This window comes from Chlorocebus sabaeus, chromosome 19, assembly GCF_047675955.1.
Source record: "Chlorocebus sabaeus isolate Y175 chromosome 19, mChlSab1.0.hap1, whole genome shotgun sequence".
Classification (NCBI taxonomy): domain Eukaryota; kingdom Metazoa; phylum Chordata; class Mammalia; order Primates; family Cercopithecidae; genus Chlorocebus; species Chlorocebus sabaeus.
In genome coordinates, this window is record NC_132922.1 from 27993581 (window position 1) to 28277229 (window position 283649).

At 52.3% G+C, this 283649-nt stretch overlaps 5 protein-coding genes, 1 non-coding gene and 4 pseudogenes across 9 annotated transcripts in view; 5 read left to right on the top strand and 5 right to left on the bottom strand.

The window, feature by feature from the left end:
* Positions 1–9605: 9605 nt before the first annotated feature.
* LOC103222892 (ADP-ribosylation factor-like protein 5A pseudogene) lies at positions 9606–10146 on the top strand (annotated as a pseudogene).
* A 233-nt stretch (positions 10147–10379) lies between these two features.
* On the top strand, positions 10380–11814 carry LOC103222891 (actin-related protein 2-like; annotated as a pseudogene).
* Positions 11815–22686: 10872 nt separating this feature from the next.
* LOC140709184 (putative POM121-like protein 1) lies at positions 22687–37361 on the top strand. The gene is given in 3 exon segments (XM_073007117.1): positions 22687–22708; positions 35896–35999; positions 36001–37361. Coding segments are annotated over 3 exon segments (1272 nt in total). The 3' UTR covers positions 37147–37361.
* An 8365-nt stretch (positions 37362–45726) lies between these two features.
* BCR (BCR activator of RhoGEF and GTPase) lies at positions 45727–178590 on the bottom strand. 3 transcript variants are annotated; one of them, XM_073006957.1, is made up of 24 exons: positions 111398–111561; positions 110689–110765; positions 105356–105537; positions 97907–98011; positions 97419–97604; positions 90832–90939; positions 87779–87839; positions 86241–86293; positions 85621–85761; positions 75348–75469; positions 74258–74426; positions 72150–72269; positions 71320–71395; positions 69769–69873; positions 68977–69051; positions 66587–66684; positions 64069–64200; positions 52052–52111; positions 51107–51216; positions 49708–49847; positions 48560–48694; positions 47572–47677; positions 46938–47100; positions 45727–46253 (listed from the first exon to the last, which is right to left on the bottom strand). In XM_073006957.1, the coding sequence occupies exons 1-24, from the start codon at positions 111550–111552 to the stop codon at positions 46164–46166; spliced, it is 2769 nt and encodes a 922-aa protein (XP_072863058.1). In that variant the 5' UTR covers positions 111553–111561; the 3' UTR covers positions 45727–46163. The 3 variants fall into 3 exon arrangements, with proteins under 3 accessions (XP_072863058.1, XP_072863057.1, XP_072863059.1); XM_073006956.1 differs by lacking the exons at positions 110689–110765; positions 111398–111561 and adding an exon at positions 177010–178590; XM_073006958.1 differs by lacking the exons at positions 105356–105537; positions 110689–110765; positions 111398–111561 and adding an exon at positions 98173–98413.
* LOC119622530 (F-box/WD repeat-containing protein 4 pseudogene) lies at positions 94339–95947 on the bottom strand (annotated as a pseudogene).
* Positions 108604–108712, bottom strand: LOC119622577 (U6 spliceosomal RNA). The gene has a single exon (XR_005239173.2). It is a non-coding gene; the product is annotated as a U6 spliceosomal RNA (small nuclear RNA).
* Positions 178591–196704: 18114 nt separating the features above from the next.
* Positions 196705–212995, bottom strand: RAB36 (RAB36, member RAS oncogene family). The gene is given in 13 exon segments (XM_037994818.2): positions 196705–196886; positions 197395–197514; positions 199113–199203; positions 199387–199468; positions 200323–200374; positions 202045–202109; positions 204904–205005; positions 205512–205577; positions 207561–207652; positions 211687–211767; positions 212333–212404; positions 212811–212956; positions 212959–212995. Coding segments are annotated over 13 exon segments (1071 nt in total). The 3' UTR covers positions 196705–196821.
* Positions 212996–216327: 3332 nt separating this feature from the next.
* RSPH14 (radial spoke head 14 homolog) overlaps positions 216328–283649 on the top strand; it is an 83576-nt gene continuing 16254 nt past the window's right edge. Inside the window, exons 1-4 of the mRNA XM_007974874.3 lie at positions 216328–216403; positions 218221–218471; positions 219741–219843; positions 224506–224624. Coding sequence (XP_007973065.3) covers positions 218273–218471; positions 219741–219843; positions 224506–224624 — 421 coding nt within the window. The 5' untranslated portion in view covers positions 216328–216403; positions 218221–218272. The remainder of the gene's footprint in view (positions 216404–218220; positions 218472–219740; positions 219844–224505; positions 224625–283649) is intronic.
* On the top strand, positions 221161–221226 carry LOC119622579 (U7 small nuclear RNA; annotated as a pseudogene).
* GNAZ (G protein subunit alpha z) overlaps positions 233591–283649 on the bottom strand; it is a 54509-nt gene continuing 4450 nt past the window's right edge. For both annotated transcript variants that reach the window (XM_007974873.3, XM_073006960.1), the window contains exons 2-3: positions 262388–263573; positions 233591–235516 (exon numbers count right to left, since the gene is read on the bottom strand). In XM_007974873.3, the coding sequence (XP_007973064.1) occupies positions 235172–235516; positions 262388–263110 (1068 nt within the window). In that variant the 5' untranslated portion in view covers positions 263111–263573 and the 3' untranslated portion in view covers positions 233591–235171. The remainder of the gene's footprint in view (positions 235517–262387; positions 263574–283649) is intronic.

Here is a 283649-nt window from a genome sequence, read left to right on the forward strand (position 1 = left end):
CTCCCCAGCTCAGCAACCTTAGGTATTGGGGCAAAGAGCAGGAGCAATAAAAAGAAAACAGCTTCCTTTTTGTTCCTAATCCCTTGGAAACATCTTCAGATCTTAGCGGTCACTGCCTCAGGTGCAGGAGTTAGCTCAGCCAGGAGGGTCATCCTCCCTAGAGCGTGGTGGAGAGAGAGTTGAGTAAGATGCGGTTTCTGGAAACTCCCCATAATGGCTTCCATCCAGATTGGGCTGCACAGCGTAGGAGATGGGGGTGCAGTTAGAGTGAGGCTGTTCCTCAAAACAGCAGGGACTGTGTCAGGAAGCTGCTTGTCACTGTCCCTGCATTTGAAGAGCTAGGAAGAGTTGTGCATTCAGGGACCACAGCACAAAAGCAACAGGAAGCTTTCCCTGTGCTGGATGAGAAACCACAGAGCAGGTTTCCTTTGGATTTCATGGTGGAAAAGGAGAGGAGCTGAGAGAGAATAATTCTCGAGGCCGTGCTGCAGGAAGCCCCTGGCACAGGGTGAAGAAGCATCTTCAGAGCAAGGAGGAAGCCTGAGAGCCCAGGGCAGGTTTTGGATGAGGAGGCAGCTGAGACTGAGGGCTGGAGACCCCTCCTTTACAGCCACAGCTTCCTTTATCTTCCTGCTCTATCAGCAGATGTTGACCCATATGCACATCTGGGATCGGACATCCTCAACACTGTCCTTCTGTGAGACTCAGTACCCAGCAGCTATGACTGACCTTCCTGCCGAGAGTCAGATTTGCAGTGGACTCAGCTGTGGACATGGTCCTACTAAGCACAGGATCGGAGTCAGTAGCATAGAGAGCCCAGCGTTGGGCATGGTGTGCATTGCCCCCCCGCACACCCAGCACGGTCCTACTGTGTGGAAATAGTTCTGCTGCCTAGAGTGAGCACTGTCCTCCCTTGGGGAACTTTGTGCAAAGCTTTACAGAAATCTCTCATGACAAATGATGGGGTTGAGAAATGCTGGCTCCAGACAGCTGACAGCCAAATGGGAGCATGGGAATCTTGAAGACTCTGCCTGGAAAACAGATTAACAGCTACAATAGACATTCATGCACAGCTGGGGAAGTGTGAGCTTGGACTGGAGAGAAGATTGTTGTTCGTTATTGAGAGAGAGAGGGAGGGAGAGAGAGGCCCAAGAGCACAAGGGAATCAGTTGCTGCTACAGTGAGAGGGAAAATGGTGCTTACTATACTATTGTCTCATTGTTATTAATTGAACTATTTCAAAATTAAACTAGGTTCACTTTTATCCAGAGTATACAGTATTTTTGTTATGGAATGAGGAGTAAACCAACTTGCTCTTCAAAATGTTGACAGAAAAAGTGTGACATAGAGGAGGCAGGTAAAATAAACATTTTCTTTCTTTTTTTTTTTTTTTTTTTGAGACGGAGTCTCGCTCTGTCAGGCTGGAGTGCAGTGGCGGGATCTCAGCTCACTGCAAGCTCCACCTCCCGGGTTTACGCCATTCTCCTGCCTCAGCCTCCCGAGTAGCTGGGATTACAGGTGCCCGCCACCGCGCCCGGCTAGTTTTTTTTTTTTTGTATTTTTTAGTAGAAACAGGGTTTCACCATGTTAGCCAGGATGGTCTCGATCTCCTGACCTCGTGATCCGCCCGTCTCGGCCTCCCAAAGTGCTGGGATTACAGGCTTGAGCCACCGCGCCCGGCCAAAATAAACATTTTCTTTACTGTTTTAATTATTTGTAAGTGTGCGATTCAGCAACAGTCAGTACATTCAGAATGTTTCGCAGCCACGACCATTATTCATCCGCAGAGCTTTTTCACCGCTCCACACAAACACTCTGGGGCCCATTAGACACTAACTTTAGAAACTTTGGAGGTTGGGAACAAATTGCAGAGTGTGTGGTCAGGAGAAAGTCCCCAGGTAGGACCCTAGGTGGTCTTTGCATATCCTCTGCAGTTTCCTTGGGGAAAAAAAACAAAACAAAAATAAAATGGCTTCCAATATTTTTTTCATTTCTAGTAAAGAGTCAGAGTTGATTTTCTTTCTGTTTTTTTTTGGTTTTTTTTTTTTTTTGAGACGCAGTTTTGCTCTGTTGCCCAGGCTGGAGTGCAGTGGTGCGACCTCGGCTCACTGCAAGCTCTGCCTTCTGGGTTCACACCATTCTCTTGCCTCAGCCTCCCGAGTAGCTGGGACTATAGGTGCCCGCTACGACGCGCGGCTAATTTTTTTTTGTAGTTTTAGTAGAGATGAGGTTTCACCATGTTAGCCAGGATGGTCTCGATCTCCTGCCCTCGTGATCCACCTGCCTCGGCCTCCCAAAGTGCTGGGATTACAGGCTTGAGCCACCGCGCCCGGCCGTTTTTTTTTTTTTTTTGAGATGGAGTCTCGCTCTGTCTCCCAGGCTGGAGTGCAGTGGTGCGATCTCGGCTCACTGCAAGCTCCGCCTCCCGCGTTCACACCATTCTCCTGCCTCAGCCTCCCGAGTAGTTGGGACTACAGGCGCCCACCACTAAGCCCGGCTAATTTTTTGTATTTTTAGTAGAGACAGGGTTTCACCGTGTTAGTTAGGATGGTCTCGATCTCCTGACCTCGTGATCCACCTGCCTTGGCCTCCCAAAGTGCTGGGATTACAGGCGTGAGCCACCGCGCCCGGCCAGAAAGGCTTTATATTAAATAACATGGTCCCTTCAGAATGAAAAATTTTGATTAAGAATACCAGCACGGGCCTGGAGCGGTGGCTCACGCCTGTAATCCCAGCACTTTGGGAGGCCGAGGGCGGATCACCTGAGGTCAGGAGTTTGAGACCAGCCTGGCCAATGTGGTGAAACCCCATCTCTACTAAAAATACAAAAATTAACCAGGCATGGAGGCAGGCACCTGTAATCCCAGGTACTCGGGAGGCTGAGGCTGGAGAATCACTTGCACCTGGGAGGCAGAGGCTGCAGTGAGCTGAGATCGCCCCATCACACTTCAGCCTGTGAAATTGTGCAATATTCATTGAGATCAAAATCTCGCATTCCTAACTTGTGTTATATGTGTATTGGAGGACATATGGATTGGCAGAAGCAAAGTAGGGTTTGAATTCAGACTGTTGTCGCTCAAGAATGAATTGACCTGGAGAGAATTACTTACAATCTCTGATCCTTAGTTCCTTCATCTAGAGATACCCACCTGGGCTCTTGTGAGGATTCAGTGAACTGTACGAGGTACTGCACAGGACATGGTGCTTGCTGCCTGGGAGAGGCTCAAGGCCTTCAGTGCCTTTCCCTGTTATTTTGGGAGCAGTGCATCTATGTTGGTGTTTTTAAGAAACACTGTTTGACAAATACATGGGGCATACATGGACTATTGTTGTTTCAGATTATTCTTAGAACACAGAGGCAGGATCCACAATGTTTTTATGAGGAGAGCTACTTTTTGTCCCCCCATCCCGCCCAGACCTTGACTTTACTGGACTAGAGGTTTCGGTGATGTGTGCTGATGTGATACCCTTGAGCAAAGTTGGAGAAGAGATAGTGGTAATTTCCACCACTTCCCCTTCTCCGAGACACTGGAAGTGCTGTGAACTGTGCTCCTTAGCTCCTCCGCTCTGTAGTCTCTGCCTGGGGGCTCCAGGGGGGCTCTAGGAGGGAGTGTCAGCCAGTGATTCCTCCCCCTTGACCAGGTGGGGACCCAGGATCTTCTGGTGAATTCTGATTTGTTTTATGAGCCCGATGGTTCTTTTAGACATTTGTGGAAGCATTTGTGATTGTCTCAATGGTTGATGGATGCTATAGGCATTTGTTTAATAGGTAGGGCCCATGGAATTCAAGGCTTAGTGCAGTGACAGTTCTGTAAAATAGAATTTTTCCTATGATCTGCACAGCTTTAGAATTTTTTTTTTTTTTTTTTTTTTTTGAGATTGAGTCTCACTCCGTCGCCCAGACTGGAGTGCGGTGGTGCGATCGCAGCTCACTGCAACCTGGGTTCAAGTGATTCTTCTGCCTCAGTCTCCCAAGTAGCTGGGATTAAGAGATGTGCCACCACACTTGGCTAATTTTTGTATTTTTAGTAGAGGCAGAGTTTCACCATATATTGGCCAGGCTGTTCTCAAACTCCTGACCTCAAGTGATCTGGCCCCCTCGGCCTCCCAAAGTGCTGGGATTACAGGCATGAGCCACTGCACCTGGCCTAGAATATCTTGCTGAATAATTTATGTAGATAGAAAAAAAACTTTAAGACTGAACCTGTAACTGAATTCCATTTTACATAAAGGATTTTTAAAAATATAATTTTAGTATAAATGGAAATTTCAGGAAATGGAATTAGTCTAGTATATTTTGTAGTATATTTTGAAATCAGGTAGTGTGATGCCTCCAGCTTTTCTTTTTATTTAATATTTTTTTGTCTCTCTGAGGTGTTTTGCATTTCCATGCGAATTTTAGTATAGTTTTCTGTTTCTGTGAAGAATGTCTTTGTAATTTAACGTGGATTGCATTGATTCTGTAGACCACATTGAGTGATAGAGATATTTTAACAATATTCTTCCGTTCTTCCGGTGCATGGACATGGGATATCTTTCCATTTACTTGTGTCTGCTTTAATATCTTTGATCTATGTTTTATCATTTTCATTGTAGGATCTTTCAGCTTTTTGGTTATGTTTATCCCTAGGTATCATTATTTGGGAGTGGGTAGCAACTGTAATGAAACAGCTTTCTTGGTTTCTTTTTTATGTGTTTCACTGTTGATGCATGTGTGTGCTACTCATTTGTGTATATTGATACTGTATTTTGTAACTTTACTAAATTCATTATTTCTAATAGGTTTTTTGTGGAATCTCTAGGGTTCTCTGTGTATGTATGATCATGTCACCTGCTAACAGAAACAATCTGACTTTTCCCCCCCACCCCAGTTTGGATGGGTTTTATTGCATTCTCCTAATTGCTCTAACTGGGGCTTGCAGTACCATGACGAATAAAAGTGATAAAAGTAGCCACACTTGAACAAGATCTTAGACGAAGAGCTTTTAACTTTGCCCCATTGATTATGATGTTAGTTATGGGTTTGTCATATACGGCCTTTATTGTGCTATGTTCCTTCTCTACTCATTTTGAGTTTTTATTATGAAGGAATGTTGAATTTTATTTTTTTCAGCATCTACTGAAATGATTATATGGTTTTTGTTCTTGATTCATGATGTATGACATTTATTTATTTGTGTTGGTTGAATCGTTCTCATATTCCTCCGATGAATCCCCAAGTATTTTGTTGAGGAATTTTTGCATCTGTGTTCATCAGGGATATTTGCCTGCGGTTTTCTTTCTGTGTTGTGTCCTGGTCTGGTTTTTGTAGCAGGGTAATACTGACCTCATACAACAAGTTTGGAAGTACTCCTTCTTCTTCATTTTTCAGGGAATATTTTGAATAAAGTTGGTATGACCTTTTTAAAAAATGTTTGGTAGAATTCAGCAGTAAAACCATAGGTCTTATGTTTTTATTTGATGGAAGATTTTTATTACTGCTTTAATTCCATTACTCATTATTAGTCTGTTCAGGTGTTTTATTATTATAGCTTGTGAAATTGCTGTTTCCAGAAATTTATTCATTTCTCTTAGATTTTTCAATTTGTTTTGTATATAGGTGTTTTTAGTAATCTCTTACGATCCTTTGTGTTTCTGTGTTATCAATTGTAATGTCTCCTTTTTCATCTATGATTTTACTGCAGTTTTCTTTCTCTTTTTCCTAGGCTCGTTATAGCTTGTCAATTTTTTTCAAGAAAAACCCCAGCTCTTTGTTGCTTTGTCTTTTTGTAATTTTTTTAGTTCTATTTTTAAAATTCCTTCTCTAATCTTTATGATTTATTTGTTTCTACTAATTTTAGCGTTTGATTTTTCTCACTTTTCTCATTACTTGAAGTGTACTGTCAGGTTGGCTATTTGAAGTCTTTCTACTTTTCTGATTAGGCGTTTATAGCTATGCACTTTGCCTCTTACAACTGCTTTTGCCGCATCCCACAGGTTTTGTTATGTTGTGTTTCTATTCTTATTTGTGTCAATTAATTTTTAATTTCCTTTGTTCCTTTCAATGAATTTTTAATTTTTTTATTTATTGGTTGTTCGTGAGCATGTTTTAATTTTCATATATTTGTACAGCTTTTAAAGTTCCTGCTGTTACTCATTTCTAGTAGTATTCCACTGTGGTCACAAAAGATAGTTGATATGATTTCAGTTTTTAAAAATGTGCCGTTACTTGCTTTTTGTCCTAACACACAGCCTATCCTGGAGAATAATCCATGTGCTACTGAGTCAAATGTGCATTGTGCAGTCTTGGAGTTGTGCAAAGCTGTGTAAATTTCTGTTAGGTCTATTCCATGTAGAGTACAGCTTAACTTATGATTTTTTGTTGTCTGGATGATCTGCCCATTGACGATAGTGGAGTGTTGATTATAGTGGAGTGTTGAGGTACTCTATTATTATTATTATTATTATTTTTTGAGATGGAATTTCTCTCTTGTTGCCCAGGCTGGAGTGCAATGGTGCAATCTCAGCTCATTGCAACCTCTGCCTCCCAGGTTCCAGCAATTCTCCTGCCTCAGCCTCCTGAGTAACTGGGATTACAGGCATGTGCCACCATGCCCTGCTAATTTTTTGTATTTTTAGTAGAAACTGGGTTTCTCCATGTTGGTCAGGCTGGTCTGGAACTCCCAACCTCAGGTGATCCACCCGCCTTGACCTCCGAAAGTGATGGGATTACAGGCGTGAGCCACCACACCTGGCCGGAATCTTAAAAAGTTTAATACATGGAAGCAGAGTACAATGGTGGTTACCAGAGACAGGGAGGTGGGAGAAAAGGGGATCTGTCGGTCCAAGAGTACAAAGTTGCAGTTAGGTGATTATAGTTGTTAATACTGTATACTGGAAATTTGTGAAGAGTATATTTCTATTAACTATATGAGAAGATAGATGTGTTCATTAGTTTGACTATAGTAATTATTTGTGTGTGTATATATATACACACACACACATAGATTTTCATATATATGAATCAAAACAGGCTGTCCACTTAAATATATTTAATTTTATTTTAAAAATAAAAATATGAAACAAAAAAAGCATGCATATAGTCTTAAACTCAACTATGGATATAAATAAGTGCACTGCTAATCAGAGCAGTGAATTAAATGTCAGTTACATTTGTTTGCTTATATTGTAACCTTTCCTTTTATTTTCATATGTTTTCTATTTATAATTATGCAAATATTTAATGAGTTCACAATGCAACTATATATTAAATATGCTCAACATATTTTATAAGTGGTGAATGTTACAAGTTTTAGGTCATAGTCACTGTAAGAATGTTCCCTTGAGAAGTGTTATTTTCTGTTGGTTTGTATTTTAAAACATTTACCGCCACCAAGAGATAGCCTGGGTTTTTCTAATCTTCGCCCACCATAGAGAATGTTATAATGAATGCCTCTGAGCCTATATCACTATGGGCTATTAAGCATACTTCTGACAGATAGCTTCTTAGATTTGGAATTGCTGATCCAAAATCAATGAACATGTTAAAATATGACAATTTTCACCCTTAAATATGCTGTTAAAAATCATAGTTTCATTAATTTTATGTAATAGTACAGTACCAGTTTTCCCACACTTCACACTACAATCAGATACTATAAATTTCTTTAATTCTTATATATATTACAGGGAATAAAATCATCTCATTGCTGTTTCAACTTGAAGTTTCTGATTACTGTAATTCTAAATGTACTGTGTCATGTTTATTATATAGTTTATATTACATTTTGTGAACTCTACTTTCAGTCTCCTTTACTGCAAAAAGTAATATGTGTGGAAACAAAATTGGTTTTATTCAAGAGTATCTTTCCTTTGTCTAAGGTCTGTTTGAATTAGGCAAGAAAAAAAATCACATATTCGTCCAAACAGTACAATGTCTGTGTCCATTTCACAGTAGCAATACAATGTGAATAGAATCACACTCATATCTGCCATGACAAAACTAACGCCTTAAGTACCACATTCATTTTGCATTGAAAATTCATTTTTTAAATTTTTTCAGCTACATATGGTCAATTTCTTTGTATGTTGCATAGCTTCCAGTTGCATCTACGAGTCTTTTATTTTTCAATAGTTTTGGGATACTGGTGGTTTTTGCTTACATGAGTAAGTTCTGCAGTGGTGATTTCTGAGATTTTGGTGCACGCGTACCTGACTAGTGTACATTGCACCCAATATATACTCTTTTATTCCTCACATGCTCCTCCTTTTCCCTCCGAGTCCCCAAAGTCCATTGTATCATTCTTATGCCTTTGCATCCTCATAGTTTAGCTTCCACTTACAAGTGAGAACATATGATACTTTGTTTTCCACTCCTGAATTACTTCACTTAGAATAATGGCCTCTGGCTGCCTCCAGGTTGCTGCAAAGGCCATTATTTCATTCCATTTTATGGCTGAGTATTATTCCACGGTGTATATATACATCATATTTTCTTTATGCACTTGTTGGCTGATGGGCATTTAGTTGATGGGCATGGTTAATGGGTTTCATATTTTTGCAATTGTGAGTTGTGCAACTATAAACATGCATGTGCATCTGTCTTTTCCATATAATGACCTCTTTTCCTCTGGGTAGATACCCAGTAGTGTCATTGCTGGATCGAATGGTAGTTCTACCTTGAATTCTTTGAGAAATCTAGGAGTCATTTTAATATAGATAATTGAATTGCAGTTAATTCTCCATCTGGTTTTTCACATTGGTTACTTACTGCTGCTGATTTGAGGCCATTTTTCATTTGTATTACTCTATCATTTTATTCATTGTCACATCTCTAACAGTACATGCTGCTTCCAAAGCATATCATGTGAACAGTTTAAAATTCTCAAAGTATAGTTCTTTGTTGAAGCATTTGTAAGTTTTACACAAGCCCTTACATGATCTGTGTTTTGATTTTTAAGTCATCATCTCTTCTATTTTATTTATATTTACTTTTCTTCTTGTGAGATGTAATCTTACACAAACTTTATAGATAGAAAGATGTTGGGAAACTATCACATAGTCTGTTATGTTTATGGTTTTATTTTAATAGGCCAAATTCATTGATGAAAAGAGAAATCTTGATAGTTTTTTAATTATGTAGGACACGACATTATTTTATCAGAAAATTGTACGTTGAAAATGTTGTATCATTGTGTATAAAGTGGCATGGATTCAACTTTGTATGCGTGAATTCCATTTGTAATGTTTGAATAGTGGATTACAGTTTTAACATGCTTTCACTTGATTTGGTCCTGTTAGGTAAGCAAGGGACCTTGTGTGTTGGAAAAAGAATTACTTTGGTGCAGCCGCCCCAGAGGAGCTGGGGGAGGGCGCTGGGCCGCGAGGCTCCTCGCAGACTACGTGGCAGAGATTTCGGCGAGCCAGGCAAGTGCCGCAGCGGCAGCGGCCGGGCCTTGCGCGCAGCAGGGCGGCCTGGGCTAGGGCCTCCCTCCGGTTTCCTGGAAGCGGGCCCGCGGCGAGCACCGAAGCAGCAGCAGAGGCTCCAGCGCGTCTCTGTCTTCTCCCTCAGCCTGAGCCAGGGGGGAGTCCAGGCGGCCCGGGTGTCTGGAGCGGGGGGTCCGTGCCCGAGAATGAGAATTTTCTTCACCAGAACATGGAGACTGTTCCATCACCAGGAGCACAAAGTTTTCATTGTTGGGCTGGATAATGCAGGGAAAACTACCATTCTTTACCAATTTTCTATAAATGAAGTTGTACATACATCTCCTACAAGAGGAAGTCATGTAGAAGAGAGAGTGATTAATAATACACTTTTCCTAATGTGGGATATTGGTGGCCAAGAATCTCGTCGTTCTTCGTGAAACACCTACTATACTAACACGGAGTTTGTAATAGTTGTTGTGGACAGTACAGAGAGAGGATTTCTGTAACTAGAGAAGAACTCTAAAATGTTAGCGCATGAAGACCTAAGAAAAGCTGGTTTGCTTGAGTTTTGTTAATAAATGAAATGTTAAAGAATGCATGACTGTAGCAGAAATCGGCCAGTTTTTGAAGCTACGTTCTATTAAAGATCACCAGCGGTACATCCAGGCATGATGTGCTCTGACTGGCGAGGGATTGTGCCAAAGACTTGAATGGATGATGTCACCACTTTAGATTAGATGATCTCTACTGACCTCATAGATTTTGTATAAATGAAGTGCTGGACTTTACCTGAAAGCTGCCAAAATTAATGGTTTAGATATATTTATAATAAACATTTAAACTTTTTCTGTAAGAAGAAATATTAAGACCACTTATTTGAACAGAAAGATGGAGGAGGAGAAGGGAGAAGAAAAAATGCCCCAGCGGCGGCGGCTGTCGGTGTGCAGCGGCAGCGGCTCTCCCCGTGGCAGACGATGGACAGCCAGGACGGGAAGGTGGTGGTGAACAGCACCCAGTTTGTGAAGTGTGGATATGCAGGCTCTAACTTTCCAGAACACATCTTCCCAGCTTTGGTTGGAAGACCTGTTATCAGATCAACCACCAAAGTGGAAAACATTGAACAAGGATCTTATGGTTGGTGATGAGGCAAGCAAATTACGATCAATGTTAGAAGTTAACTAGCCTATGGGAAATGGCATAGTACAAAATAGGGATGACATGAAACACCTGTAGGACTACACGCTTGGACCAGAGAAACTTAATATAGATACCAGAAATTGTAAAATCTTGCTCACAGAACCTCCTATAAACTCAACCAAATACACAGAGAAGATTATAGAGGTAATGATTGAGATTTAGCAGTTTTCCGGTGGGTATGTAACCATCCAGACCGTTCTGACTTTATACGCGCCAAGTTTATTGACTGGTGTAGCCGTAGACTCTGGAGATGGTGTGACTAGTATTTGCCCAATATATGAAGGTTTTTCTCTCCCTCATCTTACCAGGAGACTGGATATTGCTGGGAGGGATATAACTAGAAGCGTGTTGCTTCTATTGCGAGGATACGCCTTCAACCACCCTGCTGATTTTGAAACGGTTCACATGATTAAAGAAAAACTGTGTTACTTGGGATATAATATTGAGCAAGAGCAGAAACTGGCCTTAGAAACCAAAGTATTAGTTGAATCTTATACACTCCCAGATGGACATATCTTCAAAGTTGGGGGAGAGAGATTTGAAGCACCAGAAATTTTATTTCAGCCTTATTTGATCAATGCTGAAGGAGCTGGTGTTGCTGAATTGCTTTTTAACACAATTCGGGTAGCTGACACTGATACCAAATCTGAATCCTACAAATACATTGTGCTTTCTGGAGGGTCTGCTATGTATCGTGGCCTGCCTTCACTGTTGGAACGAGAACTTAAACAGCTTTACTTAGAAGGAGTTTTAAAGGGTGATGTGGAAAAACTTTCTAAATTTGAGATCAGCATTGGAGACCCACCCCGCAGAAAGCACATGGTATTCCTGGGTGGTGCAGTTCTAGCAGATACCATGAAAGACAAAGACAACTTTTGGGTGACCCGACAAGAGTACCAGGTAAAGGGTGCCCGTGTGCTGGAGAAACTTGGTGTGACTGTTAGAAAACTCCAAAGCTTGTTCCCATCACACCCGTAATGCTTTCTTTTTTCCTTTATTGCCAATCTTTGAACTCATTCAACTCGGGGACATGGAAGAGGCCTCTCTGTGCCTTTTGACTGGAAAGGTCAAGTTTTATGCTGGTGTCTTGGGGAAGCTTTGTTAAATTTTTGTTAACGTGGGTAAATCTGAGTTTAATTCAACTGCTTCCCTACATAGACAAGAGGGCTAAGGGTCTTGTCTGCTGCTTTGTTTCTTCTAAGTAGGCATTTAGATCATTCCTGTGGGCTTCCTATTTTCACTTTACTACTCTAAGGCTGCTAGTTGTAATCTTTAGCACACTAGGTGGTATGCCTTTATTAGCCTAAGAAAAAAAAACAGGAGCTTTTACATACTACTGAGATGGGGGGGGCGGTTCGGGATGGGTGGGCAGCTGCTGAACCCTTTAGGGCATTTCCTCTGTAGTGTGGCGCTTTCAACTGTACTGCTGTGGCTTTAATTATCTTAAAGCTTCTCCTGTGAACATCTTAGGGAAATGTTAGGTTCAAAATGAAAGTGTTTTGGGTAGTTTTTGTTGGGATGGGGGGTAACAGTGGGTGGTCTTCTGAGTTTTATTTTTGAGGTTTTCTCTCTGGAATACATAGAGGAACTTTATTTACAGTAGTTTGATTTGGCAGGTTTTCTTCTACTTGTGCTCTGCCTGGAGCTGTTTCCATATGATATAAAAAGCACAAGTGTGGTATTCCATTACTGTGTGGCTTAGGGATTTATGTGTTTTTTAAAATCAACTGTATTAGCTGGGACTAGACTCCCTACAATGTATCAGTGGAAAAGTAACATTTAAAAATCCTTTTGGTAATTCAGATTGCAGATTTTAAGTGCTTACGATCTGGTGTTTTGTTAATGCTTCTGTTTATTCCAGAAGCATTAAGGTGACCCATTGCCAAGTGTCATTCTTGCAAATTATTCTTTTATGTAACTGACCAGTGCTTAATAAAAGAAGCAGGTACTTACAAATAATTACTGGCAGTAGGTTATAATTGGTTTAAAAATAACATTGGAATACGGGACTTGCTGCTAGTTGGGTAATTTTCATTAGTTTGTTAGTTTTGATTTGAAAACTAGAAGTAGAGTAAAATTTGACTGTTTAAAATGCTGACCCAAAAAAAAAAAAAATCAAGATTTAAATTTTTAATCTGTACTGAAAAACTAATCATAACTGTTAATTCTCAGCCATCTTTGAAGTTTGAAAGAGGAGTCTTTGGTATTTTGTAAATGTTAGCAGACCTTCCTGCCAGTGTCAGAAAATCCTATTTATGAATCCTGTAGGTATTCCTTGGTATCTGAAAAAAATATCAAATAGTACCCATATATGAGTTATTTCTAAGTTTGAAGAATAAAAAGAAATTGTATCACACCACAAAATACAGGTTCTGGAAAAAAATATTTTTCTTCATTTTAAAACTTGTGTTAACTAATAATGGTGTTGAAGGAAGAGTCTTAATTTGAGGGTGACTAAAATCAAAGACATTATTGACTTGAGGGGCCTCTGTTTTGTAAGAATACATAATTAGCTTAAATAAGCAGTAAAAGGTTAGTTTTAATTGTGTAGCTTCTGTTAATATTGTGGTTTTTTGTCTGTTTTACCTCAATGTGAACAGAGAAGTTTGCCTGCATGTTGGAGATGTCTCAGAACACATGAATAGCCCATACTAGATCTTGGGAATGTGGATTTTAGAGTCAATTTGGAATAAGTTTTTATATAAATACCCCCGGCATTTTGAGAATGGGGCTTGTTAAAGGACGCGTATGTAGGGCCAGTACCTACTGGCAGTTGGGTTCAGGGAAATGGGGTTGACTTGGCCTTTGGTGCTTTGATCATAATTTTAAAATATGGGAGTAGAAGACAACAAAGAATGGAATTAACTCCTAAAACAATGAAAGAGCATTTATCATTTGTCCCTTGAATGTGGAATTTGTTTTTGATTTAATAATTCTGGTAAATGTGACAGTTAAAATGGTGTATTATGTGTATATATATTGTAATTTAGAAATTCCATTTTATAATGTTACTATTCCAAGGTGAAATAATGCATTTGAATTTGGAATTTGGGTGGAGTATTAGGTTTAACTGGAGTTGTTAAGTATGAATCCCCTAGGGAAAAAAAAGTTCTGTTTTAAAAAGCAATCTGATTCTTAGCTCTTGAAACTATTGTTAAATTTCCAGTAATTACAAATTATAAATTTTTAAATTAGAATTGCCAATACTTTGACCTTTGGGAAGGGTTTCTTAGAAATACATTTAGTAATGTCCTCAAGATTTAGTCTTACATTTAAACATTTTTCTTTAAAACATGGTGTTGGTTGTTCACTTTTACACAGTTCTGAGTACTGTTAGTATCTGGAAAGTATCTTGACATAGTGGAAGCTAAACAGTCTAAATGATTTTTTTGTTTTTTTTTTTTTTTGAGACGGAGTCTCGCTCTGTGGCCCAGGCTGGAGTGCAGTGGTGCGATCTCAGCTCACTGCAAGTTCCGCCGCCTCCCGGGTTCACGCCATTCTCCTGCCTCGGCTTCCTGAGAAGCTGATACTACAGGCGCCTACTACCAAGCCCGGCTAATTTTTTTGTATTTTTCGTAGAGACAGGGTTTCACCATGTTTGCCAGGATGGGCTCAATCTCCTGACCTCGTGATCCGCCCACCCCGGCCTGCCAAAGTGCTGGGATTACAGGCATGAGCCACCGCGCCCGGCCAACAGTCTAAATTTAACATGAAATACTTCTTTTTCATTCAGAAAATGCAATCAGATTTTTTCAAAGTCAAAAAAAAAAAGAAAACAAAGATGAAGTCTCACCTTCCAATTTACTTTCTCATTAGTTTTAACCAAAGTAAGTTATTAAAGCTGTGATATTTTTCTCCTAATGAATCCTCTCAGGGCATTGTGTAGCCTGTGGTAAACACAAAGGGAGAGGAAGACATTTTGAATTTTAAGAGCTTTTTTATCAGTATAACCCTCCCTAGTTGAATGTTGTTTTCTTCTTGTTCCATTAAGTCAAAATACAAATCAGCACAGATACTCAGTTTTCAATGTTTTAAAATGTGATGTTACTTATGAAAAGTATCTTGGTTAAGGTTGTGTGTGTATTTTGTATACACCTCAATTTCAAGTTAATGGCATTGATTTATGTTCTTAAAAAAAACAAATAATACAAATATTAATAATATCCTTTGTTATAACCATAATAAGTATAGTATTGGCATCGGTGTTCAGTGCCATTTTATACTTTCTCCCTGTGTTCTCTGTATTGTACTAACCAACTTCCCAAGTGATTGAGGTGTTTGTTTAAAAAAAAAAAAAAAAAAAAAGGAAAAGGAAAAAGCATGACATTGTGTATCGATTTTTTTAGTGTTGACCAAAATCACCCACATGGAAACATGTAATTCAACAGAGTGGACTAGCGATCAGATTCTCGGCTTAGTATTACTAATGGGCAGGATTGTACAACGAGCAACTATTAGATTATTCCTTTCAGTGTTTTGTATGGCATCTAAGTTACTGAATAAATTATTAATCCATTAATCATGAATCAAATTATGATTAAAATTATTAAATGGATGCTCAGCATTAACTGAAAACTATTGTGTGAAACATGTCTACCCAGGAAAGTAACATTCTATAAATACTATTAAACAACTTAGGTATATGATTTTTAAGTATTAAATTATATGTCAAACAGTTAAAGTGAATTTCAGAGTAAAAGTAAGGCGTATCTGAGCAACATTAATAATTCCTTAATTTGCAAATTTCTTTCTTATTTGGGTACTTGGAATATAGTGTGAGATTTTTTATTTCTAAATTTTGTTGCTTCTTCTGTTACATAAATGCATTGTTTGACAATTATAAAATGCAAGTGTTTTTTGAATGATTTTAAGAATTTGGCTTAAAAATTGATTGACACAATGTATTATTTGTACTAAGAAGTAATTTGACACAGAACACCCTTTATGTTTGCTTATTTTTCTTCAGTGCCTGAAACTCAAAGGTATTCCTGTCACAGCTGGAAAAAAACTTATCCTAAATGTGTTAAAACATATTCTTGGGTACTCTGTTTGTGTATCTTTCATGCCTTGAAAATCTGAAGGTTAATCCAAGCTCACATGTTTTAGCATATTTGAGGAAGAAAAAAACTACTTTTAGTAGCAGCCTTTTAAATTTCATGAAGATTTTGGTGAGGAATAATAGTATATACTTAAGTACTGACAAAACTTTGAAAGTTTCTTTCTATAAAATGGGAAATACTCAACATCTAAACCCAAGTCAGGCAGGGGGATCAGTATGTAACATTGTATGTTTTATATTTATAATGTTCAAAATGCAAGCGTAACATTTAATCTTTGTCCACATGGTTTTCGAAAAGTAAGTCTTAAATTACCAAGCTTTTCTCATATGTTCTCATACTTTCTCAAATCACTATGAAGAATTACTTGTTATCTATTAAAAATCCCCTACACTCAAATCTGTATTATGGTTTCACCAAATATTCTGTGATGTAGCCCAGAAAATCCACACCTTTTGTCCTTTTTATGTTTTAATTTGAATAATCATGTGCCTTGGATTGCTGCCACATCAGTTTAACATGATATCAGCACATTCCCATGTCATCAAGGTGTTGGCTCAGATTTGTTCTTATTTGGATGTTTAAAGCTTGCAGTACCTTGTTACAGTTGGTTTAGTGTAGTGGATTATTGACATGACACCATGAGAAGATGTGGAATTCTATACCACGTTTATAAAACATGATTTTGTTTTCTACCCTTCAAGGTAAACGTGAAAAATAAGGTGGTATCTGTGTACCTGTACATAAATCCAAAATTATAGTTGGGAAAAAAGAAATTGATATATGAAAATGTCAAAAAAAAATTACTTTAGTGCAAGAAAGGTTAATTGATGATTAGGACTTTTGATAAGTTAGCAAATTGGATACTGTATTCAAATCTTGGATTCAATATTGGGCTGACAATAGTACTGTTTTAAGGTTTCTATGAGGACTAAGTGAGAGAACTTACTAAAAATGCATTCAATATATGTTTATTATGTCATTATCTCCTTACTCCCTTTGTGGAGTTTATGAAGCAAGTCTCACAGAAGTTTGAATCACTTGTCAAATATAACCTATTTCAGAATCCCCGAGGATTTATGCTTTCTATTCTAAAAACTGCTTTGTAAAATGTGGAATAAATGACCAGTGCCATTGTCTAGTCCAATTTGTTTATTTTACATCAGAGAAATCTGAGTCATGGAAGGCATATTACTGTGTCAGCCCATGGCCAGGCCATTAGGTTTTGAGTAGGTCGGAAATTGTGATGGTACCTTCTTTTGTATTTTAAGATGTGTTAATATTGTGAGTACAAAAATGATGATTTCATAACAGAGTGTGGTAATCCAGCAAAATGCATTGTAATTTTAAATATGGAAGAATATTACTGATTTTGAGTTTTTGTTTTGTTTTAATCTATGAGAAATACTGCATCTCACATTTGCCATGTTTAAAAATGTATGCATATATACTCAAACATTTATTTTTTATCCTCCGAATAGCATCAAGTCATCTAACACAGGTGCTGTTCAGTGGAGAAACAAATAAATGTTTGAGTGAATGAATATTTTTACAAGATTAATATTTTAATATAATTTCTGAAATTAAAGAAAATGGTGTTACATAGTTTAGTTTAATCCATGCTTTCCATAGCAATTAACATGTATGCTTACGTTTCAAAGCAGAGGACCAAAACGAGATGAAAGCTGTTTATTCTTGCAGCGTATGACTGATAAATCTAAGTGCTAGATGCCTTTTCTAGCATTCATTAACCTTATCCTTTTGTAAAAATTTCTATGGGATGAACTGATAATTTGGAGCCTATTACTTGCACAAAAGCGACACTTCTTGCCCTGTTGAAAGAACTAGACGTGCAGTTATGTGAGAAGTAAAATAACCTAATATGTCTTTACAGAAAATGTATTCTGAGAAGAAATAATGTTTTGAATTAACGGCAAATTATTGAAGTATTCACCAGCTTTTCAGTGCTTTATTTAAGCAATAAACAATACATTAGAATTTTGTTTATAATACAAATTTACAAATAGTCATATGTGGGAAGAGTTATAGAAAGCACCTTAATTAAGTAGACCAACAATTATAAAGTGATATGAAAAGTATTTTACAATATATATTTACTAGTCAAAATATTGCCTTATAACTTATCATTCCAAACATCATTTGATACAATAGAGCAAATTTAGAGGAAAGAGCTTTATTCATGTAAGAGTTCTTAAAGGAATTTTTATAAGAATCATTGGGGATATTTTTGAAATTATTTAAAAAATTATTAATAGTTGTGTTAAAATACTCATAAAATGAAATTTATCATCTTAATGTTTAAGCACACCATTCAGCGTTGTTAAGCCTATTAATGTCACTGTGCACTCAGTCTCCAGAACTCTTTGCATCTTGCAAAACAGACTCTGAGCTCATTATACAACTGTTCATTCCCCTCCCACCCTCAGCTCCTGCCAATCACCCTTCTTTCTGTCTCTAACTTTAGTTACCCCACGTAAGTGGAATTGTACAGTATGTGTCTTTTTGTGACTGGTTTAACGTAGCATAATGTATTTCATGTTGTTGGATGTGTCACAATTTTTGTCCTTTATAGCTGAGAGTAACATGTCATTGTGTATCTATACTATGTTTTTGGTTTTTTCTTTCTCTTTGACATGAAGTCTCTGTTGCCCAGGCCTGAGTGCAGTGGCACAATCTCAGCTCACTGAAAGCTCCGCCTCCCAGATTCATGCCTTTCTCCTGCCTCAGCCTCCCAAGTAGCTGGGAGTACAGGTTCTCGCCATCATGCCCGGCTAATTTTTTGTATTTTTAGGAGAGATGGCGTTTCACCATGTTAGCCAGGATGGTCTCGATCTCCTGACCTCTTGATCCGCCCGCCTTGGCCTCCCAAAGTGCTGGGATTACAGGCGTGAGCCCCTGTACCCGGCCTCCATGTTTTGTTTATGCATTCATATCCATTGGTGGTTACATAGTTGTGTCCACTTTCCGACCATCGTGAGTACTATTGCTATTAACATTGTGAACACTGTTGCTATTAACATGGAGGTACAAATATTCTGAGACTGTGCTTTCAGGGGTAGATTCCCAGAAGTAGAACTGCTGGCCCATATGTTGATTCTATATTCAGCAGAACTTCCTGGTATCCTGCTGGGGCCTGGTTTCTGCCTGGGGAGTGGGTATCTACTTGGTTGCTGTTGTTTACTTTGGTCCTAGTACCCTCCTGGGACCTGGTGTGCACCTGGGGCCTATGTCCACCTTGGACCTGTTGTTTCTCTGGGGCCTTGTGCCACCGTGGGTGTCAGCCTGGTTCCTGATATCCACCTGGGGCCTCATAAGCCACCTGGGACCTGCTGGTCCCTTCAAGCCTGGCGTTCTGGGTCCTGATGTCACCCTGAGGTGTAGGTGTCCACCTGGGGCCACGGGTCCAGCTCTGGTCTGAGTGTCTCTGAGTGTCCCTGTGGGGCCTGACACTCACCAGGGGCCTAGGCATTTATTTGATGCCTGGTGTCCATGTGGAGCATGCCATCCCATGAGGATCGATAATCAGGTGGGGGCTGGGTATCCACCTCGGGCCTATTGTCCTCCTGGGGCCTCAGTGTTTACCTGAGTCTGATATCCATCCTGTGCCTGCTGCCTCCATAGGGCCTCATGTTCCCCTTGATGCTGGATGATCACCCGAGTCCTTGGTATCCTCTGTGGGACAACTGTCCACCTATGGGTTTGTATCCAGCTGTGTCCCGGGTGTGACCCCGGTGCTTGATGTACAGCTTGAGACCATGTCCACCAGAGGCTTGATGTCTATCTGGGGACCGGTGTCTACTTGGGGCCTGATGTCTACATGGGGACTGAGCGTTCACCTGGGGTCTGATGTCCATCTGGGGCCTCCTGTGTTCACCTTGGGCCTCATATTTACCTGGGGCCTGGACATCCACTAGGAGCCTGGAGTTCAAGTGGGGCCTCGTGTTCCACTGGGGCCTGTGTGTCAATCTGAGACCTGACATACACCAAGACGTCTGATGTCCCAGCTGGGACCTGGTATGTACGTGCGGCCTTGTGTCTACCTGGGGCCTGGTATTTACCTGGGGCCTGAGTGTTCACCTGGGGCCTGATACTTAGCTGGGACCCGGTGTCCACCTTGGGCCTGCTTGTGTGCCAAACTGTGATGTAATTTGTCCACTTGGGGCCTGATGTCCATGCAAGCACTGGACTCCCCTTGGGACCTTGTGTCCACCCGGGACCTGCTGTCAATGTGGTGTCTGATGTCCAGTGTCTGTCTGTGGCCTGATGTTTTCCTGGGTCCTTGGCCTCCACTGGGGCCTTACGTCCACCTGGAGGGGGGGTGTCCTCATGCAGTGGCCCTTGTCCTGGGGAGAATGAGTGCGGAGTTTCCCTGGCCCTGACCTTCAACGTCCAAGAACTCTCCATCCTACGTATTTTATGGGGAGATTACTCTGTTGCATTTGGCCAGAGAATATGTTACCTTTCGGTTGTTGAGGACTGGTGTTTACGACTGGGGACTTGGGATCCACTTGAAGGTTGGGTGTCCATGTGTAACCTGATGTACCTCTGGGTCGTGTAGTAGCTTCCTGCTGTCTCCCTGTGGCCTGGGTGTTTCACTGGGGCCTGGGTATCAGCTGGGAGCCTGTTACCACCAGCAGTCTGGTGTCCACCTGGAGCCTCATCAGGCTGCCTGGTCTCTGGTATCCACCTGAGGCCTGATGTCCATTTGTATCTTGGTCTCGTCCTGGGTCCTGGTGTCTGCCTGGGGCTTGGTGCCCTCCTGGAGACTGAATTTTCACCTTGGGCCTTTTGTTCACCTGGGTCCTAGATATCCACGTGGGATCTGATGTGCACCTGGGGCCTGTATCTACCTTGTGCCTGTTGTTCTTCTGGGGCCTGGTGTTTACCTGGGCCTCGTTTGTCAATCTGGTACCTGCTCTCCACCTGGGGCCCACATAGCCACCTGGGGCCTGGTTGTCACTTGCAGTCTGGTGTCCTCCTTGGACCTGGTTTCAGTCTGAGGCCTAGTGTTTATTTGAATTTCATATCCTTGTGAGGCCCAGTGTCTGTCTGGGGCCTGAGTGTCCATGTGGGGCCTGATGTTCAGCAGGGTCTCATGTATCCACCTGGGTGCCTTGTATCCACCTGGATCCTGCTGTCCACCCAGTGCCTGCTATTCACCTGGGGCCTGGAATTCTCCTTGGCCTGCTCTTCACCAGAGGCCTGGGTGTCAACCTGGGGCTGAATGTCCACCTGGGGGCCTGAGTGTCTGCTGGGGCCTGATTACTTCCTGGGGCCTGGATGTCCACATGGGATCTGAAGTCTGGACCTCTGGGGTTTTGGTTTTGACTCGGGGCCTGTGTGTTCACCGGGGGCCTGATGTTCACGAAGGGCCTGGAGTTTATCTGGGGCCTGGCATCCACCTGGAGCCTGGTGAACATTGGACAGCCAACACCAGGTTGACACTGTGTCTTAGGTGTATGCCAGTTCCCAGGTGGACTCCAGATTCCACATGGACATCAGGCACCAGGTGGACATCAGGTTCCCAGTTAACAAATAGGTTCCAGGTGTACACCAGGCTCCAGTTGAACATCTGGCCCCAGGTGGATGCCCAGGCCCCACATTGACACCTAGGCCCCAGGAAGACATGAGGCCTCAGGTGGATACTTACGTTCCTGGTGAATGTTAGGCCCCAAGTGGACACCCTGGCTCCAGGTGAATCTAGGACCTCAGGTAGCCCTCAGGTCCCAACTGGGTGCACACTGGACTTGAGGTATACATCAGGCACCAGGTTTACACCCAGGCCCCAGTGGGACAGAATGTCACAGATGGACTTCAGGCCCAAGGAGGATACCAAGGCTTTGGGTGGATACCCAGGCTTCATGTGGATAATAGACCTCAGGTGAAAATCAGGCCCCAGTTGGATACTTAGTCTTCAAGTGACATAATAATGCCCCAGGCAGACTGCAGGCTTTAGATGGATACCAGGCTCCAGGTGGACATTAGGTCCTAGGGTGACACCAAGGCTCCAGGTGAACCGCAGACCTCAGGTGGACATCAGGCCCCTGGTGGATACCTACACTGCATGTGTTGACATCAGGCCCCAGGAGGACACCAGGCCTCAAGTGACCATGAGGCCCCCCAGGTGGCCATCAGGTCCCAGGTTGACTCTAAGGGCCCAGGTGAATACCAGACCACAGATGAACAATACGTGCCCAGGGTCAGTAGACATAGGCCCCCCCCCGTGAACAGCAGGTCCCAGGTGGATACCCAGCCTGATGTCCACCTACAGACCAGAGTTCACCTAGGGTCTGATTTCTTCTTGGGCCCTGGGTATTTTTCTGGGACCTGTAATCTGCCTGTGGTCTGGTGTTTACCTGGGGATGGTATTTACCTTGGGTCTGGTGTCCACCTGGGGCCTGATGTTCACCTAGGGCCTGGTTTCAGCCTGGGGACTGGTATGTACCTGGGGCCTTGTGTCTGCCTCGGGCCTGGTATTTACCTGAGGCCTGGTCGTTCACCTGGGTCCTGATATTTAGCTGGGGCCTTGGGTCTACCTGGGGCCTGTGTGCCAAACTGTGACCTGATTTATCCACCTGGGACCTGCTGTCCATGCAGGGACTGGGGTCCCCTTAGGATCTGGTGTCCACCCGGCGCCTGGCGTCAACCTGGTATCTGATGTCCAGCGTCTGTGTCCTGACATTTTCCTGTGGCCTCCGTGTCCACCGGGGCCTTATGTCCACCTGCAGGGGGTGTGCTCCCATGCACTTGCCCTTTTCCTGGGGAGAATGGGTGGGGAGTTTCCCTGACCCCGCCCCTCATCGTCCAGGACCTCAACCTCACCCTCCCGCACAGGCTGTGAGGAAGGCGCCATCGTGGCTCAGGTGGTGCCTGGGTAAGTTGCCCCTAGTGCTTTGGCCGTGGCATGAAGATCTCAGGTGGGTGCTGACCTTGAGGTCCCAGAGCCGTGCCCCACCAGACTGTCCATGGGAAAGGATGCGGTGCCCCACAGTGAGAGAGCACCACGATGCCAGCTGCCAGGACCATTTGTGAGCACGCAGGGTGGCTCCTTGAGAGGGCCAGGTCCCGGCCCAGGCCACTCAGGTCATCAGTGGCCACGCACCAGAGCTGAGGGAGGGGGCTGGGCCAAGGCCGCGGGCCCTCAGGGAAAGCCACAGAAGCAGCCAGTGGTGCCCAGGGACTGCAGGAAGCTTCTCCAAGGTGAGCTCTGGAACTGCACTGGTTTCTGTATCTTTTTCCAGTGGTGAATTTCTGCAAGGTGGATTGGACATGTTCAGGGTGGCCTTTGCAATTTGTAGGCTTTTAAGCCATCTGGGAGAGACCCACACTTGAAAATCTAGACAGATTTGGGCTTGATTCGGCCTGCCACTTCATTTCGCAGTGTGGTTTCTAATGTTTCTTTGGAAACCGGGCCTGGGTTAGTTATTTCTCCATATCACCCTTTCTTTCTTGGTTTTCTTGGTACGCACGGTTGCCTTTTCCTCTTTTCTTACATTGCAATCCCAGGTCCCACATTTCCATTCTTCCCTTCTAATCTGCGCGTCCTCCATGCAAAGCCTGTGGCAGGTCTTGCTCTGGGGCTAGTTGAGCAGTATTGTGCTCATGTTGGATGCAGGAGTTTCATGGTTGGTTCTTTCGGTGTGTCTTTGGCCTTCTATTAAGAGCTTCTTTACTTGAGATTGATTGAGAAGTATACTTTTCAGTTTCCCAAATACATATTTTTGGGGGAGATGACTGTATTGCATTTGGCCAGAGAATATGTGACCTTTCGATATTTGAGGGACTGGTGTGTACACCTAGGGGCTCAATACCCACTTGAAAACTGGGTGTTTATGTGGAACCTCTGAACCTGGTTGTCCACATGGTTCCTGGTGTCCACCTGGAGCCTGATGTTTCCCAGGGGCCTGGGTATCCACTTGGGTCCCGATGTTCATCCAGGACCTGGTGTTCACCTAGGGCCTGATAGTCACCTGGGGACTGGGTATGTACCTGGAGCCTCATGTTCACCTGTGGTGTAGGCATCTATGTGGGGCCTGTGTGTCAACCTGTTGCCTGATGTCCGCCTGTGTATTAGATACCCAACTGGGTCTTGGTGTTTACCTGGAATCTGATGTCCAGCTGGGGCCTAGATTCTCCAGCTGGGGACTGGGGTCTGGATGGAGTCTTATAGCTACCTGGGGTGAGGTGTTCTCCTGAGGTGTGGCTGTGAACCTGGGGCCTAAAGTCTACTTAGAGTCCAGTGTCTACCTGGAGCCTGATGTGACCTGGGGCCCTATGTAAACTTGGGGCTTGGTATTTAGGTCGGGTTCGGGCGACCACCGAGGGGTTGATCTCAGCTGGAGCCTGATGTGACTTGGGGCCCTATGTAAACTTGGGGCTTGGTATTTTGGTCGGGTTCAGGCGACCACCGAGGGGTTGATCTCAGCTGGAGCCTGACGTTTTCTTAGCGCCTGGTGTTCACCTGAGGCCTGCGTGTCAGCTTGGGACCGGATATCCAGCTGAGGCCTGGGAGTTTCCTGGTACCTGAGGACTTCCTGGGACCCGGATTTCCTGGACCTGGGTTTTCACATGGGGCCTGATGTCTGGAGTTCTGAGTCCTAGGTGTTTACTTGGTACCTAGATGTGCAGTTTGGCAGAGCCTCCCTAACAAAGGCCTGGGGCCACCAGGAGGCTGTGAAAAAGAGACAGGGCATCTGTTTCCCAGATGCTTGTGAGTTTGTCAGAGCCTTCAGCGACAGAGCAGGTGCCCTGGACATAGGAAGGATCCCGGGCTCCGACATCACCCCAAGGCCCTTTTGTGCCCCAGCCTAGACTCTCCTCAGCCACCAGGGAGTGCGTGGAGTGGGGAGGGCATCTGTTCATGCGCGGCGGCCTCTCACTCAACACCACCGTCTCTCTCTCCGCAGCTGAGGTGCAGGACCTGTGGGAAGGAGGGGGAGGGCAAAGGTCATTGTCACACCACCTGGGCCGCAGGTGACAGGCAGGTTCTCACCGAGGTGGCACGGAGGGCCCCACCACAACCCTGGTGGAGGATAGGTTCCAAGGTGCAGCCTCAGCCCCTCCCCTGCCTGGGGTGTTCACCTGGGCCCAGGGAGGGGAGCAGCAGTCTATGGGGCTGTTTTGTCCCAAGGACTCAGGAAGCCCAGGGCTCCTTGTGGGTGGAGAAATCAGAACACTATGCCTGAGTTTTCAGAACAGCCCCGGGCTTGCCACATGTTTTCGAATAAAGGGCAGTTACCCATTCCAAGACAGAGCTAGTCAGGGCTGAGAGGAACAGAGGCAGGAAGGCACCAGCACACAGAGGTCCCCAAGTACCCAGCAAGGCCTCCTCACACAGAGATGTGACGGTGGAGGGTGGAATGTCACCATGTGACTAGGGAACAGGCAGGCAGCACGTTGACCCCCTGCCTGGGAAGGGAGCTCCTGGGCCTCTGGCTTGGGCACCTCAAGACCAGTCATGAGGTCGGCCCCAGGACCTTCACGCCAAGGCTAAGAATGTTTTGCACTTTTAAATGGCTGGGGAAAAACATCAAAAAGACTATTTTGGGCTGGACACAGTGGCTCATGCCTGTAATCTCAACACTTTGGGTGACTGAGGAGGGTGGATAGCTTGAGCCCAGAAGTTCAGGAGTTCAAGACCAGCCTGGCCAACATGGTAAAACCCCACCTCTACAAAAAATACAAAAATTAGTGGGGCATGGTGGTGTGTGCCTGTAGTCCCAGCTACTCAGAAAGCTAAGGTAGGAGGATCACTTGAGCCTGGGAAGTCAGGACTGCAATTAGCTGTGATCAAGCCACTGCCCTCCAGCCTGAGCAACAGAGTGACATTGTCTCAAAAAAAAAAAAAAAAAAAAGTTATTGAAACACAGTCACATTCATTCATATCTGTAGTGTCTGTGGTTACTTTTGCACTACAATGATGGAGTTGATTGGTTGCAACACAGACGTTAAGGTCTTCAATGACTAAAACATTTACTATCTGGCCCTTTACAGACAGTCTGTCAATCCCTAATTTATTATAAGCCTTATTCTCCCTCAGCTAATTCCCTCACCCCAGGAATGTTCATTACTACCTCTTCTTTGTTCAAGTCCCAGCTACTCCTCAAAACCCAAAACTCCCTTCTTCCCCTTTCCCAAATCCTAACCGTATCAGCAGTTTGTGTGGAAGTAGGTCAGCAAAACACTATTTGTTATTATGCAAATCAAGGCATTGGAGATGCTGTCTCTATATGTACAAGGGGAGGCTGATGACACCCCAATTCATTTCCAATTTCTCAAAGCAGGTTGGCAGGCAGCATCTAGGAAGGAGAGAGCGAGCAGATGATGCAGATAGAGCACTGAGAAATTCCTCAGTAACGCATGAGAGTTCATGTGTCAGTCCCCTTGTCTGCCATGTCATCCTTTAGACACCAATTCAAGACAGCATAATTCAAAAAAGAGGAAGAAAAAGGTGATGGGGGCAGAAGGAAAAGGGAAGAGAACTTGTCACTTCACGATGTAGAGACTGTCACAAACTGTGGTGAATGGAAAACTACAGCCGGGTGTGGTGACTCACACCTGTAATCCCAGCACTTTGGGAGGCTGAGGTGGGCAGATCACTTGAGGTCAGAAGTTCGAGACCAGCCTGAACAACATGGTGAAACCCCGTCTCTACTAAAAATACAAAAAAATAGCCAGGCGTGGTCGCACATGCCTGTAATCCCAGCTATTCAGAAGGCTGAGGCATGAAAATCACTTGATCCCAGGAGGCAGAGGTTGCACTGAGCCAAGATCGTGCCAGAGCCTGGGCGACAGAGTGAGACTCCGTTTCCAAAAAAAAAAAAAAAAAAAAAGAGAAAACTAGAGACTCTAGCGAGCAAAGAGGCAGTTCTCCATCACTAGGAGGCCCAAGCAGAACAGCCTATGAAGGGGGGAGCATGGCAGGGCTTTAGCTTGAACACCTCAACTCATCAGGTGTCCTGATTTCTTGAGTTAGCACACAAAATGAAGTGGCAAAATCTGCTGGCTTAACACTCAGGGATTACACCTGCCTTGCGTGCCATTTGGAAACAAATATTTTTGTGTATTTGTTTTGAAACAGGGTCTCACTCTGTCACCCAGGCTGGAGTGCAGTGTTACAATCACAACTCACTGCAGCCTCAATCTCCCAGATTCAAGGGATCCTCCCACCTCAGCCTCCTGAGTAGTTGGGATCACAGGCGAGTGCCACCATGCCCGACTAAGTTGTTTTTTTATTTTTAGTAGAGACGAGGTCTGTGTTGCCCAAGATGGTCTTGATCTCCTGGGCTCAAGCAATCCTCCCTCCTTGGCCTCCCAAAGTGGTGGAGACCACTTTTGGACCACCTTGGTAGGAGACCAAAGCAGGAGAATCACTCGAGCCCAGGAGTGCGAGATCAGCTTGGGCAACTGGTGAGACCCTGTCTCTACAAAAATAAAAATTAGCTGTGGTGACAAGTACCTGTAGTCCCAACTACTCAGGATGCTGAGGCGGGAAAATCACTTGAGCCCTGGAGGTGGAGGCTGCAGTGAGTGATGATTGCACCATTGTTGCCCTCCAGCCTGGGCAACAGAGCAAGACCTGTTTCTAAAATGATAAAAATAATAATAATGTACATTTCTAACTTCATTTCAAAGTTAAGGCCAGTTGCAGTGGCTCATGCCTGTAATCCCAGCATTTGGGAGGCCGAGGCAAGAGGATCTCTTGAGCCCTGGAATTCGAGACCAACCTATGCAAAATAATGAAACCCTGTCTCTAAATAAAAATAAAAGTAAACAAAGTCAAATTAAAAAAAAAAATCAGAACAGAAGCCAGGCACGGTGGCTCATGCCTGTAATCCCAGCACGTTGGGTGACTGAGGTGGGTGGATCGCGAGGTCAAGAGTTCAAGACTAGTCTGGCCAAGATGGTTAAACCCTGTCTCTACTAAGAATACAAAAGATTAGCCAGGTGTGGTGGCACGTGCCTGTAATCCCAGCAACTCTAGAGGCTGAGACAGAATTGCTTAAACCTGGAGGGGTAGAGGTTGCACTGAGCTGAGATCATGCCACTGCACTCCAGCCTGGGTGACAGAGCGAGACTCTCTCAAAAAAAAAAAAAAAAAAAAATCAGAACTAAACCGTTTACCTGCATTAGTTCTAGACTCAACAGAGTAGGGGTTAGCACAGGCATAACCAGGTTGCATATCTATATACAATCTGCCCTGGCAGGAAGGACATCCTTTTTTTCCAGGCTTAACCACTCTAGGTGACCCAGATTATTTTAAATGATAGCGTCAACAACTTAAAGCACCTTTTACTGTAAGGCACAATCTCAATAATTAATAGGGCAATATAATAAATACATAAAAGCTCAGGAAGAAAACAAGACTCTTGAATGGGCCTGGAAGTTTTGCCATGTTCCCCAAGTACTCTTAGTTGCATCCATCAGAACCTTTCAACACATACACATATACCTCACTCATCCTTTTGTCAAGAGTGTCTATTAATCACTCTCTCAGAGGAGAGAAAAACAATGAAAAAATGGGGCAGAAGATTTAAAATTGGCTCTACCACACCAAAGTTTCAAAAAGCATGAAAGAAGAAAATTCAATTGCTCCTGGGCAAGAATTCTTGGGCCCAGTGGGGTAGAACCAAACCATGATAAGGAGACACCAGTGTTTTGTAAGCAAGAGAATATATTAAGGAGAGAAAAGAGCATTTATTGGGAGAAAAGGTCTCACTGTGATTATTCTGGAATAAAGTAGCCCCATCAGACTGTCTCAGGAATTCATGGTGGAAGAGGTGCCACTGGAAAATGGCTTAGTAGGGATCTTCCCCAAGAACACTAGAAGAGAGAGAGGAAGAACAGAATAGCTTTAAATTTTAGCAGATATTTATTTTTCTTGTTTAATTAAAATAAACCTTATTGATCTATTTTTTGAGAGACTGTGGTCTTGCAATGCTGCCCAAGCTGAACTCAAACTCCTAGGCTCAAGAGATTCTCCCACTTCAGCCTCCTGAACAGCTGGCACTACAGGTGCGCACCACTGGGCCCAGTGTCATGGCTATTTCTTGACAAATCTTGACAATGCCACCAGCATGTTTTTCTTTAGAGACAGAGTCTCACTTTGTAGCCCAGGCTGGAGAGCAGTGGTGTGATCCTAGCTCACTGCAGCCTCAAACACCTGGGCTCAAGAGATCCCCCTGCCTCAGCCTCTCAAGTACCTGAGACTACAAGTGCGTTCCACCACACCTGGTTAATTATAAAATGTTTATTTGTAGAGACAGGGTCTCGCTGTGTTGCCCAGGCTGGTCTCGAACTCTTGGCCTCAAGCAATCCTCTCCTCTTCACCTCCCAAAGCCCTGAAATCACAGGTATGAGCCATCACATCCAGCTTGCCACCAGTTTCTTTGCATACTTCTTTCCAAGGCTTGACTAGGACATTTACTTTCTTTTGTTTACAGCTCAGCATTAAAGGAAAAAAAAAAAAAAGTTTAGGTTGGGCACAGTGGGAATCCCAACACTTAGGGTGGCCAAGGCGGGAGATTTGCTTGAACCCAGGAGTTCCACACCAGCCTGGGCAAGATGGTGAGACCGTGACTCTCCAAAACAATTTTTGAAAATTAGCTTGAACCCAGGAGTTCCACACCAGCCTGGGCAAGATGGCGAGACCATGACTCTCCAAAACAATTTTTGAAATTTAGCCAGGTGTGCTGGTGCGGGCCTGCAGTCCCAGCTAGTGAGATGGCTAAGACAAGAGGATTTAGCCTAGGAGTTCAAGGCTATGGTGAGCTGTGATCACCACTCCAGCCTGGGTAATAGGGTGAGACCCAGTCTCTGAAAACAATTAAAAATTTAAAAAGTTTAATAATGAGTCTTCTTTTTAGAGGCAATGTATTTTTCCTCTTTAACTTTTCGTTTTCCTTAGGCTATATGCACAACAAAGCTGAAATTTAATCTTAATCTCTTAAATCCTTACTATTCAAACACATCAAACTTAAAAAAAAAAAGTGAAAAGTGTACACGAAAAAAAGGGGAAGTAATATGTGCCAAATGCACATTCCTTCCAGAATTTGGGACAAAAATGATGCCTACCTGGTCTCTGGGTGCTAAAATAAGACATTAGAGACACTCCCCTCCTTCAAGAAATAAGACTGGAATCAGACGCTAAGATACAATTAAATAGACTTTGAAAGTTGGTATGCACTACTGGGAGGTGTCTCACAGCTGGCAGGGTCAAGTGCAACTAGAATAAAAGCTCCTAAGGGCAGGATTTAAGTGGCTCACTTCCTCTGTAACAGTGCCATGCCCAGCACTGTACCAGCACAAAAGATTGAACAACTTTCTGTCAAGCCACACACTTACGGTCTCATCGTGCAGTGGAGGCCACAGACGAGACACAGTGTGCCAAATCCCGAATGTACAGGGTGCCAGACAAGTCTGCAGGAGGCAGGAGGACTAGGGAAGCCTTCCAGACAAGGTAATGCCTGAGCTGAGCTGTTTTTCTTTTGAGTCTGGAATATTAATTTAATTGGAGGAAAACAAGGGACATGAAAAGGGCAGGGAAATAAGAAAATGAGCTGAGTTTTGAAGGCAATGATCAGATGAAGTGAGAGAAGAATATTCCAGCAGAGGGAGACAAGGAGACTGGAGAGATTTCAAGGGGCCAAGAGCTGTTCATTCCAGCTCAGTGAAGCACCTAAACAGAGATGGGGGAAGGAGAACAGGGGTCAAAGGCCAGTATTGAAGTGTTCTGGATACCAAGCTAAGGAGACCTTATTACGAAGGTAGGGGGGCTGTTGAAGGGTTTAAATGGGAGAGTGACTGTGAACAGATTAATAGTTTGGGAAGATACAGGCAGAAGTAAACCTCAGGATTTAACCAAAAACTAAAGGACAGAACCACAACGAAGATACTAGAAAAGATCAGGAAAAACACTGTTAAAAGATATTCACTCTCTTCTCTTATTTACAGATTTCCTTTATGGAGTTACAAATTGTCCTTTGAAAATAGAGAACTCAGAAGTGGCTGAGAGCAGTCAGTCAGTCTTCAGAATGTAAAAACTGCTATTCTGAAGAAGTAGATATTCCATTATTAATTTCAAGATGCTTTAAAAATATGCCTTTTGGTGCACTGCAGGTTTTAAGAGTATGTCACAATAACTCGAAATCTTGAGATTAACAGAAGAGCACTATAAATTTTAAAGGCTTGACAGACAGGGGTCATCTGTTATGTTCACTTTGGAACAGATCGTAACTGTCCCTCCCCCTCAACATACCCGAAATACATTATTTAAGCCTACTTTTTTAATGGTCATGTTATTTCACAGCAAAAGACTGAGGTCACAGTGATTTCTGAACTGATAGAAAACACCGTGGGGTTTCTTCACCTCGCAGCTAGTCTATTCAGTACTAACAATTCCTACCACCAGAAGGAATTTCCCTGCCTAGGCTTATTTTGTTGGCACACCACAACACAAAAATATCTCCTGGGGCCAGGTGAGGTGGCTCATGCCTGTAATCCCAGCACTTTGGGAGGCCAAGGCCGGCGGATCACGACGACAGGAGGTCGAGACCATCCTGGTTAACATGGTGAAACCCCATCTCTACTAAAAATACAAAAAATTAGCCTGGCGTGGTGGTGGCGCCTGTAGTCGCAGCTTCTGGGGAGACTGAGGCAGCAGAGTGACCTGAACCTGGAATGTGGACATTGTAGTGAGCCCAGATCGCGCCACTGCACTCCAGCCTGGGCAACAGAGTGAGACTCCATCTCAAAAAAAAAAAAAGAAAAAGAAAAATTATGTAGACTGGGCACTGTGGCTCATGCTTGTAATCCTAGCACTTTAGGAGGCCAAGGCAGGCGGATTACATGAGGTCAGGAGTCCAAGAACACCCTGGCTAACATTGTGAAACCCCGTCTCTACTAAAAATACAAAAAATTAGCCAGGTGCACCTGTAATCCCAGCTACTGTGGAGGCTGAGGCAGGAGAATCGCTTGAAGCTGGGAGGTGGAGTTTGCGGTGAGCAGAGATCATGCCACTGCACTCCAGTCTGGGCTACAGAGCAAGATTTCTTCTAAAAAATAACTTATTTTTAAAAAATTATGTAGAAGATAGACTTTCTGTTCTCTTTAATGTTTGCTGGACTTAATCTGTAAAATCATCTGGGCCAGGCTTTCTTTGGTTTTGTTTTTTGTGAGATTTTTGAAGGGATGGGATACAGATTTTAAAATAACCATTCAATTCCTGTAATGGTTCTAGATCTAGACAAACTTTTCTGTTTCTTCCTACTTGTTTTTTATGAAGTTATATTTTTCTTTTAAAACGGAATTTCTCCGTTGTCCAGGCTAGACTGCAGTCACCTAATCTCAGCTCACTGAAACCTCCGCCTCTCAGTTCAAGTGATTCTCCAGCCTCAGACTCATGAGTAGCTGGGATTACAGGCGTGTGCCACCACGCCCAGCTAATTTTTGTAGTTTTAGTAGAATTGGGGTTTTACTATGTTGACCAGGCTGGTCTCGAACTCCTGGCATGAGGTGATCGGCCAACCTCGGCCTCCCAAAGTGCTAGGATTACAGATATTAGCCACTGCACCTGGCCTGAGTTATATTTTTCTATAAAACTGCTTGGATATTTTCAAAAATCACTAGTATAACATGGTTTATGTAATGTCCTTATTTTTGTCTTAATAATTATTTATTTATTGAGATTGAGTCTCGCTCTGTCGCCCAGACTGGAGTGCAGTGGCCTGATCTTGGCTCACTGCAACCTCCACCTCCCGGGTTCAAGCGATTCTTGTGCCTCAGCCTCCAGAGTAGCTGGGATTACAGGCATCCGCCACCACACCCAGCTAATTTTTGTTTTGTTTTGAGATGGAGTTTCACTCTTGTTGCCCAGGTTGGAGTACAGTGGTGCAATCTCGGCTCAGCACAACCTCCATCTCCCAGGTTCAAGATATTCTCCTGCCTCAGCCTCCTGAGTAGCTGGCATTATAGGCATGCGCCACTACGCCAGGCTAATTTTGTATTTTTAGTAGAGATGGGGTTTCTCCATGTTGGTCATGCTGGTCTCAAACTCCCGACCTCAGATGATCCGCCGGCCTCAGCCTCCTGAAGTGCTGGGATTACAGGAGTGAGCCACCACACCTGGCCATTTTTGTATTTTTAGTAGAGACAGAGTTTCTACTAAACTCCATCTTGAGGTCAGGAGTTCGAGACCAGCCTGTCCAAGATGGTGAAACCCTGTCTGTATTAAAAATACAAAAATTAGCCAGGCCAGGTGGTGCATGCCTGTAATCCCAGCTACTAAGGAGGCTGAGGCAGGAGAATCGCTTGAACCCAGGAGGCAGAGGTTGCAGTGAGCTGAGATTGTGCTATTGCACTCCAGCCTGGGGGACAAGAGCAGAACTTCATCTCAAAAAAAGAAAAAAGGATGAAAAATTTGGAAAAAATATGGAAGAAACCAAATGGATTTCTAGTTCCTAAGCAAATTGAAGACACAGGCATAAAAGTGCATTAATAACCCTTTCTCTTTTTTTAAATTTGTTTTAAGACGAGTCTGGCTCTGTTGCCCAGGCTGGAGTGCAATGGCGGGATCTCGGCCTACCACAACCTCCCTCTCCCAGGTTCAAGTGATTCTCCTGCCTCAGCTACAGGAATAGCTGGGACTACAGGTGCGTGCCACCATGCCTGGCTAATTTTTGTATTTTTAGTAGAGACGGGGTTTCACTATGTTGGCCAGGTTGGTCTCCAACTCCTGATCTCCTGATCCGCTCCCCGCGACCTCCCAAAGTGCTGGGATGCGTGAGGCACCACGCCTGGCCATTATTTTTTCTTTTCTTTTCTCTCTCTCTCTCCTTTTCGAGACGGAGTTTCGCTCTCGTTGCCCAGGCTGGAGTGCAATGATGCGATCTTAGCTCCCTTCAATTTCCAGCTTTGCAGGAGAGCAGGAATCTTCAGTGATCCACTGGCGGATCTGCAGCCATTATGCGCGCGCCTGGTCTTCCCATGTCTTTTCTGCGGGCGCCTCTCCCTCCAGTACCTGTCGGGCGAGCGTCCCCCAGCCTCCCGCCATTGCCAGCAGGTGCTGAGATTGCGCCATTGCACTCCAGCCTGGGGGACAAGAGCAAAACTCTGCTTCAAAAAAAAAAAAAAAATGAAAATTTTGGAAAAATATGGAAGAAACTAAACAGATTTCTAGCTCAACTAAATCGTAATTATTCAGTGTCTATTAAAAACCCTTTTTCTCTTTTTTTCTTTTTTCTTTGAGAGGGAGACTTGCACTGTCCTCCAGGCTGGAGCACAGTGGCCAGATCTCGGGTCACTGCAAGCTCCGCCTCCCGGGTTCACGCTGTTCTCCTGCCTCAGCCTCCCGAGTAGCTGGGACTACAGGCGCCCGCCGCCAGCCCGACTCACTTTTTGTAGTTTTAGTAGAGACGGGATTTCACCGTTTAAGCCAGGCTGGTGTCCAACTCCTGACCTTGTGATCCGCCCACCTCCGCCTTCCAAAGTGCCACCGTGCCCAGCTATTTTTTTTTTTTTTTTTTTTAAGGACAGAGTCTCGACCGGGCCCGTGGCTCACGCATGTAATCCCAGCACTTTGGGAGGCCGAGAAAGGTGGATCAAGAGGCCAGGAGATCGAGACCATCCTGGCTAACACGGTGAAACCCCGTCTCTACTAAAAATACAAAAAATTAGCCGGGCGTGATGGCGGGCACCTGTAGTCCCAGCTACTCCAGAGGCTGAAGCAGGAGAATGGCGTGAACCCGGGAGGCGGAGCTTGCAGTGAGCCAAGATCCAGCCATTGCATTCCAGCCTGAGTGACAGAGGGGAGACTACGTACAAAAAAAAAAAAAAAAGTGTGGCTATGTTGCGCAGCCTGTAGTGCAGTGGCGGGATCTCGGAGCACCACAACCCCTGCCTCCCGGGTTCAATGATTCTCCTGCCTCAGCCGCCCGAGTAGCTGGGACTACCGGCGTGTGCCACTATGCCTGACTAAATTTGTATTTTTTTTTTTTTTTGAGACGGAGTCTCGCTCTGTCGCCCAGGCTGGAGTGCAGTGGCGCAATCTCGGCTCACTGCAAGCTCCGCCTCCCGGGTTCACGCCATTCTCTTGCCTCAGCCTCCCGAGTAGCTGGGACTACAGGCGCCCGCCACTGCGCCCGGCTAATTTTTTCTATTTTTAGTAGAGACGGGGTTTCACCATGGTCTCGATCTCCTGACCTTGTGATCCGCCTGCCTCGGCCTCCCAAAGTGCTGGGATTACAGGCGTGAGCCACCGCGCCCGGCCTAAATTTGTATTTTTAATAGAGATGGGATTTCACTGTGTTGGCCAGGCTAGTCTCCAACTCCTGATCTCGTGATCCATCCGCCTCGACCTCCGAAAGTGCTAAGATTGCAGGCATAAGCCACTATGCCTGGCCTCTTTTTCTCCTTTTTCTCTCTCTTATTTTGAGGAGTGTTGCTCTTGTTGCCCAGGCTGGAGTGCAATGGTGCAATCTCAGCTGACTGCAATCTCCGCCTCAGCAGAGCAGAAATTTTCAGTGATCCACAGGCGGATCTGCAGCCATTGTGAGCACCTGTTCTTCCCACAACCTTTGTGCGCCGGTCTCTCCTTTCAGTATCTATTGCGCCCCCCACCAATGTCCACCTCCCGCCATTGCCAGCAGGCACCTCCCGCGTGGTATCTTGCCGCGCTAATCCGTTAAGGTCGCTGTATCACTCGCGCCGTTCTGTGACGCGCACCCACTCCCTCTGGTTTAAAAGGCGCGTTGCCTGGCAACAGAAGAAACTGCTCGCTTAGCCTTCGGCCGAGTTGGCAGCTCAACGAGGACCTCAGAGCCCAGCTCTCGAGAGTTCAAGCGTTGGACGGTTCCCCACTGCTCCCAGGAGCGGTTGCCTGGGCTCTCTGTGCCCCTTATTCCTGTCCCGGCCTGCGGCTGAGGACCTGCCAGTAGGGCTCAGTTGCCTGGAGCCCGTTCAGCCCATCCCCCAGTTCACTTTGTTTGTGGGATCTCCCCGTTGCTCCTGTCCCTGGACGGAGTGGCAGGCCATCCTACAGGCATCCAGACACTTGGCATCAGTGGTGTCAAGACAACTCCAAGAAGGTTTCCGTGATCCTGCAAGCCCTGCGTTCCTTCCTGGTGATCCTGCCTTCAATTTGATTGTACAGGTACCACAGCAAGCCAGTGCTGTGTGCTCCAAATTCCAGGGCGTCCTGCAGCTCAGCCCCTGCACTGAGCACAAGGAATCTCTGTGGGGCCAGGAGCAGGGAGTCACCCCTTTGGGGCCCACAACACCCGGCTGTCCCCAGACTCGTGTCCAGGGAAGATCTTATTGAGGGGACCTCGAGGAGAGCGGGGCAGGGATGCCTGAGCAGGACAAGGACCCCAGAGTCCAAGAGAATCCTGATGACCAGAGAAGGGTCCCCATGGTCACCGGGGATGCACGGTCTGCATTTCAGCCCCTGCGGGACAATGGAGGCCTCTCTCCCTTTGTGCCCAGGCCTGGGCCACTGCAGAGAGACCTCCATGCCCAGAGGTCAGAAGTCAGATATAACCAGAGATCCCAGACCTCCTGGACGAGCTCGTGCACCAAACGAAATGCCATCTCGAGCTCCTACAGCTCCACGGGAGGCTTCCCGTGGCTAAAGCAGAGGAGGACGGGGGAGCCAGCCTCATCCCACTGTCAGCTGACCCTCAGTTCCTCAAAGACAGTGAGTGAGGCCAGGCCTCAGGCTGTCCCTTCGGGTCACACCCAGTGTGAAAAGGCAGCGGATACAACACCAGGGCAGACACTCACCCCCAGGACTGGCTCCCCCAGATCCCAGGCCTCTAGGTCCCGTAGACGCAAGTTTCCCCTGCTGCCACACAGGCGAGGGGAGCCTCTGATGCTGCCACCTCCCTTAGAGCTGGGGTTCCAGGTCACTGCTGAAGACCTGGACCTGGAGAAGGAGGCGGCGTTCCAGTGCATCAACAGTGTACTGCGGTGTGAGGCCAAGGCCATCTGGGACTGCAGACCCTCACGGCCTTCCCACGCCTTGTCCTCGCTTGCAACAGGGGCTTCTGGTCTGCCTGCTGTTTCTAAAGCACCCAATATGGATGCACAGCAGGAGACAGACAAGTCCCAAGACACCCGGGGCCCAGTGGCTCCCCTAGCATCTGCTGCAGAGGCTCCTTCTACAGCTCCTGTGTCTGGGAAGAAGCACAGACCACCAGACCCCCTGTTCTTCTTCTCAGATCCCCTTCCTGCCACCTCTTCCCACTCCCAGGACTCAGCCCAGGTCACCTCGCTGATTCCTGCCCCCTTGCCAGCTGCAAGCATGGATGGGGGCATGAGAAGCCCAAGGCCTGGCACTTTTGGAACCAGTTCCAGCCCTGCAGCCACGCCCACGGGCTTTGGGAGCAGAGAGCCAGCCCCAGCTCTGAGTTCCCTCAGAAGAAAACCGGTAAAGAGAAAGGCCCCGAGCACCACCCATGACAATGGGGCATGAGGGGGCCTGAACACCAGGGGCCCCCCAGGCTGAGCACATCCTTGGTGACTGCAGGAACTGGCACAGGGAGCAACTCTGTTGGGTGGCACTTTGGTCTTTACTTTCCATCACATCCCTGGGGGACCATTTAAGCAGACACCCCCAGTTGCAAGTCGAGGAACCAGTGCCACTGCAAACAAGGCAGGCTGCACGTGCAAGTCTGGGCCGGCCTCTGACCTTAGCAACCCCACTTCCCGCGTGGGCACAGCAAGGAGGAACCTGGCCTCTAAGGCTCCCTCGTGCGCTGTCGGGTTCTGCTGGACACAGGTCCAAAGGACCATCGTCCAGCTCATCCTTCTCCACATCGGGCTTTTGAGCCCGTCATAAATTCCTTGCCTAGAGTGAGGTCCAGGAGAGTTTTCTCTAGGTTTCCTTCCAATATTTTTGTAATTTCGTATCTTAACATTCACATTTAAGTCTTGGATCTCAGGCCGGGCGCGGTGGCTCAAGCCTGTAATCCCAGCACTTTGGGAGGCCGAGACGGGCGGATCACGAGGTCAGGAGATCGAGACCATCCTGGCTAACACGGTGAAACCCCGTCTCTACTAAAAATACAAAAAACTAGCCGGGCGAGGTGGCGGGCGCCTGTAGTCCCAGGTACTCGGGAGGCTGAGGCAGGAGAATGGCGTAAACCCGGGAGGCGGAGCTTGCAGTGAGCTGAGATCCGGCCACTGCAGTCCAGCCCGGGATACAGAGCAAGACTCCGTCTCAAAAAAAAAAAAAAAAAAAAAAAAAAAGTCTTGGATCTCTCTCGAGGTGATTTTTGTATATGCTGAGAGACAAGGGTCCGGGTTCATTCTTCTGCATGTGGCTGCCCAACCCTCCCAGTACCATTCATTGAAGAGGGTGTCCTTTCCCCAGTGTGTGTTTCTGTCGGCTCTGTCAAAGATCAACTGGCTGTGAACATGTGGCTGTGTTTCTGGGTTCTCTCATCTGTCCCGTTGATCTAAGTGTCTAGTTTTATGCTAGGATTATACTATTTTGGTAACTACGAACTTGTCAAACATTTTGTGGTTGTAATTTGCAGTGTAATGGGATGCCTCTAGTTTTGCTGTTTTTGCTGAGGATGACTTTGGGTCTTTGAGCTCTTGATTCTTTTTTATGAATTTCAGGACTTTCCAATTCCGTGAGTGGTGACATTGGTATTTTGGTAGGGGTTGTATTGAATCTCTAGACTGCTTGGGGCAGTGTGGTCATTTTAATGCTATGAATTCCTACCATGAGTATGAAATGATTGTCCATTTCTTTTTCTCTCCTCTTAAACATTTTCATCAGTGTTTTGTAGTTTTCCTTGTAGAAATCTTTCACCACTTTGGTAAAATTTATCCTGTGGCATACGTTTTTCCATTTTGTTGCTGTTGTAAATGGGATTGCCGCCTTAATTTCTTTCCCAACCAGACCATTATTGGTGTATAGAAATGCTGCTGATCAGGCCGGGCGCGGTGGCTCAAGCTTGTAATCCCAGCACTTTGGGAGGCCGAGACGGGCGGATCACGAGGTCAGGAGATCGAGACCATCCTGGCTAACACGGTGAAACCCCGTCTCTACTAAAAAGTACAAAAAACTAGCCGGGCGAGGTGGTGGGCGCCTGTAGTCCCAGCTACTCGGGAGGCTGAGGCAGGAGAATGGCGTAAACCCGGGAGGCGGAGCTTGCAGTGAGCTGAGATCCGGCCACTGCACTCCAGCCTGGGCGACAGAGCCAGACTCCGTCTCAAAAAAAAAAAAAAAAAAAAAAAAAGAAATGCTGCTGATTTTTGTTGCTGCTGTTGTTGATTCTGTATCCTGCAAATCACTGTATTTATTTATTTATCAAATCTAGGAGTTTTCTGGTGGATGTTTCTAGATCCAAGATCACATCTTCATCAGACAAGGATAATTTGATGTCCTCTTTTCCAGTGTGGATGCCTTTTACTGTTTTCTCTTGCCTGATTGTGTGATGTCGAATAAGAGTGGTGAGAACGGGCATCCTCATCTTGTTCCTGTTTACAGAGGAAAATGCTTTCAACTTTTCTCCATTCTGTAGTAGGTTAGCTATGGCTTTGTCGTATGCAGTTTTTATTATTTTCAGGTATGTTGTTTTGTTTTCATTTTTTGAGACAGAGTCTCACTCTTGCTGCCCAGGTTGGAGTGCAATGGTGCGATCTTAGATTATGGCTACCTCCACCTCCTGGGTTCAAGCGATTCTCCTGCCTCAGCCTCCCGAGTAGCTGGGATTACAGGTCTGTGCCACCACACCCGGCTAATTTTTGTATTTTTAGTAGAGATGGGGTTTCACCATGTTGGCCAGGCTGGTCTCGATCTCCTGACCTCAGGTGATCCACCCACCTCAGCCTCCAAAAGTGCTGGGATTACAGGCTTGAGGCACTGCGCCCAGCCCAGCCATTTTCAGGTATGTTTCTTCTATACCTAGTTGGTTTGCTCCTTTTTTCAAGACATGGTCTCACTCTGTCTTTTGTGGTGGAATACAGTGGCACCATCAGAGCTGGAGCTTTGAACTCCTGGGCTTAAGCCACTTCAGCCTTCTGAGTAGCTTAGACTATGGCTGAATGTCACTAGAGCAGGCTAGTTTTTGTTTTTATTTTTTTGTAGAGATCTATGTTCCTCAGCTCGGCCTTGAACTGTTGACCTCAACTGATCCTCCCAGCTCAGCCTCCCAAAAGCACTGGGTGGACAAGCACGAGCCACCGCCTGGCGCAGAGTCACATTTTAACATCACATCCTCACTGCTGGGCTCAAGTTTTGGCAGTGACTGAAAACCCTCAAGGAGAGTTTCTGGTCAGGCCCGGCCCAGTCTGTGCATAGGAGGGGAATGGAAAAATGGCCTGTGGATGGTTCTTTTGGAGAACTGGCCAGACAAGCGCTGAGATGCCGTTTCCTGAAATACAGGGTCATGTGATGTCCAGCCCAGCTGCCAGGTCCAGGGCCCTCGGCACCATCTAGTTTGGGAGCTTATGCAGAGGTGGCCTCGGTTGCCCAAAGCAGCTGGTCTCCCTTCCAATCTGGTCCCATTTGACAGATGCAACTGGGTCCCATCTTCCAGGAAAACATTTCAGTGCGTGCTGTCTTTGTCCCCGCACTGGCTGGTCTCTCTGAACCATGAGAACTTGGGTGATGCAAGGCTCTGCCAGTCAGCTGAGCATCACGAAGCAGCTCTCTTCTGTTCCAGTGAGGCCGACCAGGCTCCAACACCCCTGCCCCGGGTCTGACTGTTCTCCCCCTCACCCAGAAGTGGCCCCCAACCCGATCCTGCTTCCTGTGTTCTGGCAGCTGCTCTGGGGAAGGGCATTTTGGCCTCAAGGGCTTAGCGTGTCATTTTCTGTTTTCTGTTTATCTTTCCAGAGCTGTTTGGGACAGCCCATGCGTCAGTCCATGTACTGCTTTGGAAGGCAATCGGGGCTTTCTTTCAGGGGTGGGTATAAAAGTTCTTGTGGCTGGGCGCGGTGGCTCACACCTGTAATCTCAGCACTTTGAGAGGCTGAGGCAGGCGGATCACAAGATCAGGAGATCGAGACTATCCTGGCTAACAAGGTGAAACCCCGTCTCTACTAAAAATACAAAAAAATTAGCCAGGCATGGTGGTGGGCACCTGTAGTCTCAGCTACTCCGGAGGCTGAGGCAGGAGAATGGCGTGAACCCAGAGGCGGAGCTTGCAGTGAGCCGAGATCGCAACACTGAGCTACAGCTTGGGTGACAGAGTGAGACTCCATCTCAAAAAAAAATGAAGAAAAAAGTTCTTGTGACATTTGTGTATGAAATCAGCCTTTGCTACATGGATAGGACCAGCACGCTTCCGCGGCACAACTCTGCAATCTTACTACATTTATTTTTTTTTTATTTTGTATTTTATTTATTTATTCCTTTTGAGACAGAGTCTCACTCTGTCGCCCAGGCTGAAGTGCAGTGGCAAGATCTTGGCTCACTGCAACCTCCAGCTCTTGGGTTCAAGTAATTCTCCTGTCTCAGCCTCCTGAGTAGCTGGGACTACAGGCACACATCACAACTTCTGGCTAATTTTTGTATTTTTAGTAGAGATCGGGTTTCGCCATATTGGTGAGGGTGGTCTCAAACTCCTGACCTCCGGTGATGGACCTGTCTTAGCCTCCCAAAGTGCTAGGATTACAGGTGTACATTTATTTATTTGCGACAGAATATTGCTCTGTATTTATTAATTTATTTATTTGAGATGAAGTCTTGCTCCATCACCCAGGCTAGAGTGCAGTGGTGCAATCTTGGCTCACTGCAACCTCTGCCTTCCAGATTCTAGCGATTCTCCTGCCTGTGTTCTAGGTAGCTGAGACTACAGGTGCCTGCCACCATGCCTCGCTAATTTTTGTATTTTTAGTATAGACGATGTTTCACTGTCTTGGCTAGACTGGTCTCCGACTCCTGACCTCATGAACCACCTGCCTCGGCCTCCTAGTGTTGGGATTACAGGCCTAAGGCACCGTGCCTCAGCCACATTTATTTATTTAATTTTTTAGAGACAGAGTCTTGCTCTGTCGCCTAGGCTAGAGTGCAGTGGTGCCATCTCAGCTTACTGCAGCCTCCGCCTCCAAGGTTGAAGTGATTCTCATGCCCCAGCCTCCTGAGTAATTGGGAATACAGGTACGCACCACCACGCAGGGATAATTTTTTCTGTTTTTTTGTAGAGACACGGTTTCACCATATTGGCCAGGCTCGTCTCAAAACTCCTGACCTTAGGTGATCTGCCTGCCTCGTCCTCTCAAAATACTGGGATTACAGGAGTGAGCCACCATGCCCGGCCTCTCACTACATTTAAATGATGCAGTGACTCATGTCTGTAATCCTAGCACTTCGGGAGGCCAAGGCAGGTGGATCACCTGAGGTCAGGAGTTCGACATGAGCCTGGCCAATATGGGGAAAACCCATCTCTAGTAAAACTAGCTCTGTGGCTGAGCTGGGTACGTTGCCTCACACCTGTAATCCCAACCCTTTGAGAGGCCAAGGTGGGAGGATTGCTTGAGGCTGGGAATTTTGAGAATAGCCTGGACAATATAGCTAGACCCCATGTCTACAAAATGATAAAAAAAAAAAAAACAGGTGCAATGGCACACAGCTCTAGTCTAAGCTACTTGGCAGGCTGAGGCAGGAGGGTCCCTTGAGTCCTGAGATTGGTGACAAAATGAGGCGCTGTCTCTAAAAGAAAAACAAAATTGACCTGTGAGCGTGGGTTTGATTTCCAAACAGGACCCAGAAGGTAGGGGACAGAGAGTGCGGTCACCCTTAGGTGCTGAACGCTCAGAAACGGGCCAGCGGCAGCCCTCGCCTCGCGTGCAGACACCAGATTGGGCAGAACAGCATGCGGCACTCACAGCTCTTGCAGCGAGGGCAGAACCCAGTGTGGACCCTTCTGCCTGTGGGAGGGGCTGCTGAGGCCTGCGGAGAGGCCGGGCTGGAGGCTCGTCCCCTTGTCCAGCCCTTGGTGTGGTCTCTGCCAGGTCCCCAGCCCACCAGTGCGGGGCGCCCCTGAGCCTGCTGCTGCCACGGCCCTGTCTCTACCCAGGACGTCCCCACACCCTCGCAGTGTCAGGGAAATGGTCATGGTGGCGGTGACACTCCCCAGGCAGGACTGTTGAGAGAAGCTGAGAAGGGTCGCACTGCAGGCAGGAGTCCGTGTGACAAGCCCCTCTCATCCCGAGAGCTGACCAGGCAGCTCACGAGCAGAGCCACATCCCCGAAGTTCGAGAAAGATTCTGGCTGGGCTCAGCCTCCTCACTGGCCACGGGCAGCCTTTGTCGTGTGAGCCTTGCTCTCCTGGTGAGGCTGAGGCTGACGGCTGATGTGGGTAACCTGTGGCCCAGTGGATGTAGCCAGGTCTACTCAACCTGCACTCACCCAAGTAGGACCCAGGCTGCACGCCCATCTCCAGCCCAGGGCAGCTCCCCTGTAAGCTGGCTGAGCTACTGAGGCCAAGGCGGGAGGCGGCTGACAATACCCATGGCCCATGCGGAGGTGGTGGAAAGGCTGGACTCAGCAGCAACACTAAATCACAGACCAAGCAGAAACCATCCAAGACCGAGGGGCTCATGCCAGAGCGGTGGACACAGGTAAGAACCCAGGACCAGGCTGTGTGTGGTGGGAGTCGAGTCCTCCCTGTCCCAGGGCTCAGCACAGCAAAGAAAGACCAACTGCGTCATCCTGGCGGCCATCTGTCCCTGTCCCACCTGCAGAGTCAGAACAGCCTCTCCCCAGTGGGGATCGTCTCTCCCTGCCCCAACCAGACTGCTCCCACTCTGTGGAGTTATGGCTGCTGCTCCAGCGTCCTAACGCTGCCCAGCTGGCACTGCCTGTGCTCACCCACACCCCCCAGGCCAGCCTTTCCTGCAGCCTGGGCTTAGCCACCTTGGCCTGATTGAGCACTGAGGCCTCCTGGACACCCAGCCCCATCACTGCACCTGCTGCTTCCAGCCCCACCCCACCGGCTCAGGGGTTCTTCCCAGCGGCGCTGATCATGAAATCAACATGCACGCAAGTCGCCTCAGGGGACTTTTTAATGAAAGTGTCCGCAGTTCTTTCCCCCACGGTGGTATGTAGGTGGCTGAGCTCAGATTGCAGCTGCTAAGACACCAGCCACTTACTGAGAGAAAGCCAGGCTGCTTCAAACCCAGGGCCTGAAGCAAAAAAGCATCACTTCTGGTCAGGGAGTCTTGAAGCCATGCCTTGTGGGAGGTCACACTGGCATCTAGGCCTTTGCCTGCATTGCAGAAGGAGAGCCGGGTCCCCTCCTGGAGAACGCTGCGTTCCCCAGCCCCTCACCAGCTTTGCCACCACACAGGCTTTCGAGGCAGGAGGCCGGTAAGACACAGCTCTAGACCCAAAGCGACCATCAGCTCTGGGGCCCTGCAGGAGAGGAGCACTTTTAGAACATGGAAAAGTGTGGTCATCCCATCATTAGACAGCACACATCCTACATAAATTAAGTCATATGGGGAAGGAGGTTGGGGAGGGAACAAAAAATTGGCACAGACATTGATAGACTGGCTTCCAGTTTCAAGGCGACAGATGCACATCATGAGACCAGAGGAGACAGAGACAAGGGCTGGGTTTGGCTTTTCTAAGCAACGTGTTCCTGCGCAGGGCTGGATGGTCGCTGAGACAGAGATGGAAGCCAGGACAGGGGAGCCCACAGGGCCCAGATAGGTACAGAGGGCAGAGGCTCCTGTTCTGTCCTCACCACCCATGAGAGTGACACTGCTTGTAAACGGTGGCTGTGCTCACCTAGCAAGAAAAAAGCAAAACTAAATCCATACCACACACAGATGCAAACAGAAAGCTGTCCAGCAGAGAGAAGTGTCAGGTGCACGGCCCTACTGTCAGTCTCCCCGATGAGCTGTGGGCTCAGCAGGAGCTGCCCATTGACACACAGGGGAAACCCACTGCTTTCACCTTGGGAGCGGTCGCCAGACAGAGCCACACTGGGGGCTGGTGTCATCCAGGGACCCCACACACTTTCTTGAATTCGATCCTGCTTCCCTCTGGGCAGCTGCGTCCTTTCCTCCTGCAGGACCGTCTGGAAACTCAGCTCTGCTCTCCCTTCTCTCCTCTCCCTGCCCCAAACCCCTCTTTCTAAAAAAGTGATGCAGTGTTCATGGGGTTATTTCTTGAAAATACTTGGCGGCCTCCATGCTTCCGTTTTCCTTGAGCCAGGTGGTCATGAGGATTTACAAAGAATGCCTGGGCTCCCCCGCAGGTGCCGGCAGAGGGGGTAGCGATTGGTCCTGTGCCTCCACCTGCTCTGGGAGGGAATCTTCCATCTCTAGGGCTGGCCCCTTCCTAACCCTCCACGTATCCTGTTCTCCAGAGACTTTGGAACCCCACTCCTAAGAGCAGTGGGGCCAGGCGCTTAGAGGAAGAGCAAATGCTGCCAGGACACGGATTATCCACAGAGTACATTCTAGCATTGTATTAGGTATCTGGATCTGTTAGGAAAAAAAAATTAGAAACTACGTATAAAACTTAAAAATATTCAAGTATCAAAAGGTTATTTAGGATTAAAGTTTTAAAACAAGTCATCAACAAGCTGCTACCACCAAGTGGAGACTTTTACAAAAGTTGAGCGAGTCTGCTGAGCTGAGAGGACAGAAATGAAGTCACCTGTGCTGGGGCAGGGGCAGGGACACCTGGGGCAGGGAGTGTGTGGGCAGAGAGAAACCAGAGAAGTCCAGGTCTGTGGAAGCCAAACAGGAGAGCGTGCGCTGGAAGGGCGGTCAGGATCAGGGGACGAGGTTGCTCTCCCTGGAGAACGAACCCTAAAGTGCATAGCCTGGGACTCCCTCCCTGGGGGTCCTGTCCCCCAACATTTCACAGCCTGCCTGGAGCTGCCTTCCAAGGAGGACAAACATGGCAACAAAAGACCCATTTCTGCACAACAATCCTGGAAAGAAAAAGAAGCCAAGAATGGAGTCAAAACGCTACCCAGTGCTGACTAAGCCTCTCAAACCCTGTTCTAAATGGAGTGTGGTTTCTAAGTCAGGGAAATAGAAGAGGCCCCACCCACACAGGGACAGGGCCATGGCCCCACAGGATGAAGCAGCAGCGTTTATTCAAGATACAACAGTGAGGGAATCTGGTCACGTTCCCTTCTCCCCGCAGAGAGCGCATCTTGACAAGTGATCCAGTAGAAACCTTTTAAACTCTATAAGTTAAGTTCATAAAAACTACTGTCTTCACCCTGTCTCCCAGGGCCAGGCCTGGACTCTCAGATGCACTGGCTTGGGGCGCCCTCGGGTGGCCACAGGGAAAAAACCACAGTCTGAGGCCAGTCTGGGGCTTCCAGACCTAGGCAGGATCTGCCCAGTCCACCTGTCCTTTGCCTTTGGGTCGCTGTCTCTTGGCAGATGGCCCGACACTTGGTGGTGGCCCAAGGACACCTCAGGAAGGTTCCCACTCTAAGGATGGCCTGATTAGCCAGAGGTTTCCAGGCCGTCTGTTCGCCTCCTGGAGATGAACTGGGGCTCTTAGACTTCGGTGGAGAACAGGATGCTCTGTCTCTTGCTGTCCGGGGCAGGGATGGCCTCCAGCTGCAGGAAGTACAGCAGTACCTGGACCTGCCCGGGCAGAGTGGGGAAGAGGAGAGCAGCTCAGAGGGGGGCTCACAGCTGCTGGTGGGGAGGTCTTTGGGGCCCAAGCCTCCAAGTCCACCTCAGGTGCTGGAAACCCCTGCTGGTGTCATGAACCCCTTACAGTGAGACTTGGGGCGGGGGGGTGTTTATTTCAGAGATGCACAGGGCCTTGCTCTATCCCCCAGGCTGGAGTGCAGTGGCTCCATCATAGATCTCTGCAGCCTCTAACTCCTGGGCTCAAGCGATCCTCCTGTGTCAGCCTCCCAGGTAGCTAGGACTACAGGTGTGTGCCACAATGCCTGGCTAATTTTTCTTTTAATTTTTTCTAGAGATGGGGTTTGCTATATTGCCCAGGCTGTTCTCAAACACTTGGGATCAGTTATCCTGCCTCAGGCTCCCAAAGTGCTGGGATTACAGGCATGAGCCACCACACCCAAACACTTGAGGTGGTTTTAAGCCCCCAGCAAGGTGCACCAGCAGGACCAGGAGGTGGCCTGGGCCCCCCCACGTCACTACCATCCATGCAGACCTAGGCAAGTCCCTCTCTCTGAATCTCGACCACACCACATACAATGCAAGTAGGAAGATGGGCAGGACTGGGGGGTGGGACAGGCAGAGGCCTCCTCTGTCAGGTCAGGGGTGCATGGGCTGGAGCCTGTCTTCCCATACCTGGGACATGACCTCCAAGGACCAGCTGTCGGTCATGGTGATGGGCTGGCTGGGGTTGGCAGGGAGCTTGCTCTCCTTCTCGGAGGGCCGGAGCAATGTGGGGCCAAAGACCGTGGCAAGGTTGTGCAGGGACATCTTATTGATTGCCTCCTTCTCTGCCACCCTGTAGAGGACCAAAGCAGAGGATGCTGTTTCACCACCACCACCACCAGCAGAGAGGCGGAGGGGCTGTGCCACGCTGGAGTCCTCAGGAAGGGAGTGACCTCGACCCTGGCTGTGCTGCAAGCTGACTCCAGCCCTGGTACTGCTGGGTCTCGGCAGCCCAGGACAAAGGGCCAGCTCCGGGCTGGTGGGGAGGTCTCCTCCTTGATGTCACTGGTAGGGAAGAGGGGGGTCCAAGTGCACTGCTGGCCGTGGCCAAAGCTCTGAGCTCTTTAAGGCCACAGTCCAAAGCGAGGAGAGTGGCAAAGATGAGAGGCTGGGGCAGGGGTGACAGTGGCACTAGTCTCCAAAGGCAGTGAGTGACTGTAGTCAGGGGAAAAGGTCCTCGGTGCTGGAGGTCTGGTGGGAGCAGAGGGGCACCCCATGGCCTGGAGACCTGGAGCCCCCCGCAGCCATGGGAAAGCTGGGCTACCTTTTCAGGTGGTCCAGAAGGAAAAGGAAGGTGAGCAGGTTGGCCTCCGGCAGGGACAGCAGCAGGTTGAGCATGCAGCTCTCCTTTGCAACCGGGTCTGAAAGAGCTGGAGAAGGCAATGGGTTACTCCGTAGGGTCACAACGAACCAGAGACCTCTCCTGAGGTGGTTACGTGGAGTGCCTGGGTCTTGTGTCCCTGCACAGCCCAGGCTCCTCCTCATCCTCAGTCCCACAGCTCTGGCCCCCAGTGAGGAACCTGAACACCTTTTCTCTACCTCACAGGGGTCAGCAGCACCCAGCAAACAGCAGCAGGAGGAGCTGTGAAAGCCGCTCATGGGCAGAGCTGCCCTTGGGCAACTCCCGCCACCACCCCCTCCCCAGGGGAGCCCAATGCAGGGGAGGCTCGGCGTGGAATGCAACGGGAGGGACACAGGGAAGTGGGAGGGCCCCAGCCCCACCAAGTACGCAGAGACCCCCCCATCGTTCTGGACACCACAGGGCCACCTGCAGCCTGGGTGTGCATGGGCCCCGCGGGCAGAGCTGCCCTAAGGGTGACGTGGAGGTTACAGGTGCTGCACGTGCCAGCGCCCACTCTAGCCATCAGCCTGCAGGTTGACTAAGGGTCAGGCCAGGTTTGAACCCATGCTTGACTGGACCAGGACCTGTGGCTAGAGCACCTGGGGGCTCCTTCAGTCCTGTTCTGCAGGAAGGAGGACAGCAGACTTTAGGACCCCACAGCACGGCAGTGCTGACCATTTCACCCTCTTGGTCTCCTTGAGGAATAGGGACGGGGAGCCCTCTGGGGATGGGCGAGGTCTTCCAGGACAGGTTTGATTTTGGTCCCCTGTTTTCTGAGGTTGGGTTAAAACACTGACCATGGCAGAGGGGGCACAGCTCGGGTTCCCACACCTCACTTTTCACAGCCTCCAAGGGCAGCAGTGCACGTGGAGGAGATGTTTCCCATAAGGCCAAGGCCTCCAGTGCTCACCAATGCCCTCGGCGAAGTTGGGGTAGAACTCGTCGGTGAAGAGGGGCTCAGGCAGCTCACGGAAGTACAGCTTCAGCGTGCCTGCGATGGCGTTCACGTCCATCTCGCTCATCATCACCGACACGTCCTTGTTATCTGGAAAGAGCACGGAAATGCAGCGGCCTCCTTCAGGATCCCGAGTGAGTCTCCCACCACCCCTGCCTTGGCTAAAGCACCGTCCCTGCCACGCTGACCGCTGTGCGGGTCCCTCCTGGGCTTTGAGCAGCTCATCTGACCCCTCCCAAGAGCTGTGCGTGGTTCTGTGTCTGCAGAGTTGATGGGGGTGCGTGGGCATTCCCATTCCTCTCCCCTGCTTGTTCCGAGGTGACGGCCAGGAGGCGGCCAGCACGGCAGGACACAGCACCTGCATGGGAATCGGGTGGCTCTGCCCTGTACGTAGCAACCACCCCTGCACCAGTGTCTTCTGATGGCAGGAAGGCTGTGGGAGAATCTGGTTTCAGTGTTTGAACCGGTGTCTTCCTTCATTTGGACCCAATTGGTCACTGGTGCTTACATGCTCACTGCAGGCCACGTCTATTCTGGGCCCCCAGAGGGAGCTGAAACTACCACAGGCCCTCCCAGGGGTGCTGGGCATTCTAGGGGTCCTGGTCAGGGTCAGTGGTGTGTGCCCCAAAGAAGGGTCTGCAGGCACAAAATCCTGTTGCTTTGAAGATGCTGGGAAGGACCCTCTGGGGTCTCGATGCCCTCCCCTGGCATTTGTGGCAGTTCCAGGTCCTTCATAGCCTGTGAGGGTTGGTGAGATAGAGGCGGAGATGCTGCAGCCCCGGCCTGAGTTGGGTCCCATCGGTGCCCTCTGGACAGACCGCACTGAGTCCTGGGCGTCCACCCCCAAGGCAGGAAGGCCAAGGCCCCGCAGAAGCCCTGGTCCACCCCAGCAAGCGGCATGAGTAGCAAAGATGGTTTGAATACTGGCTTCTGTAGAAGCTTTTTCTACAACTCTTGTTTTCTCTTTTTTAAAAATAATAACAGTAAATGAAAAAAAGACACAGAGAAGGATATGACATGCCCAGGCCATGGAGTGCTCTGAGATCTCATCGCCAACACCACTGCCCACACCTCCATCCCATCCTGCGCAGGCCGACACTCACTGACGTCGAAGGCTGCCTTCAGCGCCTGGATGTCCGTGGCCACTCCGGACACGCGGTAGATGCCCACCTCCTCCATGCCTCGGCGCTCGATCTCCTCCACGCACTGGCGTACGATGTAGGGCACCTTGGACCTCTCTCTCCTATGGAAGGAGGAAATGTTCTCAATGTCCTGACAGCCCTGCTTGGGCCACAACACAGGAAACCTGTCCCCTATCTATACACATGGAGGTGGGGTGAGGACGGTGACGAAGATGCCCAGGTCTGGGACTGCACACAGAGCCTTCTGCATGCCTGCCCTCCCTCTGCAAGCTCTGTCCTCATTGCATGTGCTTTCTCAGGACCTTTCTAAGAGGCTGAAGCAGTCAGACCCTCTGCAAATCACACATGATCTTTGTGGGAAGGTCAGGAGTCCTAAGTAAAGTCAGCACAGAAAGGGCATCTGACAGATTCCAGGCCTGGGGTTAGCAGCCTGTGCCCCCAGCTGGGAGATCAGACCTGGTGTTGGTCCTGCCACCCTCGTGCTGTGTGAGAATCCCTGACCCCTGCCCTGGGCCTGGGCCTGGGCCTTAACACACATCTGATGAATGAATGAAGGGTTGCCTCAGCACCAGTGCTCCAAGTCCTGCGCTGCTAAGTGCTTTACTCCTCTGAGTCTTCGCACTGAACAATTCCATACCACTACACAGGACACTAGAGTAAGAATACTTCAAAGTGAGCGCTGTGCTGAGGCCTTTAGTTCTGTTTTGCAACTGGATTTGGGAGCACATCAAAGCTGCTTCTCAAGCCACCCTCATTAGCAGTGGTTATTTGGGGGAGCTGTTGCTGGAGTCCTCGCTGCTCATGCCCAGAGCCCTCCCAGAGTGCTACGCAAGTGGCTGCCGTGCAGTTGGGGGTGGGGCGTGCTGTTTAGACACACAAAGGAGTCCAGGGTATGATTGATGGAGGCCCCGGCCCACATGACCAGCAAGTTCAGAGGCCCAGCCGGATTCCATCCTGGGGAAGCAAATGAATTCTCAGAGGAAGTGGTCTGTGTCTGCAAGAACTGCTCTCAAACCAAACAAGTTTCTCTTGGCAACTGACTCGTGACAAAGGGGCAGGGGTTATGGCCATTCAACAGGAACCTGGGACCATGACAAATTCCAAGCGAGGGCAGAAAACCCTGCACTCAGGCAGTTCCTGGAGCCAGCCTACTGCTTCCAAGCAAGGCGGCAAGGACATTCCTGAGCTGGTGTTGAGTAAACACAGGAGGTAGCTGAACACACCAAGTGTTCCCTGGGGCCTGACCTCACCGTGCAGCAGCCACGCACAGAGAGGAGAGACCCACACATGCTCCTCTCTGCAGAAACAGCTCAAGGGACAGGCACCCTCAGTGCATGAGCCCAAGCCCCTCCCCACTCACTTGGTGACCACAGCAATCTTGACTCCGAAGACCCCTGTCTGTTTTCGGGACGGCATCCTCTTCAAGCTGAACTCCCTGCTGTTGAACTTGATCGAGAGCTTTACTTCAATCTATAGAGGGGAGAAGGGGCACAGTCCTCTGATCTGTCTGGTCCTCAAAGCCCAAGATCCCAAGGGCCCCTGGGAGTCTCATCAAATATTTCCACCCCCAAGGCATGCAGAGGTCTCAGCATGAGGTAGGGCTGCCCCTCAGGGAATCCCCTAGTCTACTTCAGCAATAGCCGGGATTGTTGAAGATGGTGTAAAGGACTGGCTTCTGCAGAACCACCTCCTAAAATCCCCGCTGCTTCTCTTGCTTGCTTGCTTTTTTTAGATATAGGATCTTGCTATGTTACCCAAGCTGTACTCGAACTCTTGGGTTCCAGTAATTCTCCTGCCTCAGACTCCAGAGTAGCTGAGACTATAGGTGCACTGTGCCCGGCTCTCTTTTTCTTAGTAACAATTAAAAATTAAGTGAGAAAGACTAACAATAATATAAGAAAAAGCCAATAATCGCAAATATTAACGTTTTACCATATATGCCCAGGCCTTTTTGGGTGTGTTATTGCTTTTAAGGTGTAAACCTTTCTGGGGTACCTAAAGACAAATCGGGGGTCTCCATTTCTACAGGCAGCCCCCAGGTCCCCGAGTGGAGGCCCCACCTGTCCTGGTGGTGCCATGAGACCTTTGAGGAGGGATGCTCAGGGCCTGGCTGGCAACTGCATTCCAGTCAGTGAATGACGATTCCCGTGCATGGCGATTCTGCTCTTCGGGGAACCTCCCTCCTCCAACCAGGCTCCGTGTCAGACGCTGGCTCAGGCTCAGCCACCTGACCGATTTGAAAATGAAGAGGCCACCCTATCCTTCTGAGGGAAGTGGGTGCCAGGAGAGTCCCACGGACACGTACCCCATTCATGGCGATGACGGTGCGCTGCCAGTCTCTGTCCTGCAGGGCCTGTGGGTCCAGCTGAAAGCAAGGAGTCATGATTGGCAGAGGCCCTGGGGTCTGTTCAGAGGCTGCACGGGGCAGCAGCCCACACCCGCCACTTCTCCAGTCCTTAGAGACAGAGCCTGACTGTGGCCAGCATCTCCACCCAGAGGCTAAGCGAGGTAGAGTAAGGAGGGGCCTGCCAGACACCCCTGGAACCCAGGGCCCCACTGCTCCCAGAGCCCTGCTGCCTGGGGCTCCCACCCCCTCCTCCCTCTGCCCCTCCCAGTTGGGAGCTGATGCGCAGGCTGGCAGGCTCTCTCCGCCCAGCTCGCATCACCACGGGTGCTATGTGGAGCTCAGTGAAAGGCGAGTTGTCCAGCAGCAACTTCAGTAACAACTCCTGGGGGCCTGGTATCCACTGCTGCTGTCCGGGGAACTGTGGACACTGTTCTCCCCCTGCACCATGAACAGCTTGTGGCAGGAGGAGCCTGCAGGCCACACCAGTCCCGTGGTTTAGAATCAGGTCCAGGAGGAGCCAGAGCCAAGCCCTAAATCAAGCAGCTGGTGAGGCGGCTGGGAGGAAGCCCCTCTGTGACCCCTCTAACTTCTACCCCCACCCAGCCCTGTCCAGGCAGCTAGCCTGCAGGAACTTGTCCTTAATGTCACCTGAACACAGTCTGTGCTGGTACAAAACACCCTATCATGACCAAGCCACACGTTCCCCCATCCATGAAGGCTCTGTCTCCCGTTTTATGGGGAGCACAAGCTCTGTGTCAGCAGTTCCTGGGTACACAGAGACCACTGGCTGGGCTGGGTGAACGGGCAGTACCATCGTGTTAAAAATACTCCTTCCTGGGCTCCACCTTTAGAAAACTGGACTCGTAATCTGGGTGGGACCTGGGATTTGCACAACTAGAAACCCCAGGTAGTTGTGGAGTGAAGCCAGGTCACGGAGCCACCGTCTGACTCCAGACAAGGTCACTGCATCTGGTCTTGTGTTTCCACCCCTTGATGCAGGTGATGGTTCATTTCAGCCACAAGGCAAGCTGCCTAAGAGCAGGGACCACACCTCATGATGTCTGCACATTCCCGTGCGTGCACACACACATACACACATACGACAGTGCTGAGCACAGCGCCAGGCCTAGAGAGGGGCTGAGGACAGGCATCATGTTCACTGCAAGGGACCCTAGAGGCCACAGCCACCTGGGCCTTCTGCAGGTGAAGTGGCTAGAAAATAAGGAGAAGCTCTGGAGCAGGTCAAGGAGCCCAACCAGCTGCCCCTACTTCACAGATGTGTGCACCTGGGCCTCCCTCCCTGCACCTGCTCAGCACAAAGGCTCACCACAGGCACACCTGGGGGGTGACCCTCCTCACCTCCCCTTCTAGGTCCTACCAGTTAATGTTTCCCAGGGATCTGAAATGTACAGCCAGAGTGACACAGAGAAGCAAAGGGTGGCAGGACGTCTCCCACCAGGGGCTATGTGGCCACAGGCTCTCATTCTGCTTCTGGCCCTGAAGGTTTTCAGAGGCCACACTCCAGGCCTCAGGGACCCCACCCTGAGAAGCAGCAGCTGTGAGCAGGGACCGGTCAGTCAGAAGCCACACACAAAAAGGAATCTCTCAAGTGGCACTTTCCCCCAGAGTGAACCCTAAGCAGAGGCAGGAGAGGATACCATGAGGGATGGGGACAGAGTGCGCTTTCTCTGGAAAGGGAGAGTTTAATACCCCTGCTGGGAGCTTTAAAAAATTGAAACCCTGCCTGTAATATCAGCACTTTGAAAGGCCAAGGCAGGAGGATCACTTGGGCCCATGAGTTTAAGACCAACCTGGGCAATATAGTGAGACCCTGTCTATAAAAAATTTTTCAAAAACATTAGCCAAGCATGGTGGGACATGCCTGTAGTCCCAGCTACTCAGGAGGCTGAGGTGGGAGCATCACTTGAGGCTAGAAGGTGGAGGCTGCTGTGAGCCAAGATCATGCCACTGCACTCCAGCCTGGGCAACAGAGCAAGACCCTGGCTGTACTAACTAACCAAGTAACTGGAAACACAGAAACATGTTAAGCAGGAGACATGCTTCCCTTTCCTTCAAAAAACAGCCATCACCGGGCCCCTCTCCCCTTAAAAACCCAGAACAGGCAGAAGCAGCTAACAAACAACCCAGAGTCCAGGTAAACAGAGACAGAGAAGCTGTCCACACATCAGGCGGCTGCCCCTCAAAGCCCCCCTGGAACCACGGCCCACATGTCAGCCCACCTTGCCCTTGCACACCAGGTTCCAGATATGGGTCCACAGGGCAGTGCCGCGAGCACACCGGTACTTTTCAGCAGAAGCTGCCCGGCTCCGGCCCGCCCGGCCGGGATGGAAGTACTGAAGGAGGCCCTGCATTGCGGCTGGGGCGGATGTCGACTCTCGCATGCTTGACCTTGCTGCTCTGGGAAGCTGGTGGGGCTAAACGAGAGCTTCCAGCCTCCACGGCCTTTTGACTAGGCTTTGAGGGAAACCCCGCCCCACAGTCCGGCAGGCCAAGGTCAAAGCTTCCCATCACCCCGGGTTCCACTTTTTTGTCTGTGTGTGGGAAGAACATCCTCCCACCCCAGCCTATTGGTTACGGGAATTTCCAACGTGTCTCCATCTTTAAAGCCCAGAAAAGCTGAGCTTCCTTGTTAAGTGGCTAGTTTCCTGTTGCCCAAGTTTGGAGACTGAGTAAAGTATGACTGCTCAGCCTGCCTTGTGCTGGAAGCACTCTAGACTGTCCAGAATCTGTACCACTCCCAGCACGTAACCCCAGTAATCACATGCAGTGCCCCTGATGGACCCAGGGCGGAGGACACCCTGCTCCGGTCCTGCTCCCCCAGACTAAGCTGGCCGAGCAATGTGCAGCCTGGGCGGGGCTCCAGCCAGCGTCCACTCCCCAGCACTGGTGCTGTCCAGCGCCCACCTCAACCTGGCACTGATGCTGCCAGCTGGGCTCTTTACTGGGTCCCTCTCTGTGACTCCCAGTGACTGAAGACCAGGTAGTTGGCCTCCGGGCACCAGCTCTCACGGCGGTCCTGACTGGCGGGTCCAGTGGGAAAGGCCGCCCCAAGGCTGGCTCTGTTCCAAAGAACTGAGTGTGCTCCACAGAGCGGAAGTCGTATAAAGAATAGCATGATAATGAGGCCTGTGCCTCGGCTTGGCCAACCCCAAACATTGCTCAAGGCTGGCACGCTCTCTCTCGTGAAGTTATTTAAAGCACCAGAGAAGTAAACAAGGAAAAGACGGGGGTTTGGAAAAACAGATGACCAAGGGGGAAACAGTAGTTTTCCCTTAAGGGAAAAACTGAGGCACTCCAGATGCTTTCCAGGGTCCCCCTGGGTTGCAAGGTCTTGGTGAGAAATACGCCTGCTGCCTGGACAGGGACCGGACGGGCGGGGGCCTGTCTGCTCACGCGCAGTGGTCTCAGGAGGACGACTAGGTCGCTGCTCATCTCCCACCGAGCTGGGTAAGGCAGGAGCCTTGGAAGAATGACTGTGGTCAGTGGGCCTGGCAGATGGTGGCCTGGAGGTCTGCCTAGAAAACTGCCATGCACATCCATCCCAGGGAAGTGGTGGGGTGGGGGCTGAGGGAGGCCAAAGCCCAACTGGGGCACGTGTTGCATGCTGCCCTGAAGCGTCACTGACTACCTTGCATGGTGGCTCTGCTGGGGGCCCAGCACTGCCCTGCTTGCTCTGTAGTCTGTGGCTGGATTGAGTCACCAGTGGGCAGCCAGAGGACATCCTCTTGCCCACCCTCAGCAGGGGCAGGGAGGAGGCTGAGTAAACCATCCAAAGGAGGAAATGCTCATTCACTTAGCTCCCTGTAGACAACAGCTTCCTCCACACCCATCATCACCAGCCTGGATGGTCCAGCAGAGCATCCCCAGTTGTTCCGTCTGGGCCCCATGTGTCTGCACTATAACCTACTCCCAGGGGTGGGTCTTTGCTGAGACCACCAGAGAACCTCTGTGTTCATCAGGAGAGAGATCACAGGCCTCCTGCTGAAGTCTATGACCACAGTCTGCTCTCCTGAGATCCAGCCCACACCTTTTTTTTTTAGGACGGAGTCTCACTCTGTTGCCCAGGCTGGAGTGCAGTGGCAAGATCTCGGCTCACTGCAACCTCTGCCTCCTGGCTTCAAACCATTCTCTTGCCTCAGCCTCTGGAGAAGGTGGGATTACAGGCACCTGCCACCATGCCCGGTTAATTTTTGTATTTTTAGTAGAGATGGGGTTTCACCATGTTGGTTAGGCTGGTCTTGAACTCCTGACCTAAAGCAATCCACCCACCTCAGCTTCCTAAAGTGCTGGGATTACAGGCGTGAGCCACTGTGCCTGGCCTCTATCCCACTTTTAACTCTTTGCTGTTCTTCTCTGATCCCAACTAGTCTCTAATATCACTTCAAAAGGAACACCCCCTTCTCCCTTAGGCTAGACTATAACCAGCATTGGTGAGGATGTGGAGAAATGGGCTCTCATACATGGCCAATGGGGATGTAAGATGGTGCAGCCACTCCAGACAATGTAGGGCAGTTCCCCAAATAGTCACCTTGTTGCACAGCCCAGCAATCTCACCAGGTGTCTCCTAAATGAATGAAAACATACGTCCATATAGAGACTGGTATCAAGGACCAGTACCAGTCTGATGATGGCTCCATCAACGGTAACAGCCTAAACTAGAAATGATCCAAGTGTCTGTCAAACAGTAAATGCAGAAACAAAAACATGGTATATGTATGCAATGGAAAATTATTCAGTCATAAAAAGGAATGAAACAATGCTACCACATGAACAAGTCTCAAAAACATAATGGTAAGTGGAGGAAATCAGTCAAAAAAGTCGGCTCTAGTATGATTCCATGTTTATGAAATGTGAAGAAATGGGCAAATCTCTAAAGACAAAGGCAGATCAGCTTGGGTCTGGGAGTGGCTATAACTGGGAACAGGGGCCGGGCACGGTGGCTCACACCTGTAATCTCAGATGTTTGGGGGGCCAAGGCAGGAGGATCACTTGAGCCTAGGAATTTGAGACCAGCTTGGGCAGCACAGCAAGACCCTGTCTCAAAAAAAAAAAAAAAAAAAAAAAAAAATAGCCTTGCATGGTGGCGCATGCCTGTGGTCCCAGTTACCTGAAAGGCTAAATACTTGAGCCTGGGGCATCAAGGCTGTGCTGAGTGCGGCTGCACCACTGCACTCCAACCTGGGCAACAGGGCAAGACCCTGTCAAAAAAAAAAAAAGGAACAGGGAAATTGTTTGGGGTGATAGAAATATTCTAAAACTGGATTGTTGGTAAAAGTTGTAGAGCTCTGTAAATTTACTACAAAATCATTCAGTTATAAAAATGGATGCATTTTTGGAGCATCCATGGAAGCTCCGCCTCCCGGGTTCACGCCATTCTCCTGCCTCAGCCTCCCAAAGATTACAGGTGCCCGCCACCACACCCAGCTAATTTACTTTATTTTATTTTATTTTATTTTATTTTATTTTATTTTATTTATTTTATTTTTTTTTTTTTGAAACAGAGTCTCGCTCTGTCGCCCAGGCTGGAGTGCAGTGGCCGGATCTCAGCTCACTGCAAGCTCCGCCTCCCGGGTTCACGCCATTCTCCTGCCTCAGCCTCCCGAGTAGCTGGGACTACAGGCGCCCGCCACCTCGCCCGGCTAGTTTTTTTGTAGTTTTAGTAGAGACGGGGTTTCACCGTGTTAGCCAGGATGGTCTCAATCTTCTGACCTCGTGATCCGCCCGTCTCGGCCTCCCAAAGTGCTGGGATTACAGGCTTGAGCCACCGCGCCCGGCCTATTTTATTTTTTAATACAGACGGGGTTTCACCATGTTAGCCAGAATGGTCTCGATCTCCTGACCTCATGATCCGCCTGCCTCAGCCTCCCAAAGTGCTGGGATTACAGGCGTGAGCCACTGCGCCCGGCCTACTTTAAGTATTTTTAAGTGTGCAGTTCAGTGGCATTAGGCACATTCACGTTGTGCAACCATCACTACTGTCATCTCCAGAACTTTTTTTTCATCATCTCAAACTGAAACCCTACACCCATTAAACAATAACTCCCGGGGGCAGGTGCAAAAAGAACAACTCCCCATTCCCCCTGCCCCAGCTCCTGGTAACCTCAAATCTACTTTCTGCCTCTATGGATTTGACCACTCTAGCTACCTCATGTAAGTGGAACCATACAGCATTTGTCTTTTGTGTCTGGTTTATTTCACTTAGCAGCATGGGCTCAGGGCTCACCCATGTTGTAGAATGTGTCAGAATGTCCTTCCTCTTGAAGGCTGAGTAATATTCCATTGTATGGATTGATAGACATGCACCAGCAGGTGGACGTCTGGGTTCTTTCCAGTCTGAGGCTGGCATGGTCAGTGCTGCTGTGCACATGGACATATCCACCCGACTTGGTGTCATCTTTGCATTCACAAGCTGTTGCCAGGCACTTCCATGGGCTCTTGGGAGAACAGGTGCTGCAGAGTGGGCAGTCCAACAGGGAGACTGCCTGAAAATGGGTGGACCTCACTGCACGGTGGGGACTTGAGAGCAGCTGCCAGGGAGGCACTAGGAGGGCCCCAGTCAGACCTGCTGGCTTGTGCCTGGTCAGATGCCCACATAACCTGGGCTGGCAGAGAAGTCTGGGAAACTCCAGCCAGCCAGAGCACCAGCTTCAAATGAAGCAGAGGCTCACTGGCAACAACAAAAATGAACTCTGATGCCCCCACGGGAACGTGAGTTGTGAGCCCAGCAAGACACATAAACAGAGCAGGAGAAATGGGAGAAGACAAAAGTCTATGACTTGATATAATGTTGCCTTCTAAGGAGAATAGACAGGGCTAATGTGATTCAGCAATCTAGAAAATTTGCAAATGAAGAGAGATGCACCTATAATCCTAGCACTTTGTGAGGCCCAGGAGGGTGGATCATTTGAGGATAGGAGTTCAAGATGCACCTGACCAATACGGTGAAACCCTGTCTCTACTAAAAACACAAAAAAATTAGTCGGGCATGGTGGCACATGCCTGTAGTCCCAGCTACTTGTTAGGCCAAGGCAGGAGAATCGCTTGAACCTAGGAGGCAGAGATTACAGTGAGCCATCGTCGCACCACTGCACTCCAGCCTGGGGGACAGAGTAAGACTCTCTCAAAAAAGACAGAAACAACTGAAGGAAGAAATTCCGAACAGCAGCAAGGCTCCAACTTCCCCAGCTCTGCCAACTGGTGACTCCCTCTTCCATACCCCATCCCATGAATCTTGGATGGATGTTGATGCCTTCACCTTGAAAAATCCCTCCCTGAAGATGCAGACTCAATGTCCCCTGCTCTGTGAAGGCATCTCTGTCCCCTGACCTCACTTCCCAAATAACCGTGCCATCTGAGCCAGCAGTCACTCTGGGCCAAAGTCTGCCCCAGCTCTTGGCACATTTGCCACATCCTTCCTTTCCAGCTTCTCTGATCTAGACCATGAAGGCTAGGGACAGGGGTCTTCTCGTTCTTGGGGAGACCCCCAGGCATGGCACACAGGAAGCCTTCCATGACTAGGGTGGCACAGTGGGTTCCTGGTGTCTGAGGATGGACCAGGATGGTCTTGCTCACTCAAATGGCTCATTCAGGGTCGGGGCTGGCTTGGAAAGGACACTCGGCTTGGGTCCGCTTGCACCTACCCACACACAAGGGCTTTGATTCGTGCTGTCAGTGGCTCTTTTCTGGACTGTGGGCACCACCACAGCTTTGTCCCTGCTGTACTGTGTATCCCTTGCCTTTCTGGCTCTGAACAAAGCAGCTCACTCATCCTGATTTCTAGAGACCCCACCCACTGTTACCCCCACCCTCATGGAGCCTCTATCGTGCAAGAAGGGAGGTGGGGACCTGGCAAGTCATCCAGGATAGGTATCTGAAGAGCAGAAGCCAAAATCTGAGACTCAGGCAAGTCGTTCCTAAACCCAGCTCATCAGCACCATTAAGGGGAGCCAAAAAACCAGACCGGGCCAAGCCCCCAGCCCAGAAGATCCTGACTCCTGCTGCCCACGGACAGGCGCATGAGCAGCTTTGCTGAGGACTCCTTTCCATCCCAGACGCCTGCCCTTGGGGGAGCCCCTGGGGCCTGCCAGGGGCCTCTGCCTCACCTCACGGGAGGGTCTCTCTACTCAACTTCTGAATCAAGGTGCATAAGCAGGGTGGGGGCTGTAGGCCCCTGTAGCGGGCTGCAGAGAGCCAAGTGCCTCCCAGGTACAGTGCAGAAGGCACCTGGTGTCACTGGGAAAAGCCCAGATTCAAAAAGGCTGGGCTCCGGAGTCACGCACAGCCTCTCTCAGGTACCCCTGTGCAGAAAACAGTGTCCACAGGGGAGAAAGAGGCCAGGCTGGTGTCGCAGAACGTCAACGGCATAGTCACCGCCACTCCCCCGACTTCCTTCCTCCTGGGATCCCACAAACAACCCCCCGGCTGGGAGCCTGGAACTCCAGGGACCACAGAAGCCGCCGTCTACTTGGCGTGAGTCACGAATGCCCTTCACACAGCAATTAGATTCCTTCCTGTCTAGCCATGGTTCCCACCCATTGCTCCCACTGACACAGGGACCAGGGGCTGGAGCCGGACAGTGTCTGCTCCATCGCCTCCTCACAAACGACACCGATAAGAACAGCAGCAAACGCTGACCCCCACCCGTGAGAGCATACGTCACTCAACCCTCAAGGCTCCACGGCCCCCCACCCCAATTTAAAGGTGAGGAGGCTGGGTGCGGTGGCTCACGCCTGTAATCCCAGCACTTTGGGAGGCCGAGGCGGGTGGATCACCGGAGGTCAGGAGTTCAAGACCACCCTGGCCAACATGGCGAAATCCCGCCTCTACTAAAAATACAAAAAAATTAGCCAGGCGTGGTGGCGCATGCCTGTAATTACAGCTACTCAGGAGGCTGCGGCAGGAGAATCGCTTGAACCCAGGAGGTGGAGGTTGTAGTGAGCTGAGATGGTGCCACTGCACTCCAGCCTGGGCAAGAGAAGGAAGAAGGAAGGAGGGAAGGAGGGAGGGAGGGAGGAACACATTTGAGCGAGTGGGACAGTAACTCGCCCAGGTCACACTCAGTGTGGTGGGGGAGAGACAAAGACTCTCCCTGATGGAACTCATCTGGTCCCTCCAGCTCTTTATTCCAGCTAGATCCCATCCTTGGGCATGTTCTCAAGAGTCCAATTTTTGCAAGAATCCTGCTAAGTCAGTTTAGCCAGAACCCCCTGCCCTTGCTATCTGATCAGATTCCTCATCCCATGCCATCCCCCAGGGGAGATCGATCACTCTGGCCTGTCTTCAGCAAGAATCCTGTCGGGTCGGTTTCACCAGAAACCCTCTTCCCCCTGATGTTACTTCATCATTTTCCATCCATCAACCCCTACCCTTCTTCTTGGCTGTAAGTCTCCACTCGTCCATGTGAATTCAGCATTGAGCCCATTTCTAAGCTTTCCATTTCTAGTCTTTTCCCCATCACAATAGTTACAAATAAAACCTGCTTTTACCACTTTAACAGCTGTCCAGCTTGGGTTTTTCTTTGACACTGCTCTCCTCTTCCCCAGCACGGAGTAGGGTGCTCAGCCAGCACCCCTAGACTGACAGAAGAGCACAGGTCATGTGCACAAGTACGTCAGTAGCACCACTGAAAAGAGTTTCAAAAGAGGGCCTGACACAGTAACACAGGAAGAGGCCTATCAGTTCTTTTCTCTCTTTCACTGAGACCCCCAGTTACTTAGCAATAGTACTCAGAGGTCCTGGTTCAAATTCAGCCACTCCCAGGATTCCAGTTGAAGATTTGGATGAGTTGAGTCAATGGCTGGCAGAACTGGAACCTACCTTTACCTGGTTTGATGAGCTGAAAAAAGGAGCCAAGGACCCAAGCTGTGAGTATCCCTGGGCTGAATGGTGAGGCTGTGCCAGATGCAGGCTGGACTGTGGGGGAGGAATGCCCTAGGCTGGGTGGGGAAGACGGAAAACATGGAGAGGCAGAGGGAAGGGGGAGCAATGGGAGCACAACCGGCTTTGTAGTCTGCTCCCTCCACCTCCCTGAATACCCGGGACCCTGATTCTGAGCAGGTTAGAGAAGCATCTCCTGAGTGTCAAATGAGCTCTCTCAAAGATCTGCTGCAAGGACCAAATGAGAAAGCACATGTGGCCAGGCACAGTGCCTCAGGCCTGTAATCCTAGCACTTTGGGAGGCTGAGGCAGGAGAATCACTTGAACCTGGGAGGTTGCAGAGAGCCGAGATCACACCACAGCACTCCGGCCTGGGCAACAAGAACAAAACTCCAGTCTTAAAAAGTAAAAAAACTTTAGCTGGGCATGGCGGGGCATGTCTGTAATCCCAACGACTTGTGAGGCTAGGGCAGGATTGCTTGAGCTGAGGAGTTTGAGGTTGCAGTGAGCTATGATCCTGCCATTGCACGCCAGCCTGGGAGACAGAGCTAGACACTGTGTCTCAAGAAAACAAACCACCACCACCACCAAAGAAAGCACATGTAGAAAAGAGCCTGAGCCGTGACCATCACTTGACTGATGCTAAAACACTTCGGATCTCAAAGGAGACCAGCACCAAGTACTCCATCAAGAGCTGTGTGGCCCATCTGCATGGTAAAATCTTCCACCATGAGAATCCACACAAAGGCTGGGAGGGTGAACAAGATAGTGCAGTGGGACAGGGACCGGGCAGCTGAGAGCAATTTTTAGTTAATTTATTTTGTTTTAGACAGGCGTCTCACTGTGTTGCCCCGGGTGGTCTTGAATACCTGGGCTCAAGCAATCCTCCTGCCTCAGCCTCCTGAGCAGCTGGATTACAGGCACGTGCTAGAGGAGCCTTTTTGATTTTAAACCTGATCTTGAAGTACAGGGAGCCCCAGGAAGCCCTGAGTCACTGAGTTCCCGTATAAGCCTCCAAGGCAGAAAAACAGCCAGTGGCTGCACCTCCCAAGGCGTGGCCAGCAGAAGGGGTGGCAGAAGGGGGTGAAGCTGGCACTTGGTAAAGATTTGCTGATCTGAATGAGAATGTGGAACCCATCAGCAAGATGACAAGTTACTCAGGGAAGGGCCACCCTCTCCATTCTTCCTGGCGCTTGGTATTTAACCGCAAGAGGATTTTTACTTCCTGCTTAGGGAGGGAGCTGGGGCTTCCTGGGGAGCCCTGTGCTTCCAGGGGCATGTGGAATGCCAGACCCACTCCCTCTAGAGGCCTCTTGTGAAGATGGAAGAGACAGCTGTAGCCACAACCCACCAATATAATGCACTATAAGGAAAGCGCAACCAGGGCTTCCTCCCAGCTACCCCCGTGGAACTGTGAGGGTGGGAACAGGAGAAACAGGGCATGGGGCGCCTGCTATGATCCTCCAGGAAACACTGGTGGCGGGCTCCCGGGGGCTGGATAAGCTTCTGAAGGACAGAGGGCCCAGGCAGTCTCCTTAAGAACCACGGCCCCCATGCTGGTCCTGTACGGACACATTCTTGGTCCCACCTGGGGGCTTCCAGACTAGCCTGGGAGACCTGTCTGTGTGCACCCTGTTCAGAGATACAGCTCTACATCCTGGGAACTGGGTCTAGACCACAGACAGGGGATGCCAAGCAGGCAGCCTCTGGGACCCCTGTGCTTTTCTAAGACGACTGGCACAGGATGGGCCAATTTTGGCCCAGGGCACCACCTAACCGTTCTGCCTTTGGGTTCTCCTATGGCCAGGCAGGAACTGAGGCCCCAGCTGCAAAATCAAGTTGAATGGAAATTCCTTTGGGAATGAGCCGACACAACAGACATGCAGACAGAGAGCAGAACATCAAGACCCATCAAGACACATGCAGGCACCGACTCAGGTCTCCCACAACGGATGTTTCAGAGTCACAGCTGCCCACCCCACCCCACCCTTGGTGCAAGGCCATCTCAGTGTCCCCAAGGGCTGCATGAAAAAGGACACCATACATCAGGCAGGGGAGGGTAGAGATGGCCGCCTTACTTGGACCTGGCCCTTCCCCATGAGTCTGTCCGTGCTCTCGCCATCCTCCTTGGGGATCTTCGTCTTGTTGTAACACTTTTCGTAGCACAGTATCCTCAGGGTCTGGGAGCCCTCCAGCTCTATCTCAAATTCCTGGAGGCCCGAGGGAGAAGGGAGGAAGTCCAATGTGAACAAACAGGTCAGTGTTATAGCTGAAGGGTCCTCTGAACCCAGGCTCTCCCTGTCGCCCTTGCTGGCCCAGGGGGATTGATGCCTGAGACCCTCCTCCCTTAGTCCTGGGACACATGGAAATGTTTCCTGTAAGCATCCCTGGCATGAGACTGTGGCTCAGCCTGGATGCTTCCAGAAGCTCCGACTGCCAGTCAAACCTAATCCAAACTCCTTACACCAGCATCTCAAAGGGTGAGCCCCACACCACCTGCCTCACAATCTCCAAGGTGCTTGTTAAAAGATATTTCTACGGGCTGGGCGTGAGGGCTCACACCTATAATCCCAGCACTTTGCGAGGCCGAGGTGGGCAGACTTGAGACCAGGAGTACGAGACTAACCTAGCCAACGTGGCGAAACCCCATCTCTACTAAAAATACAAAAAGTAGTCGGGTGTGGTGGTGCATGCCTGTAATCCCAGCTACTTGGGAGGCTGAGGCACAAGAATTGCTTGAATCAAGGAGGTGGAGGCTGCAGTGAGCCAAGATCATGCCACTGCATTCCAGCCTGGCCAACAGTGTGAGATTCTTCCTCAAAAAGAAAAAAAAAACCCACAACAACAAAAAGTTATTTCTATGGACTCTGAATGATAATGATCTGTCAACGTAGGTTCACTTTTCTGGTGGTGAGACTGTTCCATAAGATATTATCATGGTGGATACACATCATTCTACATTTGTCAAAACCCATAACGTGTAACACCAAGAATGAACCCTATGTCAACTATGAACTCTGGGTGATAATGATGGGTTAACGCAGGCTCATCAACTGTAACTCACGTCCCACCCCAGGGTGGAATGTCCATAAATGAGGTGGGGGGCAGGGGGTACATGGGAACTCCTTGTTCTTTCCGCTCCATTGTGCTGCATACCTAAACCCACTCTTTAAAAAATGAATTCTATCTAAAAGGAAACAAAGAGGATCCTTGGGGTTGACACAGGAGGGACAGGGACTTGGAGGAAAAACTGCTCCCCTAGCTTTCAAGTTGTCTGCGTGGGTGTGGTATGAACTCTCTCCTCCGCCACCCCGATGGTGCCATTGGTGAATCTGCACTTTACGCCAACGTGTGTGGACGTGTGGCTTCTTGCTGGGGAAATGGAGGAGGGTGAGGGAAGAAGAAAGCAGCAGGAATTTCTGAACCTGAATGGAGGAGTGGGTGGGTGGGTGTGTGCGCCAGGAACATGTGAGTGTCCCCAAGCCCAGATCTTCATGGACAGTGAGGGTGGTGGAGGTGACCTGCTGCAATCTAACCCTCATGACTTCATGCCTCCCTGGAGCTTCCGTACATGCCTGGCACCTGAACCTTTTGCACACTGCCTGGCACCCTCTCTTGCTGTCTCCTCTGCTGGGTCGTGGCACTCTTGGTCTCTGCAAAGGCTTCTTCGATGGACCCCATGTGGCTCTTATACCCCCTGTCATCACAGCTGCCACTTAGCCCTTTCTGCAGGGATGTCCAGGTAATTTTCCTGAGCTCCTTGTGCCCTTGCACCATTCAAGCAACATGTCTAAAATGATCAAAGAGTAGTGGATGCTGAGAAAGGAGACCTGGGTTCCAGCCCCACTGCTCGCTCTACCAGCCTTGTGACCCATGTAGACCAAGCAGCCTGGGGGCTCCTGGCTTCCTCCTTCGCAGGAGCAGGGGTGGGAGACAGCTCTCTGCAGGCCCAGCTGCCTCTACCTGCATCATCAAGAATGAGACCTTCGAGGTCACAACTGCTGCAGAAGCTGGTAAACGGCACCTCTCATGGATCTGGGACTTAGTCAATACGGGCCTCTCTGCAATCATTCCTCCACTCCCGAAGGGGCAGGGCCAAATGGCTATGTGACTCACACAGCAGCACTCCAAGGTGGAGGAAGGCACTGTGACACACAGTACAAGCCCAACACCCCGAGACAAGCAAGCAGGACCCTACGGTACCTGCCCCAGCCCCACAGCAGAGCCCCAGGCTTCTGGAAGCCACAAGGGTCACGGGAGCTCATTCCAACTTCTGCGGAAAAACACTATGGAAACCTACCAAATAAACATAAGCGCTAACAAAGGCAGACAAAAAGCCCTTTTAAGTCTTTCCAAACACTTCTCCAGCAAAATAGGCGGCTTCTTTGTGATGATGGGGGTGGGTAAGGTTTTCAGGAACAGAGACAAAATCTCTTGGACACGTCACCTCCCGGCCCCCCAGGAGATTCCTGGAATTCAGCAGCACTGCCTTCGGGGGAAGCCCTCAGGGAGCCCCTGGAGGTTCAGATTCTCTCCAGTGGGAAACATCCTGTGCCCCGGCTGGCAGGCTCGGCCCTTGTGGAATCAGCTCCTCACCTCGTTCCAGTTTGGCTCAGCTGTGTCCCTGTAGACGCGCGTCTTTGCTTTATTCACAAAATACCCAAAGGAATCCACCTCCAGGGTGCAGTACAGATCTGTGGGGAGAAGGGAATATGGAGAAGGTCACAGCTCCTCTCCACATCACCCACATGGTCTGTAAGAGCAGGCGTTATTTGCAGAATCAGAAAAAAAATACAAAAGTTTTTAACTTTCTTTTTAAAAATTCAACACCTAATGGGGGTCTGGCATGAACACCAGCACCTCACGCGATGCCCCTGCCTGCTCTGTGGAATTTCCCTGGGGGCAGCTGGGAAACAGGACTTCCCACAACATTCGTTCACTCAGTCAGTCCACAAACCCCAGCTAAAGCCCCTGTGATGAGAAGGCCCCTGCACTAGTGGGGACAGAGAGGTGTACACGCCATCGTTACACAGTGATGCCACAGCAGAGGCCAGCCGTCCTGGGGGATGTGGGAAGCTCCTGCATCCTACACAGCAGACCCTGCTGCAAGTATTATCGGGCAAAGAGTCAAGGCAAAGGGGACTCCAGGCCACTGTGGGGTATAGGAAGCAGCTCAGTGCTGGGGAAGTCATGGGGTGCAGGGGGAAGGGAAGGAGGCATGGGCTGCAGAAGAGTGGGGCTGGGCTGTAGGTGGTAAGTGGCAGGGTGGGGTTTGTGTTTTAGAAAAACTACCTGAGACAGGGGATGGAGAGGCCTGGTGGTGGGGACCCTTTCTGCAGGGATATCCGGAGCTATGATGACCAGGGAGGAGGCCACAGCCAGGGCCTGGCCAGGCAGCCAGAGACAATCAAGAAGCCTCACTGAGGCATTTAAAAGAGGAAGAGCGGCATTTAATGAATGGCATTTAACAGAGGGAGAGCGGACCACGGTTTCTGGCTTGGCCACGGGAATGGATGGTGGTGCCCCTCAACGGGACAGGACAGAGGGGGAACAAGTTTGGGGGCCATGAATAATAGGTTTGGTTTGGGGATGCAAGGTTGAGTGCATGGCGCAAGGAAGAGATAGAAAGAAAAGTAACAGGGAGGCAAGGACAGACAAGTCTGGGACCACGGGGCAGCGTAGGGTGTCACACTCTACTGCTCACAGACAGGACCCAGGAGGAGATGCAGGGATGGAGGGAGGCTGATGAAGGAAACACCAGCGTTTATGAGGCAGCCAGAGACAGGCCCAGGGGAAAGATTATGTGTTACAGTGTTATGAAGGTGCAATTTGCATGTCATATAATTCATCCATTCCAAGTGTAGGGTTTAAGGATTTTTAGGAAATTTAAACGCCAGTGCAAACAGCACCACAATCTTTTCACGACACTGCTCTGACCTAAAAAGTCCCCTTAGGTTCATCTGCAGTTAGTCCTCTCCTAACCCCATCCCCCAACAATCCCTGGTAAGCTTTCTTCCTCTACATTTTGCTGTTTCTAGGAACTTTTTTTTTTTTCCCTGAGGCGGAGGCTCCCTCTGAAGCCCAGGCTGGAATGCAGTGGCACAAGCTCGGCTCACTGCAACCTCTGCCTCCCAGGTTCAAGTGATTCTCTTGCCTCAGCCTCCCAAGTAGTTAGGATTACAGGCGCCCATCACCTTGCCTGGCTAATCTTTGTATTTTTAGTAGACACGGGGTTTCAACATGTTGGTCAGGCTGGTCTCGAACTCCGGATCTCAAGTGATCCACCTGCCTCAGCCTCCCAAAGTGCTGGGATTACAGGTGTGAGCCACCACGCCTGGCATCTTTGTATTTTTAGTAGACACAGAGTTTCATCATGTTGGTCGGGCTGGTCTCCAACTCCTGAGCTCAAGCGATCCCCCTGCCTCAGCCTCCCAAATTGCTGGGATTACAGGCATGAGCCACTGCGCCTGGCCTCTAGAAACTTACACAGTGCAACTGACGTGTTACCAGCCTTTACTGCTCTGACAGCTCCAGTAGCTGGGGGAGACCCCCACTTAGAGGAGAAGGAAAAAAAGCGTATTATCCATCCAGCTCGACAGAGCCGCCAAATCTGCTCTGCTGTGGGGTGAAGCTGCACTGCTGACAGCCCTCCTGGCTTGGACCCAAGACTCCTAGGCACCCCAGGGGATGTCTGTCAAACTCCTTCCCAAACCCCTGCGATTACACGATCCACCTGCAGGGGGCAGCTCGTCAGCTCCCAGGATCTGAGACAGGCTAGGGAGAGGGCAGAGGCCACTGCGGGGAAAAATAATTCCACACCCAGAAGGCATCAACAAGCACAAGCACTCCACAGCGGCCAGGGGTCAAAGGTGTCCCGTGGTCGTCTGAACAATCTCCCTGTTTCCCCACACCCTGCCCGATGAGTCCTTCCTGGGTGGAGGCCCTGGTTCGGCCGCTGCAACCTTCCTCCCCATACCAGTACTTACTTGAACTCTGCTTAAATCCAGTGGCTGAGTGGACGATGACATTCAGAAACCCATAGAGCCCCGGAGACTCATCATCTGCGCAAGAGACCAAAGAGGTAAGCTTCTGTTGTCCCGGGAAAGGGAGGCAGGTGACAAGCTAACTCTGCTTCAGAATCAACCATCCAGTGGACACCGTGTGGCTGCCATCTGCCCAGCACAAGGCAAGCCAGTGTCATGGGCCAAAAATATACCCATCATGATTTCTGTCTTGGGGACCTCAGGATCCAGTTGGTTTCACAACACAGGCAAACCAGTGACCCAAAGTGTAATAAGGTTCCAAGGACAGCAGAGGGGGTCGGGGTGACATGGGATGTGAGTGGGGTGTGTGTGGACACATGTGCATAGCGTATGCTGTGTGTGTGACTGAGCATACGTGCAACAGTGAATGCAAAACTCAGCTTGACCAAAAGTGCCGGCTGGCAGGTAGCTGGAGGAGAGGAGGGCTGGGAGGACGGGAGTGGGGCCAGATCCAAGGCACACAGCATCTGAGGAGCATCTGCTGCAGCCTCCTGACTAGGAATAGAAGCTGTGCATCTCCTCAACCACCCAGCAGCAGCCACTCAGGGAGAAACCGCTCCTAACCCACCTCGTCCACTCCTGGGAGGAGACAAGAGGCCCTAATAAGCACAGCTCTTCCTTCTGAACCAAAGTCCACTAGTCCCAACAAAAGTGCTAACAGGAAGAGGGGATCAGCCTTCGGGCTAGCTGCCTGCCCTCCCTACAGGTGCCCTGTACACAGGAGGGTGGGCCCACCTTCCTTGTTGATGGTCAGCGGAATGCTGTGGACGGTCTGGAGTTTCACACACGAGTTGGTCAGCATCTGCAGCTCCACGGATGTCAGGGAGAAGCTTTTGAAACCTGGGAGGTTGGAAAAGAGGTGCACCAACTGGTCAGTCTGCTCCTTGGCCCTCTGGCTCCTCCCGCTGGACCCCCACCACACCCTGGGAAAGGGGCATGGCAAGAACTGGTGCCAGGGTTGAGGGCTCAGGAGAGGGCACTTGGCTCCCAAGTGCAGTGCCGGTCTGGCAGCAGAGCGAGGTGTGGCCTTGGAGAGCCCAGGCCTGCAGAAATCTTAGCATGAGACTTACAAACACACACGTCCCACGCTACCTATGCACAGCCACGCGGCAGGTCTGAGAATGAGCAGCTGGACTGGGAGCACCTCCCTGTGAGGTCTCCCAGACAGCAGCATGGCTCTGCCCCTCCTCTGCTAACACAGGCCCTGTTTCTCCACCAGGTGAGGAAAAGGGGCTTATTTCTGGGCATAATGCTGAACAGGCTACAGAGGCTGCCACTCTGGAAATGGCTGGGGCTCCCATGTTATGACAGGAAACCCCGGGACACAAGCACTGGCAGGGCTGCCTGGAGATCCGTGTTCCTCCAGGCCACGGTGGCATTGGGGGCTGAGATGTGGCTCTGCATAGGTGAGAATGATGAGCCTGAGGGGGCGGGAGGTCAGGCCAGGCCAGAGGCATGCAGAGCCCCAGCCCAGCATCCCTGTGAAATACGCTGCTTTGCAGGAGATGGCCCACAGCTGTGGGAGGACCAGGCCACCTGGATACAGTGCTCAGCCCAGCTCCCCCTGCAAGAGGGACAGTGGCACACAGAGTCCCAGTGGGAAGATCTTGGTAAGGATGGCATGTGAATCCCAAACCTCCAAGGAGGGAACCGGGTCTGCCTTCCCCACTGACACTGCCAGGCAGGAGCCGAAGGAAGGAGCACCCTGACAGAAGGAAGTGCCCAGAGAAGGAAGGGGCTGCCACAGACAGGAGGGAGTGCCCCTGTGCTGAGAGCCGGCAACCCTGGCCATATGAACAGGGCAGTGGGGCCAGCAGTGGGGCTGCACAAGTGGGCCCAGCCAAAGGCCCCTTTAGCATCAGCACCTGCTGGGGCAGGGAAGGCCCGGGGGGCGGGGAGCAGATGAGGGGAAATGGGGGAGGTCAAGAAAATGGGGTGGTGGCAGGGTCCCAGAAAGGCCTAGGGGGCAGGCCAGGGGTGGGGTGTATGGGCAGCAGGCTGGGGGCAGATGGCAGGGGTGTGTGTAGGGGCGGGTGTGGAATCAGGAAAGGGCCTGGGGAAGGGGGATCACAGGGCAGTGGGGAAATGAGTGCCCAGGGGATGGGGGCAGGATAGGCAGGTGGGGAGACAAGAGGCCTGGGGGCCTATCAGGGCGGCTATCTCCAATGCAACACTTCACTTGGATAAAACCCCTCAAAATAAAAAAGAAGGTTTAACATCACAGGAGCTGCCAGCCTGGCCCTAATGTTTTGAAGCCTAGATGTTCTCGGGACAGAGGATACTCACACTTCTTCTGCTGCTCCCGGATGTTCTCCTTCCACTCTGCACGCTCATAGTCAGAGGAGATCAGGAACGTGTAACTCTAGGGTGGGCGAGAAGAACACACCCAGTTATCTCCACCCTGGCTACGCAAATGCCTGGTAGGCCCGGGGCACCTTAGGGCACACAACTCATACCTCCAGCTGGCTGGAGCCCCGTGGCCAGGTGTGCTCATGGCCTGGCATGTCGCTTCCGGCACTCCCTACCCTTCCTGCCAGCTGGATGCCACAGCACCCGTGGCACAAGCTCTCACCTGAACCACATAGGTCAGGGTGTGATGCTGGCAGAGGGGCACAGCTTAGAGACATGGAGGTGACCAGGTGGGATCTGCAGAGGTGAAGATTAACCCAGACCTGACCTCCTGCATTGAACCCACAAGCCCCACCAGCAGAGCCCACCAGCAGCCTCTCCCGGCCAGGTCTGACAGGAGGGAGAGGCCCAGGTTACAGATGGCAGCAGGAGCCAGACTCAGGACAGAAAATGCGTCTCTGGCCCTCAAGGTCCCGGGACAGCATCCCTGTACCAAGGGCCAGGTCTGCACCTGCTAGGCTCCCCTGCCCTATACCCTCCCTGGAGACCCTGCCCACTCCCAGTTGTGGAAGCTGAGCCAGCTGCCACTCAACCTGGGGGCTACGGCCCAAAGCCCCAGACAAGGGAATGAGTGTGCTTGCATGCACCATGCTGGACAAGCCTCTCTCAGTGTGGGGTGCGTCCAAGTGAAAACGCGCTGCCATGAGGCAGTCAGGAGCCCATCCCAGGCCGGGAGAGCAGGAGGGGCCAGCACAGTAGGCGCTCACCTTGCCATTGCGGCTGTGCACCCTGAAGGCCATGCTGGGAGACATGAGCAGCAGCAGTGACTCCTGCTCCGACAGCTTCTTCTTCAGCCTCTCCGTGGCCTTGCTGCCCTTGTTCGCCCTCTGCGGGGAGATGCCACAGCCTCACCTTCCCATTCCAGCACCCCACACAACCCACTCCCACTCCATCCATCCCCACCCACCAGCTGCATTCAGCCTGCAGAGGGCGAGAATCCCATCTCTCCACTCAGCACAGCCCGGGGCCCCAGACCGCAGTTGCTGGTGGCCTTTGGAGGACAGAAAGAGCCTTTTTACAGGGTCAAGGCAAGGCACAAGCTGCAGGACATGCTCAGTAAACCTTTTTTGTAGGAATTAAGTCTTTCCTCTCACAAGGGCGGAGAGAAGAGACTTTTACAAACATCCCTGCCTTTCATTTTCCCAAATTCAGACAATGTCCAGGAGGCCGTTATGACCTAGAGGGTCCTTCACCCCCTTCCTAATCCAACTAGGTTTCAGCATCGGGCCCCCTGGGCACGTTTGTGGAGGTCTCAGCAGAAGGCCAGACAACTGTCAACAGAACCTGGATGGGAAGGCCGTTCCTACGCTGAGCTGTGTGTTTCACTCTAGAAGCCACTATCCCTGGGGAGGAGAAAACTGTGCTGCCTGTCACCAGGTAGGGCCCCATCCTATCCCATCCCCCAAAGAGCTGAACATGGAGAATGCAACAGTAACAGTCAATAGGCCTCAGCTGCCCTGAGCACTGGCTCCCACTCTGCACGGGGACACCCTACCTTGGAGGTCACAGTCCCACAACGATGAACAATAGAATGTTCACCCCAGTCTCGAAGCTCCCTGTGTTCCTAAGTGTGCTGGGTTTGGGTACAGCAGGCTGGGCAGCTGGGCAAGGGCTGAGGAACTCCTGTCCTGCTGCATCCACCCTACCTGGGCATCCCTGGACCCAGGCCTAATCTTCTTGCCACTCCCTTCCTCTGGCCTGGCTAACCTTTGATTGAGGGGTTCATCCTTGCCATTTTTACAGTCTTCAAATATCTCTGGGAAAAACCAAGCGCTGGTAGTCCTGAACACCTGGTGGGGTGGCACTCTCACCTGGGCCTGGCCCACATCAGGGTAGCTTGTATGGGGGACAGCCAGCACCTCCCTCAGCCCTGCATCCTGGACTACTCCAAGCCCTCTACTGTCTGGCTGTGACTTTCTCTCTGGTGACTTGGTACTTCACCCGTGTAATGGAACCATACAGCAAAGGATGCAGCCTGGGTATCAGGAGACCACACACTCGAACAGCTCAAGCCCGTGGCCAGAGGTGAGAACCCAGAAGCCTCTCTCCCGCCCAGCTGACTGAGCTCCCACGTTCCTGCTGCTTCCTTAAAAGGACCATCCAGGAATCTGCCTGTGAACTTAAAAGGGATCACACCCTGTTCCATTATAAATACTGCTAGCTGTCATGTGCACGCTCTCTCTCTCCGAGTCTTCATTTCTGCCTTGTGTGACCCAGGGACAGAAGACTGCCCTCCCTACTCATGGCACCTCCTTGTCCAAAACCTGTAGGTGAAATCTCTGAACTTGTTTCGTATTGTGGTGGTGTGGTTCTGAAAATTAGGAGGTGTTTGCTGAGGTTAAGTTTTCCCCGGGGATGCCAGTGAAAACACAAAATCAGGCTCCCAGTGCCACAGCAATGGTCAGGCAGACATAAACTGGACCCAGTCTAAACTTGCCAGTATAAACAAGTTTCTCTCGAGAGGGACCCCCGGTCACAAGTCGGACAACTAAGTATGAGGCGGTCCACCAGGTGCAGGAAGTATCCCGTGAAAGGCACATTGTAGAGACCACGACCAGTTCCCTTCGTTTTTCTGGAAGGCTGGATTGGCAGCTGCTCTGGTATGGGGCTCCCCACTGAGCTGGGGGTTCTCAGAACAACTGGGCACCTACCTGTGCCCAGATGCCAGCCCTCCCAGAGCTGAGAGCTTACAGGGGTCCCAGAGACCAGACCTGGGGCCCAGAGGCCTGATGTAGAAAGCACCCACTGGCCGGGTGGGGGGGCTGCTGCCCATTCAGACCACACCGAACCCGGCCCTCGCTCCCCTGGCGTGCACCTTCTCTCTCTGGATGTCACTCTTGATCTGGGAGATCTTGATCTTCAAAGCATCCAGCTCCTCGTCCGGCACCAGGGGGATGTTGGGCACTGCCTCCGATTCGTCCACCATCTGGAAGCTGAGATCCGTGAGCGGAATGTACCATTTGCAGTCATACTGCTGGGTTTTGCTGGGGATGGGGAGAGAAGAACGTTCACATGCACCGGCTGCCTTCCGTGGTTGATGTCACTGCTGTCAAGAGGCCAAGAGCCCATGTTCCTGGCCATACATGCTTTACCTAACCCAAAACCCAGCATGTGTTCCATGGAACAGACTGGGATGAGGCCACTGGCAGGCGCTGGGATTCCTGGGAACTGTGATTCCTGGGAACAGACACTCTGAACACGTGACCACAGGCCCCAGGCATCTCAGGAGTCTAGATCCACCTTATCCTGAGCTGGCCCTAAGGTTGCAGGCTCATGTGGGAGCACATCAAGACTGCACAATGACAGGACAGGACTGAAATCCACCCCCAGGGCCGTAGAGTTTGAGGGACTACAGATCTAGCTGGTCATCCCCTCGCCTGACAGAAGGGGGAACTAAGGCTGTCCTCTGAGTTGACTGATTAAACCCACTCAGCAGGGAAACGGCAGGATGCAGGGAAGAGCCCCGTGCTGGTCCTTCCTAACATGGCCCTCTTTGCTCCATTCCAACCTGGTGCAACCTGGGTGAACCCAATCCCTGGAAGGAGGAGGGGAATGTGTGCAGGCCTGTGCCGAGAGTAACTTAGAAGCCACCACCAGGCTCGGGGAGACAAGGGGCAGTCACCACCCAGCACTGCCTGCAGCCCCTGACCTCACGCTTCCCGGATAGGTCCCGAGGTAACCTTTCTGCAATGGTGCCGGAAGCCATGGTCAGGTTTACCCCTCACTACGGGAGTCAAAGCTGGTCACCATGATGCCTGATGACTTCTCCAGATTGCTAGTGACAATCTTTAACCTTGAGCCCGGCATTGTGCTCAAGTGGAGACAGAATGTAAAGAGAGGGCCCTCCATGTCCTGGAGCGTCATGGGGAGGTGACCGCCGGGATGGGGGCCACATCGTCACTCACCCTCCGCTCTGCTTCTTGAGCTTGGTGCAGAGAAGCAGGTCGGTGAAGAGGAAGACGTGGCGCAGCTTGCGGGCCCCCTCCACCAGCTCCACCATGAAGCTGTCCTTCAGCAGCTGCCGGTGCTGCGGGCACAGGGAAGGCGGGGTCAGGGCAGCCTGGGGTGATCGGTGGGGTGTGCTCGGCCCTCCCAGCCCAGCAGGAGCAGGCTGACCCGGAGACGTTCTCTCCCTGGGAAGATTTCCCTCCCTCCACATCTGACCGTCACACCCACTTTCCAGAACGTTTTGTTCATCCCACAGTCCTGCTAACAGATCAGGGCTTATGTATAACTTCTTTGTTCAGCAAATTTCCCAATCCCTCCTGTGTGTTCCACCTTTGGAAGAGGGTGGGAGGGTGGGGGAGATGGGGAGGTAACGGCTGTGGGTCTGGAAGGGCACAGAGCCAAGCGAACAGTCTGCTGTGAAGATGGGTGATGGGAGAGCCTGCTTTAAACAGGGAAGCCGTGCCTCTCTAGGGTGGCAGCAGAGAGTCAGAATGGGCAACAAGCCAGCTATGCCAGGAGCAGGTATTTCTGTAGAGGGACCATCTCAGGCACAGGCCCCTGTGGTGGGAAGAGATTGGTGCTCGAGGTAAAGATGGGGCAGTATGGTCTATGGGTGGAGATGGGCCCAGTGCACTCTGAAAAGTGGCAGCCCTCAAGGTCACGGCAAGGGTTGGGCCTGGTTCTGAGGGCAGCAGGAACTGGAGGTCTCACATCTGGAACTCCTAGTCCTCCCAACTAGCAGGATGGATAGGGTCCCCGGTGTGCAGGGGCTGCACCTCTGACACCTGCCTGGATACCTGCGGCCTGAGAAGGGTTAAAGCAGAGTGTAGGTGGGCAGCACAGGACAGGGGGCATAGGCTAATAAGCCACGTGCCTTTCTGCATCTTGGTCTGCATCTGAAAGGCAAGGGTAGGTCCTTTTTGCTCAAGGGGCTGCTGAATGGGCATGTCTAGGTAAGTCACCCATGTCTGGTACCTCACAGGGCTGGGCGCTGTGCCGACGGTACAGGGATAGGATGAGAGGCTGTCGCGCAAGCCTTCCCCATGTTGGGACCAGTGCACGAGCACATCGCCTGAATTATTCGATCCAGTCCCTACAACAGGCTTAGGCAGGTCCTTAAGGAGAAAACTGAGCTTCAGCGAGGTACACCCTCTGTTCCAGGCAGCGCAGAAAGCGAGGGGCGACATTCACAGGCCTCTACCCTCAGGAGCCCACAACCTCGTGGGAGAGGGACCAAGTGTTTAGTGGGCACCCAGCCCACGGGGTCTCAGGGAAGGCTCACAGGGGAGGCACATACAACAGAGGGTGTGAAAACCCAGTGTCTCCCCGCAGGCGGTGCACCTGTCCCCACCTCGAGAAGTGAGGAGGCCCTGTACTCTCAAGGAGCCAGGCTGGTCCTAGAGTCAGACCAGGGGCCTCGCCCTGCTGTCAGCTGCCGCCTGAGGTTATTCTCCGGGAGCCTCTGTCTCTCTGAACTTCCCCGATTCCGGGGCCGGAGGCAGCAGAGCTCCCCACTGGCAAGTACAGCCTGGGCCAGGCCTTCGACACTCTCGGGGTGGAGGCTTCATGTCACCATCATAAGCAGCTTGGCCCACGACAGCCAGCTGGCTCCTGTGAGGGGAACCAATGACTTACGCAGGGGCCGCTGGTGCCCATAAGTGGAAGGGTAGGAAGACTGCCGGCGTGCCAAGGCCATGACTCATCGGCACTCACCCATACCCCGCCTGCCGCCTGGTGACAGCACCCACGGGAAGCAAGAAACTGCATGTGCACCTGGAGGAAACATCATGTAGAGCTGGAGCGCTGAAGCCAGGTAACCCAAACTGCTGCGTCTGCGGCGGGGACCAGGTCTGGGTAGGGTCCCAGGACACTGAGGTCCCTCTTGGCAGGGACACAGCAAACAGCCTCCTGGCCAAGGAGGAGGGGTCTCAGGCGCCTTCCCTCTGGGGGCAGTGGCGGGTCTGGATGGCAAGCTTCTCCATACAAAGGCACTGAGCTTCTCGCCATCACCAGCAGAGGGCACCCCATGCTCAGCTCAGAAGCCGCAGACCCGGCTCACTCTGCCTGCGGGCCAGAAATGCAGCTCCCTCTCCAGCAGAGGCTCCCCACAACTCACCTCTGGGGCACCCTCAGCCTTCAGCAAGGCCAGTGAGTGTCACACTGGGCGCCTGTAGCACCCACATGCCAGCATGCCACATTGAGAAGACACAGGCTTGACTGTGGGGAGGATGTGGTCCCACTGGGGTGCGGGCTGCAGGCCTGGAAGGCTCGGACAGTGGACTCAGCTGGTTCTGGGCTACTCTTCTGATGCTGCCACAGCCTCCCCAAACCCCCACCCACCTGTGCAACTCTCATCTGAGAGAAGCCCGAAAGCCACAGGCACCCCAGCAAGTCACAGCATCTTAGGCCCTGCTCTGCAGTCCCTGTCACCTGGCCACTGCCCTCCCAGCCCACACAGCACCAGCGCATAGCTGGCAGGCCCAAGTGGTGTGGCGTATGTCACTCCCTGCCGAGGAGATGTCCCTCTCAGAAGCGCTCAGCAGCTTGGTCCCCGGCCTGGAATACAGGACAGTTGGCCTTGAAATCAGCACAGGCTTCCCACATAGCCCACCCGAGTCATCCTCCAGGGCACACGGCAAGGGTGGGCCGGGGTCACAATCCTGACTGCATCCCAAAGCTGGCATAAGGCCACGTGGCTAGAAACCACTGTCCCCAATGCTCAGCATCTCACCTAGGGCAAACACTCCCAGCTGGAGCTGCGGGACAGAGAGGGCCAGGGCCTCAACAGCCCAGGACAGGGACGGCACCACACTTTGGAGAGCTGGCTTGCTGGCACTGTGGGAGCCTGTGTGTGAGAAGGGCACAGGGGAAGATCCCATGTGTTCTGTGTCTGCGTCTCTGTGTGTCCCTTTGTGCATCTTCATGTCTCCAGGTGTGTTCATTCTCATGTGAGTGTGAGCGCCTGAGCATGTCCTTGTGCATGGAACCCCACACAGGCCTGTGGCCTGGGTAGGTGTGTGCCCATGTGTCTCACTTTGTGTGTCTCCATGTTTCTATGTGAGTGTATTTCCAGGCAAGGGCAAGTCCCTGTGCGTGTCAGGCCTGTGTGTGTCCTGGTGCAAGTAACCCTGTGTGGGCGTGGGTCCCCGTGTGTGCTGCGGGGCAAGGCAGGGCAGTGCGACAGCAGGCCCCAGCTGGCAGGGCAACACTCCCCTTGGGTAGCCCCCCAACATCCCAGGTGGGAAAGACCAGCTGGAAGAAACACCACCTGTCTCCTTGAACAATTAAAATCATCATCCCCACAGGAGCCCCCCAGAAAGCAAGGGCGGCCAGGACAGCCTGCATCTTCACTGTCACGAGCCCACCCTTCTCCGTGACGATGACGCTGGCTACGCTCCTCCGTTTCTTGGAGCCTCTGTTTCCTTAAACATGGTGGAGTGAGAAAGACCTGTCTGGTGGTATGTTCTCAGGATTAAATGAAACTGTGACCTGCAGGGTCTCACACGGGGCTGTCACCCTTCACCATGTCCTCTGCAGGTGGGAATGTGACAGTCACAGCTTCCCGTGAATCATACCACTCACTCCTCACCAGGACACTACGAGGCAGGCACCATAACCCTCATTTCTACACACAAGGAAACTGAGGCCCTGTGAGGTCACATCATTATGTGCCTTCCATCTTCCGAGGAGGGGGTCGTGTCAGGCTGGTGCGCATGAGAAGGGGCACCTCCTTGCTCAGGGGTCTCCCCTCAGGCCAGCCACCTCCCCTAGCTGTCGCCAGTGCAACATCACCCCCCACCCCCGGCACAGCCTATCCAGGGCCTTCCCAGGAATGCCAGTCTGGAAGAAGCACACTATTAAGACTGAAAGTTTCTGTCCCCCTCAGAATTCATGCTGAGGCCCTAACTCCAATGGGCTGGTATCTGGAGGTGGGGCCTTTGCAAGGTGAGTAGGTATAGACGAACCCACAGGATGGGGTGAGTGTCCCCATAAGAAGAAGAAAGACAGGTCCTTTTCTCTCTCCATGTCCACTCCCAGGAAGGCCATGTGAAGATACAGGGGGATGGCAGCCGTGCTTCTTACTGCCCTCACCAGAACCTGACCCTGCTGGCACCCTGGCCCTGGATCTCCAGCCTCCAGAACTGTGAGAGGTAAAGGCCTGGGTGTGGGCCTCCCAGCAGACAGTGCTTTGTTACAGCAGCCTGAACCGACCACAACATGCTCCAGCAATCAGAGACCACGGCTCCATGGAGATGCTGGAAACCTTCCCCAGGTACAAGAACTGCAGTTTGATCATCAACAAATCAGCAGGGCCTTGACTGGTGGGACAAGGAAAAGTTGCCAAAGATGCCCACGCAGCAGCTGAGAAAGTGGAGAAGGAAGACGGCCCAAGTGAAGACCAAGGTGGAGCTGTCAGCTGCTGGCTGGTGGGGGCGGGGGGCCCTGAAGGCAGCCAGTGGCCTCAGCCCCCACTACCCTGCCCCCAGAGCAAAGCGCACACCCCTGGAGACCTGGCTGAGTGCCACTGAACTGGCTGCCACTGCCTGTCGGTGGCCCTGTCTATGCAGAGATGTGGCAGACTCCAGAGGTTCGGCAGTGGGACCAGGAGCAACGAGGGTCACCAGGCAGGCCAATACACACTGCAGCCAAGAATTAAGTCAAGGGTCCTGCTCATCCTTCCCTCCCTCTCACCTGCTCTTGACTTGCCCTCCCTGCAGACTCTCTGGTCCCCAGGAAAGCCTCCCATGGCCAATCTGGCCCAGAAAGTTTCCTATGCCCTAAGAAACCCTATGCCAGGTGGAGGATAGGGCGGGGCCTGGGAAGAACAATGCTGGCTGATAGCCACAGTCAGGGTGGCTGGTAGCAGCTAGTATTTGCTGAGCTCTTTCTGGGTGCCAAGAAGGTGTGAAAAGAGCATGACGTAAAACATCTCATCTCACTCCACAGAACCCTCCCATGCAGCAGGCTCCAGCTTCACCACTGCCTGGAGAAGAAACAGCTCAGAGGTAAGCAACGTGCCCACGCTCCTGGAAGGAATTAGAACTTGGCCCAGACAAGTCGAGAACTTAAGCTTTGTTTGCCAATGTTTATGAAGGGCCCAGAAAGGCCTAGCCCTCAACATAGGCACTAGCCTTGTCATTACAGCTTCTGTTTGGTGTCCAGTGGAGCTGAAAACCCCACCCATCCCGTCTTCACCTCTGGGGTGGGCACCTCCCTCTCCGTAGCACCCCTGCAAACTCTGCCAACAGGTTCTGGCTTCTCCAACAGTTTTCCAACTCTCTTTTTTTTTTTTTTGAGATGGAATTTCACTCTGTTGCCCAGGCTGGAGTACAGAGTGCAATGGCGTGATCTCGGCTCATGGCCACCTCCACCTCACAGATTCAAGCAATTCTCCTATCTCAGCCTCCCGAGTAGCTGGGATTATAGGCACGTGCCACCACGCCCGGCTAATTTTTGCATTTTTAGTGGAGACGGGGTTTCACCATGTTGGCCAGACTGGTCTCGAACTCCTAACCTCAAGTGTTCCACCCGCCCTGGCCTCCCAAAGTGCTGGGATTACAGGTGTGAGCCACCATGCCCAGCCTGCTCTCCAACTCCTTAATCATCAACTGAAAGACCTTGGTTCTCCTCTGCCCGAGCCTCACTATCTCAGTCTCAAGCCTGCACTGGTGGTACTTCCCTGCTCTAGGGCCTTCCTGCAGCTCCCGTTTGGACTGCTGCCGGTGTTCTTCCTACAAGAGGGCCCTCTGGGATCCCAGGCAGAGAAACGGTACTGGAGGTCATTGCCTGGCTGGCTCTTGGGAAACAAAGCATCCAAACTGGATCATCCACTATGCTGCGGAGCCCAAGCCGAGGGGGTGCTGAGCAGCACACGGTGCCAAGGCTCTGAGGAGATAGACAGGCAACCACGTGGGAAGTCACCCAGTGGTGGGGATCGGTTATCTAACTGTGAAGTTAATTCAGCTAAACAAATGAGTGCCACCCACCAGCCCTCAGAACCCAGGCCTGGAAAGAAACTGTGCCTGCGGGATCCTCTGATCCTGTTATTTTGGGGAGGCTAAGGAGGGCATTCTCCTGGCAGCACCTGTGGCTCATAGCCCCCAGGTGTGCTTGGGCCAGGATGCTGGGAAGCCGGAGCACCTGCTGGCCACCATTCAGCATCAGGGAGCCACCTGGAATGCAGCTGAAAGTCACTCTTCCCCAAAAAACACAGCCCTGGAGCCGGGCGATGTGGCTGAAAAGGGCCATGAGATTACAGGAGCCACAGTGAGGGTCTGGGGCTGGGGTGGCTGACCCTGCGCAGGGCTCACATCTGGGCCTCTCCTCAATGCCAGACTTGCCTAGGCTCAGCAGGTAGCAATGGGCCGCCTCCCAGGAGGCCCAGTAGTTACTGCAAGAGAACCTCGAAACACCCAGGCCGACAGAGGCAGCTTTCCTCTTGACATCAAATGCCAGGGAAGCCAGAAACAGCCCCAACCCCTTGACGCACTCCCAGCAGCAGTAGCAGCAGCAGGGAATGGGGTAGTGTGCAGAGCTGAAAGGGACATCTCCTCCTCTTTCCTACCTCCAGGCAGTGCAGGCACAAGAGGATGGGTGGAAACGTCCTGTTGGCTCACAGAGGAGTAAGGGAACCAGAGTAACACACCCGAGGGGCAGACAGGTGACCAGGGGGCCTGTGGCCTCACTTGAATCCTGGCTTAGCTACTTAGTGGCTGTGTGACTGTGGGCAAGACACTCAACCTCTCTGAGTCGCAGTTTCCTCATCTGTAAAAGGGAGATCACCTCTGACCCCAGAGTTGTCATGAGATCTCAGAGGCACGGTTCCTTTCTCCCTTTGAGAACTTGACACTCCATGGCATGTACCAAACTAAGAGATGGGCAGAAGAGAAAAGCTCAGGCCCCACCCCTGGCTGCAAATTCTAAGAGGAAGTAGCCTGGAGCTCCTGCCCCCCTTTCCTGGCTAGTGACGTCAAGGGAGCTTGCCCGTCACCTCCAACACAGATGGCGGCATGCAGGCAGGTCACCACCCCTCACTTTCATAAAGTCCCTCTCAGGCTGTGAAACCTTTTCAGTCTCAACACCCAGTGGAGGGGCCATGGACCCTGCATCATTGCCCTCAGAGAGCACGGGCACCCAGGGAAGCAAAAGGGTGTCCCCAAATCAGTACACTGTTAGCAGTGAGCGAGAGCGGAACCTGACGGGGCTTCGCCCATCTGGCATCTTTCTTTCTGCATCAAGGACTGCAAATCCATTGGGCAGTGCCAGAGGATACTGAGGAGCATGTCCAGGCTTGGAGTGCCCAACTGATTAGCAGCATCTGCCCCAGGAATGGCAGGGGCTGGGGCACAGCACAGGCATCTGTCTATCATCCTGGCTTAGCCACCACCAAGCCACCTCCCTTAACATGCCTTGGATAGAAAGCTCTGAATGAAGGGGTGCTGGTCAGATTCACAGTGACTTTTCTAGAGTCATTAGTCCTCCATCTTGCTTTGCAGTTGAGGCACCCAGGTGACCCCTCCTCTATGAGCAAATGCCCCTCCACCAGGGTGAGGTGCTGGGGAGGATGCAGATCCAGGCCCTTGCCTTTGTGAAGCGCCCAGCCCTTCTTTTTTTTTTTTGAGACAGAGTCTCGCTCTGTTGCCCAGGCTGGAGTGCAGTGGCACGATCTTGGCTCACTGCAACCTCTGCCTCCCAGGTTCATGAGATTCTCCTTCCTCAGCCTCCTGAGCAGCTGGGACTGCAGGTGCCAACCACCACGCCCAGCTAATTTTTTTGTATTTTTAGTAGAGATGGGGTTTTAACCGTGTTAGCCTGGATGGTCTCGAACTCCGGACCTTGTGATCCACCTGCCTCGGCATCCCAAAGCACTGGGATTACAGAGGTGAGCCACTGCGCCCAGCCGCGCCTAGCCACACCCAGCCCTTTTTAAATTACACTTCCTCCTTGGTGGTCCTGAGATGTGGCCATGGGTAAGCATGGAAGTCAGTCCCCATGGGGACGGATGCAGGAACGAGGGCCTGGGTGCCAACTTCTAGGCAACATGGCATTTTTCTCAGTTCCCCAAAGCAGTGGATTCCAATGATCCGAGCGCCGAGAAGGCCCTTCCTTTTCTCTAGGGACGCTAAATGGCAGCTGGAGTTGCAGGGAGCAGACTTGGCACAGGAGAAGCCATGGGAAAAAGGACGCCCACGGCCACCTCCCAGGAGGTCAGAGCGCTCATAAGAGAACAGTTGGTAGAAAAGAAAGAGCAGGCGTCTCAGGAGGGTAGGGCGAGCCTGGCAGGAACCCACCCAGCACATGGAAGCTTAGGAGAAGCAAACCCAACATCCACTTAGATCTGTGTGGACTGCCCACAGGTTTGTCACAGGTTTGCTCTCCTTCTGTGGCCCTGAGCCAGGGAAGAGAACCAGGGGCAGGGACCAGTTGTTGCTCCAAGAAGCAAGATCTGATCCCCCACCACTCCCAGGTCCCAGCCACGGGATGATCAGCTGGGGAATACCTGCACTGCTCAACGCCTCCCCTGGGAGGTGCCACTGACCCACTTCCGCCTTCAAAGAGCTGAGACTGCCAAGGAGCCAACGCGGATGGCCAGGACTGCCACTAAATCATACCCATTTGGGAGCCCAGGTGCCCAATGAGGTGGGGTCATGTTCCCACCCTGCTGCAAAGACAAGGAATGGGCCCAGCTGGGAGAAGCTCTAGGCCACCCAGTGGGTCGGTCCTCACGATGCTGGCATGGGACCCTGAGTCTACCCAGCTCCAGGGCTTGGAAAAGCTGGAGGGTGGAATGGAGCGGACAGCTCCTTCCTCCTCCATGCCCTTCCTGGGCCAGGCCCACCAGGAGAAACTTGACCAAGTCCCTCACTCCAGGTCAACTCTGATTAGACTCTGGGTACTCAGAGTACCATTCCCAAAGTGGTGTGCGGCAGAGGGGGCTGACAGCTGCCTGCCTGATGGCCCAGGGCAGGAGGAGCAAGCCCCATGTGCTGGGCAGGTCCACCCTATGGGAGCCCTGAGGACAGGGCCTGTGTCCTTGGCACACTGCCGACCACATGGCACACGAACAAGAAGAAAGAGTAGGAGACGGTGTTTTGTTTTTTTTTTGAGATGGAGTTTCACTCTGTCGCCCAGGCTAGAGTGCAGCGGTGAGATCTCGCTCGCTGCAAACTCCGCCTCCCGGGTTCAAGCGATTCACCTGCCTCAGCCTCTGGAGCAGCTGGGATTACAGGCACCTGCCACTGTGCCTGGCTGATTTTTGTATTTTTAGTAGAGACGGGGTTTCACCATGTTGGCCAGGCTGGTCTCGAATTCTTGATCTCATGATCCACCCGCCTAGGCCTCCCAAAGTGCTGGGATTACAGGCATAAGCCACGGTGCCCAGCCATGAGGTGGTTCTCAGAGGCAACTACAGTCAGGTTCATGCCCATTCTGTGTCCTGCCTGGGCCAGACAGCTCCTGTCCCTGCATGAGACCCCTGACACCATAGGTCAGCTCCCCTCGCCTCAGCGCTACTTCTGACAAAAGCTGCCCCCGCTGGACACCAGCTCCCCAGCTTGCACGCCTCGGCCATTCTCAGTAGCTGCTACCTGCCTGGGAATGAAACAGCCTCACTATGTGCCAGGCCCTGCCCAGGAAGGCTCAGAGTGGCACAGGCACAGGCCATGCCTGCTCATCAATGACGTGCACACAGAATACGTCAGTGACGGGGGAACGGGAAGGAGAGTCTTCCCAGAGGAAGACATGAAGTGCTTCATCCAGTCTCACATCACAGACACAAACCACGAATCCCCTTTTCTAATCCTTAAACCTGATGTTAACTGTTTTTTAATGAAAGCACTCAGGAGGAAGTAGGAGGATTCCAGGCAGACAAAATGCCATCCTCCTACTCACCTCCTTCACACAGGTCTCCTTGGCTGGGGAGCCTGAGCTGGCAAGAGTGTGGGGGATAAAAAAAGAGGGGTCCCTGGACATAACCCACAATGACAGAAAAGAGGTGGCTGAGTGAGGCATGGTGATGGCTGCCTGGAGAGTATGGTGCATGTGGGGTCACCCCTGCAACTGCACCCAGACACCTTCCACACGGGACTGAGTGTGCTGCCAAACTCACCAATCCCAAAAGGCAAGGTCTGCTGAGGACCAGGAGGGGCTCCAGGCCTCAGATCGAGGGTACCCTGCATGCCCCCAGCTCAGCAGGCTGGGCGGACCCAAGCCATCCCCTGCCACGCTCACCTCTCCCTTCTTCACCGTCATGGACTGCCGTCGGGGTGTGATCTCCTCGTTGATGCTGGACAGGAAGTTCTGTGAGATGCGGAGGGCATCCTGCAGCAAGGGGTGGTCGGGGTGGCTGGCAGGAGTATGCTTCAGCAAGTCCTGCCCCAGGAAGAAAGATTCGAGTTAGACACAGAGGAGCACTGACACCTGCCACTGTGTGCAAAGTGCAGACACAAAATGCAGACGGAGCCCAGAGCACCAGCTCCCTCAGTGTCACCACTGCCTCTCTCACATGGGCCTGGGCTTTGCGGACATTCTGGAAGCAGGTCCTAGATGTGTTCCAGCAAACCCACGCTGCATGCACACGGCCAAGAGGGGCTCCTTTTAGGTCTAGGGCAGGGTTTCTCAGCCTCAGCACTGCTGACATTTTGCGTGGAGTAATTCATTGTTGAGGGGCAAGAGAGAGCTGTCCTTTGCATTACAGAATGTCCAACACCATCCCAGGCCTCTACCCATTAGATGCCAGTAGCACCCCCTTGGCTGCAGCTATGACAACCAAAAAAGATCTCAGAACATTGTTGCTGTGTGTGCCTGAGAGGGCAGTTTTGGTCCCAGTCTGGAGGGGCACTGTGACTCACATGGAGGACCAGCGTGCTCCTTGTCACACGGTCCACAGGCTTGTAGAGCAGAGCTGTGGAGAGAGAGGGGTGGTGAGAGAAGTTGCACATGGAGAAGCACACCAGCTGCCTGACCACCCTCGGTGCAAGGGTGAGTGGGGAGGGGGCTGCCCCAGCCTCCACAGGCCCCATCTCCCCTCTGTGCAGTGACCAGGGCAAGGCTAGAGCACCCACCTGGAACGCTTTAAGTCCAGGACATTCACTGCATGCAGAGTCCAGAGCAGCTGTCAGACCCAAGCCTGCACGGCTGGCTCGGTGACAACAGCTAAAAAGGCTCAGCACTGCCGCTCCTCTAGCCTGAGGTCAGGGAGCCCACCCTGGCAAGGATGGGCTGGGGAGGGCCCCAACTCTGGAGGGAGACCTGCTCCCCAGCACAGAGGGTAAGCTGAGCAAACTGCTTAGCTACTCTTACCATCAATCCCGAGACATTTCAGACTCCTGACTCTGAGACAGGCAGAAACCCACTCAGATGCCAACACAACTCTCGGTTTGACAGGTTCTCTGGCGACCGACCTGCCTGCCCGAGGACACCTGAACTCCAGAGGCACATGAGCCCCACTGCAGTGGGAGCAGCTCCCTGGCATGGCAGGAGCCCTGGCCAGCCTCAGCCACCTGTGCTTCTCCATGATGACAGTGAGCGTGGCCAATCCCAGGCACGGATGCTTACGTGTGTTCTGAGACATGCCTCCCACAACCAGCGTAAGGCACACATCGCTATTTTCATTTTGCAGAGGGGGAAACTGAGGTTTGGGGCAAAAAGCTCCAGGGCCTGCTGTTCTCTGCAAGTGTAACTATTCACAACACCCTCACAACTAAAGTAAGAAGTGACTGATAATTCCTGATACCACTTTCCCAGCAACTCTGGACTCAATCCCTGCCCAGCCACGTAGAGCCTGTGCTCTGCACAGATTACTTTATGACTAAACTTGTCATCGGCAAAAACAGAAAATAAAATCCTCTTTACAGCTGGGTGCGGCAGCTCACGCCTGTAATCCCAGCACTTTGGGAGGTCAAGGCACTTGAGGTCAGGAGTTCAAGACCAACCTGACCAATATGGGGGGAACCCCGTCTCTATTAAAAACACAAAAATTAGCTGGCCGTGGTGGTGTGTGCCTGTAATCCCAGCTACTCGGGAGGCTGAAGCAGGAGGATCACTTGAACCCGGGAGGCGGAGGTTGCAGTAACCGAAATTCTGCCTCAAAAAAAAAAAAAAAAAAAAAATCCTCCTTACAAGGCCACTGGGGTCAACACGATGACATTTAAGTCAATTTAAGTAGCACCTTGTTGCTACTCTCGGTGGCGAACTGGTACTGATGGTATCCTTCTCTGCCCTCCCTGAATTGTTCTTTCGTCGTCCCCACTTTATTTGAAGAGCAGAACAGGGAAGGTGCCAAGGGGTGACCCAACTGGGCACTGTGTCTGCTTTTCCATGACGCCCCCTCTGCCAGCAGCAGCCTCCCCGACAAGGGCACACAGAGACCTCAGCATACAGAACTCACTTTCTAGAGAGTTCTTGGTTGTTGGATCCTTGGCATCTTTGTTGCTTCTGGCTCTCAGGTTCTGCAGAGAGAAAAGCGCATGTTCGCACAGATGACAGAGCAGCTTTGATGCAGCAGAACATTCCCCCTTTGGCAGCAGTTTCAGCTTTCCCTCCTCACTGCAACGAACCCCAGGCGCATTCTGAGCCGAGACTGATATCACAGGGTGTGCAGGGACACACGAGCAAGCCGAGCACGCAGGATGTCCTGGATGCTGCGGTCTACCTGGGACAGGGCTTCTCTGCCAGGGCACTGCTGACATTTTGGGCTACAAATTCTCTAAGCAGCTTTCCTGGGCACCATAGGGTGCTGAGCAGCTGCCCTGGCCTCTACCTATAGGTACAGGAGCATGGCTGCCTTCCTGCTGTTGTGACAACCAAAAATGTCTCCAGGCATTGCCAAGTGTCCCTTGTGAACAAAATCATGCCTGGCTGAGATCCTCTGACACAGAGAATCCTGTAAATGGAGGCCAACAGGAGCACGCTCCTGAACACACGTCACTGTTTTCTTGGGGCAATCAGACAGCATGCAGGGGGCTGGTGGTTCAGAAGAGCACTCATATTTGGAGACGGCCAGGGCAGGCCCACCACTGCAGACTGATACTGGATTATAACTCCTCCACCTACCCTCTCCGGATTTGCAAGTGTACTTACTAAAAAATGAGGTGCTAAGATTCCCAGGGCAAAAGCAGGGCTTGTAAGTGAACAGCCTAGGCTGTTTTGATACAACTGCGTTGAAAGCATCACTAGAGAAATGTAGAATAAAAGATCCTGTGTGCCTAAAATCCTCTGGGAAGGAGCTGAGATTAATTTCTGGTACTAAGCTTCTGAACAAAAGCATAAACAGCAGAGACGGAAGAGGTTCTGAGGTTGCTCTGCCAACCTCTTGTGCTGCAGGAAACATCTCAAGACCAAAAGACAGTGTTTTCCAGCTCACTGGGGCCAAACGCTGCCATGCACTTTGGTACCTTTCCTGAGAGTTTAACAGCCCTTGCAGTGATTTTTCCTCTGTACATCTGACTCAGCAGTTCCCAAAGGGTATGAGGGGGTGGGAGAGCCACACAAAAGACTGCAAAAACCAGGTGCTGGGCTCACACGAGCCTGGGAGGCGGCCCACGTATCCGTGGACAGTGCTATGCTTGGGAGTTATCTAGGAGCTCCAGGAACACCTGCCTCAAGAAAACTTATGAGTTTGGTTTAACCCTGTATTTCCCAAACTGGCCTGACTCCCAAAGTCCTTTTCATGTAATTCCTATTACCCACTGTCTGGAGAGCTGGCGTTCCATGGAACCAGATCTAATAATGCTGCCCAACTCTCAGGACTGTCCCAGGAGAAGATGGACACTACTCCACTCCTTCCTGTACTTGAGGGTGATCCTCGAACTCCCATGCCTGAGCACTGACTCCCCACACCTCCACAGGGCTTCCTGCCTTCTCTTCCTTGACTTTGACTCTGCTTTCTTTGGGTGGCTCCAATTCTTCTGGGTCTTTTTTGAAACACCGAGAACCAAAGTGCAAGTCGCCCTGACGGTGCAGATGCCACAAACCTTCACAGTGGGTCGGTTTGCAGCTAGTCCTGAGCCCCATCCCACTCCCCGCATTTCAGCCACAGCTCAGAATCCACCGGTGCACGGTTGGTGGGACCATGTGATCCCCAGGTGGCATCCCATGGTGTTTCCTCCCTCCTCTGCAGAAACCTGTCCGGGTGAACTTAAACTTGCCCACCTAACTGTAACCTGCTCTTAAAAGATCAGGTCCCTGATTTGTCAGGGTCACTTGAAATTCAGTGCCACCATTCCAGCTGTTGGGGAGGAGGGTTGCTAGTTTAATGAAAAAGGAAGAGAGAATAGATTGAATGGTCTAGAGGGAGTCTGGCAGTGGGGAGGGAGCTGCAGCCCCAGATGCAAGCAGAGCCTGTTACCAGCAGCACCTGGTGGAGTGGGGTGCCCCACAGACTCTGGAGGAACAGGGCGGCAGGTACTGTCACCACTGGAGACATCAGAGCGAAGCCCATGATGCTCCATCCTGCAATAAACAGTAAGACGGCACAAAACCTCAGGAACAAAGCCTAGGGGTGACAGCTGAGGGTGTGTCCCAGCAAGGGTGACCGCATTCACTCCCTATTTCTAGTCTCTTTCTAACCCTGCGGTTCTCACCGGGAGGGCTTTCTCCTCAGAACCCTTGCTGGGTGGGGGAAAGCCAAGTCAGAAGGCAAAGCTACAGCGAGATGGGGGGCTCATGAAGCAGCAAGGGACCCCAAAGACGAAAACGTTGCAGAGTGGCCACCAGGCAGACACAGGCTGGGGAAGGGCAGGAAGAACCCCAGTCTGGAGAGTGCAGACCCAGGGATGCGGCTGGCTTCTGCCTGAACGGCCCATTCACGGTCTCTGTTTCTGAATGAGTCTTTCGAGGCCCTGGGTGCTAACACTGCATGGTTTGAGGTTTCAGCTTCCTGGGGCTAAATGCAGGCAGGGAGTCAGCAGCCTCTCAGACCCAGGGCCTGGGGTAGTGCAGCTCCAACCTGTCACTTTGCTCCTGCACGTGGGTCTACAAAGCACAGGTGACATGAGCCCACGCCCCACGGCACTAGCCCCTCAATGCTTCCTCAATGCTCTCAAGGTCTGGCAGGCTAGAAAAGGAAAAGTGGGACACCTCCAGGCTTGCCTCCAGTGCCAGGTACAAAGTCAGCCTCAGGACTCCTGTGGTGAGAGCTGTTAACGGGCAGAACTACAGACACCCCTCACTGCAGACAGACAGTGCAGTGTCCCTGGAACCCGGCCAACCCCCAGAATCCGGCCCTCGCCCCTGGGGAGGCCGGACACCCTGTGGGCTGCTCCTTCTGTCTGGGCACAACAGCATCCCCAGCATAGGGCTGACACAATGAACCCAACAGACTCTGGAAACAGCTGCGGTTCACGACCAGATCTTCATCTGGTACACTCTGTTCTCCTGGAGAGGTGGAGGGTACAGGTGGGAGTCAGCGGTGCACCTGTCTGAACAGCATCAAGGCATTACCTCAGAGATTTCTGCAAACTGAGCATTGGCCTGACAGCACTTCTCAGCCATTTCCATGGCAACTCCGTAGTTGTCCACAAACGCCCGGTACACACCCAGCTGGCTGGCCTGAGGGGGAGGAAGGAAGAGAGAGTGGGACAGGTGCTGCTGCTCCCCCACCTTTCGGAAGAGCAGGCTCCCGTGCACAGCTCTGCAGAAACTCCAGGGGCAGCAGACGGCTCACAGGCTGCAGAGGCCTCGGCGCTTCCGTGCTGCTCCCTCCCACCTGCTCCCCTCCCCACGCACCCAGCACACTTCCCGCTCCCAACATGACATGCTGAGAAGTGACTCACAGTACCAGGCAGGTAACAGTTCCCTTCCAGAGCTACTTATTCCTCCCACCCCATTCGCTGAAACGGTGCCATGAGCGGCAGCTGAAGTTCAAGATTATCAGTGAATCTGGACAAGTGTCTGCACGGAGCACCTTCTCATTTTGGCTGCAGGAGTGTACCCTGGACACGGAGGTCACCCCCCATCCCACCCATGGTGTTCCACGCCATGTCCAGTCCCTTCAGACACATAAGAAATGCCAAGTCCGGCTGCTTTTGCAGAGGAGAGCCTCCTGCTGCACAGACACGAGCCCATCCTGGGCCTGGTGAGGGTGCTCAGGTGTCATGCTGCACACCTGGCAGGGGAGACTGGCTGTAAGGCGAGAGGTGTTCTGTTTGTTCTCCTCACTGCTCAGACACGCACTCAATTCAGCAACAACTTGCCTTGTGTGTGAGTGCAGCAGACACCTCCATCTCTGGGCCCCACAACACCTTTATGGGCAGCGAGGGAAAAACCAGCAAACCCAGGCCTGGGGAGTCTAAGGGCAGATCCAGGGGACACGCTGGTTAGGGTTGGAGACTCCCACTGTAGTTGACTGCAAGCTGGAAGCCCAAGGCATTCACGGCTCCTGGCGTTTGTTTTGTGTCAAACCTAAATTTTATTTCCATGTGCATTTGCATCTATATTGAATTTTATGTTTCTACAGATGACAATCCCAGATGCTGGATAAACCAGGCACCCTTGGCACTGTCTGATATTCTGGCCCTGCTCCCTACAGGGGCTGCAAGAAGGGGCTTAGAGTGTACGAGGAAAGGGTAGCAGCCGGAAGACACCTGCCAGGCCCCTGCCATGCTGACCACCCGGAGGAGTCCTTGCATCCTCCAATTCTAGGTTCTTCCTCATCCGTGCAGTGATGAGAACCAGAGCTCCTCCTTCTTTCCCTCCTCTGCAAGTCACTGAGTACCTCCCAGTCAAACTAAGGGCCTGCTTTAGGCCTTGTCACCGCAGTGGTAAACAATTCAGACACAGCGCTGCCCTCCGAAGCTGCTGTTCTAACAGGAGAGCGCTTATAAACACATGCATGAACACACACAAGGAATGTAATGGCAGATGGTTACAAGCGGGACAGGGGCTGAGAGTGACGAGGCTGCTTTCAAGAATGTGGTCAGGACTAGGACAGCCTCTCAGAAGAGCTGACAGCTGAGCAGGGTCTCGGGGGTCTTGGGAGGAGGACTCCTTTCAAGACTTTTCCTCCCTCCTGCTCCAGGAGCTCACATCTTCCAGGTGGCTTGAGAGAAGTTCTAAGCAATTCCTTCCCACATTTTTCGCTAATCAAAAACGTGCCTCCGGATCTGATGCACTGAGAAGCACACAGCCTCGCTGCTGTGGTACTGTTACACAGAACGTGAAGCTATTCCTGAGGAAACTGGCAAATCCGAGCAGGTCTGTGCCCTTCAAAAAATGTCAAGGTTGGCTGGGCATGGCGGCTCATGCCTGTAATCCTAGCACTTTGGGAGGCCGAGGCAGGCAGATCACTTGAGGTCAGGAGTTCAAGAACAGCCTGGCCAACATGGCAATACCCCGTTTCTACTGAAAATACCGAAATTGGCCAGGCGTAATTGCAGATGCCTATAATCCCGGCCACTTGGGAGGCTGAGGCAGGAGAATCGCATGAACCTGGGAGGTGGAGGTTGCAGGGACCCGAGATCGCACCACTACACTCCAGTCTGGGTGATACAGCGAGACTCCATCTCCAAAAGAAGAAAAAAAAAAGGCAGGGTGCAGTGGCTCACACCTGTAATCCCAGCACTTTGGGAGGCTGAGGTGGGCAGATCACCTGAGGTCAGGAGTTCAAGACCAGCCTGGCCAACATGGTGAAAACTCGTCTCTACTAAAAACACACAAAAAATTAGCTGGGCGTGGTGGTGCATGCCCAGTAGTCCCAGCTACTGGGGAGGCTGAGGCAGGAGAATCGCCTGAACCCAGGAGGTAGAGGTTGCACTGAGCCAAGATTGCGCCACTGCACTCCAGCTTGGGCGACAGAGGGAGACTCTATCTCAAGGAAAAAAAAAAAAAAAGTCAAGGTCATGGAAGACAAGCAAAGTCTAAGGAACTGGTACAGATTGAAGGAGACTACAGAGATGTGACAACCAAGTATATAACATGATCTTAAACCGGGGCCTGAATCAGAGAATGAAAACAGCTGTGAAGAATGCAACTGTTAACTTGGGGGAAATTTATATAAACTACATATTAAATAATAGTATCTTATGAATGTGAAATTTCCTGAATTTGACAAATTGTACTGTGGGTTATAGGAGAGAATATCCTTGTTCTTAGCAAATATACAATGAAGTATTCAGGGGGCAAAACATCTTGTGCTTGTGTGTGTGTGTGTATGTGCATGTGCGTCTGTGTGTGCACAGAAAGAGATAAAGCAAATGTGGCAAAAAGTTACAATCAGTGTATCTGGGTGAAGGCTACACTAAAGCTCTTTGCCCCATTCTTACAGCTCTCCTGTAAGTTTGAAATAATTAGAAAAATAAAAACTCTTGAGTTGTGAAAACTTCAGCCAGAAACATAACCCAGAGCAGGGAAGTCAGCCCGCACAGCCCCACAGGAGGAGGTGGCAGGAGCCGCATTTGAGTCTGGCTTTCTGAACCAATGGATGAGGATCACGAGTTTCTGGGCTTGGAAGAGGCACCGGAGCTGGGCAGGGCACTGCGAGGTCCTCTGGTTCTAAGACTTGTCTAACCGGGAAGCCTGACAGAGCAATGCTGGGTCAAACCTACTGAGCTGGTCATGGGGACAAGGACAGGCACCGGGCCCATCTGTCCTTGGGGAGTCCCCAGCACCCAGCCCAGGTTGAACACACATGAGTACTCAGCTCATGGTTTTGGGGAACAACTTCCCACTGCAACCCCAGCCTCTCCCCCGAGTCTTCCGGCTGCATCATCTGACACATGAAGGTACCTCAAGGCCCCCAGGGAAGCCAGTGGAAACTTTCCAAAGTTAAATTCCAGTGTTCCTGAGATATTAAAATTTTAAAAAAGTCTCTGAGTGATTTCCGAATATTATTTGGGGAAGAGCTCTGGATGTGTGGGTTTTTTTCCCCAACACCACGATTCTCCGTTTCTCAGGAGGGCGGCAGGCCAAGTCACGTCCGCCAGGTTTTTGCTTTTTTTTTTTAATCCGTGAACAATTGAACAATCAAGCTTTATTTTTACAAAAATGAAAATCGTAGCATGTCTCAACAGCCAGCCTGAGTTAGGGGTGGCTCAGAACTCACTCAGAACTGCTGGGTTCCCTTTGCCCTTTCTTGGTTTCAAAGCAAAACCAGGCCACGGTGCCCCAGGAATGAACCCCTGGCCCCGAGAGGTTAATCAAGGGTGAGGTCTGGCTGGTGCCAGCGGGCTACTGGCAGCCTCATCCTTCTTTCCAGGAAGAGGCAGAAAGGAACCATCTGGGAAGGTGGGAGCATCTCACCTCACTCTGTAGGCTATCGTGGCTCTAACAAGGGATGTAGGATGGGCCTCTCCAGGCCAGATCCTTGCTCTGGCCAAACAGGGTCGCAAAACCCGGGTTCAGCCTCACTCCTCTAAAGCAGCAGGTCCTGCCTCTCCAACAGGTTCCTGGGAGGGACTGCATCTCTGGTAAGCCCCAAAGCCCCAGGAGTCAGAAGCCTCTAGTGTAAGGTGCCTGAGCACTGGGGTCACAAGCCCAGGGGCACAGCGGGGCAGTGGGGAGGAGCTATCACTGCACCCTCCAGCTAAGAGAGGTCCCTGACTCGCTGGTCAACTTGGCCCACAGGCAGGGGTGGCCCTGACAGTCATGGGTTTTGAAAATCCAGGACGTGGAGGTCGTAAGACAGCGCAGCATAGAGATGCTTGGTGGTGAGACGCAGGCAGTACACAGGGCTGCTGGGGGGCGGTTGATGTCAGCGGGAAGGTGTGCAGGCAGCCGCAGGCCCTTTGGCACCGGTCTCACAGCTGTACAACACTGTAGTAGGAGGAACCTGTGGCCAGCAAGTGGTTGCCATCTGTCTGCAGACAGTACAGGGTGCTGCTGTGGGGCTCCTCCCACTCCATGACACCTTTCTGGACACTGGTGCAGAAGTTCCAGTAGCGAACGTAGGTGTCATAGCCACAAGACAGCAGTGTGAAAGGGGACTCATACGTGACATCCAGCACCCCAGCCCCTGGGAGAAAGTCACTGCCCAAGCATGTCATCAGCTGCCCACTGTTGAGGTCCCAGACTCTCAGGGGTGAGAAGTGCCTGCAACAAGCTGTCCCTGTCACAAAAGAGCTGAGTAATGGGCTGACAGCAATGGACCAGATTCAGTCTTCAATCTGGATGGTGTGTAAACACTGCCCCAGCCGGCCTGAGGCCAAAGGCCACACCCTGGCCATCCTGTCCCTGGAGCCACTCACAGTGATACCCCCTTTGCAGTCCACACAGTTCACCTCCTGTCCATGAGCCGAGTACTTGACAGTGAAGGTGCTGTGAATCTTACCAATGCCAATCTTCCCATCTCCTCCTGCACTGACAATATGCAAGCTGGCCAGCACAAAGTGGCAAACATCCTTATCATGCCCAGCAAAGACTCCCAGAGCAGGTCGCAGCTGGTGAAGGGCCGTAGCCAGCGGCACACCTGGGCCAGGCAGCCAAGGGCCCGCATGTCCAGGTGAGAGCAGGTGAGCAGCAGCAGCACCTCCGGCAGGCGCCAGAGCGCGGACCCTGCAGCCGGGCAGGCAGCCGACTCCCAAGCCGCCACTGCCGCCTCCTCCTCCCTGGCTGCCACCACCATGGCCGCCCCTGTCCCGGAGATGTAGGCCCAAGCCTGACCCCCTCGTCCTTGTGCTCTTCTCAGCCTGGCACCCTCCCAATGCCTAGCCCTGACTCTCCATTCCTCCTTCTTCCCATACTCTTCCGTATGCCTCCTTCCCGGCCCCTGAGCTCCCCTCATCTCTTTTGATGATGCCTCTTGCCCCTTCCTCCATGCTTCCGCCTCCCTGTTTCCTCTCTTGGGCATGCCCTCGCTCCCGCCTCAATCCCCAGCCCCACTGTCTTCTTCGCCATCTGCGGCCCGGGCTTCCCTTCCGCCCCGCTTCCTCTTCCACCTTGCCCTTCTTGCTCGCTTTTCCCTTTCTCTTCCCCTTCCTTCACTTCCCCCTCACCACCCTCCCTTCCTGCAGCTTCCTTGCCTCTACGTCCCCCGCCCTTGCCCAGGCCACCATTGGGGGAGGCGGGGGGGTTCCTGACGCGGAGCCCAGCCTGAGCCACCACCCTCCACTAGGTTTAAAACTGCTTACACACACAGGGAGAAACGGGGGGGGGGGGGCTTCAAAGATGGAGGGGGCAGTATATATCAAAATACAGCCTCCTGCTCTCTGGCCATGGCGGAAAGAGCCCCAGGAAGCAGAACTGGAACAAAGTAAGTGCCTTGTGTGTTCCTCAAGCCTTAGCTCTGGCTTGGAGTTTGGGGGGATCTGCAGCACAGGGTGGCAGAGGGAGGGGTCCCCCTACAGGAAAGCCACACTTCAGAGCAGAAAACTCAGTCCCCAGCATCAGCCAAGGGGAGGCCCAAGGCCAGAGCTGGGTGTCGCAGCAGTCCAGAAGTGCTGGGGGCAGGGCTTGTAAGGAATCACATGCTCTTCACACTTAGAGGGGGCCTGGTCTCCGGCCACACCTGCCCCTAGAGGACTTGTTTCCCAGTGGAGGAAGCCTGCTTCAGGGAAAGTGTGTGCACACAGGGTGTGGCGGCGTGCACCTGTAGTCCCAGCCATGCTGAAGGCTGAGGCCAGAGGATGGCTTCAGTCAGGAGTTCTGGGCTGCAGTGCACTACATACTAAGCTTGGCATCAATATGGTGACCTCCCAGGAATCGGGAACCACCAGTTTGCCTAAGGAGTGAAACAGCCAAGATTGGAAACGAAGGAGGTCAAAACTCCTGTGCTGATGAGCAGTGGAATCATGCCTGTGAAGAGCCACTGCACTCCAGCCTGGACAACGCAGGGAGTCCCCAGCTCTTTCTAAAAATACCTATCTAAATAAATATAAATTAAAAAACAAACAAACAAACAAAAAAGGCTGGGCATGGTGGCTCACGCCTGTAATCTCAGTACTTTGGGAGGCCAAGTTGGGTGGATCATTTGAGGCTGGGAGTTCGAGACCAGACTGGCCAACATAGCAAAACCCTGTCTCTACTAAAAACACAAAACATTAGCTGGACGTGGTGGTACATGCCTGTAGTCCCAGCACCGGCCCTGGGTCACTCACCAGCTTCTGGAAGAGGTCGCCCACCCGCTGCTGGTGGCTCCACTGCTGCACGCGGGGGAAGAGCCCATCATAGAAATCCTTGTGGATCTCGTAGAGCTCAGGCACTTTGAAGAAGATGGTCTCAATCTGCTGACTCGTCAGTACCGGCTGAGAGGTGGTGGCGGCGGCTTTCAAAGGCTTCATGGGCTGAAAGAGGACACAGGTGAGGTAGCACAGGTGAGAGGGGCTGCCATCTGTCAGGTGCATTGTATGACAGTGGACAGTCATGGTTACCTGACATACGCCCTTTTATTTTTAAATCACATAACAAATACAATTTTAAAACCAGCTTGGTTTGGTAACTCAGTCTTCCACTGGTATCCACTCCAGGGATGGCGAGCTGCACCCAGGCTCTGACAGCTGACCTGGGACTTAAGGGCAAAGAGGCTCCCCAACCCTGTCATCCTGCCCCATCCCGCCCTGCTCAGCTCCCTAAAAACCCTCCTCACCAGCAGCAGTGCCTCCAGGTGGCTCAGGTAAGTCTCCTCACTAGCCAGGATTCCAGACAGGACCCATTTTCTCATCTCCAAGCCCTTTTCCAAGTCCAGCTCACTCTGCAGGAGAAACAGACAGAAGTCAGCCTGGAAGGGCGGTAGGGGGATGCTTGCATCAGGGCCCTCTGAGAGAGGAGGGCCAGCTTGTTGACCTCTGGACAAACCCCTGCCCCCACGAAGGTTCCACACGGAATGAGAGGCAGGGGACCCTCCGCACATACTAAGCCACATGCTCGTGGTCGCTGAGAATCCCAGGGGGTCATCTGGCAACGCCCAGGGCCACCCTTAGTCTTGCCAGACCGCGATACAGAATTTGGTGTGGAGCAGGCCGGGCCAGGCCTCGCTCCACACCTTCTGCCTGCAACCCAAGAGCAGCTGCCTCACACAGTCCAGGAAGGAGGAGGCAGCTCTGAGCTGAGGGGGCGTCGGAACCCACAGCATGGCCACCTGGCTCCTGCTGCAGCCAAGCTCCACTCCCCACTGCTCACCTGGGGCCCTCCTCACCTGGATTCTCTGACTGCTGCTGCCACGTGACCCTTCAACTGACACCCTCCAGGTAGCACCGCCTTCTCCAGATGCCCTCCCTCCCAGCCACAGGGACTGCTACCACCTGCTCCAGAAGAACCCTGTCCCTGGGGCTCAAGGCCTGTGTCCCCTGACCCTACTTTTCAGACCCCGACATCACTGGCAGGGACCCTCTTACACGAGGGCTTTGACAAAGTCCCCCTTTCCATTAGCATCCCTGCTGAAAGTTCAGGGAAGCTCTACTGTTTTTGTCTCCAAATGATGAAGCTGACACATTGTTGGATGTTGAAGTAGGGGACAGAGACCATGGGAAGTCACCTTCTAACCCTAGTTATGATAATGTCTCCCCTCCCCACTCAGAATCATGTTGAAGCTCTAACCCCCAGTACCTTAGAGCGTTACTGGATCTGAAGGCAGGGCCTTTAAAGAGGTGATTAAGCTAAACTGAAGCCAAAAGATTCCATGTGTCCCGTTCTTTTATTTTTGAGACGACATCTCGTTGTAACTCAGGCTGGAGTGCTGTGGCACAGTCACAGCTTACTGTAGCCTTGAGAGCCCAGGCTCAAGCAAACCTCCCACCTGAGCCTCCCAAGTAGCTGGGACCTCATGCACCCACCACCTTGCTCTGCTAACTTAAACATTTTTGTGGGGTCCAGGCGCAATGTCTCACGCCTATAATCCCAGCAGTTTGGAAGGCCGAGGTGGGCGGATCACCTGAGGTCAGGAGTTTGAGATCACCAGCCTGGCCAACATGGTGAAACCCTGTCTCTACTAAAAATACAAAAATTAGCCGTGTGTGGCGGCAGGCACCTATAATCCCCGCTACTTGGGAGGCAGAGGCAGAAGCATTGCCTGAACATGGGAGGGGGAGGTTGCAGTGAGCCGAGACCATGCCATGGCACTCCAGCCTGGGCAATAAGAGCGAAACTCCATCTCAAAAAAAAAAAATTTTTTTTGTGTGTGTAAACAAGGTCTTGCCATGTTGCCCAGGCTGGTCTCAAACTCCTGAGCTCAAGCAGTCCTTCCACCTCAGCCTCCCAGAGTGTTGGGATTACAGGCATGAGCCACGGCACCCCACCAGGACCGGAGTGCTGGTAAAAGAAGAGATTAGGACACAGACTCAAATGGAGGGAACATCATGTGAAGACACATAGAGAAGACAAGGCCACGAGAGGGGCCAGAGAAGAAATCAACCCTGCCCACCCCTTGATCTTGGACTTCAGGCCTCCAGGGCTATGAGAAAGTAAACTCCTGTTCTTTAAGCCTGCTATTCTGTGGTGCTTTGTTACAACAGTCCCAGCAAAGGCATGACACCAAAGATGACAACGCCAAAGGCCACAGAAACCGCCGCCTGACTTCCTGGTCACTCCCGTCTGCTCCCTGGCCACTGGCAATGTTGGAGGCTGGCCGTGCCCATGGCAGATCTCAGTGCTCCACCGGGCTGAGGCCATGCTCCCTTTGTCCCGCCTGTGCCCACTGGCCCTGCCTGCAGTCAGGAGAAAGTGTGTGAGTGCATGCGTGTGTGTGTGTGTGTGTGTGTGCGCGTGCGCGCGGGGCAGGGGAGGGGGGTCAGGTCTGGTGTCTGTGACAACCCCACTCACTTCTCCACTGATTGCTGGGCTCACAGGTATGGAAGTGGGGTGGTGGTCCCTGATCACTCACTTTCCCACTTTCAGGGAAAATCACTGGCTATGGGCAGGCTCCTCATTGGCCCCGCTGACATCTAGGCCTAGAGAAGTCTGTCAGGGGCTGTGTGGCATCCTGCGCCTTGTAGGATTCTGTGAAGCATCCTTGCCTCTACCTACCGTATGTGAGTAACACCCTCTCCCCCGATGTGTGGCAGGCACAAATGTCTCCCGGCGCTGCCACACATGCCCTGGGAGCAGAACCACCTCCAGTGAGAACTGATGGGTTTCGGGAAGGATCTGACTGAGGTCAGCTCAGGCCTGATGGTATCCGTAGAATTAGGAATCAGGGTCCCAGCACAGCCCCTGCCTACTCCAACCCTGCTGTCCTATTTCCCGGGCCCACTAGAAGGGAGGCATGTCATGGTATGGACAGCAGGTTCAACACAAAGCACCCAGGGCCTGGCCTGCCCCATGGTCTCAGGCAAATGCACTCCGGCCCTGAGCCTCCACTGCCGGGGGGGGGAGCCCCACTCTGTGCCCCACTTGAGTCCCTGGGGCTTGGACCACACATCTTCACTTGCCCACTGGGACCATCTAAAAAGCCTTCCTGGGTCACCATTTTGCCCTGGGAATCTCCTAAGTGTGTGCACACTTGTGTGAATGTATGCATGAGCTGTCAGCATGCCCGGGTGCCTGTGTATATGTGTGTATATACATGCATTTATACACACGTACGTGTGTGTGTGGGGGGGACAGCCATCAAGATCTGGGTGTACAGCAGCTCCAAGGAAAAGGACACGCAGGTCCCATGCACACCTGTCCCCGCGGCAGGGTAGGCAGTGGCTCCGCAGGTAGGATCCAGGCCATGGCTGTGCTGAGCTGGGAACCTCCTTGCCTAGCACAGTGCCCGGAACACCCAGGTGCTCAATTAAGATTCGTTTAATAAATCAGTGAGTGGATCTCAAAGACCTGGCTGTATCCTAGTATTGGCTGTGTTTTTATGAATCTCTGAGGGCTCCTTCAGGGTCTCCATACTCTCACTTGGAGACAATTGGCTCCAAGGAACCCAGGACTGTCAATTGAGCCTGCCTTGGTGCCCTGAAATGCTTCCCAAGTTCAGCAAGTCTGCTGCCCATGTTGCACACACACATAGGGTGGGGTGGCCTATGACACTCCCTCTCTGCCCATCATGAATGGTGGAGTCTTGGGGAAAGCAGCCCCCAGCTGTCCCTGCAGGTGCCTCCTACCGTGTGCAGATGCCGCTCCCTGCTCCATGAGAGAAGAGGTTAAGGGAATGGTGGGCCCCTTGGGCAGGGCCACCCACCCACCCAGCCTGCCAGCCCTGCTCATGTTCTGAGGACAACCTTGCTACTATGAGTACGAAAGGGCCTGCAGGGCCCAGGGAGGCAGCTACGGCTACAGAGCCCATGAAGGCCCCACCCAGTGTGAAGGCCCCACCCAGTGTGAGATGCTTGTGCCCGCGTAGGTGGGAGCACTGTGTCTCGTTCTGTCCACGTGGTTTGGAAAGCCAGGAGGAAAAACAGCGCAGGCAGGAAGGCAGAGTCTAGCTCTCCCTCCCTATTCTGAAGGGAAGGGCCGCTCAGGGAACATCTGGCCCAGGGCATGGACTGGGTGGGGTGGAGACAAGACTCAGGATGAGGGCACTTCTCCTAAGAATCTTCTAGAGTCCTGGTGGCATCAGACAGGGATGGCTCAGAAACCAGCCAAGTCCACGGAGAGAAAACGAGAGAGCAAAGGGCAGGGCCCAGCCTGGGGCTATTTATAACTCAGAACTGTGCTCGTGCCAGTTAAGGGAAAGGACGTGAATGCAGGGAGGGCCATGGAGGCAGGCAAGGAGGCTGGGGCGGGTAGGAAGCCGGAGGTAAAGGGAAATCGGAAAAAGAAGTCAGTGACATGGAAGGAAGTACCTCCTACCATGATCCTACCCAGGCAGGTACAAACACAAAACCTGAGGCTAAATAAAAGCCAACAAAGAACCCACAAAACAAAATGGGCTTGTGACAACCAAGCAGGAAAAGCTGACAGGGAATGAGGTGAATAAAACTGTTGTCAGCTGACTGCTGCCAGGCCCACAGGTGAGCTGAGGGCGGGAGCTGGAACTGAGCTTCAGGACAGGGCAGAGCGCAAGGAGGCCCCTTCTAGTCCCTCCTCCTAGTCTGCCTAATCTGGGGGAGTCCAGTGGTGATCAGGGTGCAAAACCCTGGCTGCAAGGGGCAGGCTGCTCCGGGCTGGGAGTGTGCAGTAAGCACCGCTGCTGGAAAAAGGACCCTCTTCTGCTCTGGGCAAGGGCAGATTTTCATTAGCAACAGACTGGACATTGTCCTGCGGCCCAGCCAGCGAACACCCCGAGAACCTGGCCCTCATGGCATACAGAGGGCAAGGGGCTGGCCTCTGTGCAGGGTCCTGGGGCTGCAGGTTGTTGCAACAGGCCAGCCTATGTGAATCCTTTCCACAGCACCCCGGGCAAGGGGGCGCCTGGCCTCTGTCCAACCTCTGCCTACACTATGAACGGGTATTCACAGAGAAGACCCGTGCCATAGGAATCCACAGAGACCCCAAATTGCCAGAGTTCCCTGAGGGCTTCCTGGTGGTCCCATGGCCCAAAAGACTCAAGATCAGCATCTGGGACCAAACGAGGGGTGGGTGGTGTGCAGGGGGAGGGGGATGAGCAGGCTGATGCCCACACCCCACTGGCTGGTCAGAAACAGCATGCCTCCGGCCTCAAGATCACCATGCTCCCTAGGGGAAGTGAGGTGTCCTAGGAAGCGACAGTCATGTCTTCAAACCAAAGATCAGAAATGAAAGATGACATTTGCATGGCTTGTTGCATGGCTGGCAGGGAAACCAGGAAATCAAGGCTATGCTTGTCTCCAGAGCAGTGAAGGGCACCCGTCCTGGGGCCCCAACCACTGGGAAGGAGCACCAGAAGGTTTCTGGAAAGGAGCTACACACAACTCTCCAATCAAATCCCCTCCTCTTCAGACCAGCTCTGGGCCAGGGGGCGTGCTTGGGACTGGAAACCCTGGACCTGACAGGCAGAGACATGCAACCTTCTGCAGGACATGCACCATGAGAAACGTCTACAGCTCCTGTGAGGGCAGAAGCAGGGAGCAGGGGTCGGGGGACCAGGATCTGGAGTGGCTTCACAGAGGAGGAGCCCTGCACTGAAAGGTGAAGGCTGTACTCCAAGTCAGAGCCAGGTGTGGGTGGGAGGCCCCCTCCCCCAGACAGGGACCAGGGGCACTGAGTGGGCAGATCAGCTTTCTTTCGGGGCCAGGAAGTGCATCAAGGACTGGCTGGGTGAAGATAGCCCTCAAGGATGATGGAAAGAAATAGCCTTTCTCAAGTTCAGCACTTAGCCTACCTGAACTTAGTACCAACCCACGCTCACAAAGCAGCAAGAGAGGGGATACACCAAGAAAGACAAGACAGATGAGGGAGACAAAGTGTGTCCACTGAAGAATCAGGAAGGCTTCAAACCCTGGAGCTGCGTGGCCCAAGCAAGGTACTTCACCTCTCTGAATCTCGGCCTCCTAGTCTGTACAAAGCTGACGCTCGACGTGGGATAGGAAGCTACCTAAGGCAGCAGCCTGTGTGTGCTGCATGGAGCAGGTACATGTTACCCACTGGCTTCCTCTCCCATCCTCTCCGTTCAGGACGAGAAGCCTGCCCAGCACCAAGGCCTTCAGAAATCACAAAAGCATATACATAAGCAGCTGTCCCGGGCCTGCAGCTAACGCGTCAGCCCCAGAGAAAAGCAGCTCAGTGAGAAGATGCACTTCTGGAGCTTCCTTACAGAACCAGGGGAAAGTCCATCCCTCTCTTGTTCTTTTTATTTATTATTATTATTATTATTATATATATTTTTTTGAGATGGAGTCTCGCTCTGTCGCCCAGGCTGGAGTGCAGTGGCACGATCTCAGCTCACCGCAAGCTCTGCCTCCCAGGTTCACGCCATTCTTCTGCCTCAGCCTCCCGAGTAGCTGGGACTACAGGCGCCCGCCACCACGCCCGGCTAGTTTTTTCTATTTTTAGTAGAGACGGGGTTTCACTGCGTTAGCCAGGATGGTCTCTATCTCCTGACCTCATGATCCGCCCACCTCGGCCTCCCAAAGTGCTAGGATTACAGGCTAGAGCTACTACGCCCGGCCTACTATTATTATTTTTTAAGACAGGGTCTTGCTGTGTTGTCCAGGCTGAGTGCAGTGGTGAGAATCACAGCTTACTGCAGTCTCGAGCTCCTGGACTCAAGCAGTTCTCCCATCTCAGCCTCCTGAGTCGCTGGGATCATAGGTGTGAGCCACCGTGCCAGTCTATGGTGTTGTCAGGGTGGAAATCATCTAGAAATAAGCTAAGCAGAGTGGGGAAGAAATCTGTCATCAGGGACCAAAAAGACAGAAAGGAGCAACTGCCCTGGGGCAGTGACTTTCTCAGTCCAAGAAGGAAAGAACCCAACAGGTCGAGTTGGGGGATATGCACCAATGGCAAGGGGTGAGCATCTGGGCCCCAGAGCACTGCTGAAGCAGCCCCCTGAGCTGTGGGACCAGTGAGAGGAGTCAGAACTTCATGCAGGGCGGGGCGGCCCAGCACCACCCAGTCTGTGACCACTCCAGGCTATGTCCTCATGTAGGCGGGGGCGCGGGTTCACTGCTTTCTCGGAGGGCATGGCAAAGCATGTACTGAATGTGCCGCTGCTCACTAGCCATGATACCTTGGGCAAGCCACCACTGGACTTCGGTTCCACATCTGTAAAGTGGAAGTGACAGCAAGGCCAAGAATTACTAATGAGGGTCAAGTGAAAACTCACAGGAAAGGCTCTGATCAAATGGATGGAGCCAGCACACGCTTTGGTAAAAGGGAGCAAGAAAACTTTATGAAGCAGAGACCCAAGCCCAGACACCACCTGGCTCAGCAGTGTTGTCGATGCCACCATGCAGGTCTTGCTGGTTTTGGTGGTTGCCTCTGGTGCTGACATTCTCAACCTCAAGACCACGTGCTGCGTGCCTCCTCCATGCTCAGTTCAAAGCATCCCCCAATCTCCCTGACCAACACGTCTGGCAGGCTGTCTGTGTACCACATGTAGAGATGTGGAAGGAGTTTTTGGTAACCCACTCGGCTTCCAAACCATTGGCTGCTCCACCACCTACCTGCTATGTACCCCTGAGCATGGGGCCGCGCTTCAGGGAGCCTCACCTGGCCCTCCTGCCACACGTACACCATGAGGACTCACCGCTTTAGTGGACTCCAGGGCTCCCGAGACCAGTGCATCCCGGCTGCCCCTGCCCTTGCTGCTGAGGTGAGGCGATGAGGAGGGCGAGTCATCAATGTAGGGCAGCCCGTCTTGGTGCCGGCGCTGCTCCTCTGCCCGGTCTGCAGCACAGCCGTACCCAGGTGGTGTTCCAAACGAGCCATCTGTGTGTGCAAAGCATCCTGTGTTACAGACAGAGAAGGGAGCATCCATACCCAACCTGTCCCAGCAAGCACCCAGCTGACACTATCTCTGTCCCCAACAGGCATCTCACAAGTACCTCGGGTATGCTGATGTCCCCTTCACAACTGACTGGTTAATGACCACAGGGTGAGGGGTGATGAACACGGGCTCACTGCCCACACAATGCAAGGGGCTTTTTGAGACACATCTGCCCCCGGCAGGGGATTGTGACTTAAGAAATGTTATTTGATCTTTGCATACCCCACCCCCTACTTTCCTGGCATGCAGTTCCTAAAACCCTTGGAATCTCCAAAGTAATACATGTCTTTATGTGTGCTAATAAATGACAGGTGGCTGGGGCTCCTGGATAGCCTCAGGAAGCGGGCTGGTTGCCAGGAGAATCAACCACATGATTAGACAGTTGGCACCCCCAACTCGCTGGGGAAGAACCACAGCTGAAGGGTGAGTTGATCACTAATGGTCAGTGATGTAATCAATCATGCCTACACAATGAAGGCTGTCCAAAAGGCCAGGATTAGGAGAGCTTCCAGGCTGATGAAAATGTGGCAGTGCCCAGAGAGGGCATGGGAGCTCTGCACCCCTTCCCACAGACCTTCCTCTATGCACCTCTTCCATCTGGCTATTCCTGAGTTGTGTCTTTGTATTAAAAACCAGTCATCCAGCAAGATATTTTCCTGAGTTCTGTGAGCCTTTCCAGCAAGTGATCAAACTCAAGGAAGGGGCTGTAGGAGCCTCCAATTTATGGCCAGTAGACAACCTGGACTTGCTACTGACACCTGAAGTTAGGGGCAGTCTTCTGGAGCTGAGCCCTTCACTGTGGGATCTGACGCTAACTCCACGTCAGAACTGAGTTGAAATTGTAGGACACCCAGCTGCTGTCTGTAGAGAACTGCCTGGTGTGGGAAAAAGCCTCCACATTTGGTCACATAAGCTTGTGTACAGAGAAAACAGTTGGTTCTTCCCTATACAGGGGGGTTGGGTTGCTATAGAAAGGGGGACCCCTGGCCAGATGCAGTGGCTCATGCCTGTAAGCCCAGCACTTTGGGAGGCCAAGGTGGGTGGATCACTTGAGGTCAGGAGTTCAAGAACAGCCTGGCCAACATAGTGAAACCCCATCTCTACTAAAAACACAAAAAATTAGCTGGGCGTGGTGACAGGTGCCTGTAAGCCCAGCTACTTGGGAAGCTAAGGCAGGAGAATCGCTTGAACCGGGGAGGTGAAGGTTGCAGTGAGCCAAGATTGTGCCACTGCACTCTAGCCTAGGTGACAGAGCAAGACTCTGTCAAAAAAAGAAAAGAAAAGAAAAGAAAAGGAAAGAAAATGAAAAGAAAAGGAGGAACCCAAAATGTTTCCGTCTTGTTCTCTGGAATGGTCCTTGCGCAGCCTGCCCATGGGGTCTGATGGGGTGAGGAGCACAGGCCAGCATGCTGGCTGGGGTGCAACTCCTGGCCACTATGAGCCGTGAGTCCTACCATGTTCTTCCCATCCCAGCCCAGGGAATTAGGGCTATAGGTTCCCCCATCCCTCAATCCAGCCCAGCTTCTGGATGACTCATAGCCTACCTCCTAGCAGGTCTGTCAAAATCCCAGCCACCTTACCCCAATGTGAGTACCCGCAGGAGGACAGAGTGGCTTATTCTACAAGAGTCCCCCTGCCTGTTGGGACTATCTGGTTATACAGAGTAATTCATGCCTCCCAGAGGCACCTGGAGATAATCACTCCCTTCCTCCCAGCCTGAATGACAAAGCCCAACACGTGTTTCCAAGGCCTTAGCCATCTGGAGCTCCTTGATGGCCTGTCCTCAGCCTGAGTTTTCTAAGCCAGTGGACTCACCACGACCATCGTCAACCCACAAGGATCTTCTAGCCCCATCCATGGCTCATATGAGGATCCCTTCTCCACTCCTTCCAAAGGGGGCCTCTGAGGCCCATGGGACTTCTGAGAGCTCACCCTGATGGGGTGGTGTCACTCTCACCATGAGTCACCTGTAAGCAGCCCTGCCCAAAGGTTACCAGCACAGGCGACCTCGGTGTTCATTCACGAGTTTACAACTGCCATCACACACACCCAGGCTGGGTGGGCACAGGGCTGCCCTCAGGCATTCAAAGCGGCTGACCCAGCAATCCTGAAGCGGGCACAATTGTCGTTCCTTTCCATGTGGATGGCCGGGGGGAGCCGTGTGCCTGGAGTGATCTGCCACTAGCTGTGAGTGCAGGTGGCCGAAGTCACGGCTTACTCGCGCACCTCTGCCTCTCCCTCTCCCAGGTTCTCCACTTCCTGTCTCACAGGACTCAGGGCCCTCTAACAGGTGTCCCCAGCTCTGGCTGCACAACGGCAACACCTGGGAGGCTCTGAAAACAGTTTCACTGGGATCCACACAGACCTGCCGAATCTGAAGCTATAGGGGCTTCCTGGGGAATCTAGCTGGCAGCCAGGGCGGAGACCTGCTGAGCGACCCCAACCCAGCGTCTAGCACTTTGCCGGCTGCTGACCTGCAGCACTGTCCCAGGTGACTGCACACAGCTAATGGCTGCAAAGGCCAGACTGGGTTCTGCTTCTGTGCGTATCCAAAAGAGAATTCCAGGAAGAGGCTGGGTCTGGGTTGAGCACAGCAGTCAAAGTATTAAGATATCAAGAGCAGGGGGCACCCACCAAGTCCCTCAACAAGCTGTATGGAGGAATCTGGTCTCCTTGATCCATGGGACATTGAGGGGGCTCCAGGTACCAACATCACTATGTTGGTTATCAATGCTCAGTTCCTTTGGCCTTTGGGTGAGGCAAGCGAGCCGTGGCGTAATCCCTCGGAAGCAAGGCTCGGGTCCTCCCCGTTGCTACCTCTCTGTGAGTTATCCACATCACTGAAGCCATCCATGCTTCACCTTTCTTTACTTCATTTATTAATTTTTTTTTTTTTTTTTGTAATGAAAACCACAATTTCGTCATTGGGTGCCACCCATTTTTGCTTAGATTCACACCATTTCCTTAGTGCTAGTTAGCAGATACTGAAATGATCTTCGCAGACTGTGCAAAATATGGAACGCTTCACGAATTTGTGTGTCATCCTTGCGCAGGGGCCATGCTAATCTTCTCTGTATCGTTCCAATTTTTTAGTATATGTGCTGCCGAAGCGAGCACGACTTCATTTATTAATTTAACAGAGACGCTGACTCGCTATGGTGCCTGGGCTAGTCTCCAACTCCGGGGCTCAAGCAATCCTCCTGCCTCAGCTTCCTTTTTTTAAAATCATGCATGTGAACTAGACAATCAATAAAGATCCTCTAGCTCTAAAATGCTACTGTCACTATTAGATGAAGGCTCTGCCATCCCCCTGGCCTCCTTCAACAACTTCCTCACCCTAGTCTCCCACCCCATGACCCTCCAGACTTGGCTTTTACATTAGCTCGGAATTGTCAGCGTCTACTAAATGTTCTAGCAGGAGTGTCCAAGTGCCCAAGGGAGACAGTACACTCATGGGTTCTTTGTTTTGTTTTTGGTTGGGCCAGCAAAGCCCCTTCCTCATCCCTCTCTTTTCCACTTATCACTAGAGAAAGAGACTAAAACCACAGCTTCAGGCTGCGAAACATCTAAAACGAAACAAACAGCTGGGCATGGTGGCTCACGCCTGTAATCCCAGCACTTTGGGAGGCTGAGGAGGGTGGATCATGAGGTCAGGAGATCGAGCATCCTGGCTAACAAGGTGAAACCCTGCCTCTACTAAAAATACAAAAATTAGCCAGGCGTGGTGGTGGGTGCCTGTAGTCTCAGCTACTCGGGAGGCTGAGGCAGGAGAATGGCTGAACCCGGGAGGCGGAGCTTGCAGTGAGCCCAGATAGCGCCACTGCACTCCAGCCTGGGCAACAGAGCGAGACTCATCTCATAAATAAATAAATAAATAAATAAAACAAAACAAACAATAACAAAATAAGGTGGGTTAGACCTGCTTTTAACCAACGGTTTTGCTGTTTATCTAAAGATATCTTAAGACATCTTCATCACCTGGTGGAGCACCTTTCATCTGAGCGTTTTCCACGCCCATGACTACACTGACTCCCAGGCAAGGCCAAGTCAACACCCAGTAGGGAGTCAACCCAGCAAGAACTTCAGGGTCAGACTTGCGGTCTCAGGGCTTGCTCCAGAGTAACTGGAAGACTCCACAGGTGCAAAGCCACGTGCTGACTTAGCAACGTCCACGCTAAAACCTGGTGCAAGAATTAAGTGCCTGGTTAGGGTTTGCCTGCCCATGTCCAGTGAGACTTTGAAGTGGACACGTCACCCCGCCAGGTGAGACAGAGAGACCAGGTCTCATGGCCAGACTCTGCTGGGGAATTAGGATGCTGCAGACAGCTAAAACCCCAGCCGTTTCCCCCTCTGCAGAGATCTCAAATCAATGTCTCGGTGACTGATGCTTTTAAGTCTGGATTCCAGATGGCCTGCTCATCCCCACCACATTCCATATGAGGGCTTCAGCCCCTGCCTCAGCTCACCCAGATCACTCCAATCCAGACCTGTTGCCCCTCATTCTGCTGACTCTTCCAGTCTGCTCCAAGGCAAATGATGGGGTGGGGAGGACTGCCCCTCAATTTCCTCATTCCCCCAGTCTAACCAGCACACAGGAACCTGCTTTTTCACAAAGCAGTATTTCACACCTGAGTTCCCCAAAGTACACAAAGCACCACCCCCACCTGTTATTTTATTTTCAGAGACAAGGTCTTGCTGTCACCCAGGCTGAAGTGCAATGGAGTGATCATAGCTCACTGCAGCCTCAAACTCCCGGGCTCAAGGGATCCTTCCAAGTAGCTAGGACTACAGGCGCACGCCACTATGCACAGCTAATTTTTAAAAACATTTTTTGAGACAAAGTTTTGCTATGTTGACCAGGCTGATCTTAAACTCTGGCCTCAAGGAACCCTCCTGCCTCGGCCTCCCAAAGCGCTGGGATTATAGGCTTAAGCCACCATGCCCAGCAAAGCCCCTTTCCTCTTGAGGATAAAGTACATTATTTGGCATTTTGAAAGCCACCATCTCCCAAGAGCCAGAACCAATTGAGAGGCCTGGATCCATGCCCCCGTACCATGAATACCTAGTGGAAAAAGCTCTCTGGGCCTACTCACCCTTGGCAGGACTGAGGTTGGTGGTCTCATCAGCCACATCCTTCCCGCAAAGCTCTATCCAAAGCAGAACCCAAACACTAGAAGGTAGAAGAAGATGGGGGCTTGGAATCTGGCTGCTGCTCACCTGAACCAGGAACCAGACTAGGAGTGGGGTTGGGGAGAGGAAGGCCAGTGCAAACAAGCCCAGGGTTGGTGTGGAAGAGGGAGGGTCTAGTGAAATCTGAAATCCTCTCCTCTCCAGGCAGTTTGCTTAGCAACCCAACCCCGGAACTCTGCAAATCTATTCTTTCATAAAAGGAAAAAGGGCAGCCAAAAAATAAAAATAATGCAGTGAAAAGAATAAGGCCTGGTTAGGTCACAGTCAGCCCAGGCCCAAGTAGGTGCTGAGGTCATATCCCCTAGACTACACTGGTTTAAAAAAAAAAAAAACTTTCAAAAAATTAAACAGAATTACCATATGATCCAGCAATTCTACTCCTAGTTATATACACAAAATAACTTATTTTTCTTTGTTTTTTTTTTTGAGATGGAGTCTCACTCTGTCACCTGGACGCCGCTGGAGTACAATGGCGTGATCTCGGCTCACTGCAACCTCCACCTCCTGGGTTCAAGTAATTCTCCTGCCTCCACCTCCCAAGTAGCTATGATTACAACTGTGCACCACCACACCCAGCTAATTTTTGTATTTTAAGTATAGATGGGGTTTCACCATGTTGCCCAGGCTGGTCTGGAACTCCTGATCTCAAGTGATCTACCAGCTTCAGTCTCCCAAAGTGCTGGGATTACAAGCGTGAGCCACTGAGCCCTGCCTCCAAAAGAACTGAAAGCAGGAACTTGAAGAGATATTTGCACACCCATATTCATCACAACATGGGAAGGAAGAGGGGGAAAGGACCCAATGTCCACTGACAGAAGAATAGAGAAGCACAATGTAATGTATACACGCAATGGAAAATCATTCAGCCTTAAAAAGGAAGGACATTTAGACACATGCAATCACATGGATGAACCTTGACATTTTGCTTAGTGGAATAAGCCAGACACAAAAGGACAAATATTACAATTCCACTCATGTGGGGTACCTAGAGTAGTCGGATTCATAGAGACAGAAGGCGGAACGGTGGGCTCCCAGGAAATGCATGCAGAACTGAGTTCAGACCACCGGCCATGTGATACCTGGGTGCAGCCAGACAGGAGAGGCTCTCCCAGGCCAGGCATGCCTAGAGAGGCCCCAGATCCTCCTTCAGTGGCGTGGCTGCCAGAGGTGTGGGGTTCCAGGAACCCAGCCCCTGTCCCACACTCTGCCAACATACTCCAGGGTGAGATGGGAGCAAACCCTCAGGGGATCAGAGGTCATGCTCCGGGCCCTCCCTGCCCAGAACAATGGGAGCAGCTGTAAAAGGCCCTCTGATCAACTTGTAGTCAAGAGAAGAAAGGGGCACTGGGAGGAATCAGGTGGAGAAGGCAGGAACTCTACGGAGCTCAGAGATCATCAGCACAGTGGTCTCCATCCTTGTTTACACCGGCAGTCAAAGACTGGGCAGTATTTATTTACAAAGGTAAAAGCAGATCAAACATCCGGTGGCTCGGCCAGCTGTGGTGGAGAGGTTTTCACAGAGGCGGGCATCGAGCCCCTACCCTGTCATGGCTGCAGCTGCCCTCCTTCCCAGCTCCTGCCCTCCTCTCAGCCTCCCATCTTCTCCCAGGTCCTAGGCAGGCCACGGCAGCGTGGTGCCAGCGACTTCTACAAACAGCAGCTCATATCCTTTGGAGGGATTGTCAGGCAGGCACTGTCCTCCAGAGAGGCTTGGAAAACCATGGCTGGGACAGAGGTTCGGCTCTCACTGAAGGGTGCAGAGTCCACAGTCAGAGCTGGCTCTGCACCCCACACTCAACCACAGCATGGCACCTTCCTCCTACCGCCATGCACCCACCAAGAGCAGACTCCACCCTTGAGGAGGGCCGTGGATCTTGGGGGCTCTGAAGCTGGTTCTTGTAGCAGAAATTCAGGTAAGGTCAGGTAATATCTGCAATGCTTCAAGGAGGTAAGTTCCTCTAACAGCAAAAAAGACCCAAATCTTTGAAGTAGCAGGCAAAAGATAACTGCCACCCTTTACGGGGCACTTCCTCTAGGTCACACATGGTGCTGAAAACCTACGAATCATCTCTTGGAACATGCACCTGAGTGGGCATGAACTTTTAGATTGCTATTTTTCAGACAGGAAAAACTGAGTCTCAGGCAGAGCTTGACTGTGCCCAACTGCACCTGTGTGACCTGCCTACTGGGTCAACTTCCAAACACCTTCCAAAGAGAAGGCATTTCTAAGATGCGCCACTGATAACCTTACGACCTAGCAATTCTCCTCCTAGGTGTATAATCAAAACAATTGAAAACTGGTGTTCAAACAAAAACTTGTACCAGAATGTTCACAGAAGCATTATTCACAAGAGGTAGAAACAACCCAAATGTCCATCAGATGGATAAAGAAATGATCCAATGGAATAGCATAGCTCACCACAGCCTTGAACTCCTGGGTTCACGTGATCTCCTACCTTAGTCCCTAAGTAACTGGCAATACAGGTGTGTACCATTACACCCAGCTAAAATATTTTTTTTTTTTTTTGGTAGAGACAGGGGTCTTGCTATGTTGCCCAGGCTGGTCTTGAACTCCTCGCCTCAAGTGGTCCTCTCATCTAGGCCTCCCAAAGTGCTGGGACTGCATGTGTGAGCCACTGCACCTGGCCTCTGCCTTCAAAGGGAAGGAAATTCTGTCACATGCTACAACACGGACGAACCTTGAAAACATGATGCTAAGGGAAATATGCCAGTCACAAAATGCCACATGCTGTATGACTCCATTGATATTAAATGCCCAGAATATGTAAACCCATGAAAACAGAAAGTAGGTCGGTGACTGCTTAATGGGCAGGGGTTTCCTTCTGGGGTGACAAAAACGTTTTGGAACTAAACAAAGATGGTGGTTGCACAACACTGTGAAGGCACTAAAAGCCACGGAATTGTTCACTTTAAAATGATTCGTTTCATGTTATGTGAATTTTACCTCACTTTTTTTTTTTAAAGCTGACCTGTTTTCCTCTCCTAAGCAGGGAACCGGGAACATGATTCCGCTGTTTCCCGAGGGCTGAGAGTATCTTTCCGGATGGACGTCAGTGCTGCCTGGCTATAACCCCAGGCCACCCACAGGCAGTGAGTGCTTTCGGAGATGCGTGGTTGGTTCTGGTGGTTGTTCTACTTTCTCCTCCTCTGCCAGGCTGGCAGCTGCCCCTTCTTGCATCCACACCAAGTGGCTCAAAATTCTTTATAAATGAGGCATGCCTCATCCAGTTAGCCACTGCACCCTGGCTAAAGTCCTGCCACCAGGGTCCTTGGTTCTGTGGTGGAAGGGTACAAAGAGCGCACCCCAGGATCCTGTGGCCTCCCAGCTCTCATACTGTACCCCAACAATGACATCACCAGGCCAGCACCCAAGAACGGAGAGCCGCAGCTGCCCGGGTAGAGAGAGGTCAGGGTCATGAATCAGCGTGTGCCACAGAGAAAGCCACCAGGCTAGCCAAGGCCCCTCCATAGGCTGGAAAATGTCAGTCGGGAAGGGCCTGAGCCTGCCCTCCTCCCTGATGCCTTGGCTCCCCAGGCAACCCTAGACATAGCAAATGAGAAACAGGTATTTACAACTCGGAGCTTTCTTGGAGGAGAAAGTCCAATCCATACAACCAGCCCTGATAGCTCTGCCTGCTTGAAGGCTGAGCTGGTTGGAGACTGAATCACCAGAAGGTCAACTTTGCTGGCGATTTTTGGCGGGCACTAGACAACCATTTTCCTCCACAAGCCGAGTGTGCCTCAGTGTGGACAGACAAGAACCCCCTCTCCTCTCCATCAGCATCCAGAACACTGTTAAAGGACCCTCCCCAGTCTCCAAGGACCCACCTGTGCCTAAGGTTCCCAGTCATTCCAGGAGGCAATAATAATTTGATGCTTTAGGCTTCAGGTTGGGGCCGGCTGGTGCAGGGGCAGGGCAGATAGAAGCTGAAACCCCAGCTGGGAAGAGGCAGCAGCCCTCGGCCCCAGGATGATATAGTTATCATTCCTCAGCAGCACCTCGGCTTTTTAGGACTCTGGGGCTCAGAAAGACTTCCTGGAGACACTGAAGGTTTAGCCCCAGACAATTGTACTTACTGAGTACCTAACACATGCAGGGCACTGTGCTGGATATGCAAAGGTGAGCACTGCACAGCCAGCCCCTGCCCATGGGAGCCAGCGGAATCCACGGAGTCACATGACATGGGCATCCCAGCAACCATGACAAGGCCACGGGAGAGAGGCAGGTGGCACCGGAGCACATGTAGGAGGGAGGAAGACAGACCCAGGAAGGACAGCAAGGCCTCTCCCTGAGGAACATCAAGGTGAGAAGCCCACTGTTGTGGGCCCCCGAAGGAACACGTTCATATCTTAACCCTAGAATCTGCGAATGCGGCCTTATCTGGAAAAATAGTCTTTGCAGATGTAATGAATGAGATCACCCCAGATTGTCCAATACTACCATGGTGTGTTTCTATTCCCCCAAACTCTCCTGACAACACACGTGTGGGTTTTCTCCTTTCACCAGGCAATCCTCCCAGTGTCTGTACACCAGCTGGGTGTCCTATAATTTAATTCCATTCTGCCAATAAGTACGTGGAATGAGTGTCAGACTCCACAGGTTAAGGGCTCAGTACTACAGGACTGTCCCCACTTAAGGCACTGGGGGAAAGTGTGAGCCACCTGTACTTCTGACCTACTGACCCTAAAGCTGGGAGTGGGGGTGAGGTGTTCCCACAACCCCCTCCTCAGATTCAATAATTCGCTATAGTCAGGCACGGTGGCTCACACCTGTAATCCCAGCACTTTGGGAGGCTGACACAGGCGGATCACAAGGTCAAGAGTTCGAGACCAGCCTGGCAAATATGGTGAAACCCCATCTCAGCTAAAAATACAAAAATTAGCTGGGCATGGCAGCAGGCCCCTATAGCCCCAGGTACTCAGGAGACTGAGGCAGGAGAATCGTTTGAACCCGGGATGTTACAGTGAGCCGAGATCTCGCCACTGCACTCCAGCTTGGGCAACAGAGTGAGGCTCCATCTTAAAAAAAAAAAAAATTGCTAGAGCAGCTCACAGAATTCGGGAAAGCCCTTTACTCACATTTACCAGTTTATTATAAAGGATACCACTGAGGAACAGCCCAACAGAAGAGGGCTGGGTAACAGGATGTGTATTGTGGGGGAGCTTCCACAGCCTCTTGGGGCACTGCCCTTCCAGCACCTCCATGTGTTCACCAACCTGAAAGCTCTCTGAACCCCACTGTGTAGTGTTTTCATGAAGGTTCCACTAGGTAAGCAAGACTAAATCATTGGCCACTGATGATCAGTTAAGCCGAGATCAGGCTGGCATGCCTGTAGACACCAGTGATCAATTCAATCTCCACCCCTCTCCCCATCCCCAGAGTTCAGGGGTGGAGCTAAAGTTCCAACCCTCTAATCACGTGGCTGGTTCCTCTGGCAACCAGCCCTATCCCACAGCTATCTAGGGGCCCATCAAGCATCACCTCATTAGCATAACCTCAGGTCCCACAGAAAAGGGCTTCTATGAATAACAAAAGATGCTCCTATCACCCCATCGTTCAGGAAATTACAATGATTTTAGGAGCTTGTGCCAGGAACCAGAAGGAAGACCATATACAGATTTCTTATTATATCACAATATCACACCGATGGACCCTAAATCCAATGACGAGTATCTTTAGAGAGACAGAAACACAGGCATATAGGAGGCTGTCTGAAGGCGGAGACAGGGACTGGAGAAATGCTGCCACCAGGCCGAGGAATGTCGGGGGCCATCAGATGCTGGGAACAGAAAGGAAGGATCTTCCCCCAGAGCCTCCAGAGACAGCCTGGCCCTGCTGACACCTTGATGTGGGACTTCAGTCTTCAGAACTAGGAGAGAATAAACGTTTGTTGTTGTAAGCCACTAAACTTGTGGCATTCTGTTAAGGAAGCCACAGGACACTAAGACATGGCCTGAAGTGGGTGCCATGGAGTCTGAGGACTGAGATAACCCAGCCCCTGGGAGAGGCCTGGAAGGGCTTTGCAGGGGCACGGTCTGTGAGAGAGAGAAGAATGCCACCAAAGGAGCCTTCAACCAGCAGAGGCAGGGAGCTGCAAAGACGCCCCATGGAGAGAGTCACGCTGACTTAGTTGCCGGCTCTCCTGGGACTTACAAATGCAGAAAGACTGGGAAGGAGTGAAGGAAGCACCATCCCAAAATACGCCGGATGGGTACACTGACTTCGAGCTGACAAGACACTGTAGCTTCAGAAAGGGCTAGCTGACCTGTTTCTTGCTATACTCAGCAAGTCACAAAAATTCCTCTGGGTTCCTGAACCAGGGGAGAAAACAGCCCTTATCACCTGAGACTGGGAATTGGGGGCTGCAGTGGACCTGAACAAATATGTTTAACAAAGTAACCCTTATCTTCCACCAGGTTTACACCCCTCATATATCTCCCAGTGACTCCTTGAGAATTTACTTCCCCTAGCCAGATCCCCCTTGTCCTGCCACTTCTCAAACTTATTGCTCTTTATCTAAAAAGGATACAGCATCTTGCTTTGGCCACTTCTCCGGACTTGACTCTGGTGAAGATTTCCATGTGCCTGTAAAACTAATGACATTTGTGTGCTTCTCTCTTGTTAACCTGCCTGGTGTCAGTTTGGTTTCTAGATCCAGCCGGAGGCCACTAAGAGCTAAGGGGGGCTGGAAGTGGCCTCTGGGAAAGGGGGTACAGCTGGGAAAGGGGATACAGGCTGGCAGTGAGAGGAGAGAGAGGAAGGGGGTGATTTTCGGGCTCAATTTAGGTGTCTGGGTCTGGAACAAGAGGGGAGCCTGGGGGCTGCAGGGGGACAGGTGAAATTCTGGCAGCACATCCGAGTGTGGCACTGGAGGTGGGGCAGGGCTGGGGGCTTCTGTGATGGTCCCTCCAGGTAGGCGTGGTGTTGGTAGAAAAACGTAGGCGGGGGCACTGATGCACAGTGAGCCTGGGTCTGGCTAAGAGGACAAAGGCAGAAAGAGGAAGAGCACAGGGGACACTGAGCTTCGAGTCCCTGAGGTATAGACCTGGCAGCAGGGAACTGGCCAGAAAAGTCCCTGGGAAAAGGGTGGGAGGGGACAAGGCAGGGAAGGTGGGCAGTGCCCTTCAAAGGAGGATGGCGCGGGAACAGTGCCCTGGTGTGGGAGCAGCATGGGGAGTGAGGTCTGAAAGTGATTGGTGGGGGTCCCTCCACACCAGCAAACGTGCTCAGCCAGGATGCGGGCAGTGGCCGCCGCACACCTGCGGGTCCTCCCTTCCCACTCACTGCCCCTCCAAAGAGGAAACATAGAGGATTAAGGCGGGGGGAAAACGGCAGGAAGAGGGGCTTCCCCCTGCTGGCGGTCACCACCCTGAGCCTGGGGCCAGGACCCAGTCACGGGCAGACACTCAGCAAGCCTGGGAGGGCAGAAAAACCACCTTCTTCCCCCATCTCGGTCTTGGGCTGCCCCCCTTCTGAAGGACGCCTGGGGCGTGTTAGGAGAGGAGGTGCACGTTCACCACATTCCCAGCAGTGCCATCCACAATGGCCAAGAGGTGGCAGCAATCCCAGCGTCCCTCAGTGCATGAGTGGAAAACCAGAACGTGCTATATACATGAAAAGGAGTATTATTCAGCCTCAGAAAGGAAGGAAACTCTGACACACGCTGAGTAAGATAGGCCTTGAGGACATTATGCTAAGTGAAATCAGCCAGGCACAAACAAACAAATACTGTAAGAGTCCACATATATGAGGTTCCTAGAGTAGTCAAATTCATAGAGACAGAAAGTAGAAAGGGGGCAGTCAGGTGCTGGAGAGGAGGGGAGGAGGGACTTAGCGTTTAGTGGAGTTTCAGTGTGGAGAATATGAAAAAGTTCTGGAGATGGACAGTAGTGACAGGTATATGACAATGTGGATGTACCCAATACCAATGAACTGCACACTTAAAAATGGCTGCAACAGTAAATGTTATGTTATATATATTTTCACACACACACACACACACACACACACACACACACACACGCAAATGATCAGCCAGGCTTTGAAATTTAAAACAAAAGAAAAGAAGTATAGTTTTAGGGGATAAATCGTGTTCCCTCCTAAATTCATATGCTGAAGTCCTAACCCCTAAACTTATTTGAAAATAGGGTCTTTACCAAGTTAAAATTAGGTCATTAGGTTAGATCCTAATCCAATATGACTGTGTCCTTTAAAAAAGGGGTGGCTGGGTGTGGTAGCTCATGCCTGTAATCCCAGCACTTTGGGAGGCACGATCACTTCAGGCCAGGAGTTCCAGACTAGCCTGTCTCTATAAAAAAAATATATAAAAATTAGCCGGGTATGGTGGTCAAGTGTAGTTTTCTTGGGAGGCTGAGGTGGGAGGATAACTTGAGCCCAGGAGGCTGAGGCTGCAGTGAGCTATGATTGCACCACTGCACTCCAGCCTGGGACTGGAGCCAGAGGGAGACCCTGTCTCTTAAAAAAAAAGTTGGAGTGAGTGGGTAGAATTTGGAGACAGACTGGCATATAGGGAGAATGTCATGTGAACTTGAGGACTGCCACCTATAAGGATCCAACCCAGCCAACATCTCAATCTCGTATTTCCAGTCGTCAGAACTGTGAGATGATAAATTTTTATGATTTGACTGCACAGTTTGTGGTTCTTTGTTACGCAGCCACAGCATACTATTACATGAATGAGGTCATTGTGGAGCTCAGACACCAGCACTGAGGAGCTGTCCACATGCCAGGAGTGCCCACAACACCCATATCACTGCCACATTCCAGACTCAGAGTGGCAGACAGAGGGGAAGAGCAGACACCAAGGCCCACAAGGTCAGATAGGAGGCAGCCCAGGGCTTCGCCCCCTTCAGACACACAATGTATCTGGGCTCTCTTGTGCCAGACACTTGCTCAAAAGCTAAATTATTACAGACTGACCCCAGACTCTCCTGCTAGAGAACAGACCAGAGCCACCTGAGTATCCTGTGCTTGCACAAATCAGAATAAAAACCCAGTCACATTCTGAATGTCCTGCACAACACTGCCAGCAGCCAATCAGCCCCTCCCGAAGCTACGCTCCATCCTGAGCACAGCCCCTGCACCTTCAGACTCTCCTTCACACACACGGCCTGAGGAGCTTTGCTTTCCTCCCCTCATCCAAGCTGACAGGTGGGCTTCCATGCAGATAAGGAAACTGAGGTACTAAAGTGACAAGCTGGGCAGGACCATAAGAGTCCAATGCTGGAGACAGACTGAGAAGTGCCTATGAACCCTGCTAGGTCCACAAACAATTCCGTAGCCTGGGTTCCTTCTGTTGAGGGAAAGAAGGTAACCCAGAGGACAGTCTGAGACCCGACCAGACCCGACAGAGGACAGTTTGAGACTTGAACCAACCCCCAAACCAATCCCACCCCCGCCCCCCGCCCCGCTTGCAAGTCACAAGTCACACACACACACAAGAAGCACCGGCCCTGGAGGGGTATAGCCCTGGGTCAGGTCTGGGGCATAGTCTGCAATTCCCACCCCCGGCCTAATCCTATAGGGTCATCCTATCTATAGTGCTCCTGGGAGGCTGATGGGGTTGTGGATGCACAGCTGCTCAGGACGCCAGCCTGAGTCAGGGCCAGGGATACAACACGCAGAAATGGCAACAGGTACGGGCCAGAAGTGCTGCCTCGAATTCCCACACCTCTGCAAGGGAGCCAGCAGTATCCCATTTTACAGATGAAAGTTGAAGGGTTGCATGTGGAACCAACATACCCTGAGCTCCACAGAGAAAAAAGAGGATCCCCAACTTCAGGTATCCTGGGGGGCTGAACTAGGGGGTGAGCTGGGGCAGGGGGGTGACATTTTGTATTCTCCACCAGAATTTAAGGTGTTCCAGGTGTGGGCAGATGTCAAAAGCCTGAGGAACAGACCGGGAGATGGCACGGTCTCCAAGTGTAAACTCAATGGATTTTCCCCTGGAAAATCTGTGCACGTGGGTTATGTGGCCATGAACTCTTCCATTCTTAAACAAGTATTTGGAAAAGGAAATCTAATTCCCGCTGTTCCCAGCTTCCCCCACCCTACCTCCAAGGCCTTCTTCAGTCATCCCCCTAAAAAAAACAAGACAATAAACCAACCGGGATGACCGGGATGACTGGGATGACCAGAGGGCCCAGGGGCCTGCGGATGAAACTCCGGATGAAACTCGTTTCATGTCTCAATGTTCCCACCAATGAAATGGGGATAATGACACTCTCCACCCACGTTCCCTGCGAGGTGTCAAGCAGGCCACAGCAGAGGGAGGAAACAGCACTGAGAAGCACAAGCATCACTTATGATAATTACCGGAAGCCTCACCTATTCACGCGCTCCCACCTGCAACATTTAGCAGCACACTCTTTTGTTCCTTTCCAGAAAACTGTATGGCCTCCTCTTGCCTGGCTTCTGGGGGATGCAGTGTGAGGCTGAGGGCTCCACTTCAGGAAATGTGGCAGAGCCCATGTATCTGCTCAGGTCACTGCAGGTTAGCGGGTGACCCTAGCATGGCAATCTGGTCCTCGTTCACTACAAAGGCCAGCCAGGGCTCTGGAAGCCGGCCTTCACGCTGCCCATCTCAGTAGCCCAAAGCTGACCCACTGCAAAGTCTACTGCCCTGACTTCCACATTTCTCTTCTCCAGCAAAAATCAGGCCAGAGCAGAGCTTTCCTCGCTCCCCTGGGGCTGCAAACTCTGCAGGCCACAGAAAATAGCTGAGGAACGAGCCAGAAAACCAGCCGGCAAGGATCTCTCTGTCCAGATGCAAGAGGAGACAGAGGACCCGGCTCTTGACCTGAAACTCGAAACTGTCATGTGGGAATTACCACCCACGGCGATAATCCCAGCTGTCCTGCGGGTGTGACAACCTGGTCCAGATCCCACCTGTTACTCCCAATCGGCCAGGCTCGGGAACCAGGCCCAGTTCCTATCCTGCTTCCCCAGGGGGCCGTGGGAGGAGGCGAGATTCACACGCCCAGCCTGCCTCCATAGGCACAGCTGCCAGACACCCGCTCAGGGAGCTAACTCAGCCACCTGCCAGCCCAGCCAAATGAGCAGATACTGATGAGGATTGTGGTACGTTGCATTCTGAAAGCACCTTCTGGGAAAAGTGAGTTCTGCAGAGATTCAACTCACAAACAGGGGCAGCGTGGACACATCACCATGCCACTGCCGACATGCCAGGAAAAGGCCTTCCTTCAGGAACTCCATGATCCTGGGAGAGCCGTGACAGCTGGAAAGACTCTCAGAGGTATCTGACGCCAGTTCTGAGCCTGGCACTTCTCCTGGAAAATCCTCAGGTGGCAGAATAACAGCTTGGCTCAATCAGGTCACCCTGGCCAACACTCTTGCCTCCACAGCTACCCCCTGCCAGGGCCAGCACAGGGCTGGCACCTAACTTGGTTACTATTCAAGACACAGAATTTGCTTAGGCTTCCCAGACAGGCCAGTAGAGAACACGGCTGATTCCTGCTCCTTGCTTAACAAACAGACCCCAGCTGGCTACCTAAGGTCACTGTTCCAGCCTCTTTAACTCCAGGGCAGGCACCGCCAGCCCCCTGCCAAGGAGAGCAGCAGACACCCAGTCACATCCCACACTCAGGTCAGCATCAGGAACACAACAGACATCTAAGAGGTGTTGGCCCCTCTGGGTCCTGCCCACAGGACTCCTCTCTGTATTAAGTGCTTTGCATCTTGACTAGTAGGTGTGCATTGCCCTGCTCTCGCCTGAATCCCACCTGAGCCATGCTCTCCTCTTGGCTGGCAGGTGAGGGCTGTACCAGGAAAGCCTGGGATGTTCAGAAGGTTGGGGTGGTCTATTAGGACAAGTGGATTCACACCAGTCTCCTCAGCTGCTGAGCCCCTTCCAAAGAAGTCTCATGAGTCAATAACACAGCAGCAGCACAGACAAACATCCCCTGGCACCCTGTGCTGCTCAGCCATAGAGTGCAGCAGGGTGCAGATGAGGCTGCAGGTGGGGAGGAGGCAGCCATGAGATGCTCAGAGTCACCTGGGACCAGATGCCAGGGGTTTGAGGAAACTTTCTTAAGCAAGTAGCTCTTCTCCATGAAACAGAAGGTACATGGAGGCCACCTGGCTGGCTAGTGTGCAGGAGGTGGCATCCAGAGGACCTCAGAGCTGGGTTATTAAGCCAGGCCTCCAGTCATGAGTCACACCAGCCCCAGGAGAGTCAGCTCCCACATGCAAAGTCCTGAAGCTTTGGGGACGTGGGGGTGGCACTCTGAGATGCCCCTAACAGCACACAGAATAAATGTTTGCATCCCTCCAAAATTCTTACGTTGAAATCTAACCCCCAATGTGATGGTATTTAGAGGTGGGGCCTTTGGGGGTGATTAGGTTAGGAAGATGGAATCCTCATGAAGGGGATTAGTGCCCTTTTGAAATCCCAGAGACAGCCCCCATCGTTTTCACACCAGGTGAGAACACAGCAAGAAGATGGTTGTCTAAGAACCAGGAAGTGGGCTCTTGGCAGACTCCAAATGTTCCAGCTCCTTGATATTGGACTTCTTGCACTGTGAGGAGTAAGTGTTTGTTGTTTAACGTACCCAGTTTATGGCATTTTTGTTACAGCATCCTGAAGTGACTAAGACACTCCTCCCTGAAAAAAATCTGACATGTACAACCTCATATTCCGAGATTCCAAGACCCACTTGGGACATAAACACGTCCCTTCCTCTCTGCAGTCCCCACGTTATGTGGAACACATGGGCCTGGACATCTATGTCCTCACTACCCAGTGGGAATATACATATTTCCCTTAATCAGGGAGGCACTTAAATGCTGCTTACTCCTAACATTCTGCCCCAGAGTGCAGGGCAACAGCACAGCTGCTTTCAGGGAATTCAGAATCTGGGGAAGGCCAGGTGCAGTGGCTCACACCTGTAATCCCAGCACTTTCGGAGGCCAAGGCGGGTGGATCACTTGAGGTCAGGAGTTCAAGACCAGTCTGGCCAGCATGGTGAAACCCCATCTCTATAAAAAATACAAAAATTAGCTGGATGCATGCCTGTAATCCCAGCTACTTGCGAGGCTGAGGCAGGAGAATCACTTGAACCCAGGAGGCAGAGGTTGCAGTGAGCTGAGATCGCCACTGCACTCCAGCCTGAGTGACAGAGCAAGACTCCATCTCAAAAAAACAAAACAAAACAAAACAAAAAACCCCACAGAACCTGGGGAAGACCCAGGAGGTGAAATGGGAACTGGGTCATAGTCTCAAGGCCACCATGATTTTCACCCTCACTGTGGCTGAGAAATCAAGAGTACAAGGGACAATGTGTGGTCACAGAGTCGGGGGAGGAGCCTGACTCCTCTAAGCATGGTAGGACTCTATCCACACAACCCACGTCCCTCCACTCCCCAACTTTCCTGCAGGCTCCGGCTGGCCCTGGGTGTCTGGGCCCCGAAGACTGTCCAGTACGCAGGCTCAGTCCTGGTCCCATGGCTCCAGCTCACACACACCCCCACATCAGGGCCCAAGACTGGGGAGTCTGGAGCTCATGGCTTCGTACAGCCCCCTCGTGCTTGCTGCGACCTGATCAGCCTGGGTCCCCTGGGTGCTCCATTCTGGGCCTTGGCTCACACCTTCCCCATCCAGATGGCCTCCCTGGGTCTTAGCCCTCCCAGTTCTTCACAGCCCACCATTCTGATGGCTCCATCCCTGCTGTGACTTAACCTGGCCACACTCCTGGGCCGGGGGACACTCTCTCAAGTGCTTTCTCCCACTCACCGTATGTAGGGTCCTCCTCGACACTCCACCTATGCTACAGACCATGTCCAGGCACCAGTCCCCTCAAAACTTCTCATAAGCTCCTTAGGACAGGCTGGAGTCTGGTCCCTCCTCAGGCCACTGACCACCCAGAACCCAGGGACCATCTGTAGAACACACTTATTCAATGCATGGGGCCACCCCAGGGCCCAGATCTAAATAAACAGATGAAGTAAAAAAATTTCACATTCACATAACCACTGGTTCCTCGGACTTGGGAGCGACAGAAGTCAGGGTGGCCAAACTGGGTGCAGGCATGGATCAAACACACGGGGTTGCAGAAAACACAATTCAAGGCAAGTTCTCCTCCTTTATTAGCTGATAGGATACACAATAGAATTTCTGTTTGCTGTCTCCGGAGAGTCCAGCCACACACGGTCTCTGTAAAAATGCCAGAAGAAAATGCTCATGCACACGCCATTAATGACACCCCCAGAGGACTCAGCCTGGGGCTCATCACATCTGCAGGGTGTACAGGCTGAGCTCATTTCTGAGTCACAAAACCCAAAAGTGATGTTTTTGGTCAACAACCACCCGGAGAGTCTCCCACACCCTGGCACTCTGCCCTTGTCTGACATGCCCTTGTCCCTGGTGAAGTCACCATGCTCTTCTTTTTCCTTTTTTTTTTTTTTTTGAGACAGGGTCTTGCTCTGTCACCCAGGCTGGAGTACAGTGGTGTGATCTCTGCTCACGACAATCTCCAACTCCTGGGTTAAGTGATTCTTTTGCCTCAGCCTCCCAAACAGCTGGGACTACAGAAGTGTGAGCCACCATGCCTGGCTAATTTTTATATTTTTAGTAAAGACAGGGTTTCACCACGTGAGCCAGGCTGGTCTCGAACTACTGAGCTCAAATGATTCACCTGCCTCAGCCTCCCAAAGTGCTGGGATTACAGGCGTGAGTCACCGCGCCCGGCCTCTCAGGGCCAGGTGTGCACCACATGCACACACAGAGCCAGCATTTTACACATACACCACAGAACGTGAACCTAGTGTTTTAGGAAGTCTGTGTGGGGAAGCAGTGGTGTCTCTTCTGTCTTCAAACAAGAACAGCCTGTCACCACCGGACAGAGAAGCAACACAGGCTGCTTCCGCCAGGAGAAAGGCCGGCAGGAGTGGCATGGAGCTGCTGCCAGAGCCTGGAGCCTGCACAGGCTGCTCCGGAAGCTTGCTCCAAGAACCGAGCATCCAGGCAGGAGACGGAACTACAGGCACGGGGGCCCACAGGGAACTCTGATGTGGATGCTCTGTACAGGCTCTGCCTGGAGACATCAAGGGGCCCCAGGACACAACAGAAGGCACAGAAGAGCCTCAGAGGGCAGATTTTCTACAGGATCCCAATTGTCTGGAAAGATGCTTCTATCCAAAGCTCTGGACCCAAGTCCAGGCTGAAGCTATCAGAGCAGCTTTTCTTCCCTCAATGCGATCCCCTACCTCGAAGAAAGGTGTCTCAGCCTATGTGTGTGCACACACAGGTGTGGCATTTGCATTTACCCAACAAAGCCTATCCCAGCTTCTCTCTCATCTTTGCCAAACGGATCCAGAATAGGGGCTCTGCGGTCTGGCCTTCTGACTGCTACAGATGGTTTGTTAATAAGGCCTTCCTCCACGAGTGTGACCCAGCAGCGTTCATTGAGTCTTTCTGATCCTGCCATCTCACCTGAAGGGGGCAGCAGATGGGGCCGCCCATGCTCACAGGTGCAGCAGGTAGGCTCACTGATGAGCCACAGAGCCAGTGAGCATCCTAGCTGGGCCAGAACCTGGATCTGCAATAGGCTCTGTTGGACCCCAGGGTCCTGCCCTTCCAGGTGGGGAACCCCACCAAGATGCTGGTCAGGTAAAGGGTGGTGCTTTGAGTCCTGTCCCAACCCACTCTGGTGCACCCCCCACTCCCAAAAAGCCAGGCACCCTCTCTGACAGGTTTGAGTTCCCCTACCCTTGTGCCAGCAGTGCTGCTGGCTCCTAAGCAGCAAAATTCATGAGCTGGGCAGTGCAGACCTTGGTTCAAACCCAGCCCTACCACTGCCCAAGTGGGTGACCTTAGCACGTGACTTAATCTCTCTGGGCCCCAGACTTCTCACCAATAAAAAGTGGATTCGGTGGGTCAGCCAGCACACCCTGAGTCCCTGTGAGGTGCTAGCTAGGCACCATGCTTTACAGCACCCAGAACAGTGCCCGCCCAGAGCACTTGGGGTCCTGGGTCCTACCATTCCTGCTGGGCCAGGACATCTAAAACAAGCAGGCCCTGTCGTTGGCCAAATACTGGGTCTCTAGGCTTCCAACAACCATGGAAGCGAGAAAGCAACAGAAAATTAGAGGATCACACTAAGGTATGAGTTACTACATCGAGAGCAAGCCCCTGGGCTGGGAGGCTGGAAAGACAAGACAAGGCAGGGCCTGAGGGACGAGCTGCCTTGGGACAGGCTGAGGGCACCCAAAGGAACAGGCAGGCAGGACAGGGCCAGGGGAACCAAGGAGTGGAGCAGGGCCAAGAAAGATAACAGGAAGACCCCAAAGACTGACTCTCTTGCCTGAGACGTGCCACCCCGCCACACCTGCAGCTCCAAACAAAATTCTCCCACTGAAAACAGGGCATAAAGGTTGGGCGTGGGCACGGGTGGGGACATAACTCACAGGCTCATCTGCTCCATGAGGCTGGCCAGATGGTGCCCAAGTATCCAGAGAAGGATGAACTTCACATTCCTGCAGGATTCCATGCCTGCTGCACACAAGCAGGGGGCTGGGGGAGGGGCAGCCTAGGTGGCAGACAGAGCACTGCCAGCTCAGGCATGGCCCAAGTCCATGGGCCTCTCAACACCATGGCTCCAGCCAGCACAGGCTGTTGGTATTTTATGTTATTTTATTGTTTTATTTTATGTTATTTTATGCTATGTTATTTTATTTTATGAGACGGGGTCTTGCTCTATTGGCTAGGCTGGAGTGCAGTGGCATGAACATATCTCACTGCAGCCTCAAATTCCTGGGCTCAAGCAATCTTCCTGACTCAACCTCCTGAATAGGTGGGACTACAGGCGTGCACCACCACGTCGAGCTAATTTTATTTTTTGTAGAGCCGGGGTCTCACTAGGTTGCCCAGGCTGGTCTCAAACTCCTGGCCTCAAGTGATCTTCCCGCCTTGGCCTCTCAAAGCACTGGGATTACGGGCAAGCCACTGTGCCCTGGTCCAATTTTAGAAAGGCACCCAGGTGTTCCTATGCAGCAGTAGAGGAATGTAATTGTCTCAAAAACAAAATCCCTTCTTTCCCATTAGGAAAAAAGGGCAGCTTCCATTTCCCGAGCATCTGCCACATGCCAAACCGTTACTGCTAATCCGAACACAGCACTATAAGATTTCTACAATAAGTCTCATTTGACAGAGGGGAAAATAAGACACAGAAAGAAACCATAACTGGCCTGGTGCACGGTGAGGGTGACTCAGGGCCCGTCAGATGGTTTGGGATACTGTGCTCTCTACTCCACCTGTGGCCCCGGGAGGAACGCTATGTGTCCAAAACAACTGCATGGGATGGGTGCTCTAGGAAATGACAGCTGGATGTGCGGCTGGGGAGCAGGCTGGTGGAAAGGAAGGCCTGGCATGCAGGACAGGCAATTTTTGGGATCTTCCGGACATTTCCGAAGATCTTTATGCACCAGTGGCCTGAAGTCTTTCTCTCTCTGGAAATGCAGGCAGGCCCTTCAGTGAACATGCAAATGGCCATGCCTACCCTGCAAAGACCATTAGGTCAGAGACAATGGAATTCGATAAAAGGGTCTGAAGCAAAGCAGGCAATGAGCAAACCCTGGGACACCGCTGAATAAACCAGCAGGAGGCAGAGAGAGGTGTTTTGCCTGGAAAAAAAACCAAACACCAGGAAGGCCCAGCAGGCAGGCCTACATCCGCAGTGTGTATATCAGCTTAGCCCCGCTGGGGCAGGGGTCTTGGGAGGGGCCGCAGGAAAGTTACTGTGGTGGGCTGAGGTGATCAGTATGGGCCACCACCCTCAGAATGCTGTCTAAGGGCAGTAGTGGTCTATCCCAGGGAACACCACCACGCACAGAGAGGACGACATCTAAATGTAGAAGCTTGAACTTCCAATTCCACGCAAGATGGAAAAGCACGCTACACCCTTTCCCACTATCCACAGGTACAAATTCTGCGTAAAACTCATGAAACCTCTATCATGGAACTCAAAAAGGTAGATAAGGGCAGGAGGACTGAGCAGAGATTGCAGGACTTTAAGGACACCTTAGCAGTGATTTTTCTGGTTTTTTCAGTTTTGGGAATTTTGCCTCCCAGCCTGGGCACTAGAGTAGCTTGAAATTACCAACAGGCACAGACAAGAGGAAAAAAAAGAAAGAACCAAACAGAAAAGCTTGCTCTCTCTAACCAAAGGCCTAGGAAGGAGAAATCCTGTGGATTGAATTCTTTTGGCTTTATCCACCTTTCCCCAGCAGAAACAACATGTCCATTCCTCTCCCCAGAGATGCAAGCAGTGGCCTTCCCGGGGTGGAGGCCCGTGGACTCCTTCCACTCTACACTAGCCCAGCACCAGCAAATAGGTGAAGCCCCTGTCCCCCTTCACCAGCACAGCAGCAGTGGACCCTCAGGGGGAACTCCGGCAACAGTGCCGGGTGACAGGCTAGAGCCCCAGCCTACTAATCAGAACACCTGGAAGGGTGGACATGGGGAAGCAGAGAGTATAGGGAAGATCATGGAGAGGAGGGAGCTGGAGAAGGGATCCTTTAAATCTACATAAGAAGCCCTGGGCTCACCCCCAAACTGCACATGTGTGAAAACCCTTGGAATCAGCACAGCTTAGATCACTGTCCAGTTTCAAACTGATCCCTGGGTGGTGAACAGCAGGGTGGATACTGGAACCACAGAGCAGAGAAAGTGAGACAGGATGTGCCATCTGAATCTAACTGGGTTGACTGCCTATTTAAAAAAAAAAAAAATCAGTCAACATTTTCAGAACATTTAAACAGGGTCCAGAGTCTCATAACATTATATTCAAGATGTCTGGGATATAACTCAAAATTACTTGACAGAGAACTAAGCAACATAAACTGTCAAAGGAAAAAGCAATCAACTAACATCAACCCCAAGATGACTCAAATGTTTGAATTATCAGAATAAGACTTTAAAGCAGGTATTATAACCATGCTCTAAGAAGAAAAGGCAAAGACTCGAAACAAATAAAAAGACAGGCGTTCTCAGCCAAAAAAACCAGAAGCTATAAAAAAGAACCAAACAGAAATTTAGGACCAAAGAATAAAAAATCACCTGGAGGGGTTCAACAGCAGAATGGAGATGACAATGGAGCCAGTGAACTTAAAGATATATCAATAGAAATTATCCAATTTAAGTAACAAAGAGAAAACAAGAATGGAGAAAAATGGAATAAAACCTCAAGGATCTATGGAACATCATCAAAAGATGTTGATGTCTAATTTCATGTCACAGGAGTGCCAGAAAGAGAGGAGAGATGGAAGCAGAAAACAGTATTGGAAAATATAATGGCCGAACACTTCCCAAATTAGGGGAAGAACACAAATTTACAGACCTGAGAAATGCAGTAAACCCCAAACAGGATAAAGAAAACCACAGCCAGACACATCATAATAAAAGTACGGAAAACCAAAGTTAAAGAAAAAATCTTGAAAGCAGTCAGAGAAAAAACAACATATAGGAGAATAAGGATTCAAGTGACTGTAGATTTCCCATAAGAAGCTATAGAGGCCAAAAGAGGATGAAACATCTTAAAGTCATAAAAAAAAGGAACTGTCGACCCAGAATGTTATATCCAAAGAAAACATCCTTCAGGAATGAAGGTAAAATAAAGACCTTCGCAGATGAAGGAAAATGAAGACTTAGCCCTATAAGGCCTCTTTTGAACTTCTGGCCAGAACTATAAGGTAGTATGTTTTCTTGTTTGAAGTCACTAAGTTTGTGGCAATTTATTGCAGCTGCAATAGGAAACCAATACATTTATCTTTGACTAAAAATCAGTAACAGAATGACACCTGGAAAAACCTCCAAATACTTAGAAATTAAACATTACTATTAAACACTACTAAATGATCCACAGACGAAAAAGGAAGTCTCAAGGAAAATTAGAAAATGGTTTGGAATGAATGAAAATAAAAACACAATATATAAAAATTTGTAGGATGCAGCTAAAGCAGTGCTTGGAGGCAAATTTACAGCATCAAATGTTTATATTAGGAAAGAGGAAAGGTCTCTAAAATTTTTTTAAAAAGATGAACAAAGTAAACCCAACAAGAAGAAATAATAGACTTCTAGCAGACTAATAAACACAAAAAGAAAAGCACAAATTACCAAAATCAGAAATGAAAGAGGGGATATCACTACTGATCCCACACACATGAGGAAGATACTAGGGAAATACTGCAAACGACTCCGTGCACGTAAGTTTGGCAACTTAGATGAAATGGACCAATCCCTTGAAACCTGCTGGTGAACACTCACCCTGACCACCATACCCCTAAACATTCATGGTGCTAACTAAGGCCTGCAGGAAAAAGAGCCCTGGGGCCGACAGTAACCTGAGGCAGACAGAACCATGACCCAACAGGCACAAGGACCTCACAACATGACCCAGGCTTCTAGAAGATTTCTTAGATTCAAGAATCACCCTGGAAACCGAATCTCCAATAACTCAGGGCCTTAGAAGTTCTAAAAGGGCGTAGCACTGGTTGTACTATTGTGATCTGAACCAGCAAAGGGTCTGATGTGACAGGAGAGAGACCGCTGAAATCAGAAAGGTCAAAAGGTCATCTCCTAGAGGCCATCAAGGCCAATGCCCTGTGTCACCATGCAGCTAAAAACAGACTTGCAAATGGTTTCTCCTTCCCAGATGGGGATCTCTCACACTTCCCTGACAGCTCATCCCAGTGTTTAACCATGCTTACAGTCAAGATGTTCTTCCTTATGTCCTACAGGTTGGTTGCAATTCCAGCTAATTTCTCCATTTCCTGTGCAGAGGGCTGGACCACAGGGGACGGCTTCCTCCCTGATAGTGGGCTGTGCGATTCACGCAAAAGATATATCTTTGGAGCCTCCACTGGTAACTGGGGGACACTGGGAGCTACTTAGCAGGGTTGTTTTAAGACTGAATACAATGGCAAAGTGTCTACTGCTACGCCTGGCACACAGTAGGTATGGAAAGTGGTAGTCACCATTAACAAGTGGCACCTGTCAGCCTGCTTCTCCCCGCTGTGAAAATCCACTTCCTCAAATACTTTATGAAAGACCCTATTTTCTACCCTATCAATCATTTGGCTTGTCAGGCAGCTCCATATTTGCATGGTTTTGGCTTTGAAGGAATTTTTTTAAAAGCTCAAGGTGAACTGTGTTCCCAGCAAGCAGCTCGCCTATTTAAAAGGATCCTGCTCCAGACACCTCCAGGTCACCACTGGCAAATGCTCAATCCTGGCCTGGTCTCTGAACCAAGGAAGTCTAACTTCAATCTCCCCCAAATCCAAATTATAGGACTCTTGGCCCCTTTCAGGTGCAATTGAGGGGAACTGTTCATTCATATTGAACCTAGCTGAAAAGATATTCTGCTATTGCATGTCTCTCCATTTCTCTGTCTTATCCTAAAGCAGGGGTCAGCAAACTTTTCCTGGAAAGAGCCAGCTAATAAATATCTTCAGCTTTGCAAGCCACGTGGCATCTGTCTCAACTACTCAACCTTGCCATCACAGCATGAAAGCAGCCATATGCTATACATAAGCCAATGAGTAAGTTGTGTTCCAATAAAATTTTATTTACAAAAACAGGCAGCAGACAGGACTAAGCTGTAATTTGCCAACCCCTGGCCTAAATGTGAGGGAGAGGCCTCAACCACCATCCTTTCCTCCTACATTTCCCGCAGTCAACACAGACTTAGAAATTCACCATGGAGCTTAGGAACCTCTCTCTTCCTCTCTGCCTAGGCATTTAAAGGCTGCCAAGAACCAATTAGCACAGGTAAAACACCGTTAAGACAAAAGAATATCCTTTGCTCTCTTACTATGTGGCAGCTGATACACCACCCCCGATACACACACACACACACACACACACACACTCTCTCTTTCTCTCTCTCTTTCTCTCATACACTTAATGCCAATAAATATAAAATAATTACTTCAGGCCCCGTGGGAAGGATATTTCTGATGGCAAAGCTCACAACAGCCGAGGCAGAAAATGTCAGCCAGGATCTTGATTCATACAGAAAGGAGATTCTGCTGGAAAACAGCATAGGACATTTGAAGGAAATGAATCATTTACGGAGCGCAAGAAGGTTTGCACCGTTTCTCAGGCAACACCCCACCCCACCCTGCCCCACCCTGCCAGGGGAACCAGGCTCCAGCAGGTCCCAAAGAAAGGGCGCCGGATGTGGGCACACGAGAGTGCCAAGCCCAGCAGTTTGTTTGTGTAGCTTTTCACCCGCCTACTTTTAAAAGGATCCAAAGCAGCCTTAAGAAATCAAACAGCGTAAAAATAAGGCCACTGGGAAGAAAACAAAAATGAAGGCTCAAAGCATGTTTCAGGCCCCGGGATGCACTGGCTGTGCAAAATGAACAGTGAATTGGCCCCCGGGCTCCCTGACAGCAAAGGCCAGAAAAGGGAGGAGTCTCGGATGACTGCCTTCCAGTGACAGAAGAGCTGGGATGCAGAAGCACAGGGACCTGGAATTCCTTACTGTGGATTCCTCAGCTCTGTGATTCTAACCCATCACTCTATCTGCTGAAGCGCATTGCAAATAAACCACAGTGTCAGTGGGATATAAACTAGAGGTAAAGGGTGAGAAACAAGCCCCGGGCCATCCCAGCCATCTCCAGACCCACAGAGACTTCCCCATACCCATGTCCTGATTAGCCACTAATGCAGACTGAAGGAGACTGAGCTTGGGCCACATCCTCCAGGTCCCCGCGCAAGAGCCTGGAGGATGGCCCCGCAGTCCAGTCTCCAGCCAGCGGTCTTGCCTTCGGCAAAGTGCATGCCCTCCACCTGGCCTGGCCAGCTCGCTGCAGGCAGGGTGTGAGAAGCACGATGGGGACAGAGAGGAAATCTCAAAATAATCACAATGCATGCTACTCTGGGGTTCAGATGATAACTCTGGTCCATGCCCCTTAGGGTCAGGTGTCTTCTGTATTTAAATGGAAGAACCAAGGCATAGGAAAGAAAAAAAAACACCACAGACCAGTCAAGTCAATTCGGGTTCTCCTGTCTCAAACACTAGACTGTTCCTTTCATTGAACAGAAAATACCGAGTCTCAGAGGGGAGCTCATCTTATCCTGCTCCAGGCAAACTTGGCTGCCTCCTGCTTGGGCACGCCCCCCCCCCCTGCAGCATCCCGGCCACCTGCCCCAAATGCTGGGTCTCGGTGGCTGTCCCGGAGCCAGTGGCCAAGAGGACCAGAGACATCTACAAGAATATTTGTTCCAGCCCCAAGAAGCGGGGTGCCCACCAGGGGCCACTCTGCCCAGGTTTTGTTTTTTTGGGGGGTATGGAGTCTTGCTCTGTCGCCCAGGCTGGAGTGCAGTGGCGTGATCTCAGCTCGTTGCAACCTCTATCTTCTGGGTTCAAGCGGTTATCCTGCCTCAGCCTCCCAAGTAGCTGGAATCACAGGAGTGTACCACCATGTCCGGCTGATTCTTGTATTCTTAGTAAAGACGGGGTTTCACTGTGTTGGCCAGGCTGGTCCTGAACTCCTGACCTCAAGTGATCCGACCGCCTTGGCCTCCCAAAGTGTTGGGATTACAGGTGTGAGCTACAGCGCCCAGCCTCTGAGCAGGTTTTGGAGGGCGTCCTTCCTTCTTGGAGGAGGCCAGAGTCTCTGGGCAAACTCGTGGCATCACAACGAGTGGGTAAGCAGGGAGTGGGCTCTTGTTCCAGCCATCTGCCACCCCACCACCCCGCTGAGAGAATGTGGCTCACCTCACTTTGAGATGGCTCAGAGCAAGGCGGCAGTTTGACTCTCCTGGAGGCATAAGTGAGAGCTGAGCCTTAGAAGAAATGCCATCCACTCCAAGGTACTGCCTAGCACTGACAGAAAGCAGCCATCACCACCACCTGGACCTCGGTCCTCCCCCTATAGTCCATAAAGAACTCTAAGAATCGTTAACCAAGTAAAGGTATAAATGCCAGTGCAAAAAACCAATTCAGGCAGCCACCTGGGACAAGAGAGCCCTGGAGATCAGAGAGGTGGCCCAGGACAACAGCAGTGACCACTGTGTGGCGGCCACAGTCGAGATATCTGCGCCCAAGCCTATCTTCCTGTTGTGGAGTCAGTCCCTTTCTCTGCCATTTCAGCACCAGCTTCCTTTAGACCATGTGGAAAAAAGAGATAAACTGTCCCTCCAAACCAGTGGGTGAGATAAGGGCACTCCTGCCTGTCCCTGTGTGTCCCACATGGGGTCCGGGGCATCAGGGCCTGTGCCTCTGGGAAAGGCAGGAAGAGGCGGCTCCCCATGGGGAGGCAGGGCCTTGGCCAGGAATCATTTAGTGGGGAGAGGAAGGAAAAGGTCAGCAAAGTGCTCCCATTACAGGGAGGCCAGGGATCAAAGCCCCCTGGCTGTCAATGTCAGGAGGAGAGGCGGGGTGAAAACCACATGGCACTCAGGATCTAGAAACAAAACCTGAAATCTCGCTGTGCACTGGGAGGGTGGGAGACTCGCCTGGACCCTCACCAACTGGAGTGGAGGAGGTCGCAGACCCCACAGAGCCAGGCCCTCCTGGCCACTGCCACCTTCCTGAGCCCTCCTCCTTGAGTCCCCCCTCACTGCAGCCGAGGGCCCAGCCAGCCAGAATGGGGGGCTGATACTAGGATAAGAGGGGAGAAGGGAGCGACTGTGCACACAGAGCTTTGGATATGCTCTCATTTCACCTTGAGAGGCACCATAGGAGGGAGTCAGCATCCGCATCTACAAGATGCTAAGAAATGTAAGCAAACCCCAAAGCCCAGCCTCGAGGTCCCTGCTCCTGTCCCACAATGGGCCACATACACAGGTCCATGCACTCACACACCCATACATGGACACTTGAAGATATGCATGTACACACACAAGTGCGCACATACAAATACTCGCACATGCTCACACTCACACCCCAATTCCCTTGGTGGAGTTCTTGTCACACTGCTAGGTGGTCACCCTCCATTCACTCCAAGGTGCCACCCCTGTGCTATGGACTGAATACTGTATCCCCCACCAAAGCTCTTACGCTGAAGCCTAACCCCCAATGTGATAATACTAAGAGGGGGCGCTGCTGGGAGGTGATGAGGTCATAAGGGTGGAACCCTCAGGAATGAAATTAATGCCCTTACAATAAGAGGCCCAAGAGAGCTTCTCTGGCCTTTCCTCTACATGAAACACAGCAAGAAGACGCCATCTATGAAGCAGGGAGCCCTTACCTAACATGTAATCTGTAGGTGCCTTGATCTCAAACTTCCCTGAATCCAGAACTGTGGGCACTAAATCTCTCTTGTTTATAAACAGCCCAGCCTGGCATTTTGTTATGGCAGCCTGAACAGACTAAGACACCTTGTTATTCTCTATCAGAAGCAGGAGAGATGCTGCCCAGAGACCAGGACAGGAATTCTGCCCAGGTAACCACCTCAAGGTTCCAATGGAGGTGTTCGCAGCTGCCGCCGCGCCACTGTCGCTCTCTAAGGCCAGCGCCGCCTCTCGCTCGCCAAGCTCCAGCCAAAGGAGAACGGGGGTAACTAAGGAGGTCTCTGCACCATGACTCCTACAAAGCAGACTGCCTGCAAATCGACCGGTGGTAAAGCACCCAGGAAGCAACTGGCTACAAAAGTCGCTCGCAAGAGTGCGCCCTCTACTGGAGGGGTGAAGAAACCTCATCGTTACAGGCCTGGTACTGTGGGGCTCCGTGAAATTAGACGTTATCAGAAGTCCACTGAACTTCTGATTCGCAAACTTCCCTTCCAGCGTCTGGTGCCAGACATTGCTCAGGACTTTAAAACAGATCTGCGCTTCCAGAGCGCAGCTATGGGTGCTTTGCAGGAGGCAAGTGAGGCCTATCTGGTTGGCCTTTTTGAAGACACTAACCTGTGTGCTATCCATGCCAAACGTGTAACAATTATGCCAAAAGACATCCAGCTAGCACGCCGCATACATGGAGAACGTGCTTAAGAATCCACTATGATGGGAAACATTTCATTCTCAAAAAAAAAAAAAAAAAAAAAAAATGTTCTTCTTCCTGTTATTGGTAGTTCTGAACATTAGATAATTTTTTTTCCATGGGGTCAAAAGGTACCTAAGTATATGATTGCGAGTGGAAAAATAGGGGACAGAAATCAGGTATTGGCAGTTTTTCCATTTTCATTTGTGTGTGAATTTTTAATATAAATGCAGAGGCGTAAAGCATTAATGCAAGTTAAAATGTTTCAGTGAACAAGTTTCAGCGGTTCAACTTTATAATAATTATAAATAAACCTGTTAAATTTTTCTGGACAATGCCAGCATTGGATTTTTTTCAAACAAGTAAATTTCTTATTGACGGCAAAAAAAAAAAAAAAGGTTCCAATGGCATGAGGGAGGAAGGCTTGGGCTCTTGAACTCAGCTTCACAGGCCCAGATAACGTGGCCCACGTCTAGTCTGTTCCACAAGCGTGCTGTTGGTCACAGCCCCCAAGCCTATGGGCCTCCTGCCATGCTCCCCTCTCCCAGGCCACGTCTCCTTCCACCTTTCACCCTTCGCCAAATCCCACCCTCTCTTAGCCTTCTCTACAAAACCTACACTCCTCTGCCTCCTTCCTCCGGAACAATTTCCCCTGCTCTGAACTTTCTCAGCACTTAGCACTTGTGCAATTTATCTGACAATTGTATCAACCTTTTCCACCAACACACTGTGAATTATCACTTTACTTCTCATTTTAATCTTCATATGCCGTGTTCCACCTTCCCACTTAGCCTGGAAACTTGGCCAGAATCAGACGGTTTTCTGTGCCTCACTGTGCCTAGTAAGGGGCCCAAGACGCGCCAGGCAAGTGTGTCACTGTTCACTCTGCAAGCATTAGCTGGGCACCTACTACATGCCTGACATTGTTTTAGGCACTGCAGATGTAGAAGTGAACAAAGCACACAGTAACTGCAGGAAACTAACGGCAGGAAACTTGCTCCACAGGCAGACCAAGAGGAGTAACAGGTGAGAAGACAGGGGGAGGGCTATCACTTCTCTCTTTCTCTTTTTTTTTTTTTTTTTTTTTTTTGAGACAGTCTCACTCTGTTGCCGAAGCTGGAGTACAGTGGCATGATCTCAGCTCACTGCAACCTCCGCCTCCCGGGTTCAAGTGATTCTCCTGCCTCAGCCTCCCGAGTAGCTGGAATTACAGGTGCCCGTCACCACGCCCGGCTAATTTTTGTATTTTTAGGAGAGACGGGGTTTCACCATGTTGGCCAGGCTGGTCTCGAACCTCTGATCTCAAGTGATCCACCTGCTTCCGCCTCCCAAAGTGTTAGGATTACAGGCGTGAGCCACTGAGTCCGGCCAGTTGTCACTTCTCATAATAAAGACAACCCCGCCGTCCTGAAAGCTGCCCCATGAAGAAAAGTGGGAACAGACAGAAACTCTAGTGAGCCTGGTGGGAAAACAAAAATGACTCTTGCCACTGATTGAGGGTCTGGCCTGAGTCCTGAGAAATAAGGACCCTGCCCCCTACCAGACCTAATCAGAGCCAGCAGCTTTCCCTAAGAAGCACTGAGCAGTGTGTGCATCCCCGTGTGGCCTCTTCATTCAGTGTGGAGGTGCAGGAATGGGGCTCCCCAGAACCCCCCAGCCCTTTGCTCCAAACCTATCATCCTGGACCTCTCCTGTGAAGACATCTCCCACCTGCTCTGGTCCTAAGGGAGGTGCATGGGAAGACAGGAAAACCATCATTTACACTCCTGATGAAGGGGAACAGGGTGAAGGAGGGAGTGGAGAGAAGCAGCAGACCGGATGGGGGAGAAAACCCTTCAGAGGTGCTGAGACATGGTCCCCCATGGCTCCTCTGCAAAGCAAACGTGACTCCACTCTCTCTAGGGAGGCTCAACCTCAAACACGCGCCTCGGAAGCCTGAAGTCTCGGTCTGATGCATGAGCAGGTCATTTTCCATCTGCATCGCCATCCTCTAATTTGTAAAAGAGGGAGCAAACAGTGGATACGAATTACTCATGCACTAGGAAGAATGAAGTATTGCATCTGAAGCAATTCTAGTTTGTTGTCAAGGAAGCTGAACCAGGAGGTAATCAGAAGGTACTGCTAGCTCATTAGAATGAGAAACTCAACCCAAAGAGGCCATCACCTCTGCAAATCCTGCCCTACCATCAAAAGGGTGGGTTCTAACAGACAGGCTTCAAAGATACCAAGAGGCAACGACGTGAGAGCAACTCCTGTGTGTGTCCCCGGGGACAGTCTGATGAAGAAAGCAAACCTAGCCCCTTATCCAAAAGGGAACCACGGCATGAAATAAATCTCCCTGGAAGCCCACAGTGCAAACTGGCTGCTCTCTCTGATGCACCAACAATTCCAGGAAGCAGCGAGGGTGGAGGTTACTACCTCCATCTTACAGATGGGAACGCAGGTCCAGAGAGGATGGTTGCCCAGCTCCGAAATCAACACCCACAGCTGATTTTCATTATATCCCAGAAGCATGCAAAGAGTGTGAATGAAACACCAAGTATACAGTAAGAGGAAGTGAGCTGAGCTTGCAAGTGGGTGGAGAAGAAACGCACTCCCCAGGCAGCCTCAGGGACTCAGAAGCCCTGTTCCAGCTCCCGTAGCAGACCAAGCCTGGGTGGGGCTGGGCTCAGGGATTCCCATGTTCTCAGCACTTCATACCTGAACCCAACCTGGAAGTAAATGCTCTTCCCAAGACAGTCATAGCCACTGAGCCAAACGACCCAGGTAGAAAGGCAGCAGGAGCTGGGAGACACAGAGGCCATTCCCTGACACCTGGCTCTGGCTTCTCCAAGGGAAGTCACTCACCCCTCCTTCCCTAGAAACAAACACGCACCTGTCACTACAGCAGGGTCACAATCCCATGGATGGTAGGTGAAACTTCAAGGTAACTTTCCCCCTTTCAGGAGCACATTCGACAGAGGGAGGTAGATCCAGTTGGTCCCCATGCAAGGGGTGAAGTGGTTCAAGCACCATGGGAGTAGGGGCACAGCAGGATCCCGGCATGCTCTACTGGACATGGAGCTCTAGAGGGAGCTATGCCCAGACAGCCTCGAAGAGCAGGTGGCAGAACAGCCCCTCCCCTCTGTGCAGCCACACATGACACCAGCCAGCCCCAAGGGGCCATGTCCTCCGAGTAAGAAGCAATGGTAACAGGATGGCTCAATGCTCCAGGAACTGCAGGCTTGGAGGCGAGAAGGTGGTGCACACACAAGTACCAAAGGGAGCCCAGATGGTGCAGGAAGGAGGCATGAAGGAGGGACCGAGAGCGGCCGGAGGAGGGATACAGGTTACATGCAGGTCAGGGAGAGAGAACGACATGGGGTGGGACAATAGTGGCGACTGCAGAAAGTAGCCTCAAAGCCAGACACAGAGGACAGAGCCGGGCAGGTGGAGACATAGTGGGTGACGTTCTAGGCAAGGAGGGGGGGTGCAGGAAGCACACAGAGGGGTAGCGGGGGACTCTCAGAACTAGCAGTGAGGAGGGAGCTGTGCTCCCACACTGCCAGTGCCCACGAGTGTGAAGGGTCCTGCACTCCTGTCTGCCTAAGATGTGTGGCCTTGACCTTCAGCCTACGGGCAACTCAGAGGTTTGTGAGAAGGCAACAGCGGTCAGGCCCCTGTAAGGGTGAATCTGGCCATGTAATAGTGGACATGGGCAGGAACCAGGGACAGAGCCAAGGGTGGGACAGGGTCAGACTACCCCGCTGGGCTCCACATAGGGATGACTCTGGAGGCATGGTGGGGAGAGGCTTGGGATCTGGGGGGAGGCTTTGTGCTAAAACAACATCGTCTAACATAAGGAACAGACCGTGAAAATGCCAGCCGCCCATTCAAGTGTCTTTGGTGGGCACGCTCAGCTTTCGCCGACTCACTGGAATTTTCAGCTTTGAGAAACACCTACCCAGTTGGAAGACATGCCCCACCAGGGCCATCTGTTGGCTTAAGGGCTTTGCTGCTTCACTTTCTCCCCTCCCCCTGGATTATTTTTAAAAGATTAGGTTTCCTGTTTTCACTGCCTGGTTGGCCCAGCCCTCCATCCATCCATCCATCCGTCGTCACAGCCATTAGGGCATTGGCATGGCAGGAATGGGCTGGAAGCCGCAGGCCCTCTCAGCTCCATAACGAGGGATCAGCCACCTCCTCACCCGGCACCAGCTGGCCGCTCAGTAAACACCGCTTCCTCCCTGCGCAGGGCCAGGCTACGACCTCTCCCTCGGCAAGGGGCCTCTTAATGAAACAAGTCAACAGGCGATTTTTCCTAGCTGCTGACAGCCGCCCACCCTCAGAACGGGCTCATTCCAGGACAGAAAAAAACAGCCCTTTACAGGAGTCCCCTCTGCCTTGCCTCCCCTCCACCAGCATCGGGGTACAGGCGAGCCAGGCTGTCCTGGGTATGGCCCCATGGGTCCTCACTATGAGGACCAAGGTCCATACCTGTCCAGTCGCTTGTGGCTTGAGTGGTGATCAGAGATCAGCACACTGTTCAGCTTGTCCCTAGATGAGTCTCACAGCTGAAGAACAGCCAGCAGCCTCACCTCCGCACCCTGCCACTGAGCAAACCAGACCCCTCCTCAATATCAGACCAGAGACTGGCAGGGGCTGAGGTGGTGGCTACCCAGCTCTCCGGTCCCATAGTGGCCCCGTGCCCAGGCTAAGCAGGGACAACTAGTGGGTGGGGGAGTTTCCACCAGCTTTATCTGCCTTACATAGTGGCGGTTCCCCTGAATGCTGTCTGATTAAGAGCTCTGTGGCTAGAAAGTAAAAAGTTGAAACCCGGTGGGTCAGGGAAGGGAACAGAGTTTCTGGTCACCTGGGCGCGAGGCACTGTCCCAGGTCACCTCCTGCGATCCTCACATGCCCCAGATGCTCACCCAGCTCTGGGGGCTCAGACCTGCCTGCCCAGATCTGCCTGGAAGCCAGGACACTGGCAGGGCCCGAGGGTCAGGTCAGAGCACAAACCCCACACCGAGGGGACAGCACCGGGGTTGTGATGACAGAGGGGTCCAGAATGAAAACAGTGAGGGCAGGGATGCCGATGTGACAGGGGAAGGATTCCTCTGGTCAAAGGAGGGTTACTGCAGGCCCCAAGTTTCCCAGGAGCCAGGCCCATTTGCCCAGAGCAGGTTCACACCCCTTCCCTGCAGGGCCTGACTCTCCTCCCCAAGGCGATGTAAAAGCCTGCGCCACGGCTCTCCCACCAGCAGGATCTGGCCGTCAAGGCCTTTCCTGTCCAAGCAGACAGCCACAACTACAGATCACTGCCTACCCGGGAGCTCTAGCCTTCACGGGAGCGCCCTCCCTCCAGGTCTCACGAGCATCCCACACGCAGGCAAAGTGTGGTTTCCCATGTATTTATTTATTCCACTTTTTATTTTCAAACATTTACAAACTTACTGAGAACTTGTAAGAGTGCAAATAACCATCTGTTTAGGAAACAACAATGACCTTAAAAAGGAGCCTGAAGAATTGACAATTCCACATTCCCTACCCACTTCCCTAACTCCAGTCAACCAGACTTGAGTGTCCTTGGACACCAGGGTTCTCACTGATGCCCCCAATCCTATATAAGTAAGCTTTTGCAGGCTGGGCCCCACACCTACCTTACAGAGGAGGCCAACCAATGCCCCTATGGCCTGGGTCCATTCGTGCTGAACCCAAGGCCTATCCCTCCATCAAGGTCAGCAAGGTGAAAACAGAGCACCAGGGCTTGAAGACACCCCATGGTGTGGTCACTATCTTGGACATCTTCTTCCTGAAGGCCAGGCTGCAGAGGTCCTGCGCTGGCCGAGCCTGCAAGTTCATGGGACCTAACAGCGGATCTGACACCCTAGCAATCTTGAACTAGGAGTCCAGTGTATAACACGCTAAGGATTTTTACTTTAAATCTACTACATAACATGGCCAGCAAAAATCTAAAAGAGTCAGTCATCCACAACCTCACCTCCTCTACCAATGGTCTAGGATCGTTTTCCCACAGTCACTTCCAGTCCCTGTCCTGTGACTGTATAACTAAAATCCTGTGGTGGGAGCAATCACCAGAGCTCCTGAGAACCACGACTTGTGTCCACATGACACTGCTGCTCCTCCCATCAAGAGGTAGAGTCCAGCTTTCTACCCCTACTTGGATCTGGGCAGGACTTGCGACAGACTGTGACCAACAGAATCTGGTGGAAGTTTAGTTGACAAGTTCCACAGCCCAGGCCTCAAGAAGCCGTGCAGTATCCACCTTTGCTCTTGGAACCTACCCTCCATGAGAAGCAACTCAGGCTACACTGTAGAACAATGACGGACCACAAGAAGAGAGAGGTCTCCGCCTTCCGGTGTCCCTACCAAGTCCTTAGCTACAAGGGTTAGGCCACCTCAGATGCCAGCAGCAGTCAAACTACACACTGAACACAGTCACATGAGCAAGCCTGTGTGACAGCAGAAGAACCTCACACCAAGCTAGATTGCACTGCGATTAAATCACATTGTTTTAAGCCTCCAAGCTTTGGGATGGTTTGTCACTCAGCAAGAGATGACTGATACAAATCATCACACTGTGGGCACTCACTTTTTCCACTTAAGACAATGTTCCACGTTGCTAATTCATTTTCATCCTTACCATCCGAGGACAATGACAGAAAAGTCTACTAAGCTAATGGAACCCCTTTTGTATTGCAGGATGCTCAGTTTGTTTCCAGCTTTCCACTGTTATGAATACAATGAATAATTTCACATAATAGCACTGAAAAGGAAAAGGGGGAAACAATTTTCCTTAGGAAAATGCCCTAGGGTGGAATTACTGCATCGGAGGTTATAAACATGGTAATGCCTCTCGAACAATGTAAGCACAGAATTCAAAGTGAAAGACATCCTTGTAGCATGATTTTAAAAGGAGGCAGTGAGTACACTTGGTTTTGCAGAAACACAGGCATTCATGTTCTGAAGCCAGGCCCCACAAAAATCGGTGGTGTTGCCAATGCTTATCAGAGCCACTCAGGCTGGACCAAAGCGGAAAGAACTCGGAGCACCTATCCATAAAACGTGCCCACAGCTTCCTCCGAAACACTCAAGGGAAACAGAAGGTTATATATAAGACATTTCTCAGTTAGACTTGGTAATTACCAGCTCAGCCAGATTTCCTAAACATGGCAAAATTAAAGGGAATGTGGTAATTCTAGAAAATGACCCATGTTTACAGGAAAGGTGAAATTCCTGGAGTCTCAGTCACCATCTAATTCCTGGAGTAACTGGTCCCATATCCCTTGTACACATGCTCATCCCCTGAAGACAGGCTCTAATTTTGGGTTCCTGAGCTGCCGAGTGGGGTGCAGAACCACTGTCCCAACCTGTGAAGGCCCTACTAGACCTGTCCACTTTGTTCCACTTAGGAGGCAGTGTCATAACTAAGCGGGGTCCCTGTCCTACTGCCACTCTGCTTTCATCACTGACTTGCCCAAGGACAACCAGCCCCGAGGTTTGTACCTGTCCCCATCAGTAGATGGAATTACACTGAAACACCTCCCATCTCCCCTGAACCGCAGCTGAGGCTCACCACTTCCCAGAAATGGCTGGCTCAAGCTCCCAGAGAAGGTAGCAGAAAACAGGTATGGGGCTTGAAGCCAGAAACCCTCCTTTCCAAGAACTGCCCCCCTCTTTATCAAGTGACCTGCTACGTTCCAGAAAGCTATGATCACAGTAGTTACTCAACAGAACGGGGAAGGTTCTCCCCTCTCCCATTAGTGAGCAGCTGGCTGAGTGGTACCTCGGTCACATGCGCAGGACAGACCTGCTTGCAAGCAGTCAAGAGTAAAAGCATGTGCACCCGTGTTCACAGCGGCATGCTTTACAAAAGGCAGAAACACGCCAGGTCTCCACCCACCAATGGATGGATAAGCAAAATGTGGTGCAGACATATAATGGAATGTTATTCAGCCTTAAAACGGAAGAAAATTCTAATACATGCCACAGTAAGGATGAAACTTGAGGACATTATGTTAAGTGAAATAAGCCAGATGCAAATGAATAAACGCTGTAGGATTCCACTCATACGAGGTCTCTTTAGTCAAATTCATAAAGACATAGAGTAGGATGGCGGTGGCCGGGGCTGAGGGAGGAGGGAGTAGAGACTTGTTTACTGGCTATAAATGGGTAGAGACTTTCAGTCTGGGGAAGATGAAAAAGTTCTGGAGCTGGATAGTGGTGATGATTGTCCAACACCGTCAATGTAGTTAATGTCATGGATCGATCATATACTTAAAAATGGCTGAAGTGGCAAATTTTACATTATGTATAGTTTATCATAACTTAAAAAGAAAAAGAGTAAAAACAAAGCCCAGCCTACTTTGATTCCCTCCAAATGCAGGTTTGGACAATGCACAATCACAAACACAGACTCTTTCTCTGCTCTGAGAAGGAAATCGTGCCAGGTTCCCTGCCTAGCCGACTCCACCTAAAAGAAGACATGGGCAACATAAGGAGCCGATCCTCAGACAGCATCCTCACAGCTCCCCCGTCCCCGCCCTGGGAGGGCACACGAAGCACGAAATAATCCACCTGAGCAGAGAGACAGTCGGACGGAAACACAGGTCCTCCCGGCCACGGCACAGGCCACAGGGGTGGAAGGCTGGGACGGCCAAGAGCAGCGCCTCCCAAGCCAGGTCCTCAGAGCCCAGGTTGGGTGGGGAGCTGGGCAGGCTTCAGGACCTGTGGCTCCTCTTTCATCTTTTTCATGTACTGGGGGGTCATCTGAAATACCATTTGCAAAGAAGGGATCTATCCCTGAAATAAAACCATTTGAAAAAAACTACTGCTGAGAAATGAACACTCCGGGCTTTTCCAACTCTGATGGAAAAAGGCGGCTTCCCATCTCCCACTTTAGCCCTTAAAAAAAAAAAAAAAAAATCCAGCCAGCTGATAAAGCAGCCAACATCCTCTCCTGCTATCTGTCATAACAGCAACTACGATAACAACAATAAAATGAGAATAACAAGTGTTATTAAGCACTCAGGGCATGCCAGCAGCCACGCTAAGTGCTTTTTCTGCACGCATCATCTCATTTAATCTTCACGGCAAGTCCCTGAGTCAACGACTACTGGGATTTCTATTTCACAGATGAGGAAACTTACTGTATTTTATCCATTATCAGGCATGCATTTTCCCCAAATTTCAATGTAATTCAAAGTGGAATCTCGCATCTCGCCCTTCGCAATGACAACTGGGAGTATTATCTTCCTTCTTTTTTTTTTAAAGAGACGGGGTCTTGCTCTGTTGCCCAGGCTGAAGTACAGTAGTGCAATCATAGCTCACTATAGCCTTGAACTCCTGGGTCACTCAGGCGATTCTCCTGCCTCAGCCTCCTGAGTAGCTGGGACTACAGGCATGCACCACCATGCCCCGCCAATTAATATTTTTACTTTTTTTGGAGAGATGAAGTCTCACTTTCTTGCCCAGGCTGGTCTCAAACTCCTGGCTTCAAGCAATCTTCCCACCTTGGCCTCCCAAAAAGCTGGGATTACAGGCGTGAGCCACCACGCTCAGCCTGCTGCCTTTCTTCTTAGTGGCACATCTACTAACAGTGTGCCTTACCCTAGAGGGAATCTCAAAGTGAATGACGTGCTCAGTGCACAGGCTGGGACCTGGCTCTGTGTCCCTCTGGAATTTGAGCCCTTAGTCACTGTGCCTGACCATCCCTCAAGGGAACGACTCTCCAAATCTCTCAGCCCAGCCCCTGACTTCTGCATGGAGCCTCACTCAGGGTCCCCAGGACTCAGGAGCACAAGTCAGCAACGCTGCCATCCCACAGCCTGGCTAGCACCTACCCTGGCAGGCAGAGACCTAGATGTACCCACCAAGGACAGCCAAGCTCAGGGCCACGAGTGTCTGTGGAGAGACAGCTGCAGCGGTCAGCCGCATCCTCTCCGGGAAGGCTTTCCTGAGAGCCAGACAAGCAAGGAGATAGGTGAATGAGCCCAAGGGTCAGAACAAAACTAGACAAGGGACGTTCTTGTGGCGTGTCCCCAGGAGCAGCACTCGGCGAGGAAGCCCAAAAGCCTCCCAAATTAGAGACAATGCTCATCTGACTGCCAGTCCTTGTCCTTTTTGAGGCCGGCAGCCTCCCAGGAATTAAGTTAAAGCCGCCGTCCCTCACATCGCCAAGTCCTCTGCAGACAAGACACTGATTTATGACCAAATAATTCATACTGTGGTCTGGGTAATATTCAGAACAGGGTGTGCAGCTTGCAGCTGCCACATCGCTTGCCCAGAGAGCAGGTGCATCTATGTTCCTCTTCAGTGAGGAAACAAACCAATGGACAGAGTCATAAGCGCCCTCTCCATCAGAATTGGAGTGAGCAGCCCATGGAGGCTGTGTGTGTTGAGAGACAGCAACGCTCACGGGTAGACACAATCCACGAGCCAAGTCGACACGCTCATTCCAAAAGGCCCCTATGTCTCCAGAGCAAGCACTGCACTTCTGCTGGAGATGCTGGTGGCCCTGCAACAGAGAAGGCCGCCCCAGGCCCCGCAAAGTCCAGTGGGGGTTTACTCCAAGCCTTACTCCAGTGCTGGGATTTTCTGCACCTACGCAGCAACAACTCCATCAAGCTTCCCAGAAGCCAGTGTACTCCCTGCTAAGGCCCTGGGGTCCTGAGTAACGCGTGTCTCTATAGACTCCAAATACCACAGCAGTTCCTGGGGACACCTGTCAGCAGTTTCAGATCCAAGGACTATGGACAGTGAAGGGATCCCACTTTGACCACAGCCCATCCTTCGGGGTCCCCTCCTGTACAAACCCAGTGTGTCTGCCAATCCTAACTGCAGCCAATCCTACCACAGCTCAGATTCTGGGCTGTAGGCGTCCATGTGGCTCGATGGCATCTCTCCTCTCTCCAGCCCGCTTCCCAGGGTCTGGTCACTCCAGCAGCAAAGATAACAAAGAACCCAGCAACAGGAAGAGGAGAAGTTCATGGGAAAGCGGCAGTCCCCTTGCAGAGGTCGGAGAGTACAGTTTCCTGTCCACATGCCACTTCTGGGGTCCAGACCCTTATGGGAGGCTGAGGGTAGGGCTGGCAGGAACCCGGTTACGGGGCAGGGGAGTCTTGCAGACAGCAGGGACGTTGGAAGAGGGAGGGGGTTTTGTTCTAGGGCACCCCGAAAGGAGCAGCCCCAAATCTGGAGGGAAAGGTCCAGGCTCAAGGAGGAACTGAGGACAAACAGAGTGAGAACAGTTCCACCAGCCCCTACCCCCGGAGGGTGAGATGTGGCCTGGAAGATAGGACTTCTATTAAGAAGCTCTAAGATAATCCCAGCACTCTGGGAGGCCAAGGCGGGTGGATCACCTGAGGTTAGGAGTTTGAGACCAGCCTGGACAACACAGTGAAACCTTGTCTCTATTAAAAATACAAAAAAAAAAAATTAGCCAGGCGTGATGGTGGCTGCCTGTAATCCCAGGGGCTTGGGAGGCTGAGGCAGGAGAATCCTTGAACCCGGGAGGTGGAGGTTGCAGTGAGATCGTACCACTGCACTCCAGGCTGGGCAATAGAGCGAGACTGTCTCAAAAAAAAAAAAAAGGCCGGGCGCAGTGGCTCATGCCTGTAATCCCAGCACTTTGGGAGGCCACAACGGGCGGATCACGAGGTCAGAAGATCGAGACCATCCTGGCTAACACTGTGAAACCCCATCTCTACTAAAAATACAAAAAAGATTACCCAGATGTAGTGGCGGGCGCCTGTAGTCCCAGCTACTCGGGAGGCTGAGGCAGGAGAATAGTGTGAACCCAGAAAGGGGAGCTTGCAGTGAGCCGAGATCGCGCCACTGCACTCCAGCCTGGGCGACAGAGCGAGACTCTGTCTCAACAACAACAACAACAAAAAGAAGCTCTAAGAACTCTGTCACCAAAAGCCATGTACCATGTGATCCCAGAAAAGACAAATCCATAGAGACAGAAAGCAGATTGGTGGTTGCCTGGACTAAGGGAAGAAGGGGGTGGGGAGAGAGTGCTAATAAGTATAGAGTTTCTTTTGGGGGTGATGAAAATGATCTGTAATCAGAGTGATGATGAGTGTACAACTCTGAGATAACACTAACCACCACTGAATGGTCCACTTTAAATGGGTGAACTCTATGGTATGTATGTTACATCTGAATAAAGCTGTTAGCAGGATAGAAAGGGGAAGAACAGTACTGACCCATCTGTGGGATGAAACAATCCTCGGTAATAAAAAGGAATGTGTCATCAGTACACACAACTTACATGAATTTCAAATGCATTATCAAAGTGAAAGAAGCCAGAGCCGAAAAGTACTGTACGATTCTATTTATATGACATTCAGAAAAGGCTAAACTGTAAGGAGAGAAAGCACATCAGTGGTGTCGTGGGCTTCAAGTGGGAGAAATGCCTACAAGGAACAAGGGGTAATGCAAGTTTCTGGGGTGACGGGCCTGTTGTGTATCTTGACGAAGGTAATCGTGACAGAACGCTGTCACACCTCACAGAACAGTATACCAAGAAGAGTGACTTTTGTTGTCTGTAAATTACACCTGAATGCACAGACGCGCACGTATACAACCATCAAATGACATCATGACATCTTTCAAGCCTTTAATTTTTTTTTTCTTTTTGAGACAGGGTCTTACTCTGTCACCCAGGCTGGAGTGCAGTGGCACAATCATGGCTCACCGCAACCTCGACCACCCAGGCTCAAGCGATCTTCCCACCTCAGTTTCTCGAGTGGCCAGGACTGTGGGTCCATGCTACCATGCCCGGCTAAATTTTTAATTTTTTTTGTAGAGATGGGGTCTCACTTTGTTGCCCAGGCTGTTCTCAAATTCCTGGGCTCAAGCAATCCTCCCACCTCAGCCTCTCAGTAATACAGGTGTAAGCCACTGCGCCCAGCCTAAGTCTTTAAGATTTTTTTAAAAAGAACAGATAATTCACAAGATATGTATTTTTGTTTTACCTTCAACCCAAAATTTCTTTTTCCTAGGGTAAAAATTACTATAATTGGAAATCTGTTGAAACAGGAAAGGAAGCTGGTTGAAAACCAAATAGCTGAAAGTGGGTGAGGGGCAAATAATGTAAAAAATCTGATATGAGAAAAATACCATTGAGTGGGGGGCGCAGTGGTGCATGTCTGTAATCACAGTTACTCAGGAGGCTAAGGCAGGAGGATGGCCTGAGGCCAGGAGGTCGAGACCAGCCTGGACAACACAGCAAGACCCCATCTCTAAAAAAAAAATAAAAAATAAATAAATTAGCAAACCAACCATGAAATTTGTACACCCATGTTCTGCCAACATTATTCACAATAGCCAAAAGGTGGAGGCAACCGAAGTGTCTATTGGCAGATAGATGGATAAACAAAATGTTTATCTACCAATGGAATATTATTCAGCTTTAAAAAGAAAAGAGATTCTTTTTTTTTTTTTTGAGAGGGAGTCTCACTCTGTAGCCCAAGCTGGAGTGCAGCGGCATCATCTTGGCTCACTGCAATGTTCGCCTCTGGGGCTCAAGCAATTCTCCTGCCTCAGCCTCCCAAGTAGCTGGGATTAGAGACGTGTGCCACCACACCTGGTTAATTTTTTTGTATTTTTAGTAGAGACAGGGTTTCATCATGTTGCCCTGGGTGGTCTCGAACTGCTGAGCTCAGGCGATCCATGCCTCGGCTTCCCAAAGTGCTGGGATTACAGACGTGAGCCACCATGCTCAGCCAAAAGAAAGGAGATTCTAACGCATGCTACAACACTGATGAACCTTGAGGATATGACACTACGTGAAATAAGCCAGGAACAAAAAACGAAGGCTGTATGAATCCACTCATATGAGGTACCTCGAGTAGTCAAATCCATATAGAAAGTAGAAAAGCTGTTGCCGCAGGAAGGGGAAATGGAAAGCCTGTATTTAATGAGTCCAGAAGCTTTTTTTGGTTTGTTTGTTTTAGATGGAGTCTCGCTCTATTGCCTAGGCTGGAGTGCAGTGGATCAATCTCAGTTTGCTGCAATCTCCACCTCCCAGGTTCAAGCGATTCTCCCGCCTCAGCCTCCTGAGGGGCTGGGATTACAGGTGCCTGCTACCATGCTGGGCTAATTATTTTGCATTTTTAGTAGAGAGAGGGTTTCACCATGTTGGCCAGACTGGTCTCGAACTCCTGACTTCAGGTGGTCCGCCCGCCTCGGCCTCCCACAGTGCTGGGATTATAGGCCTGAGCCACCGTGCCTGGCTGAGTCCAGAGTTTTTGCTGTACAAGACAAAACCGTTCAGAGATAGATGGAGATGGTTGCACAACATGAACATGCTTAGCACCACTGAACTGTGTTATTTTTAGATGGTTAAGATGGTAAATGTTACATGTATTTTACCTCAATTTTAAAAAAAAAAAAAAAAACACAAAATCAAATGAAAAACCCCAATGAGTGTTTCTCACAGTCCACCGTGCATGCTCTGGGCCTGGTGAGCAGGGGTCACAAACTTCAAACTGCAGCAGACAGAGCTTCAGTGTCACACAGACATGGCACAGGTGAAAGGGACAAGGCCCTCGAGGGGCAAGGGCTACTCTCCTGCACTGCCAGCTGGGTGGGTTCCAGCCCAAGGTTCTCACCAATGCCAGAGGGCCCAAATGTGGTTTCTGAACAGCTGCCCACACAGGCCTCGCAAGGTACCAACTGCAGTGTGAAGCTCTGCAAACACGATGCTCCAGCCTGTCTGTTCTGCACAGACACAAAACACCATTCTGTCTGGACAGGTGCTCAGCAACAGGAGACCAGGAGCCAATGAGCCAAAGCAAAGGTGGGTACAGGTGGGCACACCTGCCTCAGTCAGAGCAGCCAGGGTCTGCTGTCCAGCTGTGTGTGTGGGGTGCATAGGCCATAAGGTGTCACAGGTACACTCGGGGTGTAGGGCACTGAGCAGGGTCTATGGCAGTCGCACACTCCACGCTCACTCCATCCTCCATGCAGAAGCCTTCTCTGGCCTCTGGGGGCCAACACCAGACCACCTCACATCATCATCAGCTGGTCTCTCACCCCAACGCCATGTGCCAGCTACCCCAAGTGTCTGAGAAATCTGCAGCAGGCCAGGCTGTTATGCTCTTTCATTCCTTTGTGACTGTCCCTGCTTAGAAGGCCTCTCCTCCTCCCCTACAATGGCTTAATATACCCCTTTTGTTTGTTTGTTTTGTTTTTTAGAGACAGGGTCTGGCTCTGTCGCCCAGGCTACAGTGCAGTGGTGTAATCATAGCTCAATGCAGCCTCAAACTCCTGGGCTCAAGTGATCCTCCCAACTCAGCCTCCAGAGTAGCTGGGACTACAGGTGTGCACCAAAACACCTGGCTAATTTTCAATTTTTTGTAAAGACAGGGTCTTGCTATGTTGTTTAGGCTGGTTTTGAACTCCTGGGCTCAAGTGACCCTCCCAACTCAGCCTCCCAAAGTACTGGGATTACAATATATTCCTTTTGAGTCCATTCAAGATCCAACTAATGGGCCATCCTCTCCATAATGTCTTCCTTCTGCTAACCCAGCAGAGTCAGTCACTTCTCAGTGGCTGATGGGTACTCACTTCCATTCCAGCACCCCTTTATCAGTTGTTTTTAATATATGGCTATGGGTTCCTTGAGGTCAAGGACAAAGTCAGAGCCTAAGCATTGTGCTTGGACCCCAGTAGGTGTTACATCAACTTCAAATGAACAGATGAATGGTTGGAGGATGAATGGATGGTGGAATAGGTAATGAGTGAATGGAAGCATGTTTGGATGGATGAGTGAATAATGGATAGTTGAACGTTGAATGGATGTATGGTTGGCTGGATGTTAGACAGATGATGGATGGACGGATGGATAGAGGAATGGATGACAGAGGAATGAACAGATTTAGTTGGATAGATGAGGAATAAAGAACAGGTGAATGGATGGTTGGACGACTGTTGGTTGGATGGGTGGATAGATAAATAGATAAATGTTTGGATCTTGGATTGATGAATAGATGGATGGATAGATGGATGGCCTGGATGAATGACGGAATGGCTCAAGCACTGCTACCCCTTTCTCAGGAACATCTGCTGCTAGGAAATAAGAGGAGCAAGTTTACTCATCTTGAGGTTTGAAAAGGTTTCTGGGTTTTAACACCCTGTTCTCTCAATGTGGAGGGGCTTTTTGGTAACTTTGATCAATAAATGACTATCTTCTTTTTTTTTTTTTTTTTTTTTTTGAGACGGAGTCTCACTCTGTCACACAGGCTGGAGTGCGGTGGCCCAATCTCGGTTCACTGCAAGCTCCACCTCCTGGGTTCACACCATTCTCCTGCCTCAGCCTCCCGAGTAGCTGGGATTACAGGCGCCCACCACCACACCCAGCTAATTTTTTTTTTGTATTTTTAGTAGAGACATGGGTTCACTGAGTTAGCCAGGATGGTCTCGATCTCCTGACCTCGTGATCCGCCCACCTCGGTCTCCCAAAGTGCTAGGATTACAGGCGTGAGCCACCGCGCCCGGTCTATTTTCTTAACTTTTTATCCTGGAAAATTTCAAACAAATACAAAAGTAAGAAAGCACAGCATGATGAATGCCCATTACCCCATCATTTGGCTACAAGGATTATTAGCTCATGGCCAGCCTTGTTTCAGGGAATATTCATTCAGGCCTGGGAAGCAGCAGGAAACAGGAAAGAGAAAGGGGAGTTAGAAACCAAGTGACCATCTCTTATCCCACCTTTTCCACCTCCGGCAACTTCCTTGAGGAAAGAATCCTCAGGGGGATTGGAAGACTGACCCTACCTGCCTCACAGGTTCTAGGAGAGCAGCTCCTGTGAGCTCCGGATGCCCACGCTCGGCTCTGTCATCGATTGCATCATCACCAGGCATTTGGAGGCAGCTCGTTGTGAAACGCAGGTTGGCAAACTGCAGCCCACAGGCCAAATCCAGCCCACTGCCACCTGTTTTCATGTGACCTAGGCCTTAAGAATGCTGTTTATAGTTTCACATACTTACATTCTAAAGGTTTATGTAAGTATCCACATAGTAGCCTCGATTTTGCCTCTCAGCCACAAAGGTAAAATTAGTTACTATCTGGTCATTCAAGGAACGTTCAGCCAATCCCAATACTGTAAAGTAAAAAAAAAAAAAAAAAAAAAAATCTTGGTTCAAATCCTGGCTCCGCTGCCTGAGTTTCTGATCCTTCCTAGGCTTTAGCTGTCTGAGTATCCCCTTGGCGAGCAGCAACCACCAGCTCCTTGCAGAAATACAGCAAGGCTTGGATCCTGGACAGTGAATGGGGGATCACCTTACAAAGCACAAAGCCAAACCCAAATGCAAAGTTCCAGTAAAGGGAGGGATCCTTTCTCTCCTGCAAGTGTGCCAGAGAGGGAACACTGGAAGATCTGTGAGGAGGAGGAGGAGGAGGAGGAGGGTCTCCAGAAGTCAAAGTGCACCTTGAGACAGGCCCACCAAGTGGAATATTCTGAAGGAAAGCGTGGCTTCCACTGAGGCATCTGTACCCCACAGGAGTGACAATGTGCACTGCCGGTGTTCTTCCTGTCCTTATGCCCTCCAGACTGACCAGCCCATCTCCAGCACCGGCCAGCTCAGTACCAAGACAGCCCCTCCTCCAACTGGCACTAAGAATGCTTGGGAAAGACTAACAGGCTCTCCCTGCAGGAAGGATGCCTTGCCTTCCGATCCCAGGTGGCGCCTGCAAAAGGGTGGGAAGCTGTTGGGGAACTGGTCTTCTGTAACAAAGGTAAATTATGGCCCCAAAGGACCTAATGTGTCCCTCACACTATAGCATAGAAACACGGGTGGCCACACACGCATGCCTGCTCATCTCAGTGTTGGCCTCAGCACATGCATTCCTGACCAAGCGGGGCTGTGCTCTGGCTGGCAAGACACCAGCTGGCACTACCAGGCCTCCTGCTGCCAACCACCTGCCTGCACATCATCACCTCCGCCCTGGCAGACACCCCCATGCTGCCGTCTCCCCCATCCACGTGGGCAGGGCCTCCCGCCCCACGCTCTGCACTTTGGCAGGTTTCCCCAGGTGACACCTGCACAGCCTCTGAAATCCGTTCCAGTCCTGGTGGTGATCCATAGACTGGCCAGTGGGCAGTAAGGGAGGACAACAAATCAGCCAGCAAAGCAGTGTCCTGGTTCCCGTTAAGGGCACACATCGAGGTCACTCCACTCCAACCCATGTCACTGCAGGAAGCCAGACAAAACCAGGACCCTACAGGAAGGCTGCTTAGACATCCACCAAGAGGGATTTCCAAATAATTTGCTGGGAACTCAGAGCGACATGACTTAATTTTATCTAGAATCACAAAACTAACGGATCTTAAAGATGCTGCCATTCAGCTTCATCATTTTCGGACAGGAATTCAGAGGCCCAAGGAGTCTATGTGAGTCAATGGAGTCAGAGTGGCGGCCAAGGGCACAGTTAAGATGGGCCACACAGAGCAAGAGAGGAGCAAACGTGGGTCCCAGCTCCAGAATCCATGAGCTGGGATGGCTAAAACTGAACTGCTGGCTCCCAGTTGTGAGCACTGGAAAATAAGATGGAACACCCTCCACGGTGTGGGGTGACTAGTCAGTGCTGAAGAAGGGGCCATTCCTCTCCTTTCCTCCCCAAACCCGTGATACCACGCTGCCCTCCCTCCAAACATGGCCTCACCATTATCTGCTCTCCCTCCAGCCGAGACCATCCAAACCCACTGCCTGCACAGGGAGGCGTTTGTCCTCCCATCCCAGCCCAGCTTCTGCCAGCCAAGTACAGCTATGCAAGTTCCTCTCCCTTTGTAAAAACCCTTTTCTACCATGGCCTTCTGCTTCCTTGGAGCTTCAATGAAAGCCAAGCAGGAACTCCATGAGCCACAATTAACTGGACAATGCTATCTGGCAGATCTAACTCATGATGCACAGAAGCTGCCAAAATGCTTTTCAGATTCAGTTACAAGCAGCCCACAACAGCAATACACCAGCAAACTTCACAACAGACAAGGGGACAGTAAGTTCTTTCCCTACCGAGAACCACAGCGCCGACAAAGAACTGAGTGTCACACAGCCAGTGGCCTCAGGAAACTTCTCGAGTGAGAGAGTGGAGCAGTGTGACCCCAGCTCAGGGCTCCTCCCTATCAAGGCTGGGCTGTTTCGAGGGTCATCAAGGAATCGGGAATTACCATGGGGCCCAGTCTATCACAGACTCCTCTGACCCAAAGCAAACCTTAATCTCAGATTCTGCTTCTCTGGAATGAAAATCCCACATCACAATTTTGGATTTTTGGAGGGTAAGGCTCCATACAGCTATTTTAGCACCTGATGCAACTGCTTCAGTACAATCCTGAGAACAGAAGGAGGGCAAGAAAAAAGTCAAAGAAGAGCAGGCAATTAACCATAAAGCCAAGGGCAAACTGGGGCAGGATTTCTGGAAGGTGACCTGGCAGCAGCCATCAAGGGCCTTAAGACCATCCACATCTCTGATCTGGTAAATCCAGTGACAGAGGCCCACCCTGTCATGGGCAGAAACTCATATAAAAAGGCATTAACTTGGCCAAGTATGGTGGCTCGCACCTGTAATCCCAGGACTTGAGGAGGCCAAAGCGGGCAGATCATTTGAGACCAGGAGTTTAAGACCAGCCTGGGCAACATGGCAAGACCCTGTCTCTACAAAAAGAAAAAAACGACAGAACGAGTGTGGTGATGTGCCCCTGTGGTTCCAGCCAGTCAGGAGGCTGAAGCGGGAGGACCACAGGAGGGCAACGCTGCAGTGAACTCTTACTGCACCACTGCAGACGCAGAGCGAGACGGCATAGCTAGACCCTGTTTCAAAAACAAACAAAAACAAAAACTCACAAAAAAAAAAAATTCACTGAATGTAACTAATGCCACTGAACTGTACATTTAAAAATGGTTAAAATGACCCACGTGCCCATCAATGAATGATAGATTAAAATACATATATACACAAATAATTGAATTATTATTCAAGCTGAATAATATGAAAATGAAAGGAAGGGATTCTGAAACAGTAAAACACAGATGAACTTTGAGGATATTATGTGAAATAAGTCAGTCGCAAAAAGACAAATACTGCATGATTTCGCTTAAATGAGGTTTCTAGAGTTGTCAGATTCATACAGACAGAAAGGAGAACGGTGGTTACAGGGACTGGGGGAGTGGGGAAGGAGCACTGTTGTTTAATGGGTAGAAATGAGTAGAGTTTCAGTTTTGCAAAGTGGAAAGGAATTCTGGAGATGGATGGCAGTGACGGGTGAATGACAGGAATGTACTTAACACCATCAGCTGTGTGGCTAAAAATGGTAAATTTTATGTTACATTATTTTACCATAATTTTAATTTTTAGTGGTTAAAATGTCCAATTTATATATTTTACACAACTTAAAAAATTAATAATGTAATATACCAAAAACCAGTAAATTGGCTGCTTTAAAGGGTTGAATTGTATGGTACATGAACTACCTCAGTGAAGCTGTTTAAAAAAAAGAGAGAGAAGTTCGCTGAAACATTAAACTAACCAGCTGCATACAGAATCACTCGAAATGTTCAACAAAAATTCATTAAAATTAGATAAATTAAACCATAACTCCATTACAAAGTAATAATATGGCCCTTAAAAATAATATTTACACAACATTTACTAATACATGGAAATGTTCACATTAACTAACAAAGGCTGGACACCCGACTACACGGCAACATCTTAACTATATATAAAAAAAGTATACATAATTATTTCAAAAGTTGGCAAGAAAATTAAACCTTCCTTCATACTGCACAGAAACCTTCTCCATGAAGAGATATGCTCCCCTCTTGAGATGCCAGCCTTTCAAAACCCGCAGCCAGTGTTCACGGACTCCCAGAAACAGAAGGGTCCGAACCCTGAGGGCTAGAGTCAAGTCACCCAGGGAGCTTTTCAAAAAACCCAGACTCACTAGGAAGAGAAAAGCAAACAGTTGTGTGTGAACTGCCTATGAACAGGGTAGGCTCTAGAAGGGACAATCCAGCAAGGAAATGGGGACTTAGTCCTAGAACTGCCAGGAGGTAAGCACTGCCAACAACCCAGGTGAGCTTGGGAGAGGACCCCAAGCCCCAGCGGGGAATGCAGCCCTGGCAAACACCTCAACTGCAGCCTGAGGAGACCTCGAGCAGAGGAGCCAGCTCTGCTGTGCCCAGAAACTGTGACATCAAAAAACAAACTCATTAATCAGACCAGCTGCACACATGTGTGTGACTTTTTAATTACATGGGCAGGCAGAGTAGGGACCTACTGCCCTTGGCCTCTGCCAGGCTAAATGTTCCACTTCCTGTAACCACTTTGTTCCTTGGGCTTAGCAGCACCAAGCACTAGGAGACTACGGCCTCTCAGGCCTGGATACGTCCACCAGCACCAGGCAAGACTTGGGCTCCTAATGCCATGTATCAGCCTGCTGACTGGCAGAAGTCCTGGTGAAGTGAAAACATCCCCAACCTTTTTCCAAATGAACAGCCCAGCCCAGCCTTTGGAAAGCCCCCTTGGCCAGGCATGGTGGCTCATGCCCAGAGTCCCAGCACTTTGGGAGGCCGAGGTGGGTGGATCGCTTGAGCCCAGGAGTTTGAGACTGGCATGGGCAACATGAAGACACCTCATCTCTACAAAAAAATACAAAAATTAGCTGGGGATGGTGGTGTGTGCCTGTAGTCCCAGCTAATTAGAAGGCTGAGGTGGGAAAATTGCCTGAGCCTGGAGAGATCAAGGCTGTGTGGTGAGCTGTGATCGCACCACCGCACTCCAACCTCGGTGACAGAGTGAGACCCTGTTTCAAAATTTTTTTTTAATTAAAAAAAATTAAAAGTCCCCTTGTAGCCTGGGCAACATAGTGAAACCCTGTCTCTACAAAAAAATTAAAAATTAGCCAGGCATGGTGGTGCATGCCTATAGTCCCGCTACTTGAGACGCTGAGATGAGAGGACTATTTGAGCCCAGGAGGTTTAGGCTGCAGTGAGTCGTGAGTGTGCCACTGCACCAGCCTGGGCAACAGAGCAAGACCCTGTCTCTAAATAAATAAATAAAAAGCCCCCTTTGAGCTTTAAACCAAAACAGTTCTGAAAAAAGAGTAGCCAAGGACAGATCACCGGTCCTAAGCCACCAGCTCTGGGCCACCCTGGGTGTTTCAGCGCACACGGTGGCACCTACATATCTGAGGATGTTCCCTAGGAGGAAGTCCTGCTCCAGCCTTTGATGTCCAAGGTCTCATCAGTGTCATGCCCCGTCATGCCGTCTTTTTTTTTTTTGAGACAGAGTGTAGCTCTGTCACCCAGGCTGGAGTGCAGTGGCGCCATCTTGGCTCACTGCAAGCTCCGCCTCCCGGGTTTACGCCATTCTCCTGCCTCAGCCTCTGGAGTGGCTGGGACTGCAGGCCCCCATCACCACGCCCAGCTAATTTTTTTTTGTATTTTTAGTGGAGACAGGGTTTCACCGAGTTAGCCAGGATGGTCTCCTGACCTCCTGATCTACCCGCCTTGGCCTCCCAAAGTGCTGGGATTACAGGAGTGAGCCACCACGCCCGGCCCTTTCTTGTCTTAAAATTCAATAAAGTGACCCTCCTCCCTTGGGAATGACTCCAATTAATTCACATACTTGAGGGCAAGGAGAAAGGAGAGACAAAGAAGAAAACATCCATTTTCCCCTCTCCTTTCAGATCCATCCCCTGCACTCATGGGGGCAAAGGAGACAGGGCACCCCAGTCCTAACCACCACCTTCCCCTGCATCCCAACAGCTGACTGCAATAGTTTCCACCCATGGAATTAGGAGGCAGACCCCTAGCTGGCTTTCTGGGGGCACAGCTGCCCCGCCCAAAGCAGCAGAGGCTTCCACAAGAAGCCCCAGGCTTACTGAGGAGTGAAAACAAAGCACCTCTCCCAGTCTGCCAGCCCATCCTCATCAGCCTTCCCAGACTTCCTTGCCAGAGTTTCTGGAACCTGAGACTATGGCCTTAGCAGGATAAATAAGCAACCGCGGGGCTCACAAGGGCCGGAGAAGCCAGGAGGTGACACAGGCATGCCGGGACCGAGTCTCCAATGCTTCCTCAGACATCCCTTTCTAGAGTCTTCCTGGCTCTTGCACAGAGAAGAGTCTGCTGGAGCAACTCACACCATCTGGCCACTGAAGAAATGCCACGGGAGAGGAAACCAGACTTATGGTAATAATCACAACCTGCATTTGTTAGGGCCAAATTCTTTTTTTTTTTTTTGAGACGGAGTTTCGTTCTTGTCACCCAGGCTGGTGTGCAGTGGTGTGATCTTGGCTTACTGCAACCTCTGCGGGTTCAAGTGATTCTTTAGCCTCAGCCTCCTGAGTAGCTGGGATTACAGGTGTGCACCACCACGTGCAGCTAATTTTTATATCTGTAGTAGAGATGGGGTTTCGCCATGTTGGCCAGTCTGGTCTTGAACTCCTGATCTCAGGTGATCCACCAGCCTCGGCTTCCCAAAGTGCTGGGATTACAGGTGTGACCCACTGGGCCCAGTCCTGTTAGGGCCAGATTCTAACAGTACCTCACCAGCTCACCAGCTGCTCCAGGAAACAAGGGCAGGCCCATGCGACTGCTCCTGGACAAGATGCCTCCCTTGGGTGGGTTCCATGAGTTGGCCCGGTGCACAGCAGTCCTGGATCCCAGATCCTCACCCTGCTCCACAGCCCCACAAGGCCAGGCTCTGCCCCAGGCACCACCAGCATGGTGCCCAGCACCATGTTCCTCTTCACTTGCCCATGGCCACCAGCCATGGGGATCAGCCGCCATAGCCACCCTTTCATTCCCCTTACCTGCGGTGGCCTCCCACCAGGAAAATGCCTTCAAAGCATAGCCACAGCACGTCAGGCCCATGGACTGGACCCCTGCAAAGCCACATCACCCCGATAGCTGTTCAGTAGTAACCCAGTCACCTCTCTGTGGGGGCAACCAACCTTCCCATAGACCCACACACATCACTCACCTTTCTGGAGCCCCTACTTGGAAGAATCTCCCCCTGGGACTCTGGCCCACCAATTCCCTCCTCGGCACACAGACAAAGATGTGGCCCTGTCCCTGGAACACAGCAGGCCAACGGTGGACACTCGGGGAGCACTCAAACCCCAATCCTGAATCCTCACTCCCCTCCTCCCCGCTGCCAGAATGCTGGATACTGCGGTCCATATTTAGTGCTCTGGTGTCTCCTATACTCACTTGGAGCCTGGCTTCTGCCCTTCATCCCATAACCTCCTAACAGTCACTTCCTTTTAGCCTTTCTGCAACATAAACTCCCCCACTTCTTTCTCTCATGTGACCTCCCCTTGCATCTCATGGGACGCAAGGCCTGTGGGCCTGCTCCGGCTCTCCACTCCACACACCCTCTGCAACCCACACTTCTGTCCTTCCTCTTCATTCCTGGCCTGGTCATCTCTCCTAAAGGCCCACCCTGAAACCCTCCAGCACAGCCCTCGCCATCCCCATGCTCACACAGCCTCCCTTTCTGTCACCCCCTCCTCAGAATTGGCTCATATTCCTTGTCCTCTCCATCCCTCCCCACTCCTCTCCACCTCCCCTCAAGACAACAGCTCTAGGTACCTGACTTCCACTGGACCATCACACACACTTCTGCTAAACCCACCTTACCAACGCAAAGCTCCAAAGGCACTCCCTCTCCTGCTTAACAACCTTCAGTGGCTCCCTATTATCCTCAAAGAAAGCACAACACCCTCAGTCTGGCTTCTGAGACCCACAGAGGATGACCCCAACTCTCCTATCACCCTCACCTTCCCTGTTGCCCACATTTTACATCAACTCTCCAACCAGAGCCTGCTACTTTCTGAGCATACAGTGTGCCCTCCACAGCCTCAGGTTCCACACCTGCAGATTCAAGCAACCTCAGAATGAAACTATTTGAAAAGAAATAACCAACAATAAAAATAATACAAATATAATAACAATACCATGTAACAACTATTTACAAAGCATTTATATTATATTAGATACAGCCATACCTTGCTTAAAAGGGGATATGCTGAGAAATGTATCATTAGGCAACATCGTCTTCATGCAAACATCATAGAGTGTACCTACGCAAACCTACATGACAGTCTACTACACGCCTGGACTACATGGTACAGCCTATTGCTCTCAGGCCACAAACCTGCACAGCATGGTACTGTACTGAATACCGTAAGCAATCGGGACACAGTGGTATTTGTTTCTAAACATATCAAAATGTAGAAAAGGTACAGTGAAAATACAGTATTATCATCTTACGGGACCACCGTCATTAACCAAAACGTCATTATGTGGTACATGACTGTATTATAAGTAATCTCAGGATGATTTAAAGTGTACAGGAAGATGTGTATAGGTTATATGCAAAAGCTAGCTTGCCATTTTACATAAGGACTGAAGCATCCAAGGATTCTGGGGTCCCCAAGGGCAGGGGTCCCCAATCCCTGGGCCATGAACTGGTATCAGTCTGTGGCCTGTTAGGAACTGGGCTGCGGAGCAGGAGGTGAGTGGTAGGCAGAGAGCGAAGCTTCATCTGTATTTACAGCAGTGAGATTGCTCCATTACTGCCTAAGCTCTACCTCCTGTCAGGTCGGCAGCAGCATTAGATTCTCGTAGGAGCAGAAGCCCTATTGTGGCCTACTTATGCGAGGGATCTAGGCTGTGTGGGCTCCTTATAAGAATCTAATACCTGATGATCTGAGCTGAAACAGTCTCATCCCGAAACCATCTTCTAACCCCCAGCCTGTGAAAAAACTGTCTTCCATGAAACTGGTCGCTGGTGTCAAAGAGGAGGCTGGGGACTGCTGCGCAAGGGAGTCCTGGAACCAATTTCCTGTGGATATTAAAGGACGACTGTACTGAACGCTTCTAGACCCTGACCTCTTGCCCACATTCCCTGCCTGGAACACCCTCCCCTCCACAACCTCTTCCCCTAAGAAGCAGGATAGATGTGAGGTTTCCCTTCCCACACAGCCCTTGGCACTGATCCATCCACAGAGCCTCACCACCTGCCCTATGTTACCGTTATTTTAGGTGCCAGCTTGTCCTGGCTCCCACCCTGGCCTGCTGGCTCCTGGCACCTATTTAAGGACTGTATCTGAACCATCTTTTTATCTGCCTGCACATCTAGAGGGATGCTGGCACTGAACAAACCCCTCCTGAAGATCAGTGTTTTCCCATCAACTCTGCCACTTACGAAACACTGGAAGCTTAACACTACTGAACTGCACACTGAGAAGTGGCTGAGATGGTACATTTTATAGTAAGTGTATTATACCACAATTTAAAAAATACACACATTAAAAATGAGGGAGAGAGAAGGGATCGTGGTGACTGCAGAAAGTGGCTGACTGGCACTGTCCTGTCTTTCCATTTCTGTGGAGATTTGAAGATGGCAATTTTTTTTTTTTTTAATTTGTACCTATTATGAAAAAAGCAATGGTTTTTATTATTTTTTTTTATTTGTTTTTAATTTTGAGAGTTTCACTCTTGTTGCCCAGGCCGGAGTGCAATGGCACGATCTCGGCTCACTGCAACCTCCGCCTCCCAAGTTCAAGCGATTCTCCTGCCTCAGCCTCCAGAGTAGCTGGAATTACAGGCACCTGCCACAATGCCCGGCTAATTTTTTGTATCTTTAGTAGAGATGGAATTTCACCATGTTGGCCAGGCTGATCTCGAACTCCTGACCTTAGGTGATCCATCCACCTTGGCCTCCCAAAGTGCTGGGATTACAGGTGTGAGCCACTGTGCCTGGCCGGTTTTTATTTTTTGAGATAGTCTCGCTCTGTCACCCAGGCTGGAGTGCAGTGGCAAGATCTCGGTTCACTGCAACCTCTGCCACTCAGGTTCTAACAATTCTCCTGCCACAGCCTCCTTGAGTAGCTAGAATTACAGGTGTGTACCAACATGCCCAGCTAATTTTTGTATTTTTGGTAGAGACGACATTTCACCACATTGCCCAGGCTGGTCTTGAACTCCTGACCTCAGGTGATCTGACTGCCTCGGCCTCCTGAAGTGTTGGGATTACAGGCATGAGCCACCACTCCCGGCCAAAAAAAAAAGCAAGGTTTTTATGTGTATTTATTTATTTGCTTTTTAGAGATAGGGTCTTGCTTGTTCTGTCGCCCAGGCTGGATGGAGTGCAGTGGTGCAATCATAGTTTGCTCAAGCCCTGAATTCCTGGGCTCAAGCCATCCTACCACCTCAGCCCCTAGAATAGCTGAGATTACCAGCACATGCCACCATGCCCAGTTCACTTTTAAATTTTTTGTAGAGATGGGGTCTTGCTATATTGCCCAGGCTGGTCTCAAATTCCAGCACCTCAGTTTCCCAAGGTGCTGGAATTACAAGCATGAGCCACCACGCCCAGCCTGGCAACAGTTTTCAAATCAAGAACATCTGAAAAGCAGGTTTCAGGTAACAATCCATGTCTCCAGAAACAAATGTGGAGATTTTATCCATGTTCCTAAGGGAGAAAGTGGAAAGCTTTTGGAAGTCAGAATTCATAAATGAGTTCCATTTATCACTCTAAGATTTGGGCAAAAATAAACAGCGCTTCTGCACACCCCCACAGAGCGAACAGGCTACGCCGAGCTTCCACTTAACTAGGGTGATTCACAAAATCAGAGCAGAACTCCAACCAGTCAGACGGCGGCTCTGAGCCCAGCACAACCACCTCCGTGCCTCAGGGACAGAGAACTGAACGTGGGCATTGCCAGCCCACCCTTTGCACCCTTGGGCTCATGCCAATGCATCACTTCACAAAACTGGGGAGGACTGTGGGACAAAGATGATCCTATCTACCCAGCTAAGGTAGAAGTCAAATGAGCCCTGGGGGTGACCTTGAGTCCTCCACCTAAAACCTCCCGACACTCAGCTAAGGGGATTCTTGTCGCTCCTCCACAGGAACCCCTGTGAGAGAAGACATTCTGCAAAATGCAACAGGCTACACAAAGTACCATCTGCCCAGCTCCCTCAAGCACAAGGCAGCTCAGCCTCTTTGGGATTTGCTGCCCAGTCACCACCCAGACAAGGCAAGGAAAGGCTAGAAGGAAAAATCAAGGCGCTGGCAGATTCGATGTCTTCTGAGGTCCCACTTCCTGCTTCACAGACGGCATTTTCTCACTGTGTCCTCATATGTGAGATGGTGTTAAGAGTCTCTCTGGGGTCTCTTTTAATAAGGGCATTAATCACATTCACGCGGGCTCCACCCTCATGACCTAATCACCTTCTGAAGAGCCTACCTCCTAATTATACTGTCACCTCTGGGGTTAAGGTTTAAAAATAGGAGGCTGGGCATGGTGGCTCACACCTGTAATCCCAGTACTTTGGGAAGCTGAGGCAGGCAGATCACCTGAAGTCAGAAGTTTGAGGCCAGCCTGGCCAACATTGTGAAACCCTGTCTCTACTAAAAGTACAGAAAAATTAGCCAGTTGTGATGGTGTGTGCCTGTAGTCCCACCTACTCGGGAGGCTGAGACACGAGAACTGCTTGAACCTGGGAGGTGGAAGGTTGTAGTGAGCCAAGATCTCACCACTGCACTCCAGCCTGGGCAACAGACAACACTGTCTCAAAAACAAACAAGCAAGCAAAAAACAAAGGGGGAATTTAATTTGCAGGAGGATACAAACATGCAGTCCATCACATAACCTTTAAAATGTAAGAACTCCACTCGGCCCAGGGGGATTATGGGAGGAGAATGAGGGCCCTGGCACACCCCTGGGTCCCCCCGGAGCTCATACTGGTTATGCAGTGGCTGAGCTGAGTGAGTGAAATGTCCATACTAAATTATGCATTTCTCCTTAAAATTTTTTTGCTAAGTGGTGTTCAATCTACTGACATTAGATGCATGAACAGGAGACTCTATGAGACCAGACAGGAGGCCAGATGGTCTGCGCCCGCTACTCCCATGAAGCCCCCAAGGGGAAGGGTCGTCCCCTCCAGCTGACAGAAGCCAAGGGAGAATTAAGTCGCTGTGTGAGGCCACACAGTGGCAAGTGCCAGGGCTCTGGGCAAGTTCAGATCTTTTCCCTTCAAAGCCTGCATTCTTTCCCTGCACTAAGTCAACATATGTTGCCTGTAGGCTGCTTCGAATGCTCATCAATACCTTGTCACGTGCAGAAAATCTCTCCCTACTCTACAAGCATACAAACTGACCCCAGTAGCACTTTCAACATGGAAGCATGTCAGGCCTTTAAAGTGAAGCGAATCTTCAAAAGCTCTTCTTGAGCCAACAGTGGCACTTGAGTCGAGGATCTCCTCGGGCTGCTCAATTTCTGGCGCGCTCTCTCTCTCTCTCTCTCTCTCTGTGGCTGCTGCACAAGGCCCCCCTCTCTTCTTCTGGGGTCCCCTTGGTTGTGTCCTGGCCTTGCCTGGAGATGGTTCCTTCCCAGTGCTCCCTGGTCACTCACCTGGCTCTCTGGGCCCTGCACCTGGCCCTGTGCACACACAGCCGGCTACCTCTGTGTATCTCCGCTACATTTTCCCAGCCAGATCTTGTCCCTCTGCCCCTCCCAGAACCTGCACAACAGACCACTGTCAGCAGCAGGTCAGCGTTCACAGCCCTTGACTGTTGGTGGGAAAAGCAGATGGATGGGCAGTGTCCTTCCAAAAGTTCTGCCTTCTGGGGCCCCCTGCCACACAACTTGCTAGAGAAGCCTCACCAAAGCGTCCCAGAAGGAGCTATCAAGAGCCGGGAAATCTCTATCTTGGAGATTTGCAAAATAAGAGAGGGGAAACATGTTCCTAGACGGCTGACGCCTTCAAGACCCAGACTAAAGGCTGGGCCAGATGATTTCTATCATGGCACTTAGGTTAATGAGGCTGTCTTCCCACCAGACCAAAGCTCACCTGCTGGAAGGCCTGCCTGACCATACTGAGTGCCATCTGTGCCCGGCACAGCAGGTGCCCAAAACCGGTTTGCTGAGCAACTGATCCAGGTCTCCTCCACCTCGGCAGAGTCATTCTGTGTCTGCTCTCCTGTGATTAACACAACCACTCAGTCTGAGGAGAGAGGCAGCGCCAGCCCCTCCATCAACCACTTGACCTTGGGCAGGTTACTTCAGGCCAGAGTGTTTGTCTCACACCCCCTCCGACTCAATCAGTAGAGGGAGTATAATTACAATAATCCTGCTCCAGCCACTTTACAAGAATCTTTCCAGGGCCCATGAAGCAGCCTCCATGAAAGTCATATTTACTACATCAGTGGGGTGTCTGGTCTTCCCACCCCAGCCCCAGGAAGGTAGGTCTGTGAATGTGCTGATTGCTCTGCCCAGGGGCACCGGCCACCATCCAGATCTACAGGCATTTTGCAAGGTCGTGGCAGTGAGAGCTAGGATCCAAGACTGCTAATTAGCAGGCCCCAGTCTGAGGATTCGGGAAGCTCTCTAAGGGTAAGCCAGGGAGGGCCAACCATCAGCAAAGAAGGAAACAGAACCAGTGGGATAATCTCCAAAGCCACCAAGTTTCATTGCCGGGCCACCTGTGTCACTATGCCCCCGAAACCCACCACCACTTATTAGACGTGATAAAGTGGGGTTGGGCCAGAACAAGGGAAGGTCTGGACAAATAAAAATCTCAAGAGATGGCGCGTATCATTCCATCTTCAATCTGCAAACGCCCACGGGGCTCGAGGTACAGACCTCCGTGGGCTCAGGTGCATCGTCACATCAAACACCGTTAAAGGGTCAGAGGGTGGCCCATCCCGCGGGACACCACAGCAGGGCATACTCTGTGCTTGTCTTAAGGATCCTATCACCCTAAAGAAGGAAGCCAGACAGACAAAGGATTAACAGGAAACAGCTGCAAATATACCGTTAAAGACAGACACACGGGGAAAACGCTTTGACTTTAGAAAGGTTTTGTTTGTTTGTTGTTATTGTTTTAAAGACAAGGCCCTTGAAGATAAGCCTTTCCGTAAATCAATGAATAAAGCCAAGAAAGGATTTCCATGAAGATAGTGCCAGGCACATAGAAGATGATCAATAAATACCTTTGAGAGATTGGATAGGGAGAGGTGGTTGCCTTGGTTTTTAATAAGAAAGGGAGATAGGCTCATGCCTGTAATCCCAGCACTTTGGGAGTCCGAGGCGGGCGGATCACGAGGTCAGGAGATCAAGACCATCCTGGCTAACACGGTGAAACCCTGTCTCTACTAAAGATACAAAAAAATTAGCCGGGCGTGGTGGCGGGCGCCTGTAGTCCCAGCTACTCAGGAGGCTGAGGCAAAAGAATGGGGTGAACCCGGGAGGTGGAGTTTGCAGTGAGCTGAGATTGTGTCACTGCACTCCAGCCTGGGTGACAGAGCAAGACTCCGTCTCAAAAAAAAAAAAAAGGCGGAGGGGGGAGACATACACCAAGATAAAGAGAAGAGATGGAAAAAGTTGTGTTAATAAATTCAGGCTGGGTGCAATAACTCACATCTGTAATTATTCTCAGCACTTTGGGAGGCCGAGGCAGGAAGGATAGTTTCAGGCCAGGAGTTCGAGACCAGCCTGGGCAACAAAGCAACAAAGACCCTGTCTCAACAAAAATTAAAACTCAGCCAGGCATGGTGGCATGAGCCCGTAGTCCCAGGTACTCAGGAGGCTGAGGAGAGAGGATCGCTTGAGCCCGAGAGTTTGAGGCTACAGTGAGCTATGATTGTGCCACTACACTCCAGCCTGGGCAACAAAGCAAGACCCTTTATCTATTAAAAAAAAGTAATAAATTTTAAATTTAAAGAAAAAAATTAAAGAAGCTAAGGAAAGAACCTTAGCAATAATCTATTCCCACCCCTACTTTTGGATGTGGAGAGAGAAGGCAGCACATGAAGCTTTAGCACGCAGTTCTCCTGATGCCTGGCTCAGTGTCCTCTCGGCCCTGCTAGGTTGCCTAAAACCACATGACACTTGACTCACATTCCTCCTAACAGGTCTGAGGGAGCCGACACAAGCACCATCTCCCTCTGCCTGGCAGCCCTTTTCTCTGCTGCCCAGTAACGGACTAACCAAGTGTTACAAGCTAAGCCATGCCTCACCCACCATATGACCTTTGATGTTCTAACTCCCAGTACCTGGGAATGTGACTGTATTTGGAAATAGGGCCTTTCAATAACTAAGTTAAAGTAGGGGTCTTTACTGCCCACCTTAATCCAGTCTGACTGGTGTCCTTTTAAGAAGGGAAATTTTTGGCCGGGCGCGGTGGCTCAAGCCTGTAATCCCAGCACTTTGGGAGGCCGAGACAGGCGGATCACGAGGTCAGGAGATCGAGACCATCCTGGCTAACACGGTGAAACCCTGTCTCTACTAAAAAATACAAAAAACTAGCCGGGCGAGGTGGCGGGCGCCTGTAGTCCCAGCTACTTGGGAGGCTGAGGCAGGAGAATGGCGTGAACCCAGGAGGCGGAGCTTGCAGTGGGCTGAGATCCGGCCACTGCACTCCAGCCTGGGCAACAGAGAGACTCCGTCTCAAAAAAAAAAAAAAAAGAAGGGAAATTTCGGCCGGGTGCAGTGGCTCACGCCTGTAATTCCAGCACTTTTGGAGACCGAGGAGGGCCGATCACCTGAGGTCAGAAGTTCGAGACCAGGCTGGCTAACATGGTGAAACCCTGTCTCTACTAAAAATACAAAAATTACCCAGGTGTGGTGGCAGGCACCTGTAATCCCAGCTACTTGGGAGGCCAAGGCAGAATTGCTTGAACCTGGGAGGTGGAGGTTGCAGTGAGCCAAGACCGTGCCATTGCACTGCAGCCTGGGTGACAAGAGTGAAACTCCATCTCAAAAAAAAAAAAGAAGGGAAATTTGGACACAGTGTGTGAAAAGAAGTGTGAGAAAAGAAATTTCTGTTATTTAAGCCACCAGTCTTGGTATCTTGTTATGGGACAGCCTTGGCAAACTAATATTCTGGGCCACTTCAAAGCTAAGGGCGTGAAGGCTCAGGGAAGATCGCCATTACTAACGGGTGTTTTCCGGAAGAGAACACCCCTGTGAAGGATCAGAGCTGGGAATTAACTCAGTCTTAAGACTGAGAGTGCTAGGCCAGGCGCGTTGGTTCACGCCTGTAATCCCAGCACTCTGGGAGGCCGAGGCAGACGGATCATGAGGTCAAGTGATCGAGACCATCCTGGTCAATATGGTGAAACCCCATCTCTACTAAAAATAGAAAAAATTAGCCAGGTGTGGTGGCTCACACCTGTAATCCCACCTACTTGGGGGCTGAGGCAGGAGAATCACTTGAACCTGGGAGGCGGAGGTTGCAATGAGCTGAGATCGCGCCATTGCACTCCAGCCTGGGCAAAAAAAGAGCGAAACTCCAAGAAAGAAAAAGAAAGACTGAGAGTGCTGCCCTGGGGAACTTCAAAGCCCTGCTTGAATGAAATCAGCCATGCACAGTTATATGAGGAATGTAGGAGAGGCAAAATCATAGAGACAGAGTAGAAACGGTGGCTTCCAGGAGCTAGGGATGAAGGGGAATGGGGAGTTAAACTCTGATGGATTATAAAGTTTCAGTTTGGGAAGATGAAAAAGTTTTCGAAATTGACAAGTGGTGATGGTTGCAAAACAACATGATGTACTTAATGCCACTGAACTGTACACTTAAAAATGGAGAAAATGGTGCATTTTATAATACAAATTTTAGTCAGGCGCAGTGGCTCAGGCCTGTAATCCCAACACTTTGGGAGGTTGAGGCGGGGCGGATCACCTGAGGTCAGGAGTTCGAGACCAGCCTGGCCAACATGGTGAAACCCTGTCTTTACTAAAAATACAAAAATCAGCCAGGCGTGGTGGCACGCACCTGTAATCCCAGCTACTCGAGAGGCTGTGGCAGGAGAATCACTTGAACCTGGGAGGCGGAGGCTGCAGTGAGCTGAGATCGTGCCACTGCACTCCAGCCTGGGTAACAGAGCAAGACTCTGTCTTGGAAAAATAAAAAATATATTAAAATTTTATAATAATAAAAACAATAACGAACCTCTAACATGTTACATGGATACTGTATTTTAATTAAAATAACTACACTTTCAAAGGGGGAAAAAAACACCCTGTCTGAGCCACAACAGTTGTATTTTATCTAGCCAGGGTCAAGATATTCCCTGGGGTTCATAGTTAATTTAATTCCCCAACACCCCGAGTCTTGATCCAAAAAGCAGCAGCCTCTGCCAAAACTCAGACTTCCTCTTTGGTAACCTGAGAAAGCTTCCAAGATGCCCATTCATTAAACAGGGGACCCTCTCAAATCACAGGGGTGAGCTGCAGCCTGGGCCTCAGGCACTGCTGTGTCCTCTCTCAAGTGTGCTACAGCTAAAGCACATAGCTCACCTGGGCTCTTTGTCCTGGTGAGGGCAGCAGTCACAAACACAAGACCTCGTGGCCATAGGACTCCCAACCAAGGAAGGGAGGGGGCTATAAAGCTAGAAGCAACAAACTAAGCAAAAGGCACACTCCCCTGAACTCAGTCAAATCAACAGCACTCCCAGCGCCTTCTTTAGTGAAATGATTCAGAATGCTCCATTCTGTTCCCAAAACAAGTCAGCCTTCCCGAACCAGAGAACGCTTGTAAAATTTGATCTAGACTCTGCTTCTGTGCGGTTGATGCCTTTAGCAGCCTCAGACTCCACCCAGATCTACCCACTCTGTCTCCACCCATGGAGAGGAGCCTGTACTCAACTGAGAGGTGGCCACGAGGCTCTGGCCTTAAGAGATGACGATGGAGCCAACTCCAGGCCTGGGTGACCTTTCTCTGCCCCACAGTTACTCAAACTGGCTGCCAGTCCAGTTCATCACCCAAGGGAAAAACAATGCAGTGGTCCCTCTGGCGCCAACACATCGCTGGAATCCAAAGGGCAAATTAAGCTGCTTAATAAAAATGTGAAAACACAGGGCAGCCACTCACATGAAGTCCATGAAGAAATACAAGATCTGTCCCGTCTCAAGACTGACACCTGGAAGAAGATTGACAGGCACACTGGGCTGGGTGTTTGGATCAAGAATTCCTCAGACCTCCCAACACAAACAAATAATAAATGTGTTTGAGGTGATGAATATGCTAATCTCCTTGATTTGATTATTATGCATTGTAGATATGTATCAAAATATCACAGTCTCTGAATAGGTACAATTATTATGTATTAACAGGGAGAAAAAGAAAAGAAAAAGGAGGAGGCTGGGTGTGGCGCCTCACGCCTGTAATTCCAGCACTTTTGGGAGGCTGAGGTGGGTAGATCGCTTAAGCTCAAGAGTTCGAGGCCAGCCTGGGCAACATAGGGAGATCCAATCTCTACAAAAAAAAAAAAAAAAAAAAAATTGAGAAAGAGAAGGAGAAATGTCTGGTGTCCCAACTGATATTGAGCCAACTGCAAGACAAATAAGAGAGCCCCTCCTCCCCAATGCCAATCAGCCTGCAATCACAGAATGTGTGGGTGAGGCTAACTAGACCATCCTATTTCAGCCCAGTCGGCCCACATCAGGAAAACTGCCTAGCCAACCAGAGAACTGTGGGGGGAAAAGAAAAAGGTTGTTATTTTAAGCCACTTTAAAAAAAAAAATCCTCTGAAAGTAAAGTACAGGGATGAAATGAGAAAAAGACAGAGTAATTGATCAGTCAGTTCCCAATGATCAGTAAAATTCCCCAGTCCTAACCCCATGGGCTATGAAAGGAGGAAGGGCGCTTCCAGTATGTGCTATGTGTAAAGCTCAGAACCAGGTTCCCTGGGAGACCCAGAAATGAACCAGTGATTCCTGCCTTCAAAAAGCACACAGCTGGCCCAGAGTGGTGGCTCACGCCTATAATCCCAGCACTTTCAGAGGCTGAGGCAGGAGGATCGCTCGAGCCCAGGAGTTTGAGACCAGCCTGGGCAACATCGTGAGACCCCATCTCTACAGAAAAAATAAATAAATAAATAAATTAGCCAGGCAAGGTGGTGCACACTTGTGGTCCCAGTTATTTGGAAGGCTGAGGTGGGAGGATTGCTTGAGCCTGGGAGGGCAAGGCTGCAGTGAGTGGTGACTGAGTCACTATAATCCAGCCTGGGTAACAGAGCAAAACCCTTTCCCAACAAAGAGAAAAAAAAAAGGCCGGGCACAGTGGCTCACACCTGTAATCCCAGCACTTTGGGAGGCCAAGGCGGGTGGATCACTTGAGGTCAGGAGTTCCAGACCAGTCTGGCCAATATGGCAAAACCCTGTCTCTACTGAAAACACAAAAATCAGCAGGGTGTGGTGGTGTACACCTGTAACCCCAGCTACTCGGGGGGCTGAGGCAGGAGAATCACTTGAACCTGGGAGGCAGAGGCTGCAGTGAGCAGCGATCACGCCACTGCACTCCAGCCTAGGCAACAGAACGAGACTCCATTTGAAAACCAAAAACAAAAACAAACCCACACAATTTCTGCCACCACATGGATGAACCTTGGTAACATTACATTCAGTGAAATAAGCCAATCACAAAAAGACAAGTATTGCACGACTGGACTTACATATCTATCATAGTTGAATTCAGAGACACAGAATGGAGAATGGTGGTGCCAGGGGTTGGGACGGGGAAATGAGGAGTTATTATTTAATGGGTACAGAGTTTCAGTTGGGAAGATGAAAAAGTTCGAGATGGATGTTGGTGATGGTCATACAACAACGTGAATGTAGTCAACACCACAAAACTGTATGGATAAAAATGGTTAAAATGTTCCACTCCCTCACTTGACTGGCCTTACCCAAAAAAAAACAATTTAAAAGGGTTAAGATAGGAACTTTTGTTATGGTTATCTTACCAAACTTTTAAAAATTACAAAAATGGTAAATTTTATGTATATTTTACCATTTAAAGAAAAGCACACAGTCTAGAATCACAGGGCAGATGTGGGTGACCCCAAGCCATTGCTGCCATTTTTCCTCAGGGCAAACGGCTACTCTCTGCTCTCCAACTTCCACTGACTGATCAAGTCCTCTTCAGTCCTGCCACTTCTGGAAGCTTCTCAGATCTCACTTCCCTTCAACACATACACGTGTGTGTGTGTGTGTGTCTCTCTCTCTCTCTCTCTGTCTCTTCCAGTAACTTGTAAGTTCCCAGATGGCAAGAACCACACGCTCCTTCTGTGGGTTCTGCACAGTTTTACAGCAGGGCTCACAGCCGTCTATCATTACCCCCATAGGCGGGCCCAGGGTGCAAAGACTGGAAGGACCCCCTGAACCTCCCCAGTGGTGCTTTGCAGGTAGCAGTATGGAGTAGTGGGAAGAACACGGCAGGGCCCCCAGGTTCCAGATGGAACAGCTCTGCATTCACACAGAGACCCAGAATCCCAGCCCTGCCGCTTCCCAGTTGTGTCTTTACCTGTAAATGGGCAGCCCCACCCCAGGGGGACAGATGAGCACATGAGGGGCCCTATAGGAATCACTTTGTCACCGCGCCCACGGGTGGCTTCGGCCCCCTCCCGTGAGGGCCCCTCAACTTGGAAATGGGACGGTCCACTCATCCAAACAGACCGATTCTGAAGTTATTAGATCCGGGCCACCGCGGAGCATTAGGGCAACTTCCTCCCCCCACCCACCCCATGAGTGATTTTCCTTATTGTTCCTTTTCAGACCAGCAGGCTCCACAGCCCTCTAAAGAACATCAGTAAACAGTAAGGCAGAGACAGATGGCTGAGCCAGTGAGGATTCCTCTTTCCACGCCAGCCACACATGGATGCACGTCAGAGCAAACTGCTGGGCAAAGAGTGTCAAGGTGCCCAGGGCTAAAACAAGCAGGAGTTGTAAAACCTAACAGGATCCAAACTCGTAGACTGTACAACACCAAAAGTGAACCCAAATGTAAACTCTGGACTTTGGGTAATAATGAGGCGTCAATGCAGGTAGGTTCATGGACTGTAACAAACGTGCCCCTCGGGTGGATGTTAACTGTGCAGGCTGTGGGGGTGTGGACGTACGGAGTGTATGGGAAATTGTGTACTTACCTATCAATTTTGCTGTGAACCTAATAGTGCTCTAAAAAAATTAAGTCTTAAAAAAGGAAAACTGTCTGAGGAAAAATAATCTCTTTTAAAAGATGTTTAAGTGACCTTAGTCACTAAAAACGTCTAAGAGGCCTGGTGAGGTGGCTCATCCCTGCAACCCCAGCTACTCAGGAGGCTGAAGCTGGAGGAATGCTTGAGCCCAGGAGTTTGAGACCAGCCTGGGCAACACAGCAAGACCTTGTCTTTACAAAACAACAAAAAAATGATAATTAGCCCAGTAGAGTGGTTTTGAGCCTGCAGTCCCAGCTACTGAAAAGGCTGAGGTTTGGAAGGATCACCTCAGCCCGAGAGTTTTGAGGCTGCAGTGAGCTATGCTCATACTACTGCATTCCAGCCTGGATGGCAGAGCCCGACCCTATCTCTTAACAACAAACAAACAAACAACAAACATTTAGGGGGAAAAAAATAAAACCTAATGGGAAAGACACTGTGGGACCTTCAGGACATTCAGAGAAGAATCCAGAAAGTGCTAAAAGTGGGCCCAAGTGGTAAAATTAACTCCTCAGCCATTTCCTGAGGACCTGCCCTGTGTGACTCAAGGCACTGGGCTTCCCATCCTTCTATAATCATTCCTATTTTCATTTACTGACTTGCATTCAGGGTCTAGTGATGTGGTGGGCAACATGGCCAAGTCTACAGGAGCTGTAGGAAAGGCTGGGCCCAAGGTTCTGGAAATCCACAATTCTTCACCAGCAAAGATTATCATTTCAATTTGAACATCTCCCTAAAAACCTCTCATTTTCTTTATTAATAATTCTCCTGCACCACAGCACTGAGAGCCAGTTCAAGTTGGCTCGCCTGACCAACAGCTGGCCAGACAAGGCTGGTGCCCAGTAACCACAAGGCAATCCTCCAGATCCCGAACGAGCTGAGGTGCCTGCAAAGCAGGCTTCAGAATAGTACCCCCGCCCCAACATAGGGACTTAGGGAATGCAGCCGGGCCACACTGCAGGTCGGAGTTGAGGAGCGGGACTCCACAGGCAACCCCGGCTGCAAATGGAAGATCAGCAACTGAAGTACCTAACACAAACAGGACAGAGTGCCCATCACAAAAAAGGCTGCAGCTCTAAGAGCCAAAAATAGCCTCACTTGTTTCAAGAGGATTCCGACAAACCAAGCACATCCAACTCCTCCATCAGCAGAAAAAGAAAAATCAATGAAGCAGAAAACCAGATCAGCTTAACAGGGACCAGGACTCCAAGAGATTCCCGACAGCCTCACACACACCCCAGCCCACCCTTTCCTTACCCCAACGGCAAACTGTGCCTGGATCTCAAAACACAGTCCCATCACCCAAAACGCCTGATGGTATTTTCATCTAGCACAGAAGTTACGTGTACAATCCCATAGTTTTAATCTTAGCGCTAGAGTCTGACCACAGATTGGGAGCCCCGATGGGTGCTTATCCTTGGCAAGATGAAACAGCAGGAGCACTTCAGAGGCTCAGCAAATGGGGCTGGGTTAGCACCATGGAGGAGCCTGGTGGCGAATGACGGGTGAAGCCTCCCACCAAAGCCAGGCAGATCAGAACGGGTGTGGCTCTGCTTCAGCCCCAGATAAAATCCCCATGTAGTTGATTTTCGGTGACCCACTGAGTCACAACTGTCTGTCGCCTCACTTCCTTCTAATTCCTATTCTCACCTGCCGTGACCTGCCCGTTCAGGGCTGCTGGCTAGCAAGCAAACCTGACACTTCTATGGCCTAGGAGCAGCTAGCATATCTCAGGTTTCACAAATGTTGTCATATAACCCCTCCAGAACAGGATCACTGGGGTGGCGGGGAATGTCCAAGACATAAATCCGTCCCTGCTAACAGCATCCGATCCGGGCGCTACAGATGACTCCAGCTTTTATGCCATCCTCACTGCCCGGCATGGAGAGAGTACAGGGCAAGGAGGTTACCACCTGAAGCATCTTCCTCCAACTCACAAGCTGTACTTCACAAACACATTGCTCTAGAATGAAAGGAACAAACCACCTCCCATTCCTCACAGGACCATCCTCAACCCAATCCCATTCCAAACACTAACAACCTGCGTTCAGGAAGGAGGAGGGAATGGAGTTTGTTCGGGTGCAGGATACGCGTGAACCACAAGTGCACCTGATAATCACTCAAAAGTTACCTATCCACTCCTCCCTCCCAACTTGTTTTGTATCCCCTACTCGTCTATAGTTGTCCTCCCCGGTGCAGGTGTGCCCACACACGTGGCGTGAGGAACTCACCTGCGTCTCCATGGAAGGTGCCCTCGCCATCGTTGGGCCAGATCTGCCCGGTCTTGCGGACGCCCACGATGGTGGCCTCGGACACGACAACTGGGCAGTGCCGGTGCCGCTTATGGCACTGCGGCGTGGGGGGACTGCTGCTCTCGAAGGACTGTTGCGAGTTCTGCGAGGGAGAGCGGCTCTTGTCCCGGAACATGCGGTAGGTGGTGGGGCTTGGGGACACGCGGCTGGACTGGCCGGAGGAGAAGTCCTCCTCGCTGGAGGTGAGGTTCTCGTTGGAGCTGCAGTCCGGGGTATAGCCGCCTCCGCAATCCTCAAAGCTCCGAGGGGAATAGGACCTGCGGGGCCAGGTGAGGCGCTTCTCCTGCTCAGAGGTGCTCTGGCTGCGCAGGAGCGGGCCCTTGCCCTCTCCTTCCATCATGCCCCCGACATAGATGCTCTGGTAGGGCTGGTACTCCAGGGGCGGCCAAGGTGGCCTGCTACCTCCATTGGCGTTGATCAGGTTGTCCTTCAGGAAGCGGGGGTTCAACTCGGCGTCCTCGTAGTCGCCGTCGACGCCGCAGCTGCTCTCCGAGCAGCGTCCCCGGTAAGGGGGCCTGGAGGCATCCCCCACGCTCGAGCCCGCGCTGTGCTGGGACTTTTTGCGCTCCATCTGCATGGCCTGGCTGCCCAGGGAGCTGATGCGGTCCGACACCTCTTTGTCGTTGACCTTCACCAAGCCGCGCTCGTGGTGAAACTCGACGTTCACGTAGAAGGGCTTCTCGGCGTCCGCCCCGGACTGGCCATGGCCCTTGCGGATCCGCTCGAAGTTGGACCTTAGCGCCGCCACACTGGCGGGGGGCCCCCGGTCATCCCGTTCCCCCGACGCGGCGGCCCCGGGCCTGCGGGCGGCCCCGGGCTTGGGCTTACCCGGGGAACCCTCTCCGTCCGGCCGGGCCTCGGGTTCCTCGGCGGGCGGCGGGTCGGCTCCGTCGGCGGGCGCGGGCTGCGGGCGCGGCGCGGGCGCTCGGGGCTCGGAGGCGCCGTCGGGGCCCTGCGCCGCGCGCCTGAAGCCCCAGCGCTGCCGGTCATAGCTCTTCTTTTCCTTGGCCAGCAGCGTCTGCAGGTATATCATGCGGAAGCGCTCCTGGTTCACCTCCTGCTCCAGGCGCCGGATAGAGGCCTTGCAGCGCTCCAGCTCCTGCTCGATGTCGCCCACTGAACGCAGTTCCATGCGCGGCGGCTCCGAGTCCGGGAACTGCGCCTTCCACGCCTCCGCGAAGCCCACCGGGTCCACCATGGCGCGGCCGGCCTCACCTGCGTCGCCGGGCTGCGCGCGGCGCCCGTCTCAGCGGCGGCGCGGCGGCCTCGCCAGGCCCGGCCCCGGGCGCCCGGCGGCCCCCATGGCCCCGCGCAGCGGCAGCGGCGAACAATGCCCGCCCACTCCCTGATGGCAGGTGAGGCGGCGCGGGGCGCTAGGCGGCGCGGGGCGCTGGGCACGCGGGGCGGGGCGCGCTGGGGGAAGGGCGCGGGCTGCGCGCGCCGCTATTGTGTGCGGGGCTCCTCCGCACGGCGAGGCGCGCGCGCTGCTCTCTGCTCCGCCAGGCCGCCGCCAGACCCCGGTAGCGGCCCGCGCGCTCCTGGCCTACTCGCTCCCGCACCGCCGCACAGCTCCTCCGCCTCAGCTGCCGCCGCCTCAGTGGGCGCTACGCTCGGCCAGCCCCCTCTCGCCGCACTCCCGCCCGGCCCGCACTCTGCGCCGCAGGAAGGGGAGGGCCGGGGGGCGGTGGCCGCCGCGCGGCTGACGGAGCCAGGCGGGCCTCTTAAAGGGGCCGCGCCGTGGGCACAGGGCGGGGGCCCCCGGAGGCGGCTCGCCCATTGAGCCGCCACCCTCCCCCCGTCCCTGTGCCTTTTGGGAAACTGAGGCCCTAACAACGGCGAATTGGACTGTTCAACTCGCAGCCCAAGGGTCCCCCATAAAAAGGACACCGGACTCCCTGGTCCAGAAAGACCTTTCCAACACAGAGGTCCGGGCCAGTTTTGCAGTCCTGAAACAGGAACACTTGGCTCCCCTCCGGCCAGGAGGACTTCTCCTCGGGCCAGTACAGTCGCGTGTCCCCAGGCCCCACCACCTACCTCATGTTCCGGGACAAGAGCTGCTCTCCTTCGCAGAACTCGCAGCAGTCCTCTGACAGAAGTAACCTCCCCACTCTGCCCCTCACCACGTCGCAGTGCCATAAGCGTCACCGGCACTGCCCGGTTGTCGTGTCCGAGGCCACCATCGTGGGCGTCCGCAAGACCAGGCAGATCTGGCCCAACGATGGGTAGGGCACCTTCCATGGAGACTCAGGTGAGTTCCTCACACCTTACAACCAGGCCTTTCACCAGCCTCAGGGCTGGACACAACTCACAGAGAGGCCAGGACCAGGCAGGTCACTCAGCGAGGCAGAGAGGACCAGGCTGGGTCGCCAATGCCAGCACCCCTGTTTCAGCGTGCGTCTCACGTTGTGGATCTGCTGTGGGTGACTGCCACACGGGTTTTTCACAGCAGGACCACATGATGTATGATAAATAGGGATTTCTCCCTCAGGTCACTCAGTACCCACACCTGCCTTCCCGTGTGCTAAGCCATGTTTGTCCCCTGGCCTGTCCTGAGCTCCAGAGGCCAGTGTAGTTTTTCCAGGACGATCTGACTCAGAACTTCCCTGATTAGCCTCCCTTTAAGAGGGCCAGCCTGCACCGAGGCCCACAGGGCTGGGTGGAAGACAGAACAGCCCAGAGCAGGGAGTGAAACAAAATCTTTGCTGGTTCTCTAGGGACACAGAGATCTGAGACATAGCAGAGAGCACTGTGCAGGGAATCTGATGGGCACAAAATGAAAATACCCAAACCAGCCCACTGGGTTAGGGGAAAAGGAAACAGGATATGGCAAATGAATGACTGGCCTTGAGTCTTGACCACGTCTCCCTCTCTGCCTCGGTTTCCTTGAAGTGAGAAGAACATCCACCTCCAAGTGCTGTTGTCCCTGTGTGGATGGGAGGGATTTTCATGCCCTCCTCCCAATGCCAGTGTCATCTGGAGCAGATGCTTTGAAGTCCAATCTAAGGGACTGAGCCCAGACTAGTAGCCAGGCCAGCCCTGCTTGGGTTCAGCTCTCCCTGCCAACTCCTGGCTGTGTGATCTCATCAGTGTTTCTTTGAGCCTCAGTTTTGTCATCCCTTCTTCATGTGCCCAATCCTGCTTCCTTTTCCCCTAACCCGACAGGCTGGTTTGGGTATTTTAATTTTGTGCTCATCAGACTCCCTGCTCTCTCTGCCCTGTCTCAGATCTCCCGGCTTCCCTAGAGAACCATCAAAGATTTTGTTTCACTGCCTGCTCTGGGCTGTCCTGTCTTCCACCCAGCCCTGTGGGCCACGGTACAAAATGTTGAGAGCACCCTGTGTACAATGTCCAGATGGGGCAAACATAAAACACACCCTGATAAATGGTGTGTAGGGGTCGTTTCCTGATTGCCTGTTAATATTGGTACCCCTGGAGAACATTCCTGCTGCTGGAAAACCCCTGGGACCCAGTTTCCAGGCCCGGTGGGCGGTGCGCAGCTCACTGCTGCCCTCTGCAGGCCTTGCTAACCTCCTGCCCTCCTGGTCCCTTGGACCCAGCGGACCTTCTCATCCCCTTCCCCTTGAGGCTGCAAAATCGCCCATTTTGCAGCTGAAGAAACTGAAATGTAAATGATGCCCTGCCTTTGGGGTAGTGGGGAATAAAGGGGCTGGAATCCCACTAGTGCCATATTAAGCAGTGCTCTCATCCTCAGTGGCCTTTTTTTCTTTTTTTTTTTTTTTGGAGACGAAGTCTCACTCTGTCGCCTAGGCTGGAGTACAGTGGCGCGATCTCTGCTCACCACAACCTCCACCTCCCGGGTTCAAGCGATTCTCCTGCCTCAGCCTCCCAAGTAGGTGGAATTACAGGTGCCTGCCATCACACCCAGCTAATCTTTTGTATTTTTAGTAGAGACGAGGTTTCACTATATTGGCCAGGCTGGTCTTGAACTCCTGACCTCATGATCTACCCGCTTTGGCCTCCTATAGTGCTGGGATTACAGGTGTGAGCCACTGCACCCAGCCCTCAGTGACCTTTTCTTTAAAAAGGGTATGATAAAGGCCAGGCACAGTGGCCCAATACCTGTAATCCTATTGCTTTGGGAGGCGGAGGCAGGAGGATCGCTTGAGCCCAGGACTTCAAGACCAGCCTGGGCAACATAGTGAAATTCCGTCTCTACAAAAAATTTAAAAATTAGCCTGGCATGGTAGCTCATGCCTGTAGTCCTACCTGCTCAGGAGGCTGGGGTGGGAGGATTGCACTGAGCCTGGAAATTTGAGGCTTCAGTGAGCTAGGATCATGCCACTGTACTCCAGCCTAGGTAACAGAGCAAGACCCTGTCTCTAAATAAACTCTGAAGCTATTTAGTTTGAGTTTGCATGCTCTGTCCTCTTGGCATAGCAAATGGCTTTTTGTTAGGCACAAGGACACGTCCAGACAGTGGCTCTCTCCCTTGTGGGACAGCCTCTTCTGGCCCCAAGGACACTGCTCTCTCCTCAGGACTTCCCTGAAAGCACCCCTATCCTGGGCCTCTGGGCCTTTCCTGCAGAGTTTTCTTATCATCCATCCCTCCCTAGGGAGGAGTGTAGTGGGGCATGGGCATGGGGTTCAGACACATAGAACACTCTGTAATCCCCCACTCAGTGTCTGTTCCAACTAGATCTAAACTCTGCAAGGTCACAGACCTGTTTGTCTTGTTCCCCTATGTCCCTCATGTAGTGAGCTCAGAGTAAGTGCTCAGCCAGGTCTGGTGGAATGAGGAACCAGATGTGTGCATGGCCTGGAGGGCAGATAGGCCACTGAGAGCCATGCCAGTGTATGGGGGAGGAAATGATAAGGCATTCACAGCCTGGCTATAGCAGAGGTGTGTGTGCCCTGTGGGAAAAGGCACAGTCCTGGCAAAGGCTTGCCAGGGGAGGTGATGCCTGAGCTGGTCCTAAGGACGAGGACCAGGTAGGCAAAGGACAAGGAGACTTCAAAGTTGTGTTTGAGGAACAGCCAGGTTGGGAGATGAGGCTGGTGTGGGCAGTAGGAAGTGGAATCAGAGGTGAGGCAGGGCCTTGTAGACCTGTACAAAGTTTGGGTTTTATTCTAAATGTGAGGAAAAGCTGCTCAAAGGTTCTAGACCTGCACTGTCCGATAGAACTTTCCAGCACCATGGGCATGTTCTGTAATCTGTGCTGCACAATGTGGCAGGCATGAGCTGCCCCGTGCGATTACTAAGCACCTGAAATGTGGCTGGGGGCAGCTGAAGAACTGAATGTTTGCTTTCGTGTTAGTGAGTTGAAGTGGCCACCATGGCTGCTGTATTCGACTGCACAGGAAGCAGTGGATGACTTGCTGGGGTCTGTTGCATGGAAGGTTGGGCATGGGAGGTGAAAGCAGGGGGAGTGGTTGGAGATTGTGGCAGTTGTTCATGAGGAAGGCATTGGTGACCCAGAGTAGGGCAGACGCAAGGTGGCCTGGAGAAGGGGTTGGATTTCAGGAGCATTCTGGAAATAAAACTCATGGGACTTGTAGATGGAGCAGGTGTGGGGAATGAGGAATGTTGGGGTGATCGGACCCAACACCACGCCATGGGGGTGACAAAGTCTGGCGAAATCAAAGGAATGAGAAAAGATAAGAGAGAAAGTGGGATCAGGGGGCCAACGCTAGTTTGGAGGCTGCAAAGGTGGGCAGCGAAGGCGGGGACCCCTGGGAACCCACGTTGTTTATGGGTGATCAAACAAACAAACAGGTGGTGAGGATGTGGGGGTTGAAAGCAAGCGGTGTATCAAGCGAATGAGCTACAGCTGTGATGGTTTCACATTTTCTTTGAAACATATGGCTACTTGAGATAATGGGAGTGCTAGAAGCAAGGAGCCAGCAAGTCTAGCAGACATGCAAGCCCTGCCTCGGCTTCTCTCCCAACACTCAGCTTTTCTCCCAACAGAGGGAGGCCAGCTACAGGGATGACTTTGGGATGCTGACTGCAACAGACAAGCAGAGGTGCCTGCATAGGGCTTCAGGTCACCATAACCCATCCATGAGTCAGCGTCAGGCAGACAGAGGATGACCCTGTGACACCAAGGAGCAATGAAGACCTCAGAGAGAAAGTGGAGGGTTGCCAGTGAATCGCTATTGTTTGTAGCCTCGGGGCTGGAGACTCTTCCCCCTGCCTGCATGAGGCGGGGTGGAGAAGGGACAGGGACTGGACTAGGGGGAAGTAGAGGCAGAGAGACTGAGAAGGGACTGGCCAGGGAGATTATGGGGACCCAGGAGTCTGAGTGGAGAAGACTCAGTGAAGAAGGTGGAGCCCCATGCTGATTCCTACTGTTCCCTCAGTGGGAAGGACACTAGCTGAGCCTGCATCATGAGGCCCGCAGAGCAGAGGTGGGCCCTGGAGCTTGACTGCAGAAGCTGGAGGCTGGATGGGCCCTGAGCGCTATCCCAGGAGCCTTCTGAGGGGTTCAGCAGGAGAAGGGGGCTTCACCAAGGGCTCCCACAGCAGTCTCTGAGCAGTGGGTGACATTTATTTTCTTCATCATCATGCTTTTCTAAATTCTTCATAATAAAACGCCTATCTATGGCTCACACCTGTAATCCCAGCACTTTGGGAGGCCAGGCAGGCAGATCACTGGAGGTCAGGAGTTTAAGACCAGACTGGCCAATATGGTGAAACCCCGTCTCTACTAAAAATACAAAAATTAGCTGGGCATGGTGACTCCAGAGGCTGAGGCAGGAGAATTGCTTGGACCCAGCAGGCGGAGGTTGCAGTGAGTGGAGATTACACCACTGCACTCCAGCCTGAGTGATGGAGTGAGACTGTCTCAACAAAAAACAAACCAACTAACCCACCTATCTTTTGTAATTTAAAACACAAAATAGATTTTTTTTACAACTATCATTATTATTATTATTATTGTTTTTGAGATTGAGTTTCATTCTTGTTGCCTAGGCTGTTGCCTAGGCTAGAGTGCAATGGCGCGATCTCGGCTCACCACAACCTCTGCCTCCCAAGTTCAAGCAATTCTCCTGCCTCAGCCTCTCGAGTAGCTGGGATTACAGACATGCGCCACCATGCCTGGCTAATTTTGTATTTTTTAGTAGAGACGGGATTTCTCCATGTTGGTCAGGCTGGTGGCAAACTCCCAACCTCAGGTGATCCGCCTGCCTTGACCTCCCAAAGTGCAATTACCTGGTTTTTTTTTTTTTGAGATGGAGTCTCACTCTGTCGCCCAGGCTGGAGTGCAGTGGCCAGATCTCAGCTCACTGCAAGCTCCGCCTCCCGGGTTTACACCATTCTCCTGCCTCAGCCTCCCGAGTAGCTGGGGCTACAGGTGCCTGCCACCTTGCCCAGCTAGTTTTTTTGTATTTTTTTTAGTAGAGATGGGGTTTCACCATGTTAGCCAGGATGGTCTCGATCTCCTGACCTCATAATCCGCCCGTCTCGGCCTCCCAAAGTGCTGAACTTTTTTTTACAACTTTATTGAAGTATAATTAAAGTGTCATAAGCTGCGTATTAGGAGTGCGATTTGATGAGTTTTGACATCTGTGTATACTTTGCAGCTATCGCCACAATTAGATAACAAGCATTTCCATCATCCCCAATCCATGTTATGTTTTTACATCTCAAAACTAAAATAGAACAGAAAAGTGGGGTTTTTGGTGATGTTCCCCCTCAATTTTCCTTGTTCTCTGAGTGTGGTTACATGATTCTATTATTTATTTACTTATATTTATTTACTTATATTTGAGATGGGGGTCTCGCTCTGTCACCCACGCTGGAGTGCATTATTGTAGTCCTAGCTCACTGCAGCCTCAGACCCCTGGGCTCAAGTGATCCTCCTAACTCAGCTTCCCGAAATGCTGGGATTACAGGCATGAGCCACCACGCCCAGCCTAGAAGTAATTTTAAAATCAAAACACACACACACCTTCACACACCCTCAGCAGCAGCCCAAGTGGTTCCTCGGCCCCAAGCAAAAGTTCCAGCAAACCCCTCCCGGACGCCACCCTTTGCCTTTCCTGAAAGAACAGGCTGGGACCCAACAGCCCCCTCTGCTGGAGAGAATGCAGAACGAACTTTTGATGCCTCAAAGCCCTGGGGATGGAAAGCATGCAGGTGTCAGTATGAGTTTGTGTCCTTTGTAGGGACATGGATGCAGCTGGAAACCATCATTCTTAGCAAACTATCACAAGAACAGAAATCCAAACACCGCATGTTCTCACTCATAGGTGGGAACTGAACAATGAGATCACTTGGACTCGGGAAGGGGAACATCACACACCGGGGCCTATCATGGGGAGGGGGGAGGGGGGAGGGATTGCATTGGGAGTTATACCTGATGTAAATGACGAGTTGATGGGTGCAGCACACCAACATGGCACAAGTATACATATGTAACAAACCTGCACGTTATGCACATGTACCCTACAACTTAAAGTATAATAATAATAAATAAATTAAAAAAAAAAAAAAAGAATAGAGGCTGGGCACGGTGGCTCACACCTGTAACCCCAGCACTTTGGGAGGCTGAGGAGGGTGGATCATTTGAGGTCAGGAGTTCAAGACCAGCCTGGCCAACATGGCGAAACCCTGTCTCTACTAAAAATATGAAAAAATTAGCCTGGTGTGGTGGTGCATGCCTGTAGTCCCAGCTACTCCAGAGGCTGAGGCCGGAGAATCGCCTGAATCCAGGAGAGTGAGGTTGCAATGAGCCGAGATCGTGCCCCTGCACTCCAGCCTGGGTGACAGAGTGAAACTCCATCTCAAAAAAAAAAAAAAAAAAAAAGTTTGAGAGCAGCCTGGGCACCATAGTGAGACCCCCATGTCTATAAATAAATAAATAAATAAATAAGTAAATAAATAGCTAGGCATTGTGGCTTGTGTCTGTAGTCCCAGCTACTCTGGAGGCTGAGGTGGAAGGACTGCTTGAGCCGGAGAGGTTGAAGTTTTAGTGAGCTATGATCACACCGCTGCACTCCAGCCTGGGCGACAGAGTGAGACCCTGTCTCAAATTAAATAACTAAATGAAAAGAAATAAACTGTGGTACATCCAGACAATGGAATATTAATCAGCACTAAAAAGAAAGGAGTTGTCAGGCCATGGAAAAACATGGAGGAAACTTAAATGCCTATTACTATATGAAAGATGCTATTCTGAAAAGGCTACATACTGTATGATTCCAAATATATGACTTTTTTTTTTTTGGAGACAGAGTCTCGCTCTGTCACCCAGGCTGGAGTACAATGGCGCGATCTCGGCTCACAGCAACCCCCACCTCCCAGGTTCAAACAATTCTCCCTCTGCCTCCTGGGTTCAAGCAATTCTCCCACTTCAGCCTCCCAAGTAGCTGGGGCTATACATGCACCATCACTATGGCAGAGATTGCAGTGAGCCATGATAGTGCCACTGCACTCCAGCAAGGGTAACAGAACTAGACCCTGTCTCAAAAAGGAAAAAATGAAATGAAATATTGTACTGATAAATGCTACAACATGGATGAGCCTTGAAAACATTATGCTAAGTGAAAGAAGCAGTCACAAAAGGCCACATACTGTATGATTCCATTTGCATGTCTTATTCTTTTTTTTTTTTGAGACGGAGTCTCGCTCTGTCGCCCAGGCTGGAGTGCAGTGGCTCGGTGTTGGCTCACTGCATGCTCTGCCTTCCGGGTTTACGTCATTCTCCTGCCTCAGCCTCCCGAGTAGCTGGGACTACAGGCGCCCGCCACCACACCCGGCTAATTTTTTAGTAGAGACGGGGTTTCACCGTGTTAGCCAGGATGGTCTTGATCTCCTGACCTCGTGATCCGCCCGCCTCGGGTTCAAGCAATTCTTCTGCCTCAGCCTCCTGAGTGGCTGGGACTACAGGCATACACCACCATGCCCGGCTAATTTTTTTTTTTTGTATTTTAGTAAAGATGGGGTTTCACCATGTTGCCCAAGCTTCTCTCAAACTCCTGAGCTCAGGCAATCCACCCACCTCGGCCTCCTAAAGTGCTAGGATTACAGGCGTGAGCCACCGTGCCTGGCCGGGATTAGTGGCCTTATAAAAGGAACCCTGAAGAGCTCTCTCAAATTCTTTTTGCTATGTGAGGATACAGTGGGAATTCTACGGTTTATGACCTAGAAAATGGTCCTTGCCAGAATCCAACCATGTTGGCACCCTGATCTGGAACTTCCAGCCTCCAGGACTGTGAGAAATAAATTTCTGTTGTTTTAAAAACCACCTAGACTATGGCAGGCCCCACTAAGGCAAAGTACTTGTTTAAGTCTGCTTTCAGTTCTTTGTTTTTTATTTTTTGTTTTTTTTTTTGAGACGGAGTCTCGCTCTGTCGCCCGGGCTAGAGTACAGTGGCCAGATCTCAGCTCACTGCAAGCTCCGCCTCCCAGGTTTACGCCATTCTCCTGCCTCAGCCTCCCGAGTAGCTGGGACTACAGGCGTCCACCACCTCACCCGGCTAGTTTTTTTGTATTTTTTAGTAGAGACAGGGTTTCACCGTATTAGCCAGGATGGTCTCGATCTCCTGACCTCGTGATCCGCCCGTCTTGGCCTCCCAAAGTGGTGGGATTACAGGCTTGAGCCACCGCGCCTGGCCTTGCTTTCAGTTCTTTGGAAGATATACCTAGGGATGGAATTTCCAGGCCATGTCATGTGGCAATTACATGTTTTACTTTTTGGGGAACTGCACAGGTGCCTTTTTCTTTTTTTGCTTTTTTTTTTTTTTTTAGACAGGTTCTGTTTCACTTGCTTAGGCAGGAGTGCAGTGGCACAATCTCAGCTCACTGCAGTCTCAAGCTCCTGGGCCCAAACGATCCTTCCACCTCTGCCCTACAAGTAGCTGGGACCACAGGCACACACCACCATGCCCAGCTAATTTTTATATTTTTTGTAGAGACAGAGTTTCACCATGTTGCCCTGTTCTCAAACTCTTGAGCTTAAGGGATCCACCCACCTCCGCCTCCCAAAGTGCTGAAATTACAGGTGTGCACCACCACACCCAGCCAAGGTGCCTTTTTCTAATTCACCCAAAGGCCCCATGTGGGTGGGTGCAATGGCTGTGCCCATGAGGGTCACACAGTCTTCAGGAGTCCCATCCACCCAGCCCTCACCAGGGGCCCAGCCTGGAACTGAGGTCCCTCAGCGTGATTTATTTCCACCTCCACAGCCATCACCCCAACAAGAGGCAGAGAAAGGGGCTCAGAGAGTGACCCCCCCCACAAGTCACATAGCAATAACTGGGGGCCCAGACCTGAGCCCAACCTCCTGAGTCACAATCAGTGCTTTTAACCATTGTACCATCTAGCAAGGCATTGTAGATGGCTGGGCTTTCTGCCCTCAGTTCTGCCTGAGCCCGACTTAAAAGCCTGGGTGAGCTTCTATTCTTTCTTGCTCCTTTTCTGCCCTGTCTCCACCCCTGTCCCCACCCACCTGGGAGGCTGGAGGCCAGAGGAGGGGTCCCTTCAAGTGGGATGTGGCCATGTGACCACCATCCATCATCTATCCATCATCTGTCATCTGTCAACCCTAGGGAGCTGGGGGCAAGATGAGAAAACTGGGTCATCAGTACAGCTGTCCTGTATCCCCGCCCCCAGCCAGAGTGTGGAGCAAAGCTCTGAGGGCCATCTTTGTCCAGTGAGAAACGAGCTCTTTTGGAGCTGCTGGTCACAGGTTCCGAGGGACTGGGGCTGTGAGCCTGCCCTTCCAGACCTGGGCCCGGCCTCAGGAACTCCACTGCCTTCTGCAGGATCAATTATTGATGAGGTCCCTGCAGCCAGGAGAATCCCAGCGGAGTCCCCTGGCCACCGTTGGCAGACTTCACAGGAGGCAAAATTGCTGGGACAAGACGAGCTTGTTCCGGAAGACAGGGCCAGTGAGTTGGTCCAGGCTGTGGCTTCCAGGGGGCAAAGGCCCAGAGCACCCTCAGGCTAGGGGTGCCAACCACCTGTCAGGGAAGAGGAAGCCCAGGCCTGGTTTGCCTCCTAGACCACCCACCATATGTCCCAGAAGACAAGGGGTGAGCCTGCTGACAGTCGCCCAGGGACAAGAGTCCCATGCCTGCTCCCTCACCTGCCTGGGGCCCAGGCTCAGACACTGGCTGGAGGCCCTGAATACTGAGGGGGTGCCTGGACAAAGGGGAGGAGGCCAGGAAGGGTGTGTGCTGCCTAGAAGGAGCATGTGACAGTCACACATCCTGGCTGCTCATCAGTTTCCTTCAGGGGAAGGCTGACATATGGGAGATGACATTGGTAGGCCACAGCAGATGGCAGAGGAGCCTGGGAACTGCTGGGAGGGCATTGCATCTCGGACAGTGCCCGAAATGGCAGGTGTCTGTGGCGGGGGGGGTGCCCAGGGTCCACCCAGTCTCCAGGAGCTGCTTCTCTCTCAGGAGAGGAGGGGTCCCTCTCTGTGCTGTGAGTTTCTTCCTCTGAAAACCCCCACTTGTCCTCTCTCATCCCTGCCCTGGGCTCCCTTGGTTGCTGTGTCCCTCTGCAGTCCCCTCCAAGCCTAGGATTCCTTGGCTACCTGCCAGCATCCCCAGGGGCCCAGGGCTCCAAGAGCTGGAGGGAGCTGCCTCCCAGTCTAGCCCCACCTGTGTGGACCGAGGGCTTATGCCCCATGCTAAGCCTGGCTCACCTGTGAAAATGGGGTCGGGCTGGCATCTGCCATGTGGGCTGTGGGAGGAGTGAATGGCTGAATGCAAAGGACTGGGCCAGAAAAGGGGCTCCAGAAAAACTGAATGCATGAATGAGTAAGAGCTAGTGCAGCCTGGGCAACACAGTAAGACCCTGTCTCTGGGAAATTTTTTTAAAAAATTAAAAATTAGCTGGGCATGCTGGCTCATGCCTGTAGTCCCAACAATTTGGGAGGCTGGGGTGGGAGGATTGCTTGATGATGGAAAGTTGAGGCTGCACCGAGCTATAATCACGCCCTTACACTCCAGCCTGGGCAACAATGCGAGACCCCATCTCAAAAAAAAAAAGTTAGTAAATGAAGCCAGGTGCAGTAGTGCGTGTCTGTAGTCCCAGCTACTCAGAAGGCTGAGACAGAAGGATTGCTTGAGCCCAGGAGTTTGAGGCCAGCCCAGGCAACACAGCGAACCCCTGGCTGTATTGCCTAAAAAAAAATAATAAATAAAAATAAAAAATAAAAAGTTAATGAATGAATGAATGTGTCAATTTAACCGATCCTCTGTCCATTTCAATATTCAGTTACCTAGATTGTAGGTGACCTGAGCTCTCCTGGGTTAAGATGCCCTGCATTCCTCCAGAGAGCGAGCTTTGTCTGGCAGTGGTCCCCATCCCATCCCGCAGGCTGAAATGCGAGTCGAATGGATCCTCGTAGCCTCGTCTCCACTCCAGAGGCCTGCAGCAGGACTGGGAGGAGGGGGAGACAGGCAGGCGCCCAGGGCACAGGGTTGAAGGATGCTGAGAGCAGTTGCCCTGCTCCGGTCCCTGTGGAGCCTGTCACCATGGCCGGTGGGCTGGAAAGGATGGACTCATAGACTCACATTGGGAGGGTGCAGGGAGCGGCAGGGAAGGGGAAGGCTCAGCCAGGGGACCCTGAGGAGAGCTGAGCTTGGTTGGGGCCATGTGAATAAACTTCTGGGGTTCAACCGTGGGTGGCAGTGTGCTGGGGCCACCTGACTGACAGACATTGAGCCCCAGGGGTGAGGGCACCTGGAGCAGATTCCCACTGGGATTAGACTCCAAGTGGGGTTGGGAACAGAGGCAGGGGAGGGACCAGGAGTTTGAGGAGGAGAAGGTGCTCAGGTATGTGCCATCTTTTCAGCTGTCTGCACCTCGGTCTCCCCACCTGTTAGGTGGGGACAGGGCGGGGGGCGGTAATGAGCCCACAGCATTGCTGGGATTAAACGAGCTTCCAGAGCAACTCACTGCACACAGGGCTGGCACAAAGAGCGTGCTCCAAAAATGGGGGCTCTTGCTACTCCCCCAGGAGGCACCCCGCTCCTGGATGACTTCTGCTTTGGGGAACACTGGGTCAGAATTTCCACTGCAAGTGGGTTTGAGTGGGTGGTGGGTGGTGGTGCCTGCCGGGGTCAGGGGTGACCTGGGCTCTGGCCTCTCCCTCTTGGGAGCCAAGGTGTAGAGAGAGCACCAGTTGTTAACAACATTGTGTGAGGCTGCACTGTGAGACCAGCCACGCACTCATTCCGAGGCTTACTGGTGCTGGGGACGCAGCGGTGCACAAGGCAGGCCACCAAGGCCACCAGGACGGTAAGAGAATTGTAAATCAGGATGCCTCAAGAGACCAGGATAGGGATCAAGGGCAACCTGACCCAACTGGAGAAGCCAAAGCAGACTTCCTTGAGGAAGCACCTCTACGTTGAGTTCACTGGCAAAGGTCAGGGTAAGGAGCTGTTGCATAGGGAGAAAGCCCTTGCCTTGCCTCAGGACAAAAACAGAGCAGACATTGGGACACAGCCCTTCATCTTCTCACTGTCTCCCTTAGTTCCCTATATTGGCCCCCAATGCATCAGACCTCCAGTTCTTCACACCCTTATGAAGTCCCCTCCCACACTGACTCTGGGCTTTGGACATTTGGCCAAAATGCCCCATTATAGTAAGTGTGACGCAAACAGAGGCTTTATAAGCACATGCACATTGGGGCTTGTCTCTGGAAACACTCCTTTTTTTTTTTTTTTTTTTTTTTTTAAGACGGAGTCTTGCTGTGTCACCCAGGCTGGAGTGCAGTGGTGCGATCTTGACTCGCTGCAACCTCCGCCTCCCGGGTTCACGCCATTCTTCTGCCTCAGTCTCCTAAGTAGCTGGGACTACAGGTGCCCACCTAATTTTTTTAGTAGAGACGAGATTTCACCATGTTAGCCAGGATGGTGTTGATCTCCTGACCTCGTGATCCGCCTGCCTCGGCCTCCAAAGTGCTGGGATTACAGGCATGAGCCACCATGCCCGGCCTTTTTTTTTAGATGGAGTTTCACTCTGTTGCCCAGGCTGGAGTGCAGTGGCGCGATCTCGGCTCACTGCAACCTCTGCCTCCGGGGTTCAAGCGATTCTCCTGCCTCAGCCTCCCAAGTAGCTGCTGGGACTACAGTCGCCTGCCACCATGCCTGGCTAATTTTTTGTATTTTTAGTAGAGACAGGGTTTCACCATGTTAACTAGGATGGTCTCTGTCTCCTGACCTTGTGATCCACCTGCCTTGGGCCTCCCAAAGTGCTGGGATTACAGGCGTGAGCCACTGTGCCCGGCCTGGAAACAGTACTTAGAAACCAGTCACCATGCTGTGAGGAAGCCCAAGCTGCCATGTGGCAAGGCCCTGCCAAGTGTTCATGCTGGGCCACACCACCTACCAGCCATATGAGGGAGGCCATTTTGGACTCTGGGAAAGTCATCTTAGTGGCCCAGCCACCAAGCAGGGAGCAGAAGAATAGCTGGTCAAATCGTAGAATCATGAGAAATAATAAATGCTTATTGCTTTAAGCAATGAAGTTTTGGCCGGGCGCGGTGGCTCAAGCCTGTAATCCCAGCACTTTGGGAGGCCGAGACGGGCGGATCACGAGGTCAGGAGATCAAGACCATCCTGGCTAACCCGGTGAAACCCCGTCTCTACTAAAAAATACAAAAATCTAGCCGGGCGAGGTGGCGGGTGCCTGTAGTCCCAGCTACTCGGGAGGCTGAGGCAGGAGAATGGCGTGAACCCGGGAGGCGGAGCTTGCAGTGAGCTGAGATCCGGCCACTGCACTCCAGCCTGGGCGACAGAGCGAAACTCCGCCTCAAAAAAAAAAAAAAAAAAAAAAAAAAAAGCAATGAAGTTTTGGAGTGATTTGTTACATAGTAGTAAATAGCGCAAACGTTTTTCTGCCCCAAGTCCAATTATTTCCTATGCCCAGAGCCTCTCAAGCGGCATGAGCAAGACCTGTTCAGTTCTGCCCTGAAACTTGCTGTGGCTGGCTCCTACCAAGCTCTTTCCAATATCAGAACATATCCTCCGGCCCCAAATCGCCTTCACCGGCTGATGCCCTGTGAGGGTCTCTGGGTCAGACAGGACTGGGGTTTGCAAGTGAGGGATGAGGCACAGCTGTCCCTGGCCACCAAGGAGAGCCAAGCACAGGAATGTTCCCCAGGCAGGTCTAAGGTTCGTGTGGTGGCATCTTGGGTCAGAGTGTAATCTGTCTGCTGGGAGCATGGTCTTGTTTGAGCAACCTCCTTGCCTCCCTGCCTTCTTTACACATCTATTGAGCACCTACTGTGGGCCCTTCCTCCCGGAGGTACGAGGGGAGACAGTAGAGGTGATGAGGTCACTGTCCTGGTCCTTGGGTTCCACGGATGGGTAGGGGAGAAAGCCCAGATGTGACCAGTCACACTCAAGGTACCAAGTGCTGCGAGAGCTGTGGGGGTGTCCACAAAGGCCTCTGAGAGTAGGGGTGTCCCAGCTGTTGGGCACAGAAGAGGGGCCTGGCATCTGCAAAGACTGCATTGTGACCAGGGATGAAACTGGAGCACAGGGGCCTGTGGGGGTGGGGTGTGCTGGGTGGTGAGGAGCCTCGAATGCCAGAGCGAGAGCAGCCTGGGACCTAGCCCTGGGGAGCCAGGAAGTGACAGGAGAGGACCTGCCTCAGGTAAATGTGTCCAGCAGAAGAGACAGATGAATGGAAGGACACACAGACAGACAGAGAACAGGGAAGGGTCCAGGGAAACAGGGAGGAGGGAAAAGGCATTTCAGCAGCACTTGGATGTAGTCACCATGGTCACTTGCTGTGCCTTGGCTGCAGGGGGCTGCTTGCCTGGGCCCGCAGGACCAGACCAACAGAAAGTGTCTCTGTCCAGGAAACTTACTGCCCGATGCTGGGAATGAAGGAAATGTCTTCATTAAATCATCAAAGTGAGGGTGCGCAAACCACTCTGAAGCGATTCTGACCGAGAAGATGCTGCATCAACTTGGGGTGGGGGAACAACTGAGCCCCTTGTGTTTCCCTGGCAACCTTATTCTTCTGTCCTCCCAGGCCAACTATCAAAGTTGGAGAGGCCACAGCTGTCAGTCAGCATGCACGGGAATCAGTTGGCATATTGCCGGAGGTAACAGGAGGATTTAATCAAGGACCATTTACAGAGGTGGGGATGTATGTGAGGCAGTGCAGCTCTAGCTCAGAAGCTGGCAACAGCTGGACACCACCCCCTCTACCCCCTGTAAACACATCCTGGAGGCCTGAGGGGCAAGGGAAGGGAGCTGTGGAGAATGACAGTCCACCATGGCCAGGTTCTCCTGTCCTGTGAAGCTTATGCCCAGCGAACCTGGTCTTCCTAATGGACCCCAATGCTGTCTGCCTGACCACAGGCTGCACTTAGTGGACGAGGCTGGGGGCCACAGTCCAGAGGCCTTCCTGAGTATGCGAAGCTATAACTATAAGAATGGCCATTGCAGCGCCATCGGTAAGAGCTAAAAGCTGGACACAAGCCGGATGGCCTGCGGACGGGAAGGGTCAAATGAACTGCGATCCGCCCACATGAAGGAAAACTGGGCGCTGCTACAGGAAGGAGGCTCTTCGTGTGCCAACAGGGAGAGGGCTCAGCGCCAGCTCCCTAGGAAGGCAGGCTGCCAGTGAGTATGTCCAGAAGGAGGTCACTCTGGTAAAAACAACAAACAAGCCATCAACACTGGCTGTGCAGGCAAAGGCGCAGAGTTCAGAAGGAATTGTCCTGACTGTTAGCAGAGCTTACTTCAGGGGTGCAGCCAACATGATGGGGGGCTTCCACTTTGTATTTTATATGCTTTGTACTGTCTTTGTTCACACTAAACATACAACCCCTTTAAAAGTCATTTATGGAGGCTGGGCAAGGTGGCTCACGCCTGTAATCCCAGCACTTTGGGAGGCTGAGGCGGGTGGATCATGAGGTCAAGAGATTGAGACCATCCTGGATAACACGGTGAAACCCGTCTCTACTAAAAATATAAAAAACTAGCCGGGCATGGTGGTGGGCGCCTGTAGTCCCAGCTACTCAGGAGGCTGAGGCAGGAGAATGGCGTGAACCCAGGAGGCAGAGCTTGCAGTGAGCCGAGATGGCGCCACTGCACGCCAGCCTAGGCGACAGAGCGAGACTCCGTCTCAAAAAAAACAAATAAAATAAAAATAAATAAAAGTTATTTATGGCCAGGCATGGTGGCTCACACCTGTAATCCCCCCACTTTGGGAAGCTGAGGCGGGCGGATCACCTGAGGTCAGGAGTTTGAGAGCAGCCTGACCAACATAGTGAAACTCCATCTCTACTAAAAATACAAAATTAGCCGGGCATGGTGACACATGCGTGTCATCCCAGCTACATGGGAGGCTAAGGCAGGAGAATCACTTGAACCCAGGAGGCAGAGGTTGCAATGAGCCGAGATTGCACCATTGCACTCCAGCCTGGGCAACGAGGGCAAAACTCCAGATCAAAAGAAAAAAAAAAAGTCATTTATATACAAATGTGCAAAAAATATGTCCAAGGGAGAATGAACAGAAAAAGATGCCAGTGTTCTTCCCTAACTGGTATTTGGCAATCGCTGAGTTGAACATTTACAGGGCAGCTGCAGTGTGCCAGGCCCTAGGAGAATGGCACTGATCAGAAGTCTGCCCACAAGATGCTCACCATCTACGGGAAGCAACAGCACGGGGTGGGTGGGATGAGTGGGCATAGCCAGGCAACAGGAGCATGGGGCGGTGGGGCTGGTTCATAGCTGCGAGAAGATCCCGTGGACAAGCATACTGGGCAGAGACGCTGGGCAAGGTGTTGAGTATTTCCGCCTGCCCTGCGTGTGCAGGGGGAGGCCGTGTCAGAGACGGGAACATGCTGGACTCGGCAGGGCCTCTGAAGTCCTCCAAAGATGCATGGATCTAAGAGATGTGCAGGCCAATGAGAGAGGGATGGAGAGGCAGCAGTGGGCATAGGCCCAGTTTGAGTGCCAGAGGTGGGCAGTGCCACGTTCAAGGGCTGCAGAGTGAGTTACCCTAGGGCAGCTGTGCAGCCTTCCTCCCACAGCACACAGGTAAATGCACTGTCCAGGTGGGCCAGAAAGGCCTGAGTGGTTGTTCTGCACATCCTGGCCCGCTGACCAGGAGGGCAGGACCTAGGGATCTCAGAGGTACCAGAGACAACCCTCTGGCCAGAATAGGTCTAAGAGACTTTGTCCATTGTCCTCCAGAGGTGCTGGTCTTCCCAGGAACCTTGAGCATCCGGGGCAGAAGGACAGTGAGGCCTGAAGCTCTGAGACCCAGAACTGTAAGTCCTGCTGACAACAGAAAACTCCCAGGGGGAATGGCAGGTGGCCTCTCTCTCAGGTGCTGACTTTGACAAGTCCATGGTGCCTGGAACACTGTGATGGATCCTGGGGACACATCCAAGATCACTGGGAAAGAGGCAGGATTGACTGCTGATGTGGGCCATGGCCGAGGGGTATAGACCAGTGCAGGAGTTTGCAGTTCTGAGGCCTCTTGAGACCAAAGGTGACTGATGACCCTGCAAATGGACTGGCCTTTCAGGGGACCACCACAGTGCCTGCACTGGCCTGGTGGTGTGGGGCTCCCAGGCAGCCAGTGGGGGCCTTTTCTAGTGTCCAACCTGCAACAGAGAAGTGACTGCGCCCTGGGGCTGAGTGCGGTGGGTGGGTGGAGGGACTGGAACTACAGCTTGAGGGCAGACCCACTGCAGAGCTCGGGCTCCAGTCTCTGCTCCAGTCACGGAAGTTCCCGTCTGTGTGCGTGCAGGGAGCAGAGGCCTTCCACGCAGGCCCCAGCTAGCAGCAGCCCAGGCTGGAGGACCTCTTGCTTTCCTGGGTCTCAGGTGGACTCCCTTCCATTCCTATAAGGAGGTGAGAAGTAATTCAGCATCAACCAAGAATCCTGTAGCTGACACTGGGCAGGGGATGCCGGCCCTGAGAGTCAGAGCTGTGAGCTGAAGCTCCTGGCCCTGTTGTTCAAGGCCTGAATGACTTGACACAGGCCAAGAGGCTGAGGGGCATTCCAGGCACTGGAACAGAGTGGGCAAAGTTGCAGACTGGGAGAGCCGGGGCCAGGACACATCTGCAGGGCCTGGGATGCCCAGCCTGGGCCATGAGAACCAAATGGATGCCCATGAGGTCCATGTGTCAGGAGAACAGGGAGGGCTAGGGAGGGGCTCTCACCTGGCAGGTGGGATCAGAGAGGCTACAGGTCCGAGGCTGCAGTGACACCCTGAGAGGAGGGTCAAGGGATAGGAGAGGGCCACAAGTTCAGGAAATGGCAGGGTCTCGGGTGACAGGAGGATGGTGCATGTGGATTTTAGGCCTCCAGTCTGCTCCCCAGCCCAACCCAGCCACATCTATACGCACGGATTAGTTCTCCATCGCCGACCTGGAGCCGGGCACTGCTCCGCCGCTCCAGGTCCTGCAGCACCGACTGCTCGAATGCCAGGGCGGCTACACGGCTGAAGAATGCCTTCACGTTCTCGCCTGTGGGCTCACAAGACAGCCAGGGCCTCATCAGTGTTTGTCCTTGCCCCTTAATGCATCTGGGTGTGAAAGCCAGGCCAGCCCACCTTCAGGTTGGCGCGTAGCCCTTTCTAGAGCACCCTGACAGTAACAGTGACCACGGGAGGGCAGAGCCCTACCCAGTCACGTGGGCAGCACAGTGCCAGGGGCAGGGTCCACTGGCCTAGCTTCCCACCTGGCTCCAGCCTCCCTACTCCCACCCCACTGCCTGCTTGGGCCACTCCCTCAAACTTCTGAGCCTTTGCTTCCCAGCATCTCCTCTTCCAATCACATGCTAATATGGCCCAGGTGTTGGAACATGTGGAACTCAGGAGAGACATATGCCTGCCCTCCTGTCACTTTCCATACCTGTCCGGTGGGGCTGTGAGGATTGAATTGCTGTCAGCCCCCACACGGAGCCTTTATGCATCCTCCTCCAGGTAGAGGTGGCTGCCCATCAGAGAGCAGGCCAGTTTCCAGCCCTTAACATGCACACTGCCCTTGTGCAGCCAGCAACCTGCACAACCACACAGGGCAGTCCTGCTTTGCCCATAGTGAGCTGTTGGTGAACTTACTGTTACTCTGATAAAGGAGGGAGGGTTCTCACAGAGCAGTTGTCACTGTCGGGAAGGAGCAGTGGAAGGCACTGCCAGTTGTTTGTGTTGGGTGGGAAGTGGTGCTTCTACTTGTGACGCCAACCCTCAGTGCTCACCCAGTCTCCGACTAGATATCTGCTGTCCCCTCTTACACAGGGTAAAGACTACTGGGCCCAATTCCTGAGTCCCTAGAGCCTTGGGGGCCTATTATGTGCCAGGCCCTGAGTATGACTTCATTTCATCCCCCAACAACCTGTGTTTTCCGTCTGCTCTTCGTGTCTTTGGATTTTGTTTTCCTCAGTAAATACACATGGCTTTCGTAATTTAAAACGTATTTTCACAAAAAAGGGAGATGGATGGCATCACCTGCTTCCCAGATGAGGAGATGGAGGTTCAAAGATGCTGGGCATCTTGCCTTGGACTGGGGGCCCAGTATGGCCAGGGACAGACCCGGTGGGAAGTGGGTTCAGTGAGAGCTGGGGTCTGTGAGCCACAGTGATACTGGAAGGGGTGGAGCCCCTGTCACTGGGCCCTTCTCTATGCCAGATGATGTCACATGCCTGGCATTTCAGGGCCAGAGGCGGGACAGTGCAGTGGTTACAGGTGAGAGTGTGTTTGGATCCTGGCCCTGCCACCCTGTGACCCTGGAAGTTACTTCACAGGCATAAAATGGAACCTGCCTCATGAGTAGTTATGGGGTTGCCTTGGAGAACGGGCCAGCACAGCAAGACACAGGGTTGGAGTCACTATTCCCCCATCTGTGGGGCAGGCCTCCCAGCCTCCTTCTAGAGATGAGGCAGCTCCTCTTAGTCAATGCAAGACGATGCCAGGCACCAGCACAGCAGGGCTGTGATGCCAGTGTGCACAGGGCCACAGAGGGAACAGACGGCTGGCTGCAGAGGGAAATGCTGCATGGCAGGCCCCATGGGACTGGCCCGAGAGCCGGGCTCTGCCCCACCATGCTGACAGCCCCAGCCCACTCACCGGTCTTGGCCGACACCGACCAGTACTCGGCCTGCATCTCCTTGGCCAGGTGCACGGCCTCTGCTTCGACCTGCTCACATGCCGCTCCTGACTGAGAGAAACAGCCCTCGTTGACCCAGCATCCCGGGCTCTCTTGCAGGGAGGCCCCGGGGATAGGCCGCTGCCTGCTTCCCACTGTGCCGCCTCCCTCCCCTGCCACGGCTCCTCCAATGAGGGCTGAAAGGGAAGGCATTTTCCCAAGGGCCACCCAGACCTCCAATGCCACTCTGCTCACCAGAAGGTCCTTCTTGGTTCCCACGAGGAAGATGAAGCAGGAGCCTGCCTCGTTCTCCCTCAGAGCATCTTCCAGCCACTGCCTGGAGTGCAAGGGGGAGAGGCTGAGAGATTCACCCATCCTCCCACTTCAAACAGGGGGCAGAGAGCACACTTAGGACCTCCCCAGGGCTGGGGTGCTGGGCTGGGAGGGACAAGGAGGGCTTCCTGGCCCACACTGGCTGAGAGGATGCTGCACCTCCAGCCAGAAGGGCCTTAGCTGGACCCAAAGGGGTGGGAATACCAGAGCCCTGGCTGGAGGTGGTGAAGACCCCTCCTGGCCCCCCTCTGGCCTCTCCCAGTGAGACCCTGCATGAGTCCTGCACGTTTATCAACTAGAACTGTCACCCCCGCCTCCCTCACGGGGTTTGGAAGATGCTGGGTGCGAATGCCCCAGACCAAGGTAAGGCGAGAGGGCTGTGCTCCAGTAGCTGCCCAATTCCTAGCAGAAGTAGATGGCTTCTTGAATGGGTCACATTGCCAATTCTCTCTTCTCGAGACTGCAAGTGCCAAATTCATGTCCCTTCAAAGACTGGCTATACAGTTTTCAGGGCCCAGAGTGAACTGAACATGTGAGGCACCTCATTCAAAAAGTATCAGGACTTGCAACACGGCAAAGGCAGAGTATTGAAGCAGGCTGGGGCCCCTCTAAGCATGCGCCTGGGGCGGCTGTGCTGGGCTCACACTCATGTGCTGACCCCTCCAGAATAAATGGGGACAAATCTCTAGGGTTAAAGGCAGCTGGACAGTAAGTGGCCTGTGGGCAGCTGGTTCTGACAAGGGGCCCGGTCACTCACACCCATCATGGGGTCAGGGTCCACTGGCCGGGCTCTGGGAGCCCTTCCAGGTAGCTTCCTGAGCCCAGGGAGACTGCAGGGGCCACAGAGCCCAGACTTACCTGGTGTGCTCCAGGGTCTTTACGTCAGTGAGGTCAAAGGCCGTGATGATCACTGGACACCCAGAAAAAGCCAACAGCCAATCAGTGCCAGGTGAGGCGGGCAAGGGGGCTCCCCAGGAGGTGCCCAGCTCCCAAGGAACTGCCAGGGCAGCCCCCCAGGCACTCAGCACCGGAACCTCCTACAGTGAAGGCTGAGGAGGAGATACCCCATGGCTGTCCCCACCAGGACCCTCCAGCCTGCACCCGGAAGCCCAGCCTCAGTGTGGGATCCAGGGAGGCAGGACACGGTGGGCATGGAGCGAGCGCATGGGCTTTAGCGTCAGACACCCTCTGCCACTTACGGCGAAGGGAGCTCAGGTGAGGGCCTTAACTGCTGAGAGCCTCAGTTTCGCCATCTGTAAAATGGTGAGGATGAGACCTCTAGCTCTCAGGGTTGCTGTGAGGATTAAACAAGAGCAGCCATTTTAAAAAGCTGTTAGTCCAGGGCCCGACACAGGGCCAACTTTCAACCAATGGCAGCTACAGCAGTGATGCTTTGCAACAACCCACTTTAGCGAAACAACTTCCAGGGAACCAGGTGGGCAGAAAACCGGGAGATGCAGCCCAGGCCCTCAGCTCCTCTCATCACTAGCCGTACCCCGGTCCTGTTGGGGTCCTGAGGGGACCCCCATGTGGAGGACATTACAGGCAAATGCTCTCTACTGCCCCCAGGGGTGTGACCAGGGCCGGACAGGGGCTTCCTCTGCACCTTGGCTTAAGGCTTCAGGGAGACCCACACCCCTTCCAAGGCAGATGGGAAGAGAAAGGAAGGGGAAAACTGAGGATAGGGATGACAGCAGCCAGGCTGCCATGTGTAGAGGTGGGCCGGGCGCCTCACACCTCTTATTCCAGGGGAATTCCAGGGGACCAGGGGAGAAGCATCCTGTCGAGAAGAGAGGCCCGAAGAGGCAAAGGGCGCAGGAGGCCATGCAGCCAGGGCAGAGCTGGAGCTCCAACCCACAGCTGAGGGCTGCATGGTTTGTTCCTATTTTTGCTTCTTTTAAGTCTAAAATAAAATGTTGTAACTTTTTCACCACTACCGAGTAGACATAACGGTGCCTTATAATTTGAGTCTGGTTTTGGATACTTTTGAGGTTCTCTCACATCTCCCACTGAAATCCATTTCTGTCTTCTTCCTGAGAAGGTGGGGTAGGCGATAGGAGCTTATGCTGCCGCCCCCTGCTGACGGTGAGCCCTGCCCAGCACCACCTGGCTGCCCTTGGCCATGGAAGTGGTGGGCACCCAGCTCTGCTGGCCCCCACGTGGGACCTGCCAGTCCTCCCGAGGTCCCCCTTTCACACCTCCTCCCTGGCCCAGCCCCCTCTGCTAAGACAAGACAAGCCTCCTCCCACCTGCCCCTGGAGTCCAGTGCTGCCCTTCTCTGAGCCTCTGGAAAAGCACTTTCATCTCTGACCATCTTTATGAGCTGAAACTGGGGCTGAGACTTAAAGCCAGCACCCACTATCACAGGGTCCTTAAAGGGTGTGATCGCCAAGGTCAGCCAGGGCCTGGGGATGAAGGCAGCTTCCCTGTTCCCAAGTAGTGGCCTAGGGGTTTTCTCAGTGGGTCTCGGAGGATGGAAAACGGGTGCCTGTGCAGAGAACTTGGGATTCCCACTGTGGAGCCTGGCAGAGACCCCACTGCTGCACGCGGTCAAGAGCCCCGACGTGACATGTTGCTCACCCTGGGCGCCCCGGTAGTAGGCAGATGCGATACACTTGAACTTCTCCTGCCCAGCTGTGTCCCAGCTGTGAGGTGGGTGAGAAAGAAAGGGAAATGATGTCAGGTTACACAATCACAGTGTCTTGAGCCAACAGATTACGGGACCATGGGAGGGAGACCCTAAGGGCCTCTGCCAGCTGCATGGGCTTCAGGAAGTGCCTGTTGTGAGCCAGCTGTCCCTACCCTCAGCTCCTTATGATCCCTTCCTAGGGTGCCCCCAGTGGACTTCTCTCATTCCTAGTGGAGTGGGGTATGGCATTAGTTGTTCTGCTGCCTGGATGGAGTTGCAGCTCACTCCCTTCTGAATGAGACATTAAAATGGAACATATGGCCCAAGACATGCCTCACTCTGAAGATGTAGCAGTCCACTTGTAGAGAAGGCTCTGTGAATGGCACTGGGGCTCCAGGCTGGGCCTCCAGCAGTGGCTCTGCCACTTGCTTGGGTGTGACTGGGGCATTGCTTCACCTTCCACACTGTAGGTCCCAAAGTAGGGGTTGGGGATACCTAACAGGGGAGCAACAGGTGGGTCTCAGCAGTTAGCTCCAGCTCTTTGGAGCACAGTAGTGAGAATAAATTAGAAGCTAAGCCCTGGCTCCATGGAAAGGAGTACAACAGTCGATTAATGATGTCTGCCATGGGCACAGTCTAGAAGAGGGGAAAGAGCACCTACTGAGATCTACCCGCCCTGGTTTAGAACAAAGCAGGGAGTCACTATGCAGGGCTGAGTCTGAAAATTCTTCCCCAATTCATCGCTTTTTAAGGTCAACAGATCAAAATTGAACTTTTCTCAATAAACTGCAAAGTAGACAAATTACAAACAAGACATCAATGGTCTGAATTTTTTTTCTTTTCTTTCTTTTTTTTTTTTTTTTTGAGGTGGAGTTTCACTCTTGTTGCCCAGGCTAGAGTAAAATGGCGTGATCTTGGCTCACTGCAACCTCCGCCTCCCAGGTTCAAGCAATTCTCTTGCCTCAGCCTCCCAGGTAGCTGGGATTACAGGCATGGACCACCATGCCTGGCTAATTTTGTATTTTTAGTAGAGATGAGGTTTCTCCATGTTGGTCAGGCTGGTCTCAAACTCCAGACCACCTTGGCCTCCCAAAGTGCTGGGATTACAGGTATGAGCCACCATGCCTGGCCATGGTCTGAATTTTTTTCAAGGGATCCATCATGACACTGAAGGTTTGGGCTTCATTCTTTCATTAATTCTTTCATATTTTCTTTCATTTCTGAAGACTCTGGGGGAGGAGCTGGTGGTGGTGGCCTAGAGATGAGCCCATGGGGAGGCTGGCGAAGGCCTCAATGTAAGACAATGAGAGGCTGAGTCAGGACAGTGTCTCTGTTTTGTTCAGGGCCCTCTAATGAGATACGGCCTGTGGTCACATGGGTGAGCCCAGCCCCTAGCCAGTCTTTCCCAACTCCGCCTGGGCTACCCCTTCCAGCCCTTTGCTCTTCTCAGCTCTCTGGATCCCTCAGTCCTGCAGCCTTGCGTTCTCCCAGCCTCCTTTGCTCTTGACTGACCTGTACTCTCCCTTGGGCGAGATCTGTTATCCTCCATCTCCAGGGCTTTGCTGGGGCTGTGGAAGTTCTGAGAGAAGGGGGCACTATCTTGACAGAGTTAGGAGCTGACATCCACAGGATCTGAAGGCTCAGTCCAGGCAGGGCATGGAGGATTGAGGAACCAACTCAGGCACCAGGAAGGAGCTTGGGGAATGCCAGCAGGCAAGTGGAGATGGGGGGCAGGGCCAGCCATGTAGGGGAACATGGAAGGGTCTCACAGGAGAGTAGAGGTGAGGGCCCGGGCCCAGGCAGGCCTGTAGCATTCTCCAGGTGCTGGGGCAGAGGGAAGGTGCCCAGCTGGGGTGGGAGAGGGTAAGCCCTGGGCCACTCAGAAGGAAGGCAGAGGAAAGGGCTGAGGCCAGTGGGGGCCATCGCGAGTCAGACTCCCAGGGCCTAGCAAGGAAGACAAACAGAAGTGGGCTGGGCATGGTGGCTCACACCTGTAATCCCAGCACTTTGGGAGGCTGAAGCGGGTGGATCACTTGAGGTCAGGAGTTTGAGATCAGTCTAGCCAACATGGTGAAACCCTGTCTCTACTGAAAATACAAAAACAAAATAGTTGGGTGTGGGGGTGCACAACTGTAGTCCTACTTGGGAGGCTGAGGCAGGAGAATCGCTTGAAGTGGAGGTGGCAATGAGCCGAGATTGCGCTACTGCACTCCAGCCGGGGTAACAGTGCAAGACTCTATCTCAAAAAAAAAAGACAGAAGTGGAAGGAAAGCAAGGCAGGGGAGAGGGAGTGAAGGCTTCCGTGTGAGGAAGAAGACGAGTGCCTCAGACCTGAGGAAGGATGTGGTGCTGTGGACTCCATCTCAGCCCTCCTTGCCCAAGCCTGGCACGCAGGGACTGGATTTGACCCCATTTTACAGGTGGGAACAGAGGCTCAGAGCTCAGAAGTGACCTGCTGGAGGCCACTCTGCTGGCCTGGTGAGTGGGATCACAGGAGGCCCAGGTCAGGGAGGGACTGGAGCCAGGGCCTCGAGAGGAGCAGGGTGGGGATTGGGGAGGTCATGGGCAGGTGAGCAGGTCAGGCTGTGGGCATCTTCCCCAGAGCCAATGACCAAAATGAGACAACTTTGGGACTGATGGAGCATCTGGGGGTTCTGGGAGCTGGGAAGCTGAGTGTCACACAACACCCCCAGGCTCTGCTTGTCTAGACCAGTCCTCCTTGACATGGACACAGCGCAGGAGCTCCCCAACTCCTTTCTCAGGTGCCCCTAGGAAGCCGCCCATGAGTCATGGGGGAAACAGAGACTTACATCTGGAGGCTATAGGGAATTCCAGCAATCTCAAAGCGCTCAATTTCAAAGTCCACCCCAATGGTGGCCTTGTAGTCTCGGTCAAAAACGTTCTTGCAAAACCTGTGGGAGATAAAGAAGTTGTCACAGGGGATGTACTCACAGAAATGTGCCCGGAAGCTTCACTTGTGACAGTGAAGGTCTTTAGGCAAATAAGGTCCACTTTCCATCAGGAAGTGATGGTCCACACAGACCACAGGTGGGCAGGGCAGCCAGCAAGGACAAGGTGGGGAAAGGGAGGCTGCAGGAGCTCGGAAGGCAAGCTGCGAGTTAGAAACTGAGCGAAACTGAGCAGCCATTTGCAGGGAGGGCAGTAGAGGGGAGAGCCCTGGCCCCAGGGGGACAGTCTGACAAGCGCCAGGTTCCTGGGATGCCACAATGTCTGCCTAGCCCTGCCATCTCCCCGATTTCTTGTACCCCCTCTTATCTGGCTCCCAGTAGGTTGAGGCCCAGCAGTTCCTGGAAACCACATGGTTTCCACTATGTTGATACTATCTGGGCCACCCAGGCAAAGGTATGACAACCTAGTGCTGAGGGAGGTGGCGGACGGGGCAGAGGAAGCCTTGTACCTGTGGATGAGGCTGGTCTTCCCCACGTAGAGATCGCCAACCACCACCACCTTGGAGAGTTTGAGCCTGTGAGAAATATGGCCGTGTTGCCCTCGGGCATGCCTTCCGGGGTACACTCACAGCCCCTTCCTTCCTTGAGCTCTCTGCTGGTGAGACACCCCTCACTCCTGGACACAGGATGGGCCACCCTGCCAAAACACTGTGTTCTCCTTCCACAGTACCAGAGGGGAGACGGGAGAGGCTGGGGACTCTGCTGCCCCTAGACCTGCACCTCTCACCACATTTGGTCAAAGTCCCCATCCTGAGAATTAGGAATGGGCATAACAAAAGGCCAAGTCACAGGAGGAGGGGGCAGAGGCAGGGGGCCAGGGTGTGGCTGTGGTAACCAACCAGTAGCCATGGGCATGTCTATGCTGTGGGGGAGCTGTGCTGGGGTGCAGACACATGGTCCATGTGCAGGGAGACCCCAGCACAAGGGACGGGCAGCCCCTCACCCTCCTATGCACCCCCTGGGGTTGTGCACCCATGTGGGTTCTGGCCTCTTGCAAGCAGGCACTCCCTGACCATGACACCACCGTGCCCTGCTCACTTAGAGGTATCTGTAAGGGTCAGACAGGCCAAGGGGCACACCCTGAACAGGACTCAGGCTCTATACATCTGGGCTGTGGCTTGAGGCGAATCGGCTCTGAGGTTCTTGGGCTCTCTGGGGGTCACGGCTCCCCAAGAGCAGCCGCCACCCTCACCCTTTGTGTGTGTACTACACTGTGCAGAGGCGTTTCTCGGGCTGTTTATTATTTTTTTAGAGACGGGGTCTCACTGTGTTGCCCAGGCTAATCTCAAACTCCTGGGCTTGAGTGATCCTCCCACCTCAACCTCCTGAGTAACTGGGACTACAGGTACCACTGTTCCAGCTTCCCAGGACTATTGACAACACCTTAGAGTTTTTACAGCTCATCCCAAAGGAGGCAAACGGTCACAGCAACCAACCTGGGTAAATATCTGACAGGCACTTCCTCTGCCTGCAGACAGCAAGAGGGAACCACTGTGTCACCTGGTGACCTGGGCTGCAGGTCACCTCGCCAGGTCCATGAGAGCAGGGACTGTGTCTACCCTGCTCCCAGAGGGCCCTTTCGTTCTGACTCCATTTCTCCTATGAATGAGTAAAGGTATTGACAAGGTCTTGCAGCAGGTACCCTCTGATCCTCAGTCTCCCCACCTCCAGTGCTGCCATAAGGGGTCAGGGAGATCATTTGCGTGAAGCACCTGATATGGCACCAGCATTCCCCAACAGATGCCGTTACTCTCATTCCACCACCATGGCCACCTCGGCCATTCTGATCTCAGCTCTGCCTCACCCACTCTGCAGTTTGGTAACCTCTAGCTGTGCTCTGTGGCAGCCTCATCACACCTGTGTGACCCCTGTGAGCTCAGCCAACTCCCTGAGCAGACTATGAGCTCCTAAGGAAGAGGGGCAAAAGCAGGCCCTTGTACCTATCTGTTAAAAGAAGGAATGACTATTTCACAATCCCTGTGCCGGTGGTGGCAGGTGCTGCCACGGCAGGAACAGGGCAGACACAGCCCTCGCCCTCTTGGGCTAGGTCCAGTGAGGAATCCAGCCTGCAATTCTGTGAGATATGTTCTTGGGGGCACAAGAGCACCCAGGAAGGGTACTCTCCCCAGTCCAGGCTTGGGGGTAAGGGTAGTGGGAGGTCAGAGAAGCCTCCTAGAGGACTTGACACTTATGCTGAGACCTGAAGGGGAAGGGGAAGGGGAAGTGAGGGGATTAGGAAAGACATTTCAGACAGAGGAAATGGACTTGTGCCAAGACCTCAGGCTGAAAAATCACCTGCGTGACTTAGAAGAGGGAAAGTTGTTCCATGTGGCAGGTGTGTTAACTGAAGCCAGATGAAAACCCCAGTCATCTTCAGGCCTATACAGGGCTGCACCAGCCTCGCGTGTGTGTTTCACTTGCTCATTCTTTCACACGTGCATTCATGCACTCATTCCTTCCTGCCACCTGCTCCCCCATCCCACACCCTGCAGGCTCACCCGACAGTCCCCGTGTTTCTGCGTTGGCAGGCAGCGCTGACCCGCCTGTGGAAGTGCTCCCTGAGCTGCAAACAGGCTTCTGGCGTGTACCACTGCAAAGAGACAGACAGACACATCATCCTGCAAAGCTGCGGCTCCTTCCCCGTAGCGAAGCAGTGAGGGGAGACGGTCTTCCCAGCCTTCCTTCCTCACAGCTGGCAGCCTCATTAGCTTTCCCTAACCCACCTGTCGTGTATATCCTCTATTTCTTCAGCCTTGAGGCTCTGGGGCCTTGTGAGTCCAGAGGGGCGAGACCAGGCAGAGACTCGGAGATCTGGGTCTCACCTGGGGTCGTGGTCCCCCTGCTGCATGCATGTGACAGGCCTCTGTCTGCTCTGGGCCTCAACCCTCTCAAGTGGAAAGGAGTGGAGCTCTTTTGGTACCCAGATCCTCCAAGATCCAATTAGCCAGGTGCAGGAGTGAATGCCTGTGGTCCTACATACTGAGGAGGCTGAGGTGGAAGGATCGCTTCAGCTCAAGAGATAGAGGCTGCAGTGAGCTATGATCATGCCACTGCACTCCAGCTTGGGTGAGAGAGTGAGACCCTGTCTCTAATCCATACCTTCCATGAATCTCTGATGACATTTTGTTTTAAAAACGTGCATACATGTGCCTGGAAAATGTCCTAGAAGGTGCTTTCTGTTGTCCACATTTCTTGAAAGGCAGACCTGAGCAGTGGTTTAAAAGCATGGGCCTCAGGGTCAGAAAAAACTGCATATACCCCAGCCACCCTCACCTGGTGTGTAATTAGAAAAAAATGAGATTAAACAAATTAAAGATGACCATTATTTTTTTGCCATTGGATTGGCCAAGGCTAAATACAAAATGTGGCAAGGATGTGCGGAGAAGGACACCGTTGAGGCTGTTGGTGTGATCTGTGTATGGCAATGGTCCCGCCCCCCGCCCCCTACCCCTGCACAGTCACAGCCACCTGCTCTGTCCTTCTGGATGCTGCTTGGATCCACAGCTCCCCTCCCCCAGCCCCAGTGTCTTGGCCATCGATTCGGGCTCTGCCTGGCCCATCTGCCCTCTCAGTGATTGAGGCAGCAGTGATGGTGAAAGGAGATTAGCAAAGGGCAAGTTACAGAACCTTATTGAGCTCCAGTTTCCTCAAATGTTAAACAGGGATGCTCATAATAGCACCTTTTCATGTGGTCTTTGGAGGAGTAACTGAATAATGCAGGTGAGCAGCTTAGCCCAATAGTCTGCTTTTCTGCAGAAGAGTGGCAGCTACCATGAACAAGCTGGCTGCTTCTTTCTGTCAGCTTCCATGACGGCTTTAAGCTGGGGACTGGCCCAGACACAATGGTCATTACAGGATGACTGGAAGACTATGGTAATGAAGGCTGCAGAGTAAGAAGTGTCAGCTGATTTCAGAGACAGGGAAACTGAGGCACATGGAGTAAAGGGAAGGACTTGCCTGGCAAGCAGTCTGAGGACCCTGCACAACCTGGCTGTGAATTTCTCAGGGCCCTGGGGTGCAGGATGAACTTGGCCAGCAGTGGCCTTGATCCCTGACTATTATGGACAAGAGGGGAGAATGCCACCTGTGAAACCAGGACAGATTCCCTAGACTGCTTCCCTGGGGTAGGGAGCTCTGGAGCCAGACACAGCCAGGTCAAATCCCAGAGGTACCAGGCACAGCTGTGTGATGTCAGGCAACCCTGCTTAACTCTGATCCTCACCATCTGCTCTGCCAATGGGTTCTTCATGTCATGATACCTGGAGTGTTTTGTGCCAATCACACTTTCCTTCATTTTGACTCAAGAAAGACCAGTCTCTGTCATCCCTAGTTACCACTGTCAAGCTCTGCAGAGAAAACAATTGCCTGAGCCTCTGTTGAGATGGAAAACCCATGGGGAATTGTCTACGGGTCTGAGACACAAAGGCTTTCCCTGTAGGTGTGTGAAGAAGGAACTTAGGGAGGAAGGTAAAGAAGGGGGAAGGAGGAATGGCCACATACTCCAAATACCCAGGACCTATCTAGAGTCACCTCCTTCTCACCAGCCTGGCCACAGAATCCAAGATGCAAAAGGCCATTCCATGGAGAGGATCTCTCCCCCTGCACCTGTCCTAAGCCACAGATGCAATCACTGAGAGTAGGGGCTTATCTATCCTTCCAGAAATATTCTCTGCATATATAAACAAACAGACATTTCTCCCTATCCTTGTTTTCACACACAGGAGTGTGCTGCACACACTCTACTGCACACTGTTCCACACCCTGAATTTTTACTTAACGGTTTACTTTGGCTCTCGTTGCATGTCAGCTCCTGAAAAGGTTGCCTCATTCTTCCTCATGTCTGTGCCAGGATGTATTACTTGTTTAACCAGTCTCCTCTCTGAGCATATTTACGTTGTATCTGATCTTCTATTCTTACAAACTGCTCCAACCCAGGCCAGGCACGGTGGCTCACGCCTGTAATCTCAGCACTTTGGGAGGCTGAGGCGGGTGGATCACGAGGTCAGGAGATCGAGACCATCCTGGCTAACACAGTGAAACCCCGTCTCTACTAAAAATGCAAAAAATTAGTCAGGCGCGGCAGTGGGCGCCTGTAGTCCCAGCTACTTGGGAGGCTGAGGCAGGAGAATGGCGTGAACCCGGGAGGCAGAGCTTGCAGTGAGCTGAGATTGCGCCACTGCATTCCAGCCTGGGCGACTGAGCGAGACTCCGTCTCAAAAAAAAAACAAAAATAAAAACAAAAACAAAAAAAACCAAACTGCTCCAACCCTTATCCTTATGCACATTGTAAACCCATGCCAGAATATCTGCCAAGTAAATTCCTAGAAATGGAATGGCAAGGCCAGTTGCAGTGGCTCACACCTGTAATCCCAGTGCTTTGAGAGGCCTGGGTGGGAGGATTGCTTGAGGCCAGGAGTTCAAGACCAACCTGGGCAACATAGCAAGACTTCGTCTCTATAAAAAAAATTAAAAATTAGCCAGGCATGGTAGCACATGCCTGTGGTCCTAGCTACTCAGGAGGCTGAGGCGGGAGGATTGCTTCAGCCCAGGAGGTAGAGGATTGAACTATGATGGCACCATTGTACTCCAGCCTGGGTGACAGCAAGACCTTCTCTCTAAAAAAAAAAAAGAAAGAAAGAAAAAAGAAACGGAATGGCTGGATCTCACAGGGCAGGGTCATCTGCCATATTGGTAAATATTGTCCACTGCCCCCTATGGAGGTTGTACTCAATTTGTATTCCCTGCTGCAATTAATATTGCATTTTAATACAGACACAAGAGAGCTGTGAGTTTGCAGCGGAAAACAGAGGCAGAATGGCAAGGGGAGAGAGAGCCCTGGATTTGGGGTCACGGAACTGGAATGCTGTTTTGATAATAACAATGATAATGACAACAACAGCAACCATGACTGCAGGGGAGCTCCTGCATACCGTGAGCCAGGCACCCAATATGAGAGGAATTACCTCCGTGTAACATGTAACAGTGGCTCTGAGAGGTTGATTAATTTGCCCATAGCCACACAGTTTTGCTTTTTTTTTTTTTTTTTTTTTTGATATGGAATCTGGCTCTGTGGCCCAGGCTGGAGTGCAGTGGCGCGATCTCGGCTCACTGCAAGCTCTGCCTCCCAGGTTCACGCCATTCTCCTACCTCAGCCTCCCGAGTAGCTGGGACTACAGGCGCCTGCCACTGCGCCCGGCTAATTTTTTTTATTTTTTAGTAGAGACGGGGTTTCACTGTGTTAGCCAGGATGGTCTCGATCTCCTGACCTCGTGTTCCACCTGCCTCGGCCTCACAAAGTGCTGGGATTACAGGTGTGAGCCACCGCGCCCGGCCAAGCCACACAGTTTAATGACAGAATCAGAATGAAGGACTCACATAGAGGACTGTCTGGCTGCAAAATCCTAGCCCTTATAACCTCCAGGCCACATTGCTGCCCAGTGTCACCATCAACTTGCTACCCTGCCTTGGGCAGTCAATGGCCAGTCTCCCAGCTCCTCAAGGTAAATCTGGCAATGGACAGACCTCCTCGATTCACCTGCTTTACTTCCAGGCATGAGTGTAGAGTGGGGAGAGCTGATGTGGCTGCAGTGCCAGGAGAGCACTGCAGACATGATGACTCTCTACCTTAGGGAAGGTGGCGATGACACGGTCACGGCTCACGGGGGGCCCCAAAGGTGTCAGGGAGGACCTCATTCTTCCAGAGTCCTGTGGACCCAACCAGGAGAAAGACAGTTAAGGAGCTGTGCAAATACCTGGGGACTCACCCATGAGTTTTCATGTAACTTTTCATCAGATCCAGGCTGGGTGCAGTGGCTCATGCCTGTAATCCCAGCACTTTGGGAGGCCAAGGTGGGAGGATCACTTGGGCCCAGGAGGCTGAGACCAGTCTGGGCAACAAAGTGAGACTTCAGTCTCTAAAAAAAAAAAATAGCAGGGTGTGGTGGCCTGTGCCTGCAGTCACAGCTACCTGGGAGGAAGGTGGGAGGAATGCTTGAGCCTGGGAGGTCAAGGCTGCAATGAACTGTTAAGGTGCCACTGCACTCCAGCCTGGGTGATAGAGTAAGACCTTGTCTCAAGAATAATAAATCAAACCAGATCCAGGCCTCCCTCTCTGTCAGGAATACGGGGCAGAGGCCATTTCTCTCAATCTGCATACAGCAGGCAGCATGGTATGGAGGAACCAGGCCTGCCCCACCCTGCCTGGGAGTCAGAAGCCCTGGGTCTCCCCTTGACAGGTGTCTACCAAGGAGGAGCTCCCCTCTGAGCTTACCTTACTGGGCTGTGAGGCATGACACAGCTCAGGCAGTGGAAGTAGAGTCGGGAGGGGTCTCCTGCTCCTAGTCTGCAAAGGATGAAGGCTCTAGGTGGGCCTGGGGGCCCTAACTTTCAGCCAACTAGGCCTTTTCCCTGAAAGCCCTCACTTCACCAGGCCTCTGACTCTTCCAGCCTCCTCAACAGCCCTCTGTCTCCTTTCTCTCTCCGGGCTCCTCTCCCGGTTGCGCTTGGGTGTCCTTGGCGGAGTCCGGTTGTCCTCCCGCATCTGACCTGGCTCTCCTCCGCGACCAGCGCGTGCCTGGCCCAGAGCTTGCGCTCCGGAAATGAGGACGCCCCTGGGCCCTAGGCCGCTTTCAAGTTATAAGGGCGGGAAGTGGGCGCGGACGCGGAGCCCTCGCGGCCCTGGCCACGGGATGTGCCAGCACGGGCGTGGGTGACCGGGAGGGTCGGACAGAGTGGGCGAGCGGACTCACCACCGGTGGCTGCGAAAGCTGGGGCTCGGCGCTGCCTGGTCCGTCAGAGCCAGTGGCGGTGATCACCATGGCAACGAGAGCCGCGCGGGACCGGCGGGCTACACGAATCGCCGACGTCGTGGGCGGGGTCTGCGTTGGACTGACACGGCGCGTCCAAGCATCCAGCTTGCACCGGTGATCACCATAGCAACGAGAGCCGGCCTGGAGTCTGGGCGGGGCTTGCAGCAGAGAGACTCCCGGACACCCTGGAGAGCCAGAGATCACCAAGACAACAAGGGCGGTGCTGGATGGGTGGGCGGGGGGCGGGGCCGTGGCGGCCCGGGGGCGGAGCCTGGGCTCTGGCTGGCGCTGACAGTGGAGAGATTTGCGCCGGTTCTGGTGATCACCTCGGCTGGGAGGGGTGAAGCGGTCATGGCATAAGAGCTCCTGATGTAGTATTGATGTTTAATTGGAGTCAAGCACCCTGCAGCTGCAAGAGATGGACTTACCTACCATCTACTGACCTTAGTCTGCATAGATCCGAATCCAGTGTTGTCTGAATATTACATGCCTGGCTTCTAAAGCCCACGGTACCAAATTAATTTCCTTAATAAAAAGCTGACCTGAGTCAGTGATTCCCTCTGAACTAGTTTCGGTTTGGAAAGTTAGCTGTTTTGGGCTAGATGGCCTCTCGTGGCCCTTATAAAACCGTGGAACCAGCTTCTAAGTCTGGAGTTCAGTTTAAGAACATACTTCAGCTCCTTAACTTTTCTGCATCACAATATGGAATCCTTGGTAAACAGATTTAACTCAATCATCTTCAATTCAAAGCTAAGTGTGCTGGAGGCTGATGTTCGATGTCTTTTTTTTTTTTTAAGAGATGGAGTCTTGCTATGTTGCCCAGGCTGGACTCAAACTCCGAGGCTCAAGGAATCCTCCCGCCTCAGCCTCCCCAGTCCTTGGGACGACAGGCAAGGGCCACCACACCTGGCTCTGTTTAATGTCTTTTAGTGAGTGTCACTGCTAAGGTTGAGGCTTAGGGAGTGAACTTAGGTGAGTTGTTCTACCTTCCGCACCTCAGTTTACTCAACTATAAAATAAACGCAACTATCTATTTCAACGGATCACATGAGATGGTGAAAGTGCTTTTATATTGTAAAGCTTGATTCAAGTCCATTAATCATTCATTCACATACTGAAAGCTTCCTGGTATATGCCTAGCACTGGGGAGACAAGGAAACAGAACGGACATGGTGTCCACCCTCAGGGAAATCGGAGTCCGCTGCGGGAAGCAGAGAAGTAAATAGAGAATTAGGGGGAGTGTGCCAATGGGATTTATCAGAAGGGAAGGTTAAGCTGTGGGATCACTTAGTAATTTGGATTTGGGGATTTGACAGGAGCTAGAGATCACCTTGAACCCCTCCTTCAGCTTTTTTTTTTTTTTTTTTTTTTTTTTTTGAGATGGAGTCTCACTCTGTCAGCCAGGCTAGAGTGCAGTGGCGTGATCTTGGCTCACTGCAATCTCCGCCTCCCGGCTCAAGCGATTCTCCTGCCTCAGCCTCCCGAGTAGCTGGGACCACAGGTGCACACCAACCATGCTTGGCTAATTTTTAAATTTTTTTTGGTAGAGACAGGGTTTTGCCATGTGTGCCAAGCTGGTTTCGAACTCCTGGCCTCATGTGAGCTGCCCGCCTTGGCTTCCCAAGGTGTTGGGATTACAGGCGTAAGCCACCGCACCTGGCCCCGGCCCTCCTTTAGCTCTTAAGTGGGCTCTTTGCTTAGATCTAGAAACCAAATTGTCACCAGGCAGATTAGCAAGAGAAAAGCATACAAATGTTATTAGTTTTACATGCGCATGGGGATCTTTACCAGAGTGAAGTCTGGAGAAGTGGCCAAAGCAAGATGCTTTTATACTTTTTAGACAAAGGATGACAAATTTGAGAAGAAATGGCAGGACAAAGGGGATCTGGCTAGGGGCAGTAAATTCTAGGGGATTCACTAGGAGATAATATGAGGGGCATAAACCTAGTGGAAGACAGTGTTAAGTATATTTATTCAGGTCCATTGCAGTCCCCAATTTTTAGTCTCAGCTGATAAGGGCTATTTTCTTGCCCTGGTACAGCGAGGGTACCCCTCCTAGAGGAATCTTTATGGCTTGCTGAGTGCAGAAAGAAGCATATCTGTTTGCCTTTTCTTGTATCTTTTTTAAAAAATTATATTTATTTATTGATTGATTTTAGAGTTGAAGTCTCACTCTGTCACCCAGGCTGGGGTGCAGTAGGGTGATCGTATCTCACTGTAACCTCAAACTCTTTGGTTCAGGCAATTCTCCCCCTTCAGCCTCCCAAAGTGCTGGGATTACAGGTATGAGCCACTGCACCTGGCCCAGCTAGCTCTTTCTGAGGCTACTATTTTTCCAATGTTGTCAACTCAAAATGGTCAATATACCAATCCAGCATATTTTGGGATGGCGCATACTTCACTCCTTCAGGGAGAAGGAAGGTTTCATGGAAGAAGTGTTCACCAAGTTGCATCCTGAAGGACAAAGAGGTAATAATTAGTGTTACAGGGCGCTCAGGCTTCAGGAGTGAGGTGGCATTTGAGGGATTAAGAAAGAGTCTAGCATGGCTGGAGGAGGCCATCACCCAGGGACTTCAGCACTAGGCTAGGAGTTTGGACTCAGCACTGAGACCAGTGGGGAGCCATGGAGGGTTTTATGCAGGTGGTGGCTGGGTCTGGCTTGCTTTTGAGAACAGCTACACCGGCCAGCAGTGTGTTGGATCCACTGCAGGGGCTAACCTTTGTCATTACCAGGAGGTCAGCCTGCAGAGCAAGGGGCATGGGCAGGGCTAGGCAGTACTGAGATCAGGCCTGTGTAATTTGGGGGAAACTGGCTGAGCACAGTGGCTCACGCCTGTAATCTAGCATTTTGGGAGGCCGAGGCGGGTGGATCACCTGAGGTCAGGAGTTCAAGACCAGCCTGGCCAATATGGCGAAACCCTGTCTCTACTAAAAATACAAAAATTAGCCGGGTGTGGTGGTGGGCGCCTATAATTCCAGCTACTTGGGAGGCTTAGGCAGGAGAATCACTTGCACCCGGGTTGGGGTAGTGCGTGGTGCGGAGTGGAGCGGAGGTTGCAGTCAAGATCGCGCCACTGCACTCCAGCCTGGGCGAAAGAGAGAAACTCCGTCAAAAAAAAAAAAAAAAAAAAAAAAAAAAAATTGGAGAAACGACTGAACTGCTCTGAGCTTCTTGTCCCTAAACTAGATGTTACCACCTTATGAATTTACTCTGAGGATCAGAGTAAAAGTACCCAGTACAGAGAAGGGCGTAAGAATCCAGTACAGAGAAGGGCGTAAATAAGTCACTTCCCTTCCCTTCTGTACTTTGAACAAAGCTGAGCTGCCTTTGGTCCGCACGGTAACCCTATAAATGATCCAGCTTTGCAGCCGGCCGCAGCCTTGGGCTGTTTGCGCCTGCGCAGTGGGCGCTGAGTATGTAGACAGCGGCGCTGGGGACGCTACCGGAGTCGCCTGGCAACGATGTCGCCTGGCAACTGAATAGGTTGGCCACTGGCACGCGCTACTGGAAGCAGAAAGGGCTGCGGAGGCAGGTGAGGCGACGGCGGTGGGCTAGGGGCCCGGGGACGGGGAGCCCAGTGACCCACCCAGTTCCATTCACACAGGGCCCTGTCCCCACACTCAAAATCACGCACTTTCGTCTCCGGCCGGACTCTCCCAGCCCACGCCCCTTAGAAGAGGGCAGGCCTCTATGTCTCCAGCGCTCACTGTTCCTGCGAGGGGAGCTCAACTCAAACATGGCCACGTCCCTCCCAGCCTGGCCCCTACTTCTACTGTTGTCATCTGGTGTCCCGCGTGAGCATCTGGCTTACCTTTTACTGGAGTAGATTCCTACAGGCCTGGGGCCTGTCCATTCTACTAACCATGATAACCATAGTAATAACCACAGCCAACATATCTGAGCCCTGGTATGCCAGGCTTACGTGTATTCGTTAATAGGACAATTCTGGGAGGCAGGGAAGGAGGTATGTACCCCTTTGAAGCTGCAGAAAGACACAGATAGAGGAAGAAACTTGCCAAGGGTCACCCATGTCCTGAATCTGGAGCCAGTTCTTAACTACTAACCTACACTACCCATAGTTGCTGAAAGAGTGTGTGTGTGTGTCTGTAATAAAAGTAAGTCACCTTTTTTAAAAATTTTATTTTTATTTTTATTTTTTTTGAGACGGAGTCTTGCTTTGTTGCCAGGCTGGAGTGCAGTGGTGTGATCTTGGCTCACTGGAACCTCCCCCTCCCAGGTTCAAGCAATTCTCCTGCCTCAGCCTCTTGAGTAGCTGGGACTACAGGCACCTGCCACCATGCCCAGCTGATTTTTGTATTTTTAGTAGAGACGGGGTTTCACCATGTTGACCAGGATGGTCTCGATCTCTTAACCTTGTGATCCGCCCACCTTGGGCCTCCTAAAGTGTTGGGATTACAGGCGTGAGCCCCCGCGCCTGGCCATAAATCACCTTTTTTAAATTTTATTTTATTTTTATTTTTATTTATTTATTTTTTTGAGACGGAGTCTCGCTCTGTCGCCCAGGCTGGAGTGCAGTAGCGCAATCTTGGCTCACTGCAACCTCCGCCTCCCGGGCTCATGCCATTCTCCTGCCTCAGTCTCCCGAGCAGCTGGGACTACAGGCGCCTATCGCCGTGCCCAGCTAGTTTTTTTGTATTTTTAGTAGAGACAGGGTTTCACCGTGTTTGCCAGGATGGTCTCGATCTCCTGACCTTGTGATCCGCTCGCCTCAGCCTCCCAAAGTGCTGAGATTACAGGCTTGAGCCACCGTGCCCGGCCCATAAATCACCTTTTAACATTAATTCCTTTTCATGGATGTGTCAGAAGCATCTGAATATGGGTTCCTTGCAGTGAATGAGCTAGACCCAGATTTCAACATTTGCTCCTAGTCTTACCACTTTCACAGCCTCCAGTAAGCTCCTTGGCCAGAACCTCAGTTTCCTCATTTGTAAAATATGGATAAAACAAGCCCCCTCCTTATGGGGTAGTTGAGTTGGGTACTACTTATTGCTGGCATAAGATAAGCACTAAACAGAGTGATCATCTTGGAATTTGCTTGTTTGGTTTGTTTTGTCCTTTAATGCCTTTGACTGAAGATCCAGATGAAAGTATCAGTGGTTTCTTCTGTGAAGCACTATTGTGTGGGGGGCCTCTGGAGTTTGCAGTTTGGGCTGCTACTTACCTTCACTGGGACTTTGAGCAAATCTCTTCATTGCTCTCAGCCTGTTTGCTCATCTGTAAAATGAAAGTAAAAGTATCCATTTGCCTGCCCTCACAGTTTGGAGGATCAGATGAGAAGTAGCTTTTAAATCATAGTAGAAATAGTGACAGCTTTTTGGTTTCTTTTAGTGAGTGGTTTCTGCAGAACTTCATTTGGAAAGGCCTCTGTCATTGGGGATAGATGGCCCATTCCCAGAACTCCATGGAGTTTCCTGTTAACATCAACACTACCCAGATTACCACTGCCTATGGCCATCGGGCCCTGCCCAAGCTGAAGGAGGAGCTGCAGTCAGAGGACCTCCAGACAAGGCAGAAAGCCCTCATGGCCCTGTGTGACCTCATGCATGACCCCGAGTGTATCTACAAGGCCATGAGCATAGGTGAGCGTGACACAGCTCAGGTGACCATGACTGGGGTCCTAGCATGGCTTCGGACACTGGGTAGAACTTCAGTAATAAGGGTTGCTATTGTTTGAACCTGACTCCAGGCCAGTTCCACTACAGACGCAGTGCCCAGGTTCTTTTTAAAAAATATTTGTTTATTGAGGCAGAGTCTTGCCATCTCCCAGGCTGGAGTGCAGTGGCAGAATCATAGCTCACTGTAACCTTGAAATCTTGGGCTCAAGAGATCCTCCTGCTTCAGCTTCCTGAGTAACTAGGACTACAAGCATGTACCACCATGCCTGACTAATTTTTAAAATTTTTTTAAATAAACAAGATCTTGCTATGTTGCCCAGGCTGTTCTTGAACTCTTGGCCTCAATTGATTCCCCCAGGTCAGCCTCCAAAGTTTTGGGGTTATAGGTGTGAGCCACCATACCCAGCCTGGATTATCTTAATCCTCAGAAAGGCCACCTACAAAGGAGAGTCCATTCTCAACCCAGAGACAAGAAAAGCATGGTTCAGAGAAGGATTGTAAGTCTAGGTTTGCCCAACAAATAAATAAAGCTGAATTTGTATTTATTTATTTATTATTATTTTTTGAGATGGAATCTCGCTCTGTTGCCCAGGCTGGAGTGCGATGGCACTATCATGGCTCACTGAAAGCTCTGCCTCTTGGGTTCAAGTGATTCTCCTGCCTCAGCCTCCTGAGTAGCTGGGACTACAGGCACCTGCCATCATGCCTGGCTAATTTTTGTATTTTTGTAGAGACGGGGTTTCACCGTATTGGCCAAGCTGGACTTGAGCTCCTGACCTCAGGTGATCTGCTTGCCTCAGCCTCCCAAAGTGCGGGGATTACAGGCATGAGCCACCATGCCCAGACAAAGCTGGATTTTTATTGGCTAAATCTGGCATCCCTAGGTGTAACCCACTCAAGGTCATGTGACTAGTTTGACACAGCGTTGTAATTTGACCCCATATCTCTCCTGGGGTCAAAGAAATGACAAAGCCCATTTTCTTAATCTCATGGCAGACTTTGTGAGAAGGCACTGGTAGGAAGTGTGCAGGGAGAATCACAAGGAGGGTTGGATGAGACATGAGCCTCTTCAGTGACTCTGAAATGCTACATAACCAACATGATTCCCCAGTGCCCCAAAGCAGCAGAACCTCTGGTACATTCCCACCCCAACTGGCCCACTTATTGACTTCTGGGTTAGTTGGTTTCTGAGACTGGCAAACATTCAAGGGTTTGTTTGTTTGTTTGTTGTAGGCTGTATGGAGAACCTGAAAGTTTTGCTGAAGGATAGCAACAGCATGGTGCGGATAAAGACCACTGAGGTGCTCTACATCACGGCGAGCCATAGCGTGGGCAGGTGGGATGCTGTTCTGGAAACCAGTGTGACGCTTGCCAGCCGCACTTCTCCCCTGGGTGGATGATGCCCTTGAGCTGCGTAGAGTGCTCTGGAGTTTTGTCTGCAGCACCAGTTTTTGGAGGGGCTTCTATTTAGCCAGAGCAGGACTCTGTGGGGTGGTTTGGGTTGCCTCTGTGTGGATCTTATGGGGCCCTCTGTTCCAGACCAATTTTTATTTGTTTTATGTTAGTTCCGAGCTCTGAGCACTCTCTCTCTCTCTGTCTCTCTCTCTTTCTTTTTCTTTTCTTTCTTTTTTGAGACAGTCTTTCACTCTGTCACCCAGGCTGGAGTACAGTGGCACCATCTCAGCTCACTGCAGCCTCTGCCTCTCCGGGTTCAAGCAATTCTTGTGCCTCAGCCTCCCGAGTAGCTGGGACTACAGGCATGTGTCATCACGTTCAGCTAATTTTTGTATTTTTAGCAGAGACAGGTTTCACCATGTTGGCCAGCCTGGTTTCGAACTCCTGGCCTCAAGTGATCTGCCTGCCTCGGCCTCCCAAAATACTGGGATTACAGGCGTGAGCCACTGCACCTAGCTGAGTTTCCCACTTTCAAGGTGGGAAGAAAGTTCAGATCTTACCTCTGCAACAATTTTGCCATTTCTTAGCTTTTTACAGAGAGCCCAGTTCCCCAACCCAGATCCCCACAGGGCCTGTGGCTTTGGCTCCTGTCCCTGTGAAGGTGGTAAAATAACAGCGTCAAAGTGCGTATCTGGTCTGGGCTGGTGGCCTCACTTCCTGTTCATGATGGCTGGGTTCTTGGTTTCTGGCACCTGCAAGTGTCCTTTTCCTGTGTAAGCACAGCTTCAGTTTTTCTTTTTTTTTTTTTTTTTTTTGAGGTGGGGTCTTCCTCTGTCACCCAGGCTGGAGTGCAGTGATATTATCTTGGCTTACTGCAAGCTCCGCCTCCCGGGTTCACGCCATTCTCCCGCCTCAGCCTCCCGAGTAGCTGGGATTACAGGCGCCCACCACCACGCCCGGCTAATTTTTTGTATTTTTAGTAGAGACGGGGTTTCATCGTGTTAGCCACGATGGTCTCGATCTCCTGACCTCATGATCCACCCGCCTCGGCCTCCCAAAGTGCTGGGATTACAGGCATTGGCCACCACACCTGACCAGCACAGCTTCACATTTTACACTTAAAAAAGATTTCATAGAGTATTTTAGTTAGGTATTGGGGCAACAGGGTGGATGTGGTTGGAGGGGCTTTCCCACATCAGCTTGGCTCACCCTCTTCACCAGCGATCAATAGTTTTACTTTGTATTAGAAACAAAACCCCAGTGTTAACAGCTCTTTTAGAATTTGTTTAGGAGGTTTTCTGGTTTTCACTGGAACTTCTCCCCACCAGCCCCGTCCCCACCCCCCAAAAATACAGAACCCCACATCACAAACACCCCCAAGGCCTGGCCCAGGTCTTTTGGATAAAGGGGCCACTGCCCAGTGTGCACAGGCCCAGAAAGAAGAAAAGACAAGAAAGGCAAGGTGCTGACTGCCTTGGGTGTTGTTTGGTATAAACAGGTAGCCATTCAGAGAGGCTTCAAATCGTTTCAGGAGTGCCAGGGCATCTCACAAAACCCAAAGTCACTCAGCCCTGCCAGTCCCCAAGCTCTCATTGCCTTGGTGGCTGATCCTGTGTGTAGCCCTCCCTGGCCTTGTGTGAACCGTAAGTATGTGTAGGTGGAGGTGGTGCCATGGCTAGCACCTTAATTCACGTGCTTTGTACTAAAAAGAGCAGGCTGGCACTGCAGACAGACTGGTGAAGTCAGGGCACAAGCCCCAGCTTTTTTGGGGGCCCCCTCTTTCCTGCTCTGTGATCTGGGCAACACTCCTGATCCCAGCCTCACTCTGCAGATCTTAGATGACCCAGGCAAGGTACTTTAAAAGGTTAGGGGCACACAGGATCAAGTCACCTTTCCTGCTGTTTCTTTTTCCCCCCACTTTTCTGGACCTGATATGGACATTAGATAGTAATCCCCAGTGAGGGGGGACAGATGCTGAGAGGACAGGTCCTTGAAGCCTGAGCAATTATTAGGTTAGTGCAAAAGTAATTGCGGTTTTGCAATTAAAAGTAATGTCAAAAACCACGATTACTTTTACGTCAACCTACTTATAACAAACGGTAGTAAGGATTTGTTTAGCAGAACCTGGAGTGCCTCAGCCAGGGGTCCTGGCTGTGCCCACGTTAGCAAGGCAGCAAGACGTGGTGAAGTGACCATCCCTGACCAAGGACCTGATAAGGGCCTGGCCCATGCACTCCTTCAGCGTTCTCAGAAATGTGGCCAACTTCTAAATTTCCCTTGAAGTCAGTGGTGATCTTTTTTTTTTTTTCTTTTTTTTTTTAAGACGGAGTTTCGCTCTGTAGCCCAGGCTGGAGTGCAGTGCCGCCATCTTGGCTCACTGCAAGTTCCGCCTTCCGGGTTCACGCCATTCTCCTGCCTCAGCCTCCCCAGTAGCTGGGACTACAGGCGCCCGCCACCACGCCCAACTAATTTTTTGTGTTTTTTAGTAGAGACGGAATTTCACCGTGTTAGCCACGATGGTCTCGATCTCCTGACCTCGTGATCTGCCTACCTCAGCCTCCCAAAGTGCTGGGATTACAGGCGTGAGCCACGGCGCTCTGCCACACAACTAATTTTCAAAGCACGAGAGACATGGAGTGGGTGACTAGGCACTGACCAAGGAGGCCCCCACGGTCAGGGAAGACCCCTGCAACTTGTGTGTCCCATGGTGACTTCTTCTTCCAGAACGATTCAAAACACATGATAAGTGAAATTGTGACCAGTGCTGCAGTGGCACAGCTCGTTGGGCACTTCCTATGGACACTTGGCTGAGGGGTTTGCACATGCATTCTCATTCATTCCTGGACCCAGCCCTGACAGATGTCACCTCAGAAGGCCTCTTTCAGATGCATTCAGGTCCAACAGTCAGTTGGTTAATCAAAAGAAATGATTACAAAGCAAGGAACCGAAGAAACAGTTTCCTTTAAATCGTTCATTTTAACCCAAAACACATATGATAAGGCATTCACCAATCCCCATGTGGGACCCAGGCTTTTTGTTGAATATGAGACCACTGGTTGGTGTTTCCTATCATACACACACACACACACACACACACACACACACACGATTATATAAAAATATATATCATATATATATATATTTTTGCTTAAACCATACTCATAACATCATCTGATTTGCAGCTTTGGTTTCTTTAAAGTAGAGCAAGAACTCAAAGACATTAATGAAATAGTCTGCATGCAAAACCCTTCTAGAATCTTTTTATTTTTTAAGAGACAAGATCTAGCTCTGTCATCCATGCTGGAGTTTAGTGGCACGATCCTAGTTCACTGCAGCCTCAAACTCCTAGGCTCAAATGATCCTCCTACCTTAGCCTACTGAGTAGCTGGGAACACAGGTACACACCACCAAGTCTGGCTGAACTTTTAACAGTTTAGGTAGGGACTAGGTCTCACCATGTTGCCAAGGCTGGTCTTGAACTCCTGGTCCAAGTGATTCTCCTACCTTAGTCTCCCAAAGCACTGGGATTAGGTGTGAGCCATCTAGAATCTTTTACAATCATCTCTTTTTTTTGTCTTTTTGACACAGTCTCATTCTATCACCCAGACTGGAGTGCAGTGGTGCAATCGCAGCTCACTGCAACCTCTACTTCCTGGGCTCAAGTGATTCTTGTGCCTCAGCCTTCTGAGTAGCTGGGATTACAGGCATGTGCCACGATGTCTGGCTGATTTTTTGTATTTTTAGTAGAGATGGGGTTTTGCCATGTTGGCCAGGCTGGTCTCGAACTCCTGACCTCAAGTGATCTATCTACCTCGGCCTCCCAAGGTGCTGGGATTACAAGTGTGAGCCACTGCGCCTGGCCAATCATCTCATTTTTTTTTTTTTTTTTTTTTTTTTTTTTGAGGCTCAATTTTGAGTCCTTTCAAAGCATTCAACTTTTTCTCATAAGAAAATTTGAAAAAGAAAACCCTCTTCATCAAGCCTGTAATCCCAGCACTTTGGGAGGCCGAGACGGGCAGATCACAAGGTCAGGAGATCGAGACCATCCTGGCTAACATGGTGAAACCCCGTCTCTACTAAAAAATACAAAAAACTAGCCGGGCGAGGTGGCGGGCGCCTGTAGTCCCAGCTACTCGGGAGGCTGAGGCAGGAGAATGGCGTGAACCCGGGAGGCAGAGCTTGCAGTGAGCCGAGATCGCGCCACTGCACTCCAGCCTAGGCGGCAGAACGAGACTCCGTCTCAAAAAAAAAAAAAAAAAAAAAAAAAGAGAGAAAACCCTGTTCGCATCTAATTGACTTGCCTAATATTTACTGAACTTGTATAATGATAATGACAAGCATAACTGGTGTACATAGATGTGGTGGCAAGGGAGACCAGAAGAACAAGGAGCCAAGGTGGGCTGGGCCTGCTGAGCTCGCTCCCCTGGAGGTTCAGGTGAGATGGGTCATGCAGCTATAGCCTTTCTCTGCTCCCAGAAAGCCAGAGGAATGTGGTCTACCCCAGATAGCATGGATCAGATTCCAGCAGGGACCCTGATCCTTCTTATTTGAGCCTCTCAGGGCATGGTCTCACTTATGTCACTATCCACCCTCCCTTCCCTAGATACGCCTTTCTAGAGCACGACATCGTCCTTGCCCTGTCCTTCCTGCTGAATGACCTCAGCCCAGTCTGCCGGGGGAACCTGTACAAGGCATACATGCAGCTGGTCCAGGTGCCTAGAGGTAGGCTCGCGTCCTGCACACAGATCTGCTGGGCACTCAAGTTGTCCATCGGTCTCCTCTCCAGGTCACATATGTACCAGGGTGTGGATCATCAACTTTTTATTAAATTACAACATACATATTAGAAAAGTACATATCCGCTGGGTGCGATGGCTCACGCCTGTAATCCCAGCACTTTGGGAGGCCGAGGCAGGCAGATCACGAGGTCAGGAGTTCGACACCAGCCTGGCCAATATGGTAAAACCTTGTCTCTACTAAAAATACAAAAATTAGCCAGGTGTGGTGGTGTGCACCTGTAGTCCCAGCTACTCAACAGGCTGAGGCAGAAGAATCGCTTGAACCTGGGAGGCAGAGGTTGCAGTGAGCCAAGATCATGCCATTGCACTCTAGCCCAGGGGACAGTGCAAGACTCTGTCTCAAGACAAAAAAAAAAAAAAAAAGAAAGGAAAAAAAGACAAGCACATATACTAAACAAACATTTGGTTAAATTGTTCTGAGTGAACATGTCATGTAACTGCCAACCCAATCAAGACATGAAGAATATTTACCACCTCTCCAGAAACTTCCCACATGCTCATACTGGGTATTACCCTTACCAATGATAAACAGTGTCTTCAATTTATAAGACTATATATAGATGATGCCCCTTTTAAAACTTTACATAAATGGAAACATACAGCTTGTAATATCTTGCTTGTAGCTACTTTTGCTTAACGTTTTATTTCTGAGATTTACATGTGGTATGTATTACTGATTTTTGCTGGTTAATGCTGGAGTATGGTATTTACACTATGTGAGTATACAACATTCCATTTACTTACCCATTCCATTGCTGATGGACATCTGAATTGTTTCTAGCTTATGGCTACCAAGAATAGAGTGGCTATAAATGTCTTTTGATGGACATGTATATGCATTTATTTCAAAACATACCTAAGAAGAGAATGGCTGGCCTGGGTAAGTTTGTGTTCAGCTTTTAGAAGGTAGTACCTGGCTGGGCATGGTGGCTCACACCTTTAATCCCAGCACTTTGGGAGGCCAAGGCGGGTGAATCACAAGGTCAGAAGATCGAGACCATCCTGGCAAACATGGTGAAACCCCGTTTCTACTAAAAATACAAAAAAAATTAGCTGGGCGTGGTGGCGGGTGCCTGTACTCCCAGCTACTCGAGAGGCTGAGGCAGGAGAATGGCATGAACCCAGGAGGTGGAGCTTGTAGTGAGCAGAGATTGCGCCACTGCACTGGGCAACAGAGCAAGACTCCGTTTAAAAAAAAAAAGAAGGTAGTACCCAATGGTTTTCTAAAATATTTGCATCTGGCACATGCCATGTCCCAGCTACCAAAGAGCCTGAAGCAGGTGTATTGCTTGAGCCTAGAAGTTCTAGGCTGTAGTGCCCTATGCCCATCAGGTGTCTGCACTGTTTGGCATCAATATGGTGACCTCCTGAGATGGGGGGACCACCATTTGCCTAAGGAGGGGTGAACTAGCCCAGACCAGAAACAGAGCAGGTCAAAACTCCTGTGCCGATCAGTAATGGGACTGCAACTATAAATAACCACTGCATTCCAGCCTGAGCAATGTAGCAGGATCCTGTCTCTAAAAAAATGTAAATAAAATATTTATACCAATTTATACTTCCATTAGCAGTATATGAGAGTTGCAAGTGCTTTACATCCTCATCAATCGTAGATTTTTTTCTTTTTATTTTAGCTATTTTGGTGGGTGTGTAGTAGTATCTCATTTTGGTTTTAATTTATATTTCCCTGATGATTAAAAGGGGATGTCCTGTAAATGTTTTCTTTTGTGAAATACCATAGCACACATTTAAGGGATAAAAAAGGCCTGCCCCAGAGGCAATGTTGCGTACAGTTCCTGGCCCACCAGCCCCGCTGATTAGATGGGGCATCCGGGGTAACAGCTACCCAGTAACCACAGCTAGAGAGTTAAGATTTATGGCAGATTGATATCTGCCCGGTTGCATGATGCAATAAGTTTTAGACGAGGGAATCATTTCAAGGGCCATGATAGGAGGCCGTGAAGGGGATACCTTAGCTCAAGGTGGATAAACAGATGTCATAGCCCAGGAGTCAGATGAACCTGGGCTCCGTCTGCCCTTCCCCTCACTCCCTGTGTGCCCCGGACAGGTTATTTCCCATGTCTAAAGTACCTGCCTCAGAGGCTAGAAGTGAAGATGAAGTGGAAACGCTGGCCTGGTGTATAGCTCAGCGTCCTGCCAAAGGATGGAGTGTAAATGCTCAAAACCAGGCGTGAGCATTCCCTGGGTTGAGGCTCAGAGAGAAATGACTATGGGATCAGGCGTAGATAGGCAGGCCCAACAGAGCAGAGCCCGTGAGGGTCCAGGTTTGTTGCTTGGCCCTGAAGCACATCTTCTTCCAGCTGATCTGGGCTAGGAGTTGAGCACGCTAGGGCTATGGTTTTTTAAAAATACCACCATGCCCCTGGTCCTCTCCCAGACCACCAGGATCAGTCTCTGGGGGTGGGGCCCTGCACATATGTTTCTGAAAACACACCTTGAATGCTAGTCATACGTGTCCCAGGGTTGAGAGCCCCTGGTTTATTAGGGTGATCCACAGGGGACCAGTGCTGGGTTGAGCTAAATGAATGCCCTGCACTCACCATGCAGGAACCTGAGGAATAAGCAAGGGTCTTGTCTGCTCATTCTTGGAGTGTGGAGAGAGGGAACTTGCTGCTCTCAACCAGTCCTCTTACAATGATTGTGAACTACTTAAGGCATTCCCAGAAGTACAGAGATGGTGATAAGGAACATTGGATACCACCAGCCAGCATTGCCAAATCTTCACATTCTACATCAATATTTTATACTTGCTCGAAATTTTTATTTGAAGAAATCATAGGTACAGTCCAAGCACCCTGTGAACCTCCCCCCACCCACAGCACTCTTCCTCCTGCCTTTCCTTGAGCCACCAATAATTTGGTGACTACGTCCTCAAAATGCATATCTTTATATTTTACCACAGATATAATTACATACGGACTATATATAATCTTGCTTTGCATGTTTTAAAACTATGTAAGTGGATCTTGCTGTACATATCCCTCTGCTACTTCCAAAACCTTAAAAAACCTAAACAACATTAGAGATTTATAGAAATTTTGAGATGAATCCATGTCGCGCCCCTGGCTGTATTTCATTCATTTCCATCACTGCACACTGTTCCGGTGTTTGAATATAGCACGATACACTCGCCCATCCCAGGCTGGCAGGCTTGTTGATTGTACTCCTGTACTGCAGAAGGACTGTGCCATGGCTGTTCCTGCCCAGGGCTTCCTGGTACCCTGGAAAGAGAGTCCCCTAAGGCCTCTGCCAGGGAGGGCATCACTGAACCAGGGAGAATGTGTGTTTGCCTTCAGCTTTGCTGGATATCGCAACTGTTTCCAGCCCAGCCTCTGGCCTCCAGAGAGCCCGGGGAATATCTCAGCCTGATGAATGTGCTATGGTGTTTCACTGTGATGTGGCTTTACTGTCCCTGTCCTGGTGAGAGGAAACATCTTCCCTGTGCCTGACACCTCCTCAGATTCCTCTCCTGCGCAGTGCCTCTGGAGAGAGTCTGTTCATTCTGTCGCCGAGTTGTTTTTCCATTTCTTATTGATTTGAAGGAGTGTGTAATTTATCCTGGATTCCAACCCTTTGTCAGTTACGTACATTGCAAATATCATTTCCCAGGCTGTTTTCTTGGCTTCTCACTGTGCCTTTGTTGATTCACTGCTGCAGCAGTTCTTCTTTCTTTTCTTTTCTTTTTTCTTTTCTTTTCTTCTTATCTTTTCTTTCTTTTTCTGAGACGGAGTCTCGCTCTCTCACCCAGGCTGGAGGGCAGTGGTGTGTCTCAGCTCACTGCAACCTCCACCTCCCAGGTTCAAGTGATTCTCCTGCCGCAGTCTCCCGAGTAGCTGGGAGTACAGGTACGCGCCACCATGCCCAGCTAATTTTTGTATTTTTAGTAGAGATGGGGTTTCTCTATGTTGGCCAGGCTGGTCTTGAACTCCTGACCTCATGATCCGCCTGCCTTGGCCTCCCAAAGTGCTGGGATTACAGGTGTGAGCCACCGCGCCCGGCCCTAGCAGTTTTTCATTTGAATAATGTAGTCAATTTCATCAGTTTTTTTCCTCTGGGCTTTTTTTTTTTTTTTTTTTTGAGTGCCATGTAAGAGAATCTTTACTCTGACTCATGAAGATATTCTGCCATATTTTCTTCTAAAATGTACGAGTTTGCTTTTCCCCATCTCCTCCCCTTGGCTTTTTCTGTAGTCCACAAACACCGGGTACACCATTAGGAGTAGGGGACTGTGGGGCCGGGCAAGGTGGCTCAGGCCTGTAATCCCAGCACTTTGGGAGGCTGAGGCGGGCGGATCATGAGGTCAGGAGATCAAGACCATCCTGGCTAACACGGTGAAACCCCGTCTCTACTAAAAATACAAAAAAAAAAAAAAAAAAAAAAAAGTCAGGCGACGTGGCCGGCGCCTATAGTCCCAGCTACTCGGGAGGCTGAGGCGGGAGAATGGAGTGAACCCAGGAGGCGGAGCTTGCAGTGAGTCGAGATCATGCCGCCTCACTCGAGCCTAGGCAACAGAGCGAAACTCTTGTCTCAAAAAAAAAAAAAAAAAAGAAAGAAAGAAAGGAGTAGGGGGCTGTGGTACTGACAAGCTCACAAACAAAAGCCTCACTGGGGCTCAGGGTGGGGAGCCTCGGCCCTTCATCGCAGGGTTTGCTGGCTGCTGTTTGTGATCTGTGAAGGGCCCAGAAGGGAAGCCTGGGACACTGGCTATGCAGGGGACAGTTGGACAATGAGCAGAGGGAGGAAGGGAAGGGGGCAAATAGCGGGTGCCCAGGAGATCCGTTCTGGGGTACACTGAATGCTGTGGCCTCTGGATTAGCCAGTGTGACTGTGCCCCTTGTGGTGTCCTTCATGGGCCTCCGGATGGGGGCCTGGGGGACGACGAGGGCATCTATTTCAGTGGCTCTATTCTTACCAGCATGTGGCCTTGGGCAGTAGCATCACCTATGAGAGTGTGGGTGTCATCTGTGTGGCTAAGCTGGGACAGTCTCTGAGCAGGGCTTAGCTGGCTCCCAGCGGATGCTGGTGCCCATTGGTATGGTTTCCTATCAGTGGCCACACTGGAAGGCCGTTTTCACCATGGCACCCTCTGCACCTGGCAGGGCACCTGGCATATGGGTAGCACTCAATAAATATTGGTTGTTTAGTAGGTTTTATGTCATATCTTAAAGGATCACTTGTTGGTTGTCTTCTTGCTACGGTTCACTTACCTGCTTGCTCATTCATTCATTCATTTGACAGTATGTGTTGGGCCCCTGCTCTGTTCTGGCCACTGTGCCTCAGTCTCTTCCCCTGAGTCATGGGTGTCTGTGGGAGAATGGTTTCAGAGTCTTTGCTCTGGCCAGGTCTGACTTGCATGATTTCCCAGAGTAACCAGGAGGGGGCACCCCAGGACTGAGGATCGTCCCAGGTGGGCCCTGGCCTTGCAGGGGCCCTGGGTCCATGCTGCCACGCTCAGTCACAGGTAGCGGTGGCTCCGCATTTCTCTAAGTTCCTTCCAGGCTGGCTTCTCATGCCTGGTGGTGGTGCCGTGTCAGGAGAGGAGAAACTAGGATTGTAGAGGCAGATGCCACACACAGGCTGCCAGCCCAGGCTCCCTGCCAGCTGGGCCCTGAGTGACACACAGGGTCCGCTTCTGCTCCGTAGCCTGTCTAACCCCATGAGAAAACAGGTTTCATTTTGTGGGAGAGAGAATTCTGTGGCTGAAATTGACAATTCTTCTCTAACCAGATTTGGGGTGCAGTTGAACAGCTCAGGGCCCCCGGAAGTATCCCTCTACCATCCCACCGGTTCTGACTGGGCACACCTGTGAGTCTGTTTTGGCCCTGCCTCCAGTCACCCTCTCCTTGTGCCAGGCTCTGAGACCCCAGCCCAGCTTTAGCAGCAGCATGATGGGGCCTGTTTGACCCTGACTCCACATGTGTGCAGCCTGGGGGTGGAGACAGATGACCCTCCCAGCCCAGGGGAGAGCACCAGCCTGGGAGGAGGAGGGAGGCAGCAAGGATGCACCTGGGCCCTGCCTGTGGAAATTGGCTCCTTGACCTCGGAAAGGAGCAGAACTGGGCTTGGGAGTGGGAGGGTGCCGCAGGGGAAATGTCTGGATGCAGTTTAATCCAAGTCATTTGGGAGTGCAGGGGACATCCCTGGAGTCATAGCATCTAGGCTAGGGAGAAATCTGGGGTCTACAGCCATATCACCCAGAATGCACCCAAATCTCATCTGAATCCCAGTACGTGGGCTGCTGGAGAAGCAAAGTAGGTGCTCCTGCTGCAGTGAGCGGTGCACCTCATCCCAGGCTAGTGGCCTTGGGTGGGCCACCACTGCATCTGTCCCTCCTCAGCAGCCACCCGTGGACACACAGCATCCTTTGATGGGCCTAGAGAAGCCCCCTCCTCCTCCTGCCCTTGATGCCACAGGGTGAGGGGTGGAGGCCAGCTGCCCTAGAGGAGCAGGCCCTTTTCTGTCTTGCCTGCCCTCAGGGCGGGGTGTACCAGGACCCCAGGCACATCCTCGGCCTGACAGTCTTTGGTGGGTAGTTGTACCGGATTCCTAGACTTAACGGGAATGATGGTCACCGATAGGAACACTCTGGCCTCTTGGTTCCCGGACTGCCAGGCCTCCCCCTCTCGTCGGGCTCATCTGGGTGAGGTGAGTGTCCATGGCAAGGTCTAGCCTCAGTGTTGCCCCAAGTCTTCATGGTACAGTGCAGCCCTTCCTGGCACTGTCACCTGAGCCAGATGGACCCATTTGTTCTGGATGGCTGATGTTGGAAGTAGGGTGCCAGGGCCTGTGGCCGCTGTGGGGATCTGGGGAATGTGGACAGAGTAAAGCCCCTCAGGTCCTGGCCTGGTGGGGTCACTTGTCACACATTGTGTGATGCTGGTAAGTCACTGCCTCTCAGGGTCTCTGCTTCCACCTCTGTAGAATGGAATCAAGCATCTTGGCCTCCCATGAGTGTGCTTCCGCAGTGAGCAGTCACAGAGGAGAGCTGGGATTATCATGACCACTGTTGTTGACCCATTGCAAACCAGGTGACCACAGGGGCTATAGGTGAGGATGGCAATATCCCACAGGAAGCCACATGATGGTGGGTCCTGGGAAAGGAGTCTGGAGCTGCGTGAAGTAGGACAAGGCGGGGTTAGTCACCTGCAGAGGGTAGGGCCGGTCCAGCCGTCCGCAGAGCCTCCCCTTCAGGCACCCTGCCACCTGCTCTGGCCTCCTCTCACCAGCTCCCTTGGTGCGTCCTGGTGCTTACCTCCCCTGGGCTAAGACTCCTGGACCCTCCCAGCTTAGCATGCACCTTCTCTGTGGGGCATTGTTTGGAGGGACGAGGTGGATCAGAGGTGCCGGCCTTGAGCTGCTCAATGGAGTTTCCAACACCCCTTCCCACTCCACCCTGGAGCCCTGGCAGATGGAATGTGGGGAAGGAGGAGACTTCCAAGAAGCCGCCCAGGTGACTTTGAGTTGAGAGGATGGGGAAGGACATGTCAGGCAAAGGGATCGTTGGGAGCAAGAGCGGAACAAGGCAGGTTCAGGAGGAGAACCAGTGCAGGTGAACTGCAGGGGAGGACAGAGCCAGAGAGGCCGACGGCGCCCGAGGTTTCCCTGCAGCCTGCAGGGGAACTGGAGACTCCTGACTAGGTTCTGGGAACCAGGAGAAACCACGCTCCAGGGAAGGCCACCTCTGATCTTTGCACACATTAGGAAGCAAGGCTCAATCCCTTTCTCCCTTTAGCCATGTATTTTTAGATTAAAGATGCTCACGGCGAAATTACTGCTCTTTTCACAGTTGGCATTAAAAGCACAAAATAAGTCTCAACGATTTTAAGTCACACGTTATTTCTTCAGAAACAAAAGCCCCTTTGGGTTCTGGCTGTTTGGTGACGTAGGAAGGTGTGAAGGGAGTCCCTGCGTGGGCTTAGGAGTGGGGATGGGGCGGTGACAGTGCCAAGGCTGCGTGTGTATCTGCGTACGTGTGCATGTGCTTGTGTGCGTGCATGTGTGTGTGTGCCTGCCGACCCCCCACTTTGCTTGAGGTCCTGCTTTGAGGAGGAGGCTGCAGGGTGGTTCTGTGCTGCTCCCTGTAGGTTTCTGTCCTGTGCAGGTGCTGATCCAGGCGAGGACCCCGGCAGCAGGAAAGATCAGCTCCAGGGGGAGGAGGACAGCTCCCTGGCCTGGTGAATCCTGGCTTGACTGCTCCCTGGCCTCAGGCACCTTTCCTCGTCTGTAAAATGGGCACCTCTGGCAACCTGCCGAGGTGGGGTGTTACATAAAATCATTAGTAAGGAGCTCGACTCCGTGTCTGGTTCGCAGCAGACCCTTGGTGAATGCATTCCATTGACTTCTGATCAGCACTTTTCCACTATATCCAGATACCTCTAACCACACAAGCCAGTCAGCAAGCACTGCATGCTCAGGGACCCCTCCTCCCCACAACCCTACAAGGTTTGCCCTACACTACTGGGGGCACAAGCACCCTCCAGGCCCTCAGGGCACCTCTTGCATTCTGCAGGATGACTCTGACCTTGGCCAAGGTGTCCACATGGTGGAGGGGTCTAGGGTATGGCACAGCCTGGGTCAGTTTTGGGTGGGGTCTTGGGGGCAGCAGGAGGGGCAGGAGTCATCATCACCCACAAACCTCCACACCAGGACTGCATGGACCTGGCAGGTTTCCCCTTTGCAGTTTCTTTCCTCTCATGATGTTTATTCTTGATGTTCATTGCAAAATGACTACCTAAATGTATGGAGGTATAGGGGTAGGGTTTGGAATATGGGACCTCAGAATGGAGGTGTCCCCGGCTGCCCTCCCAGATGGCACCAAGTCCAGCCACAGGTCAGCCACACACATAGCACACCAGGACAATGCTGGGCTCCATTCAGGGTATTTTATTTTCTTAAAGTAGACAACCTTTGACTTTCATCCAATCACCGGCTTCTCGTTCTCCCGTACATCTCTTCACGTCCTTGGCTGTGATTCTGTGCACTGACCTCAGACACACAGCTACTGCACGGAGAGAGGGAGGGAGACCCAGCAAGGGTTCCAGTGGTGCCTCTCCTCTCCATGGCGCAGTTCGTATTTATACACGGCCCTTGGCGAAGGTCCTTTCCACACGGTTGCCCACAGGCCCTGGGACAGGAAGGCCCAGATCAGGGTCCCAGCAGGGCCTCCCTCAGGCCACAACGCTGGCTGTGCCTTCACAGGGGTCAGAGCATTCCCAGCCAGTCTCAGGCGCAGGGCATGCCGGGACCAGGGGTGCCACCTCTTTCTCCCCTTCCTTCACTCAGCAAAGCCACAAATAATTTACTCTTTAAATACCAAGACACTTAGCTATTGTTCATTTGCTCCCAGGTGAAAGAACCTTCTTTAAATACGTCGCGTTTATTTTCTTAAATAAAAACAAAGCAGAAAACTGCACCATTAACAAGAGGACACTGCAGAGGCTTATGTACAACACGTGTCCCGCGAGGCTGGCGCAGGACTGCCACTCACTCCAAAATTTCTTTGGAGCAGAGAGACAGAATCGTCCAGATAACAACTTTTACACTCAGCAAGCCAGACACAAAAAAGACCACCTGAAAAAAAAATATGTTTTGAAAATCTGCATTTAAAAAAGAATACTCAACCGCATTGGAAATTTTTTTCTGCGAAACACCACGAGATTTGGCCAAAAAAAAAAAAAAAAAAAAAAAAAAAGAATGTCAGAGAAGGAAAACTAGATTTTGATTTATAAAACATCAGACTAGTAGAAGAAAAGCTGGAATCCCAGCTGGCCTAGTTTGAAATAAATCGTGCCACTCGTTTTGTTGTGTTGGTTTTTGCTGCATATTTTGAAGCTGTTTAAAAAGAGCTGTGAGTGGCTGGAGGTCTGGTTAGTGCTGTCACCTGGCTCCTAAGGTCCCGGGTCCAGAATGAAAGTGGTGCTGAGCAGCTGTGTGCAGGCCAGCAGGGAAGGTGCACAGACCCTGCACTGGCCCTCCCTCTTGGTCAGCGGCAAGGTCCCTAGGCCAGAGCTTGGGCAGTGAGCTGGCCCTCCTCCAGGTGACAGGGGCGCAGCTGGCCTACCTGGCCTCAGCCCTGCTGCCTATCCCCAACAATCCAATGCAGACCCCCAAGTGGAGTGGGGCCAACTCAGGAAGGCAAAGTGAAGGGGCAGGATGGGCTCGTAGTGACCTTGTGACAGCTTCTCAAGTCTTCAAGAGACCTCGACATTTTAGAGGATTTTGCCATCTCCAGATGTGTGTGTGTGCATGTGTATGTGTCTATCTACCTAGCAATCTATCCATATATATTTATGTTTGCAGAAATGTGGGGCCAAGGAGGCAGAGGCCAAGGGGCGGGGGGCATTCTTTAGGCCCCCTGTTTTCTGCCCCTGGGTTGGGCCTCTCTAGCACGCACTGGGGCATGACACCCCATAGGTTTCACCATAGGCAGGCGGGCCCAGGCCTGGCTCCTCAGCAAAGGCCAATGTACTTGAGATTGTTCTGTATGATGACGTCTGTCACCGCGTCAAAGACAAACTGGATGTTACTGGTGTCGGTGGCGCAGGTGAAGTGGGAGTAGATCTCCTTGGTCTCCTTGTTGCGGTTCAGGTCTTCAAACTGCCGCTGGATGTAGACGGCGGCCTCCTCGTACGTGTTCTGGCCCTTGTACTCGGGGAAGCAGATGGTGAGCGGGATGCGGCGGATTTTCTCTGCCAGCAGGTCCTTCTTGTTCAGGAAGAGGATGAGTGAGGTGTTGATGAACCAGTTGTTGTTGCAGATAGAGTCAAAGAGGCGCAAGCTCTCTGCCATCCGACTCTGGGGAAAGGAAATTACTGGCATTAATCAGGCCCGCAGCAGGCAGAAACAGACCTTAGGCCCACAACCCTGGCAGAGGAAGCCCTTGCCAGGGTCTCCAGCCCAAGGCTGGTCCCTGCAATGGCACCTCCTTCTGCTGGGGAGGCTCAGGTTAAATGTCTTCACCCATCTCCCACTGAAATAGCCGGCACCACCCTCCTTGCCTGTGGCAAGTGCTTGGAAGATATTCTCTTGCCCCTTTTGGGTCTCTCTTCTGGGTGCCAGTGACCTCAACATATAGCTTTGGGGCTACAGGTGTGCCAAGCACAGCCTCCTAAACCCCTGGGCACCTCCAGTTCCGAGGGCCCCCCAGTCTTCCCACTGCCCATCCACAGGCTGCCCCACACCTGCACAAGGAAGGCCATCTTCTACAGGAGCCCCCATCACATCACAGCTCCCTTAATGCAGGCGTTGGCAGCCTTGTGCCCTATCTGGGTTGTGGCCCAGTCCTTCAAAACTCTGATCTTTCCGTGTGGTACCATCAGACACTAGGCAGTCTGTGAGGGGGCAGCCTTCACTTCCATAACCAAAGTCTCCAGTTCTTGAGAGCTGGGAAGTAAACACCAGCCAGGGGCCAGGCTCCTCCCCTACCCTCCAGCTGCGGGCACTCCCACCAGCTGCTGCGGGGCATCTGGCATTGCCTCTCTGCCCAGGCAGGACCCTGGCATCCTGGACAGAGCTCTCAATACGCGCAGGAGTGTGGTGGCCCAGGAAGTGGCAGCGACCACAATGGAGCGTGGTGCCTGGCCGCTCCTAAATTCTCTTCTGAGAAACTTCCATGTGTTACAGTCAGGGGTCTGGGATTTTAAGAAGCATGATGCTCCTGTCTGACTCCCCAGTTCACCACTTCCCTGCAAAATGAATAAATTCTAACTTCTAGAAGGAGTAACTACCTGGAATTGCTGCTGGCAAAAGCTACCCCTGCTTCTAAGATAAACTCAATGAGCAAAGCATCCAACATCTGGAACCAGTCTGGCTTAGATCTGACGCTTTGGATTTAAGAACTTTTCTAGCTGGGCGCCGTGGCTCACGCCTGTAATCCCAGCACTTTGGGACGCCAAAGCGGGTGGATCATGAAGTCAGGAGTTCAAGATCAGCCTGGCCAACGTAGTGAAACCCCATCTCTACTAAAAATACAAAAAAAAAAAAAAAAAAAAAAAAAAAAAAAAAAAGCTGGGCATGGTGGCAGGCACCTATAGTCCCAGCTCCTTGGCAGGCTGAGGCAGGAGAATCACTTGAACCCGGGAGGTGGAGGTTGCAGTGAGCCAAGATCGCCCCACTGCACTCCAGCCTGGGTGACACAGCAAGACTCTCAAAAAAAAAAAAAGGAGCTTTTCTGACTAGACTACATCACCAGTGACCATGGTCATGCAAGTGGTAACTGCAGCTGGTGGTGATGACTCAGGCACAAAGCAAAGCAACAGCATCACCAATGACTGCAGTGACAATAACGCTGGTAACCACAGCTGGACGTGAGCTGCCAGCCTGTTCTCACATCTTCCCACTCCTGTTTTATATATGAAGAAACTGAGGCTCAGAGAGGCAGGATATGTGCTCCAAGCGCCACAACCAGGCGGTCTGGCTTGCTGCTCCTGCAGGCTGAACCCAAAGGAGGCTGCCTGAGGGCAGGGGTGCCCAGGAGGATGCTGCCCAGAAACCCTGCTCTCCAGGGCCCCTGGGTTCTCTGAGGAACAGCTCTGGCAGCATCTGTGCAGAGAGAGGAAGGATACCCAGAGGCACCTGTCATTACCCTGGAACCCTGCACTCCACCTGGAAGACTGTTTTTTCAAACCAATCTTGCTGTTTCTTTAGAATGAGCTTAGGGATAACAGGAGTACTGAAGAGTGAGCAGCCTCAGGCCAGGGGATGGGGGGTGCTGGCCTTTCTGCAGAGACAAGCAACACACAAGATCTCATCCCCAGCAGTGCAGAGGAGCCAGCACCTCCGCAGTGAACCTGGCTGCAGTTCCCAAATGTGAGATAAGTGGTGGTCTAGGAATGTCACATTCTGCTGAGGGAGTAATTAGCTCTAATGGATTCCTGGAAGCCACATCATAGAGGACTGTGGTAACGGGGCTGTCATTTCTCATAGAAATGATGCTGTAATTGGGGGCTACGCTTCTGACCCCCAATTTTGCATCAGTTAAATAACAGATATGACCATTAGCACTTATTATTAATTTACTGAGCAAACACTTGCTGAGCACGCCCTGAGTCCACATCAGCTCTCATGCCAGGTGATGGAGCTTGAGGTGGGAGTCCTGGGGCTGCAGGAATACAGCCAGGCAGGGATGGCAGGGTCCTTTTGGGGTAGGGGACTTCCTCCAGGGTTGGGAAGGGTATGATCTGGCCACCTGCAGGGTATGGACCTTGGCGGGGAGTTCAAGGGTGAGTGGACAAGCACAGAGTTGGGGCTAGGCCTGGGTCTGCCTCTGTGAGCCTTGATGGGCCACTTGGGGATGACAGTTGAGATAGTTTTAATACCCAGCTTAGCCCAGCACCTCCCGGGAAGGCAGTGGAATTTAGGGAAGAGGAGGAGCAGGAGGGCCACCTCACTGACGTGGAAACAGTGCACGTGTACTGGCCATCTGAAGCCTCAGATCTAAACCAGACTGGTCCTCTGCAGGGCACCTGTGTGTGAGAAGAACTCATCTAGCAGCAGTGCGGGGCGGGCGATAGACCACGTGGACCCCCTCTCTCCAAGGCCAACCCAGCCACTCTTCTTGCCCAACACCATGAAACACTCCTGACTGTGGCCCCCATGAGTCCTGGAGTGAGTCAAGCTGTCCCAATGCACCAGGAGCCCCTTCCACGCTGTCTAAACTGCTTCCCTACTGATGCCTCTCAGTGGACCTTGGGGTCCCTGGACACCTCTTTGAGCCTCCCGTTCCTGACTTAGAGGTCATGGAAACTCAGGCACTTATCTCACAAGGCAGCTGGAGGTGGGCATGGTGCCTCACAGTACACTCTCATGAGGATTCCACCACTGTGACAGCCTCATCAGGACAGACAGACATCTCCTGAGTGTGGGCCCTTCCCTCAGCTCAGGCCCCTGCTCATGCCCAGGGCTCCCCTTGCTTTGCAGGCATTTCAGGCTCAGGCTTCCTGGTTTCCTCTGTTCCTTGAGACAAACCATGGGAACCATACTGACTAATATTTAGTGGGCACCCAGGAGATGATGGACCTCAAATAATAACAAAATTTCTGTGTAGTCGCCTGGTTCCCTCGTCTCGTTTCTTGACTGGGCCCTGTCTGGCAGGAGTCAGGAAAGCCTGCAGGAGGCACCAACCACGTGCCCCACTTCCGGGCTCAGACAGGAAGCTTCAGAGCGTGGGAAGCACCTGAGCTTGCCGCCTCACTCCGTCCCAGCATCCCTGACGCAGGCTGAGCCTTCGCCGCACATGGGCTCCACCCTACTAGGAGGTGGGTGGGTGCCCATCCTGGAATCTTTATAGAACAGGAAGGCTATAAAAGTCAGAAGGCCCAGCGTGGGACAGTGTGGTGCTGGCAGTGTGGTGCTGATGGACCAGCAAGTGAGGCAGGAGCTGCATCCTGGGTTTGTCCCTAGACCAAAGGCCTGCTGCTCTTAAGAGATGGCGGACAAGACACAGGGGTAGGCTGAAGAACCACAGACGGTTACAAAGTCAGGACTCTGACCCACTGAAGTTGATGAGAGGAAGCCAAACCCAGAGAAGAGCCTCGTATTTGGGTATGAAATATCAACTGCAGCCGGGAGCGGTGGCTCACGCCTGTAATCCCAGCACTTTGGGAGGCCGAGACGGGCGGATCACGAGGTCAGCAGATCGAGACCATCCTCGCTAACACGGTGAAACCCCGTCTCTACTAAAAATACGAAAAACTAGCCGGGCATAGTGGCGGGCGCCTGTAGTCCCAGCTACTTGGGAGGCTGAGGCAGGAGAATGGCGAGAACCCGGGAGGCGGAGCTTGCAGTGAGCCGAAATCGCGCCACCGCACTCCAGCCTGGGAGACTGAGCAAGACTCCGTCTCAAAAAAAAAAAAAAAAAAAAAAAAAGAAAGATCAACTGCAGAGCAGGCAGTGGGGAAAGGTGGTGCAAGGCCAGGAGCCCAGTCTTGTCCTCTGACCTAGTGCCCAGCCTGGCCCCTGGTGCTTGCCTGGTGACCTTGGGTGCCTGTGTCACAGCGATGCCTGCACTCTTGCAGCCTAGAGTGCAGACAGGTGGGCAAAGCGGCATCCTGACACTCAAATCACAATCGCTGAAAACAGAGCTGTCTGTTTGAGGCTGTAGCTCTGGAAACTGTGACTCGAGCATGCATATAGGAGGGATGAAGCTCCAGCATGCCTTCTGCTGGCCTCCAGGGCCTGGCCTTGCAGCCCTCTGACCTGTCCGTGCTCTGCTCACCCTGTAAAACATGACTGGCTGTGCCTCCTGCACCCATCTGGCCTTTGTGGGCTCCCCTGGATCCTCCTGCCCTGGATGGATGTGGCTCCGTTCTCCTTCCTGGCCTCTCCTGGCCTGTGTGGGGTTTTGGCCTCCACATTGTCCTGGTGCAGCCCACCTGTGGCTCCTGGGCCACTGGGGCAAAGCTGGATGCAGCTTTGGAGTCACGTGACCCTGCCCCACCGTAGTGCATCACCCCCTTGTCCTGCAGTGACTTCCCCCATCAGCCTGACAAACCCTGGATTCAGAGGAGCTGCCTCTGCCAACTATGACCCCATGGCCAGGGGGAGGGCTCCCCACTTCACACATGGGGCCCAAGGCCTCAACAGGGGCTGACTCGCCAGGGTGCAGCTGAGAGCCTGGCATTTTCCAACTGCCACAGCATCCTCTTCTGGCAAGAAGTCCTCCTTACCTTCACTTCTGTGGCTGCCAAGACAGCCGTGGGGGGAGGTGGGGAAGGGAGGTGGAAACACTCCCACCATTCACTGCTGTGATGCCAGCCCAGGGCTCCAGTGCCCATCCCGCTCTCTCCAGGGCCTGCTTACCAGCAAGATGGCATCTTCTAGGAGGCTGGGGTTTGTCTGCACATTTATTTACATGAATAACACGGAGCAGACCGTTCCCAAGAGAAGCTTGTGCAACAGTGGGAATCTCACTGCTTGGCATCGGGGAATGGTGAGGTGATTTGTAACAAGGCGTGTCAGCCACCAGGCAGCTGGATGCAGTCCCTGGGGTGGTGTGGAAGTCATTTCCTGGCCATTTGTGAGAAGAGAGCTCCTGCTCAGACAGGTCCAAATAGACTTACCATTGTGGAAGGGACTCTGCCCCAGGTGGTGGTTTTCTCACCACAGCAGGGGACCTGACAGCCCATCCCTAAGGGGCTTCCAGCTTGCTGGCCTGCTGGTCTGGGGTATTTACCCTGAACATGGCTACCAGGCTGCTGGCCAGACCAGGTCCAGCACCTGGAAGTACATTCCCAGGCCAGCGGCCAGGGCAAGGTAGGGAGCGGAGAGGAGCCTGCGCCTGGTTAATTGGGAGGGCGAGGTCCCTCACTCCTGATTCTCCACCAAGATTCTCCTGGTGACACAAAGGGGTAGGTGTCCCTGGCCATGAACATGGGGTCTGGAGTTTACTCACTGCCAGTGTGTGCTGCACCTTGGACAAGTCATTTCTTTTCTCTGGACCTCAGTTTCCTCATCTGTACAATGCTGGGACTGTTGTGAGAAGGTACAAAGGTGTTGACACAGGAACCCAGAGCTGCTGGGCCTTGCCCTGTGGCTACCACTGGCACCCCAGTGGGCCCTCTCCATGACACACCCACTATGCTTCGCCTTGGCACTGGGATGTCCTCTCACCTGCGAGGTCTCATTGGAAGACCCGCCTCCCTCTGTCCCAGCATGAGGCAGCTGAGGGAAGGCTACCCAAATGCAGGGCCAGCTCAGTGGGACAGAGCCGGAGAGGTCTTGACTTTGCAGATTGGGGTTCAGCCAGCAACGCCTCTTTGCGGGCCACAGGGCCCAGGTCAGCCTGGCTCTTTGCGGGGGCTCCTGTGGCCTCTTAGCCTGGCGATGCAATGGCCAACGCGATGAATGCTGGATGCATTTCCATCCCACCTGCAGCCACCTGGACCTTACTTAAAACATACCATGTCAGCACCTCTGGCCCAGCCCCTCTCTCATTCCCCATCAGGCCAGTCTCCTTGCAGTCGGTCCCTCTGTTTGTGGGGTACAGAACAGCCCCAAGTACCAGGCTGAGCTCTTCCAGTTACCAGCGTTCCTGGGTAACAGGTCTAGCCCTTAGTGCTGGGTCATGGGAGGGCTGTCTTTGGCTTCCTGCATCCCAGCTGGACGGGACCTGACATGCATACTGGAGTCTGGCTCCTGCACTTTGGAGCTAAGGCGCACAGGTCCCCCAGCAGGTACACGCATATTCCAGCATCAGCCTCCTGCTGGTCTGAAAGCTCATGGGCCTGCGGTGGGAGGGAACAGAGGCATCCTCCAGGCTTCCTTGTCTCAGCCAGGGCCCTGTCTCCCTCCCAGGTGCGGCATATTTGCATTTTAAGAGGGCTTTGGGCTAGGGGCCTGTTTTTGGAGCTAGCATCCTTTTGTACAGCCTAAACACCTCCCCACACCCCACCCCTTCCCCATCAGGCACTCATGGCTTTCCAGCTAATGACATCCCAGGCAGCTGTGTGGGACAAGCATCTGGGCTGGGGATGGGGAGGTGAGAAGCTCATCCAGGGCCTCACACGTTCTGACCCCCCATCCATTACACCCTGCCTTGACAGACATCCACAGTCCTGAGTACTGCAGCCCACCCTGTGCTGTGGTTGCAGCTCCCTGAGGAGGAGCCCAGAGTGGGGTGTCCTTCCTGTCCCTGCCACCACAGGTGTCCTGCTAAGACCAAGGCCCTGCATGTGGTAGCTCAGTGACCACCTGGGGACCAGGGACTGGGCCAGGTGGGAGGGACACTGGCCTGCTCTGAAGCGCTCCTCCTCCTGCACTCCAAATGTCCTCAGGTGCCCTGCCACAGACCCGTAGCCATGTCGTACCCTCACTGTGCCTCTGGACCCCTCAGCCGGACAGGCCAGCCCTTCATGACCCAGGTGGTCTTTATCCCTCTGCACCTCCAGCCCCACCTCCAAGTTACTCCTGGTTCCCACAACTCACTGTGCCTCAAGCAGACCAGTGGCCGCCAGAAGGCCCCTCAGCCCCTCACCTGGCAGCCTGTCGCCCTGTGCCCCTCAGTGAGGAGACAGGGGTCATGGCAGCTCCACAAAGCAAGGCTTACCCAGGCAAACGCACACACAGACACGGTCCCGGGCACATGGTGAGCACATGACAGAGGCTGGCACATGTCTGACTGTTTTTCTTATTTGCTGTGGGATCCCAGAGGCCTTGCGGCCCCATCTGGCACATGTGCGGCACCTTCCAGGTGTGCTTGGCCTGGCCCAGGCCCTCAGCCAACGGCACTGACTTGTCATCTTCACACCGGGCCCAGGGGGCAGGGGATCAGGGTGATGATGACCACCACCCTCCCCCCTGCATAGACGAAGGAATGAATAACTCTGCTGTGAAAACTTGAACAGAATTTCCTGAAGTGAGCAATCACATACTGTGCTTCAAGTACACTGAGGTTTAGAAAATAAACTGAAAAAGACCCAGTCAAAATGGCTGAAACATGAGCCCTGGCCCCCAACCTCAGGTGGGGCCCCTCCATTTTCGGGGGTGGCCAGCAGTGCTCAGGGCCTCATGCCTGCTTCCTGTACCTTCTGCCTTAGAGGTCACCGAGGTGCGGGAGGCCACCCTGCAGTGTCACCCCACCTTCCTGTTCTAGGAAGGGGTATGTTCTGGGCCTCCTCCTTGCTCCTCTCTGGGCAACCCGAGACCCCCTCCAGGAGGCCAGACGCACTCCTAGATTCCCATGTCAGCTCCCAGCAGGTAGGCAGTCCTCAGGGACACTGGTCTAGTCCAACCCCTTCCCAAACCCCGACCCTTGCACACACCCCAAAGATGGTGGGACCATCACCTCCCTACTCTGGATCCACGCAGCCCCAAATCACACTGGTTTGGGGGCAGCCACATGCAAACACCTACTCAGGCTGAACATACACCATCAGCTCAGAGCCTCGCCACATACCTCAGCCAGGTGAGGGCCCCCAGACTGTGCTGTGTTGGGGAATAGGTAGGTGGTGGCAGTGTGACATGGCCACATGGCTGGGGAAGGCTCCATACTGACCCATCTGGTCTCCCTGTCCACTCACTCTCCACCAGGTCCCTTACGCCACAGGACCCCCTGCAGTTTGCTGTGGCCACAGCATAGAGCAAGGCCAGCTGGCCCAACTCAAACCTCACATAAAATGCAGGTGACATTACAGTTTCAGCTCTTCCTGGAACCAGCATGATCCCTGAGACACAGATGACCTGGAACCCCCAGCCCTGCCAGCTTCTGAGATGCCTTCATGGCAGTCCCCACCGCCCTCTCCCCTTCCTCACCTCCCTGGGCAGAGGTTCTCCAGGTGCTCTCGTGTGAGGGATGGAGGCAAGCAGACAGCCTTGCTCTCAACAAGGTGGGTGGGAACAGGCAGGAGGAAACGCTGGAGCTGGTGTGGCAGCTGCGGAGTGACCAATGCAGGTCCAAACCCCTGCTCTGCCTGCTGCCAGCTGTTCTGAACCTGTCCTCCCTCCGAAAAAATAACCACACACACATACAGAATATGTAAGCATACTTCCCTCGTGAGGAGGCTGAGGGCTGATGTGGGATATGCACAGACAGTTTAGTCCCCACACCCAGGCACAAGTGACTCTATGCAGCTGGCACTGCTGCAGACAGTGCTGGCCAGCTGTGGCCCCGACAGGTGACACACCACAGGAATGCAGGGGGCGAGGGGTGATACAGGAGCAGGACACTTCGGCTGGGCCTCTGGGGGCTGAGGGGAAGGAAAGGCATTGCAGGCGGCGCAGAGGCATGGAGATACAGCCGCATTGCTGGGAAGGGTGGGGCTGGGAACGGTCTGTCCCACCCTGGGCCTCAGTTTTCTCATCTGTAGAACAAGTCCTCAGTTCTGTCACAGGCTGAAAAACTCAAGTCAGCCCACTGTAGAAAAGCCGGGAGTGTTCATCCGAACCGTGAATTCAGCTTTTATGCTGGGAGCAGAGCTGTGGGGCTGGGAGCAAAGCTGTGGACATGAATGCGCTCCATTCACCATGGACAGGCCAGCCCTGCGGCCACCCAGCCTGTAGCTGAGCCGCCAGGCCTGACCAGGGCCACCGAGTACCAGGCTCTGAGGGCAGCGCCCTGACTGAGGGGCTGAGGCAGAGGTTTCATACGGAGATGAGCTTCATGCTGTCACCCTTCACAAAGTACTGGCCAAGTCTCTGACCCCTCTAGGCCTTGCTTTGTGGTGGAAGCTTGGGGACACCTTGGTGGGGCTGCCTGTCTACTGGGCAGGGTGTGGCTGGAGGGACATGGGGCACTGCTGACACAGTGACCAACATGCCTCCATCGGTAGCTGGTGCCTGGCCTCGGCTGGCACTGACTGCCCATCTCCATTTCCCAGAGCCCTGTGTGATAGGCCTGGTGGGCAGGAGCCTCTGCAACCTGTCCGGGCCATCCTGAGTGCTGCCGGGGGGGTCTGGGACACAGGCATTCCCAGACTTCTCTAGTGGGGAGAGGGTGAGTGGATCCTACCATCAGATCATGCGCGAGGTCCTGGCAGGTGCACCGGGTGGAGGAACCTGTGGTGTCAGCCCCGTGCCCAGCGCCTGTGTTAGATGCATCTGCAGCTGTAGAACAGTGAAGACACCAGAGGAAATCCAAGGATGGTATCAGTCGCAAAGGAAATAGCTTATTCGCTTGCAGCCCCGTGCTTTCCCCAGCCAGTCCTGGAATCCTCATCAGGAATTCCTGAGTTCACTTCTCTTTTGGGGAAGCTTGTACGTGCAAGCTGTTGGCCTACATCTACCCTCAGGCCAAAGGGGTATGGGCAGGAGGCTATCGGAGACAGTTTAAGGTGGTGGCAGCAGCTGGGAGCCAGTGTGTGAGGGGCTGACGGGACTGTGACACAGAGAGGCAGTGCTGGCTAGAGTGCTGGGGTGGGAGCCAGGGTAAGATCTGTGGGAGAGAAGGATGCTGGGACCAGCAGAGCCTTGTCTGGGCACAGGGCCAGGTGGCGCTGGGGCCCCAGCTGTTGTAAAGATGCAGTTTAGCCAACGTGAGAACACTCAGCTCTCTTCCCAGGGGAGCTGCAGCCACAGCAGGGTACCAAGTCCAGGCAGCTGTCTAACATGTGTCTTCCTGGCCAGGGTCAGCCACAGGGCCAGGGTGCTAGCCTGGAGGTGAGCCCTGTGAGGTCCCAGGCAGAGGGGGCTGCCATGCTCAGAGCAGGACTCCTTCTTCTGGTAAAATGGGCCACGTCAGACCCGAAAGCTGGATGTTCCTTTCAGAACGCTCCCTGCTCCTGGTCTCTTGGCTGGTGTTCCATGGCACAGCGCAGCACGGGGTAGCTCTGCCCAGCTGGAGCAGTGAGGCCCCCAGACCAGGCCCCTGCCTTCCTGATGGGTCCACATCGGCCACCTTGCTCCCTGCAGTCAGGTCCCTATCCCCACAGATGGTCTTCTGTGCTTCAGGATCTGGCCTTGGTGTCAGTCTCCGGACTCTCCTGGCCAGGCCCCCCATTGCAGCCAGTCTGCAGGTCACAGCTGCACTGTGCTCACCTTGAGCACTTGCAGTTCCCACCCTGCTAGTGTTTGTCTGATGCTCCATTGCTCAGGATGTGGCCCTGTCCCTGCTGGGGAAGGGGGTCTCCCTGCCACAGTTCCACCCTGACTCCACCAGGAGCTCAGCCCAGCCTCCTGCTAAGTGTCCATCTCGTCCTCCTGCCCTGGCCGCAGACCTGCTGTGCCCAGGGCTGTTGTACCCCTGGTTGTGGTCATCTGGCCTCCTGGCTACACCCTGGCATGCTCCCCGCACCTCTTCAACCACGTACCTGGTGGAAGGCATTGCCAGTGACCAGGTCCCTGGACCTCCGAGCAAATGGCCTGATGAGCACTGGGCCCTAGAGCCTGCTGTGCTTGGGAGCGGGGCCGAAGGATCCCTCTTCTGCTTCCTCTAGAGACCCCTAGGCAGGGCCTGGGGCTGTGGCAGTTGGGGAAGCAGAAGGGTCCCTCAGAAACCAGAAATGCAGCTGGAAGCCTTTTTATTGGTTCTGGGAGAGAAGTGAGGTCCGGAGGTCAGGCGGCCCTCCTTTGGCTGCGGGGTGAAGACAGGAGGCTGAGGGCCCTCCTGGTCCCTGCATGAATGCCAGGGGCAGTGCCTGTCCTTTTCTGGTTACCCCAAAGGCTCCAGTCTTGCTATGGATGAGACTAAGGCTGCAAAGGAGAGAACTGGTCTAAGGATGGAAACCTGGGACCGGGCTCCCTGGCTTCTCAGAACATGCTCCTAGTGACATGCTCTGTGATCAGACGCCTCTGGTTTGGAAACAAGGAGCACTTTTGTTTCAGACACCCCACTGCCCACTGCCACTGGGATCTGAGGACTGTCAGGGACCAGGGCTGTCTCAAACAGGGTTAAGTCCAAAGGAGCTTCTGTTGGGCACCTGGGTGCCCTGTGGAGCCTGGCTGCGTGCCCATGGCCCTGCTGGCTCCCTGAGAAAAGGGCCTGGGAGGTACTGGCTGTCCTGTGTTCTGGAACCTAATTCTCCCACCAAACCGCAGTGAGACCCTGGGCATGTCACTTCTGCTCTGGGCCACAGCTCCTGCCTCAGTAAAATAAGCTGTTTGTCCAAGATGGTCACTCAGTTCTACTAAAGTGACCTTGGGGGACCCTGGAGTGCTTTGGTGTCTCTGGTGCAGCTGGCACTGGCATTAGCCTCACCTCACTGGCATCAACACTGACCTCAGAGAAGCCTGTCTTGATGTCTCTGTTTCCAGGCCCCAACACATCATATGCGGACGGGGCCCTGTCCCAAGCACTTGAGACTTTTCTGGGCCTCTCTTTGCCGCTAGGCGGAACTGAGTCCAGGGTGCTTGCCTCTCTCCCTTGGCCTGGGCTTGGAGATTTGTGGCTGCACCCCTGCTTGGTGCACAGCCAGCCACGTCACAGGAGAGCCTCTTTGGCTCTGCCACTCTCCACCTTCCCTGTCCTCAGGAGCTTAGGATGCACGACAGGTAATGGGACTGGGAGACAGAGGGGCAGACAGACAAAAACCAGGCAGACAGTGAGGCCCCTCCCTGGCAGAGGCTCAGCGTGAGAGCAGGTGGAGGAGGCATGAGTCATTCCTGCTCACGCTCACAGAGATGGCGCGCAGGCCTCCCCAGCGACTGATGATCGCCTGCTGGAATCCCAATGCTATCCTGCCCCCTCATTCGAAGTGGCTCTGAGGCAGCGCCCCTGTGCTTGGTTCACCCAGCACCTAGATGGACTCGTAGCTGACCCCAAGTGGACAAGAGGACAGACAAGGCCACGGTGCAGCTGCCCAAAGAAAGATGGTGGGCAGGGAGGCCTGAGTTGCCCCATGTGCTCACCAGCCTCAGAGGGTGGTGGGTCCTTGGGTCCTTCCCAACACTGAGCTCTCAGGAGTCAATGACAACAGCTGCCTCCCAGGTCAGCTGCTTCCTCCCTCTGCTGAGCTTGGCATGAACTCTCTGCAGATGCACTGCTGTTTCCATGACAACCAGGGCAGACACCCTCACCCTCAGAGTCTCACCACAGCACAGACCAGTGACGGGTGCAGCTGCTGACCCTTGAGCTGGGGCCGGTGTGCCCCCACAGGGACCTGGCTTGCTGTGCCCTGAGAGACAGGGCAATGGGCAGGGGAGAGGGGAGGACCTCTGGTGACATGTTCCTGGCTGGAGCACCATGGCTGGGATAGGCCTCCTGGTGGGAGGGGAGGCATCCTTGTTACTGAAGGGGCACTGGAGGGAGGGCCCCAGAACGTGGCTCGCCCTTGTCACCCTGTGGCCTTGTCAGTCTAGACTTCTTCTTGTGTGGCGGCTGCCGTGATGCCCTCCAGTTCTGTTCACCTCCGAGAAGTGGCTGTGAGAGGCTCCTGGGCTCACGAGGCTTGAAACATTTCCATTCTAGGTGTGGAAAGTGGGGCTCAGAGGTGTTACCTGGCTTGCCTAAGCCCCTCTGCCTGGCCCACTACCTTTGCCCCAAGGAGAGCACCAGACAGCCCGAACCATCCCTCAGGCCTGGTCACCTCCCACTGCTACTGGCCTCAGGAAATGGGAAGTGTCTGGGGACAGAGCTGGATGACCAGGGTCACTTACAGTCCAATCTGGTTAGTGCTTCCCTCTTCCTCCCGCAAACCTCAATGCTACCTTGACATATTGGAGAATTGGATTAATGAGGGTTAATGACTCAGTGAGCTCCTGCCTGTCCCTGGAGCCAGTCTGCGGGGACAGCACAGGGCACATGGTGCTGACGGCCAGCCTCAGGAAGTGGGAGGTAGGGGGGCTGGTGCCTGCTCAACTGCTGGGTCCTGTCTCCCAGCGGAAGGCCTGCCTGTGCTCTGAGCCTTCTCTCGTAGGGCAACCACCACTCCCACAGCTGCCAGGGCTGGGGCAGCTGTTTTCACTCCTCCAGCCTGGGAACCCTGCTGTCCCCGTGGTTCTGTGAGCATCTGAAATGCTGAGGGCCACAGGATCGGCCCTGCCTGCACGGAGGGCTCTGTTTCAGCTCGAACACCTCAGCTCGTGGCACCCATTCTCCGCCACTCCACGGCTCTCAAGTCCACACTGCTTCATCCTTGTGTCTCCTGGCCCAGCCACAGGCCTCCCAAGTGTAGGCCCTGGGTACCCGTGCTCTGGAGTCCCCTTGGTTTTGAGACCCTCGCTCGGCTCAGCACCCAACCCTCTTCTGACTCCCTTTCTCCCAGGCTCACTTCAGATTCAGGACTCCCAAAAAGACTTGAGAGGAGCAGCAGCTCATCCCTTAACAAGGCAGGGTGCAATCCTAAAGAGTGGGGGCAGAGCTCGGGGCCCTGGGATGGCAGGCCCACCCCGGCCTCTGGGTGCCAGCAAGGCTGGCTCCGCGGCTCTGGTGGGGCTGCCCTCGGCTCTGCTGCCAGGCCCACTTGGGCTGCCTTGGTTTTCCTTGAAGTCTGCCTTGCCCTAGAGGCTCAGGTCCTGGTAGCGGTGAGACAGCAGTTATTCTGGGTGACAGTGAAGTGCATCACAAGAGAAACATGGTCAACAGGTCTTCCAAGGAGGCTGGAGCCCACTATCTCCCACCCAGGCACTGTCCAGGCCTCATGAAGACACTGCTCTTCCTAAGATGACACATCAGATATGGAGCTGAGCTTCGGGCCCAGCCTCCCCTGGAAGCCTCCATGTCTTCCTAGCACCCTTCCTCTGGACCCCCGCTGGTCACCCTCAGACAATTCCTAAGCTCCTGCAGCATGCACAGCACTCTCCTGCCTCAAAGGACAGAAAAGAGCATAGCAAAATCCTGACTTCAGAGTACTGAGTCCCCAGAGAGGGACCCCACCTCTCTAGCAGGGAGAGAATGCTAACACTTGGGGTGGCCAACACCAGGCTGTGCCAGCCAGGGAGCAGGTGGAGATGACTCTCGCCTGGGAAGAAAGGTCCCAGGCCATGACACAGCCCACCAGGCAGGAAGCTGGGGCCCTGCTCCATAGCATGCAGAGGGCCCATTCTGGGCTATGGCTCTGCGTTCTGTCCCGTGAGGGCACCTCTGGGCAATCTCCTTCCCATTCCACCACGGTCATGTCTCCTCAGGATCCACCTACCTGCTTCTGCTCTGGGGCTGCCCCCTGTACAAACCCTCCAGTACCTTCCATGGCAGGATGTGTAATCCAGGCCCCTCCCAGCTCATCTCCTGACTCCTGCTCCTGTCTCTGTCGCCTCAAGGCCTTTCTGTGCTACGCTGCATGGGTTGCTCTTGGGTTTGTGTAGCTAGTCAGCTACCAGACTCCTTCACCTGAAGTAAGCCCTAGTCACAACCCCAACCCTTTTAATTTGCTGCACAGCTTTTAGCACCATTGGCCCCTGTTCTCATTGCCCATGGTCTGCCTATGAGCACAGTGCTCTCTGCTTGGGGACTGCTCTACCCAGCTCTGCCCAGCATGGGGTGGATGGCAGGCAGGGCCAGATGGCGCATGCTGCAGGTGTTTAGCGTGGCAGCTGTGCATGGGGGCAGGGGTTGGGATTGCCTGGTTGCTCCCCACCCGCGTGCCCCTGGCCCCACCCTTCTGCACAGATGCACCTGCTCCTGGCCCACAGATGGGCTGGGTCAGGGTAGCAGGCACAGGCCTCACACTCAGACCCGCCACTTCTGTGGATGCCTAGAGTGTGGCTGGGGTGAGTGATGGGCACCTGTAGGAGGCTCTGAAGGGGCTCAGGCTGGGCCTCCCTCCCCCGCAGCAGGCCCTGCCCTAGGCTGGCCCTCCAGCGACAGCTGGCCTGTGTCCTTCCTCACTGTGGCTTCGTCGATCAATGGGTCAATCTGGCAGAACAGACTGAAGAGGCATTTGATAAGTAGGTGCTCTTCTGGCTTTAAAACAAGCAGGAACTATCTGATCCTGTATTCTGGTGAATGAAGCTGTGGGTTTTATCTTCACGCCCTGTGGCCAACCCCCTGGGGTTCTGTGTGCAGAGGCCCCAAGACCCAACTCCACTGTTGCGCTCCCTCGGTGGGTTCCGGTGCTTCTTGCTGGAACACTGTGCTTGGGACCCCTGCTCCTGCCCCAGCTTCTGCTCCCTACACCCCAGCTGCTGCCACCTGCAGACAGAGGCCCCCAGTTCACAGGACTGGCCTGGCTGAAGTGGAGACTCTCGAGTGGCACAGGAGGACTGACAACCTGGGGTGGCCACAACTCCTGCCCTCAGACACTCTCAGGCCCTGGGTTTTCATGAGGCCCTCGACTTTTCCCTGGGGATGAGAAAAGCCACCGCACAGGGCTGCCCATCCGCACAGGGCTGCTCAGCTGCCCATGCAGGCAGCTCAGGAGGGCATGGGCAGCTTGGGAGGGGCTCATTTTACAGAGTACTCAGGCTTGTAGGTCCCAGGCCAGTGACAGATGGGGCTCCTCTGGGATGGGGGCCAGGGCAGGGGTGTGTTCCGGCCGAGTCCAGAAGTCAGAGCCTCTGCTTGCTGGTGGCCCCCTCCTCCCTGCAACTATGCCTGGTGACAATTGCAGTGCTCATAGTAACAGCACCAGTCAAGCCTGGCACTTCAAACAGCAAGGGCTGTTTAAACAAGATAACAGGCTGCCGCTAAAGCCCTAGCTCAGGCCCTAATGGCCTGAAAAGCCCCTGCTCTGAACCTGCCAGAAACAGCTGAGCACGCTGCTCCCTGCCTCCTGCAGTGGTTCGGCCTTGCCACCTTGCCTGGGCAGTCCTGTCTGCCCTTCCTGGTTTCCCTATGTGTGCAGTGTGGAGGGGGTGGGGTGACCCGCAGTAATGGCAAGGGTGGCTGCTTCTCAGCCCTGCCCATTCCCCTGGGCAGCGGTGGGACCTCCAGGTCAGAAGACCCCCCACTTTGCCGCAGGGACTTTTCCTGAACCCTGCGTTTCCTCATCTGTGTGGTGGGGACCCCCTTCGGGCTGGGAGGCTTAGAGGTTGTGCATGTGGGGCACCAGCACGCCCTGTGCCAGGCTCCGCCAACTGCTCACATCTCCGGGCCTTCCATTTCCACTATTCTGTTGTCAGCCAGCACACACATGCTATCCTACAGCCTGAGCCTTCAGAGTACTTCCAGAACTGCCCTACCTCCTCACTAGCCAGGGGAGGGGCGGGAGCCCAGGAGCTGTGCTGCTGGGCCAACCTCCACCTGGGCAGTCCAGATGGACACAGGTCCACATGACTACCCTGGGCCCCAGCCAGGCCAGGGCCCCAGCCACAGTGCCAGGGCCCAGTGTGAGATGGAGGTGGTGCTGTACCCGGAGCACTTTCTCATGCCTCAGCTGGCCTTCACCCACCAGACAGAGCTCTCCCAGAAGTCTGCGTGCAGCCTCCAGGATGTTGGCACCCCTGTCCAGCCCTGCAGGTGGGTGGCTGCTGCTCCCCAGCACAGGCCCAAGGCGCCACCCCCCTCACCCTCATGTCACTCTGTTTTGCTTTTTTGCTCTCACCAGATCTCAATCATCACTGACTTGCAGGGTCTTAGGTCCAAATGAGACCCTCCGTATTCCCACAGGTGTTGGTCAAAGTTGCTAAGGAGGCAGAGCCCCAGGGTAAGTATGATATGTGGCAGGCATCATGTGACCGGAGGTGGTGACTTAACAATGTTCAAAGACTCCCAGTCCTAGGACAGAAAATGTCAAGATGTTGGGAGCATTTGCTCTGAAAGGGCCTGGAGTTCCTGTGTCCGGCTCCCTGATTTCACACCCAGACCCAGAAAGGGAGGCCGTGGGCACCCTCAGCACCTGGGTCCCACCTGCTCTCACATTGACCCTATATGCTCTCCTGCCCTACTGGGAGGACTGGCCTCTTCCAAAGCCCCAGTCCATTTCTGTTTCCGCTGAGAACTGTCTCCTATTTGTTTTTGTGTTAAATCTTGCTGCTTTTAAGTAACCTGCCCCCCTCTCTCCCCACCAGCCAGTGTCAGTCGCTGAAGGGAAATTAACAAACAGCATGACACAGGTGTGTTGTAGACCGGAAGCTGTCAACACAGACACAGGCCTGGCCAGGGGCTTGCATGCCATTACCATGCGAAGAAACCACAGTGTGAGAAACCCCTCCTAGTTTCGGCTCCAGAGGATCCCCAGGAACCCAAGCCTGATACCCTTGCCTGGTTTGCCTTTGCTTTGTTCGGCAAGGGGGATGCACTCTGCACTCCTAGCCGCTGGCACTGCAGCCTCAGACCCACACCTGTAGGCTCAAGGGCTTGTGAGCCCCTCTGCAGCAGGCTCAGGCTCTTTCCTGGGAAGGACATGAGAAACTGGGGGTAGTGGGGAGAGATCCCAGTGGGGAACCTCTGCCTGTGGCCAAAAAGATGGTTTTCAAAAATATTCACCCTTAAAAAATAGATATTTGGGTCGTTACTGCTTGAGCTGGGTGGCCCTGTGGGGCAGGGACTTGCCCATTGTTACTCCTCCAGCTGGGCCAAGCTGCCTTCAAGGCTCCAGGGCCCCTTGGTCAGGATGCTGCTGTGCTTCTCCCGTGGTCACCACAGGCTAGGAAAAGGTGTGTGGGGCTGTGGCCCTGGCCGGCCTAGGCTGGAACCCTTAGGACACAAGGCCCAGGGCCCCAGCCGACTCTGGTTTCATTATTAATGAAATTAGAGAAAGTACATGAGCTGAGGACATGTCCACCACGAGGTGTGATGAAGCAGGGATTAGGGTGAGCTGCAGCCAGGCTCCTGAGCTGGCCTAAGCTTGTCCACTATCCAGACGGGAGCCACGTGCAGGGAGAAGGAGTACCTTTCACTCTGCCCTGGCCAACACTGGGTGTCCCCCGTGAGATGCCCTGGGCCATGCCCCCTAGCTGACTGTCATTCCAATCCCTCCAGAAACTAGATTAAGCCAGTGGGGCCTCGGATGAAGAGGGCTATGCATCCAGTCAGCACAGAGCCTTCGGCTGCATCCCGTTCTCGCTGCGCTCTTGTGTTGTTCAGGGCTGGTCACAGGACTCCCCTGAGTGGCAGATCCCCCCCATCTACACTGGTTACTAGGGACCCCCAAGTTAGCAAGGCCCCCAGCACTCTCAGCCTCCACCATGGAGTCTGTTCTGGATAGTGGAAAATTGTTTTTCAGTTATTGGATTATACAAATCCCTTAAAACAATAGTAATCTGTGTCTTAAAACCCAGAGCTGTTCTCATGTGTGTGCATCGAGCAGAGCTAATGCGCTCAGGAAATTAATTACCCGCTGGCCTGGGCAAGCCTAGCAGATGCAGGTTGAGGGGATGTGGGGTGGGAAGCAGCTCTGCCCTGAAGCTCTTGGAACAGTTCAGGCAGGGCATCATTGTGAGCATCCAGCCTGATCACAAGGCAGAGCAGGAGGTGCATAAACTGGGAGGGACATGGTCCTGGGGCTGAATCCTGGCTCCATCATCAGAGGGCGCTCAGGCAGCAACGCCCACCCTGGGCCACACTTGGGATTGGACACTGTGCATGGGACCTTGCCCTGCCTGCTTGGACCTTATGCCGCCTGGTCCTCCGTCACCCCTGCCACAGGGCACTGTGCATAGCTCTGTGCTCTCCATGGCCCCCCAACAGCCCCCTCAGTCCTGCCTTTGTTGACTATCCCCACTGCTCCCCCGCAGCCTTGATTGGATTCTGCAAGGTCCAGGTCAGATCACCACCCTCCACGTTCATCCCAATCTGCCCAGGCCCTGCTCCCAATGTCTAGGTCCCCTTCTCTCCTGCAAAGTTGGTCTTTGGGACAGAGGAGGCCCCCGCGCCTGGCTTCTCTGCACCTAGAAAACTGCTTCCTAGGGAAGGCTCAGGGCGAGTCACAGACAGCATGTGGCCAGCATTCATAGGCACTGGGGAAGCCAGCCTGAGGCCAGCCCTGGCTACACAGGTCCCCCAGGGGCTGCTTGATGCCATCCCCAGCTGACCTGGGGGAGGAAGGGATAGGACCGTCTCTGTCCCTAGACTGTGAGTTTGTTGGGCCCAGGGCCCACACATACTGCGTGAACAAGGACTGCTTCCTGCATGGATGTCAGAGGCCTTGTTCTCGGATGGAGAACATCAGAGGGCCCCCAGCTTGTGGTCTCATGTTAGCCAATCCAAGGTTGCTCTCTATGGAGTAGGATTCTCTAAAATCTGCCAAGGAAGAGCGGGAGGGAGGCAGGCAAGTGAGGAGCCGCTCTGGCAAATTCCCTTTCTCCAGCGGCGTAAACACGAACAGACAAACCATGCGGCCACAGGGTCAGGGCTGGGAGTCACTGGGGAAGCATAGTGGGGGACCGAAAGGCAAGGACACTGTCAGGTTCTTCAGTAAGATGGCAGAAGCGGATCAATCCTGCCATACCCCAGTGACTGAGCCTGGCTGGCAGACTCTTCCCGCCACGCTTGGGAGTCACTGGCTGTGGTGCGCTGGTCTAACAACTGGCATGGAGGCGGGGGCTGGGGAGGAGTAGAACTGTTTTGTAGCATTTGCCAATTCCAGGGTTGTGATTACTCCCACCTGGCTGATTTGAAGCCACAAATAAAATGTCAAACAGCTCACAAATGTCCTGAAAATTGAAAAATTAGCTCTTGTGAGCCAGTATGAGCCAGCTCTAGCCCCTCACTGCCCTGGCATGCACAAAAGGAGGCTCTGCCACCACTAGCCCTGAGTCTCAGTACTCTCCTCTGCAGGGGGCAGCCCTGCCCGGCACGGTGCCGAAGAGAGTTTGCTTGCTCTCCTCTCTCCTCCCTCAAGGCTTACCAGCACTAGAGCAAGACACTGACTCCTACCTTCCCAAAAAGGAGGGCCTGGCAGAGCCCACTCAGGTTGACACGCTGTGGCAGGAGCACTAGTCTGAGAGGTCTGAGGAACACCATGGACATCCCCATGGAGGTTCTGCCAAGGCTCCTGACAACATCATCATGGTGGAGGAGACAGAGCGATGGGGCTGGCATCCTGGCTGCTGCCCTGCTGTGTTCAGTGAGAGCTTGTGCCCTGGGAATGGCCTCTAGTGACACAGCAGGAGGTGACCATCATGGAGGGGTGGCCAATGCACTGAACGACAGAGCCACCAGGTTCATGACAACAAGCAGCTGGGGGCCAAAGGAAAAGGCCCTGCAGGCAGAGCAGGTGTGGGGGCAGCCCAAGCAGCAGGGGCTTCAGCCCAGGGCCCTGCCTCCTCCTGCCTTGCGGCTGACCTCTGACCAAGGACCTACCCAGGGCAAGGAGCCGCTGTACAAGGCAGGCTAAGAAATGGCCCCGCCCTTGGAAGCTCCCAGTGTGACAAGAAAGGAGAAGCTGCTGTTGTCAGGGGCCTTGTGGCCGCATCCTCCCTTGGAGCAGAGGAAGGAAGGAGCTAACCCAAGGATGGATGTGCTAGCAAGGGCCTCAATTTAGGTGCCAGGATATGCTGCCTTTTCCACCCCTCCCTGCTCATCCCTCTCCCATCTTGGGCTTGAGCCAGCACCCCATGGGCTCATGCAAAAAGCCTGGGACCCTAGGCGAGCAGATACCCAGCATTTGCTGAGCACAGGCCACAGGCTCAGAGTGGCCCAAGGCTGTCTGAGGTGGCCTCAGCCCCAGTTAAGGCTGAGTGCTGGGCAATGAGGCAAGGGAACTTGGATGTGAGGAACCGGTGCTGAAGGGATGGCAGGGGCTGTTCACAAGTGTTGGTGGGGCCTCTAGGCCACGGGTGGCCCAGCTACAGGTGTGTGCCCAGCCCTCTGGAGGCTGGCCCCACCGCTCCAGTGCTCAGGAAGGATAACAGGCCATAGAGGGGAAGCCAAGCCAAGCTTAGAGAGGGATACGGGCTGGGGATATCATGTGGCCAGCTGAGCCCTGCTCCCAATTCCATGCCTGCCAAGCGATGTGCCATCAGGGTGCTGCTGTGGGCTTGGTCCTCTGTGTCTCCCACCCCTGTGGAGCCTCTCAAGCTGCACTGCCATGGGGGCCGTCCAGTCCTCGGGAGCCCAGTGTGCCAGCCTGGCCCTGCTTCTGGATCTGGTCAGGAGGCTCTGCTGTTCCAGGGTCATTATAACTTAAGGATGCTGCAGACAAACTGCATGTGGCCCTGGCACATTGCAAGATCAGAGGGAGCTGCTTGGGAGACCTGTGTGTGTTGGGAAAAGGGCGGCAGGCCTTCTGGCTTGGAGCTATGCCCTTGACCAGGTCAGGAACAAGAGGCAGAGTGAGACCATGTTCTGCTAGGGCTCCCTGTGATCCTGCCACTGACTAGGCCAGGAGACAAAGAGAGGAGGGGAGTGTCAACCTTGACAGCCACTCACTTCTCCCAAGCCCAGGTGTCACTGTCCTCCACTCTCCTGAGGGGACGCTGGCTACACAGCAGCTCCCAGGGTGGAACCCAGTCTATAGCCCCAAGGCCCTTGCTGGAGCACCCCAGCACCCACAGGATGTAGGACCAGTAGGGTGAAGAGGGGGCCGCTGGAATTCCCAGGGGCCAGTGCCAGGACCTTCCCTGAGAGCCAGTGTCTCAGCCCTGGGGTATGTGAAGGAGCCTCTCTGAGGCTCAGTGTCCTCAACTGCAAAGCCGGCTGGTTAAGGACACTAAAGAATGTGCAAGGTCCCTTCTCAATCTAAGCCCTGGTATGCTGGGCAGAGGGGATCACCCGTGTCTGGCTATTGGCCATTTGTAATTCCCTCTTTCGACAAATATAACCAGCTCTGTCATCAATAGGTGGAAGCCTGTCTTACTGGAAACACCTTGTTTCACCCACAACACGCCATTTTATGGTACAAATGTTTAAACTCCATTTTTAAAGCACTAAAACAAGCTCCCTTTTTGGGGTAAATGATAAACCGCAGTGCTAGGGTGGCAGGAACATGCTGTGTTCACAGGACGGCCTTGGGCAGCCCCTCCTCAGGGCACTGCACACACTCCTGTTACGGACCAGTAGTGGGTCTCCTCGGGAAGGGCTGATTGTCCCAGCTGCTCTGCACCCAGAAGCCAGGGCCTTGGAGCTCCAGCTTTTTCCAAGCCTACCGCCTTCCGCCCGCTCCACAAAGTCTGCAGAGTACCCACTGTGTGCCAGGCCCTCTGCTCATAGCACGGGCTGTGCCGGGTAGGTGTGGACCTGCCCTCATGGTGTGCTAGGGGTGCTGATCTGCCCTGGAGTGGGGAGGGGTTCCGCAGGAAGCCAATAGCCCAGGATGAGGGAACACTATCAGGGCTGGGCAGAGGCCACCTGCCTGGAGGCTGGCTGCTCAAGCACTTGCCATCTGCAGAACTTACCCCACAAAAGGCATGTTCTTAGGTCCCCCGTTCCCTGGGTACCCTCACTGATAACATGTTGACCAGCTGTCTCTCAGATAAGTGGCAAAGACACCAGGCCTCTCACGGTGCACCTTACTGTGACCCAGCCTGCCTATGGGGCTCAAGTGACTACCGTGGGTCCTGGATGAAAGCACAATGGGGATACCGCTGGGAACTGCTGCCTGCCAGCTCTAGAAAGACAGGGCAGGTGTCCCTGGCAGCACGAGGCTTTGTGGAAATGAAGCTGTGGCTGGGCTAGTGTGACTGCCTCCTGCTTGTCCCCCAGTTCCCTGTGCTGCTGGGAGAGTTGCGCTAACCCTCATGCCCAGCCCCCGCCTAGCCTTGCGCCCGCACAGCAGGTCCATCACAGGTGCACAACAGACCCGCCGCAGGGCTGGGAGTGCTGACAGCTCCGTCGGGAAATGGGCAGTGAGCTCCCTGTGGGTTTCCACATGAGAACATTTGACACTTTACAACCAGACCTTTTAATCTCGCCTTCTGAAGGATCCCACAGCATTAGGCGGCCGGCAAAGCCCATCAGCTGATCCGCAAGGGCAGAGGTTGGGTAGCAAGTGCCCACCTACCCCCTCAGGTGCCTCCAGTGGGGCCGAGTGAAGACTCAGGCTCTGCTGGCCACAGCCACCTGGGTCTGTCCCTCAGCGTGGGCTGGTAGGTGCCAGCTTCTCCTCTTTGCCTTTCCCTCCTAGGGCAGCAGAGTGAGTCTTTGATGACTGACCCTTGTGTGAATGTACTAAAGAGGAGGGGCAGAGCCTCTGCCATGGCTCTGGCTAAGTGGGAGGCCCATGGCGGGTCCTGTGTGTGACACATGGCCTCTCAGGAACTGTCCTCGTGGACTTGAGGGCTGGGGGCCCGCAGCGCCGGCCGTGTGCCTGAGCCTTGGTGCCTCGATCTGTGACAAAACTAACAGGCACTGCTGCCCCATGGGATCATTCAGGGGACAGGTGCGCCAGAAAAACCCTCTTATGTTGCTGGGCTGTGTTCAGGCCTCCCCTGCTGCCTGAGGAAGCCCCAGCTGAGTGTTGGGCTTGGGGGCACCGGGGGGTGCCTGCCACACCTGCAGGGCTTGGCCCTGGTCAGGACAACGGTCCACCAACTTCTTCGGATGAGGGTGGGAACTGTGGCCATGGAGGGGCGCGGCTCCCTGTATGGCTTGCTGCCATACTCCACAGACACCCTGAAATCTGCCTTCCCCGCTCTGAGGTGCTGCCCTGCACTCACTGCAGCCCTCACACCTGGGAGCCCAGAGACACTGATGTTCTCCTTGGCAACGTGCTGACGCAGAAGCCAGCGGGTGGGCCGGGGGGCTGTGGCTCCTTCGCCAGGCGTGGGGGTGGGGAGGCACTGCCAGCATCAGGGAAGATGAGGCCTTGGGAGCTGAGCATAGAAGTAGAGCCATGGAGAAGCCATGTCCAGAGCCCTGGCACTGGGCCCCAAGGTTCTTTCGGCTTTTGTGAAAACGAGCATGGCCTGTTCTTGGCTGCCTTGCCTTTGACAGGGCCCAGGGAGGATAGTTCAGCACATTCCAAAAGGAGACGGCAGAGAGTGGCAGCCCTGTGCCAGCCCCTATGCCAGCACTGGCCCTGGCCCTGGCCCGGCTGGAGGCGGGCTGTCCTCACTGCCGGCACCATTCTGGGGGCCAGTCCACCTCCAGGGCCAGCCCAGCCAGCGGGAGGAATTGCGGGAGGGGATTGTCTTCCCTCGGCAGCCTGTTTGTTTTCCATCTCCACATATTACTGGTAGAGCATGAAAGGTCAGAATCATTTGGAATCCAGTGAATTTCCAGCCTTGCTTGGGTTTCTCATCCAGAATTTCCTTTTCTGGTGAACAACCACTTCCCCAGGCCTGCAGAAACCAGGCTGATGATGGTGGGTGTGCCAGCCTGGCTGCCAGCCCCTCCCTTTAGAAAATGCCCTGAATGCCTGGAACCTCACAGGGATCCCTGAGGCCAGGCCAGTGGCTGCTGTCCCTGCTCATGGCTGCCCACCGTGGCTCTCCCCAGGGACAGCCCTGGGAGAGGGAAGACTAGAGATGCGAGGGCCCACCGCGGCCCCCAGCCCATCCAGGGCCTGCCCTGAGGAGCTCACTCACACATTACTAGATGGAGGGGTGTACAGGTGCCAGGCTAGGTCAGAAAAGGCCTCCCAGAAGGCGCCACTTGGGATGAGACCTGAAGGATAAGGGCAGGGGGATGAGAGGCAGGTATCAGGATCGTTACAAGCTTAAGGCTGGACAGAGCAATATTGCTGGAGCAAAACATGTTGACCACGGCTGGAGCAGAAGGAGAGAAGAGAGAGGCAGCAAGGTGGGAGGCACAGGCCAGGCAGAGCTGAGAGGGCTGCGGGCAGGCAAAGGCCTAGCCTTGGGCCCATCTGTGAAGACACCTGGGTCATCTCCTCACTGACAAGTTCAGAAAGCAAAGGTAACAGCCGAAGCTCTCCGAGAAACACTGGACCAACTCAAGGCCCAGGTATCCTGCCTCCTGGGTCCAGCACACCTGCGGGCACAGCCGGTCAAAGGATGCAACTGGGAGCCAGGCCTGGTGCCTGGGGAATTTTTCATGCCTGCCACTGAGTTGATGGATGAGGCCAGTGGTGCAAGCCGGTGTGACTGGCAGCTGCAGGGTGGCTGGCAGACCCACCATGGCACTGTCCCAGGGGTCCAGCCTGAGCACCTCATTTTGCCTTGTAGCTTTTCAGCCCCAAGGCCTCTGCCCATGGCCATGCCTCATCAAGGGAGCCTGACCTCACTTATCTGCTGGGATGTCCCCTCTGCCCAGAACCACACATGGGGCTGAACTGGGGGCAACCATAGGGTAAGGGGCAGAACCCTGGAGAGCACACAGATACACACTGGGAGCAGGGTGGATGCAGCCGCCTGTGTACACACCTGCCTGCCCATCCATCATTCATTCCCCCCAGGTATGCCATCAACACCTAGGCACAGTTCCAGGGAGAGCCCTGAAGCAAGGAGTGGAGGGAGGCAAGCCTGCCTCCCCAGCTGCCTGATGAAAGCCGAAGATCTTCTCTCTCAGAACACTCAGGCTCCTAGCACCATGGCCATAGCCTGGAGCTGTCCAGTTTCCCTGGCTGGGGCACAGGGCCAAAGCTAGAACCATTGTTGCTCTTGGCTGAACCCAAAGAATAAAGCTTGCCTTAGGACTGGGCGAAGCAAGGAGTGACCTCGGAGGCCAGTGCTCCCAAGTGGGAGGCTGGGCCCTTGTCTCCCAGTATCACCCTCCGCTAGCCCCAGGGCACCCACAACTTCATGACTCCTTGTTTGCCCCCACTATCCCATCCCCAGGGTCAAAGACCTCTCTCTTAAGGAGAGATGTGAAATCTGTGCTCAGGGCGTCCTGCTGGGCAAGACAGCCCCTCCCTTGTCTGCCACAGCCTCTACCACTACCACTCCTGGCTGTGGCCCCCTTCGTGTGCTAGACCTTCTGTATTGGCTGGGCCTGAGCACACTTCTCCGCTGCTTCACTTGGCTCCCCACTCTCTCCAGCAACTCCACTCTCAAGCCCCCAGTGCTTGGCACTGGGCCCAGGTCTCCCTTGGGCTGCGCCCATGCCACTGTGAAAGCATCCCACCACCTGCTTTCACGTCGTCCCCTTTCCACCAGGACCTGGCTTATCCCTTCTAAAGAGCTCTTAACCCCATCTCTGCCAGACTCTCAGGCTCAAGATGGGGGCTGGCTGCTGTTCCTGGACCTACATGCTGGTAGGAGACTGGTGCTGGCAGGAGCTTCATGGATTTGCCAAACTATCACACGGACTGACCACGGATGCCCGGCGGAGCCTCACACTCTCTTGCCCTGTGGCCTCCACACCCTGAGTACTTCAGGCATGGGACATGACACCTGCACTCCACACCCTGTTCCCTCTGCCCCCACCTTGCTGGAGCCGCCTCAGTTATCGTGCAGCAGGGCCAGGCCTGCGCCTGGTTCCCTTTCTGGATGCAGACTGTCCTGGACCTCACGAGTCCTCTTGCTTCCAAGAACCCGTGACAGCAGGAACAAGCAGAGGAAAACCCCGGCCCCACTTACTGTCTGGTTATCCTCGTAGAGTTTCAGGTCGTAGCCGCTGAGCTCCACACAGAAGATGATGGCTGTGACGCCCTCGAAGCAGTGGATCCACTTTTTGCGCTCTGACCTCTGCCCCCCCACGTCCACCATCTTGAAGGTGAGCTCCTTGAAGGTGAACTTGTTCTCCACGATGCCCGTGGTCATGTCCCGGGAGCGCAGGATGTCCTCGACAGTGGGGATGTAGTCAGCTGCGGCGATGCGCTCCAGGTCATTCAGGTAGTAGGCCGCGTTGTCCTCCAGGTGGTACTCACTGGAGCGGCTGAAGCAGGCCTGTGCCCCTGGGTCGGCCCAGAGCCGCCGCATGACGCCCAGCAGCTCGGGTGTGATCTCGCCCTTGCTCTCAGCGGGGCCTGTCAGCGCGAAGAGCTGCACAGCGTCGTAGGCGCGGTCGGGGTTGTGGAAGTCGATCCTGAGGGCGGCCAGGGCCCGGATGATGCGGGTCAGCGAGTCGATGGCGTTGTAGATGATGAGGGGCTTGTACTCCTTGCAGGCCTCCAGGTTGAAGCCGCCGCTGTGGATGATCTTCATCTGTTTGACGATGGTGCTCTTGCCTGAGTTGCTGGTGCCCAGCAGGAGCAGCTTGATCTCACGGCGCTGCCGTTGGCTCTCTGAGCGCAGGTGGCGGTCAATTCTCCGGGACCGCCGGGCTGCTTCTTTTTCCTCTGAGCTTTGCCGACATCCCATGGTCTGGCAGCAGCGGGCCCAGACAAGGAGCACGGGATGGGGCGCCTCTCCCTCTTACCACAGGGGACGCTGAGACCAGGCAGACGAGAGCCCAGCTGCCCTGGGCTGGGCTCAGTGGAGGCACTCAGTGCCAGCAGGGGGGTGAGGCCGAGCCACACTGCAGCCCCTGCCCCAGCGCCTCTTCTCCAGCCGGCATGGCGCTCTGTGCAGCAGGCGGCGGCCGCCCCTCCCCACTAGTGACACTCCACCTCCCTAGTCAGCAAAGTGGCCTGATTTGCCGTAGTCATTCCCTGTCCTCGGCGACGGTGGGAAGCCGTCCGCTTGTGTCTGCCTCGGCTGCTGCCGTCTGGTTGCTGGTTGCTGTGGCGATGTTGCTGAGTGGTTGGAGGGTTGGAGGGCCGGTCGCTGGTGTGCTCCCTGCAGCCCCCCGCCTCTGGCTCCCACTGTGCATCCAGCCCTTCACCTGCCAAACACAGAGAAGAGTGTGAGCCTCCTCCCTGTGGCCCCACCTCAGGCTGGACAGTGAAAGGGAGCTCTTCTGAAAGCCGAGCAGCAGAGACTGGCCTCGGAAAATGAGCCGGCAACAATCCATCCGACCCCCTCTCCTCCATGGGGCACTGCAGGGTCCACACTACGGTGTAACACGTGTGTCTGCTGCTGCCTGGACAGTCTGCCTGAAGCCAGGTGCATGAGGGAGAGGAGGGTGTGTGCAAGGCCTCTGCCCACCCAGCCTCCATGCTGGACTCCCTTGTACCGCATCCAGTTAGGATTCAATAAGGTCACCCTGCTGTGATGCCCCCTGGCGCCCTTCTCCCAGACAGCATTGACAGAGCTCAGCCTTGCCCTGTTTTACACGGGTGGCCAGGCCTTGGCCCAGCCCTGGGATAATTGAGCACCTCTCTGACTCTCACTACCCCCGCAGGAGCTGGGTCACTGCTAATCACAGGGAGGAAAAGCACCAGGAGGGAGGCCTGGCCCCTGCCTTCCCTTGAGGGCGCTCTGCTGGGCCAGCCCAGGAGCCAGCAGATAGGCAGGGACCAGAGCAAGGTGGAGGCTTCAGGCTGTGGGAGCACCGTGAGGTGCCTAAGCACAGTGGGGAGGGGCGGCCTCACTCCCGCAGAAGGAGGTAGAGGGGGGCTTGGGCTGAGACCAGGGAGTTGGGGACTGCACGTGGTGCTGTGGTGAAATCCACCTAGGAGAGCAGGAGCTGTCACAGTGGCTCCCAAGGGAGGAATCTTTCACCAACCCCTCGAGTCAGGGCCTCCCCATCCACCTTTCCTGCCAGCAGGGAGGGGCACACCCTAGGATGCCCCTGTGACTTCGTCAGGTGTTTGGACCAGGCCTCCCCACATGAAGGGCAGCTCAAAGTTCGGGCTTCTGCCCCTGGCTGTGAGCCCAGGGTGGCACCAGGCCCCACCCAGCTTGCACGCACCCCTCTTGCTCCTTCCCTGACCTCTGTCCCTTTCTGGAGACCCACGTAGCCTCCCCATCCTGCCACAGACAGCATTAGCCCCTCTAATACCACCCATCAACTCTGACGGGCCCTGGGGTGGGAAGGCCCGAGGCAGACAGACCCCAACAGCCAAGGCCCCACCCCCAACTCCTACGTGTGACCAGCATCTGAAACTCAACCTGCTAAAACCTTAGCAAATGGCACTTCATCCTCCCAGCAGCAATCTGTGCCCCTCACTGTCCCTTGCCCCTCACAGACCTTGACCACTAGTTCTGGCGATCCTGCTCTGAAGCAGGCCCCTGGTGGGCTGTCCTCTCCCTGGGCAGAGGTTCTGATCTCTCCTGACAGTGGCAGTGGCCTCTCACACCTGCTCCCTATCTCTGCCAGCCTCTGACAGCCAGAGGCTCTAATGCCACCTCTTTCCCTTGATCAAATCCTGATGTTACCCCCACCACTCTCAGGGTGGTCTCATCCTTCATGCCTCGATTGCCTCTCCCAGGTTGTGTGGCCTCTGGCGACTTACTCCCAATCACAGCCTGTCCCTCACTGGCCACAGGTATCTGTGAAGAGTAAAGCGTCTAGCACAAGCCTGGTCCTCAGAAAGTGACAGCCAGTAGCAGTCACTGCCCTGCTGTGCTTGTTGCTGTGAGCATCACCTTGCCCCCTGTCATCCTCCTCCATAGCAGCCCTCAGCTAACGTGTGACCTACGTGACCTCATGTGCTGCCGTCGCCCCTACCCCCAGCCAGAGTGCGGGTGAGGAGGGCCCATCCTGGCCTCGTTCCCCACTGGGAACAGGGCAGTGCCCGGTGCATAGTGGGTGTTCAGTAAGCACTGGTTGGTGGAAGGAGGGAAGGAATCACTGGAGAGGCTGAGGAACTTTCCCGCTTCACCGGGCAGCCATCGATGAGAGGTGCACCAGGGAACGCCCTAGAAACATCTTTGCCAAGAGAGCAGTGATTAAACAGTCACTCAGCCCAATCCCAATGACGCTGAAAATTACATCTGAGAATGGAAGCCCCGAGATGACCCTCCCGCTCTAGCACACAGTGGGCAGAACATCCGCTTAAAGATGACATGTAGCCCCTTAGGTGTGGAAAGGTGTCCAAAGCCCTCAGCCCACTGCCTGGAGACCCAGGGTCCTCCCTGTCAGCACCATCATTCCAGCAGGAAGCCAACATGCTCCTTTCAGAAGGCAGTGTCCAGCCCAGTGGGAGGTGTCCTCTGTCGTCATGACTGTTCTTCTCAATTCAGTGTTTGAAAATGTGAGGTACAGCCCTCCATCCCCAGTGGTGGGCAGAGAAGCTGCTCTGTCCGAGGATGTGTGATTTGTGCTTTGGAATGTATGTGCTCCATGGCTCCAGGGCTCCAAGGCTGGGGAATCAGAGAGCAGGCCGGGGACACTGGGCTGGCAGCCTGGGGCCTGAAATGCTGTCGTCTGGAAGCCTGGAGCTAAGGGCTGCCCAAGCAGTCTTTGATCAGTGTGCACCAGCAATGGCAGGGCAATGTGGGAGGACAGGGGAAACTGAGGCCAGGCAGCAATCAGGGCGTCAGGGCCACGTCTGTCATCTGCATGGGGCAGTGACGAACAGTCACAACCAAGGGGAGGTCCCCTGCTTGAGGACCCTTGTCTTTCAGATCACCTGAACCAAACAAGCAGAAGGCCCCAACCAGAATTCTCCCTGCAGCTCTGCCAGGCTCTGTTGTGTTTGGGGGTATGAGTGCTCTCTGCAGGAGTGCCACGCATGGGACAGGGCTGTGCACGGATATAAGGAGGCCTTGCGTTGGGAGCCTGGCTGTGGTCCAAACCACATGACAGTATGACAGAATAGGTATGACAGAATAGGTACGACAGTCCCACCTATTCTGAGGCTTGACTTCTTGGCTCTTACACAAGGCTCTGGCCGGCCCTCTCTCTGAGTCTTTAAACCCGGGCTTTACTGGACATTCTAGGACTCCCCAAGTCCCAGGATGGAACCTGATGATGGTTGGCCGAGAGACAAAGGCCAAGAGCTGGATGACCACATTGTTCCCTGGCCCAGAAACCACTGATGGGTCACTAAAGCCCAACAACCAGGACCCCCCACCACAGTGCCTCTGGGTGTGGCTAGAAATACCAGAGGAATGGGCCAGGGAAAGAGCGTGCCAGGCAGAGGAGGAACATGCTCTAAGGCCCTGCGGTGTGTGGGGATGTGTGTTAGGGATGAAAGGGACAAACCATCCCTAACACACAGGGGAACTGAAGGAAGGACAGAGTGGCTGGACCAAGGGAGAGGAGGAGAGAGGTGCCAGGCAAGAAGAAGGGGCACAGGGCTCACCAGAAGTTCAACTGAGCCCTTGGTCTTCACTGAAGAGAAACAGGACACCACTGAAAGGTTTTAAGCCATGTGTGTACCTGCATGTTTGTGGCATTATGTGGTACCTGTGTGCAGGTACATTGCGGTGTGTGTATGTGTATGCATAGGTCCCTGTGTGTGTGCAGGTCCATTGCAGTGTGTGTGCATGTGCATGCATAGGTCCCTGTGTGTGTGCAAATCCATTGTGGTGCATGTATGTGTATGCATGGGTCCCTGTGTGTGTGCAGGTCCACTGTGGTGTGTGTACGTGCGTGCACAGGTCCTTGTGTGTGTGTGCAAAGCCATTGTGGTACGTGTACGTGCGTGCACAGGTCCCTGTGTGTGTGCAGGTCCATTGTGGTGCGTGTACGTGCATGCGTAGGTCCCTGTGTGTGTGCAGGTCCATTGTGGTGCGTGTACGTGCATGCGTAGGTCCCTGTGTGTGTGCAGGTCCATTGTGGTGCGTGTACGTGCATGCGTAGGTCCCTGTGTGTGTGCAGGTCCATTGTGGTGCGTGTACGTGCATGCGTAGGTCCCTGTGTGTGTGCAGGTCCATTGTGGTGCGTGTACGTGCATGCGTAGGTCCCTGTGTGTGTGCAGGTCCATTGTGGTGCGTGTACGTGCATGCGTAGGTCCCTGTGTGTGTGCAGGTCCATTGTGGTGCGTGTACGTGCATGCGTAGGTCCCTGTGTGTGTGCAGGTCCATTGTGGTGCGTGTACGTGCATGCGTAGGTCCCTGTGTGTGTGCAGGTCCATTGTGGTGCGTGTACGTGCATGCGTAGGTCCCTGTGTGTGTCTGTGAGTGCGCAGGTGCATGGATGTGTCTGTGTCTGGTTGCTTGTATGCCAGTGTGTGCATGTGTCTATTCACATGCACACACAGCTCTATGTACATGTGTGTGAGCAGGTCCATGTACACATCTTTGGGTGTGCATGCACAGGTCCATGCCCCTGTCTGCATGTGGTTGTGCGTGTGTGTGTGCAGCTGCATGTGTACTGGTGCATGTGGGCATCTGCATGGGGTTGCATGTGGCATCCTGGGAGCAGAGATGCCCTGGAGAGGAGGAACCAGCTGAGGTGTGCAGCTAGGCTGAGGCGACTGGGGCAGAGGCAAGATGGGTCAGGGGCTCTCCAGCAACCCACACTTACTTGCTAAACCATGGCTTTGATTCTGGCACTTGGGCTGAGGCTGCTGAATGAGGCAGATGAAGATCCATTCCCTATTTTTGCTCAGGTGGGAGGGCAGGAGTCAGACTACAGACAGTAAATAAACAGTAAGTGAGGAAGGTGCCCAGTGCTACAGTGGAAATGGAGCTCCCAGTGGGCAGGGTTGAGGGTGGCACATGCAGGCTGCAAGTCTGCAAAGGTGGGTGGGGCCGGCCTCCTGATAGGTGAAAGATAAGTATGAACAGGTGGTGAAGGAGGGAGGCAAGCAGGCACCAGGGATGAGGGAACCACCGGTGCAAAGGCCCTGAAGTGGGAGCATGCCTGACCAGTCTGAGGGGCAGGAAGGAGGCCATGTGGCTGGTGCCAAGAGGGTAGGAGGTCACTGTAAGGGCGAATCGGGAGCCAGCCAGGGTTTGGGTGAGAAGTGCCATGACCTGCCCTGTGTGACCAGCATCCCTTGGCTGCTGCGCTGAAACCAGACCAGAGGAGGCTCCTGGATGCAAACATCCAGGTGATAAAAGGGGAGCAACATGGGTGAGGGCTGGGGGAAGTGGATGCAGTGAGGAACTCTGCAAGATGTGTGAGCTGTACAGTGCATAGTGCCTGGTGATGGAGTGGTAGCTGGGTGGGAGCAGGGAGATGATCAGGGAACTCCAGGGTCCAGCCAGTAGGCTGAAGCAGGGGCTGCTCTTGGAAAGGGGACATATTAGGTGAAAGTGGCAGGTACTGGGAAAGGGGGACTGTCAGCTGTCCCTGTGGTACAGGACCCTGCTGTGCTTACGGCCAGGGCTCAGTACAGATGAGTGGACTGTATCAGTGAACATCAGCTAGTATCCAGCCCCCGTCCCCAGCAGATGTGTAGTGTTTGCAGCATGAAGAGTATGGCAAATTCACCAGGAGGTCGCTTAGGACTTAGTGCGACACAGGGCCAGGCATCAGGTCCAACATGCAGGCAGCCAGAGGCCAGGAAGCCCTAATAGGCTGCGCTCAGCCTGCCTCCTCCCCAGCAGCCTCAGGAAACCAGCTTCTCTTGGCCGTAGGCTCTTAAGGAGCTCCATCCTGGTCCCTGACTCACCTACCCAAAGGTTCCTAAGGCATGATCCCCAAACCCTGAGCCCACTCAGGAACCCTCTGCTGAGAGCCACTTGCTTCCTGTGGTTTCAGGACAGACCCTTCAGCCCACACATGGACTTCCCTCTCAAGACCCTCCCTTCTCGCCCACCGCCCAGCAGACCCGGCCTGCCCTCATGACCCTCCTTCCAGATGTGGCCCTCTCAAGTCTGTTCCTGTAACAGATGTTGAGTGACAGCCCTGAGCCAGGATGGGGACATGGTCATGGAGGTAAAGTGCTGCCACCTCTCTTGGGACCTTTGCATCCTGGATGCCCTCCACTCTAGGAACCACCTCCCTCCCCAGGCGCAATCCCTGGAGGCCCCGCCTGCTGCTGGGCATAGAGCTTGGGCAACACAATACCCATGCCCACACCTACTACAGCCTGAGCTCGCCAGGGCCGATCCAGGCCACGGGAGCCAGCCTGTCCTGCCCGTAACCTCTAGGCTCTCCCCAAAGCCTTGTACAAGGCCTCCGCCACAACAGCCAGCACAGCACAGAGTCAGTGCCCCCCCGCGGAGGCAGAAGAGAACAGCCCACAGCCAAGGTCACCGAAGGTGTCACTGCCCAAGCCGGCTAAGCCAGGGTGGGAAGACTTATCAGCTTATAGACTGGTTCCCTCATCACTGTGCCCCACTTCCTCAGAGACAGCAGCCCAGCCCCTCACTCTCCAGGTCCCTAGCTACCTGCCTCCCTCCCTCCTCACCTCCCAGGAAAGCCTGCCCCATGCAGAGCCTGGGCCATGGAAAGGGTGAGCCAAGATGAAGTGATGGTTCAACACACAGACTGTCCCCAGGGAGTTAGTTTAGGCTTGTTGAGGAGATGGAACTGTACCCAGACTGTGACTGGAGGAGACACAGAGACAGTCATGCCTGAGGCCCAACAGAGGCCACTCAGATGGCCACCTCTGCTGGTAACAGGAGCTAGGACCCCAAGAGGTGGCAGGCAGCCCAGGTCACAGGGCCAGCAAGGCAGAGCAAAGACACACCCCTAATGCCCAATGGGCTCTCAGCCCTCCCCAGATACCATAGATACCATATACCCTGAACCTTCAGGACTCTCTAGCCTCAGTGTGGGGATCAGTGGTGTCCACTATCCCAGGCGTGGGGTGGCCAGCAGGAGTCATGGAACCCACTTCAGACCAACAAGTCCTTTCCACCCCACTGGAGCTGACCCCAGGGCTCCCTGCGCCTACCTGCCACTCACCCTGTCCTGGAGTCCCCTGTGGAGGCTGAGCTGCCCAGCATGCCCCAAGCGGGGCTATGACTCAGCACTGCCCCACCCCCACCCCCACCCCAGTGTGCTGAGACGCCTTCTATCCTGGCAGCTGCAGCCCCTGTACCTGCCAGCACCACCTTGGCACCCAGCAGCTGGTCTGTGGTGACGTGGGGGAGGGAGGAAGGAGGCCCTGCAGTGACAGATCTCCAGGCTCACTTATGCCTGTGACCACAGGGCCTTCTTCAGACAAGGATGTGGGGTAGAGTGGGTAAGGCTCCAACCCCAAGCCAGCCCACAGCTCAGAGCATGCAGGGACCAGCAGGAGGAAATGCATTGGGGTACCCTGAACCCACATTTTGGGCGTGTAGATGGTTCATATAACTCAGATCACTCGACTTGCTGTGTAAATATGGGAACCTGCAGGCCAAGCTTGAAACCGCCTTTGCAAAATTATGACTGAGACAGTGAAAGAGATTTAACTGACTCCATCTTGCTTCTAACCTCCAAGTTGTCCTTGTTCATTCCTGGGTGTAGGCTGAACTAACTTTGGGAGAAACTTAGTTTATAGTTTAAACAAAGATGGTAATAGCCCTTTCCCAAAGCAGACCTCCTTGCCTGAGGACTAGACTGCCTTTGTAGGACTCACATTAGCCACAAGATTAGAAATTACGGTTTAGGAGTCATGCAACTGAAGTCTAAAGATTCTGACCCTCCCTAAACTGCTCCTAAGATCAGTGCTGGAGAAATTTTGCAGACCCTGCACTTGATGGATCAGGTGGCACCATCCAGATGGATTAACTGGCTCATCTGATCTTGTGGCCCCCACCCAGGAACTGACTGAGCACAAGAAGACAGTTTCAACTCCCTTTGATTTCATCTTTGACCAATCAGCACTCCTGGTCCACTGGCTTCCCCTCATCCACCAAGTTATCCTTAAAAACTTTGCTCCCTGAATGCTCTGGGAGACTGATTTGAGTAATAATAAAACTCCGGTCTCCTGCACAGCCGGCGCTTCATGAATTACTCTTTCTCTATTGCAATTCCCATCTTGAAGAATCGGTTCTGTCTAGGCAGCAAGCAAGGTAAACCCCTTGGGTGGTTACAAGCTCAACTGAGGCATTTTTATATTCACAGTCTCACTCGTCACCCAGCTGCAGTGCACCATCACAGTTCACTGCAGCCTCAACCCCCCGGGCTCAAGCAATCCTCCCACCTCAGCCTCTTGAGCAGCCGGTACTACAGGTACACACCACCATGACCAGCTAATCTTTTTATTTTTGTAGAAATGGGGGTCTCACTAACTTAGGCTGATCTCAAACTCCTGGGCTCAAGCAGTCCTCCTGCCTTAGCCCCCCAAAGTGCTGGGGTTATAGATGTGAGCCACCATGCTCATTCCATCACTTCTTAAAGAGTGGGTGCTGCCCCCAACTCTGGAGCCGCTGTCCCCACATCAGCTCCCACCATGATACTATTTTAGAAGAAGGTCTGGAAAAGCCTGTGCCTGTGGCCACTGCAGATTACCAGGCTTCCTCCTCGCTGAATGAGGAAGCACTTTCCACTGCCCTTTTACGCCTGACTTATCGGAGTCGTGTTTGCTTCCAGTTGACAAGCTGCACACATCCCCGTCCTGCCCCAGCCGTGCATCCCCTCATGAGTTTCCCAGGGCCTGGCTTGGACCTACGGGGGCCTCCTCGGTGGCAGCTCTCTGTGGTCGCTGAGGAGCCAAGAGTCCTTTGTGTTGCCCAGTTCTTCTGTCCCACTGCCTTCCGTTCTGTCACGCTGGCCCCACCCAGTGGGAAGTGGGCTCCACAGATCGCGGCAGCCCCATGACTGTGCGCTTCCCCTCTCTCCAGTGGTCTGGTAATGGTCCAGTGTCCCCACAGGCTCTTCATGGAGCCATTTCCACACGTCTTCATAGGAGGTCAGGGGCAAATGCAGGCTGGGCCCCGGGGAGGGTCTGTCTCAGGGAAGCTGGGTGTGGTGGGGCCGGGGAGGGGACTCTGGGTCCCACCCGTGGCTCTGCTGTGCTTTCCTCATCTACAGTGTGCCTCCTTGGGCGGCTGAGGCCACTGGGAGGAGAGGAAGGTGCCCAGGGAACCTAGGTCCAGAGGCCTATGTCTGGAGACACACAGGGCACAGTTGCACCTCCATGCCACCCCTGTCTGCTACCACTGCTGGGCCGAGTGCTTTGCTCACACACGTCATCTCATGTTAAAAGCAGGCCTGGGAGGTGGCCTCAGCTTTATGGCTGTAGAAACCAAAGCGCAAAGATAGAGGTGATTTCCCGGAGTGGCCTGGCTGGGAGTCTGCAGGCCTCAGCTCCTATCACGCCCTCCAACCGGGCCCCACAGGACTGCAGCCTGCCTAACCTGGCCACACCTGGGTATCACTGGCTGTTTTTACTCAACATTTTTCTTTAAATTGACCGCGTTTTTTACTTTAAAAAAAATGTACTTCATAACGACTTCACAGTCCTACTTTCAGTGGAAAGCCAGGGTCACCCGCCGTAGACTGAAGTAATCTAAATACAAAACAGTGTAGAGGAACCCGCTTCTGCCGGGAGCCAGGGGCGGGACCCTGCCGAGGGGCCAGGCAAGGCCACTGGCTGTTGCTTAAACAGTAGGGATTATCGCCTGCTGGAGGGTGCGAGAGCCGAGAGCCACGCTGGCACCAAACTGGGATTTTCTCCTTGAAGGAGAAGGATTGAGAGAGAAACAAAAAAGCATTACCTTCCTCCGGGGAAGGGTTAGTGCCACTCACACCTGTGGCCTTAGGCCACCTCCTAGGGTTTGGTGTTGCAGCCCCCTGCTCTGTCCCCACTGCCTCTGCCTCCTGGGGACACAAGTGGGGTACATGGGGAACTGGGGCCAGAGGCCCTCTCTGCTGGGACAACCAGGGTGGAGGCACTGGTACTGGTGGTGAAGGGATGGGGGCTATTGGGCTGTGGTGTAATCACTGCACCCCTCCTCCTCAGGCCAGAGCCCATCTCTCATCTCAGCAAAGTGGGTCACCCTCTCCCTGGTTCAGTTCTATCTGTTTGCTCAGCAGAGTGTCCTCCACTGCTTCTCCCGTTGCTCGTAAATCACCCAGCACGTGCGCCCAGGCCTGAGGCCTTCCATCCTCAGATCTGTATGGGCAACCGATCAGTCATCGACCTGCTCCGATCAATACTTTGCTCTCCCAGAATCGAGCCCTATTGTGTGTCCCCTGCTTGGGGACAGGGGGATATGGTGGGGAACAACCTGAGTCTCTATGTGTCAAGGAGCTTGTATTCTCCCTGGGGAGATGGTGAGCACATAAGGCAGCCAGGCCATTTCAGATAAAGCTCAGCACCATGGAGAAGAGGACACAGAGAAAAATGCAGTATGGCAGCAGTGAGGAATTGCTGAGGACGCCAAGGGGCAGGGTGATTCTCAGAAGTGACCCCGCAGATGCAGCAGATGGGCTTAGCCTGGGGAGAAGCTGCCTGGAAATCACACCCACCTATCTGAGGTGGCGGTTCCAGCCTGAGAGCTGTCCCCAGAAAGCTCAGGGGCTCCAGATGAGGCTCCCCACCTAGGGGCAGGTGGCTCCAGGGGACCCCGGACAGGATAGGGGTTGGTATGGCCTCCTGGAGCAGCACTTCTGTATCATACCCTCCAGTGTGCAACGGTACCTGGACATGCGGTGATAGGGTGACCACAAAACCACAGACAGCATGTCCTGTGGCAAGTGAGCTAGGGTTGGTGTCCACACCCACACTCATCTGGGAGAGCAGGGACCTGACTTCCCTGCCTTCCCAGAACGACACTGTCTGTGGCATCCCCACTGAATGGCTCCCTGTCCAGCTCTCCACTGGGCCTTGGGATGGTGAAGGGCGGGGCTGTGGCTCTCAAGGCTGCATTGCGTCATGGGCCACGAAGCGCAGGTGCTCAGGACCAGGCGGGGATGAAGGCAAAAATGAGCGAGGACATGCTCACACCCGGTGCACCAGGGCTTCCCCATGCTGCTTCATCCTGGTCAGTGTGGCTGTCTGCAGGAAGGCCTGATGGTTTCAGGCTTTTGATACAACACCTACAGATGCTCCTCGACTTAGGATGGGGTTATGTCCTGATAAACCCATCCTAAGTGGAAAATGCATTGACTTCTCCCAACCTGCTGAACCTCACAGCTTAGCCTAACCTACCTTAAATGTGCTCAGAACACTTACATTAGCCTGCAGGTAGACAATCTAACCCATATCTTGTGGAATTTACTGAATACTGTACTGACAGGGAAAAACAGAATGAATGGTTATATGAGTACTCGAAGCAAAGCTTCTACTCAGTGTTTATTGCTTTTGCACCATAAGTTGAAAAACTGCAAGTCAAACCATCCTAAGTTGGGGACCGTTTGTATTTTTGGACTAAAAAACCACATCTTCCGAAGAAGATAAAAACCTCAACTTGCCTTACTGACAGTGACACTGGACATGAGCAGGGACAAGCTACCCTCCCAGGAACTGCCCTCTGGGAAAAAAATTGCCTGCATAGCTCACCCCTCCCTCCTTTTTAACTCCACAAGCAGCAAGATTCCCGCCTCTCCGGCTGCATCTCCCACCTACCACACCCACAGTGCCCTGTTCCACCCCACCTGGCTGAAAACACAGCCCTGTGAAGCCCAGGGAGAACCTCCTTCCCCGTGAGGACCCCTGACTACTGCAGCATCAGGATCACTGGAGCCCCAGTGGACTCAGTCTGGGCCTGCCACCTGGCCCGTGTGACCTTGAACAGGTGTGGTGTGCCGCTGGTTCAGCAGTGGGACTGGACCTCCCCTGGGGAAGAAATGGAAGGGATGCCCCACAAACCGGCCCTTCCTCAGCCTGAGGGCTGCCGGCTCCTCCAGCAGGCACCTTCCCTGACCACATCTGGCCCACATCCCCTCCTCCCACCTTCATCTCCAATGGCTTGTGTGTGGTTTCCCCAGGGTCCCCACCGCAGGTTGGTCTGGGCTCCTGCTCTGCCCTCCCTCCCCCAGGCACCAGCTCTGCTTCCCTCCAAGCAGGTGCTCTGGAAAAAATTCGCAGAACAGATGGATGGGTAGATGGAGGAACACCAAAAAATATTTGTACAGAGCTCGGAAGCTTCCCCAGCACTCCCTTTTGAGAGCATTACCTAAAATGACCTTTCCCAGCAGCCTGCAAAGGGGTCACCCTACAGTCCACAGGCCTCAGGACCTGAGGTCGCTGCTGACCCCATGGCCTGCTCCTGGAGCCCATGATATCCCTGGGACTCTGTGGGCCAGCTCTACTGGATTCCCCTGGAACCCCTCTGCCTGGGTCTGCCCTCCCTGACTACCCCCAATACCCCAGACCTCCCACAGACCTCTTGCTTCTGCTTTCCACAAGTATTTCTCAAATGTGCATCACACTTGCCCCTCTCCAAGCTGCAGGCTAGCCCCTAAGGACCCTTCCTTTGGTATGGTTTCCAGTTCCTTCTGGCTGTGCGGAGAGTCCTCTTCCTGAAACTTCTCCTGCCCACCCTCCTGTCTCACTCTCTCAACTTCCCTGGAGCCTCCTGCCTGGTCTCCCAGTCTCCCACCTGCCCTCTCCCATCCCAGCCAGCTCACGTCCCACCTTCATATGATCTTGACCACTTCACACCTTACCGAATTAAAATGGGAGTTTCTGGGGGCAAGGTGCGGGGTGGGCGGGGGGAGACAGTGTGGACTCTGCACACCCCAGGCTGAGCCCAGCTAGCCTTGGATCTGTGAAACCAGCATCTCCTGGTCCTCAGGCCCATCCCCCATGTCCTCTTGCGCTAGAAAACCCCACACCTCCCTGCAGGTTGTCCCTGGACTCTTCCGCTTGGGTGGGCTGGGGTTCCAAGGGCCTTGTGAATCCTAGTCGTGGGGAAAGAGGGACTTCCAGGCTGGCCTGCCATGGGACTTCTGCAGTGTCATCAAGCAGCCCCCTCCTCACACTTGGCCCCTGTGGCCTTGGCTCTGTTGTAGATTCCCAGTTTACAACCTTTCCAAGTATTATGGAATGACCCTCTCCAGGCAAAACAAAAATAAACAAAAAAACACAGCAAGGCCGGGCGCGGTGGCTCACGCCTGTAATCCCAGCACTTTGGGAGGCCGAGGCAGGTGGATCACAAAGTCAGGAGTTCAAGACCAGCCTGGCCAACATGGTGAAACTTCGTCTCTACTGAAGATACAAAAAAAAAAAAAAATTAGCCAGGTGTGGTGGCGTGTGCCTGTAATCCCAGCTACTTGGGAGGCTGAGACAGGAGCTTGAATCTGGGAGGTGGAGGTTGCAGCGAGCCGAGATCGCACCATTGCACTCCAGCCTGGGTGACGGGGAGACTCCAACAAACAAACAAATAAAAACAAACAAAAAAATACAAACACAACGAAAAAGACCAGCCTGCAGATTCCAACATTATTACACATATATTTCTGGGTTTTTTTTTTTTTTTTTTTGAGATAGAGTCTCTCTCTGTTGCCCAGGCTGGAATGCAGTGGCACCATCTTGGCTCACTGCAACTTCTGTCTGCTGGTTTCAAGTGACTCTCCTGCCTCAGCCTCCCAAGTAGCTGGGATTACAGGTGTCCACCACCACGGCTCGCTCATTTTTGTATTTTTAGAGATACACGGTTTCGCCATATTGGCCATGTTGGTCTCAAACTCCTGACCTCAAATGATCCACCTGCCTCCCCTTCCCAAAGTGCTGGGATTATAGGCATGAACCACTGCGACTGGCCTATAACAAATATATTTCTAGTAACTGTTGATGGCCAAATGTTGCAATCAAACCTGAGACTGCTGGCTGGTTGATCTACTGAAAAGTGAATTAAAGCGGGAAGTCCTAAGAGATGACATACATGTACTTTATTTTCATTTAACTCAGATAAACATACATTCATATGTCTGTCAATTTTTCGAGACACAAACTCTTCCTAAAGCAGAGTTTCCGGTTTTGGGGTTATGCCACTTCTTGCTTAAACCACAGCACACCTTGCATGATATCTCGTTTACCTTTTCCAACACAAGCGAGGTGGCAAAGGAACTGGCATCTGAACATTAGGCTGTTATACTCCTTGTCCCCAAACTCATAGTTGGCTTGCCCACACCAAACCTACCCACGGCTTTTACTGAGGCTTTCCAAAGCATCTACTTTCATTTCCACAGAAGTCCTCTGTACAGTCACAGCCCATCAGTTTACACAGTATTCCAGGCTGTGATTACAGTGAGTACAACTGGCACAAACAGGTTTGGGACAATCACAATGGACTCAAAGGGATACATGTGGAAGGGCAAGGGGGTTCTAGAGAGTGCCTGCTGCCCTGGAGGGCCCATCTGCACTGACATAAGCCTGCATGCTTTACAGTGAGAAGGGAGGGCACCCATTAATCCAGTGAGTGCTGATGACAGAGGTAAAAAGGGTTTTCGTGCACCAAAATTTCTGCAAGGCTTGTAAATGACTCTGCATTTCATTTATCACAATAGCTTTTGCAATGTTTGAAAAATGATAGCATATGCACATGTAAGACATCACTGATTCATGGCTTGGGGACATGTGACTCCGTGTTTGTGGGCTCTTTGCAGCTACTCCACAGTAACCAGGGCTCAGGCCACTGGGTTGGCTTCTCCACACTCTCCCCACAACCTGCCTGATGGGCCTGGCACCTGCAGATCCGCAACGGGTCTCACCTTAGAAACAGGTCCTCCTTTCTTTGCCTCCTCAAAGCTCTCTGCCTACCCTGAAGCCATAGTCTGAGCAGATGGGAGGAAGGACTGGGGTTAGTGAACACAGTGTCCCCACTCTGCAGACAACCCCAGGCTCTGTCCCAGCTGGGCCTCCCAGTGTCCTTCTGCTAAAGGAAGGGGAGATGAGATGACCAGGGAGGCCCTTCCCTGTAACCCTGTGCTGTCTTGGCTCTGGACACCCTCAGCCACCTGTCCTGTCTTTTGGCCCACAGCCACCATGGCTGACCAGACAAAGGGTAATAGTGTCACCTGAGGAACACTGACTCAGGAGGAAATCAAGCCAGATATTTCTCTGGGCCAGGAGTAAATAAATAAATAAATATGCAAAGGTTCCACCTATGGAGGGGAGGGTGGCCATGACAGCAGAGAAGAAGTGGGGCCTTCATTAACAGCCAAATCAAAGAGGTTGCTGCCTTAGAGAGAGCTGTAGCCCCAGGCTCCTGGCTCCCCAGTTTCCCCAGGGAAGGAAACTGCTGACTCCATCAGACCCCTCACTTGAGTGGGGAATCTGATTTCACCTTCTGGGTCTTTGAGGCCCTGCAACCTCCTGCCCTTTGCCTCCGTGTGTGGCATCCCACAATCCCATCCCCTACCCTGGGGACCTAGGGGCATCAGTGGTGTCCACTACACGCGCAGCACGCCTTCCCTGGGTCCCCTTCCTTGAGAACTGAGGCCAGCACCGCAGGTTGTGGCTGGGCCCAGCTGGCCTCGGGGGAACCCTCAATTGCCCTGACTCTGTCCAGAATTCCACCACTCGATCCCGCCAGCCAGCCCCAGCCTCTCATCTGTTTTGCAGCAGTATGACTTCTCTGGTCTTGCTGTCTCCAGCCTCCTGTACCCTGTGCTCCACCAGCAGCCAGGGGGTTCCTTGTAAAAACGAGGCAGTCTCACTTGTGCTTGAAACCTTCTGCTTGCCCCCAATGCTTGCTTGACATGGGCAGACCCCAAGTCAAAGTCCAGTCGGGGTGCCAGGGCTCTGCAATGCCTGGCCTCTCTGACTCCCACTCCCATGCTCCCCGTCCCCGACTCCTGCCACGCTGCCTCTAGCTGCCTCTCTAGCACCATCCCTCACTTTTAACTCAGGGCCTCTGCACTGGCTCTTCCTTCCTCCTGGAAAGCTCGTTGTCCAGCTTGGCTTCCAAGTGGACTTGGCTTCCACGCCCCCTCCCCATCCAATAGCTCAGATGTCCCTTCCTTGGGAGGCCTCCCTGGCCATCCTATTTACAATGGAAAATGACCCCCATATTCTCACGCAGCCACACCACGTGTGCTGCCTTGCCCCAAGAATGGTCCCTTTCTAGCACACTGTAAAATTTACTTAGTTTATCACCCACCTCTTTCCCGCTGTGCCATAGGGCAGGGGCTGTTGGTCTGTTTGTTCACTGATGTATCCCATGTGCCCACAAGAACCTAGCACCAAGCAGGTGCCAATAAATCAATCCCAGTCCCCTATAGTGACTGAGGGAGGGATTGGTCAACGTGGCTCATGGAGGGGATAGTCGGGGACTTCTGGGAGGTCTTCTGGAAAGGCCTGTGACCTTCCCTGGGTGGACATGGGTAGATGCACAGCCCCCTCCCACGTGGACTTGGCCGATCCTGATGCTGCCCCACTACTGAGCCCTCAGGCCCAGGAGCCAGGATGTCCCCTCATCTTGTAAGCCCTTTGGGGCTGGGCTTCTGTTGCTACCCCTGCAAGTGTGCTCCCACCCCACACATATACTGCATGGCCCCAAAGCCCCCTTAGAAGCCCTGGCCCTCACCTTTGGCCTTCTTCCTGTGCCAGTGATGGGGATAATTCCCCAAACCCTGGCCCACCCAGAGCCTGGTGCTGCAGTCCATTTGCTGTGGTCCCTGGGGACCGCAGTGGCCACACCCTCCACACCTCCTCTATCCATTCCACACCATCCTGGGAGGAGGGAGAGTCCCAGAACAGCCAGCGTGGCAAGACAAACACACTGGAGACTGAGGCCAAGCACTCCAGGAGCCGTGACAGAGACAGGGGTGTCAGTGTGGCCAGGAGACTCTTCGGAGGAGGCGGGCAGTGTTGGGGGGACAAGGGCAGCCCCACCAGTGCCTCTGTGTCCCAGCCATGGGGTGGGGCCAGGCTGGGCATGTCTGTGCTTGCGTGCGTGGTGTTATCATAGAGGAAATCAATGCCTGGCACTGGCCCAGTGTTTAAGGGAAATGAATAGATTTTGGCCGAGGACAAAGACAGTTTGATTAATCAGAAATTGGATAATGGAGGCAACACTCTAATTATTTTTCTTCCCAGCATTTTATCGAGAAATATGTTTGCACAGCATATCAGAGGTAACGGAGCGGGTGAGGGGGTGACCATGCTGGAGAAAAGCCCAGCTTGGAGACAGGCCACCCGCACCCACCCTCACCAGCAGGGGTCCTGGTAGCCACTCCACAGGGCCACAGGGCCACAGGAAGCAGGAGGGGTGGGTGGGGCTGGCCTGAGGTCACACGCAGCTGGGGCAGCTAAGGCCAGAGAGGACGTGCCATGCAGAGCTGGGCAGGAGGAGGCATGAGGGCCAAGCCCTTATGTTGGAGTTGCTCCTTCCCTGGCCTGGCCACAGTGAGGGGTAGGGCCACGAGTGTGGGGGTGCAAGAGGAGTAGGGGTGGGTTACCACCAGTTCACAGGGGGTCAGGGCCTGCTGGGGCCAGGGTGAAGGCTGTAGGTGCCAAGTTCTCCCACCCTTAGTCAGAAGGGTCTTCAGAAGGCCCCTCTTGGCAGCTTGGAAGGTTTTCCCATCTTCGCCCCTGGGGAAGCCTGGTTAGCTGTTCCACAGCCAAGGTCAGATAGGACCACTGGGCCCCATAAACAAAGAGCCTGGGACTCACATGCCTCAGCCCTCCTTGGTCACCCTGCCCCCTCCTCCCTTGCTGACCCCACTCCTGCAACACCTGGAGCGAAACCACAGGGTTTAGAACCTTGTTTCCATGGCCATCCAGTCTCCCTATTCCAGGAAGGCTTTCAGGGGCTCCTTGCTAGAACAGAGATCAAACCAGGTGTACATCCAAGAGGCGCCGCCCAGCCTTGCAGAGCGGCTGAGTCTCTGCCACTCATTCACTTACTCATTCATTCATTCAGTGTACAGAAAGAGGCTGCCATGAACCAAGAATGGGGTTGGACCCTGAGGTCACTGCAGGGAGTGAGGCATCAAATCAGAGAAGAGGCAGTCAGCAAACAATGACATGAGCTGCTCATGAGACTCAGGAAGAGGGAGGCCAGTCCTTCCCAATAAGGGGTCAGCATCAGTGTCACTAAGGAAGGGGCATGTAAGGAGAGATAGGGTGGGTTAAAGCTGCTGGTAGGAGGCGGATGCAGTGGTGAGGTTCACCAGTCACCGGCAAGCTCATCTAAATCCTGCCTCCTGTGCCTGCTGCAGACATCACTAATCAACCATGACTCTTTCCCTCTGGGCTGCAGCACAGCCTTAGAATCCTCTTCAGCACAGCGTGCTTTGGACGGACACTCCAGAGTTGAGATAAGAAAGGAAACTATCTGTACCCTTGACCTAGCCCAGAGCTTCTAACTCAAAGGCAAGGAAACCAAGGCCCAGAGAGTGGAAAGCATTCACAGGGCCACTATCACAGGCAGAGCTGGACTTCTATCCAGGCCTGGTGCCTGCCCCTGCCCTGAGCCCCTCTGCTGGCCTGAGAGGCCACTCCTTGATCTTGGGGTACAGGGACCACCTGGAAAGGCCACTCTACCATCACCACGCTCCTTTACTACCTTCAGAGTCTTGGCTCACCCCCCTAGGACAGTTTTCCACAGACATGCCTCTGCAGGTCATCACTCTGAATCCCCGTGTCTGACCAAGGCCCCGCTGAGTCACGACGCATCACTGAGTGGCCCGGCGTCAGCCCGAGGCATCTGTCCACCTGCCTCTGGCTTGACAGTGACCCACAGTTGGGCCTGACGGGGCCCAGCTGGTAGCATCTACCTGAGGGTAGTTTGTGTTTGGTGGCCAGACCTGAGGCCCAAAGACACATCTCTGGGGACCCAAAGGCACAACCTCTTAGGAGCAGAGGGTTGAGCTGGAGCGGGGGTTCTGCAGTGCAAAAGCACACAGCCCAGCCCTAGGGCAAAAGGGGCTGGACAGGGCCACTGAGGCATGCCTGTCTGTGAATGTTCACTTCCTCCACAGCGACTCCCTGGGTGCCGATTCTCAATGGTGACTCTGCAACATCCCTGCCCTCATGGAGCTTACACAAACACATATGATGAATGAATCAAATAGGGAGCAGGTCATGCTGTGGCGAGTGCTAAGGGGAAAAAAATAGCAGTAGGAAAGGGCATAGGAAACATGGTCAGGAACACAGTGCTGTTCTAGATAGAGGCCCCACCAGCCCTGTCTGGAGCAGGGGCCACAGCCTAAGAGCCAGCCCTCACTGCCACGCCGGCCTCCAGCACAGCCTCCTCCTCAGCCACCCTTCCTATGACCAACCAGGGTGAGAGGGGCCATGCTGCCCAGACACGGGGCTGCCCAGACCTACTAAGGCACTGGGCACATGAGGTCCACTCTCCACACCTCAGAGGACCTTGGCCTCCATGACTCACAGGGGCAGACCTCACAAAGGAGCTCAGGGACCCCTGTCCTGGCAGCTCTCCATCCCAGGGGACAAGCGTCTCCTGAAAGGTTTGCTCTGACCATGGCCCCCATGGCTACGAGAGGCCTGGCTGAGCCCTTGGGGATGGGGTGTGTTTCTGGTTGGAGGCTGCTAGAAGGAACACCCCCGGGCTTGACACTATGTGTAAGGCCCCTCCCTTCACTGTGGCTTTTAACAGGTTCACTTCTTAGCACTTTTTGATGGATTCTCCAGGGACGTCTCTAAAAGAGAGTTATACCTTAATTTAGAAGCAAATAACTCAAAACTCTGTGATGTGGCAGGTTCCTTTGGAAAAGAGATGAACGCAAAGAAGCCATTGCTGTGTGAAGCTGTGGCCATGCAGGTCCAGGGCCTGATGACGCGACCATCTAGACCTCAACCTCGAGATGTGCCTCCTGCTGCCTCTTGCCCAAGGGTCCACAGACCAAGGGGCAAAAAGCAACACATTCAGTGAAGAACTGCAGCAGGCAATTACCTGCTGCAGTTTTCACTTTGGGTTCCCGGGGCCATGGGGCCAAGGTGAAGCTCACAGGCTGGGTCTGACTGACTCCAGCGGCCCTGAAAGTCCAACACAACCCACCTGCCCACTCAGGGAAGGGAGGAGAAATGCTGTGGGGAGTGGGCAGCTGGCAGGTTGCGGGTCCACCCTCCAGGCGTTCCTTCTCCACAGGGGCCACCACAGCCCCAGTATTATCCTCGAGGTCCCCGTGACCAGCCAGGTTCCTGGGCACTTACTTGGGCATCCATACAGTTTTAATGCTCTGCTGCTCCTGTTTCGGAATGCATAATTTTAGTTTTACTTTTGTAGAGATAGGGTCTTATACGTTGCTCAGGGTGGTCTCAAACTCCTGACTTCAAGTGATCCTCCTACCTCAGCCTCCCAGAGTGTAGGATTACATGTGTGGGCC

Excerpts from the sequence above, each read along its gene's own strand:
- BCR (XM_073006956.1), bottom strand. The coding sequence starts at position 178,288 with ATGGTGGACCCGGTGGGCTTCGCGGAGGCGTGGAAGGCGCAGTTCCCG. Across the intron at positions 47,678-48,559 it reads CAACTTCGCCGAGGGCATTG|CTCTTTCAGACCCGGTTGCA; the intron begins GTGAGCACTGGA and ends TGCCTTCTCCAG. Across the intron at positions 46,254-46,937 it reads CCTTGGAGGTCATGTCCCAG|GTCCAGGTACTGCTGTACTT; the intron begins GTATGGGAAGAC and ends CTGCCCGGGCAG.